The 235,715-nt window shown below is 55.7% G+C and overlaps 4 protein-coding genes and 1 pseudogene across 10 annotated transcripts; 1 reads left to right on the top strand and 4 right to left on the bottom strand.

Annotated features, from left to right (window-relative positions):
* Positions 1-22,243: 22,243 nt before the first annotated feature.
* On the bottom strand, positions 22,244-25,800 carry LOC138061865 (inner centromere protein-like). The gene is made up of 7 exons (XM_068916358.1): positions 25,652-25,800; positions 25,351-25,450; positions 24,022-24,092; positions 23,326-23,404; positions 22,982-23,106; positions 22,558-22,683; positions 22,244-22,350 (listed from the first exon to the last, which is right to left on the bottom strand). The coding sequence occupies exons 1-7, from the start codon at positions 25,798-25,800 to the stop codon at positions 22,305-22,307; spliced, it is 696 nt and encodes a 231-aa protein (XP_068772459.1). The 3' UTR covers positions 22,244-22,304.
* A 79,874-nt stretch (positions 25,801-105,674) lies between these two features.
* LOC138061809 (uncharacterized) lies at positions 105,675-127,494 on the bottom strand. Of its 4 annotated transcripts, none has more exons than XR_011135755.1 (4): positions 115,716-116,077; positions 114,562-114,679; positions 112,999-113,252; positions 105,675-107,441 (listed from the first exon to the last, which is right to left on the bottom strand). XR_011135755.1 is itself a non-coding variant. In XM_068915828.1 (4 exons), the coding sequence occupies exons 1-4, from the start codon at positions 116,420-116,422 to the stop codon at positions 107,390-107,392; spliced, it is 600 nt and encodes a 199-aa protein (XP_068771929.1). In that variant the 5' UTR covers positions 116,423-117,219; the 3' UTR covers positions 105,675-107,389. The 4 variants fall into 4 exon arrangements, 2 of the variants coding, with proteins under 2 accessions (XP_068771929.1, XP_068771928.1); XM_068915828.1 differs by lacking the exon at positions 114,562-114,679 and adding an exon at positions 116,237-117,219 and having other exon boundaries at positions 115,716-115,823; XM_068915827.1 differs by lacking the exons at positions 105,675-107,441; positions 114,562-114,679 and adding an exon at positions 116,237-117,219 and having other exon boundaries at positions 111,578-113,252; positions 115,716-115,823.
* LOC138061857 (uncharacterized) lies at positions 107,479-109,901 on the bottom strand (annotated as a pseudogene).
* Positions 127,495-139,271: 11,777 nt separating the features above from the next.
* Positions 139,272-235,048, bottom strand: LOC138061813 (coiled-coil domain-containing protein 81-like). 4 transcript variants are annotated; one of them, XM_068915834.1, is made up of 14 exons: positions 234,972-235,048; positions 233,561-233,727; positions 233,210-233,268; positions 148,555-148,711; positions 147,596-147,657; positions 146,860-147,007; positions 145,774-146,030; positions 145,239-145,324; positions 144,091-144,161; positions 143,869-143,986; positions 143,556-143,656; positions 142,164-142,281; positions 140,026-140,100; positions 139,273-139,388 (listed from the first exon to the last, which is right to left on the bottom strand). In XM_068915834.1, the coding sequence occupies exons 4-14, from the start codon at positions 148,604-148,606 to the stop codon at positions 139,343-139,345; spliced, it is 1,134 nt and encodes a 377-aa protein (XP_068771935.1). In that variant the 5' UTR covers positions 148,607-148,711; positions 233,210-233,268; positions 233,561-233,727; positions 234,972-235,048; the 3' UTR covers positions 139,273-139,342. The 4 variants fall into 4 exon arrangements, with proteins under 4 accessions (XP_068771936.1, XP_068771935.1, XP_068771934.1 ...); XM_068915833.1 differs by having other exon boundaries at positions 139,279-139,388; positions 233,561-233,795; positions 234,972-235,047; XM_068915835.1 differs by lacking the exon at positions 148,555-148,711 and having other exon boundaries at positions 139,272-139,388; positions 233,561-233,795; positions 234,972-235,047.
* On the top strand, positions 184,555-212,716 carry LOC138061814 (coiled-coil domain-containing protein 81-like). Its single transcript, XM_068915837.1, has 13 exons — positions 184,555-184,630; positions 185,807-186,041; positions 186,334-186,392; positions 205,254-205,315; positions 205,873-206,020; positions 206,850-207,106; positions 207,550-207,635; positions 208,712-208,782; positions 208,887-209,004; positions 209,217-209,317; positions 209,743-209,860; positions 211,888-211,962; positions 212,600-212,716. Exons 4-13 carry the CDS (start codon positions 205,289-205,291, stop codon positions 212,643-212,645), a joined length of 1,047 nt encoding a protein of 348 aa, XP_068771938.1. The 5' UTR covers positions 184,555-184,630; positions 185,807-186,041; positions 186,334-186,392; positions 205,254-205,288; the 3' UTR covers positions 212,646-212,716.
* Positions 235,049-235,715: the final 667 nt, after the last annotated feature.

The raw sequence follows: 235,715 nt of genomic DNA on the forward strand, positions 1-235,715 counted from the left end.
GGAGGGTAAGAAGGCAGGATCAGGTGGGAGAGCCTAACCTCATTATGTTAGAAGATTCAGACGGAAGGGGACCGGGGAAAATAGTGACGTTTCCCCAGCTGATCCCCTGGTTGCAGTTAAGCTGGGGAATGAAACTATAGATTTTCTAATTGTCAGTGGGGCCACTCATGCCGTAGTGAATAGTTGTAAAGGAGCCCTAAGTAAAGTAACTATACCTCATGTTGGGGCAACTGGAAAAAGAACATTAAGGCCATTCTTACAGCCAATGGAATGTACAATTGGGGACACCAAATTAATTCATGAGTTTCTATATGTGCCAGAATGCCCCCTACCTCTGTTGGGACGAGACTGACTAGGCAAATTAAATGCACAGGTAACTTTCTCTGAGAATGCTGTGCAGCTCTCCACATCCCACCTGAAGCTGCCTGGAAGGCCCAGATCTACTTGCTGACAGACAGGACTGAGGAAGAACCTGAGGAAAATATCCCCAACATTGTACTAGATGCGGTAATTCCACTGGTGTGCGCTTCTAAGAAACCAGGAAGAGCAAAAAACGTTAAGTCCGATTAAAATAGAACTGAAAGATGGGGCAAAACCGGTAAGGGTACCTCAGTACCCCATTAGGCTGGAAGCTCGCAAAGGCCTTGAACCCCTGATAAATATCTTCATACAATGTGGATTACTTAGAGAATGTCAATCTGAAAATAATAGACCGGTTTTGCCAGTAGAAAAGCCCCACTCCCAGGAATGCCGATTAGTGCAAGATTTGAGGGCTAACAATCAAATGACTAAAGATAGACATCCCACGGCGTCTAACCCTTACACCCTAATAGCATCTGCACCTGAGAGTAATGCCTATTTCACAGTATTAGACGTAAAAGATGCCGCCTTCTGCATTCCAGTAGATGAGCAAAGTCAAACTCTTTTTCACAGAATCACAGAATCACAGAATCACAGAATCGTTTAGGTTGGAAGGGACCTCTGGAGATCATCTAGTCCAACCTCCCTGCTCAAGCAGGGTCCTCTAAAGCATATTGCCCAGGATCACATCCAGACGGGTTTTGAATATCTCCAGCGAAGGAGACTCCACCACCTCTCTGGGCAACCTGTTCCAATGCTCTGTCACCCTCACAGTGAAGAAGTTTTTTCTCAGGTTCAGATGGAACTTCCTGTGGTTCAGTTTCTGCCCATTGCCTCTTGTCCTGTTGCTGGGCACCACGGAGAAGAGGCTGGCCTCATCCTCTTGACACTCCCCCTTCAGATACTTGTACACGTTGATGAGATCCCCTCTCAATCTTCTCTTCTCCAGGCTGAACAGGCCCAGGTCTTGCAGTCTTTCTTCATAGGAGAGATGCTCCAGCCCTCTAATCATCTTGGTAGCCCTCCGCTGGACTCTCTCCAGGAGTGCCATGTCTCTCTTGTACTGGGGAGCCCAGAACTGGACACAGTACTCCAGATGAGGCCTCACCAGGGCTGAATAGAGGGGCAGGATCACCTCCCTCCACCTGCTGGCAACACTCTGCCTAATGCACCCTAGGATCCCATTGGCCTTCTTGGCCACAAGGGCACACTGCTGGCTCATGTTTAACTTGTTGTCCACCAGCACTCCCAGGTCCTTCTCGGCAGAGCTACTTTCCAACAGGTCAGTCCCCAGCCTGTACTGGTGCATGGGATTATTCCTGCCTAGGTGCAGGACCTTGCACTTGCCTTTGTTGAACTTCATGAGGTTCCTCTCCGCCCACCTCTCCAGCCTGTCCAGGTCCCTCTGAATGGCAGCACAGTCTTCTGGTGTGTTAGCCTCTCCCCCCAGTTTAGTATCATCAGCAAACTTGCTGAGGGTGCACTCTGTCCCTTCCTCCAGGTCATTGATGAATATATTGAACAAGACTGGGCCCAGGACTGACCCCTGGGGGACACCACTAGCCACAGGCCTCCAACTTGACTCTGCGCCATTCACCACAACCCTCTGAGCTTTGCCATGCAGCCAGTTCTCAAGCCACCTCACCGTCCACTCATCTAGCCCACACTTCCTGAGCTTACCTAGGAGGATGTGATGGGAGACAGTGTCAAAAGCCTTGCTGAAGTCCAGAAAGACAACATCCACTGCTCTGCCCTCATCTACCCAGCCAGTCATTCCATCAGAGAAGGCTATCAGATTGGTCAAGCATGATTTCCCTTTGGTGAATCCATGCTGACTACTCCTGATCACCTTCTTGTCCTCCAGATGCTTAGTGATGACCTCCAGGATGAGCTGTTCCATCACCTTTCCCGGGATGGAGGGGAGGCTGACAGGCCTGGAGTTTCCTGGCTCCTCCTTCTTGCCCTTTTGGAAGACTGGCGGGACATTGGCTTTCTTCCAGTCCTCAGGCACCTCTCCTGATCTCCAGGACCTTTCAAAGATGATGGAGAGAGGCCTAGCGATAACATCCGCCAGCTCCCTCAGCACTCGTGGGTGCATCCCATCGGGGCCCATGGATTTGTGGATGTCAAGTTTGGACAAAAGATCTCTAACCCGATCCTCCTCAACCAAGGGAGAGTCTTCCTTTCTCCAGCCTTCCTCTCTTGTCTCCAAGGTCTGGAATTCCTCAGGACTGGCCTTAGCAGTGAAGACGGAAGCAAAGGCAGCATTTTTGCCTCGGAATGGGAGAATCCGACCACTGGAAGGAAAGGACAGTTGTGCTGGACTGTTCTTCCTCAGGCATTTAAAAACAGTCCTCCTTTGTTTGGTGAGGCATTGGCCAAAGAATTACAACAGTGGCAAAATGGTAAAGATGGTGTTAGCCTTTTGCAGTATGTGGATGACATCTTAAGTGGAGCGGATACTGAACAAGCTTGTATGGAAGCAACAATAGGCCTGTTAAACTTTCCAGGACTGGCTGGATAGCGGGTCTCGAAAAGGAAGGTCCAAATTGCAAGAGAGAAAGTCCCGTATCTTGGGTTTGATATATCAAAAGGACAACAGGCACTGGGGGTGGGGGGTGGTGGTGAAAGAAAGGAAGCTATATGCCGAATAGCAGTACCAAGAAACAAAAAGCAGCTAAGAGGGATTCTGGGAATGGCTGGATTCTGCCGGATATGGATTCCCAATTTTGAGCTCACAGCTAAACCCGTATATGCAGCCACCAAGGGCCCGGGAGAGCTGCTGGAATGGACTCCAGAATGTCGAAAAAGCTTTGATGAAATTAAAAGAAAATTGATGGAGGCCGCAGCCTTAGGCCTCCCTGATTTAGCAAAACCTTTCCAGTTGTATGTACATGAGAAACCACAAGTGGCTTCGGGGGTAGTGACTCAGCTGTTTGGAAGCTGGAAAAGGCTAGTAGCTTATTTTTCAAAACAATTGGATGAAGTAAGCAAAGGATGGCCGGCCCGTCTCTGAGCTGTAGCTGCAACTGCTCTATGAATTCAAGAGGCTCGGAAGCTCGCCTTGGGACAACCAATAGCAGTATTAGTCCCACACGCAGTGGTGGCTATTTGAAATCAAAAGGGACACCCCTGGATTTCTCCAAATCGACTAGCCAGGTACCAAGCCACACTGACAGATCAAGATGTTACCCTAAGTGTGGTATCAACTCTTAACCCTGCCACTTTGTGACCAATGGCAGAACAAGAACCTCTACAGCATGATTGTTTAGTAACTATTGAACAGGTATACACCAGCAGGCCGGATCTGAAAGACGAGCCATTGAAAAATGCAGATTTGGACTTTATTTACAGATGGTAGCAGTTTTAGGCAAAATGGGGAAAGGAAAGCCGGATATGCAGTGGTGACCCTCTGGGAAGAAATAGAAGCTAAAGCCTTGCCCCGAAACACATTGGCACAAAAAGCAGAAAGCATTGCTCTTACTCGAGCCCTTGAACTTGGAAAGGGCCAAAGGGTTCCTATTTATACTGACTCTAAATATGCCTTTGGAGTTGTACATGCTCACGGAGCTATCTGGAAGGAACGTGGGCTGTTGAACTCCCAGGGGAACGGTATAAAATATGGACAAGAGATTGTAAAAGGACTACAGACCATACTAGAACCAAAGGAAGCGGCAATAATTCACTGCAGAGCTCATCAAAAAGGACAAGAAGAAATAATTTGAGGCAACAGGTTGGCTGACCAAGCTGCCAAAAGAGCAGCTGTGCATAAATCAGTGATAGGTGCCCTCATACCTAGCAGGACACTGGACTTAAAACCTCCACAGTATTCAGAAAGACTGAAGTGTACCAAAAGTGAAGAAGGACGGTGGGTAACTCCAAACCAACAAGTGTTAATCACATCTAGGATGATGGAGGGTCTTCTTAAAAGGTTCCATGAGGACACACATATGGGATCAGATGCTATGGGGAGCAGTATCAAGAGATACGCCATAGGGCCGAAAATGCAAACAAGTGCAGATATAACGGTAACAAAACGCCAAACTTGCTGTGCAAACAACCCTAAAGTTCAGAAGAAACCACCGATGGGTGAAGTAAGAGAGGGGCTAACCCCTGGCGAATACTGGCAAATAGATTTCTCTGAATTGCCAAAATGTGGACAGCATAAACATTTACTTGTGTTAGTAGATAGGTTTTCTGGATGGCCTGAGGCTTTCCCCTGTCGCAACAATAGGGCTAGGGAAGTAATTAAGATCCTGTTAAAGGAAATAACCCTCAGATCTGGCGTTCCTGAGGGTATCTCCTCAGACAAAGGGCCTCACTTTGTTTCAGAACTAGTTCAGGGAGTGCCTAAGTTCCTCCCAATACAGTGGGACTTGCATACCCCTTGGAGACCACAGTCTAGTGGAAAGGTGGAAAGAAGGAATCAAACCCTTAAAAGAGAAATTTCTAAATTGTGTCAAGAAACTCAGCGTAAATGGGTAGACATTCTACCGCTTGCTTTAATGAGGATTAGAATTACTCCACGGGCAAGGGAAGGGGTAAGTCCATTTGAAATATTGTACGGAAAACCATATCCTATTCATGAAATGGGAAATCGGAGCGATCAAATGCATATCAAGGGTGAGAAAATCCTGAAAGATTATTTGTTATCTTTTTCGCGGGTATCATCCTCTTTACACAGGTATCTCAACCAGCGAGCTCCACTTCCTTTAGACTCTCCAGTACATAATTTCAAGCCTGGAGATCTGGTTTATATCCGGACCTGGAAGGATGAACCGTTAAAAGAAAAGTGGAAAGGACCTTATCTTGTGCTCCTAACTACATACACTGCAGTGAAGGTGGAAGGGATAGGCTCCCGGATCCACTACACGAGAGTGAAAAAAGCTCCTCCAGAAGGGCAGTGGACGTCTACGCAGACGGGAGCACTAAAATTAAAGCTCTCTAAGAATTATACTGGTTAATGAATTGCACTTAGAACTCCAAAATGTGCATACACTGAGTTAAAGTGCTCGTGAGAGCGGTTATTGTCTAGTTGTAGGTTGGCAATATTGCTGCCTGTAGTCATAAGATTTACTTATAGAATACGGATCTTTTCAAACTAAGCTACGATGTCTAGAGGACTATGGATAAGAACACTCTTAATTTTACTATGTTTACCTGTTAGTAATGCAAATCTGATCTTACAATTTATACAGTCTTTTGGAAAAATCCATGATGTAACTCCGATCACTATTTGTTTGCCAACTCCAAAGTCTGCTGAGTCACCAATACCTTGGGGAACACTCGCAAGTAACTTAACATCAATGTGGGAACATATGTGGAAGAATGTACCCAATAGTACCATAACCTGGCGTAACAAAGAAGGGACATCGATTTTAAAATGGACAGGAATTGGGATGGGGGACCTAAATTCTCGCTTGCAGGCCCCCTCCAAAATGACTTTGCAAAGTCATTTGGTCCGAGATTTGCTTGTATTACATGAACATGGAGTATGCGGCTATTCCGACTTAAGAAATGACAGTTGCTGTGTCCATATCCCTAACATCACTGAAAATCTAGGTAAACAATTGGATCAAGTAGAACGAGTGGCAAACACTCGCTGTGATCTGAGGAGCAGTATGGAAAGTGAGTGGTTAAATAGCATCCTTCACGGGATGGGAATCCCTTTAACAAGATGGCTGCCGAATTTGCTCCAAACCCTGGTTATACTTGTAATGTTGATTAGAGTAATTTGCGTAATCTTTAGATGTATCAAGGGTATAATCATCCGAGCTGCAACGTCACAATCCTCACCTGTAAGGATAACCACAACCCACCCTAAAAGTCTTCCTATAAGAAATAGAGAAGAATTCCAACAAGATATACGCCAAGGGGAAAAAACCAAAAGACACTACACGAGACTGATTGGAAATAATGAATTATTACTCTAAGTCTCAAAGGGGGGAACTGTTGGAGGTATGGGAAAAAAGGAGCCTAGGGTATTAGTCAGTCTTTCACATGTCCAGTTAACAATGAACAAGGCCTTGAAGGAAGGAGCAAGACAACACTATAAGGCAAGCAGATCAGGAAGCTCCCAAATAAACCTGAAGAGAACAAAAACAGTTGATAAAACTGGAGAGACCTACTTGAACTGCGGGTGAACTATCCTAATTGGCATAATAAAAAACCCACCCACAAGCAGGGAAGCCCCCTGCTGATCAAAGCCCCTTCCCCATAGAGCATGCGCAGGAGAAAAAGAGGATGCTGTGACTTTAAATGAAGATGAGACCTAACAGAAGCAATAAGAGTAAGGATGACTTCATGTAGTTGTAAACTATGCTGCTAACTGTTGCTTAAACTGTTGTAAAGTGTAAGCTGTGTAGCAATCAGGTGTGCTAGCTTTGTGGAATTACCACCTAGCACCCACCTCTGCGCGGAAATGAATTAAACAAACATCTCGACTCTGTGTGTTTTCGGCTCATTGCACACCGGGTGAAAGAACCCTTCTTTGGGACAACATTTTAGGCACCCCAGACGGGACGGCCGTAAAGCCTTGCCCGGATCGTCTTGCCGTCCCCGGCGGAGGAGAGAAATCAGACAGGACTCCAGCGCGTGCCGACTAGTTGATCGGGGACTCCTTCGGGTCTCCTCCTGCATCGAGGCGGTGAGTGCCTCAACGGTGCAATGCTCACAGAGATATTTGTACAAGGGCGAAAGGGGGGTGAACTCCTGGATTGGTAAGTGTCACCTTTTTACGGTTGGTTTTTCCACGGAATAAGAAGTGTGTCCGCACACAGACGCGTGGTGGCAGAGGGCTGCCAGAGCCGAGCACAGACACAAGGTGGGTTTTGGTTCTTTATTCTCGCGAAGCGGGTGTGCATAGACGCGTGGCAGCAGGGGGCTGTCGGAGCTGCGCTCACACGGGGTGCACCCAGGTATAAAAATTGGTACAGGTACAGGTAGAAGTAAAATTATGGGATCAAACCACTCCACGAGTGCCCCTCCCTGTAGTCCTTTGGAGTGTATTCTGAAGAACTGGGAAAAGTTTGGAGGCGACCCGATGACAAAAGAAAGGAGGAAAAGATACTGTAATCAATGGTGGCCAACTTATAAATTGGGTGATGGTGAGGTCTGGCCAGAGAATGGATCGGTAAACTACAATACTATATTACAATTGATGCTATTTTGCCGTCGGACGGGAAAGTGGGATGAAGTGCCTTCTGCTGATGCTTTTATGACTCTGTACAGAGAGGCTGATGTTAGTCAGGAATGTGAGCTAACAGCTTGAGTCGGTGATGTATGCGGCTACTGGGAAAAAGGAAAGTGGTCGATGTGGGGGTGATAGAAAAATTGTGGGAGAAGAACAGGAGGATGTACAGTTACTGGTCCCAACAGCCCCGCCTCCATACAGAGATATTGAGCAGTGCCCAGGTGATTCTAGCTCCCCATTGAGCAATGAAAATTTTAGTCCTGTTTCCAGTCGGACTAGAGGGCATGCCCAACCAGTTTTCCAAGCTCCCTTGAGACAAGCAGCGGGACCAGAGGGACCGCCAGTCTTTGTGCATGTTCTGTTTACTACCTCTGACCTGTTGAATTGGAAGCAATCGGTTGGCTCATACAGAGAAAGCCCTGACAAGATGCCCCAGTCGTTAGAAGCTATAATGCTAACACATAATCCCAACTGGGGAGATGTACAAGCTTTGTTAAATACATTTTTCACGCTAGAGGAAAAGAGAATGGTTGCTGAAAAAGCCAGAGAAGAAGGGGAGAGAAGGAATGGTAGGCAGGGTGACTCTGAGACTTTTCTGCCTACAACAAGGGACCCGGAGTGGGATCCTAATGTGGGAGGAGAAAGAGCTCAGTGGAAGCAATATCAGCAATTGACACTATATGGGGTTCGATATGGAGTGCCTAAACCAAAGAATGGGTCTAAACTGTGTGAAGTGAGGCAGGGCTCAGAGGAAAATTCATCAGCCTTTTATGGAAGGTTATGTGAAGTAGCTAGAAAATGGACTGGTTTGAATGCAGATGATGAGGCAAGGCGGAGAATGTTCAATATGTTGTTTATTGGACAGTCAGCCCAGGCTATAAGGAGAAAGTAGCAAAAAGTTGATGGAGCAGCAGGGATGTCAGTTTCTCAACTGATAGAAATCGCATATAGAGTGTATAACAATAGGGATGAGAGGGAAAGAAAAGAGAAGCAGAATAGAATAAAGTTGCAAGCATCTCTGTTAGCAGCAGCAATACGTGGGAATAATATTAGAGGGAGAGCCAGCAGGAGAGGCAGAGGTGGAGGGGGACGAGGTGGAACGACAAGGGGAAGAGATTCACCAAGTCGAATCCCATTGGGGCCAAATCACTGTGCGATCTGTAGACAGGGAGGACACTGGAAGAATGAACGCCCAAATCGAAGGAGGGTAAGAAGGCAGGATCAGGTGGGAGAGCCTAACCTCATTATGTTAGAAGATTCAGACGGAAGGGGACCGGGGAAAATAGTGACGTTTCCCCAGCTGATCCCCTGGTTGCAGTTAAGCTGGGGAATGAAACTATAGATTTTCTAATTGTCAGTGGGGCCACTCATGCCGTAGTGAATAGTTGTAAAGGAGCCCTAAGTAAAGTAACTATACCTCTTGTTGGGGCAACTGGAAAAAGAACATTAAGGCCATTCTTACAGCCAATGGAATGTACAATTGGGGACACCAAATTAATTCATGAGTTTCTATATGTGCCAGAATGCCCCCTACCTCTGTTGGGACGAGACTGACTAGGCAAATTAAATGCACAGGTAACTTTCTCTGAGAATGCTGTGCAGCTCTCCACATCCCACCTGAAGCTGCCTGGAAGGCCCAGATCTACTTGCTGACAGACAGGACTGAGGAAGAACCTGAGGAAAATATCCCCAACATCGTACTAGATGCGGTAATTCCACTGGTGTGCGCTTCTAAGAAACCAGGAAGAGCAAAAAACGTTAAGTCCGATTAAAATAGAACTGAAAGATGGGGCAAAACCGGTAAGGGTACCTCAGTACCCCATTAGGCTGGAAGCTCGCAAAGGCCTTGAACCCCTGATAAAGATCTTCATACAATGTGGATTACTTAGAGAATGTCAATCTGAAAATAATAGACCGGTTTTGCCAGTAGAAAAGCCCCACTCCCAGGAATGCCGATTAGTGCAAGATTTGAGGGCTAACAATCAAATGACTAAAGATAGACATCCCACGGCGTCTAACCCTTACACCCTAATAGCATCTGCACCTGAGAGTAATGCCTATTTCACAGTATTAGACGTAAAAGATGCCGCCTTCTGCATTCCAGTAGATGAGCAAAGTCAAACTCTTTTTCACAGAATCACAGAATCACAGAATCACAGAATCGTTTAGGTTGGAAGGGACCTCTGGAGATCATCTAGTCCAACCTCCCTGCTCAAGCAGGGTCCTCTAAAGCATATTGCCCAGGATCACATCCAGACGGGTTTTGAATATCTCCAGCGAAGGAGACTCCACCACCTCTCTGGGCAACCTGTTCCAATGCTCTGTCACCCTCACAGTGAAGAAGTTTTTTCTCAGGTTCAGATGGAACTTCCTGTGGTTCAGTTTCTGCCCATTGCCTCTTGTCCTGTTGCTGGGCACCACGGAGAAGAGGCTGGCCTCATCCTCTTGACACTCCCCCTTCAGATACTTGTACACGTTGATGAGATCCCCTCTCAATCTTCTCTTCTCCAGGCTGAACAGGCCCAGGTCTTGCAGTCTTTCTTCATAGGAGAGATGCTCCAGCCCTCTAATCATCTTGGTAGCCCTCCGCTGGACTCTCTCCAGGAGTGCCATGTCTCTCTTGTACTGGGGAGCCCAGAACTGGACACAGTACTCCAGATGAGGCCTCACCAGGGCTGAATAGAGGGGCAGGATCACCTCCCTCCACCTGCTGGCAACACTCTGCCTAATGCACCCTAGGATCCCATTGGCCTTCTTGGCCACAAGGGCACACTGCTGGCTCATGTTTAACTTGTTGTCCACCAGCACTCCCAGGTCCTTCTCGGCAGAGCTACTTTCCAACAGGTCAGTCCCCAGCCTGTACTGGTGCATGGGATTATTCCTGCCTAGGTGCAGGACCTTGCACTTGCCTTTGTTGAACTTCATGAGGTTCCTCTCCGCCCACCTCTCCAGCCTGTCCAGGTCCCTCTGAATGGCAGCACAGTCTTCTGGTGTGTTAGCCTCTCCCCCCAGTTTAGTATCATCAGCAAACTTGCTGAGGGTGCACTCTGTCCCTTCCTCCAGGTCATTGATGAATATATTGAACAAGACTGGGCCCAGGACTGACCCCTGGGGGACACCACTAGCCACAGGCCTCCAACTTGACTCTGCGCCATTCACCACAACCCTCTGAGCTTTGCCATGCAGCCAGTTCTCAAGCCACCTCACCGTCCACTCATCTAGCCCACACTTCCTGAGCTTACCTAGGAGGATGTGATGGGAGACAGTGTCAAAAGCCTTGCTGAAGTCCAGAAAGACAACATCCACTGCTCTGCCCTCATCTACCCAGCCAGTCATTCCATCAGAGAAGGCTATCAGATTGGTCAAGCATGATTTCCCTTTGGTGAATCCATGCTGACTACTCCTGATCACCTTCTTGTCCTCCAGATGCTTAGTGATGACCTCCAGGATGAGCTGTTCCATCACCTTTCCCGGGATGGAGGGGAGGCTGACAGGCCTGGAGTTTCCTGGCTCCTCCTTCTTGCCCTTTTGGAAGACTGGCGTGACATTGGCTTTCTTCCAGTCCTCAGGCACCTCTCCTGATCTCCAGGACCTTTCAAAGATGATGGAGAGAGGCCTAGCGATAACATCCGCCAGCTCCCTCAGCACTCGTGGGTGCATCCCATCGGGGCCCATGGATTTGTGGATGTCAAGTTTGGACAAAAGATCTCTAACCCGATCCTCCTCAACCAAGGGAGAGTCTTCCTTTCTCCAGCCTTCCTCTCTTGTCTCCAAGGTCTGGAATTCCTCAGGACTGGCCTTAGCAGTGAAGACGGAAGCAAAGGCAGCATTTTTGCCTCGGAATGGGAGAATCCGACCACTGGAAGGAAAGGACAGTTGTGCTGGACTGTTCTTCCTCAGGCATTTAAAAACAGTCCTCCTTTGTTTGGTGAGGCATTGGCCAAAGAATTACAACAGTGGCAAAATGGTAAAGATGGTGTTAGCCTTTTGCAGTATGTGGATGACATCTTAAGTGGAGCGGATACTGAACAAGCTTGTATGGAAGCAACAATAGGCCTGTTAAACTTTCCAGGACTGGCTGGATAGCGGGTCTCGAAAAGGAAGGTCCAAATTGCAAGAGAGAAAGTCCCGTATCTTGGGTTTGATATATCAAAAGGACAACAGGCACTGGGGTGGGGGGTGGTGGTGAAAGAAAGGAAGCTATATGCCGAATAGCAGTACCAAGAAACAAAAAGCAGCTAAGAGGGATTCTGGGAATGGCTGGATTCTGCCGGATATGGATTCCCAATTTTGAGCTCACAGCTAAACCCGTATATGCAGCCACCAAGGGCCCGGGAGAGCTGCTGGAATGGACTCCAGAATGTCGAAAAAGCTTTGATGAAATTAAAAGAAAATTGATGGAGGCCGCAGCCTTAGGCCTCCCTGATTTAGCAAAACCTTTCCAGTTGTATGTACATGAGAAACCACAAGTGGCTTCGGGGGTAGTGACTCAGCTGTTTGGAAGCTGGAAAAGGCTAGTAGCTTATTTTTCAAAACAATTGGATGAAGTAAGCAAAGGATGGCCGGCCCGTCTCTGAGCTGTAGCTGCAACTGCTCTATGAATTCAAGAGGCTCGGAAGCTCGCCTTGGGACAACCAATAGCAGTATTAGTCCCACACGCAGTGGTGGCTATTTGAAATCAAAAGGGACACCCCTGGATTTCTCCAAATCGACTAGCCAGGTACCAAGCCACACTGACAGATCAAGATGTTACCCTAAGTGTGGTATCAACTCTTAACCCTGCCACTTTGTGACCAATGGCAGAACAAGAACCTCTACAGCATGATTGTTTAGTAACTATTGAACAGGTATACACCAGCAGGCCGGATCTGAAAGACGAGCCACTGAAAAATGCAGATTTGGACTTTATTTACAGATGGTAGCAGTTTTAGGCAAAATGGGGAAAGGAAAGCCGGATATGCAGTGGTGACCCTCTGGGAAGAAATAGAAGCTAAAGCCTTGCCCCGAAACACATTGGCACAAAAAGCAGAAAGCGTTGCTCTTACTCGAGCCCTTGAACTTGGAAAGGGCCAAAGGGTTCCTATTTATACTGACTCTAAATATGCCTTTGGAGTTGTACATGCTCACGGAGCTATCTGGAAGGAACGTGGGCTGTTGAACTCCCAGGGGAACGGTATAAAATATGGACAAGAGATTGTAAAAGGACTACAGACCATACTAGAACCAAAGGAAGCGGCAATAATTCACTGCAGAGCTCATCAAAAAGGACAAGAAGAAATAATTTGAGGCAACAGGTTGGCTGACCAAGCTGCCAAAAGAGCAGCTGTGCATAAATCAGTGATAGGTGCCCTCATACCTAGCAGGACACTGGACTTAAAACCTCCACAGTATTCAGAAAGACTGAAGTGTACCAAAAGTGAAGAAGGACGGTGGGTAACTCCAAACCAACAAGTGTTAATCACATCTAGGATGATGGAGGGTCTTCTTAAAAGGTTCCATGAGGACACACATATGGGATCAGATGCTATGGGGAGCAGTATCAAGAGATACGCCATAGGGCCGAAAATGCAAACAAGTGCAGATATAACGGTAACAAAACGCCAAACTTGCTGTGCAAACAACCCTAAAGTTCAGAAGAAACCACCGATGGGTGAAGTAAGAGAGGGGCTAACCCCTGGCGAATACTGGCAAATAGATTTCTCTGAATTGCCAAAATGTGGACAGCATAAACATTTACTTGTGTTAGTAGATAGGTTTTCTGGATGGCCTGAGGCTTTCCCCTGTCGCAACAATAGGGCTAGGGAAGTAATTAAGATCCTGTTAAAGGAAATAACCCTCAGATCTGGCGTTCCTGAGGGTATCTCCTCAGACAAAGGGCCTCACTTTGTTTCAGAACTAGTTCAGGGAGTGCCTAAGTTCCTCCCAATACAGTGGGACTTGCATACCCCTTGGAGACCACAGTCTAGTGGAAAGGTGGAAAGAAGGAATCAAACCCTTAAAAGAGAAATTTCTAAATTGTGTCAAGAAACTCAGCGTAAATGGGTAGACATTCTACCGCTTGCTTTAATGAGGATTAGAATTACTCCACGGGCAAGGGAAGGGGTAAGTCCATTTGAAATATTGTACGGAAAACCATATCCTATTCATGAAATGGGAAATCGGAGCGATCAAATGCATATCAAGGGTGAGAAAATCCTGAAAGATTATTTGTTATCTTTTTCGCGGGTATCATCCTCTTTACACAGGTATCTCAACCAGCGAGCTCCACTTCCTTTAGACTCTCCAGTACATAATTTCAAGCCTGGAGATCTGGTTTATATCCGGACCTGGAAGGATGAACCGTTAAAAGAAAAGTGGAAAGGGCCTTATCTTGTGCTCCTAACTACATACACTGCAGTGAAGGTGGAAGGGATAGGCTCCCGGATCCACTACACGAGAGTGAAAAAAGCTCCTCCAGAAGGGCAGTGGACGTCTACGCAGACGGGAGCACTAAAATTAAAGCTCTCTAAGAATTATACTGGTTAATGAATTGCACTTAGAACTCCAAAATGTGCATACACTGAGTTAAAGTGCTCGTGAGAGCGGTTATTGTCTAGTTGTAGGTTGGCAATATTGCTGCCTGTAGTCATAAGATTTACTTATAGAATACGGATCTTTTCAAACTAAGCTACGATGTCTAGAGGACTATGGATAAGAACACTCTTAATTTTACTATGTTTACCTGTTAGTAATGCAAATCTGATCTTACAATTTATACAGTCTTTTGGAAAAATCCATGATGTAACTCCGATCACTATTTGTTTGCCAACTCCAAAGTCTGCTGAGTCACCAATACCTTGGGGAACACTCGCAAGTAACTTAACATCAATGTGGGAACATATGTGGAAGAATGTACCCAATAGTACCATAACCTGGCGTAACAAAGAAGGGACATCGATTTTAAAATGGACAGGAATTGGGATGGGGGACCTAAATTCTCGCTTGCAGGCCCCCTCCAAAATGACTTTGCAAAGTCATTTGGTCCGAGATTTGCTTGTATTACATGAACATGGAGTATGCGGCTATTCCGACTTAAGAAATGACAGTTGCTGTGTCCATATCCCTAACATCACTGAAAATCTAGGTAAACAATTGGATCAAGTAGAACGAGTGGCAAACACTCGCTGTGATCTGAGGAGCAGTATGGAAAGTGAGTGGTTAAATAGCATCCTTCACGGGATGGGAATCCCTTTAACAAGATGGCTGCCGAATTTGCTCCAAACCCTGGTTATACTTGTAATGTTGATTAGAGTAATTTGCGTAATCTTTAGATGTATCAAGGGTATAATCATCCGAGCTGCAACGTCACAATCCTCACCTGTAAGGATAACCACAACCCACCCTAAAAGTCTTCCTATAAGAAATAGAGAAGAATTCCAACAAGATATACGCCAAGGGGAAAAAACCAAAAGACACTACACGAGACTGATTGGAAATAATGAATTATTACTCTAAGTCTCAAAGGGGGGAACTGTTGGAGGTATGGGAAAAAAGGAGCCTAGGGTATTAGTCAGTCTTTCACATGTCCAGTTAACAATGAACAAGGCCTTGAAGGAAGGAGCAAGACAACACTATAAGGCAAGCAGATCAGGAAGCTCCCAAATAAACCTGAAGAGAACAAAAACAGTTGATAAAACTGGAGAGACCTACTTGAACTGCGGGTGAACTATCCTAATTGGCATAATAAAAAACCCACCCACAAGCAGGGAAGCCCCCTGCTGATCAAAGCCCCTTCCCCATAGAGCATGCGCAGGAGAAAAAGAGGATGCTGTGACTTTAAATGAAGATGAGACCTAACAGAAGCAATAAGAGTAAGGATGACTTCATGTAGTTGTAAACTATGCTGCTAACTGTTGCTTAAACTGTTGTAAAGTGTAAGCTGTGTAGCAATCAGGTGTGCTAGCTTTGTGGAATTACCACCTAGCACTCACCTCTGCGCGGAAATGAATTAAACAAACATCTCAACTCTGTGTGTTTTCGGCTCATTGCACACCGGGTGAAAGAACCCTTCTTTGGGACAACAGTAGTCGTGTCGAGTGTGAGACATCAGAGCAGCTCTTTGCGCTCCTGCCTTAGGTATCAGCACTTAAAACCACCAGTGAATTCCCGCTAGCAGTCAGTAGGCGTATCAATGCGGGAGTTCCCCCTGCCCCATGGTGCTGGACGCATTTTGTTGCCCTTCGCCTTCTCTTTCCCCTCTAATATCGTCACTAATGACCTGGATGATGGGCTTGAAGGCATCCTCAGCAAGTTTGCAGGTGACACAAAACTGAGAGGCGTTGCTGATATACCAGGAGGCTGGGCTGCCATTCGGAGGCCCCTTGGCAGACTGGAGAAGTGCACCAAGAAGAACCTCATGACGTTCAACAAAGGGAAGTGCAAAGCGCTCCGGCTGGGCAGGAATAGTCCCCTCGAGCAGTACAGGCAGGGGGCTGACCTGCTGTCTGGACACAGTCCTGGGCAACCTGCTCTAGGAGACCCTAGTTGAGCCGGGGGGGTTGGACCAGGTGATGTACCTCCAACCTCAGCTAGTCTACGCTAGTCTTGTGCTATCCTCCCTAACCTGCCAGCGATGTGAGTCAAGGTCGATTTCCCTCTACCCTTTGCTGGGCGGAGGGGAGGAGTGGGCTTTACTCTGCCTTGCAGGTAGCTCTGATTAGCACCGAGGGAGCACTGCAGGCAGCCTGGGGGTTTTTCTGGCTGCTCCCATTTCCTCGCCAGAGGGCAGTGCCTGCTGGAGCCGACTGCAGGCGGTTTTGTCCTCGCACCACTTTTGCTGCAGTCATTTCTAATGGAAAGTGGCTCTGCTTGTTGGGATGGTTCCGAGTTCAGCGCAGTGGGCGTGCTGCAGGCCTGCTCTACATCTGTGCCAGGCTGAAGGCAGAGCTGAAGCGAGAGCTCTGTTCCCAGCTGCTTGGCCTGGGCAGCTCGGGGCACGTGCAGGAGTGATGCCGGAGCCCAAAGGGTCTGTACAAACAGAAAGGGAGGCACCACATGGGTGCTGTCACCTCCAGGAATGACTTTTTCTCCATGGTGCCTTTGAATGAGAAGGCGTACAGCAAGCATAGAGCCTGAACTAGGCCCCTAAATGCTTTTTGTGCTAAACCTGTCAGCTTCCTGAGGTTACCCAAGAGAAAGCTGACAGCTGAAGAGAAGATTTGTAAAAGGATTTTTGAGAGCAGGTAGCGCTTCAGCTGTGCTGGAAAGACAAACACATCCATGTCTTTTTTTCCTCCCCCCCTCTCCCCACTGGGGAGCCCGGCAGTGGACACAGCACTCCAGGGGTGGCCTCCCCAGGGCTGAGTCCAGGGGAAGGGTTACCTCCCTCGAGTGGCTGGCAATGCCCCACCCCATCTGCACAGACGCATGTGCGCGCACACACAGAGGGAAAAATGCACATGTGTGCACACACATGCACATTCACATGCTCATATGCACACACATGCACGCAAACACACATACACACACACGCGCAAACATGCATGCACACAGCCATGCATGCAAAGGATCAAGCACACGTGCACACACAAGCACCTACACATGCACACATGCACACACATGGACATTCATGCACACACATGTACACACTCATGGACACTCACATGCACACAGACATACTACACACACAGAAGCACTCCCACAGACTTTTTTTTTTTCTTTAACTGAGGAGCCCAGCAGTGGACACAGCACTCCAGGGGTGGCCTCCCCATGGCTGGTCAAGAGGAAGGATCACCTCCCTTGACTTGCTGGTAATGCTCTTCCTTATGCAGCCCTGACACATACACTTGTGCACACACATGCAAAGATGCACACACATGCAGTAGTGTGCAGACTCACATGCACATCCACGTGCACACACCCATGAGTGAACACACGCACAGATGCTTGGAAGCAGAGGTGCATGCACATGCACACGCAGACATACACACACATGCAAATTCACATGCACATGTACACAGAGATACATATGCACATGTATGCCCATGCCCACACATACGCACTCACACACATGCACATGCAAACCAAGGGCAAACACATGCGCACACACAGGAACACACAGGAGCAAATGCACACATGCACACAAATTCACACATGTACACACATATGTGCAGTCATGTGCGCAAACAGGCATGCACCTGCAGGCACAAACACACGTACATACATGCCAAAACACACATGCACACAAGTGTACATACACATGTGCATGCACGTACACACCCATGCCTACAAGTGTGCGTGCATGTGTTTGTGCGTGTGTGTGTGCATGCATGCATGTGTGTGCGTGTGTGTGCGCGTGTCCGTCCCTGCGGTGCCTCCTGGCAGCCGCCTGCAGGACTGGCTCTGGCTGCGGCAGCAGCCAAGGGTGCCACCTCCTGCCCGCTCTGCAGAGCCGGTAGCGCAGCGCTTGTGGGCTGCAGGTGCACGTTGACCGCTCTGGATGGAGGCGGGTTGGGTAGCCAGGGAAGAGGCCGAGGGGCTGGTGTCCTTCTTCAAGCCTCCAAGGGCTGGGAGAGAGCAGAGATGAACCCCTGACCCTGTGAGCCCCCAGCCTCCCCTCCGCACAGGGCCAGGCTCGCCCAGCTCACCGAGGGCCAGGAGGGAGCTGGCGGGGAGGAGGGGGCAGCAGGACCAGATGGATATTGCTCATCAGGAATGCCCCAAATGTCCCTGGAATACCCTCCTCCACCCATGCACACGCATGCATGCTCATGCACATGCATGCACACACAGACACATGGGGGGCACAGCCCCCTCGCCTGGGGCATAGCAGGAATTGTTGCTCACTGCTGGGTCTTTCCCCTTCCCCACCAGCCCTGGGTGACACCTTGCTGCCCTCACTCACCTTTGCAGATATCCTGCAGGTTGTCCTGGCTCTGGTCCTTCCTGTGCCACGCAACCAGCCCGAGGCACACACAGTCCTTCACAAATCCCCCTCCCCAGCCTGTCCTCAGCAGCACAGCTTCCCCCACCCGGTCCTGCTGGCCGGCCACAACGCCCTCCTCCTTCCCTTCAGGCAGAGCTCAGCCCTTGGGTTCAGCCTCCCCCTCCCCAACCCCGAGGGTCCATGGGAGCAGGCAGGGCTCGGAGAGGGTGAGGTGGTGTCATGCGGTACCCAAGACCTGCCATCTGGCTGTCAGGGCTCCCAGGTATGACTGGAGAAGCCCTGTGTCCCAAGTAGGGGGTGGGTATTGTGGGTGGCTGGAGAGACCTGCCAGGGGAGAAGCATTGCCCTGGGGAGACCCTGAAAAGCCCGAGACCCAGAGCTGAGAAATGGCTTGCCCCAGATTCACTCAGTAGCAAAGCTGCTCAAAAGCTATAGGAAATGGGAAAACTGCCCCAGATTTGCCCTCCTGGCCTAGCTCATGGCCTAATAATCCAGATGGGACCAGAAGCCCTCAAGACAATGTATGTGAAGGGTGTGTTTACTCTTCTCTCCCTTCTTCATCTCTATCTTAAGCACCACAGGCTGAGAAACCTTGCAGAGAATCTGAAAAAACAAAGAGCCTCGTTTGATGCCTGCAGGAGGACAGCCCTGTGCTGTCCTGCCCCACATTTCCCTACAGGGAGCACATTCCACTTCTACAAAATGAGTGACCCACACTCAAATGCAGCGTTGAGGCTCAGCTATGCATCTCAGCCCGTGGCTGCACTTTGGGCTGTTGCGTCCCACGTGACTTTGATGCCATCTTTGAAAAAGGCCAAAGCCTAGAGTGAACGCTCCCCCCTCAACCCCCAGCTTCCTGCAAAAGGTTGCCCAGTGCAAAGGCTTGTCAGTGCAGGGCGGGTAGAAGCAGCTTTGACAGTGGCCCACTGTGGGGGACAAAATGGAACGAGGACTCCTGGGGCTTGGTGCTGGGGCTGCCCTGCACCCAGAGGCTCCTGAGGGCCCGGCTCCACCCCTTCATGGGGTGGCAGCCCAGGGCCAACTGTGCCTGGAAGCAGGTCCCCCTTTGGGAAGTGTCTCTGGAAGGGATGGGGCCCTGCCTCCCCAAGGCTGGCATGTCCTGGAGCTCCCACAGGTGCCTCCAGTGCCTGCCAGAAATGCCTGTGTTGGAAATGAATCCTTTGCCTTTTAAAAAATCCAAGTTGGCTTCTCATTTGGGAGAACCTCTGTTTCTTCCCACTGGATTGTCTTCTGACTCCAGTGGGCAGATGATGTTTTGGCTTGGAGGTGGCATCGCTTGCAGGGGTCAGAGAGGCACTGCATCCTTCCCAGGCCCCTGTTTCCGCTCCGGAGCTCCTCTGGGCTCAGACTAAGGCTGGCAGCCTGAAAATGGGGCAAAGTCCAGCTTGGGAGTGAGGGCAGTGGTCTTTTGGAGGGTTAGCCTATGCCTGCCTCTGTCATCCCCTGGGTTAGGAGCTTGCTGAGAGGTCATGAGGTGGCTGATGTGGGGCCTGACACATCTCTCCTTGCTTTTTAGAGCCTGTTGCTATTTGGGACATGGTGTCCAGTGACATGCTGGAAGAGCTGCTGCTGAGCAAGGTTGGCTGGTGTCGTGGTCCCCCTTGCCCTGCAGGGTTTGAGTTGTGCCGAGAGCCCTGGGTGCCAGGATACTGCTGGTTGTGCTTGGCACCTGACCTGGTTGTTTGTTGTGAGGTCACTTCTGGCAAGTACCTAACAGGCAAGCTGGAGGCACATGGCTGTGGTCCATGGTTGTGGGGTGACTCCTTTGTCTGCACGTTGCAGGCCAACCTCAGGCTCTGGCAGGTGAACATGCTTGTGACGTTACTTCTTTCTCCACAGCTGCTAGGCCAGAAACAAACTTAGGCCGCGAGGAGGCACGTGGCTTGGCTGTTAGATGTGAGGGACCTTCTGTGGGAGTACCTGAAGGCCCATGAGGAAGCACATGGCTGGGGCAGGTGCTTGTGAGGTCACTTCTGGCTCAGCCAGCCCTGACAGCCAGCAGCAGACCCAGGGGTTTGATACAGGCTGTGAGGTGACTTCTTTCTCTTGAGCTGATAGGACAACAGCAGGCTCTTGGTGATGTAGGTTCTTGTGAAGTAACCCCCGTTTCTGCTGCTGATAGGCTAGAACCAGGTTCATGGCTTCACTGCTGATTGTGAGGTCGCTTCTGGCTGAGTACCTGATAGGCCAGCAGCAGGTACAAGGCCAGCAAAGTGAGGGTAACTTGACTTCAATCCGAGCAGCTCATTGCAGGAACAGAAGCAGAACAGCTTGTGGTGAAACTGCTTCTGAGGTGCTTCCTGCTGCTGAAGACGATAGGCTAGAAACAACCGCATGGGAGCACGTCACCGTGACATCCAGCAGTTGCTTCTTTCCCCTCCAGAGGAAGCGTACGTGTGCGCTGCAGAGTGAGGGACCAGGGGCTATTGAAAAAATGCTGCCGTGTCAGGGGTTGCCAAATCCCACAGCCCAGCGGAGGCGAGGCTGATACTGCTCCATGGCCAGCCGGTAGCGACACAGTGCCTGTGTTCCCAGTAGGCACACGTGCATGCACGCACACAGGGCATGGTACATGCATAACGGCCAGCCACACAGGTCAGCATGGGCAAACACAGCACTCATGCACGCACAAACTGCCCCAGCGGCCTCATCCTGCTCCCCTCGCTGGCGGGTCAGTATGAAGCCTGTGAGTGGAAAACATACACGTATATATTATGGATCCCTCCAGAAGCTGGGCTTAGACACTCCATCTGTGCTGTAGCTGGCCCTGGATGCCCTCTTTTCCTGGTTGCCTCACGCACAGCCACACGCACACTCACGGATGGGTGTCTCCGCTTGCTGGTCCACTCTTCTGACCTTGCCCGTAGGCGACCTCCAGGCTCCTGATCTCTCCACTTGCTGTCCCAGACCCTCGAGTGCCTCCAGCAGCCAACTCTCTGACCCTCCTGCTCGCTGCAGGGTGCAGCCTACACTCACGGTCACTCCAAGATTTGTCTCCCAAGCCTCTTTCTCTACTCGCCAGCTAGTCTGGCCTGGTGTCTGCTAGCGAGGGGGCACACTGCCATGCACACCCCCGCAGGGTGCAGGCGCTCTGCTCTCTCCAGTTGCTGGCACGGCAGATACACAGGCCCCAGTGACTCTGGCCTCTTCTCCATGGCTAGCACTCAGCCCTCCCTGCACAGATGTGCACACAGGAGAGAGAACCCCCCACACCCGGGAAAGAGCTAGAAATGGAGGTGAATAATGGCTGGAAATGGAAGTGAGAGAGGACAGGTGGCAGGCGGCAGCAGTGTGGAGGATCAGCCTGTGCCAAGGAGGGTGAGAGGCCCACTCACATGACCAGTGCCTGGCCAGCAAAGCCCACCCCAGCTGCCTCACCAGCTCTGCAAGCATGTCCAGGCTGAGCTAAGCTGCTTGCTACTCCCAGCTACCTATTGCATGGGTCTAGCAGGGATAGGAAATAGATGGATCTTCTTCCAGTTTAGGAGGCAACCTCCCCTCTCTCCCGCCCCCCTCCCATATAAGAGCACTCTGGACACAAGAGTAAAAGCCATCCCAGCAGCAGAGGGGTGTGGAGGTCCCAGGTGACCCTGTTGGCAGCCAGAGGCAACCTATGGTGTCGCAAGGGACTAGCTCTGGTGTTGTGGGTGGGTGTCTAGCTTGGTGTCTACAGATGTTATTCCCTTCTGTCCGTAAAAATCACTCTGGCATTGCACACAGGGTTCAGAGCAACACCTCCCTTTTTATTCCCTGCAGATAAAACCATCTCAGGCAGAGGCTGGTCTCCCCTTCACACAGCAGCAGTTGCTAGTGATTTCTCCTCCGGGGCTGCAAAGGCATCTTCCCGCCCATGCTAGGGAGGCCAAAGGAGAGCTGTTCAGTGTTAGGTGTAGGCACGTCCCCTTGGGTGTCAGGGTGCCTGGTTCACGGCCAAGCTCAAACGTGCCCCATCTCAGCGGTGGTGGTGCCAGTGACAGCCCCGGTGTCCCCAGGGCTGCTAGCCAGGGAAGGCAGGGCAACGCAGGCAGGAAAAGCCCCAGACCTACTCAGACATACATACCAGTGCAGCTGCTCCTCGCTGTGAGCCTTGCAGGGGTTTTGCTCTCCCCTGTTCTTTGGCTCCTGCCACCAGGCTTTAGCCACCTCTAGCTGACGGTGGCTCTGCCTTGCTGGCAGGGACTTGTGGCTGCAACGGCAGGGACAAGGTCACTCTCAGCCCTGCTGAGACCCTTTGTGCCCAGCCCAGCCCAGCTCTGCGCCCCCACAGTCCCACCTGCACCCCCAGTCCTCAACTCAGGCCAAGCCCAAAGCAGTCGCTTGGGGCTCTGGAGAGGAACTCGGAGTCAAGGGCTAATGTGGGGCATTCCCTGGCCAGGAGAAATCAGAGGATGTCCTATGCAGCCCCACAGCTCCGCGTCTTTGACCCGCTCCTGGATCCCCGGTGTTAAGCTGCGCCTGTCCATGCTGGGGCTGTGCACACTTACTGCTGGAGGGAGAGCTGCGCCGGTTTACGCTTTGGCTCCTTTCCCCATGCCTCTTTCCTCTCCTGGAGCTCTCTGTCATACTGCCTTCTCCTGACGGAGGCTGGAGGAGTGGGGCAGTAGGATCTCTGAAAGGCAAGAGAGAGGCTTATCAAGCAGTGGGTAAATGCATGGGTCTGTGTCCTACAACAGCAAGGCCATGGGGGACACTCGGCAGGGACAAGGCAGCCGCAGCACGGACATCAGGAGAATGAACGCAGCACATCCCCGTGGAGATGCCAGTGTTCAACCAGGGGCTGGCTATGCTTCCCAGGTGGCGGAGGTTTTCTTCTGTCCAAAGTTCTTACCAGGGACTCTCTGCTTTCTTCTGTAGTCTTCTTTTTCTCTGTTTTAGAAATATTGGCTTCCAGTGGAGCTCGGTGTCTCCTCTGTTGCACAAGGGAGAAAAGTGTGTGTAGTAGCTTGAGGTGCCACTGAAGGAAGTATCCCTCCCTGCACAGCATGCAAGGCACCCGGGCACTCTGCAGCCTTTCTCAGCATACTCAGTCCTCGCCTGCTCTTCCCGAGCACGGGAACCAGAAAGGCTTCATCCTTCAGCCACTGAAGCCCAGGAAGATGGCATTACCTCTCATGTCGGGGGGTGGGCAGCGTGCCCTGAGGCATCGGTTAAAAATGAGCAGAGCTCGTGTCCCACCTCAAAGGGCAGGCACCCTGGCTGGGGGGTGTCCTGGAGCTCGAGGCAGGCGTCAGGACCATGTGTCCGCAGCACAGCAGATTGCTCTTTGGGTCCCGTAGTTTTCACTGACAAAATCTCCCATCATGGGAATGAGCAGGTGAGCTGCAAAGACAAGTCACCTGCCCCACGCCTGGGAGGCAACAGTACAACAATGCCGAGGAGACCAGACCAGCACACCTCCAGTGGTGCCTGGGAGAGGGAAAGGTGGTTCCTTGGAGCAGCTGAAAACGCTTCCAGTACCTGGGCATTGAGGGCAGCTGTCTTTGCCCGGCAGGCCAGGTGCTCTGCCCACTCGGCCCTTTCTTGCCTCGCCAGCTCTTCCCGCCGCGCTGCCTGGAGGCGTCGTTCCTCCTGCTGCATGCAGAGGTAGCAGACTTCCTGGAGGGCAGAGACAAGCAAAGCAGGCAGCAGGAATTGCAGCCGCTGGCAGTTTTCCTGCCCCTTGCCCTCAGCCTTGCTCACAGCAATAGCCTGGGCCTAATGCCAGCCCTGAAAAGCCCTCCTGCTATGACCAAGGCCCTAGAAAGCACCAGTCTCTTTTCTCTCCCGGGAAAGCCTAACTTTTCCCCTTTCCAGGGGCAGCAGCCCGGAGACAGTGGTGTGAGGAGGGACTCAAGAGTAACTTGTGTCTTCTGCAGCAAGATCCACAAGAAGCCACGGAATGTGCAGGTCAACACCTAGCAAGGGCTCTTGGGGGAAGCTGTATCCACAGGGCGCCACATTTCCACAGTGCCCTAGGACACAGTGGTGACATGGGGCCAGATCACGTACCTGTCCTATTCTGCGATGCCCTTTGCAAACAGGGCTTTCCGCTTTGTGGCTGCCTTGCTGTTCTGTTTTGCTCTTGTCTTGTTTCAAGGCTCTCCCCTCAGTTGCTGGTAGCACCCTAAGATTACAGAGCAGGCAGAGTCTGTAGCAGCACAGCATGAGTGTGCTCTGCCCCCTGTGCTCTCAAGCTGGGCAGAAGGTGGTTCTGCAGCAGAAGGTGGTTCTGCAGCAGATGTGGGTGTGTGAGCTTTGATACATCTCACTGCCACAAGGAGCAGAGCACACCACTGCCTCAGCCCCATTCTCCACACGCCTCACCTCTTGGGGGGCTGCATGCCCAGGCCTTGCTGAGCCACACTGGCGTCCATGTTGAGCCCAGGTAACTTCACGGGCGAAAGCCTTCTTCGAGCAAGGAGGCACTTCTCAGCAGGACTCCCTGCAGGTGTGACATGAGACAGCTCTTCAGAAGAGCCTCTTTGAGGCAGCTCAGGCAAGAAGCACTTGCAGGGCTGCTCTGTCCTGGTAGGGAACTGTCTGGGACAGTAGTCCCGATTCCCTCGGAGTCCCGCTTCCCCGCTGCACTTTCTGTCAGTGCTGGAAGGAAAGAGCCCTTGGCACTACAGGCGAGGGAATGGAGTGCAGTGGGGCAGTGTCCTTCAGCAGATCAGCTGCAACTTGGAGCACCAGGCTGCCCTGAGGTCTCCTTCCATTACAAGCCCCTGAAGGGTAACGGCTGCCACCAAACAGAGCCACAGGAGGGGCCGTTTCCTATCCCAGGCCTCACTTTGTGACTGTGCCTTTAATTCCCTGGCAGTAAGGACATAGAGGTGACCCGCAAGCCTGTCTCAGGACTCATCCATTACTTTACCTCCTTTCCCACTCTCCTTCGACATGCCTCCTTTGGGTTGTCGTTCTTGGAGAGCCTTGAAAGAGCCCAAGTGGCCGAGTGTGCTCGTGAAACCTTTGATCTGTGAACAAGAAGATAACAGAAAGAAGCGGTCAGTAGAGATTCACAAAATGCTGCTGCAAACTTGCCCTCCAGCAAGACAGTGCCGGCCCTTGGGACACACGTGAAGGGCCTTTGAGAGCAATGTGTCCAACGGAAATCTCTCACTGCCACAAGGACAAGAGTGCATCGCTGCCCCAGCCCCATTCTCCACATGCCTCACCTCTCGGAGGGCTGCATGCCCAGGCATTGCTGGGCTAGGCTGGCGTCCATGTTGAGCCCAGGTAGCTTCACGGGTGAAAGCCTCCTTCTCTCTGTAGCCAGGTCTTCTCCCAGCTTGTCCTCTGTAGCCGACTGCAGATTTCCTCTCATGCTGGATAAGAGGGGGCTAAAATCTTCCCTGGGAAGAAGATGAACAAGAACATGGAGCTGACAACAAAGTCGCACAAGGACCTGCTGTACACTTGCTGTCCAGCCAGAAAACACCAGCCTTTGGGAGAGGCGTTAAGAGCCCTTCAGAGCTAATGCAGACAGCGTGTGCAACGGAAACCTCTGCCTCCCACAAGGACGGGACCCTCCCGTTGCCCTCCTCCACTTCCCCAAGAGCCTCACTTGTCAAGAGGCTTCTTTCTGCTGCCCTGCTGCCCTTTTCCTTCCTTGGCCCCTTTGGCCTGGCCCGCAGAACGCCTCTTTCGACGGTGGTCAGGCTGCTGCGGAGCACTCCCTGTAACTGTGCACCAAGAAACCTCGTCAGAACAGCATGCTTGGGAACGCTCCAGCAAGAGGGTGTGCAGACCTGCTCGGTCCTGCCTTGGGAGCTGCACGGTCCTTTACCTTCTCTCTGCTTGGATCCCTCGGGGCCAGGCTCTTTGGCTTTTCCCCCAGGCCCTGGCTTAATCTCAAACCTAGAAACAAGAAGACCCCAGCTGTGAGAAAGGACTCCACGTTGCCTTTGCCGCTTGCGCGGAGCATGCAGGCTCAGAGAGGGATGAGAGTCCCTGCACGGTCTCTACTTTTCCAGAGCAGAAGGTGCAGATGCTTCAACACCGTGGAGGCCCATTTCAGGCAAGCACATGACACAGCCAAGAGCTCCTGCCTCGATGGGCCGAGCAGTTGCCAGGGGCTGGTCCCAGTGCTTTGTTTGCCTTCCTGGGAGCAAGGGTATGCTAACACAAGTCCTCCTGGCTGCCACTTCTGACGCTCTCTCCTCTCGCCTCCACAGAGCCCACGGAGAGCAGAGTACTCTCCTTTGCTCCAGTGTGCCCAGATCCATCCATGTGTGAATTCACATCTTGCCCTCCAGCTCGCTGGCACACCCTCCCAGATTCACGCTGTAGTGCTTGTAAAGAGGCCGCTCTGTACCCTCGGGTCATCAGGGGATGTGCTGCTCAGCAGTGCGCAGGACACTGTGCCAGGACCGAGCTCTGCAGAGCCCTGCTAGACACAGCCTCCCACTGGGCCAAGAAGTCCCTCCTCTTCCTCTCCGCCTTGCTCCCAGAAGGCGCCCTTTAGGACACCTTTCCTTCCCTGGAGTCTCCCAACAGACAGGGCAATGCCCCACACGGGACCTGCATAGGTCAGGTCTTGGACCCACCACTGCACAGAGGCTGTGGCCACGCCCAGGACAACACACAGCCAAAAGCAGACACAGTCTTGACTTCACAGCTTTTTGCCATGTCTTGCCAAAGACAGGGAATGAGGAGGTGAAGCTTGATGAGAAAGGATGCCGACATTCCTCTCTCGGTCCAGTCTATGCTGCGAGTGTAAAACCCCAGCACTCTTCCACGTTGATCGAGGGGAAGCCTCTCCAAGGCCAAAAGAAGAAAGAGCAAGCAAGGAGTTGGCTGGGAGCCCTTCCGTTGGACCAGCTAGTCTTGAACGAGCTCACGAGCGGGCAAGCTCTGGCAATGCAGCACCACCAAGCAGGAGCTGAGAAGCTGCTCGCTTGCTCAGCCACGGGCTACACAAGCAAACATACTCACGTTGGCAGCACACGGATCCCCCCAGGAAGCACAGGAAACGCAGCAGCGTCTTTGCCTGATAACACCCAATATTGTGTGCTTGGGTTCTGCAAAAAGGACAGAGACACGGGAGGTGAGGCCAAGGAAGGGATCGCATTACTCACAAAGGCCACAAAGCTTTCTGAGGGTGAGAGAGGCTGCCTCTGCCTCAGGGAAACTCTGCCCCAGGGATGTCTTTCACAAACAGGAGCCCTGCATTGCAATGGAGAGAAGCTGCGCAGCTGTGCAGGAAACTAGCCTCTTTCCCCAGGCCTTTGGGAACAGGACGCTAGGCTGCAAAGAGCTTGGGCTTCACCGCAGACAGCTCTTCCCAGCTTCTGCTACGCTGCCGAGAGCACCAAAGGCAAAGAGCAAGGAGCTCTACAGGGAGCTTGCATTGCTCTAGGTCACGTCTCTCCCAAGTGCTCCGCAGCAGGTCGAGAGACATCACCTTGAGAGTCCTCTGAGAGGAGCTTGGAAGGACTCTCGGGAGCCCGGGAGACAAATCTCAACTTACAGAGAGGAGACTTTTCAATACAATTCCAGGGCCATCCACGGCAAGGAGAAACTCCTTGGAATATCTCATTGTGAGGCTCTTGTTTCGGCTCATCAGAAGACCGATGCCCTTGAAAACAAGGTCGTAATCCTCTCCGAGTCCCGCGCCCCAGCTGAACAGCACCACAATGTCATTCACGCACTCCTTCACTAGCTTCTCGGGAAGGGACGTCGCTGATGACAGCAGAGCATAGTCCAGGGGGACAATTTCAAGATCGTCTAGGAAACAGCAAAAGAGGAAGCCAGTTGGGTAGGGAGCAGCTGAAATACAGCTGGCGACAAGGGGAGACGTGGCCAGCTCCCATGGCCACGGGGAGGCTGCTGGGCCCACGCTGCATGCGTAGAAGACTGCACAGCAGCCCTCAGGGTTAGTCTGGCCACCGCCAGCCCGTCCCCGCGGAGCTGACCGTCAGATGTGCCAGCTTTGGCTGACCCCGCTCACAACCCCTGCACACTCCAACGCAAGGCCTCTGTGGCACACAGCCATCAACCAAGTCTAACTACAGCCACAGCCATGGCAGCAGGGAGCAGAAGGCCCAGGGAAATCTGGCCAGGGAGGGGCTTTGCACACACTCTTGCTCCCAGATCGGGTGCAAGGTGCCTTACAGCTGACTTACACCCCCTTGGAACTGGCAGGAGGCTGTGAGAGCCAGCAGCAACACTGGCGTTTGCCTGCACAAGCTCTGGTGCAGTCTGCAGGGGCAGCACTGCTTTCCTCTCAGCTGGGGTAGAAACAACCGCTCCAAAACATTTCCGTCAGACTGCAGTCATCCAACATGGCCTAAGAGTGACTGGTATGGAGGCAGCTCCAAAGCAGGACAGGGGCAGACAGTCTACGTGCATGCAGTGCTAGTAAACAAAAGAATACCCCAACGCCCTCTCGAGAGGTCACTACGTGGTGGGCAACAGTTGGGCTGGGACAAGGTGAAGTTGCTCTCAGGCCCTTTGGGAGGAATTTGCGATGCCTCTCCGTCAGTTCTGCATTGCGTTCAGCTCCCACCCCAGACATGTCCCAAGGGGAAGCAACCGCTTTGCTCTGCTGCCTTACCAGGAATGTCTCTGTTGACATAGCTGAGCCCATGAGTCTGTGCAACTCTCGGAGACAGGTGAAAGCGCGGGATAATCACCTCCCTGTTCACCTCACTGCAGTGCTTCCTCAGGACATAGAAAATGCCAAGCACATCGAGGGCCACGCCCTGGCACCCGGCGAGAAAAAAGGAACAAAGTGCTTTCAGGTGGGCAAATGGACTGAGGAGTCAGCAGGGCCAGAAGATGGTGCCTTGTTCCTCAGGAGATGGTGCCTTGTTCCTCTGGAGGAACAAGGGGGCTGGAGGGGCACTTGCAAAGCTTTGGAGAAGACGCCTTTGGGAGAAGGCCAGATTTTGTCCTCTCCCTCCTCTGCACCCTCTCAATGGTATGCAAAGTAAAAGCTGAACAAACGTTCCTGAGGGAAGAGACCTTCTCGGCTACGTAAGGGCCAAGGGGTGGCCTGCAGTGGAGTCAGCCCTGCGGAGCGGCCCAGGCTTTGTGTCTGGTCTTTCCTTTGCAGCAGTGAGGACTGCAAGTGCCCCAGAAAGGGGTGAAGCCTCTCTTCTCCCACACCTGCCCTGGACCCTTTGGACCAGTGGACAAAGGAGCTGCTCTGTCACACCCTTGTGCACTTTGGGAACCTTCTCTCTTCTTCCCAAGGAGGGGACGCACATCGACACTGTGCATGGGGCCCGGGGCTGAGATGAGCAGGATGACAACCCACCTTGTTCAGCACAATCTGCTGTAGCATGTACTCCGACACACTCTCCCAGATTCTCACGACCTCTGAAAAGCAAGGGAAACACACATCAGGCTCTGAGCCAGCCAGCTCACCACGTTCGGCACGTACCCAGCCAGGACAGTGACAGATGCAGGTGTAATCACGCATGCAGCAGAATAAGCACACGCAGGACGGGCTGCAGAGGCCAGGTCTTGGCTGCCTCTGGCCACAGAGCGAGCACAGGAGAGGGCTGGAGCTCAAAGAGAGACAGCGGAAGGGTTTTGGACAAGGCCATGCCACCATCTCACATCTGCAGGGGGAGGGTGTGCCCCAGCTCCAAGCAGTGACTGGACTCCCAGAAGAGAAGCCAGGCAGAAAGCGAAAGGGAAGCGACTGATTTCCAGCGCGGGCGTTTCAGGCGGTCTCCCAAGCCCCAAGAGAGGTGCACAACCCCTCCGCCTTCTTCGGACAGGAGTCCCCTTGCCTCCCACTTTCAGGTGCTGGTCTCCAAGGGCAGCCCCTCTCTCTGGGGAAAGGTGGCCATGGATTTCCCCACGGCCAGAGGACAGTGCTGTGCTCCACAGCAGCCTTGGGCACCAAGAGCATCCCCAGGGGTCTCCCCACAGGGCCCAGCTCCCCCGTATTCGGTGCCTGCTTCCACAGGCTGCTCACGGCCACCTGAGCACCTCCAGCTCCTTGGCCCAGCCACGACTGCGGGTGGCCAGTGGCCCTGCGAGGCAAGCAGTGACCCTCGGTGGCCGGGACTCCTGCCTGGGGAACCAGGAGTCCTGGGGGGCCACCTCGATCCCTGATCCGCACGGGGCACTCAGGCAGGCTCCCGTGGCAGCCACCAGCCCTCCCCACACAACGCTGGTTTGGGAGTTGGTGTCCTACACAATCGCGCTCCTGGAAGAGCCCCTAAGGCCTCACCATCATGGCTGAGGAGCCTGAGCGCTGGCAGCTTCACAAACGGGAACCGCATGGTTGTGCCTGTAGTTCCCGCCTGGAAACTTCTCCTCCACTCTCCTCCTCCTCTGCCTCCTCCTCCACACTCCAGCGCAGTGTGGGGAGGGCTGGGCACAGCCTGGGCAGAGGGGAGGTGTCACTGTGAGGTGGGATGTGCCACAGTGACCTCAGACCGTGTCACAGAGCGTGTCACAGAGGGGCTGTAGGGATCCCACCCCCAGACCTTGCTGGTGTGGGCCCTACAGCAGTGAGGGCAGCGGCACTGGGTGGTTTAGGGTGCTGCCCCCACCCCACCACCCCCTGCCCCAGGGAGCTCTTTGCTAAGCCAGCAAGGATCAGCGCCAGCATCTGCCTTCAAGTCCTCCCTCACAGGCAGTCACATGGGGCATCGGCTTTCCTTGCTTCTCTCACACCTTCCCTGAGCATCTGCTACAGGTCACTACTGAAGACAGGGCACTGGCTCTGGGGCACCGTCACTTGCACAAGGACGCAAGTGCCCCAAAGGGTAGAGGTCACAGGTGGGACCTACAACAGAGAAGCTCTATTTACCACAAGCCCGGGCCTACTTTGGATCCCAAAAGCCCAGGCAGCACAACTTGCCTTCCGGCTGGGCAAATGCCACTTGAAGAGGAGATAACGTAAAAAAAAAAAACAAATTCTGTGTCTATTTGTCTACATGACTAAGAGTTCCAGCTTGTCCTTTGATGGACAGCAGGAGAGAGAACAACTGGGAACAATGTCCTTCCTCTACATGCACACACCTACACACACACACACACACACACACACACACACACACACACACACACAGACACTTCTTTTCTCTCACTGCACACCACCTTCCTCACCCAAGAAGCTGTGCAGGAAAGAAGGAGGCATTCCGGAGAAATGCTCTAACATGCAGAATCTCAGGAGTGAGCTGGCAGCAACTGCAGGATGGTTCACAGCAGCAGCATGCCCACTATTGCAAGTGCTGGCTCAACCTCGGACTCTGAGCTGCCGGCATTCAGGAAGAAGTTTCCTGTGGTGCAATGGGCTGCTCCAAATTGGTTGCCTGCTCATATGGCAGCCAGTGAGTCTCCTGCCAGAAGAGCCGTGTGGAGCCATCTGGGGAGCTCAGAGAGATGGTCACAGTGCCCTTCACATGCAGGATCCTGTGCTCTTGCCTTTCCTAGACGGGGCGACAGGTGAGGGGCCAGCTGAGACCTTAAGAGTTAGGAGTAGCAGGCAGAGCAGCATGGGTGACATTGCAGTAGGCACCTGCTATAAACCACCTGCTCAGGCTGAAGAAGCAGATGAGGTCGTCTTCAGACAGGTGGGGGAAGCCTCACGTTCTCAGGCCTTATTCCTCTTGGGGGGATGCAAGCACCCTCATAGCTTCTGTGATAGTGGGGGGACAGTGGCAGGGGAGCCAGTCCCAAGGATGTGTGCCATGGGCAGGGGCTGAGGAAGAGCAAACTGTGGCCACCAAGGCAAGGGCTAGGCAGGCCAGAGAAGAAGCGGTGTGCACTGTTACATGTCTCCACAGCACCTGCAAAACCACAGAGGCCCAGAGTCACAGAACGGTTGAGGTTGGAAGGGACCTCTGGAGATCATCTAGTCTAACCCCTCTGCTCAAGCAGGGTCACCCACAGCACATTGCCCAGGACCCTGCCCAGATGGCTTCTGAATAGCTCCAAGGACGGAAGACCCCTTTAAATTGGATCCCTCCAAGGAGATGAAGACCCCTTTAAATTGGATCCATTCTTTCCTCAGGAACGTGGTTTCCTCATGCCTTTCTCTTGTTTGACTTTCAGCCACAGCAACTGGTCTGAAAAAGGAGATTATACTCTTCCCGCCCTCATTCCCAACCCAATAGCTGCTGGAGGGACGGCACCGCAGGGCACAAGCAAGCCCAGGCCGTCCCTGGAGACCATCGATGACAACCTCCTGATACAAGTTGAGAAAGGAGCCCCTGGGGAGAGCGGCTCTGCTTGACCTTGCACTTACCAACAGTGAAGGGCTCGTTGGGGATGGGAAGGTCAAGGGCAACCTTGGCTGCAGTGACCATGAGATGGTGGATGGGGTTCAGGATACTGAGAGGAGGGAGCAGGGCAAAAAAGCAGGATCACAACCCTGCACTTGAGGAGAGCAGACTTGGGCCTCTCCAGGGACCTGCCTGGAAGAATCCCGTGGTGTGACTGCAAGGTGGGAAAGGGAGGGTCGGATACTGGCGTAGAGAGACAGTCAAGGTTCACGAGGGGCTAAGCAGCATAACCCCATGCTCACAAGGTGACAGCTGTCTGGTTCCAGGGTTATTTCTTTGCGTGGCAATCGTAGAGCCAACCCTGAACTCCTGGGCATGGCTTGCATGGGGTGGTAGGCTTGGGGGCGCAGCCGGTGCACTCTAAGCACCTGCGGCCCCCTTGGCACATTTGAGCATATCGGGTAGAGCCATGGGGTGGGCGGTCCCTGAGGCAGGCAGCTGCCTGACAAATGTTTTTACTCCAACCCCTGAGGGTACCAGGAGGGGACAGTTGGCACAGTTGCTCTCTGAGCAGTCTGTTCATTCGCCCCTTGCGGGTGGTGGGGTATGTGATAGGTCCAGGCTAGTCCTTGCTCTCCAGCCCAATTTTGAATGCCATTCCCTGTTAAAGGAGTGCCCCGATCCCTTTGGATTTCCACCAGCAGCCACGTAACCCAATCACATCTTCTAACACTTTAATGGTGTGAGGCTGGGTAGCTGCAGAGCAAGAGTGGGTGTACAAGAGACCAGAGCAGGTTTCTCCAGTGGTCAGGACATATCTATGCTGCTGGCTTTCCAAGAAGGGTCCAATATAATCAACTTGCCACAAATCCCCAGGCTTTTGTCCTCTGCGGATATACCCCTTTTGGGTCCGCAACTGCTGTGGAGCTAAGTGGGTGCAATGCTGCCTGGCCCCATTTGTGCCACTGGCAGATCCCCCTCCGTGCACACTGCTGGCCGGGCAGTGGGTGCTGCTGGTCCCCGCCGCCCTCTCCAGGCTGCCTGCTGTGCTCCCCCACCCTCGAGGGCTGTGCATGCTGCTCTGGCTGAAGCTGCAGCTACTGCTCGAGCAGCTTTGTCTACCTCCGCTCGCCGTCCACCTCCCACCACGGTATGCCGGCTTGCAGCAGGTCTCGGAACATAGTGCCGCAACTCGCCCTGTCTCTGTTTCATGTTTACCTGCCTCTTTCCTGACTTCCCATCTCTGCTCACAGAGGACACCGCTGCTAGCAGAGACAGCGGCACTGCCACTTCCCCCACAGTCACCGCCCCCCGTCTCCTCGCCCCCCAAAACAGGGAGCACCATCACTTCAAAAGGTTGTTTCACAGCACCTGACTTTGGACCTAAGGTTTTGCTCGTGGGGATCCAATCCAGTCAACTCGGCGGAATAAATGCCAGACAACATTCCGAACTGTCACAGCTAGTTTATGCCTGCTGCAATAGTAGTCCACTTGGTGAGCCAGCCATCAATGCCTGTGGCAGTCGGCCAAGTTAAACGTGCTGCACCCAGCACCCAGTCCGTTAGGGAGGGGGAAACGCTTCAGTTTTGCTGCTGCGGGGTATGGAGGGTGTTGCACAGCCTAGGATCCTGGGGCAGAGCCCCCAGCCTATCAAGCTCCTCTCTAGTAAAGTAAAAGGCATCTGCCCCATCACCCCACAACCTTAACAGGCACTCAAAGAACCCTTCACAGGGCTGCTACCTGTAGCACCCTGCATATCCTGCACCTCTCATGCTTTACAATTGCAAACAGTTGTGGGCCCTTGCCAGTTGGCTGCATTTGCTCCGGTAAGCTGCTGCTCTGCCACCAGCCGGGCAGCTACCTTCCTCTCAGGCTCTGTGTCTGACTCTGAACTGTGGGCCTTGTCAGGGTCCCACATATTGCCACCCCAGGTTTCTGGATCCCCATCTGCTTTTTGCACCAGTGCCCGCACCACCAGGGGACAGACATCTCGCCGCCCCCTCTGTCACTGCCGGCAATGTGCAATGCAGGCAGCCACAAGCAGCACATTGGTGCTCGAGCTTCTCAGCTCGATCCATGGTTGCAGTAGGCACATGGGTGCTCCAGCTTCTCAGCTTGAGCCGTGGTTGCATTTGCAACCTCTGGGGTCAGCTGGCGAGCATCCTTAGCAGCTTCAGGAGCACTTTCCAACGGCCCAAGTCGCTGGACACAGCAGTATCCTGCCGACTACACCAAAGGTGTCCGCAAGGCAGGAAAGGGAGGGTCGGATACCAGCGCAGACAAACACTCAAGGGTCGCGAGGGGTTAAACAGGATAGATTTAATAAAGGATTTGCACTCCAAACTGCACAGGGAGCCCTGGGGACCACACGGAGGGGTTGCTCATGGGACGTTGCTGGATGTACGGCTCGGACACCCAGGCGGGACTCACCTCGTACCCAAAGGCCCCCTCTTATCGACTACAACTATTTCCTTATCTCAGCTGTGCTAACTTTGAGGAGCTACCGGCCGGGAAGCAGCTAGACATTGTTGACAAAATGGAACACGCACGTCTGGCCTTGACAGGAATTCGGTCAGCGCGCAGAGAGCACGCTCTGGCACTGCTCTCACCTACTCTGTCAGTCCCCTGACTCATCGCCACATCTTCCGCAGGGGTTCTTGCTCCCCATGCTAAATGCAAATCTATTCCTATGCAAATATATTAGCATTCGGCATGGTCTGGTATAGCAGAAGGTAAAACTCCGGAGGGCAACAAATGGCCTTCTCCTCCAGGTCAGCTTTTAGCACAACATAAGTCTCCATCGAGCTGTCTTCAGTCACTGCTTGCCAGCAGCAGCCTGCCAGCAGGACTTCCCCAGGCCCTTCTCCGCAGAGCTACCTTCCAGCAGGTCAGCCCCCAGCCTCTACTGGACCATGGGGTGTTTCCTCCCTAGCTGCAGGACTCTGCACTTGCCTTTCTTGCATTTCATGAGGTTCCTCTCCACCCATCTCTCCAGCATGTCCAGGTCCCTCTGAATGGAAGCACAGCCTTCTGCTGTGTCAGCCACTCCTCCCAGTTTAGTATCATCAGCCAACTTGCTGAGGGTGCACTCTGTCCCTACATCCAAGTCACTGATGTGCAAGTTAAACCATACTGGGCGCAGTATTGACCCCTGGGGGACACCGCTAGCTACAGGCCTCCAACTTGACTCTGCGCCATTGATGACAGCCCTCTGAGCTTTGCCATGCAGCCAGCTCTCAGTCCACCTCACCAGCCACTCATCCGTTCCACACGTCCTGAGCTTACCTAGCAGGATGTTGTGGGAGACAGCGTCAAAAGCCTTGCTGAAGTCCAGCTGGACAACATCCACTGCTCTGCCCTCAGCTAGCCAGCCAGTTGTCCCATCAGAGAAGGCTGTCAGGTTGGTTAAGCATCATTTCCCTTTGGTGAATGCCTGCTGAATACACATGTAAACCCAGGCCCTGTTCTTTTCACAGCCCTCTTTTCTCCCCTTTCCCAGAGAGGACAGCTTGTTAAGGCCCATGACTTCAAGCTGGACAACAAGAAGTCCACTATTCAAGCATCACCTCCTCCAGGCTCAGGACACATGCATCCCTCTGAGTAAGAAGTCGAGCAAAGCGAGCAGGAGACTGCATGGATGAGCTAGGAACTCCTGGCCAATCTCCAGCAGAAGAAGGAAGTCTACAGAATGTGGAAAAGGGGACAGGCCACTTGGGAGGAATATAGAGACATTGTCAGAGTCTGCAGGGATGCAACAAGGAAGGCTAAGGCCCCTTTGGAATTAAATCTGGCAAGGGACAACAAGAAGGCCTTCTTCAAATACATCCAAAGCAAAAGGAAGACTAGGGAAAACGTGGGCCCGCTGCTGAATGGGGTGGGTGCCCTTTTAACGAAGGCTACAGAGAAGGCAGAGTTACTGAATGCTGCCTTTGCTTCAGTCTTCACTGCTAAGGCCAGCCCTCAGGAATTCCAGACCCTGGGGACAAGAGAGGAAGGCTGGAGAAAGGAAGACTCTCCCTTGGTCGAGGAGGATCGGGTTAGAGATCTTTTGTCCAAACTTGACATCCACTTGACATCCATGGGCCCCGCTGGGATGCACCCACGAGTGCTGAGGGAACTGGTGGATGTTATCGCTAGGCCACTCTCCATCATCTTTGAAAGGTCCTGGAGATCAGGAGAGGTGCCTGAGGACTGGAAGAAAGCCAATGTCCCGCCAGTCTTCCAAAAGGGCAAGAAGGAGGAGCCAGGAAACTCCAGGCCTGTCAGCCTCCCCTCCATCCCGGGAAAGGTGATGGAACAGCTCCTCCTGGAGGTCATCACTAAGCATGCGGAGGACAAGAAGGTGATCAGGAGTAGTCAGCATGGATTCACCAAAGGGAAATCATGCTTGACCAACCTAATAGCCTTCTCTGATGGAATGACTGGCTGGGTAGATGAGGGCAGAGCAGTGGATGTTGTCCAGCTGGACTTCAGCAAGGCTTTTGACGCTGTCTCCCACAACATCCTCATAGGTAAGCTCAGGAAGCGTGGGTTGGATGAGTGGACGGTGAGGTGGATCGAGAACTGGCTGCATGGCAAAGCTCAGAGGGTTGTGGTGAATGGCGCAGTCAAGTTGGAGGCCTGTAGCTAGCGGTGTCCCCTAGGGGTCAGTCCTGGGTCCTGTCTTGTTCAATATATTCATCAATGACCTGGAGGAAGGGACAGAGTGCACCCTCAGCAAGTTGGCTGATGATACTAAACTGGGAGGAGTGGCTGACACACCAGAAGACTGTGCTGCCATTCAGAGGGACCTGGACAGGCTGGAGCGGAGAGGAACCTCCTGAAGTTCAACAAAGGCAAGTGCAAGGTCCTGCACCTAGGCAGGAATAATCCCATGCACCAGTACAGGCTGGGGGTTGACCTGCTGGGAAGTAGCTCTGCCGAGAAGGACCTGGGAGTGCTGGTGGACAACAAGTTGACCATGAGCCAGCAATGTGCTGTAATGGCCAAGAAGGCCAATGGTATGCTGGGGTGCATTAGGCAGAGTGTTGCCAGCAGGTGGAGGGAGGTGATCCTGCGCCTCTCCTCAGCCCTGGGGAGGCCTCACCTGGAGTACTGTGTCCAGTTCTGGGCTCCCCAGTACAAGAGAGACATGGTGCTACTGGAGAGAGTCCAGTGGAGGGCTACAAAGATGATGAGGGGACTGGAGCATCTCTCCTATGAAGAAAGACTGAAGGGGGAGTGTCGAGAGGATGAGGCCAGTCTCTTCTCCGTGGTGCCCAGCAACAGGACAAGAGGCAATGGGCAGAAACTGAACCACAGGAAGTTCCATCTAAAGCTGAGAAAATACTTCTTCACTGTGAGGGTGACACAGCACTGGAACAGGTTGCCCAGAGAGGTAGTGGAGTCTCCTTCCCTGGAGATATTCAAAACCCGTCTGGATGTGATCCTGGGCAATATGCTCCAGAGGAACCTGCTTGAGCAGGGAGGTTGGACTAGATGATTTCCCTTCCAACCTAAACCATTCTGTGATTCTGTGAGTCACATGTTCCTCCAAACGACTGAATGCTGCGCTACTGCAGCACAGCACAACAGCAGCTAACACCCATCTCCCTTCCCCATCAGTTTCCCCAGCCAGGCCCAGAGCCCTCCCTCTTCCCAAGAGGGGAGAACAGCACTGCGCAGAAGCGGCACAGAAAGCAGCTGCTCTCTTCCTTGCACGCTGCACCTGCTGCCCTGACTCTGACTAGCCAATGGGGTTCTCATGGCTCCAGGTCTTTCTGCACCTGCCCTGCTGCAACACTGCCTGAAAGCACCACTCGGGCTCCCCTGGGGGCTCTCAGACAGCCCCTGCCCCCTGCCACAGCCCAGGCTTCGGGGCCCAGTCCCCTCCAGAGAGCCTCACAGGCCCCCCAGCAGAGCGGCCCAGCAGCAGCCGCTCCCAGGCAGGAGCCTTTCCCAGCAGAGGCTGCCCTGGCGGACAACTGCTCCCGGCCGGCCCAGCCCCGCCGCCCCCCACCATCACCACGTGGGGGAGCTGGGGAGCTCTTCCAGGAAGCCAATCCCTTGTGGGCCCCAGGGAACAAGACTGGAGTCAAGAAACCTGACTTTTGCATCACCGGCAGTACACTGGCCACAAGGCTGCCCACAAGTTTCTGGTCACGGTTACCTCACCCTGCTCTACAGGAAGACTCCCGAAAAACCCCCAGGAAAGCCATGCCCAACCCCACAGGTGCATGTAACAGTGGTCAATTCCATGCCAACAGTGAGTGCATGTACCACAGAGAGGGGGCCAGGAGTTACCCTCAGGGCACCTCTAGGTCAGGGCCTGCAGCGCATCCCCCTTCTGGGGTTTGAGCTGGCTGAGGTAAAGAGTTGAGCTGCCTGAGTCTGAGGCCAGCTCCTTTGCTGATAAGAGCTGTTGTGAAGAAAGCTACAAGCGAGGGACTGCCCCTCCTTGCCCTTGGGAATGGCTCTGAAGCTGAGGCTGTACTGCTGGCCCCGACCTGCGCTCTGCTGCAGTTGTGCAACACCTCTGTCTGTGCCACGTCTTCTGCCTCTGCGAGCCTGACCTGGAGCAGCACCTGCTCGCTGGGCTTCCTGGTGTGCCCTTGGCCCTGCCTCGTCACTACACGCTTGCTAGCTGAGCCCTGCACTGTGTCTGACCTGACCACCCTCTCGGGGCCCTGATCTGCACCCAGCCGTACCACTCTGCATCCTGGCTCCTGTGCAGAGCAGCCGGCTCTTCATGCTGCCAGACAAGAAGACCACCCCCTGCTCCCAGAGAGGTTGTCTACACTGGCCGGGGGAACCACACAGGCATGGCACGCACAGGCCCTGGTCTTTCACAACTGCTACGTCAGGCCATAGCAATAAATGCGAGGGAAGGACCAAAGAGGGCAAAAGCACACCTGCCACAAGTCTCTGCACTCCAATGCACACAGCCTGGAAACAAGCTGGAGGAACTCAGGCTCTGCCTGTGGTCACGCAGCAGCAGCATCCTTGGCGAACGTGGGCTGGCGTGAGACCGCTCACCCAGCTGCAGTGCTGCACCAGATGGCTACAAACTCGGCAGCAAAGACAGCCAGGGAGGGCCTGCCTTTCCTCCTCCGGAACACTCCTGCTGCTCCTGAAAAGCTGCTCCTGACAACAACTGGTGTTTTAACAGCTCCAAGGGTTTCCTGCAGAACAGGCAGCATCCGACAGGGGAGGTTCCTGAAGAGGCTGAGCAGTCATGAAGGGAAGGAAAGTCTTGTGCTGCCCAGAACCATTCCCAAGAAGCTGGTGGGAAGGGGAAGTCAGAAGAAAGAGTGGTGGGAAAACGCCCTGCAGGAAGGAGAGCCACCTCCCGGGTGGCCTGGGCGTGCAGCCAGCAGGTCGAGGGCAGTGGGGCTGCCCCTCTGCTGGGCACTGAGGAGACTGTGCCAGCAGGGCTTGGTCCCAGCAGGGGCTCCCCAGCGCTCCAGCACATGCAGGGACACCCGGGAGCGACTCTGGCAGAGGGGGCCCAGGCCGCGAAGGGGCTGGAGCACACAGCCCCCGCGGGGAGGCCAAGACCACCTCCCTGGCGCAAGAGCAGCTCTTCCCACAAGTAAGCTCGAGGGCCCACGCAAAGGAGGCCAAGGAGAGCAGCCTGCAGCCCCATGGTCCCCTGCCCACAGGGGCACCCTCCAGCCCCCACCATCCCCCTGCGGGGCACAGCCAGGTAGGGCCCCCACAACTGGGGATCGGGTCAGGTGTGCCGTCACCACGGCTTCCCCGTGTCAACAGTGACCTCAGCGCCACTGTTCCAGAGCTGTCAAGAGGCCGGTGGTGGGACACGACCCGGGATCGCGCTTTCCACTCCTGCCTGCCATGAGCCAGCCGGAACGACTGTGGGCCAGGAGGAAGGCAGCGCTGTGCATCAAGAGGAAGGTGGGTGCCACCGTCTGGGACCGCCGCGCCGCCCTCCTCCAGAGTGCCCCAGCCGCCTCGGAGCCCGTGGAGGAGGAGGAGGAGCCCATGGAGGTGGACCCCGCAGAGGGGCAGCTCGCCCTGTGCCTCGTGGACCTGCCGCAGGGGCCAAAGAGGAGGAGGATGTGCTAGCCTGGCAGGAGGCCCCCCGCTGACCACCAGCTGCGGCACAGCCCCCAGCAACACCAGGCTGCTGCCAGCACCCAGCCAGGGGCAGCTGAGCTCACCAGCCGGGGCACGCCGAGGATCACCAGGCCACCCGTCGCCTCCTGGACCGCCCTGGGCTGCCGGGCACCAACATCTGCCCGGCAGTGACAGGGCCCACCGCGGGGACACATCCCTCCCACGACTCCCCTCCACCTCTACTGCGGGACAGAGACAGCGCCCAGGAACATCTCCCACCACCCTGCCACAGCTCTGTTTAGGCTACAGGTTAGGTTATAGGATAGATTTTTTTAGGAGTAGGAGTATTATAGCATTTAGCATTAGGGTTACTCTAGGAGCATTAAGGTTCTTAGTAGTAAGATTTCTTAGTGTGGGGATGGTTAGCCTATTTTTAGTGTGTAGTTGTTGACAGTTAGTTACAGTTAGCTAGAGGATTCTTAGTTCACAGTGAATATTCTATGTGTAGGGCACAGTTCTTCTCATTATTATCATTAGGTAGAGTTATTACTTCTGTTCCTAGTAGCATTACAGTTATTAGTTATAGGTATTAGTCTTAGTTATTCTTCTGAGTTCTTCTTCTTCCTTCTTGTAGGGTAGTTCACGGTATAGGGTAGCATTAGGCTAGGTAGCTTCGCGTTGGTTACAGTAGTCTTAGTGTGTAGTTAGTCACAGTTCCAGTAGTCTTAGGGCAGTTACAGGAGCCTTAGTTCACAGTTAGTTCGGTCCTCCTCAGGGTAGAGGTAGTGTCTTTGGAGCCACAGCGAGAGAGGAACGCACAAGAAGGGAGGGACTAACCTGGGCCAGACCTTCACCAAGGCCCTGCTCCCAAAAGGTCCTGCAGCACCGAGGCGGCAGCACTGCCACCAAGCACCATCATGCGCACACATGCACGGGGTCCCAGGGCAACTGGGCTCAGTCAGCTGGGCTACGAGGCAAGGCAAGAGTGTGTCTGTGCACAGCTGCTTGTCGGACTGGGCCCCCACAATCAGACTCTTTCCCACTACGGAAAAGCAGCAGGACTCTGGCATCTCTTGCACGACAGGACATGACATGAGGAACTTTCACCAAACACGTGTCTTAATGCCAGTGTCTCCAGGTGCAGGAGAACGCCCCATGCAAAGTGACTGCGGCCACGACCGTGTGGGGCATCTCTGCCTTCCTAAGAAACCTTGGCAGGAGCCTGGACAAAGCACTAACAGCAGCAACTTGACTTCGTGTCTCTCCTCAACGCTTGCATCTCATGAACCGCTCTGGAGATCCGCATCGTGCAGGAATATGGCGACACAACATTGCTGCAGGCAGACAATTTCAGCGGATGCAATCCCCAGGGCCCCCACGTGCTGCTCTTGCAAATTCAGTCTGATGTCAGCAGCCCAGAGACTATAGACTTTTCCCCCTTCTCTGCCAGAGCATCCCCTCACCGGTGGTCGATGTTGCATCTCCTGCAGTTGTACAGCAATTGCGGAGTCTTCTGCAGTGCACACTCAGGTTTTCCTCTTTTATTCAAGACCTGGGGCAACAGTTTGGCAGTGGATGAGTTGGCAGGTGTCACAGCCTGCAGGCAAGAGGGGGCCTCCTGGAGAGCACAGCCCCCATGCCAGCAGCATGCGCTGGTGCCTCCCTCCAGTCGGCAACCCCCTGGCATGTCCCTGGCCTGAGGCACCTCACTGCAGAGCCGTGGGGGAACATAGTGATGCAAAAGGGGATGACACCGCAGAAACTCTCACCACTTCCGGGGAACAGTGGGGAAATTAGGGATCCAAAAGTAGAAAAGGGAGTTGCAGGTGTTGGATAAAAAGACAACAGAGCTGGGGAGGGATTTAAGCTGCTGCTTTTAAGGGGGAACAACGGGGAGAACTATGAAAAGTTCATGCCACCCTGTACAGTGTCGACCCTGCTCTGCACAGCTGGACTGCCCCCTGGACACCAGCCAGTTAGAAGGGGATGCCTGCACCACGATTCCTCCCTGACTGACCGGGCATCGAGGGATCGTAAGGCAGCAACTTAGTTTTGAGCCAAGAGTGAAGAACAATATTTTAGTGCTTGGCCGTAGCAAATTAGGCTGAAAGACTGCCATGTACGAGCAAGCAATGAACACTTAAAATGGGGCAGCCGTGCTGCACCGGGAGTCCTTGCTCTTTTACCATTCTCCTTAAGTTAGTGGACATCTGAAACAATCCAAGGCACGGCCTCACCTTCGCACAACACAACGCTTATGGTGTTGGAAGTGGGATGTTCCAACCTTAAGGGGTTGATACCGCTGGACTCGCAGTGTAGCAGCCGCAGCCCGATTAGACAGGGGCGCGTCTTCCTGGTACCATTTTGGGAGAAGGTGGCCCAGAGGTGCAGCTGCCCCTGCCATTTGGGAGAACACAAGGGCACCCACGACCAACACCGAAGCCTCTCTATTTCTACCTCAACCCTTCAGATATGGTCTGAGACAACCAGAGGAGGAGGAAACTCCATATTAGTGCTGCTTAACCCTTGGCAGCGAGAATTACACTATGCTGCACCGACCACGGCCCTGTGGGGAAAAGCTAGCGCTAATTTGGGAAAGCATAGCCAATCCTACTCGTGAGGCTGTGCAAGCCCTTACCGCTGAACTATCAGCAATACAGCAAATGGCATTGTAAAATCAGGGGCACTCAGCTTCCTCCTAGCTGCCACAGGCACCTTTTGTACCCTCACTGGGGAAGACCGTTGTACCTTTATACCCCAAAATGACAATCCAGTGTTCCATGAGATTCAGAAAACACTTGGCGCTGTCAACACACTACATCACAGCGACCATTAGTCCCTGCGGACGTGGTTTTCTGGAAAGCTTGGGACACGGAGCTTCTCTTATTTCACAATGTATAATGTGTGTTGTCATCATTTTACTGTGTGCGGAGGGAACAGTTGTGTGCTCGTATGCTGATCTTGTTATGCAGTAAACAAGCTGTAAGACTGTGAGACTGCCATGTAGGAGCAAGCACTAAACACTTATAAGGGGGCAGCCGTGCTGCACCGGGAGTCCTTGCTCTTTACAGGTCCCTCAAGTTAGCGAACATCTGACAGCATGCTGGGCACGAGGCCATCCCTGGTGCAACGCCACATGGCCGTGCCCACCTCCCCGGTGCCGATAATGCGAGGGAGGGCAGGAGCCAGCATGGCCGGCCCCCGCGCACCCTGCGCATCCTCCCGTGTGTGCTGCTGCTCCCTGCCTGAAAGCACCACTCGGGCTCCCCTGGGGGCTCTCCGACAGCCCCTGCCCCCTGCCACAGCCCAGGCTTCGGGGCCCAGTCCCCTCCAGAGAGCCTCACAGGCCCCCCAGCAGAGCGGCCCAGCAGCAGCCGCTCCCAGGCAGGAGCCTTTCCCAGCAGAGGCTGCCCTGGCGGACAACTGCTCCCGGCCGGCCCAGCCCCGCCGCCCCCCACGCCCTCCCCACCCTCGGGCCCAGCGCCCAGGGAGCAGTCGCTGCCTCCCCGGCACACGAGCACGCCACAGGCTGCGGCATCGCTCGCGGCTCCCCGCGCGGCCGCCGGGAACGGCGCTTTCGGCCGCCGCGGCTTCTCCCGAGCCCCGAGAGCGGAGACGCCGCCGGCCGGGGCCAGGGCCGAGCCAGCGGCAGCCGTGGCCGCCCAGGCCCCGCCCCCACGGCCTGGACGGGACGCCTCCCCCCCACAGACCCCGCCCCCTTCCGCCGCGCGCTCCCCATTGGCTCCCGCGGCTCGTGGGCTCCCGGGGCGGGACACGCCCCAGGGGGAGGGCGGCACTGCGCCTGCGCCTGCCCCGCGGGAGAGGGGGAGAGGGGGGGTGGGCGGGGGGAGCGGGGCTCTGGGCAGGCGGGGCTCTGGGCAGGCGTGCTGGCGCGGAGGAGGGGCACTGAGGGCCGGGGCGGGGCCGGCTCTGCGCAGGCGCTGTGGCGGCACGGCCAGGCGGGGCCGGAGCGTGCGGCCCGCGGCTGCCCCGGCGCCGGCGCCGGCGCCGGCCAGGCGGCGTGTGCAGCCCGGTCAGGCCGCGCGCGGCGGGAGCCGATGGGGGAGCGCGGTGGGGCTGGGGGGAAGGGCCGTGGGGCGGGAGGCGTCACTTCCGGCGCAGGCGGGCGGGGGAGCAGGTGTGGCAATGGCTGCTGCCCGGCTGGGCCTGGCTGGGCCCGGTTCCCCCCCGCCGTCCCTCGGCCCCCTCCGCCGACGCCGACCCGCGTGGCGGCTGCCGAGCCGTCCCGCCGCCTGCCCCCGCCCCGCTGCCTGGCGGCGCCCCCGGCGCGGGGCGGCGGCGCTGCTGCCGGGGCTGCCGCGCAGCCTCGCCCCGGTGTCGCAGCTCGGGCACTGCGTGGTGCCCGCTGGTGGCCCTGGGCCCTCTGGGTCGCTGGGAGGAGTTTTGGAAGTAAACCCTGGGCTGTGGTGGGGGGCAGGGGCTGTCTGTGAGGCGCCCGGTGAGCCCGAGTGGTGCTTTCAGGCAGTGGTGCAGAAGTGCAGCGCTCAGTTGTTTGGATGGCTGTGCTGTGTGAGGAGTGCCCTGCTTCTTGTGCAGCTTGAAGTTGTGGGCCTGAAGAAGCTGTCCTGTCCGGGAAAGGGGAGAGGAGAGGGCTGTGAAAAGGGCAGGGCCGGAGCTTGGGGACGTAGGTGTAGGAGGAGAGTGTTTTCTTAAGGGCCCAGTGAGTGTGGGATAGCCAGAGAGTGTGTTGCAGGTGTGCCCTGTGAAAAGGGGTCTCTTTGGTGACAATGCAGATACTCCTTGGTGGAGGAGAAGGGATGTCTCGACAGGCAGCTTCAATGTCTGTGTAGTTTTAAGGAGGTGTCAACGCAGGGCAGCCCGAGCAGCCTGTAATACCTGTGTGTCTGGTGAGCTGGTGCGTAGAGCTCTGTGGGCACTGCCTCTTTGCCTGTCCTACCATGGAAGGAGCACCTGAGTAAGCTTGTGCTGATGCCCAGTGTTGCCGTAGCTGTGGGGGACCTGAGCGTCTTGTGTGCGTCCTCAGGAGCGCACAGAGACACGCGTGCGGTGGCCAAGGTTAGCCTGCGTACAAGAGAGGTCACGTGAGGCAGCTTGCTAGCTCCGTTGAGCAAGGAGTGGGGGTTGTCGGTCACGTGGCTTGGAAAGGGCTAAGGAAAGAAGGGTCTAGTGAAGCCTGGCGACTAATGCTGCAGAGTGAGGGAAACGGGTGTTGTTTGTACTTTGTTAGGCCAGCTTCAGCCAAGAAGGAGCTGCTGTGATGGTGAGAGGCGCTGCGGTTTCTTTGCCTTCCTTAAGGAGCCTGGGATGCCGGGAGGCCTGTTGCAGTGAGTCAGCTGCTCAGCACGGAGTTCTGATTGCCTGACTCCAGTGTGGTCACGTGCAGTTCCCCCTGTGTTGTCCAACTCCAGGTCAGCCGTGAGGAGCTCCACCCGCTAAGGAAGGTCGCCTGGGTCGAGGCTAAGGTATAACTTGCTGCAGCGCAGTGGTGTTCTCGTGCAGTGTGTATTGAAAAATACCCCTTGCCCAAGTATGTGAGGTCTCTTTTCCAAGTTGTGTGCTGACCCTTTTATGTGCCCCCAAGTCTCCAAAGCATCTGAGTGTGGGTTCTGTTTTTTCAGCCTTGAAGGGTTTGGTATTTCTGAAGGCAGGAGTCAGTCATGCTTTCTGCAGTGGCTCTGTGAGCACCTTCCTGCTGGCTGTTGCAAGGGCCTTTGTTGCCGCTTACTGAAGCCAGTGTCACCTTTTTGTTTCCAGGTTTGTGCATAAAGATGAGCAATCGGAAGAAGAATTCGCTGAGAAGGCCTGCCTAAAAGGTACTGTGGCAATGTGCTGATCCAGTGTAGAGATGCCAGAAGTGTGTTGCCCTCATAGGAACGTATCTTGCCAAAGCCCCCGGCCTGGCAGAAAGGTGCCCCAGCCGCTCGGCTGCAGTTTGGGGTGAGGACGAGGACCTTCTCCCCATCTGCCCCACGGAGGCTGGGAGGGTCCTCGTGCCCCCCAGGCAGGTGTGGGGCAGCAGCGAGTGTCCCCCTCCCCAATGCCTGCGTCCCTCTCCCAAGTCCCAGGTGGCTCTCTCGCGGCCTGTGCCTCTCTCGTGGCCTGTGCCTCTGTCCAAAACCCCTGGCTCCCTCTCCCTAATGTGCTTGTGCCCTTCCCCAGGCCTGGCAGGTGCTCCACAGAGTCCAGGTTCCTGTTCCCAGCTTTGGGACCCTGTTCCCAACAGCTGGGTCCCTTTCCTCAGCCCCAGGTCGCTGCCCGCAGTTCCTGGGCTGTGCTCGCTGATGGGCCATGTGTCCCTAGCGCTTGGTGGAAGGCTCATAGACTGGCATAAGGAGAAGCTGGAGCAGGTTTGCAGCCATACGTGGGGTATGTGGGCTCAGCCGTGCCTGGTGGGGAGGGGGCCAGGCTTGGGCAGAGCATCCCCATGCCTGCTCCTGGCTCGGAGATCTCTGGCAGACTGTCCTGGAGGGAATTTTGGGGGTATCTGGGGCATCGCTGAGCAGGGACCAGTCGCCTTGTGCCCTGCTCCCCCTTGTCCGTTTCTGGAGAAGCTTCCTGGGGTCTCTGCCGATATGGGGCTCGCTTGCCACTCTCTTTCCTCCCCTTTCAGTCCTCCAGAGCTTGGAGAATGACAGCAGCCTCCGGTGCGCTACCAGGGGATGCAGACAATCTTCATCCTCCAAGCGCCCAGGAAAGTGCCCCCATCAGGCTTCTCCTGCCGAGAGCCTGGCAGCGATGGCACGCAGCTGTGGGCCCTGGGTCACCCTGAGCATCTGCAAATTGGGTGTCTCCAACTCTCCGATCCACCCGCTGTGCAGAGGACATGAAGTGAAGCAGGTGGCTCGGGGGCCACGTCCGGCTGGGCTTGCCCAAGGATGGAGACAGTGCAACCTGCCTGGGAAAGTTGTTCCCATGCCTGCCTACGCCCCTAGTCCTTTTTTTCCTCCCGTTTACCTGGAAGGCTGGGGCAGATAGGGCTGGCAAGGTGAGTGTATTGCGGGGAGCATGGGTGCCCGAGTTGGGCCCCGGAGAGGAGCTGCCTGCAGCTGGGAGCGCAAGTGGTGAGGTAGGGCATGGGAGCGTGTGTGCGCTGTGGGGCCTGGCAGCGAATGCGAAGGCAAAGCTAGTAGCTGTTGCCCTCACAACAGGGGAGCTTTGTGGGGCTGCATCCAAGGCACTGGGATGGCATGGCCAGTCCCCAGCACTCCAGTGAGCAGTAGCGCACACAGAAGGATGGGCAGGGTGTGTGTGAGCCGGCCATGCTGACTCCTGCCCTCCCTTGCATTATCAGCACCGGGGAGGTGAGCACGGCCATGTGGCATTGCACCAGGGATGGCCTCATGCCCAGGATTCTGTCAGATGTTCGCTAACTTGAGGGACGTGTAAAGAGCAAGGACTCCCGGTGCAGCACGGCTGCCCCCTTATAAGTGTTTATTGCTTGCTCCTACATGGCAGTCTTACAGGCTGCTTTGCTTTGGCCAAGCACTAAACTGTTATCCTTCACTCACCTTGGGCTCAAAACTAAGTTGCTGTCTTGGGGCTCCCGATGCCTCGATGCCTTGTCAGTCACGGAGGAATGGCAGTGTGGGCATCCCCTTCTCACCGACTGGTGTCCAGGGGGCAGTCCGGAGCAGGGTCTTTACCATATAGGGTGGCATTAAGCTTTCATAATTCTCCCTGTTGTTCCCCCCGAAAGCAGCAGCTTAAACCCCTCCCCAGCTGTGTTTTATCCAACAACTTCCACTCCCTACAACTCCCTTCTCTACTTTTTGATCCCTAATTTCCCCACTGTTCCCCGGAAGTGGTGAGAGTTTCTGCGGTGTCATCCCATTTTCAATCACTATGTTCCCCCACGGCTCTGCAGTGAGTTGCCTCAGGCCGCGGATACCCCAGGGGGTTGCCGACTGGAGGGAGGCACCAGCGCATGCTGCTGGCATGGGGGCTGTGCTCTGCAGGAGGCCCCGTCTTGCCTGCAGGCTGTGACATTGTCCACCCTTTGACACTGTTGGAAACCTTTGTGATTTGAAATATGTAGAGCTCAGTTTTGCCCAAACCATTTTTCCAGGATTCATATGCAGGATACATTGGGATGGGAGAGGTGTGTGATGCAGCCTCAGCGTGTCTGAGTTGTGACAGTTGTTGTGTACTGCAGGACAAGATTAGCACATGAGCACACACCTGTTCCCTCCACACACAGTAAAATGATGACAACAAACATTATATGTTGTGAAGTAAGCTGCATGTCCCAAGCTTTCCAGAAAACCATGTCCACAGGGATTAATGTGCTTTATATTGTTACAAAGGTCCCCAGGCATTCACCGCTAAGTCCGAATCAGACTCTTATACGATGGTTTATTTCAGCTCGAGCTGGGTGCCTCCAAAGAGGGACCGAGAACAAAGAAATGTGGGGGTGATTATACTCCTTACAGTCTTATTTCCCCGCCTGCCAGTGACAGTCTCTTCCAGGCTTCTTTCCTGAGTGGGTGGTCTCTATCCTTTTGATTGGTTCGTGTCTACATCCCAGGACAGTTGCTGCTGTTCCTGCTTCACAGCGCCTTATCTTATCCGGAGGTTAACCGAGACCTCTGTCCATTGTGTGCTGGGTCTTTGAGGGCTGATTTGAGCTGGTTCTGCAGTTGTTCTGTCAGCAGTATGCCACAGGTTTGGTTAAAGTTCAAGCTTAGGCCTGCAGGCTTCACTGCTCCAAGCACTGATGCTAAGTTGAATCAAGGTTATGCCAATGGAAATGACAGTGGTTTTCTTACAAACCCCCCATTTGTTTTTCTGGCTGTTCCTCTTCGTAATCTATCCATTTTCCAAGGCGAGCAGCCCGCCTCTGAAATTTGATATACAATGCCAAGGTGAGTGCAAAGCACACGATGCCTAGACAGAGCAGAATCACTACAGGATGCAGCAAACGATTATGGAAGGCAGAAGCGGTGGGAGACCACCCAAACAAAGTTTCCCACCATTGTCACGCCGCGTCCTTTTTGACTCTTTCAAGTCTCATTTGAATTTGTTGTTCTGTCATGCTCTACGGTCATCAGTGTGCTTTTCCCTGTTTCTTTGACCTTGTGGAGCATTGTCCGCAGTTGGTCATGGTGTAGTACTTCCTTCACTAGATGGAGATTCGTTCCAGTAGGTACTGGTGATCTCACAATTCATGACCCAATGAATAATTTTCCTGGAGAACTGAGGAGTTGTTACTGGGCTTGGATAATTGCAGCCACGTGCCTTTAGCATTGTGAAGTTACACACGCGCAAATTTAAACTCTTATTGTGATCTAACATTACGCCATGCTTGTTGAATAGTGAGGGCAAAAGCAGTTACCACTTTTTGCTCCTTACTGAATGTAAACTTAGGCATTTGCCACCCAGCTTGATATTTCCGTTCCGATACGGCACTCTTTTCCCATATTAATGTTTGGATTTCTGCTGGAAGCATACCATTCTCCCCTTCCCTTATTCCTGAGGCAGCTATTGTTTGTAGCCAAAGTTGGGCTTGAATGCAGCTAAGGGCAAGTGAGGTGTTTCCTTGAAGTACCCCTAACGTGTCTATTGTTAATCGGTGGTCTTGCTCATTAATCTCCTCCCTCCGAGGTAACAGGTCTGGTATCAGCCATTGTACTTTCCCTGCTGCGGTCAACGATGATGGCAACGGATGTTGCAGCTTAAACAAATCTGTTGTGGGTGCGCCCGATTTATTCATCAGCACTTCTGCATCGATACCATTTAATACACCTAGGCCAGTCCCCATCAGGCCCGTGATGTGTCGTTTTCTTAGGTTTTGTTCCCTGCTGTTTAACCATGTCTCCCATGCAACGTATACGTTTTGCAAGAAAGGCGCGCGTTGGGGCTTGAGCCCTGTGATGTTTACTTGCAAGCTGAGTTCTACTTGTTTGAAGGACCAAGTTGGATTAAGCAGCACGGTTTGTTGACCTCCTTTCTTCATCACGTACGGTCCTATTAGATATGTCCAAAGTTTTAGTTTAGGGGTGGGAGGTTGAGTAGTGGGAGTAATGCTACTAGTGATCGTAGGAGTAGTTAAGTCATGTTTTACCTGACACACAATGCGACCGTCCATAGAAATGTCATTGAGACTCGCATGAGCGTTCACAGGAACCTCTATACCTCTATACAACATTGTTCAGCATGACAGGTCTTACTACAACAACGGCCCATTTCTTCTTCTCTTTCCAAAGTAACCGTTTTATCAGCAAAACAGCAAAAGATGTGCTTCTCTCTGCGACCCCTTGTCGAGGCTACCATAGTTACCCATGCAGTATGTGCGGCATTCTTGGTAGCAGCCTGTTGCCGTACCTAAGGATCTGTGGTGAGAGCCTCCCAGCGAATTGCTCTCCATCCTTCCATCGCTTCCAAACAACATCCTCTAATGAAGAAGACTCTTCCGATAAGCATTCTGGTGGATTGTGTGTTTTAGCATGCGAATGAGGAGCCCAGGATTGCCGCTCAGCAATTTTAACTGCAGAATAGGAAGACACAAGTACAGTGTACGCTCCTTCCCACTTTGGTTCCCATGTATGCTTTCGGATGTACCTTTAACTTAAAACCTCTGTCCATTTTGAGGTTAGGTTAGGTTAGTTTCTGCACACACCTTTGCTCATTTTGTTTTTGCTGTCCTATTCATTGTGACATTGATCACAGCTGGATAATATTTACTTGGAAACTGCATATCTCTCTGGAGCTGCCCAGGAGTCTTTTTATTTGTGCCGCAACACCTTCAATTCCGCCTTGTCCTTTTTCATGGAGCCATGGTGCCACAGGTAGCAGATCTTTCCTAGGCAATACAGGCTTACCTCCGATTGTCCAAATTCCAGTTTTGCCTCGTCCCCCTCCAAGCTGTTCCCACCTCTCCTTTTCTTCCTTGGTACATTCTTTGTCATGTATGTTGGATAGCTGGGACACGTCTGGTCCATCCATCGCAGTGGGGCATAACAAAACATCCCATTGCAAGGCAGCTGCTCGGGCAGCTGAATCAGCAGAATTGTTCCCTTTTTCTACGGTGGGCCTACCTTGGCGATGTGCAGGGCAATGAGGAATAGCACTGTGTTTAGGATCTTGAATAGCATCCAGCAGTTTGCGGACTTGTGGGCCCTTTGCGATGTTCTTTCCGCCGGAGGTTAAGAACCCTCGCTCTTTCCATAGTGCCCCTACTGCATGACAAACTCCAAAAGCATACTTTGAATCAGTATAAATATTAACAGTTTTACCTGTAGAAAGTCTTGCTGCTCTTGCCAAAGCAACCAGTTCGGCCCCTCATGCGCTCGTAGTAGGTTTTAGGGGCCGAGCTGCCAGTATGTCGAAATCAGATCCTACCGCGTAGCCACTTTGCCGCTTGCCCTCATGATAAGAGGAAGATCCATCTACGTCCAAAACTAAATCTGGGTTTGGGAAGGGAGTCTGTTGTAAGTCTTGGCGAGGTTTTTCCACAAGTTGCATTACCCTAGTGCACTCACGGTAATGTTTTTCTCCGTTGCTGGGCAAGGGAAGCAGGGTAGCTGGATTCAATGTATTGCAATGTTGTATAGTCACATTGTCCATCATTAAGAGAAGTAGTTCATATTTATGTGCTCGCTGTGGAGCTGGAACGTGAGACACAAAATTCTTCAATAACATTTCCACTTTGTGTGGGACGTGTGCTGTCAGAGGGTGTCCCAGAAGCATGGTTGGACATGTCTCAACAATGATTGCTGCAGCAGCCACCGCACGGATACGTCCAGGAGTCCCCAAAAGGATGGCATCCACTTGTACTAACTAATATGTGGCTGGTTTGGGTTGGGGACGTAGCATTGGAGTCAGCACTCCCCTGGCAACCCCTTGTTCCTGAATGTACAGCTGGGAAGGTTTTTTTATAATCAGGGAGCCCTAGAGCCAGCGCTTTCCTTAATGCCTCCTTAATTTTTTTCAATGCCAAATCTCTCTGAGGTGTCCACTTTACAGGTTCTCAGGTGCACCCCTCTGAGTGTGCACTGCAGAAAGATTCCAGGATTGCTGTAGAGATGCAGGAAATGGAAAATCAACCACCGGTGAGGGGACACTGCGAGCGGTTCAGGAGATGCAAGCGTTGAGGAGAGATACGAAGTCAAGTTGCTGTTGTTAGTGCTTTGTCCAGGCTCCTGCCAAGGTTTCTTAGGAAGGCAGAGATGCCCCACACGCTCGTGGCCACAGTCACTTTGCATGGGGCGTTCTCCTGCACCTGGAGACACTGGCTTTAAGACACGTGTTTGGTGAAAGTCCCTCATGTCATGTCGTGTCGTGCAAGAGATGCCAGAGTCCTGCTGCTTTTCCGTAGTGGGAAAGAGTCTGATTGTGGGGGCCCAGTCCGACAAGCAGCTGTGCACAGACACACTCTTGCCTTGCCTCGTAGCCCAGCTGACTGAGCCCAGTTGCCCTGGGACCCCGTGCATGTGTGCGCATGATGGTGCTTGGTGGCAGTGCTGCCGCCTCGGTGCTGCAGGACCTTTTGGGAGCAGGGCCTTGGTGAAGGTCTGGCCCAGGTTAGTCCCTCCCTTCTTGTGCGTTCCTCTCTCGCTGTGGCTCCAAAGACACTACCTCTACCCTGAGGAGGACCGAACTAACTGTGAACTAAGGCTCCTGTAACTGCCCTAAGACTACTGGAACTGTGACTAACTACACACTAAGACTACTGTAACCAACGCGAAGCTACCTAGCCTAATGCTACCCTATACCGTGAACTACCGTACAAGGAGGAAGAAGAATAACTAAAGCTATAACTAAGAATAATGCCTATAACTAATAACTGTAATACTACAAAGAACAGAAGTAATAACTATACCTAATGATAATAATGATAATAAACTGTGCCCTACACGTGGAATATTCACTGTGAGCTAAGAATCCTCTACCTAACTGTAACTAACTGTCAACAACTACACACTAAGAATAGGCTAACCAACCCTACACTAAGAACCCTAATGCTCCTAGAGTAACCCTAATGCTAAATGCTATAATACTCCTACTCCTAAAAAAATCTATCCTATAACCTAACCTGTAGCCTAAACAGAGCTGTGGCAGGGTGGTGGGAGCTGTTCCCGGGCGCTGTCTCTGTCCCGCAGTGGAGGTGGAGGGGAGTCGTGGGAGGGATGTGTCCCCGCGGTGGGCCCTGTCTCTGCCGGGCAGATGTTGATGCCCGGCAGTCCAGGGCGGTCCAGGAGGCGACGGGCGGCCCGGTGATCCTCGGCGTGCCCCGGCTGGTGGGCTCAGCTCCCCGTGGCTGGGTGCTGGCAGCAGCCTGGTGTTGCTGGGGGGGCTGTGCCGCAGCTGGTGGTCAGCGGGGGGGCCTCCTGCCGGGCTAGCACCTCCTCCTCCTCTTTGGCCCCTGCGGCAGGTCCACGAGGCACAGGGCGAGCTGCCCCTCTGCGGGGTCCACCTCCATGGGCTCCTCCTCCTCCTCCACGGGCTCCGAGGCGGCTGGGGCACTCTGGAGGAGGGCGGCGCAGCGGTCCCAGACGGTGGCACCCACCTTCCTCTTGATGCGCAGCGCCCCCTTCCTCCTGGCCCACAGTCGCTCCGGCTGGCTCATGGCAGGCAGGAGTGGAGAGCGCGATCCCGGGTCGTGTCCCACCACCGGCCTCTTGACAGCTCTGGAACAGTGGCGCTGAGGTCACTGTTGACACGGGGAGGCCGTGGTGACGGCACACCTGACCCGCTCCCCAGTTGCGGGGGCCCTACCTGGCTGTGCCCCGCAGGGGGATGGTGGGGGCTGGAGGGTGCCCCCGTGGGCAGGGGACCATGGGGCTGCAGGCTGCTCTCCTTGGCCTCCTTTGCGTGGGCCCTCGAGCTTGTGGGAAGAGCTGCTCTTGCGCCAGGGAGGTGGTCTTGGCCTCCCCGCGGGGGCTGTGTGCTCCAGCCCCTTCGCGGCCTGGGCCCCCTCTGCCAGAGTCGCTCCCGGGTGTCCCTGCGTGTGCTGGAGCGCTGGGGAGCCCCTGCTGGGACCAAGCCCTGCTGGCACGGTCTCCTCAGTGCCCAGCAGAGGGGCAGCCCCACTGCCCTCGACCTGCTGGCTGCACGCCCAGGCCACCCGGGAGGTGGCTCTCCTTCCTGCAGGGCGTTTTCCCACCACTCTTTCTTCTGACTTCCCCTTCCCACCAGCTTCTTGGGAATGGTTCTGGGCAGCACAAGACTTTCCTTCCCTTCATGACTGCTCAGCCTCTTCAGGAACCTCCCCTGTCGGACGCTGCCTGTTCTGCAGGAAACCCTTGGAGCTGTTAAAACACCAGTTGTTGTCAGGAGCAGCTTTTCAGGAGCAGCAGGAGTGTTCCGGAGGAGGAAAGACAGGCCCTCCCTGGCTGTCTTTGCTGCCGAGTTTGTAGCCATCTGGTGCAGCACTGCAGCTGGGTGAGCGGTCTCACGCCAGCCCACGTTCGCCAAGGATGCTGCTGCTGCGTGACCACAGGCAGAGCCTGAGTTCCTCCAGCTTGTTTCCAGGCTGTGTGCATTGGAGTGCAGAGACTTGTGGCAGGTGTGCTTTTGCCCTCTTTGGTCCTTCCCTCGCATTTATTGCTATGGCCTGACGTAGCAGTTGTGAAAGACCAGGGCCTGTGCGTGCCATGCCTGTGTGGTTCCCCCGGCCAGTGTAGACAACCTCTCTGGGAGCAGGGGGTGGTCTTCTTGTCTGGCAGCATGAGGAGCCGGCTGCTCTGCACAGGAGCCAGGATGCAGAGTGGTACGGCTGGGTGCAGATCAGGGCCCCGAGAGGGTGGTCAGGTCAGACACAGTGCAGGGCTCAGCTAGCAAGCGTGTAGTGACGAGGCAGGGCCAAGGGCACACCAGGAAGCCCAGCGAGCAGGTGCTGCTCCAGGTCAGGCTCGCAGAGGCAGAAGACGTGGCACAGACAGAGGTGCTGCACAACTGCAGCAGAGCGCAGGTCGGGGCCAGCAGTACAGCCTCAGCTTCAGAGCCATTCCCAAGGGCAAGGAGGGGCAGTCCCTCGCTTGTAGCTTTCTTCACAACAGCTCTTATCAGCAAAGGAGCTGGCCTCAGACTCAGGCAGCTCAACTCTTTACCTCAGCCAGCTCAAACCCCAGAAGGGGGATGCGCTGCAGGCCCTGACCTAGAGGTGCCCTGAGGGTAACTCCTGGCCCCCTCTCTGTGGTACATGCACTCACTGTTGGCATGGAATTGACCACTGTTACATGCACCTGTGGGGTTGGGCATGGCTTTCCTGGGGGTTTTTTGGGAGCCTTCCTGTAGAGCAGGGTGAGGTAACCGTGACCAGAAACTTGTGGGCAGCCTTGTGGCCAGTGTACTGCTGGTGATGCAAAAGTCAGGTTTCTTGACTCCAGTCTTGTTCCCTGGGGCCCACAAGGGATTGGCTTCCTGGAAGAGCTCCCCAGCTCCCCCACGTGGTGATGGTGGGGGGCGGCGGGGCTGGGCCGGCCGGGAGCAGTTGTCCGCCAGGGCAGCCTCTGCTGGGAAAGGCTCCTGCCTGGGAGCAGCTGCTGCTGGGCCCAGCTCTGCTGGGGGGGGCTTGTGTGACTCTCTGGAAGGGGATTGGGCCCCGAAGCCTGGGCTGTGGCAGGGGGCAGGGGCTGTCTGTGAGCCCTCAGGTGAGCCTGAGTGGTGCTTTCAGGCAGTGTTGCAGCAGGGCAGGTGCAGAAAGACCTGGAGCCATGAGAACCCCATTGGCTAGTCAGAGTCAGGGCAGCAGGTGCAGCGTGCAAGGAAGAGAGCAGCTGCTTTCTGTGCCGCTTCTGCGCAGTGCTGTTCTCCCCTCTTGGGAAGAGGGAGGGCTCTGGGCCTGGCTGGGGAAACTGATGGGGAAGGGAGATGGGTGTTAGCTGCTGTTGTGCTGTGCTGCAGTAGCGCAGCATTCAGTCGTTTGGAGGAACATGTGACTCACAGAATCACAGAATGGTTTAGGTTGGAAGGGAAATCATCTAGTCCAACCTCCCTGCTCAAGCAGGTTCCTCTGGAGCATATTGCCCAGGATCACATCCAGACGGGTTTTGAATATTTCCAGGGAAGGAGACTCCACTACCTCTCTGGGCAACCTGTTCCAGTGCTGTGTCACCCTCACAGTGAAGAAGTATTTTCTCAGCTTTAGATGGAACTTCCTGTGGTTCAGTTTCTGCCCATTGCCTCTTGTCCTGTTGCTGGGCACCACGGAGAAGAGACTGGCCTCATCCTCTCGACACTCCCCCTTCAGTCTTTCTTCATAGGAGAGATGCTCCAGTCCCCTCATCATCTTTGTAGCCCTCCACTGGACTCTCTCCAGTAGCACCATGTCTCTCTTGTACTGGGGAGCCCAGAACTGGACACAGTACTCCAGGTGAGGCCTCCCCAGGGCTGAGGAGAGGGGCAGGATCCCCTAGGGGACACCGCTAGCTACAGGCCTCCAACTTGACTGCGCCATTCACCACAACCCTCTGAGCTTTGCCATGCAGCCAGTTCTCGATCCACCTCACCGTCCACTCATCCAACCCACGCTTCCTGAGCTTACCTATGAGGATGTTGTGGGAGACAGCGTCAAAAGCTTTGCTGAAGTCCAGCTGGACAACATCCACTGCTCTGCCCTCATCTACCCAGCCAGTCATTCCATCAGAGAAGGCTATCAGGTTGGTCAAGCATGATTTCCCTTTGGGGAATCCATGCTGACTACTCCTGATCACCTTCTTGTCCTCCGCATGCTTAGTGATGACCTCCAGGAGGAGCTGTTCCATCACCTTTCCCGGGATGGAGGGGAGGCTGACAGGCCTGGAGTTTCCTGGCTCCTCCTTCTTGCCCTTTTGGAAGACTGGCGGGACATTGGCTTTCTTCCAGTCCTCAGGCACCTCTCCTGATCTCCAGGACCTTTCAAAGATGATGGAGAGTGGCCTAGCGATAACATCCACCAGTTCCCTCAGCACTCGTGGGTGCATCCCAGCGGGGCCCATGGATGTCAAGTGGATGTCAAGTTTGGACAAAAGATCTCTAACCCAATCCTCCTCAACCAAGGGAGAGTCTTCCTTTCTCCAGCCTTCCTCTCTTGTCCCCAGGGTCTGGAATTCCTGAGGGCTGGCCTTAGCAGTGAAGACTGAAGCAAAGGCAGCATTCAGTAACTCTGCCTTCTCTGTAGCCTTCGTTAAAAGGGCACCCACCCCATTCAGCAGCGGGCCCACGTTTTCCCTAGTCTTCCTTTTGCTTTGGATGTATTTGAAGAAGGCCTTCTTGTTGTCCCTTGCCAGATTTAATTCCAAAGGGGCCTTAGCCTTCCTTGTTGCATCCCTGCAGACTCTGACAATGTCCCTATATTCCTCCCAAGTGGCCTGTCCCCTTTTCCACATTCTGTAGACTTCCTTCTTCTGCTGGAGATTGGCCAGGAGTTCCTAGCTCATCCATGCAGTCTCCTGCTCGCTTTGCTCGACTTCTTACTCAGAGGGATGCATGTGTCCTGAGCCTGGAGGAGGTGATGCTTGAATAGTGGACTTCTTGTTGTCCAGCTTGAAGTCATGGGCCTTAACAAGCTGTCCTCTCTGGGAAAGGGGAGAAAAGAGGGCTGTGAAAAGAACAGGGCCTGGGTTTACGTGTGTATTCAGCAGGCATTCACCAAAGGGAAATGATGCTTAACCAACCTGACAGCCTTCTCTGATGGGACAACTGGCTGGCTAGCTGAGGGCAGAGCAGTGGATGTTGTCCAGCTGGACTTCAGCAAGGCTTTTGATGCTGTCTCCCACAACATCCTGCTAGGTAAGCTCAGGACGTGCAGAACGGATGAGTGGCTGGTGAGGTGGACTGAGAGCTGGCTGAATGGCAAAGCTCAGAGGGCTGTCATCAATGGTGCAGAGTCAAGTTGGAGGCCTGTAGCTAGTGGTGTCCCCCAGGGGTCAATACTGCACCCAGTATGGTTTAACTTGCACATCAGTGACTTGGATGTAGGGACAGAGTGCACCCTCAGCAAGTTGGCTGATGATACTAAACTGGGAGGAGTGGCTGACACAGCAGAAGGCTGTGCTTCCATTCAGAGGGACCTGGACATGCTGGAGAGATGGGTGGAGAGGAACCTCATGAAATGCAAGAACGGCAAGTGCAGAGTCCTGCAGCTAGGGAGGAAACACCCCATGGTCCAGTAGAGGCTGGGGGCTGACCTGCTGGAAGGTAGCTCTGCGGAGAAGGGCCTGGGGAAGTCCTGCTGGCAGGCTGCTGCTGGCAAGCAGTGACTGAAGACAGCTCGATGGAGACTTATGTTGTGCTAAAAGCTGACCTGGAGGAGAAGGCCATTTGTTGCCCTCCGGAGTTTTACCTTCTGCTATACCAGACCATGCCGAATGCCAATATATTTGCATAGGAATAGATTTGCATTTAGCATGGGGAGCAAGAACCCCTGCGGAAGATGTGGCGATGAGTCAGGGGACTGACAGAGTAGGTGAGAGCAGTGCCAGAGCGTGCTCTCTGCGCGCTGACCGAATTCCTGTCAAGGCCAGACGTGCATGTTCCATTTTGTCAACAATGTCTAGCTGCTTCCCGGCCGGTAGCTCCTCAAAGTTAGCACAGCTGAGATAAGGAAATAGTTGTAGTCGATAAGAGGGGGCCTTTGGGTACGAGGTGAGTCCCGCCTGGGTGTCCGAGCCGTACATCCAGCAACGTCCCATGAGCAACCCCTCCGTGTGGTCCCCAGGGCTCCCTGTGCAGTTTGGAGTGCAAATCCTTTATTAAATCTATCCTGTTTAACCCCTCGCGACCCTTGAGTGTTTGTCTGCGCTGGTATCCGACCCTCCCTTTCCTGCCTTGCGGACACCTTTGGTGTAGTCGGCAGGATACTGCTGTGTCCAGCGACTTGGGCCGTTGGAAAGTGCTCCTGAAGCTGCTAAGGACGCTCGCCAGCTGACCCCGGAGGTTGCAAATGCAACCGCGGCTCAAGCTGAGAAGCTGGAGCACCCATGTGCCTACTGCAACCATGGATCGAGCTGAGAAGCTCGAGCACCAATGTGCTGCTTGTGGCTGCCTGCATTGCACATTGCCGGCAGTGACAGAGGGGGCGGCGAGATGTCTGTCCCCTGGTGGTGCGGGCACTGGTGCAAAAAGCAGATGGGGATCCAGAAACCTGGGGTGGCAATATGTGGGACCCTGACAAGGCCCACAGTTCAGAGTCAGACACAGAGCCTGAGAGGAAGGTAGCTGCCCGGCTGGTGGCAGAGCAGCAGCTTACCGGAGCAAATGCAGCCAACTGGCAAGGGCCCACAACTGTTTGCAATTGTAAAGCATGAGAGGTGCAGGATATGCAGGGTGCTACAGGTAGCAGCCCTGTGAAGGGTTCTTTGAGTGCCTGTTAAGGTTGTGGGGTGATGGGGCAGATGCCTTTTACTTTACTAGAGAGGAGCTTGATAGGCTGGGGGCTCTGCCCCAGGATCCTAGGCTGTGCAACACCCTCCATACCCCGCAGCAGCAAAACTGAAGCGTTTCCCCCTCCCTAATGGACTGGGTGCTGGGTGCAGCACGTTTAACTTGGCCGACTGCCACAGGCATTGATGGCTGGCTCACCAAGTGGACTACTATTGCAGCAGGCATAAACTAGCTGTGACAGTTCGGAATGTTGTCTGGCATTTATTCCGCCGAGTTGACTGGATTGGATCCCCATGAGCAAAACCTTAGGTCCAAAGTCAGGTGCTGTGAAACAACCTTTTGAAGTGATGGTGCTCCCTGTTTTGGGGGGTGAGGGACGGGGGCCGGTGACCGTGGGGGAAGTGGCAGTGCCGCTGTCTCTGCTAGCAGCGGTGTCCTCTGTGAGCAGAGATGGGAAGTCAGGAAAGAGGCAGGTAAACATGAAACAGAGACAGGGCGAGTTGCGGCACTATGTTCCGAGACCTGCTGCAAGCCGGCATACCGTGGTGGGAGGTGGACGGCGAGCGGAGGTGGACAAAGCTGCTCGAGCAGTAGCTGCAGCTTCAGCCAGAGCAGCATGCACAGCCCTCGAGGGTGGGGGAGCACAGCGGGCAGCCTGGAGAGGGCGGCGGGGACCAGCAGCACCCACTGCCCGGCCAGCAGTGTGCACGGAGGGGGATCTGCCAGTGGCACAAATGGGGCCAGGCAGCATTGCACCCGCTTAGCTCCACAGCAGTTGCGGACCCAAAAGGGGTATATCCGCAGAGGACAAAAGCCTGGGGAGGTGTGGCAAGTTGATTATATTGGACCCTTCTTGGAAAGCCAGCAGCATAGATATGTCCTGACCACTGGAGAAACCTGCTCTGGTCTCTTGTACACCCACTCTTGCTCTGCAGCTACCCAGCCTCACACCATTAAAGTGTTAGAAGATGTGATTGGGTTACGTGGCTGCTGGTGGAAATCCAAAGGGATCGGGGCACTCCTTTAACAGGGAATGGCATTCAAAATTGGGCTGGAGAGCAAGGACTAGCCTGGACCTATCACATACCCCACCACCCGCAAGGGGCGAATGAACAGACTGCTCAGAGAGCAACTGTGCCAGCTGTCCCCTCCTGGTACCCTCAGGGCTTGGAGTAAAAACATTTGTCAGGCAGGTGTCTGCCTCAGGGACCGCCCACCCCATGGCTCTACCCGATATGCTCAAATGTGCCAAGGGGGCCACAGGTGCTTAGAGTGCACCGGCTGTGCCCCCAAGCCTACCACCCCATGCGAGCCATGCCCGGGAGTTCAGGGTTGGCTCTGCGATTGCCACGCAAAGAAATAACCCTGGAACCAGACAGCTGTCACCTTGTGAGCATGGAGATGGCAGTCGCCATACATGAAGGGTAGTATGGTTGCTTGGTGCCCTGCAATAGTGTAGCTGTCCAGGGGGGTGGATATCATTGCAGGGGGTCATTGCCTTGAATTGGCTTGAGGTGGTGAAGGTTGCGATCCGTTACACTGGATCCTAAGCCCTGTGATGTACACAGGGAGACCAAATAGCCCAACGGATGTATGAGCGGATAGAGGTCCTCACAATCCCGGAAGGAGATTCCTTGCAGCCCACCCAGCAGCCAGGTGGTTTGGGGTCTACAGGGTGTGCTGTGTGGGTGCCTGATCTGACTAAACCCGGACAGTCGGGAGGGGAAATCATTGCATCAAACCCAACGTCTACAAGCTAATGAGCCTACTCCAAGTACTGCACGACGGAAAGTGCAAAGAATCAGTGTGGGTCGACCCCTGGCAGTGACTGTCGTCATGGCTGTCAAATTTTGCACTATGGGGAAAGCGCATTGTACTCCTGGCCTATATGTTATAATGTACTCTATAGATGTAGTACAACGTAGCTGCTTGTACTCCTCAGCTGTTAATTAAGGTAATGAGTGAAAGGCAGGTACGCACCTTGTCCACAGTTCCCAGGGCTCCCCGCGCAGTTTGGAGGGTAAATTCTTTCTTAAATCTATGCTGCTTAACCCCTCGTGAACCTTGACTGTCTCTCTACGCCAGTATCCGACCCTCCCTTTCCCACCTTGCAGTCACACCATGGGATTCGAGGGTAAATTCTTTCTTAAATCTATGCTGCTTAACCCCTCGTGAACCTTGACTGTCTCTCTACGCCAGTATCTGACCCTCCCTTTCCCACCTTGCAGTCACACCATGGGATTCTTCCAGGCAGGTCCCTGGAGAGGCCCAAGTCTGCTCTCCTCAAGTGCAGGGTTGTGATCCTGCTTTTTTGCCCTGCTCCCTCCTCTCAGTATCCTGAACCCCATCCACCATCTCATGGCCACTGCAGCCAAGGTTGCCCTTGACCTTCCCATCCCCAACGAGCCCTTCACTGTTGGTAAGTGCAAGGTCAAGCAGAGCCGCTCTCCCCAGGGGCTCCTTTCTCAACTTGTATCAGGAGGTTGTCATTGATGCTCTCCAGGGACGGCCTGGGCTTGCTTGTGCCCTGCGGTGCTGTCCCTCCAGCAGCTATTGGGGTGGGAATGAGGGCGGGAAGAGTATAATCTCCTTTTTCAGACCAGTTGCTGTGGCTGAAAGTCAAACAAGAGAAAGGTATGAGGAAACCACGTTCCTGAGGAAAGAATGGATCCAATTTAAAGGGGTCTTCATCTCCAAACAAGAGAAGCCCGGTTTCCCTTGCTGAGGATGGCCATTCCCCCTATGCTGAAGAGTGACCGCTATTAGCAGAGCACCAGCAGACAATGCCACGCCTGGGTATGCAGCATAGCCAGCCTGTGAATGGGACTGTGTAGCTGCAAAAGATAAGATTGTGAGTAGCAGCAAAAGGAAGCTTTTGACACTGGCTCTCCTAACATCTTCGCAAGCAAGCTGATGAAGTACAGGCTAGCTGAGCAGACAGTGAGGTGGCCTGAAAACTGGCTGAGCAGCCAAGCTCAGAAGGTTGTCATCAGTAGCACAGCGTCTTAGCTGGAGGCCAGTGACTAGCGGTGCACCCCAACACTGGCTCCAATGCAGTTTAACTTACTCATCAATGACCTGGATGAGGGGACAGAGTGGCTGATGGTCCCAAAGTGGCAGGAGTGGCCATGCTGCTGCTGTGAACCATCCTGCAGTTGCTGCCAGCTCAGTCCTGAGATTCTGCATGTTAGAGCATTTCTCCGGAATGCCTCCTTCTTTCCTGCGCAGCTTCTTGGGTGAGGAGGGTGGTGTGCAGTGAGAGAAAGGAAGTGTCTGTGTGTGTGTGTGTGTGTGTGTGTGTGTATGTGTAGGTGTGTGCATGTAGAGGAAGGACGTTGTACCCTGTTGTTCTCTCTCCTGCTGTCCATCAAAGGACAAGCTGGAACTCTTAGTCATGTAGACAAATAGACACAGAATTTGTTTTTTTAAGTTATCTCCTCTTCAAGTGGCATTTGCCCGGCCGGAAGGCAACCTGTGCTGCCTGGGCTTTTGGGATCCAAAGTAGGTCTGGGCTTGTGGTAAATAGAGCTTCTCTGTTGTAGGTCCCACCTGTGACCTCTACCCTTTGGGGCACTTGCGTCCTTGTGCAAGTGACGGTGCCCCTGAGCCAGTGCCCTGTCTTCAGTAGTGACCTGTAGCAGATGCTCAGGGAAGGTGTGAGAGAAGCAAGGAAAGCCGAGAATGATGATTTTTTTTTCCCCTCTGACACACTGTCCTTATTTGCAGCACTTTGCGGTTATGGGAGCTGGGCCATGAAGCCGTGTCTGAACCATCGCGGTACCCATTTGTTGGACCCCCTTGAACCCATGTCTATGTTTGCAACCCGCAAGCATTCAGATGCCCCATGTGACGCCTGTGAGGGAGGACTTGAAGGCCGATGCTGGTGCTGATCCTTGCTGGCTTAGCAAAGAGCTCCCTGGGGCAGGGGGTGGTGGTGTGGGGGCAGCACCCTAAACCACCCAGGGCAGCTGCCCTCACTGCTTTAGGGATCCCACACCAGCAAGGTCTGGGGGTGGGATCCCTGCAGCCCCTCTGTGACACGCTCAGTGACACGGTCTGAGGTCACTGTGGCACATCCCGCCTCACAGTGACACCTCCCCTCTGCCCAGGCTGTGCCCAGCCCTCCCCACACTGCGCTGGAGTGTGAAGGAGGAGGAGGCAGCGGAGGAGGAGAGTGGAGAAGTTTCCAGGCGGGAACTACAGGCACAACCATGCAGTTCCCGTTTGTGAAGCTGCCAGCGCTCAGGCTCCTCAGCCATGATGGTGAGGCCTTAGGGGCTCTTCCAGGAGCGCGATCGTGTAGGACACCAACTCCCAAACCAGCGTTGTGTGTGGAGGGCTGGTGGCTGCCATGGGAGCCTGCCTGAGTGCCCCATGCGGATCAGGGATCGAGGTGGCCGTCCAGGACTCCTGGTTCCCCAGGCAGGAATCCCAGCCACCGAGGGTCACTGCTTGCCTCACAGGGCCTCTGGCCACCCACAGTCGTGGCTGGGCCAAGGAGCTGGAGGTGCTCAGGTGGCCGTGAGCAGCCTGTGGAAGCAGGCACCGAATACGGGGGAGCTGGGCCCTGTGGGGAGACCCCTGGGGATGCTCTTGGTGCCCAAGGCTGCTGTGGAGCACAGCACTGTCCTCTGGCCGTGGGGAAATCCATGGCCACCTTTCCCCAGAGAGAGGGGCTGCCCTTGGAGACCAGCACCTGAAAGCGGGAGGCAAGGGGACTCCTGTCTGAAGAAGGCGGAGGGGTTGTGCACCTCTCTTGGGGCTTGGGAGACTGCCTGAAACGCCCGCGCTGGAAATCAGCCGCTTCCCTTTCGACCAGCCCTGCCTGGCTTCTCTTCTGGGAGTCCAGTCGCTGCTTGGAGCTGGGGCACACCCTCCCCCTGCAGATGTGAGATGGTGGCATGGCCTTGTCCAAAACTCTTCCGCTGTCTCTCTTTGAGCTCCAGCCCTCTCCTGTGCTCACTCTGCGGCCAGAGGCAGCCAAGACCTGGCCTCTGCAGCCCGTCCTGCGTGTGCTTATTCTGCTGCATGCGTGATTACACCTGCATCTGTCACTGTCCTGGCTGGGAACGTGCCGAACGTGGTGAGCTGGCTGGCTCAGAGCCTGATGTGTGTTTCCCTTGCTTTTCAGAGGTCGTGAGAATCTGGGAGAGCGTGTCGGAGTACATGCTACAGCAGATTGTGCTGAACAAGGTGGGTTGTCATCCTGCTCCTCCCCTTGTGCCGGGATGCTTTCAGCAGTGCTAGCAGCCCTGGGCCCCATGCACCGTGGCGCTGTGCGTCCCCTCCTTGGGAAGAAGAGAGAAGGTTCCCAAAGTGCACAAGGGTGTGACAGAGCAGCTCCTTTGTCCACTGGTCCAAAGGGTCCAGGGCAGCTGTGGGAGAAGAGAGGCTTCACCCCTTTCTGGGGCATTTGCAGTCCTCACTGCTGCAAAGGAAAGACCAAACACAAAGCCTGGGCCGCTCCGCAGGGCTGACTCCACTGCAGGCCACCCCTTGGCCCTTACGTAGCCGAGAAGGTCTCTTCCCTCAGGAACGTTTGTTCAGCTTTTACTTTGCATACCATTGAGAGGGTGCAAAGGAGGGAGGGGACAAAATCTGGCCTTCTCCCAAAGGCGTCTTCTCCAAAGCTTTCCAAGTGCCCCTCCAGCCCCCTTGTTCCTCCAGAGGAACAAGGCACCATCTTCTGGCCCTGCTGACTCCTCAGTCCATTTGCCCACCTGAAAGCACTTTGTTCCTTTTTTCTCGCCGGGTGCCAGGGCGTGGCCCTCGATGTGCTTGGCATTTTCTATGTCCTGAGGAAGCACTGCAGTGAGGTGAACAGGGAGGTGATTATCCCGCGCTTTCACCTGTCTCCGAGAGTTGCACAGACTCATGGGCTCAGCTATGTCAACAGAGACATTCCTGGTAAGGCGGCAGAGCAAAGCCGTTGCTTCCCCTTGGGACATGTCTGGGGTGGGAGCTGAACGCAATGCAGAACTGACGGAGAGGCATCGCAAATTCCTCCCAAAGGGCCTGAGAGCAACTTCACCTTGTCCCAGCCCAACTGTTGCCCACCACGTAGTGACCTCTCGAGAGGGCATTGGGGTATTCTTTTGTTTACTAGCACTGCATGCACGTAGACTGTCTGCCCCTGTCCTGCTTTGGAGCTGCCTCCATACCAGTCACTCTTAGGCCATGTTGGATGACTGCAGTCTGATGGAAATGTTTTGGAGCGGTTGTTTCTACCCCAGCTGAGAGGAAAGCAGTGCTGCCCCTGCAGACTGCACCAGAGCTTGTGCAGGCAAACGCCAGTGTTGCTGCTGGCTCTCACAGCCTCCTGCCAGTTCCAAGGGGGTGTAAGTCAGCTGTAAGGCGCCTTGCACCCGAGCTGGGAGCAAGAGTGTGTGCAAAGCCCCTCCCTGGCCAGATTTCCCTGGGCCTTCTGCTCCCTGCTGCCATGGCTGTGGCTGTAGTTAGACTTGGTTGATGGCTGTGTGCCACAGAGGCCTTGCGTTGGAGTGTGCAGGGGTTGTGAGCGGGGTCAGCCAAAGCTGGCACATCTGACGGTCAGCTCCGCGGGGACGGGCTGGCGGTGGCCAGACTAACCCTGAGGGCTGCTGTGCAGTCTTCTACGCATGCAGCGTGGGCCCAGCAGCCTCCCTGTGGCCATGGGAGCTGGCCACGTCTCCCCTTGTCCCCAGCTGTATTTCAGGCGGCTTCTGCACTGCTCCCTACCCAACTGGCTTCCTCTTTTGCTGTTTCCTAGACGATCTTGAAATTGTCCCCCTGGACTATGCTCTGCTGTCATCAGCAACGTCCCTTCCTGAGAAGCTAGTGAAGGAGTGCGTGAATGACATTGTGGTGCTGTTCAGCTGGGGCGCGGGACTCGGAGAGGATTACGACCTTGTTTTCAAGGGCATCGGTCTTCTGATGAGCCGAAACAAGAGCCTCACAATGAGATATTCCAAGGAGTTTCTCCTTGCCGTGGATGGCCCTGGAATTGTATTGAAAAGTCTCCTCTCTGTAAGTTGAGATTTGTCTCCCGGGCTCCCGAGAGTCCTTCCAAGCTCCTCTCAGAGGACTCTCAAGGTGAAGTCTCTCGACCTGCTGCGGCCTCTCGACCTTGGGAGAGAGGTGACCTAGAGCAATGCAAGCTCCCTGTAGAGCTCCTTGCTCTTTGCCTTTGGTGCTCTCGGCAGCGTAGCAGAAGCTGGGAAGAGCTGTCTGCGGTGAAGCCCAAGCTCTTTGCAGCCTAGCATCCTGTTCCCAAAGGCCTGGGGAAAGAGGCTAGTTTCCTGCACAGCTGTGCAGCTTCTCTCCATTGCAATGCAGGGCTCCTGTTTGTGAAAGACATCCCTGGGGCAGAGTTTCCCTGAGGCAGAGGCAGCCTCTCTCACCCTCAGAAAGCTTTGTGGCCTTTGTGAGTAATGCGATCCCTTCCTTGGCCTCACCTCCCGTGTCTCTGTCCTTTTTGCAGAACCCAAGCACACAATATTGGGTGTTGTCAGGCAAAGATGCTGCTGCGTTTCCTGTGCGTCCTGGGGGGATCCGTGTGCTGCCAACGTGAGTATGTTTGCTTGTGTAGCCCGTGGCTGAGCAAGCGAGCAGCTTCTCAGCTCCTGCTTGGTGGTGCTGCATTGCCAGAGCTTGCCCGCTCGTGAGCTCGTTCAAGACTAGCTGGTCCAACGGAAGGGCTCCCAGCCAACTCCTTGCTTGCTCTTTCTTCTTTTGGCCTCGGAGAGGCCTCCCCTGGATCAACGCGGAAGAGTGCTGGGGTTTTACACTCGCAGCATAGACTGGACCGAGAGAGGAATGTCGGCATCCTTTCTCATCAAGCTTCACCTCCTCATTCCCTGTCTTTGGCAAGACATGGCCAAAAGCTGTGAAGTCAAGACTGTGTCTGCTTTTGGCTGTGTGTTGTCCTGGGCGTGGCCACAGCCTCTGTGCAGTGGTGGGTCCAAGACCTGACCTATGCAGGTCCCGTGTGGGGCATTGCCCTGTCTGTTGGGAGACTCCAGGGAAGGAAAGGTGTCCTAAAGGCCGCCTTCTGGGAGCAAGGCGGAGAGGAAGAGGAGGGACTTCTTGGCCCAGTGGGAGGCTGTGTCTAGCAGGGCTCTGCAGAGCTCGGTCCTGGCACAGTGTCCTGCGCACTGCTGAGCAGCACATCCCCTGATGACCCGAGGGTACAGAGCTGCCTCTTTACAAGCACTACAGCGTGAATCTGGGAGGGTGTGCCAGCGAGCTGGAGGGCAAGATGTGAATTCACACATGGATGGATCTGGGCACACTGGAGCAAAGGAGAGTACTCTGCTCTCCGTGGGCTCTGTGGAGGCGAGAGGAGAGAGCGTCAGAAGTGGCAGCCAGGAGGACTTGTGTTAGCATACCCTTGCTCCCGGGAAGGCGAGCAAAGCACTGGGACCAGCCCCTGGCAACTGCTCGGCCCATCGAGGCAGGAGCTCTTGGCTATGTCGTGTGCTTGCCTGAAATGGGCCTCCACGGTGTTGAAGCATCTGCATCTTCTGCTCTGGAACAGTAGAGACCGTGCAGGGACTCTCATCCCTCTCTGAGCCTGCATGCTCCGCGCAAGCGGCAAAGGCAACGTGGAGTCCTTTCTCACAGCTGGGGTCTTCTTGTTTCTAGGTTTGAGATTAAGCCAGGGCCTGGGGAAAAAGCCAAAGAGCCTGGCCCCGAGGGATCCAAGCAGAGAGAAGGTAAAGGACCGTGCAGCTCCCAAGGCAGGACCGAGCAGGTCTGCGCACCCTCTTGCTGGAGCGTTCCCAAGCATGCTGTTCTGACGAGGTTTCTTGGTGCACAGTTACAGGGAGTGCTCTGCAGCAGCCTCACCACCGCCGAAAGAGGCGTTCTCCAGGCCAGGCCAAAGGGGCCAAGGAAGGAAAAGGGCAGCAGGGCAGCAGAAAGAAGCCTCTTGACAAGTGAGGCTCTTGGGGAAGTGGAGGAGGGCAACGGGATGGTCCCATCCTTGTGGGAGGCAGAGGTTTCCGTTGCACACGCTGTCTGCATTAGCTCTGAAGGGCTCTTAACGCCTCTCCCAAAGGCTGGTGTTTCCTGGCTGGACAGCAAGTGTACAGCAGGTCCTTGTGCGACTTTGTTGTCAGCTCCATGTTCTTGTTCATCTTCTTCCCAGGGAAGATTTTAGTCCCCTCTTATCCAGCATGAGAGGAAATCTGCAGTCGGCTACAGAGGACAAGCTGGGAGAAGACCTGGCTACAGAGAGAAAGCAAGAAGGTAAAGTAGTGGAGGATTCCTGGCACAGGCTTGCAGGTTCCTCCTGCATCCTTACTGCCAGGGAATTAAAGGCAAAGTCACAAAGTGAAGCCTGGGACAGGAAACCATCCGTCCTGTGGCTCTGTTTGGTGCCAGCCGTTACCCTTCAGGGGCTCGTAATGGCAGCCTGGTGCTCCAAGTTGCAGCTGATCTGCTGAAGGACACTGCCCCACTGCACTCCATTCCCTCGCCTGTAGTGCCAAGGGCTCTTTCCTTCCAGCACTGACAGAAAGTGCAGCGGGGAAACGGGACTCCGAGGGAATCGGGACTACTGCCACAAACAGTTCCCTACCAGGACGGAGCAGCTCTGCAAGTGCTTCTTGCCTGAGCTGCCACAAAGAGGCTCTTGTGAAGAGCTGTCTCATGTCACACCTGCAGGGAGTCGTGCTGAGAAGCGCCTTCTTGCTCAAAGGAGGCTTTCGCCCGTGAAGTTACCTGGGCTCAGAATGGACACCAGCGTGGCTCAGCAAGGCCTGGGCATGCAGCGCCCCGAGAGGTGAGGCGTGTGGAGAATGGGGCTGGGGCAGCGATGCGCTCTTGTCCTTGTGGCAGTGAGAGATTTCCGTTGGACACATTGCTCTCAAAGGCCCTTCACGTGTGTCCCACGGGTGGGCACTGTCTTGCTGGAGGGCAAGTGGGCGGCAAGTTTTTTGAGACTCTCGTGTCATCTTCTTTTTTTTTTGTGATGTTTTCGTTTCCAGATCTGAGCTTGCACGAGCACACTTGGCCACTGAGGGCTCCTTCAAGGCTCTCCAGGAACAACAGCTCATAGGAGGCATGCCGAAGGAGAGTGAGAAAGGAGGTACAGTAATGGATGAGTCCTGAGACAGGCTTGCGGGTCACCTCTATGTCCTTACTGCCAGGGAATTAAAGGCACAGTCACAAAGTGAGGCCTGGGATAGGAAACGGCCCCTCCTGTGGCTCTGTTTGGTGGCAGCCGTTACCCTTCAGGGGCTTGTAATGGAAGGAGACCTCAGGGCAGCCTGGTGCTCCAAGTTGCAGCTGATCTGCTGAAGGACACTGCCCCACTGCACTCCATTCCCTCGCCTGTAGTGCCAAGGGCTCTTTCCTTCCAGCGCTGACAGAAAGTGCAGCGGGGAAACGGGACTCCGAGGGAATCGGGACTACTGCCCCAGACAGTTCCCTACCAGGACGGAGCAGCCCTGCAAGTGCTTCTTGCCTGAGCTGCCTCAAAGAGGCTCTTGTGAAGAGCTGTCTCATGTCACACCTGCAGGGAGTCCTGCTGAGAAGTGCCTCCTAGCTCAAAGGAGGCTTTCGCCCATGAAGTTACCTGGATTGCAAGAAGACACCAGTATTGGTCAGCAAGGCCTGGGCATGCAGCCCCCCGAGAGGTGAGGCGTGTGGAGAATGGGGCTGGGGCAGTGCTGTGCTCTGGTCTTTCTGCCATTTCGATGTTTGCATTGAGTACATTGCCTGCATTAGCTCCGAAACGCTCTTCACGTGTGTCCCAAGGGCAGGCACTGTCTTGCTGGAGGGCAAGTGGGCGGCAAGGCTTTTTGAGACGCTCGTGTCATCTTCTTTTTTGGTGGTGTTCTTGTTTCCAGATGTGAACTTGCACGAGCACACTTGGCCACTGAGGCCCCCTTCAAGGCTCTCCAGCAACAACAGCTCAAAGGAGGCATGTCAAAGGAGAGTGAGAAAGGAGGTACAGTAATGGATGAGTCCTGAGACAGGCTTGCGGGTCACCTCTATGTCCTTATTGCCAGGGAATTAAAGGCAAAGTTACTCTGTGATGCTTGGGATAGGAAAGTGCCCCTCCTGTGGCGCTGCTTGCTGCTTAGGAAAGCCAATGTGCTCTTTCCTTCCAGCACTGTCAGAAAGGATGTGAGTCTTGCGGGGAAACGGGACTCCAAGGGAATCAGAATTACTGCCCCAGACTGTTTCCTACCAGGACGGAGCAGCCCTGCAAGTGCTTCTTGCCTGAGCTGCCACAAAGAGGCTCTTGTGAAGAGCTGTCTCGTGTCACACCTGCAGGGAGTCGTGCTGAGAAGCGCCTCCTTGCTCGAAGGAGGCTTTCGCCCGTGAAGTTACCTGGGCTCAGAATGGACACCAGTGTGGCTCAGCAAGGCCTGGGCATGCAGCCCCCCGAGAGGTGAGGCGTGTGGAGAATGGGGCTGAGGCAGTGGTGTGCTCTGCTCCTTGTGGCAGTGAGATGTGCCAAAGCTCAGGGCATCTCTTGCTCTGGGGATGCTAATGCAACTTGTCAAACACACCCACATCTGCTGCAGAACCACCTGCTGCTGCAGAACCACCTTCTGCCCAGCTTGAGAGCACAGGGGGCAGAGCACACTCATGCTGTGCTGCTACAGACTCTGCCTGCTCTGTATTCTTAGGGTGCTACCAGCAACTCAGGGGAGAGCCTCGAAAAAAGATAAGAGCAAAACAGCTCAGCCAGGCAGCCACAAAGTGGAAAGCCCTGTTTGCAAAGGGTATCGCACCACAGGGCAGGTACGTGATCTGGCCCCATGTCACCACTGTGTCCTAGGGCACTGTGGAAACGTGGCGCCCTGTGGATACAGCTTCCCCCAAGAGCCCTTGCTAGGTGTTGACCTGCACATTCCGTGGCTTCTTGTGGATCTTGCTATAGAAGACACAAGTTACTCTTGAGTCCCTCCTCACACCACTGTCTCCGGGCTACCCCTGGAAAGGGGAAAAGTTAGGCTTTCCCGGGAGAGAAAAGAGACTGGTGCTTTCTAGGGCCTTGGTCATAGCAGGAGGGCTTTTCAGGGCTGGCATTAGGCCCAGGCTATTGCTGTGAGCAAGGCTGAGGGCAAGGGGCAGGAAAACTGCCAGCGGCTGCAATTCCTGCTGCCTGCTTTGCCTGTCTCTGCCCTCCAGAAAGTCTGCCTCCTCTGCATGCAGCAGGAGGAACGACGCCTCCAGGCAGCATGGTGGGAAGAGCTGGAGAGGCAAGAAAGGGCCGAGTGGGCAGAGCAGCAGGCCTGCCTCCCAGGCGTGGGGCAGGTGACTTGTCTTTGCAGCTCAGCTGCTCATTCCCATGATGGGAGACTTTGTCAGTGAAAACTACGGGACCCAAAGAGCAATCTGCTGTGCTGCGGGCACATGGTCCTCACGCCTGCCTCGAGCTCCAGGACACCCCCGCCCAGGGTGCCTGCCCTTTGAGGTGGGACACGAGCTCTGCTCATTTTTAACCGATGCCTCAGGACACGCTACCCACCCCCCGACATGAGAGGTAATGCCATCTTCCTGGGCTTCAGTGGCTGAAGGATGAAGCCTTTCTGGTTCCCGTGCTCGGGAAGAGCAGGCGAGGACTGAGTATGCTGAGAAAGGCTGCAGAGTGCCCGGGTGCCTTGCATGCTGTGCACAGAGGGATATTTCCTTCAGTGGCACCTCAAGCTACTACACACACTTTTCTCCCTTGTGCAACAGAGGAGACACCAAGCTCCACTGGAAGGCATGGGGAAAGGAGCCAAAGCGTAAACCGGCGCAGCTCTCCCTCCAGCAGTAAGTGTGCACAGCCCCAGCGTGGACAGGCGCAGCTTAACGCCGGGGATCCAGGAGCGGGTCAAAGATCCCGGCCCAGAGCCATGGGGCTGCATAGGACATCCTCTGATTTCTCCTGGCCAGGGAATGCCCCAAATTAGCCCTTGACTGCGAGTTCCCCTCCAGAGCCCCAAGCGACTGCTTTGGGCTTGGCCTGAGCTGAGGACTGGGGGTGCAGATGGGACTGTGGGGGTGCAGGGCTGGGCTGGGCTGGGCACAAAGGGTCTCAGCAGGGCTGAGCGCGACCTTGTCCCTGCCGCTGCAGCCACAAGTCCCTGCCAGCAAGGCAGAGCCACCGTCGGCTAGAGGTGGCTAAAGCCTGGTGGCAGAAGCCAAAGAACAGGGGAGAGCAAAACCCCTGCAAGGCTCACAGCGAGGAGCAGCTGCTCTGGTGCTTATGTCTGAGCAGGTCTGGGGCTTTTCCTGCCTGTGCTGCCCTGCCTTCCCCAGCCTGCAGCCCTGGGGACACCGGGGCTGTCACTGGCACCACCACCGCTGAGACGGGGCATGTTTGAGCTTGGCCGTGAACCAGGCACCCTGACACCCAAGGGGACGTCCCTACACCTAACACTGAATACCTCTCCTTTGGCCTCCCTAGCACCAGCGAGAAGAGGCCCTTGCAGTCCCGGAGGGGAAATCACTAGCAACTGCTGCTGTGTGGAGGGGAGACCAGCCTCTGCAGGGAATAAAAAGGCAGGTGCTGCTCTGAAGCCTGTGAGAGATGCCAGAGTGATTTTTAGGGGCAGAAGGGAATAACGTGCACACACACCACACTGCGTGCCTCCCCACCACAGCGTGCATCTACAGGACATGGCATGCATATATGGCCCACATGTGCACGTCATGTGCACATCAACAGCACATGCAGCGCGGCATATGCATGTACACACCACAGAGTGTGTGCACAGACCCCACTGTGGGCACATGCACACTGCAGGTCGCGTAGGGTGTGGGCAGGGAGGCATAGCCCTGTGCCCTGCCCTGCTTGTGCAGCACCTGAACTTGTGCAATGTCAAGGGCCCTCCACCTGCACTGCCGGGGCCAGTCCCTCGGGACACCACAGGTTGCCTCTCACTTGCAACGGGGTCACCTGGGACTTCCACACCCTGCCGCTGCTGGGAGGGCTTTTGCCCTTGTGTCCAGACTGCTCTTATATGGGAGGGGGGCGGGAGGAAGGGTGGGATGTCTCCTAAGCTGGAAGAAGATCCATCTGTTTCCCAGCCCTGCTAGACGACTTCTCTACAAGCTGCCCCAAGAGTGGAGGGGACTGACTGGCCAGCAGCTCTGCAGCAAAGGCCCTGGGGCTCCCGGTGGGCAGCCTGGGGAGGTGCACGCTCTGAGCCCACACCACAACCCTGCTGCCATGGGCCCAAGGGCAGCATGATAGGCTCTGCAGCCCAGTTACCTCTGGGTGACTTTCCTGGGCAGCTTCTCCCTCCTGCAAAGACTCTGCAAGCAGGGTCCACACCCAAAGGACAAAGGAGTCTCTGGAGGACACTCTGGAGGACACTCTGGGGCACTCTGGAGGAGGGCGGCGCGGCGGTCCCAGACGGTGGCACCCACCTTCCTCTTGATGCGCAGCGCCGCCTTCCTCCTGGCCCACAGTCGCTCCGGCTGGCTCATGGCAGGCAGGAGTGGAGAGCGTGATCCCGGGTCGTGTCCCACCACCGGCCTCTTAACAGCTCTGGAACAGTGGCGCTGAGGTCACTGTTGACACGGGGAGGCCGTGGTGACGGCACACCTGACCCGATCCCCAGTTGCGGGGGCCCTACCTGGCTGTGCCCCGCAGGGGGATGGTGGGGGCTGGAGGGTGCCCCCGTGGGCAGGGGACCATGGGGCTGCAGGCTGCTCTCCTTGGCCTCCTTTGCGTGGGCCCTCGAGCTTACTTGTGGGAAGAGCTGCTCTTGCGCCAGGGAGGTGGTCTTGGCCTCCCCGCGGGGGCTGTGTGCTCCAGCCCCTTCGCGGCCTGGGCCCCCTCTGCCAGAGTCGCTCCCGGGTGTCCCTGCGTGTGCTGGAGCGCTGGGGAGCCCCTGCTGGGACCAAGCCCTGCTGGCACGGTCTCCTCAGTGCCCAGCAGAGGGGCAGCCCCACTGCCCTCGACCTGCTGGCTGCACGCCCAGGCCACCCGGGAGGTGGCTCTCCTTCCTGCAGGGCGTTTTCCCACCACTCTTTCTTCTGACTTCCCCTTCCCACCAGCTTCTTGGGAATGGTTCCGGGCAGCACAAGACTTTCCTTCCCTTCATGACTGCTCAGCCTCTTCAGGAACCTCCCCTGTCAGATGCTGCCTGTTCTGCAGGAAACCCTTGGAGCTGTTAAAACACCAGTTGTTGTCAGGAGCAGCTTTTCAGGAGCAGCAGGAGTGTTCCGGAGGAGGAAAGGCAGGCCCTCCCTGGCTGTCTTTGCTGCCGAGTTTGTAGCCATCTGGTGCAGCACTGCAGCTGGGTGAGCGGTCTCACGCCAGCCCACGTTCGCCAAGGATGCTGCTGCTGCGTGACCACAGGCAGAGCCTGAGTTCCTCCAGCTTGTTTCCAGGCTGTGTGCATTGGAGTGCAGAGACTTGTGGCAGGTGTGCTTTTGCCCTCTTTGGTCCTTCCCTCGCATTTATTGCTATGGCCTGACGTAGCAGTTGTGAAAGACCAGGGCCTGTGCGTGCCATGCCTGTGTGGTTCCCCCGGCCACTGTAGACAACCTCCTGCCTGGGAGCAGCTGCTGCTGGGCCCAGCTCTGCTGGGGGGCTTGTGTGACTCTCTGGAAGGGGATTGGGCCCCGAAGCCTGGGCTGTGGCAGGGGGCAGGGGCTGTCTGAGAGCCCTCAGGTGAGCCCGAGTGGTGCTTTCAGGCAGTGTTGCAGCAGGGCGGGTGCAGAAAGGCCTGGAGCCATGAGAACCCCATTGGCTAGTCAGAGTCAGGGCAGCAGGTGCAGCGTGCAAGGAAGAGAGCAGCTGCTTTCTGTGCCGCTTCTGCGCAGTGCTGTTCTCCCCTCTTGGAAAGAGGGAGGGCTCTGGGCCTGGCTGGGGAAACTGATGGGGAAGGGAGATGGGTGTTAGCTGCTGTTGTGCTGTGCTGCAGTAGCACAGCATTCAGTCGTTTGGAGGAACATGTGAATAGTGGACTTCTTGTTGTCCAGCTTGAAGTCATGGGCCTGAACAAGCTGTCCTCTCTGGGAAAGGGGAGAAAAGAGGGCTGTGAAAAGAACAGGGCCTGGGTTTACATGTGTATTCAGCAGGCATTCACCAAAGGGAAATGATGCTTAACCAACCTGACAGCCTTCTCTGATGGGACAACTGGCTGGCTAGCTGAGGGCAGAGCAGTGGATGTTGTCCAGCTGGACTTCAGCAAGGCTTTTGACGCTGTCTCCCACAACATCCTGCTAGTTGGCGCTAGTTGACAGTTGGCGCTGTCAACACACTACATCACAGCGACCATTAGTCCCTGCGGACGTGGTTTTCTGGAAAGCTTGGGACACGGAGCTTCTCTTATTTCACAATGTATAATGTGTGTGGTCATCATTTTACTGTGTGCGGAGGGAACAGTTGTGTGCTCGTATGCTGATCTTGTTATGCAGTAAACAAGCTGTAAGACTGTAAGACTGCCATGTAGGAGCAAGCACTAAACACTTATAAGGGGGCAGCCGTGCTGCACCGGGAGTCCTTGCTCTTTACAGGTCCCTCAAGTTAGCGAACATCTGACAGCATGCTGGGCACGAGGCCATCCCTGGTGCAACGCCACATGGCCGTGCCCACCTCCCCGGTGCCGATAATGCGAGGGAGGGCAGGAGCCAGCATGGCCGGCCCCCGCGCACCCTGCGCATCCTCCCGTGTGTGCTGCTGCTCCCTGCCTGAAAGCACCACTCGGGCTCCCCTGGGGGCTCTCCGACAGCCCCTGCCCCCTGCCACAGCCCAGGCTTCGGGGCCCAGTCCCCTCCAGAGAGCCTCACAGGCCCCCCAGCAGAGCGGCCCAGCAGCAGCCGCTCCCAGGCAGGAGCCTTTCCCAGCAGAGGCTGCCCTGGCGGACAACTGCTCCCGGCCGGCCCAGCCCCGCCGCCCCCCACGCCCTCCCCACCCTCGGGCCCAGCGCCCAGGGAGCAGTCGCTGCCTCCCCGGCACACGAGCACGCCACAGGCTGCGGCATCGCTCGCGGCTCCCCGCGCGGCCGCCGGGAACGGCGCTTTCGGCCGCCGCGGCTTCTCCCGAGCCCCGAGAGCGGAGGCGCCGCCGGCCGGGGCCAGGGCCGAGCCAGCGGCAGCCGTGGCCGCCCAGGCCCCGCCCCCACGGCCTGGACGGGACGCCTCCCCCCACAGACCCCGCCCCCTTCCGCCGCGCGCTCCCCATTGGCTCCCGCGGCTCGTGGGCTCCCGGGGCGGGACACGCCCCAGGGGGAGGGCGGCACTGCGCCTGCGCCTGCCCCGCGGGAGAGGGGGAGAGGGGGGGTGGGCGGGGGGAGCGGGGCTCTGGGCAGGCGGGGCTCTGGGCAGGCGTGCTGGCGCGGAGGAGGGGCACTGAGGGCCGGGGCGGGGCCGGCTCTGCGCAGGCGCTGTGGCGGCACGGCCAGGCGGGGCCGGAGCGTGCGGCCCGCGGCTGCCCCGGCCCCGGCGCCGGCGCCGGCGCCGGCCAGGCGGCGTGTGCAGCCCGGTCAGGCCGCGCGCGGCGGGAGCCGATGGGGGAGCGCGGTGGGGCTGGGGGGAAGGGCCGTGGGGCGGGAGGCGTCACTTCCGGCGCAGGCGGGCGGGGGAGCAGGTGTGGCAATGGCTGCCGCCCGGCTGGGCCTGGCTGGGCCCGGTTCCCCCCCGCCGTCCCTCGGCCCCCTCCGCCGACGCCGACCCGCGTGGCGGCTGCCGAGCCGTCCCGCCGCCTGCCCCCGCCCCGCTGCCTGGCGGCGCCCCCGGCGCGGGGCAGGGGCGCTGCTGCCGGGGCTGCCGCGCAGCCTCGCCCCGGTGTCGCAGCTCGGGCACTGCGTGGTGCCCGCTGGTGGCCCTGGGCCCTCTGGGTCGCTGGGAGGAGTTTTGGAAGTAAACCCTGGGCTGTGGCGGGGGGCAGGGGCTGTCTGTGAGGCGCCCGGTGAGCCCGAGTGGTGCTTTCAGGCAGTGGTGCAGAAGTGCAGCGCTCAGTTGTTTGGATGGCTGTGCTGTGTGAGGAGTGCCCTGCTTCTTGTGCAGCTTGAAGTTGTGGGCCTGAAGAAGCTGTCCTGTCCGGGAAAGGGGAGAGGAGAGGGCTGTGAAAAGGGCAGGGCCGGAGCTTGGGGACATAGGTGTAGAAGGAGAGTGTTTTTTTAAGGGCCCAGTGAGTGTGGGATAGCCAGAGAGTGTGTTGCAGGTGTGCCCTGTGAAAAGGGGTCTCTTTGGTGACAATGCAGATACTCCTTGGTGGAGGAGAAGGGATGTCTCGACAGGCAGCTTCAATGTCTGTGTAGTTTTAAGGAGGTGTCAACGCAGGGCAGCCCGAGCAGCCTGTAATACCTGTGTGTCTGGTGAGCTGGTGCGTAGAGCTCTGTGGGCACTGCCTCTTTGCCTGTCCTACCATGGAAGGAGCACCTGAGTAAGCTTGTGCTGATGCCCAGTGTTGCCGTAGCTGTGGGGGACCTGAGCGTCTTGTGTGCGTCCTCAGGAGCGCACAGAGACACGCGTGCGGTGGCCAAGGTTAGCCTGCGTACAAGAGAGGTCACGTGAGGCAGCTTGCTAGCTCCGTTGAGCAAGGAGTGGGGGTTGTCGGTCACGTGGCTTGGAAAGGGCTAAGGAAAGAAGGGTCTAGTGAAGCCTGGCGACTAATGCTGCAGAGTGAGGGAAACGGGTGTTGTTTGTACTTTGTTAGGCCAGCTTCAGCCAAGAAGGAGCTGCTGTGATGGTGAGAGGCGCTGCGGTTTCTTTGCCTTCCTTAAGGAGCCTGGGATGCCGGGAGGCCTGTTGCAGTGAGTCAGCTGCTCAGCACGGAGTTCTGATTGCCTGACTCCAGTGTGGTCACGTGCAGTTCCCCCTGTGTTGTCCAACTCCAGGTCAGCCGTGAGGAGCTCCACCCGCTAAGGAAGGTCGCCTGGGTCGAGGCTAAGGTATAACTTGCTGCAGCGCAGTGGTGTTCTCGTGCAGTGTGTATTGAAAAATACCCCTTGCCCAAGTATGTGAGGTCTCTTTTCCAAGTTGTGTGCTGACCCTTTTATGTGCCCCCAAGTCTCCAAAGCATCTGAGTGTGGGTTCTGTTTTTTCAGCCTTGAAGGGTTTGGTATTTCTGAAGGCAGGAGTCAGTCATGCTTTCTGCAGTGGCTCTGTGAGGACCTTCCTGCTGGCTGTTGCAAGGGCCTTTGTTGCCGCTTACTGAAGCCAGTGTCACCTTTTTGTTTCCAGGTTTGTGCATAAAGATGAGCAATCGGAAGAAGAATTTGCTGAGAAGGCCTGCCTAAAAGGTACTGTGGCAATGTGCTGATCCAGTGTAGAGATGCCAGAAGTGTGTTGGCCTCATAGGAACGTATCTTTCAGTCCTCCAGAGCTTGGAGAATGACAGCAGCCCCCAGGTGCGCTACGAGGGGGTGCAGACAATCTTCATCCTCCAAGCGCCCAGGAAAGTGCCCCCATTGGGCTTCTCCTGCTGAGGCCTGTGTGCCCGCCTGCCGAGAGCCTGGCAGCGATGGCACGCAGCTGTGGGCCCTGGGTCACCCTGAGCATCTGCAAATTGGGTGTCTCCAACTCTCCGATCCACCCGCTGTGCAGAGGACATGAAGTGAAGCAGGTGGCTCGGGGGCCACGTCCGGCTGGGCTTGCCCAAGGATGGAGACAGTGCAACCTGCCTGGGAAAGTTGTTCCCATGCCTGCCTACCCCCCTAGTCCTTTTTTTCCTCCCGTTTACCTGGAAGGCTGGGGCAGATAGGGCTGGCAAGGTGAGTGTATTGCGGGGAGCATGGGTGCCCGAGTTGGGCCCCGGAGAGGAGCTGCCTGCAGCTGGGAGCGCAAGTGGTGAGGGAGGGCATGGGAGGATGTGTGCGCTGTGGGGCCTGGCAGCGAATGCGAAGGCAAAGCTAGTGGCTGTTGTCCTCACAACAGGGGAGCTTTGTGGGGCTGCATCCAAGGCACTGGGATGGCATGGCCAGTCCCCAGCACCCCAGTGAGCAGTAGCACACACAGAAGGATGGGCAGGGTGTGCGTGAGCCGGCCATGCTGACTCCTGCCCTCCCTCGCATTATCGGCACCGGGGAGGTGGGGAGGTGGGCACGGCCATGTGGCATTGCACCAGGGATGGCCTCATGCCCAGGATTCTCTCAGATGTTCACTAACTTGAGGGACCTGTAAAGAGCAAGGACTCCCGGTGCAGCACGGCTGCCCCCTTATAAGTGTTTATTGCTTGCTCCTACATGGCAGTCTTACAGGCTGCTTTGCTTTGGCCAAGCACTAAACTGTTATCCTTCACTCCCCTTGGGCTCAAAGCTAAGTTGCTGTCTTGTGGCTCCCGATGCCTCGATGCCTTGTCAGTCACGGAGGAATGGCAGTGTGGGCATCCCCTTCTCACCAACTGGTGTCCAGGGGGCAGTCCGGAGCAGGGTCATCACCGCTTTCATAATTCTCCCTGTTGTTCCCCCCGAAAGCAGCAGCTTAAACCCCTCCCCAGCTGTGTTTTATCCAACAACTTCCACTCCCTACAACTCCCTTCTCTACTTCTTTATCTCTAATTTCCCCACTGTTTTCCCAGAAGTGGTGAGAGTTTCTGCAGTGCCATGCCGTTTCGCATCACTACGTTCCCCCACGGCTCTGCAGTGAGGTGCCTCAGGCCGGGGACACGCCAGGGGGTTGCCAACTGGAGGTAGGCACCAGCGCATGCTGCTGGCATGGGGGCTGTGCTCTCCAGGAGGCCCCGTCTTGCCTGCAGGCTGTGACATTGTCCACCCTTTGACACTGTCGGAAACCTTTGTGATTTGAGCTCAGTTTTGCCCAAACCATTTTTCCAGGATTCATATGCAGGATACATTGGGATGGGAGAGGTGTGTGATGCAGCCTCAGCGTGTCTGAGTTGTGACAGTTGTTGTGTACTGCAGGACAAGATTAGCGTGTGAGCACACACCTGTTCCCTCCACACACAGTAAAATGATGACAACAAACATTATATGTTGTGAAGTAAGCTGCATGTCCCAAGCTTTCCAGAAAACCATGTCCACAGGGATTAATGTGCTTTATATTGTTACAAAGGTCCCCAGGCATTCACCGCTAAGTCCAAATCAGACTCTTATACGATGGTTTATTTCAGCTCGAGCTGGGTGCCTCCAAAGAGGGACCGAGAACAAAGAAATGTGGGGGTGATTATACTCCTTACAGTCTTATTTCCCCGCCTGCCAGTGACAGTCTCTTCCAGGCTTCTTTCCTGAGTGGGTGGTCTCTATCCTTTTGATTGGTTCGTGTCTACATCCCAGGACAGTTGCTGCTCTTCCTGCTTCACAGCGCCTTATCTTATCCGGAGGTTAACCGAGACCTCTGTCCATTGTGTGCTGTGTCTTTGAGGGCTGATTTGAGCTGGTTCTGCAGTTGTTCTGTCAGCAGTATGCCACAGGTTTGGTTAAAGTTCAAGCTTAGGCCTGCAGGCTTCACTGCTCCAAGCACTGATGCTAAGTTGAATCAAGGTTATGCCAATGGAAATGACAGTGGTTTTCTTACAAACCCCCCAATTATTTTTCTGGCTGTTCCTCTTCGTAATCTATCCATTTTCCAAGGCGAGCAGCCCGCCTCCGAAATTTGATATACAATGCCAAGGTGAGTGCAAAGCACACGATGCCTAGACAGAGCAGAATCACTACAGGATGCAGCAAACGATTATGGAAGGCAGAAGCGGTGGGAGACCACCCAAACAAAGTTTCCCACCATTGACGTGCCGCGTCTTTTTTGACTCTTTCAAGTCTCATTTGAATTTGTTATGTGTCATGCTCTATGGTCATCAGTGTGCTTTTCCCTGTTTCTTTGACCTTGTGGAGCATTGTCCGCATTGGTCATGGTGTAGTACTTCCTTCACTAGATGGAGATTCATTCCAGTAGGTACTGGTGATCTCACAATTCATGACTCAATGAATAATTTTCCTGGAGTAACTGAGGAGTTGTTACTGGGCTTGGATAATTGCAGCCACGTGCCTTTAGCATTGTGAAGTTACACACGCGCAAATTTAAACTCTTATTGTGATCTAACATTACCCCATGCTTGTTGAATAGTGAGGACAAAAGCAGTTACTACTTTTTGCTCCTTACTGAATGTAAACTTAGGCATTTGCCACCCAGCTTGATATTTCCGTTCCGATACGGCACTCTTTTCCCATATTAATGTTTGGATTTCTGCTGGAAGCATACCATTCTCCCCTTCCCTTATTCCTGAGGCAGCTATTGTTTGTAGCCAAAGTTGGGCTTGAATGCAGCTAAGGGCAAGTGAGGTGTTTCCTTGAAGTACCCCTAACGTGTCTATTGTTAATCGGTGGTCTTGCTCATTAATCTCCTCCCTCCGAGGTAACAGGTCTGGTATCAGCCATTGTACTTTCCCTGCTGCGGTCAACGATGATGGCAACGGATGTTGCAGCTTAAACAAATCTGTTGTGGGTGCGCCCAATTTATTCATCAGCACTTCTGCATCGATACCATTTAATACACCTAGGCCAGTCCCCATCAGGCCCGTGATGTGTCGTTTTCTTAGGTTTTGTTCCCTGCTGTTTAACCATGTCTCCCATGCAACGTATACGTTTTGCAAGAAAGGCGCGCGTTGGGGCTTGAGCCCTGTGATGTTTACTTGCAAGCTGAGTTCTACTTGTTTGAAGGACCAAGTTGGATTAAGCAGCACGGTTTGTTGACCTCCTTTCTTCATCACGTGCGGTCCTATTAGATATGTCCAAAGTTTTAGTTTAGGGGTGGGAGGTTGAGTAGTGGGAGTAATGCTACTAGTGATCGTAGGAGTAGTTAAGTCATGTTTTACCTGACACACAATGCGACCGTCCATAGAAATGTCATTGAGACTCGCACGAGCATTCACAGGAACCTCTATACCTCTATACAATATTGTTCAGCATGACAGGTCTTACTACAACAACGGCCCATTTCTTCTTCTCTTTCCAAAGTAACCGTTTTATCAGCAAAACAGCAAAAGATGTGCTTCTCTCTGCGACCCCTTGTCGAGGCTACCATAGTTACCCATGCAGTACGTGTGGCATTCTTGGTAGCAGCCTGTTGCCGTACCTAAGGATCTGTGGTGAGAGCCTCCCAGCGAATTGCTCTCCATCCTTCCATCGCTTCCAAACAACATCCTCTAATGAAGAAGACTCTTCCGATAAGCATTCTGGTGGATTGTGTGTTTTAGCATGCGAATGAGGAGCCCCGGGTTGCCGCTCAGCAATTTTAACTGCAGAATAGGAAGACACAAGTACAGTGTACGCTCCTTCCCACTTTGGTTCCCATGTATGCTTTCGGATGTACCTTTTTATCAGTACCAAATCTCCTGGTACATAGGTATGGACTTGTAAGTCTAGAGATACAGGCTGTGCCAGAGCAGCTCATTTCTGTAAATGGTTAATTGCGTTCTGAAGGTACATTACATTCCTCGTTACACGGTCATCCCCATCCACCAGTTCTTCTGATACAGGTAAATAAGTCCCTGGGACAGCCAAACGTCTACCAAATAGTATTTCTGCTGGGGTAAGACCAACGCTTTTCCGAGGTGTGTTTCTAATGTCCCATAGCACTAAACTTAAAACCTGTGGCCATTTTGGGTTAGGTTAGTTTCTGCACACACCTTTGCTCATTTTGTTTTTGCTGTCCTATTCATTGTGACATTGATCACAGCTGGATACTATTTACTTTGAAGCTGCATATCTCTCTGGAGCTGCCCAGGAGTCTTTTTATTTGTGCCGCAACACCTTCAATTCCGCCTTGTCCTTTTTCATGGAGCCATGGTGCCACAGGTAGCAGATCTTTCCTAGGCAATACAGGCTTACCTCCGATTGTCCAAATTCCAGTTTTGCCTCGTCCCCCTCCAAGCTGTTCCCACCTCTCCTTTTCTTCCTTGGTACATTCTTTGTCATGTATGTTGGATAGCTGGGACACGTCTGGTCCATCCATCGCAGTGGGGCATAACAAAACATCCCATTGCAAGGCAGCTGCTCGGGCAGCTGAATCAGCAGAATTGTTCCCTTTTTCTACGGTGGGCCTACCTTGGCGATGTGCAGGGCAATGAGGAATAGCACTGTGTTTAGGATCTTGAATAGCATCCAGCAGTTTGCGGACTTGTGGGCCCTTTGCGATGTTCTTTCCGCCGGAGGTTAAGAACCCTCGCTCTTTCCATAGTGCCCCTACTGCATAGCAAACTCCAAAAGCATACTTTAGTATGTTAGTATACTTTAGTACCCTAGTGCATTCACGGTAATGTTTTTCTCCGTCGCTGGGCAAGGGAAGCAGGGTAGCTGGATTCAATGTATTACAATGTTGTATAGTCACATTGTCCATCATTAAGAGAAGTAGTTCATATTTATGTGCTCGCTGTGGAGCTGGAACGTGAGACACAAAATTCTTCAATAACATTTCCACTTTGTGTGGGACGTGTGCTGTCAGAGGGTGTCCCAGAAGCATGGTTGGACATGTCTCAACAATGATTGCTGCAGCAGCCACTGCACGGATACGTCCAGGAGTCCCCAAAAGGATGGCATCCACTTGTACTAACTAATATGTGGCTGGTTTGGGTTGGGGACGTAGCATTGGAGTCAGCACTCCCCTGGCAACCCCTTGTTCCTGAATGTACAGCTGGGAATGTTTTTTTATAATCAGGGAGCCCTAGAGCCAGCGCTTTCCTTAATGCCTCCTTAATTTTTTTCAATGCCAAATCTCTCTGTGGTGTCCACTTGTCGTGTCGTGCAAGAGATGCCAGAGTCCTGCTGCTTTTCCGTAGTGGGAAAGAGTCTGATTGTGGGGGCCCAGTCCGACAAGCAGCTGTGCACAGACACACTCTTGCCTTGCCTCGTAGCCCAGCTGACTGAGCCCAGTTGCCCTGGGACCCCGTGCATGTGTGCGCATGATGGTGCTTGGTGGCAGTGCTGCCGCCTCGGTGCTGCAGGACCTTTTGGGAGCGTGGCCTTTGTGAAGGTCTGGCCCAGGTTAGTCCCTCCCTTCTTGTGCGTTCCTCTCTCGCTGTGGCTCCAAAGACACTACCTCTACCCTGAGGAGGACCGAACTAACTGTGAACTAAGGCTCCTGTAACTGCCCTAAGACTACTGGAACTGTGACTAACTACACACTAAGACTACTGTAACCAACTCGAAGCTACCTAGCCTAATGCTACCCTATACCGTGAACTACCCTACAAGAAGGAAGAAGAACTAAGAATAACAACAAGAAGGAAGAACTCAGAAGAATAGCTAACAATAATACCTATAACTAATAACTGTAATGCTACTAGGAACAGAAGTAATAACTCTACCTAATGATAATAATGAGAAGAACTGTGCCCTACACATAGAATATTCTCTGTGAGCTAAGAATCCTCTACCTAACTGTAACTAACTGCCAACAACTACACACTAAAAATAGACTAACCAACCCTACACTAAGAAATCTTACTACTAAGAACCTTAATGCTCCTAGAGTAACCCTAAGGCTAAATACTATAATAATCCTACTCCTAAAAAATCTATCCTATAACCTAACCTGTAGCCTAAACAGAGCTGTGGCAGGGTGGTGGGAGCTGTTCCCGGGCGCTGTCTCTGTCCTGCAGTGGAGGTGGAGGGGAGTCGTGGGAGGGATGTGTCCCCGCGGTGGGCCCTGTCTCTGCCGGGCAGATGTTGGTGCCCGACAGTCCAGGGCGGTCCAGGAGGCGACGGGCGGCCCGGTGATCCTCGGCCTGCCCCAGCTGGTGGTCAGCGGGGGGCCTCCTGCCGGGCTAGCACCTCCTCCTCCTCTTTGGTCCCTGCGGCAGGTCCACGAGGCACAGGGCGAGCTGCCCCTCTGCGGGGTCCACCTCCATGGGCTCCTCCTCCTCCTCCACGGGCTCCGAGGTGGCTGGGGCACTCTGGAGGAGGGCGGCGCAGCGGTCCCAGACGGTGGCACCCACCTTCCTCTTGATGCGCAGCGCCGCCTTCCTCCTGGCCCACAGTCGCTCTGGCTGGCTCATGGCAGGCAGGAGTGGAGAGCGCAATCCCGGGTCGTGTCCCACCACCGGCCTCTTGACAGCTCTGGGACAGTGGCGCTGAGGTCACTGTTGACACGGGGAGGCCGTGGTGACGGCACACCTGACCCGCTCCCCAGCTGTGGGGGCCCTACCTGGCTGTGCCCCGCAGGGGGATGGTGGGGGCTGGAGGGTGCCCCCGTGGGCAGGGGACCATGGGGCTGCAGGCTGCTCTCCTTGGCCTCCTTTGCGTGGGCCCTCGAGCTTACTTGTGGGAAGAGCTGCTCTTGCGCCAGGGAGGTGGTCTTGGCCTCCCCGCGGGGGCTGTGTGCTCCAGCCCCTTCGCGGCCTGGGCCCCCTCTGCCAGAGTCGCTCCCGGGTGTCCCTGCGTGTGCTGGAGCGCTGGGGAGCCCCTGCTGGGACCAAGCCCTGCTGGCACGGTCTCCTCAGTGCCCAGCAGAGGGGCAGCCCCACTGCCCTCGACCTGCTGGCTGCACGCCCAGGCCACCCGGGAGGTGGCTCTCCTTCCTGCAGGGCGTTTTCCCACCACTCTTTCTTCTGACTTCCCCTTCCCACCAGCTTCTTGGGAATGGTTCCGGGCAGCACAAGACTTTCCTTCCCTTCATGACTGCTCAGCCTCTTCAGGAACCTCCCCTGTCAGATGCTGCCTGTTCTGCAGGAAACCCTTGGAGCTGTTAAAACACCAGTTGTTGTCAGGAGCAGCTTTTCAGGAGCAGCAGGAGTGTTCCGGAGGAGGAAAGGCAGGCCCTCCCTGGCTGTCTTTGCTGCCGAGTTTGTAGCCATCTGGTGCAGCACTGCAGCTGGGTGAGCGGTGTCACGCCAGCCCACGTTCGCCAAGGATGCTGCTGCTGCGTGACCACAGGCAGAGCCTGAGTTCCTCCAGCTTGTTTCCAGGCTGTGTGCATTGGAGTGCAGAGACTTGTGGCAGGTGTGCTTTTGCCCTCTTTGGTCCTTCCCTCGCATTTATTGCTATGGCCTGACGTAGCAGTTGTGAAAGACCAGGGCCTGTGCGTGCCATGCCTGTGTGGTTCCCCCGGCCACTGTAGACAACCTCCTGCCTGGGAGCAGCTGCTGCCTTGGCCCAGCTCTGCTAGGGGGCTTGTGTGACTCTCTGGAAGGGGATTGGGCCCCGAAGCCTGGGCTGTGGCAGGGGGCAGGGGCTGTCTGAGAGCCCTCAGGTGAGCCCGAGTGGTGCTTTCAGGCAGTGTTGCAGCAGGGCGGGTGCAGAAAGGCCTGGAGCCATGAGAACCCCATTGGCTAGTCAGAGTCAGGGCAGCAGGTGCAGCGTGCAAGGAAGAGAGCAGCTGCTTTCTGTGCCGCTTCTGCGCAGTGCTGTTCTCCCCTCTTGGGAAGAGGGAGGGCTCTGGGCCTGGCTGGGGAAACTGATGGGGAAAGGAGATGGGTGCTAGCAGCTGTTGTGCTGTGCTGCAGTAGCGCAGCATTCAGTCGTTTGGAGGAACATGTGAATAGTGGACTTCTTGTTGTCCATCTTGAAGTCATGGGCCTTAACAAGCTGTCCTCTCTGGGAAAGGGGAGAAAAGAGGGCTGTGAAAAGAACAGGGCCTGGGTTTACATGTGTATTCAGCAGGCATTCACCAAAGGGAAATGATGCTTAACCAACCTGACAGCCTTCTCTGATGGGACAACTGGCTGGCTAGCTGAGGGCAGAGCAGTGGATGTTGTCCAGCTGGACTTCAGCAAGGCTTTTGACGCTGTCTCCCACAACATCCTGCTAGGTAAGCTCAGGACATGCGGAACGGATGAGTGGCTGGTGAGGTGGACTGAGAGCTGGCTGCATGGCAAAGCTCAGAGGGTTGTGGTGAATGGCGCAGAGTCAAGTTGGAGGCCTGTAGCTAGTGGTGTCCCCCAGGGGTCAATGCTGCGCCCAGTATTGTTTAACTTGCACATCAGTGACTTGGATGTAGGGACAGAGTGCACCCTCAGCAAGTTGGCTGATGATACTAAACTGGGAGGAGTGGCTGACACAGCAGAAGGCTGTGCTTCCATTCAGAGGGACCTGGACATGCTGGAGAGATGGGTGGAGAGGAACCTCATGAAATGCAAGAAAGGCAAGTGCAGAGTCCTGCAGCTAGGGAGGAAACACCCCATGGTCCAGTAGAGGCTGGGGGCTGACCTGCTGGAAGGTAGCTCTGCGGAGAAGGGCCTGGGGGAGTCCCGGTGGAGAACAAGTTGAGCACTAGCCAGCACTGTGCCCTTGTGGGCAGGAAGGCCAATGCTGTCCTGGTTCGCATTAGGCAGAGTGTTGCCAGCAGGTCGAGGGAGGTAATCCTCCCCCTCTCCTCAGCCCTGGTGAGGCCTCAGCTTCTCCCCAGCAGAAGAGAGACATGGAGCTCCTGAAGCGAGTCCAGCAGTTGATGAAGGGACTGGCGTGTCTCTGCTATGAGGAAAGGCTGAGGGAGCTGGGCCTCTGCAGCCTGGAGAAGAGAAGACTGAGCAGGGATCAGGGAGCAGTGGGCATAAGTATCGGAAGGGAAGGTGTCAAGAGGATGGGGCCAGACTCTTCTCCGCGGTGTGCAGCGATAGGATGAGACCTGAAATGCACAAACGGAAATGCAGGGGGTTCTGTCTGAACAGGAGGAAAATCTTCTTGACTGGGAGGGTGACTGAGCACTGGCACAGGTTGCCCAGAGAGGTTCTGGAGTCTCCTTCCCTGGAGAGATTCAGAAGCCGCCTGGACGCAGTCCTGGGCAATGTGCTCTAGGTGCCCCTGCTTGAGCAGGGGGTTTGGACTAGATGATCTCCAGGGGGCCCTTCCAGCCTCAACCAGTCTGTGGTTCTGTGCTTCTGTGATAGGTAGAGTTGTAGCGCTTTCTTGGTAGCTTCCTTTTGTCCTGCATTTGCTAAGGAGGAAGGTAAGTGGGTGGCCAGGAATGGGCACTGTCCCTGCTAGAGGAAGGAAAAGGAGGTGAGCAGAGCCCTGCATGGAGAGCGTTTTCAAGTGCTCTACAGGTTAGAGCCCGTTTTTTTCAGTGTGTTTCCAATATTCCTCGACACCAGTGTCCTTACTGCTTTCTGCCAGGCCCTTGTCTAAACCTAGATGGTAAAGCCAGAGCGTAATCCTCTCACTGAGGTGTGCACTGCTGTTGGAGGTGGAGGTGTCTAAGCCTAGGTTCATATTTCCTTGCTTCTGCCTTCTGTCCCTCTGTGTTTCTTGGCTGTGGCTGCTGTAGAAAGTCCAAGGTTTCCCCGCTTGTTTCTGAATGAGGAAGAGGAAATGGCTCTTGCTGTGTGACTGAGCTACTTCTCACTCGCCAAGGGTTTGACAAAGAAGGACAGAACAAGAGTCTCATGGATGGTGAGTGCTTTCCTAAAGCTGGAGAAAGGTGCGCGTCTGTAGAAGAGCGAGTCTTGTTACCATAGCCAGGTAGTGAAACTGTAGTTATCCCTGAGTGTGCTGTTGAGAAGACGGAACTGTACTTGCTCTCTGCTGGCAGGCTGCTGCTGGCAAGTTGTGACTGAAGACAGCTCGATGGAGACTTATGTTGTGCTAAAAGCTGACCTGGAGGAGATGGCCATTTGTTGCCCTCCGGAGTTTTACCTTCTGCTACACCAGACCATGCCGAATGCCAATATATTTGTATAGGAATAGAACTATAGGAAATAGTTGTAGTCGATAAGAGGGGGCCTTTGGGTACAAGGTGAGTCCCGCCCGGGTGTCTGAACCGTACATCCAGCAACGTCCCATGAGCAACCCCTCCGTGTGGTCCCCAGGGCTCCCTGTGCAGTTTGGAGTGCAAATCCTTTATTAAATCTATCCTGTTTAACCCCTTGCGACCCTTGAGTGTTTGTCTGCGCTGGTATCCAACCCTCCCTTTCCTGCCTTGCGGACACCTTTGGTGTAGTCGGCAGGATACTGCTGTGTCCAGCGACTTGGGCCGTTGGAAAGTGCTCCTGAAGCTGCTAAGGACGCTCGCCAGCTGACCCCAGAGGTTGCAAATGCAACCGCGGCTCAAGCTGAGAAGCTGGAGCACCCATGTGCCTACTGCAACCATGGATCGAGCTGAGAAGCTCGAGCACCAATGTGCTGCTTGTGGCTGCCTGCATTGCACATCGCTGGTGGTGACAGAGGGGGCGGCGAGATGTCTGTCCCCTAGTGGTGCGGGCACTGGTGCAAAAAGCAGATGGGGATCCAGAAACCTGGGGTGGCAATATGTGGGACCCTGACAAGGCCCACAGTTCAGAGTCAGACACAGAGCCTGAGAGGAAGGTAGCTGCCCGGCTGGTGGCAGAGCAGCAGCTTACCGGAGCAAATGCAGCCAACTGGCAAGGGCCCACAACTGTTTGCAATTGTAAAGCATGAGAGGTGCAGGATATGCAGGGTGCTACAGGTAGCAGCCCTGTGAAGGGTTCTTTGAGTGCCTGTTAAGGTTGTGGGGTGATGGGGCAGATGCCTTTTACTTTACTAGAGAGGAGCTTGATAGGCTGGGGGCTCTGCCCCAGGATCCTAGGCTGTGCAACACCCTCCATACCCCGCAGCAGCAAAACTGAAGCGTTTCCCCCTCCCTAACGGACTGGGTGCTGGGTGCAGCACGTTTAACTTGGCCGACTGCCACAGGCATTGATGGCTGGCTCACCAAGTGGACTACTATTGCAGCAGGCATAAACTAGCTGTGACAGTTCGGAATGTTGTCTGGCATTTATTCCGCCGAGTTGACTGGATTGGATCCCCATGAGCAAAACCTTAGGTCCAAAGTCAGGTGCTGTGAAACAACCTTTTGAAGCGATGGTGCTCCCTGTTTTGGGGGGTGAGGGACGGGGGCCGGTGACCGTGGGGGAAGTGGCAGTGCCGCTGTCTCTGCTAGCAGCGGTGTCCTCTGTGAGCAGAGATGGGAAGTCAGGAAAGAGGCAGGTAAACATGAAACAGAGACAGGGCGAGTTGCGGCACTATGTTCCGAGACCTGCTGCAAGCCGGCATACCGTGGTGGGAGGTGGACGGCGAGCAGAGGTGGACAAAGCTGCTCGAGCAGTAGCTGCAGCTTCAGCCAGAGCAGCATGCACAGCCCTCGAGGGTGGGGGAGCACAGCAGGCAGCCTGGAGAGGGCGGCGGGGACCAGCGGCACCCACTGCCCGGCCAGCAGTGTGCACGGAGGGGGATCTGCCAGTGGCACAAATGGGGCCAGGCAGCATTGCACCCGCTTAGCTCCACAGCAGTTGCAGACCCAAAAGGGGTATATCCGCAGAGGACAAAAGCCTGGGGAGGTGTGGCAAGTTGATTATATTGGACCCTTCTTGGAAAGCCAGCAGCATAGATATGTCCTGACCACTGGAGAAACCTGCTCTGGTCTCTTGTACACCCACTCTTGCTCTGCAGCTACCCAGCCTCACACCATTAAAGTGTTAGAAGATGTGATTGGGTTACGTGGCTGCTGGTGGAAATCCAAAGGGATCGGGGCACTCCTTTAACAGGGAACGGCATTCAAAATTGGGCTGGAGAGCAAGGACTAGCCTGGACCTATCACATATCCCATAGTGTCAAGAGGATGAGGCCAGTCTCTTCTCCATGGTGCCCAGCAACAGGACAAGAGGCAATGGGCAGAAACTGAACCACAGGCAGTTCCATCTGAACCTGAGAAAAAATTTCTTGACTGTGAGGGTGACAGAGCATTGGAACAGGTTGCCCAGAGAGGTAGTGGAGTCTCCTTCCCTGGAGATATTCAAAACCCGTCTGGATGTGATCCTGGGCAATATGCTTTAGAGGACCCTGCTTGAGCAGGGAGGTTGGACTAGATGATCTCCAGAGGTCCCTTCCAACCTAAACGATTCTGTGATTCTGTGTGATACCCCACCACCCGCAAGGGGCAAATGAACAGACTGCTCAGAGAGCAACTGTGCCAACTGTCCCCTCCTGGTACCCTCAGGGGTTGGAGTAAAAACATTTGTCAGGCAGCTGCCTGCCTCAGGGACCGCCCACCCCATGGCTCTACCCGATATGCTCAAATGTGCCAAGGGGGCCACAGGTGCTTAGAGTGCACCGGCTGCACCCCCCAAGCCTACCACCCCATGCAAGCCATGCCCGGGAGTTCAGGGTTGGCTCTGTGATTGCCACGCAAAGAAATAACCCTGGAACCAGACAGCTGTCACCTTGTGAGCATGGGGATGGCGGTCGCCATACATAAAGGGTAGTATGGTTGCTTGGTGCCCTGCAATAGTGTAGCTGTCCAGGGGGGTGGATATCATTGCAGGGGGTCATTGTCTTGAATTGGCTTGAGGTGGTGAAGGTTGCGATCCATTACACTGGTTCCTAAGCCCTGTGAAGTACACAGGGAGACCAAATAGCCCAACGGATGTATGAGCGGATAGGGGTCCTCACAATCCCAGAAGGAGATTCCTTGCAGCCCACCCAGCAGCCAGGTGGTTTGGGGTCTACAGGGTGTGCTGTGTGGGTGCTTGATCTGACTAAACCCGGACAGTCGGGAGGGGAAATCATTGCATCAAACCCAACGTCTACAAGCTAATGAGCCTACTCCAAGTACTGCACGACGGAAAGTGCAAAGAATCAGCGTGGGTCGACCCCTGGCTGTGACTGTCATCATGGCTGTCAAATTTTGCACTATGGGGAAAGCGCATTGTACTCCTGGCCTATATGTTATAATGTACTCTATAGATGTAGTACAACGTAGCTGCTTGTACTCCTCAGCTGTTAATTAAGGTAATGAGTGAAAGGCAGGTACGCACCTTGTCCACAGTTCCCAGGGCTCCCCGCGCAGTTTGGAGGGTAAATTCTTTCTTAAATCTATGCTGCTTAACCCCTCGTGAACCTTGACTGTCTCTCTACGCCAGTATCCGACCCTCCCTTTCCCACCTTGCAGTCACACCATGGGATTCGAGGGTAAATTCTTTCTTAAATCTATGCTGCTTAACTCCTCGTGAACCTTGACTGTCTCTCTATGCCAGTATCCGACCCTCCCTTTCCCACCTTGCAGTCACACCACGGGATTCTTCCAGGCAGGTCCCTGGAGAGGCCCAAGTCTGCTCTCCTCAAGTGCAGGGTTGTGATCCTGCTTTTTTGCCCTGCTCCCTCCTCTCAGTATCCTGAACCCCATCCACCATCTCATGGCCACTGCAGCCAAGGTTGCCCTTGACCTTCCCATCCCCAACGAGCCCTTCACTGTTGGTAAGTGCAAGGTCAAGCAGAGCCGCTCTCCCCAGGGGCTCCTTTCTCAACTTGTATCAGGAGGTTGTCATCGATGGTCTCCAGGGACGGCCTGGGCTTGCTTGTGCCCTGCGGTGCTGTCCCTCCAGCAGCTATTGGGTTGGGAATGAGGGCGGGAAGAGTATAATCTCCTTTTTCAGACCAGTTGCTGTGGCTGAAAGTCAAACAAGAGAAAGGCATGAGGAAACCACGTTCCTGAGGAAAGAATGGATCCAATTTAAAGGGGTCTTCATCTCCAAACAAGAGAAGCCCGGTTTCCCTTGCTGAGGATGGCCATTCCCCCTATGCTGAAGAGTGACCGCTATTAGCAGAGCACCAGCAGACAATGCCACGCCTGGGTATGCAGCATAGCCAGCCTGTGAATGGGACTGTGTAGCTGCAAAAGATAAGACTGTGAGTAGCAGCAAAAGGAAGCTTTTGACACTGGCTCTCCTAACATCTTCGCAAGCAAGCTGATGAAGTACAGGCTAGCTGAGCAGACAGTGAGGTGGCCTGAAAACTGGCTGAGCAGCCAAGCTCAGAAGGTTGTCATCAGTAGCACAGCGTCTTAGCTGGAGGCCAGTGACTAGCGGTGCACCCCAACACTGGCTCCAATGCTGTTTAACTTACTCATCAATGACCTGGATGAGGGGACAGAGTGGCTGATGGTCCCAAAGTGGCAGGAGTGGCCATGCTGCTGCTGTGAACCATCCTGCAGTTGCTGCCAGCTCAGTCCTGAGATTCTGCATGTTAGAGCATTTCTCCGGAATGCCTCCTTCTTTCCTGCGCAGCTTCTTGGGTAAGGAGGGTGGTGTGCAGTGAGAGAAAGGAAGTGTGTGTGTGTGTGTGTGTGTGTGTGTGTGTGTGTGTGTGTGTAGGTGTGTGCATGTAGAGGAAGGACGTTGTACCATGTTGTTCTCTCTCCGGCTGTCCATCAAAGGACAAGCTGGAACTCTTAGTCATGTAGACAAATAGACACAGAATTTGTTTTTTTAAGTTATCTCCTCTTCAAGTGGCATTTGCCCGGCCGGAAGGCAAGTTGTGCTGCCTGGGCTTTTGGGATCCAAAGTAGGTCCGGGCTTGTGGTAAATAGAGCTTCTCTGTTGTAGGTCCCACCTGTGACCTCTACCCTTTGGGGCACTTGCGTCCTTGTGCAAGTGACGGTGCCCCAGAGCCAGTGCCCTGTCTTCAGTAGTGACCTGTAGCAGATGCTCAGGGAAGGTGTGAGAGAAGCAAGGAAAGCCGAGAATGATGATTTTTTTTTCCCCTCTGACACACTGTCCTTATTTGCAGCACTTTGCGGTTATGGGAGCTGGGCCATGAAGCTGTGTCTGAACCATCGCGGTACCCATTTGTTGGACCCCCTTGAACCCATGTCTATGTTTGCAACCTGCAAGCATTCAGATGCCCCATGTGATGCCTGTGAGGGAGGACTTGAAGGCCGATGCTGGTGCTGATCCTTGCTGGCTTAGCAAAGAGCTCCCTGGGGCAGGGGGTGGTGGGGTGGGGGCAGCACCCTAAACCACCCAGTGCAGCTGCCCTCACTGCTGTAGGGATCCCACACCAGCAAGGTCTGGGGGTGGGATCCCTGCAGCCCCTCTGTGACACGCTCAGTGACACGGTCTGAGGTCACTGTGGCATATCCCACCTCACAGTGACACCTCCCCTCTGCCCAGGGTGTGCCCAGCCCTCCCCACACTGCGCTGGAGTGCGGAGGAGGAGGAGGCAGCGGAGGAGGAGAGTGGAGGAGAAGTTTCCAGGCGGGAACTACAGGCACAACCATGCAGTTCCCGTTTGTGAAGCTGCCAGCGCTCAGGCTACTCAGCCATGATGGTGAGGCCTTAGGGGCTCTTCCAGGAGCGCGATCGTGTAGGACACCAACTCCCAAACCAGCGTTGTGTGGGGAGGGCTGGTGGCTGCCATGGGTGCTTGCCTGAGTGCCCCATGCGGATCAGGGATCGAGGTGGCCGTCCAGGACTCCTGGTTCCCCAGGCAGGAATCCCAGCCACCGAGGGTCACTGCTTGCCTCGCAGGGCCACTGGCCACCCACAGTCGTGGCTGGGCCAAGGAGCTGGAGGTGCTCAGGTGGCCGTGAGCAGCCTGTGGAAACAGGCACCGAATATGGGGGAGCTGGGCCCTGTGGGGAGACCCCTGAGGATGCTCTTGGTGCCCAAGGCTGCTGTGGAGCACAGCACTGTCCTCTGGCCGTGGGGAAATCCATGGCCACCTTTCCCCAGAGAGAGGGGCTGCCCTTGGAGACCAGCACCTGAAAGTGGGAGGCAAGGGGACTCCTGTCTGAAGAAGGCAGAGGGCTTGTGCACTGCTCTTGGGGCTTGGGAGACCGCCTGAAACGCCCGCGCTGGAAATCAGCCGCTTCCCTTTCGACCAGCCCTGCCTGGCTTCTCTTCTGGGAGTCCAGCCACTGCTTGGAGCTGGGGCACACCCTCCCCCTGCAGATGTGAGATGGTGGCATGGCCTTGTCCAAAACCCTTCCGCTGTCTCTCTTTGAGCTCCAGCCCTCTCCTGTGCTCACTCTGCGGCCAGAGGCAGCCAAAACCTGGCCTCTGCAGCCCGTCCTGCGTGTGCTTATTCTGCTGCATGCGTGATTACACCTGCATCTGTCACTGTCCTGGCTGGGAACGTGCCGAACGTGGTGAGCTGGCTGGCTCAGAGCCTGATGTGTGTTTCCCTTGCTTTTCAGAGGTCGTGAGAATCTGGGAGAGCGTGTCGGAGTACATGCTACAGCAGATTGTGCTGAACAAGGTGGGTTGTCATCCTGCTCATCTCAGCCCTGGGCCCCATGCACAGTGGCGCTGTGTGTCCCCTCCTTGGGAAGAAGAGAGAAGGTCCCCAAAGTGCACAAGGGTGTGACAGAGCAGCTCCTTTGTCCACTGGTCCAAAGGGTCCAGGGCAGCTGTGGGAGAAGAGAGGCTTCACCCCTTTCTGGGGCATTTGCAGTCCTCACTGCTGCAAAGGAAAGACCAGACACAAAGCCTGGGTCGCTCCGCAGGGCTGACTCCACTGCAGGCCACCCCTTGGCCCTTACGTAGCCGAGAAGGTCTCTTCCCTCAGGAACGTTTGTTCAGCTTTTACTTTGCATACCATTGAGAGGGTGCAGAGGAGGGAGAGGACAAAATCTGGCCTTCTCCCAAAGGCGTCTTCTCCAAAGCTTTGCAAGTGCCCCTCCAGCCCCCTTGTTCCTCCAGAGGAACAAGGCACCATCTCCTGAGGAACAAGGCACCATCTTCTGGCCCTGCTGACTCCTCAGTCCATTTGCCCACCTGAAAGCACTTTGTTCCTTTTTTCTCGCCGGGTGCCAGGGCGTGGCCCTCGATGTGCTTGGCATTTTCTATGTCCTGAGGAAGCACTGCAGTGAGGTGAACAGGGAGGTGATTATCCCGCGCTTTCACCTGTCTCCGAGAGTTGCACAGACTCATGGGCTCAGCTATGTCAACAGAGACATTCCTGGTAAGGTGGCAGAGCAAAGCCGTTGCTTCCCCTTGGGACATGTCTGGGGTGGGAGCTGAACGCAATGCAGAACTGACGGAGAGGCATCGCAAATTCCTCCCAAAGGGCCTGAGAGCAACTTCACCTTGTCCCAGCCCAACTGTTGCCCACCACGTAGTGACCTCTCGAGAGGGCGTTGGGGTATTCTTTTGTTTACTAGCACTGCATGCACGTAGACTGTCTGCCCCTGTCCTGCTTTGGAGCTGCCTCCATACCAGTCACTCTTAGGCCATGTTGGATGACTGCAGTGTGACGGAAATGTTTTGGAGCAGTTGTTTCTACCCCAGCTGAGAGGAAAGCAGTGCTGCCCCTGCAGACTGCACCAGAGCTTGTGCAGGCAAACGCCAGTGTTGCTGCTGGCTCTCACAGCCTCCTGCCAGTTCCAAGGGGGTGTAAGTCAGCTGTAAGGCGCCTTGCACCCGAGCTGGGAGCAAGAGTGTGTGCAAAGCCCCTCCCTGGCCAGATTTCCCTGGGCCTTCTGCTCCCTGCTGCCATGGCTGTGGCTGTAGTTAGACTTGGTTGATGGCTGTGTGCCACAGAGGCCTTGCGTTGGAGTGTGCAGGGGTTGTGAGCGGGGTCAGCCAAAGCTGGCACATCTGACGGTCAGCTCCGCGGGGACGGGCTGGCGGTGGCCAGACTAACCCTGAGGGCTGCTGTGCAGTCTTCTACGCGTGCAGCGTGGGCCCAGCAGCCTCCCTGTGGCCATGGGAGCTGGCCACGTCTCCCCTTGTCCCCAGCTGTATTTCAGCTGCTCCCTACCCAACTGGCTTCCTCTTTTGCTGTTTCCTAGACGATCTTGAAATTGTCCCCCTGGACTATGCTCTGCTGTCATCAGCGACGGCCCTTCCCGAGAAGCTAGTGAAGGAGTGCGTGAATGACATTGTGGTGCTGTTCAGCTGGGGCGCGGGACTCGGAGAGGATTACGACCTTGTTTTCAAGGGCATCGGTCTTCTGATGAGCCGAAACAAGAGCCTCACAATGAGATATTCCAAGGAGTTTCTCCTTGCCGTGGATGGCCCTGGAATTGTATTGAAAAGTCTCCTCTCTGTAAGTTGAGATTTGTCTCCCGGGCTCCCGAGAGTCCTTCCAAGCTCCTCTCAGAGGACTCTCAAGGTGAAGTCTCTCGACCTGCTGCGGCCTCTCGACCTTGGGAGAGAGGTGACCTAGAGCAATGCAAGCTCCCTGTAGAGCTCCTTGCTCTTTGCCTTTGGTGCTCTCGGCAGCGTAGCAGAAGCTGGGAAGAGCTGTCTGCGGTGAAGCCCAAGCTCTTTGCAGCCTAGCGTCCTGTTCCCAAAGGCCTGGGGAAAGAGGCTAGTTTCCTGCACAGCTGTGCAGCTTCTCTCCATTGCAATGCAGGGCTCCTGTTTGTGAAAGACATCCCTGGGGCAGAGTTTCCCTGAGGCAGAGGCAGCCTCTCTCACCCTCAGAAAGCTTTGTGGCCTTTGTGAGTAATGCGATCCCTTCCTTGGCCTCACCTCCCGTGTCTCTGTCCTTTTTGCAGAACCCAAGCACACAATATTGGGTGTTATCAGGCAAAGACGCTGCTGCGTTTCCTGTGCGTCCTGGGGGGATCCGTGTGCTGCCAACGTGAGTATGTTTGCTTGTGTAGCCCATGGCTGAGCAAGCGAGCAGCTTCTCAGCTCCTGCTTGGTGGTGCTGCATTGCCAGAGCTTGCCCGCTCGTGAGCTCGTTCAAGACTAGCTGGTCCAACGGAAGGGCTCCCAGCCAACTCCTTGCTTGCTCTTTCTTCTTTTGGCCTCGGAGAGGCCTCCCCTGGATCAACGCGGAAGAGTGCTGGGGTTTTACACTCGCAGCATAGACTGGACCGAGAGAGGAATGTCGGCATCCTTTCTCATCAAGCTTCACCTCCTCATTCCCTGTCTTTGGCAAGACATGGCCAAAAGCTGTGAAGTCAAGACTGTGTCTGCTTTTGGCTGTGTGTTGTCCTGGGCGTGGCCACAGCCTCTGTGCAGTGGTGGGTCCAAGACCTGACCTATGCAGGTCCCGTGTGGGGCATTGCCCTGTCTGTTGGGAGACTCCAGGGAAGGAAAGGTGTCCTAAAGGCCACCTTCTGGGAGCAAGGCGGAGAGGAAGAGGAGGGACTTCTTGGCCCAGTGGGAGGCTGTGTCTAGCAGGGCTCTGCAGAGCTCGGTCCTGGCACAGTGTCCTGCGCACTGCTGAGCAGCACATCCCCTGACGACCCGAGGGTACAGAGCGGCCTCTTTACAAGCACTACAGCGTGAATCTGGGAGGGTGTGCCAGCGAGCTGGAGGGCAAGATGTGAATTCACACATGGATGGATCTGGGCACACTGGAGCAAAGGAGAGTACTCTGCTCTCCGTGGGCTCTGTGGAGGCGAGAGAAGAGAGCGTCAGAAGTGGCAGCCAGGAGGACTTGTGTTAGCATACCCTTGCTCCCGGGAAGGCGAGCAAAGCACTGGGACCAGCCCCTGGCAACTGCTCGGCCCATCGAGGCAGGAGCTCTTGGCTGTGTCATGTGCTTGCCTGAAATGGGCCTCCACGGTGTTGAAGCATCTGCACCTTCTGCTCTGGAAAAGTAGAGACCGTGCAGGACTCTCATCCCTCTCTGAGCATGCATGCTCCGTGCAAGTGGCAAAGGCAACGTGGAGTCCTTTCTCGCAGCTGGGGTCTTCTTGTTTCTAGGTTTGAGATTAAGCCAGGGCCTGGGGGAAAAGCCAAAGAGCCTGGCCCCGAGGGATCCAAGCAGAGAGAAGGTAAAGGACCGTGCAGCTCCCAAGGCAGGACCGAGCAGGTCTGCACACCCTCTTGCCGGAGCGCTCCCAAGCATGCTGTTCTGACGAGGTTTCTTGGTGCACAGTTACAGGGAGTGCTCCGCAGCAGCCTGACCACCGTCGAAAGAGGCGTTCTGCGGGCCAGGCCAAAGGGGCCAAGGAAGGAAAAGGGCAGCAGGGCAGCAGAAAGAAGCCTCTTGACAAGTGAGGCTCTTGGGGAAGTGGAGGAGGGCAACGGGAGGGTCCCGTCCTTGTGGGAGGCAGAGGTTTCCGTTGCACACGCTGTCTGCATTAGCTCTGAAGGGCTCTTAACGCCTCTCCCAAAGGCTGGTGTTTTCTGGCTGGACAGCAAGTGTACAGCAGGTCCTTGTGCGACTTTGTTGTCAGCTCCATGTTCTTGTTCATCTTCTTCCCAGGGAAGATTTTAGCCCCCTCTTATCCAGCATGAGAGGATATCTGCAGTCGGCTACAGAGGACAAGCTGGGAGAAGACCTGGCTACAGAGAGAAGGAGGCTTTCACCCGTGAAGCTACCTGGGCTCAACATGGACGCCAGCCTAGCCCAGCAATGCCTGGGCATGCAGCCCCCCGAGAGGTGAGGCATGTGGAGAATGGGGCTGGGGCAGCGATGCACTCTTGTCCTTGTGGCAGTGAGAGATTTCCGTTGGACACATTGCTCTCAAAGGCCCTTCACGTGTGTCCCAAGGGCCGGCACTGTCTTGCTGGAGGGCAAGTTTGCAGCAGCATTTTGTGAATCTCTACTGACCGCTTCTTTCTGTTATCTTCTTATTCACAGATCAAAGGTTTCACGAGCACACTCGGCCACTGAGGGCTCCTTCAAGGCTCTCCAAGAACGACAACCCAAAGAAGGCATGTCGAAGGAGAGTGGGAAAGGAGGTAAAGTAATGGATGAGTCCTGAGACAGGCTTGCGGGTCACCTCTATGTCCTTACTGCCAGGGAATTAAAGGCACAGTCACAAAGTGAGGCCTGGGATAGGAAACGGCCCCTCCTGTGGCTCTGTTTGGTGGCAGCCGTTACCCTTCAGGGGCTTGTAATGGAAGGAGACCTCAGGGCAGCCTGGTGCTCCAAGTTGCAGCTGATCTGCTGAAGGACACTGCCCCACTGCACTCCATTCCCTCGCCTGTAGTGCCAAGGGCTCTTTCCTTCCAGCGCTGACAGAAAGTGCAGCGGGGAAACGGGACTCCGAGGGAATCGGGACTACTGCCCCAGACAGTTCCCTACCAGGACGGAGCAGCCCTGCAAGTGCTTCTTGCCTGAGCTGCCTCAAAGAGGCTCTTGTGAAGAGCTGTCTCATGTCACACCTGCAGGGAGTCCTGCTGAGAAGTGCCTCCTAGCTCAAAGGAGGCTTTCGCCCATGAAGTTACCTGGATTGCAAGAAGACACCAGTATTGGTCAGCAAGGCCTGGGCATGCAGCCCCCCGAGAGGTGAGGCGTGTGGAGAATGGGGCTGGGGCAGTGCTGTGCTCTGGTCTTTCTGCCATTTCGATGTTTGCATTGAGTACATTGCCTGCATTAGCTCCGAAACGCTCTTCACGTGTGTCCCAAGGGCAGGCACTGTCTTGCTGGAGGGCAAGTGGGCGGCAAGGCTTTTTGAGACGCTCGTGTCATCTTCTTTTTTGGTGGTGTTCTTGTTTCCAGATGTGAACTTGCACGAGCACACTTGGCCACTGAGGCCCCCTTCAAGGCTCTCCAGCAACAACAGCTCAAAGGAGGCATGTCAAAGGAGAGTGAGAAAGGAGGTACAGTAATGGATGAGTCCTGAGACAGGCTTGCGGGTCACCTCTATGTCCTTATTGCCAGGGAATTAAAGGCAAAGTTACTCTGTGATGCTTGGGATAGGAAAGTGCCCCTCCTGTGGCGCTGCTTGCTGCTTAGGAAAGCCAATGTGCTCTTTCCTTCCAGCACTGTCAGAAAGGATGTGAGTCTTGCGGGGAAACGGGACTCCAAGGGAATCAGAATTACTGCCCCAGACTGTTTCCTACCAGGACGGAGCAGCCCTGCAAGTGCTTCTTGCCTGAGCTGCCACAAAGAGGCTCTTGTGAAGAGCTGTCTCGTGTCACACCTGCAGGGAGTCGTGCTGAGAAGCGCCTCCTTGCTCGAAGGAGGCTTTCGCCCGTGAAGTTACCTGGGCTCAGAATGGACACCAGTGTGGCTCAGCAAGGCCTGGGCATGCAGCCCCCCGAGAGGTGAGGCGTGTGGAGAATGGGGCTGGGGCAGTGGTGTGCTCTGCTCCTTGTGGCAGTGAGATGTGCCAAAGCTCAGGGCATCTCTTGCTCTGGGGATGCTAATGCAACTTGTCAAACACACCCACATCTGCTGCAGAACCACCTGCTGCTGCAGAACCACCTTCTGCCCAGCTTGAGAGCACAGGGGGCAGAGCACACTCATGCTGTGCTGCTACAGACTCTGCCTGCTCTGTATTCTTAGGGTGCTACCAGCAACTCAGGGGAGAGCCTCGAAAAAAGATAAGAGCAAAACAGCTCAGCCAGGCAGCCACAAAGTGGAAAGCCCTGTTTGCAAAGGGTATCGCACCACAGGGCAGGTACGTGATCTGGCCCCATGTCACCACTGTGTCCTAGGGCACTGTGGAAACGTGGCGCCCTGTGGATACAGCTTCCCCCAAGAGCCCTTGCTAGGTGTTGACCTGCACATTCCGTGGCTTCTTGTGGATCTTGCTATAGAAGACACAAGTTACTCTTGAGTCCCTCCTCACACCACTGTCTCCGGGCTACCCCTGGAAAGGGGAAAAGTTAGGCTTTCCCGGGAGAGAAAAGAGACTGGTGCTTTCTAGGGCCTTGGTCATAGCAGGAGGGCTTTTCAGGGCTGGCATTAGGCCCAGGCTATTGCTGTGAGCAAGGCTGAGGGCAAGGGGCAGGAAAACTGCCAGCGGCTGCAATTCCTGCTGCCTGCTTTGCCTGTCTCTGCCCTCCAGAAAGTCTGCCTCCTCTGCATGCAGCAGGAGGAACGACGCCTCCAGGCAGCATGGTGGGAAGAGCTGGAGAGGCAAGAAAGGGCCGAGTGGGCAGAGCAGCAGGCCTGCCTCCCAGGCGTGGGGCAGGTGACTTGTCTTTGCAGCTCAGCTGCTCATTCCCATGATGGGAGACTTTGTCAGTGAAAACTACGGGACCCAAAGAGCAATCTGCTGTGCTGCGGGCACATGGTCCTCACGCCTGCCTCGAGCTCCAGGACACCCCCGCCCAGGGTGCCTGCCCTTTGAGGTGGGACACGAGCTCTGCTCATTTTTAACCGATGCCTCAGGACACGCTACCCACCCCCCGACATGAGAGGTAATGCCATCTTCCTGGGCTTCAGTGGCTGAAGGATGAAGCCTTTCTGGTTCCCGTGCTCGGGAAGAGCAGGCGAGGACTGAGTATGCTGAGAAAGGCTGCAGAGTGCCCGGGTGCCTTGCATGCTGTGCACAGAGGGATATTTCCTTCAGTGGCACCTCAAGCTACTACACACACTTTTCTCCCTTGTGCAACAGAGGAGACACCAAGCTCCACTGGAAGGCATGGGGAAAGGAGCCAAAGCGTAAACCGGCGCAGCTCTCCCTCCAGCAGTAAGTGTGCACAGCCCCAGCGTGGACAGGCGCAGCTTAACGCCGGGGATCCAGGAGCGGGTCAAAGATCCCGGCCCAGAGCCATGGGGCTGCATAGGACATCCTCTGATTTCTCCTGGCCAGGGAATGCCCCAAATTAGCCCTTGACTGCGAGTTCCCCTCCAGAGCCCCAAGCGACTGCTTTGGGCTTGGCCTGAGCTGAGGACTGGGGGTGCAGATGGGACTGTGGGGGTGCAGGGCTGGGCTGGGCTGGGCACAAAGGGTCTCAGCAGGGCTGAGCGCGACCTTGTCCCTGCTGCTGCAGCCACAAGTCCCTGCCAGCAAGGCAGAGCCACCGTCGGCTAGAGGTGGCTAAAGCCTGGTGGCAGAAGCCAAAGAACAGGGGAGAGCAAAACCCCTGCAAGGCTCACAGCGAGGAGCAGCTGCTCTGGTGCTTATGTCTGAGCAGGTCTGGGGCTTTTCCTGCCTGTGCTGCCCTGCCTTCCCCAGCCTGCAGCCCTGGGGACACCGGGGCTATCACTGGCACCACCACCGCTGAGACGGGGCATGTTTGAGCTTGGCCGTGAACCAGGCACCCTGACACCCAAGGGGACGTGCCTACACCTAACACTGAATACCTCTCCTTTGGCCTCCCTAGCACCAGCGAGAAGAGGCCCTTGCAGTCCCGGAGGGGAAATCAGTAGCAACTGCTGCTGTGTGAAGGGGAGACCAGCCTCTGCAGGGAATAAAAAGGCAGGTGCTGCTCTGAAGCCTGTGAGAGATGCCAGAGTGATTTTTAGGGACAGAAGGGAATAACGTGCACACACACCACACTGCGTGCCTCCCCACCAAAGCGTGCATCGACAGGGCATGGCATGTATATATGGCCCACATGTGCACGTCATGTGCACATCAACAGCACATGCAGCGCGGCATAGGCATGTACACAGCCTGCGGTGTGTGCACAGACCCCACTGTGGGCACATGCACCCTGCAGGTCGCGTAGGGTGTGGGCAGGGAGGCATAGCCCTGTGCCCTGCCCTGCTTGTGCAGCACCTGAACTTGTGCAATGTCAAGGGCCCTCCGCCTGCACTGCTGGGGCCAGTCCCTCGGGGCACCACAGGTTGCCTCTCACTTGCAACGGGGTCACCTGGGACTTCCACACCCTGCGGCTGCTGGGAGGGCTTTTGCCCTTGTGTCCAGACTGCTCTTATATGGGAGGGGGGCAGGAGGAAGGGTGGGATGTCTCCTAAGCTGGAAGAAGATCCATCTATTTCCCAGCCCTGCTAGACGACTTCTCTACAAGCTGCCCCAAGAGTGGAGGGGACTGACTGGCCAGCAGCTCTGCAGCAAAGGCCCTGGGGCTCCCGGTGGGCAGCCCGGGGAGGTGCGCACTCTGAGCCCACACCACAACCCTGCTGCCATGGGCCCAAGGGCAGCATGATGGGCTCTGCAGCCCAGTTACCTCTGGGTGACTTTCCTGGGCAACTTCTCCCTCCTGCAAAGACTCTGCAAGCAGGGTCCACACCCAAAGGACAAAGGAGTCCTCTTGGGCAAGCCATGCAATAGGTAGCTGTGAGTAGCACGCAGCTTAGCTCGGCCTCCATATGCTTGCGGAGAGGGTGAGGCAGCTGGGCGTGGGCGAGGGGTGCTTTACTGGTCAGCTGCCTGGGCAAGGCTTGGCCTCTCACCCTCCTTGGCACAGGCTGATCCTCCACACTGCTGACACCTGCTGCCTGGCCTCTCTCAACTCCATTTCCAGCCATTATTCACCTCCGTTTCTAGCTCTTTGGGCTCCGGCATCACTCCTGCACGTGCCCCGAGCTGCCCAGGCCAAGCAGCTGGGAACAGAGCTCTCGCTTCAGCTCTGCCTTCAGCCTGGCACAGCTGTAGAGCAGGCCTGCAGCACGCCCACTGCGCTGAACTCAGAACCATCCCAACAAGCAGAGCCACTTTCCATTAGAAATGACTGCAGCAAAAGCGGTGCGAGGACAAAACCGCCTGCAGTCGGCTCCAGCAGGCACTGCCCTCTGGCGAGGAAATGGGAGCAGCCGGAAAAACCGCCAGGCTGCCTGCAGTGCTCCCTCGGTGCTAATCAGAGCTACCTGCAAGGCAGAGTAAAGCCCACTCCTCCCCTCCGCCCAGCAAAGGGTAGAGGGAAATCCACCTTGACTCACATCGCTGGCAGGTTAGGGAGGATAGCACAAGACTAGCGTAGACTAGCTGAGGTTGGAGGTACATCACCTGGTCCAACCCCCCCGGCTCAACTAGGGTCTCCTAGAGCAGGTTGCCCAGGACTGTGTCCAGACAGCAGGTCAGCCCCCTGCCTGTACTGGTCAAGGGGACTATTCCTGCCCAGCCGGAGCACTTTGCACTTCCCTTTGTTGAACGTCATGAGGTTCTTCTTGGTGCACTTCTCCAGTCTGCCAAGGGGCCTCCGAATGGCAGCCCAGCCTCCTGGTATATCAGCAACGCCTCTCAGTTTTGTGTCACCTGCAAACTTGCTGAGGATGCCTTCAAGCCCATCATCCAGGTCATTAGTGAAGATATTAGAGGGGAAAGAGAAGGCAAAGGGCAACAAAATGCGTCCAGCACCATGGGGCAGGGGGAACTCCCGCGCTGCTATGCCTACTGACTGCTAGCAGGAATTCACTGGTGGTTTTAAGTGCTGATACCTAAGGCAGGAGCGCAGAGAGCTGCTCTGATGTCTCACACTCGACACGACTACTGTTGTCCCAAAGAAGGGTTCTTTCACCCGGTGTGCAATGAGCCGAAAACACACAGAGTCGCGATATTTGTTTAATTCATTTCCGCGCAGAGGTGGGTGCTAGGTGGTAATTCCACAAAGCTAGCACACCTGATTGCTACACAGCTTACACTTTACAACAGTTTAAGCAACAGTTAGCAGCATAGTTTACAACTACATGAAGTCATCCTTACTCTTATTGCTTCTGTTAGGTCTCATCTTCATTTGAAGTCACAGCATCCTCTTTTTCTCCTGCGCATGCTCTATGGGGAAGGGGCTTTGATCAGCAGGGGGCTTCCCTGCTTGTGGGTGGGTTTTTTATTATGCCAATTAGGATAGTTCACCCGCAGTTCAAGTAGGTCTCTCCTGTTTTATCAACTGTTTTTGTTCTCTGCAGGTTTATTTGGGAGCTTCCTGATCTGCTTGCCTTATAGTGTTGTCTTGCTCCTTCCTTCAAGGCCTTGTTCATTGTTAACTGGACAGGTGAAAGACTGACTAATACCCTAGGCTCCTTTTTTCCCATACCTCCAACAGTTCCCCCCTTTGAGACTTAGAGTAATAATTCATTATTTCCAATCAGTCTCGTGTAGTGTCTTTTGGTTTTTTCCCCTTGGCGTATATCTTGTTGGAATTCTTCTCTATTTCTTATAGGAAGACTTTTAGGGTGGGTTGTGGTTATCCTTACAGGTGAGGATTGTGACGTTGCAGCTCGGATGATTATACCCTTGATACATCTAAAGATTACGCAAATTACTCTAATCAACATTACAAGTATAACCAGGGTTTGGAGCAAATTCGGCAGCCATCTTGTTAAAGGGATTCCCATCCTGTGAAGGATGCTCACTTTCCATACTGCTCCTCAGATCACAGCGAGTGTTTGCCACTCGTTCTACTTGATCCAATTGTTTACCTAGATTTTCAGTGATGTTAGGGATATGGACACAGCAACTGTCATTTCTTAAGTCGGAATAGCCGCATACTCCATGTTCATGTAATACAAGCAAATCTCGGACCAAATGACTTTGCAAAGTCATTTTGGAGGGGGCCTGCAAGCGAGAATTTAGGTCCCCCATCCCAATTCCTGTCCATTTTAAAATCGATGTCCCTTCTTTGTTACGCCAGGTTATGGTACTATTGGGTACATTCTTCCACATATGTTCCCACATTGATGTTAAGTTACTTGCGAGTGTTCCCCAAGGTATTGGTGACTCAGCAGACTTTGGAGTTGGCAAACAAATAGTGATCGGAGTTACATCATGGATTTTTCCAAAAGACTGTATAAATTGTAAGATCAGATTTGCATTACTAACAGGTAAACATAGTAAAATTAAGAGTGTTCTTCTCCATAGTCCTCTAGACATCGTAGCTTAGTTTGAAAAGATCCGTATTCTATAAGTAAATCTTATGCTTGCTGACTACAGGCAGCAATATTGCCAACCTACAACTAGACAATAACCGCTCTCACGAGCACTTTAACTCAGTGTATGCACATTTTGGAGTTCTAAGTGCAATTCATTAACCAGTATAATTCTTAGAGAGCTTTAATTTTAGTGCTCCCGTCTGCATAGACGTCCACTGCCCTTCTGGAGGAGCTTTTTTCACTCTCGTGTAGTGGATCCGGGAGCCTATCCCTTCCACCTTCACTGCAGTGTATGTAGTTAGGAGCACAAGATAAGGCCCTTTCCACTTTTCTTTTAACGGTTCATCCTTCCAGGTCTGGATATAAACCAGATCTCCAGGCTTGAAATTATGTACTGGAGAGTCTAAAGGAAGTGGAGCTCGCTGGTTGAGATACCTGTGTAAAGAGGATAATACCTGCGAAAAAGATAACAAATAATCTTTCAGGATTTTCTCACCCTTGATATGCATTTGATCGCTCCGATTTCCCATTTCATGAATAGGATATGGTTTTCTGTACAATATTTCAAATGGACTTACCCCTTCCCTTGCCCGTGGAGTAATTCTAATCCTCATTAAAGCAAGCGGTAGAATGTCTACCCATTTACGCTGAGTTTCTTGACACAATTTAGAAATTTCTCTTTTAAGGGTTTGATTCCTTCTTTCCACCTTTCCACTAGACTGTGGTCTCCAAGGGGTATGCAAGTCCCACTGTATTGGGAGGAACTTAGGCACTCCCTGAACTAGTTCTGAAACAAAGTGAGGCCCTTTGTCTGAGGAGATACCCTCAGGAACGCCAGATCTGAGGGTTATTTCCTTTAACAGGATCTTAATTACTTCCCTAGCCCTATTGTTGCGACAGGGGAAAGCCTCAGGCCATCCAGAAAACCTATCTACTAACACAAGTAAATGTTTATGCTGTCCACATTTTGGCAATTCAGAGAAATCTATTTGCCAGTATTCGCCAGGGGTTAGCCCCTCTCTTACTTCACCCATCGGTGGTTTCTTCTGAACTTTAGGGTTGTTTGCACAGCAAGTTTGGCGTTTTGTTACCGTTATATCTGCACTTGTTTGCATTTTCGGCCCTATGGCGTATCTCTTGATACTGCTCCCCATAGCATCTGATCCCATATGTGTGTCCTCATGGAACCTTTTAAGAAGACCCTCCATCATCCTAGATGTGATTAACACTTGTTGGTTTGGAGTTACCCACCGTCCTTCTTCACTTTTGGTACACTTCAATCTTTCTGCTAGTTGATTTTCTTTTTCTGAATACTGTGGAGGTTTTAAGTCCAGTGTCCTGCTAGGTATGAGGGCACCTATCACTGATTTACGCACAGCTGCTCTTTTGGCAGCTTGGTCAGCCAACCTGTTGCCTCAAATTATTTCTTCTTGTCCTTTTTGATGAGCTCTGCAGTGAATTATTGCCGCTTCCTTTGGTTCTAGTATGGTCTGTAGTCCTTTTACAATCTCTTGTCCATATTTTATACCGTTCCCCTGGGAGTTCAACAGCCCACGTTCCTTCCAGATAGCTCCGTGAGCATGTACAACTCCAAAGGCATATTTAGAGTCAGTATAAATAGGAACCCTTTGGCCCTTTCCAAGTTCAAGGGCTCGAGTAAGAGCAACGCTTTCTGCTTTTTGTGCTGATGTGTTTCGGGGCAAGGCTTTAGCTTCTATTTCTTCCCAGAGGGTCACCACTGCATATCCGGCTTTCCTTTCCCCATTTTGCCTAAAACTGCTACCATCTGTAAATAAAGTCCAAATCTGCATTTTTCAATGGCTCGTCTTTCAGATCCGGCCTGCTGGCGTATACCTCAATACGTTCAATAGTTACTAAACAATCATGCTGTAGAGGTTCTTGTTCTGCCATTGGTCACAAAGTGGCAGGGTTAAGAGTTGATACCACACTTAGGGTAACATCTTCTTGATCTGTCAGTGTGGCTTGGTACCTGGCTAGTCGATTTGGAGAAATCCAGGGGTGTCCCTTTTGATTTCAAATAGCCACCACTGCGTGTGGGACTAATACTGCTATTGGTTGTCCCAAGGCGAGCTTCCGAGCCTCTTGAATTCATAGAGCAGTTGCAGCTACAGCTCAGAGACGGGCCGGCCATCCTTTGCTTACTTCATCCAATTGTTTTGAAAAATAAGCTACTGGCCTTTTCCAGCTTCCAAACAGCTGAGTCACTACCCCCGAAGCCACTTGTGGTTTCTCATGTACATACAGCTGGAAAGGTTTTGCTAAATCAGGGAGGCCTAAGGCTGCGGCCTCCATCAATTTTCTTTTAATTTCATCAAAGCTTTTTCGACATTCTGGAGTCCATTCCAGCAGCTCTCCCGGGCCCTTGGTGGCTGCATATACGGGTTTAGCTGTGAGCCCAAAATTGGGAATCCATATCCGGCAGAATCCAGCCATTCCCAGAATCCCTCTTAGCTGCTTTTTGTTTCTTGGTACTGCTATTCGGCATATAGCTTCCTTTCTTTCACCACCACCCCCCACCCCAGTGCCTGTTGTCCTTTTGATATATCAAACCCAAGATACCGGACTTTCTCTCTTGCAATTTGGACCTTCCTTTTCGAGACCCGCTATCCAGCCAGTCCTGGAAAGTTTAACAGGCCTATTGTTGCTTCCATACAAGCTTGTTCAGTGTCCGCTCCACTTAAGATGTCATCCACATACTGCAAAAGGCTAACACCATCTTTACCATTTTGCCACTGTTGTAATTCTTTGGCCAATGCCTCACCAAACAAAGGAGGACTGTTTTTAAATGCCTGAGGAAGAACAGTCCAGCACAACTGTCCTTTCCTTCCAGTGGCCGGATTCTCCCATTCCGAGGCAAAAAGAGTTTGACTTTGCTCATCTACTGGAATGCAGAAGGCGGCATCTTTTACGTCTAATACTGTGAAATAGGCATTATTCTCAGGTGCAGATGCTATTAGGGTGTAAGGGTTAGACGCCGTGGGATGTCTATCTTTAGTCATTTGATTGTTAGCCCTCAAATCTTGCACTAATCGGCATTCCTGGGAGTGGGGCTTTTCTACTGGCAAAACCGGTCTATTATTTTCAGATTGACATTCTCTAAGTAATCCACATTGTATGAAGATATTTATCAGGGGTTCAAGGCCTTTGCGAGCTTCCAGCCTAATGGGGTACTGAGGTACCCTTACCGGTTTTGCCCCATCTTTCAGTTCTATTTTAATCGGACTTAACGTTTTTTGCTCTTCCTGGTTTCTTAGAAGCGCACACCAGTGGAATTACCGCATCTAGTACAATGTTGGGGATATTTTCCTCAGGTTCTTCCTCAGTCCTGTCTGTCAGCAAGTAGATCTGGGCCTTCCAGGCAGCTTCAGGTGGGATGTGGAGAGCTGCACAGCATTCTCAGAGAAAGTTACCTGTGCATTTAATTTGCCTAGTCAGTCTCGTCCCAACAGAGGTAGGGGGCATTCTGGCACATATAGAAACTCATGAATTAATTTGGTGTCCCCAATTGTACATTCCATTGGCTGTAAGAATGGCCTTAATGTTCTTTTTCCAGTTGCCCCAACAAGAGGTATAGTTACTTTACTTAGGGCTCCTTTACAACTATTCACTACGGCATGAGTGGCCCCACTGACAATTAGAAAATCTATAGTTTCATTCCCCAGCTTAACTGCAACCAGGGGATCAGCTGGGGAAACGTCACTATTTTCCCCGGTCCCCTTCCGTCTGAATCTTCTAACATAATGAGGTTAGGCTCTCCCACCTGATCCTGCCTTCTTACCCTCCTTCGATTTGGGCGTTCATTCTTCCAGTGTCCTCCCTGTCTACAGATCGCACAGTGATTTGGCCCCAATGGGATTCGACTTTCTGAATCTCTTCCCCTTGTCGTTCCACCTCGTCCCCCTCCACCTCTGCCTCTCCTGCTGGCTCTCCCTCTAATATTATTCCCACGTATTGCTGCTGCTAACAGAGATGCTTGCAACTTTATTCTATTCTGCTTCTCTTTTCTTTCCCTCTCATCCCTATTGTTATACACTCTATATGCGATTTCTATCAGTTGAGAAACTGACATCCCTGCTGCTCCATCAACTTTTTGCTACTTTCTCCTTATAGCCTGGGCTGACTGTCCAATAAACAACATATTGAACATTCTCCGCTTTGCCTCATCATCTGCATTCAAACCAGTCCATTTTCTAGCTACTTCACATAACCTTCCATAAAAGGCTGATGAATTTTCCTCTGAGCCCTGCCTCACTTCACACAGTTTAGACCCATTCTTTGGTTTAGGCACTCCATATCGAACCCCATATAGTGTCAATTGCTGATATTGCTTCCACTGAGCTCTTTCTCCTCCCACATTAGGATCCCACTCCGGGTCCCTTGTTGTAGGCAGAAAAGTCTCAGAGTCGCCCTGCCTACCGTTCCTTCTCTCTCCTTCTTCTCTGGCTTTTTCAGCAACCATTCTCTTTTCCTCTAGCGTGAAAAATGTATTTAACAAAGCTTGTACATCTCCCCAGTTGGGATTATGTGTTAGCATTATAGCTTCTAACGACTGGGGCATCTTGTCAGGGCTTTCTCTGTATGAGCCAACCGATTGCTTCCAATTCAACAGGTCAGAGGTAGTAAACGGAACATGCACAAAGACTGGCGGTCCCTCTGGTCCCGCTGCTTGTCTCAAGGGAGCTTGGAAAACTGGTTGGGCATGCCCTCTAGTCCGACTGGGAACAGGACTAAAATTTTCATTGCTCAATGGGGAGCTAGAATCACCTGGGCACTGCTCAATATCTCTGTATGGAGGCGGGGCTGTTGGGACCAGTAACTGTACATCCTCCTGTTCTTCTTCTCCCACAATTTTTCTATCACCCCCACATCGACCACTTTCCTTTTTCCCAGTAGCCGCATACATCACCGACTCAAGCTGTTAGCTCACATTCCTGACTAACATCAGCCTCTCTGTACAGAGTCATAAAAGCATCAGCAGAAGGCACTTCATCCCACTTTCCCGTCCGACGGCAAAATAGCATCGATTGTAATATAGTATTGTAGTTTACCGATCCATTCTCTGGCCAGACCTCACCATCACCCAATTTATAAGTTGGCCACCATTGATTACAGTATCTTTTCCTCCTTTCTTTTGTCATCGGGTCGCCTCCAAACTTTTCCCAGTTCTTCAGAATACACTCCAAAGGACTACAGGGAGGGGCACTCGTGGAGTGGTTTGATCCCATAATTTTACTTCTACCTGTACCTGTACCAATTTTTATACCTTGGTGCACTCCAAATATACAACAGATCCTCGGTCAGTGACTAATAGCGGGCTGAAACTTTGCCAGCTTTGCTAAGTTGCCTCTCTGATTGACTGTGCACATAATCCTTAGGCACAAACCGTTGACCAAGTCGGGGACTAAGGCTGGATCCAGCCGCACCTAGACTCCTCTGAGAAGCAGTCTGGACAGCCAGGGGCTTCATTCTGAACCTCGTGACTCAACGGGAGGGTCTCCTTGACACTTTTATCTGAGCCAGTCCTCCACGCAGTAAATAACCGGGGGAACCTTGCCATCGACCCTTGTTAAATCACTGTCTTGCTGATGACTGAACTTTGTTAAATCACTGCCTTACCTCTTTAAAGCATGTTGCTGCTTCTCTCTTAGGAGTGAAGTGCCTCACTCCTCACTCATCTCTTTGGAAGCATGCCAGCCAGAGGAGAAGCACTTACACGTGGGAATTCAATGTGAGCAGGCTCAAGGGAGAGGGAAAGACTAAACTTCACCACGCCTCAGCCAAGCAGAGATGCTGGGAAGGAAAGGCTGCAGGGCCTACTGCTTCCACAGGGGTCAGTCCCGCCCTGCCTCAGAGAGATATAGCGCAGCTGCCACTGCCCTCCTGTTCAGCAGAGCTAAGAGCACCTGCCAGCTCACGCAGGGCTCATGCCTTTGAAGCTCTCTGGGGCCTTTCCCCACATGTACCCACTGCAGTACGTCCCATCTGGCCCACCTTCTGCTACGGCATGCTGAACCTTGGCCCAGGAAGCAACTCCAAGGCACACACGACCCACTTTCACTGCTCATCTCCAGCCAAGTCTTCTCCAGGAGGTTGCCAGAGTCTTCACAGACTTGGAGGCCCTGCTTGAGGCACAGCAGGCTCTCCTCTTCATTACCCAGCGCTGGGAGAACGTAGGCTTTCAGGTGGTAGACTCTGGGGTAGAAGACGGGGCTTCTAGAGCACCGAGAGAAAACTTCTTCTGCAAGCTGCCGAGAAAACAAGGGAGATGCGCGTCAGGAGAAGTCATGGAGCCTGGCGATGGCTTGGCCCTCAGAAGGGCACCAATTCCCCCCCCACCAAGAGAAAAACCAGCCACAAAGAGACAAGGAGTGCACAGCTAGCAAGGCTGAGATACCACACAATTCTCTCCTGAGCCCTGAGACCTCATATGGAGCAGGCATTTCAGCAAGGCTCCCTAGGCATGGCTGTGCTAGTCTCTTCTCCTCTCTTGCAGATCACTCCAATGAGTGGGCAATTTTCACATGCCCACAAAGACCGCCTTCCCCGACTGCCTTCTCTTCCACCTCTTGCTGACACCCCCTGGGACAGCACTCTTTTGCCACGTTCCCCTCTAACCCACTACACTCTGGCACCACCCTGACTCCATCCCGTCGGGCCTCCTTCTGCCTCCACAGGTCAACCCACTGCTGTTTGTTAGCAACACAGCTTTCTCTAGAGTGCCCTCGCAGCATGCGCCTCCCCTTCCTCCTCCTCCCTCACCCTGAGAGCCCTGGCGCAGCTCTCACGGGCCCTCGCTGATGCATGCTCAATCTCCTTTTTCAGCACCAGGCTATGGCACTCCAGGAGCCGGCTGCATGCTTGGGGGGCCAAAAGGGAGGCAGCAGTTCCCTTCAGCAGCCCCTTGGCCTTTCCAAAGGGCTTCTGGAAGTTGTCCCACTGCCCAGGCCTTGCAGACCTTCATCGTCCACGGGGAAAAAAAAAAAAAGCCACACACACACACACACACACACACACATATTTTGTAGAGAGGAGGAAGTAATCAAAAGGTCTCCGAGGCTATAGCCTCCAGCCCCAACCTGGCTTTCAGAGGAAATGTATCCTCCAGGAAAAGGAAGTTATCAGGGACGTGTTGCGGCGGGTGGGGTGTCAATTGCAGTGGGTCATAGCTCCTCTTGCTTAGCCTCACTCAGAGCATCGCCCTCATGCTGTCGTTCCCTCCCCGAGCCCTTGCACTTACTCAGCATTCGGCCTGCATCGAGACAGACCCTCGCCACTCCTCGCCTAAAGTTCAAGGGGAAAAGGAAAGCTGTGGCCAAGGGCCACCAGAGTCATCCTTCCCTGGCCGGGCTCCACCACAGCACATCCAGGAGCTCCTTGCCACCTTGCTCACAGTGTGCACCCTCCCGCCTCCCCTGCCCCTTTCACCACAGCGCCCCACAGGCGGCTGCCTTGGTGGACATGGGACAGGAGCATGTGACAAGCCCACAGCTCACAACTTCCCTGCCACAGTCACTGCCTCGGCTCCTCCCCACTCACAGCAAGGCTCTAACTTACCAAAGAGCCAGGGACAAATACAGTCCAAGCAGCATGCTGCTCTGCGACTTGACAACGCAATTGGCTTCCTTCCGCTCAGCAAAGCTCCGGCACTCTTCAAAGGACTTATACTGCCACCCTGGAATACAAACGTCTCTCAGAGGAGCACTGCCTCCCTCCCCGGCCTTGACTTGCATCAAGCGTTCGTAGCAGCAGAAAGCTCAAGCACAGCTGGGGAAGGTCTTGGCAGATAAACCACTCAGAGAGCCAGCAAACCTCACAGCAAGGAGGCAAGGGCTGGCCTTCTACCCTAGCGCCTTGGGGCTACTCAGGCTCCACAGAAATGCCCTTGAAGGCAAGGGCAGACTACATCAGGAAGGGAAAAAAGAGGACTCTCAACTCCCCGGACAGCATTTTCCATTGCAAAACCAGCAGCTTTCTAGCCCTGGACAGAGGCATGCTGCCAGTGATCAGCAACAGCAGTGACTCCGTAGCCAGGCTCTCAGGTGCCTCCTGCATCTCCTGCACATCCCAGCACTGCTAGACCAGCAACCCAGCTTGCACTTGCTTATGACCTCTGAGCTTCCTCTTCCTCACATCTCTCCTCCACTTACCCCTCCAGGCCCACCTCCTGCTGCTCTTGCCCACACTCTCCCTTCCCCTCTCCAGCCTCTCCTCCCTGCTAACCTCTCTCTGCTCGCCTAGCCTTCTTGCCGGCATCTCATCACAAACGGGTCACTCAAAGCACTGCTCCCAAGCTCAAGCACCTGCCCTGCCCTCCAGCAAAACAAAGGCTCTCAGCAGCACCACCAAGAGCAGCTGCAGCCCTCACGATACAAGCCTGCTTTTTTACCCACAGGCATGCTTCCCTCGAAAAATTGTGCACGTGCCACTCTCAGGCTCTGTCGTTCCCGTTCTACCCAAACCTCGCTGCTTCGTGCCTCGGTCTTGCTAAGACCTATGCATCAGCTGAAGGCTGGGCTTAAGCCTCAGCAGGCTGGGGCCTAGATGCCCGCAACCAGGTATGAATTGCCTCTTCCTTCCCTCCGCATCCCGTTCTGCTTCTTACCCTGCCTCCTGAGGAAGGGAGGAGTCTTTGTTCTTCTCGCAACCCCCCCGGAAGGCATCCAATCCCACCCACCAGGACAGCCCGCAAAGCCTCCCGCTCACCTTACCTCCCCTTTGAGGCTCAGGAAGGTGGCTTCTTCAAAGTACCCAAGCACATTGCCTTTCTTAGCCCCTGAGTTCCTCAGCACCTCTGCTTTGTTCAGGTTCAGGAAGGCCTTTGAACAAGCACACAAAGAGCAGCTGAGTGTCGCTGCCAAGCCTGCCCCCAGCCCCATCGTTCCCTGTTGCCTCCTGCATCTCTCTGAGGAGGCCCTGCACCTGCCCCGGCGATCTCCAGCCTAACACAGTCACGCTGCCTCTCCCACCACGGGCACAAGGGCTCCTTCGCACCACCTCCCTGCAGGTGCGCCTGGTGCAAAGGGCCTGCTTCACTGCCCTGTGTCTCTTGCCACAGGAGAGGCAAACAGGAGGCAAACTCTGCTTCTCAACCCCGAGCCATTCATCCCCGAGTCCCCACAAAGGCACACCCCCAGGCATGCCCTATTGCAGTGGGCCAATGGGCCTGCCCAGGACAAGGCAATTCAGAGGACTCCACGGGCAGGGGCCTCCGGTCAGCAGGGCAACTCACCAGGTACTTGCTGGAGACGTGCAAGTAGGCAGCCGCACGCTCCAGCAGATAGGAAAAGGCTCTGGCATCATTGCCCGTTGCCAGGTGGTGGTGAGCCAGGGCCACAAGCACCAGTTCCACAGCGGCCTTGCAGCTGCACAAACACACACTGTGCATCCCTTCAGTCTTGCTGGGCACCTTACGCATCCATTCGCTCTTAGCCAGAAAACACTCTGCCGCTCTAGTCACAGACAAGATCCTGGAGAAAAAAAAAGGACATCAAAGAACGCACCAGCATCACCAGCGTTGGTCATTCAGACAACACTAGTGGCACGTCCGAGCACAGCACGAGGCCACATGCACGCAGGCATCACGCGGGGGCACTGTCTTTCACTGCCTTCCCAGGCATGGTGAGCGAGCTCGGCCAGTTATTCCTTCTGCCCCACACAACAGTGACCTGCACCCAGCGTTTCCCCGTGGTGTTCCAGGCTACAATTGACACCATTGACTCCTGAGTGGGCTGGGGCCACCCATCCGCACGCTCTCTTCTCCCTGGGCTCCTTCCTCCCTTATCTCTTGCCTTCTCTCCTCGCTCCAGACCTTTGGCTCTCCCCTAACAGCAAGCAAAGCCAGGACAGCTCACTCACACCGTGCTTTTTGACAAGCTTTGTTTCCTGCCATTGCAGTGATGTCGCCCAGTAGACTGGGCAGCGTGACGAGCTCCGGGGCCCCAGAGCACAGGGACAGCACGCTCAGGCACGGCACAACTGGGACGAGGAGCAACAGCTCCCCTTTCCAGCACCGGCAAGCTATTTGCTGGGCTACACCTGTAAGAAGGAAGCATGAGCACAGAGCCTGTTGGGGCCTTTGCTCACCCTGCTCGCGAGCAACACTGCTCTTTTAGGCAGGCAGAGACACAAGCTGGCATTGCTGCCACCTTCCACAAGGCCACCCTCCTCCCAGGGGCTGCTTTGCCCCTGCACACCTCACACCACTGCTCTCTAACAGATAGCAAGCCGGGCCTGCTCCACCCTAAAGTGACCATCATCACTGTGAGCCCGCTGGCTTCCTCAGCCATGCTCATCTCCACAGACATCTCAATCCAGCTCCCACCCAACACGCCCGCTCTTTCCTAAGCTGCAGCCCACTGGTGCAAACTCCACTTCTCTCCTCTGCACACCCTCAGCCCACTGCCTTCACAATTCATCATCAATACCTTCTCTCCTCACTCCAAACTCTCCTCCAAGAAGCTCTTCTCTTTCCTGCAACTCTTTCTCTTTCTCTTTCCTTCTCCTCTGAACAGAAAGCATTCGGTTAAACACCTCCTTGCCGCACACCGGGGCAGAGCTGCTTCCTGCCATTCTGCAGCAGGAAGAGGACACGAGAGCCACAGGGGCTGACGGCAGCTCCCTTCCCGGCCCCTTCCCCTGAGATCTGCCTTCACTGTACAGCTGCTGTCGTGTCCAATCCCCTTCCAGACAGTAACACACGGTCTCCCCCCACCAGCAGAGCTGGGCCCAGCAGCAGCAGCTCCCAGGCAGGAGCCTTTCCCAGCAGAGGCTCCCCTGCAGGACAGCTCCTCCAGGGCTGGCCCAGCCCCGCCGTCCCCTACATGCTCACCACACATGGAAACTGCAGAGCTCTTCCAGGAAGCCAATCCCTTGTGGGCCCCAGGGAACAGGCCTGGAGTCAAGAAACCTGACTTTTGCACCACCGGCAGTACCCTGGCCACAAGGCTGCCCACAAGTTTCTGGTCACGGTTACCTCACCCTGCTCTACTGGAAGGCTCCCGAAAAACCCCAGGAAAGCCATGCCCAACCCCAAAGTGCATGTAACAGTGGTCAATTCCATGCCAACAGTGAGTGCATGTGCTTTGCACACGAGTGAGTACTGCAGTGAGTGCATTACTGCTGGCCCCGGCCTGCGCTCTGCTGCAGTTGTGCAACACCTCTGTCTGTGCCACGTCTTCTGCCTCTGCGAGCCTGACCTGGAGCAGCACCTGCTCGCTGGGCTTCCTGGTGTGCCCTTGGCCCTGCCTCGTCACTACACGCTTGCTGGCTGAGCCCTGCACTCTGTCTGACCTGACCACCCTCTCGGGCCCTGATCTGCACCCAGCCGTACCACTCTGCATCCTGGCTCCTGTGCAGAGCAGCCGGCTCCTCATGCTGCCAGACAAGAAGACCACCCCCTGCTCCCAGAGAGGTTGTCTACACTGGCCGGGGGAACCACACAGGCATGGCACGCACAGGCCCTGGTCTTTCACAACTGCTACGTCAGGCCATAGCAATAAATGCGAGGGAAGGACCAAAGAGGGCAAAAGCACACCTGCCACAAGTCTCTGCACTCCAATGCACACAGCCTGGAAACAAGCTGGAGGAACTCAGGCTCTGCCTGTGGTCACGCAGCAGCAGCATCCTTGGCGAACGTGGGCTGGCATGAGACCGCTCACCCAGCTGCAGTGCTGCAACAGATGGCTACAAACTCAGCAGCAAAGACAGCCAGGGAGGGCCTGCCTTTCCTCCTCCGGAAAACTCCTGCTGCTCCTGAAAAGCTGCTCCTGACAACAACTGGTGTTTTAACAGCTCCAAGGGTTTCCTGCAGAACAGGCAGCATCCGACAGGGGAGGTTCCTGAAGAGGCTGAGCAGTCATGAAGGGAAGGAAAGTCTTGTGCTGCCCGGAACCATTCCCAAGAAGCTGGTGGGAAGGGGAAGTCAGAAGAAAGAGTGGTGGGAAAACGCCCTGCAGGAAGGAGAGCCACCTCCCGGGTGGCCTGGGCGTGCAGCCAGCAGGTCGAGGGCAGTGGGGCTGCCCCTCTGCTGGGCACTGAGGAGACCGTGCCAGCAGGGCTTGGTCCCAGCAGGGGCTCCCCAGCGCTCCAGCACATGCAGGGACACCCGGGAGCGACTCTGGCAGAGGGGGCCCAGGCCGCGAAGGGGCTGGAGCACACAGCCCCCGCGGGGAGGCCAAGACCACCTCCCTGGCGCAAGAGCAGCTCTTCCCACAAGTAAGCTCGAGGGCCCATGCAAAGGAGGCCAAGGAGAGCAGCCTGCAGCCCCATGGTCCCCTGCCCACAGGGGCACCCTCCAGCCCCCACCATCCCCCTGCGGGGCACAGCCAGGTAGGGCCCCCGCAACTGGGGAGCGGGTCAGGCGTGCCGTCACCACGGCCTCCCCGTGTCAACAGTGACCTCAGCGCCACTGTTCCAGAGCTGTTAAGAGGCCGGTGGTGGGACACGACCCGGGATCGCGCTCTCCACTCCTGCCTGCCATGAGCCAGCCGGAGCGACTGTGGGCCAGGAGGAAGGCGGCGCTGCGCATCAAGAGGAAGGTGGGTGCCACCGTCTGGGACCGCCGCGCCGCCCTCCTCCAGAGTGCCCCAGCCGCCTCGGAGCCCGTGGAGGAGGAGGAGGAGCCCATGGAGGTGGACCCCGCAGAGGGGCAGCTTGCCCTGTGCCTCGTGGACCTGCCCCAGGGGCCAAAGAGGAGGAGGAGGTGCTAGCCCGGCAGGAGGCACCCCGCTGAGCACCAGCTGCGGCAGGCCGAGGATCACCGGGCCGCCCGTCACCTCCTGGACCACCCTGGACTGCCGGGCATCAACAACTGCCCGGCAGAGACAGGGCCCACCGCGGGGACACATCCCTCCCACGACTCCCCTCCACCTCCACTGCGGGACGGAGACAGCGCCCGGGAACAGCTCCCACCACCGTGCCACACCTCTGTTTAGGCTACAGGTTAGGTTATAGGATAGATTTTTTAGGAGTTGGATTATTATAGTATTTAGCATTAGGGTTACTCTAGGAGCATTAAAGTTCTTAGTAGTAAGATTTCTTAGTGTAGGGTTGGTTAGCCTATTTTTAGTGTGTAGTTGTTGACAGTTAGTTACAGTTAGCTAGAGGATTCTTAGTTCACAGTGAATATTCTATGTGTAGGGCACAGTTCTTCTCATTATTATCATTAGGTAGAGTTATTACTTCTGTTCCTAGTAGCATTACAGTTATTAGTTATAGGTATTAGTCTTAGTTATTCTTCTGAGTTCTTCTTCCTTCTTGTAGGGTAGTTCACGGTATAGGGTAGCATTAGGCTAGGTAGCTTCGCGTTGGTTACAGTAGTCTTAGTGTGTAGTTAGTCACAGTTCCAGTAGTCTTAGGGCAGTTACAGGAGTCTTAGTTCACAGTTAGTTCGGTCGTCCTCAGGGTAGAGGTAGTGTCTTTGGAGCCACAGCGAGAGAGGAACGCACAAGAAGGGAGGGACTAACCTGGGCCAGACCTTCACAAAGGCCACGCTCCCAAAAGGTCCTGCACCACCGAGGCGGCAGCACTGCCACCAAGCACCATCATGCGCACACATGCATGGGGTCCCAGGGCAACTGGGCTCAGTCAGCTGGGCTACGAGGCAAGGCAAGAGTGTGTCTGTGCACAGCTGCTTGTCGGACTGGGCCCCCACAATCAGACTCTTTCCCACTATGGAAAAGCAGCAGGACTCTGGCATCTCTTGCACGACACGACATGACATGAGGGACTTTCACCAAACACGTGTCTTAATGCCAGTGTCTCCAGGTGCAGGAGAACGCCCCATGCAAAGTGACTGCGGCCACGAGCGTGTGGGGCATCTCTGCCTTCCTAAGAAACCTTGGCAGGAGCCTGGACAAAGCACTAACAACAGCAACTTGACTTCATGTCTCTCCTCAATGCTTGCATCTCCTGAACCGCTCGCAGTGTCCCCTCACCGGTGGTTGATTTTCCATTTCCTGCATCTCTACAGCAATCCTGGAATCTTTCTGCAGTGCACACTCAGAGGGGTGCACCTGAGAACCTGTAAAGTGGACACCACAGAGAGATTTGGCATTGAAAAAAATTAAGGAGGCATTAAGGAAAGCGCTGGCTCTAGGGCTCCCTGATTATAAAAAACCTTCCCAGCTGTACATTCAGGAACAAGGGGTTGCCAGGGGAGTGCTGACTCCAATGCTACGTCCCCAACCCAAACCAGCCACATATTAGTTAGTACAAGTGGATGCCATCCTTTTGGGGACTCCTGGACGTATCCGTGCGGTGGCTGCTGCAGCAATCATTGTTGAGACATGTCCAACCATGCTTCTGGGACACCCTCTGACAGCACACGTCCCACACAAAGTGGAAATGTTATTGAAGAATTTTGTGTCTCACGTTCCAGCTCCACAGCGAGCACATAAATATGAACTACTTCTCTTAATGATGGACAATGTGACTATACAACATTGTAATACATTGAATCCAGCTACCCTGCTTCCCTTGCCCAGCGACGGAGAAAAACATTACCGTGAATGCACTAGGGTACTAAAGTATGCTAACATACTAAAGTATGCTTTTGGAGTTTGCTATGCAGTAGGGGCACTATGGAAAGAGCGAGGGTTCTTAACCTCCGGCGGAAAGAACATCGCAAAGGGCCCACAAGTCCGCAAACTGCTGGATGCTATTCAAGATCCTAAACACAGTGCTATTCCTCATTGCCCTGCACATCGCCAAGGTAGGCCCACCGTAGAAAAAGGGAACAATTCTGCTGATTCAGCTGCCCGAGCAGCTGCCTTGCAATGGGATGTTTTGTTATGCCCCACTGCGATGGATGGACCAGACGTGTCCCAGCTATCCAACATACATGACAAAGAATGTACCAAGGAAGAAAAGGAGAGGTGGGAACAGCTTGGAGGGGGACGAGGCGAAACTGGAATTTGGACAATCGGAGGTAAGCCTGTATTGCCTAGGAAAGATCTGCTACCTGTGGCACCATGGCTCCATGAAAAAGGACAAGGCGGAATTGAAGGTGTTGCGGCACAAATAAAAAGACTCCTGGGCAGCTCCAGAGAGATATGCAGTTTCCAAGTAAATAGTATCCAGCTGTGATCAATGTCACAATGAATAGGACAGCAAAAACAAAATGAGCAAAGGTGTGTGCAGAAACTAACCTAACCTAACCTCAAAATGGCCAGAGGTTTTAAGTTAAAGGTACATCCGAAAGCATACATGGGAACCAAAGTGGGAAGGAGCGTACACTGTACTTGTGTCTTCCTATTCTGCAGTTAAAATTGCTGAGCGGCAATCCTGGGCTCCTCATTCGCATGCTAAAACACACAATCCACCAGAATGCTTATCGGAAGAGTCTTCTTCATTAGAGGATGTTGTTTGGAAGCGATGGAAGGACGGAGAGCAATTCGCTGGGAGGCTCTCACCACAGATCCTTAGGTACGGCAACAGGCTGCTACCAAGAATGCCGCACATACTACATGGGTAACTATGGTAGCCTCGACAAGGGGTCGCAGAGAGAAGCACATCTTTTGCTGTTTTGCTGATAAAAAGGTTACATTGGAAAGAGAAGAAGAAATGGGCCGTTGTTGTAGTATGACCTGTCATGCTGAACAATGTTGTACAGAGGTTCCTGTGAATGCTCGTGCGAGTCTCAATGACATTTCTATGGACGGTCGCATTGTGTGTCAGGTAAAACATGACTTAACTACTCCTATGATCACTAGTAGCATTACTCCCACTACTCAACCTCCCACCCCTAAACTAAAACTTTGGACATATCTAATAGGACCGTACGTGATGAAGAAAGGAGGTCAACAAACCGTGCTGCTTAATCCAACTTGGTCCTTCAAACAAGTAGAACTCAGCTTGCAAGTAAACATCACAGGGCTCAAGCCCCAACGCGCGCCTTTCTTGCAAAACGTATACGTTGCATGGGAGACATGGTTAAACAGCAGGGAACAAAACCTAAGAAAACGACACATCACGGGCCTGATGGGGACTGGCCTAGGTGTATTAAATGGTATCGATGCAGAAGTGCTGATGAATAAATTGGGCGCACCCACAACAGATTTGTTTAAGCTGCAACATCCGTTGCCATCATCGTTGACCGCAGCAGGGAAAGTACAATGGCTGATACCAGACCTGTTACCTCGGAGGGAGGAGATTAATGAGCAAGACCACCGATTAACAATAGACACGTTAGGGGTACTTCAAGGAAACACCTCACTTGCCCTTAGCTGCATTCAAGCCCAACTTTGGCTACAAACAATAGCTGCCTCAGGAATAAGGGAAGGGGAGAATGGTATGCTTCCAGCAGAAATCCAAACATTAATATGGGAAAAGAGTGCCGTATCGGACCGGAAATATCAAGCTGGGTGGCAAATGCCTAAGTTTACATTCAGTAAGGAGCAAAAAGTGGTAACTGCTTTTGTCCTCACTATTCAACAAGCATGGCGTAATGTTAGATCACAATAAGAGTTTAAATTTGCGCGTGTGTAACTTCACAATGCTAAAGGCACGTGGCTACAATTATCCAAGCCCAGTAACAACTCCTCAGTTACTCCAGGAAAATTATTCATTGGGTCATGAATTGTGAGATCACCAGTACCTACTGGAACGAATCTCCATCTAGTGAAGGAAGTACTACACCATGACCAACTGCGGACAATGCTCCACAAGGTCAAAGAAACAGGGAAAAGCACACTGATGACCGTAGAGCATGACAGAACAACAAATTCAAATGAGACTTGAAAGAGTCAAAAAAGACACAGCGCGTCAATGGTGGGAAACTTTGTTTGGGTGGTCTCCCACCGCTTCTGCCTTCCATAATCGTTTGCTGCATCCTGTAGTGATTCTGCTCTGTCTAGGCATCGTGTGCTTTGCACTCACCTTGGCATTGTATATCAAATTTCGGAGGCGGGCTGCTCGCCTTGGAAAATGGATAGATTACGAAGAGGAACAGCCAGAAAAACAAATGGGGGGTTTGTAAGAAAACCACTGTCATTTCCATTGGCATAACCTTGATTCAACTTAGCATCAGTGCTTGGAGCAGTGAAGCCTGCAGGCCTAAGCTTGAACTTTAACCAAACCTGTGGTTGTTCTCGGTCCCTCTTCGGAGGCACCCAGCTCGAGCTGAAATAAACCATCGTATAAGAGTCTGATTCGGATTAGTGATTAGTGGTGAATGCCTGGGGACCTTTGTAACAACATGGTCCGAGACAACCAGAGGAGGAGGAAACTCCATATTAGTGCTGCTTAACCCTTTGCAGCGAGAATTACACTATGCCTATGCAGCACCGACCACGGCCCTGTGGGGAAAAGCTAGCGCTAATTTGGGAAAGCCTAGCCAATCCTACTCGTGAGGCTGTGCAAGCCCTTACCGCTGAACTATCAGCAATACAGCAAATGGCATTGTAAAATCAGGGGGCACTCAGCTTCCTCCTAGCTGCCACAGGCACCTTTTGTACCCTCACTGGGGAAGACCGTTGTACCTTTATACCCCAAAATGACAATCAGGTTTCCATGAGATTCAGAAAACACTTGGCGCTGTCAATACACTACATCACAGCGACCATTAGTCCCTGCGAACATGGTTTTCTGAAAAACTTGGGACATGTAGCTTCTCTTACTTCACAACATATAATGTGTGTTGTCATCATTTCACTCTGTGTGGAGCGAACAGGTGTGTACTCATACGCTAATCTTGTCCTGCAGTACACAACAACTGTCACAACTCAGACACGCTGAGGCTGCATCACACACCTCTCCCATCCCAACGTATCCTGCATATGAATCCTGGAAAAATGGTTTGGGCAAAACTGAGCTCTACATATTTCAAATCACAAAGGTTTCCAACAGTGTCAAAGGGTGGACAATCTCACAGCCTGCAGGCAAGACGGGGCCTCCTGCAGAGCACAGCCCCCATGCCAGCAGCATGCGCTGGTGCCTCCCGCCAGTCGGCAACCCCCTGGCATGTCCCTGGCCTGAGGCACCTCACTGCAGAGCCGTGGGGGAACATAGTGATGCAAAATGGGATGACACCGCAGAAACTCTCACCACTTCCGGGGAACAGTGGGGAAATTAGGGATCAAAAAGTAGAGAAGGGAGTTGTAGGGAGTGGAAGTTGTTGGATAAAACACAGCTGGGGAGGGGTTTAAGCTGCTGCTTTCGGGGGGAACAACAGGGAGAATTATGAAAGCTTAATGCCACCCTATATGGTAAAGACCCTGCTCCGGACTGCCCCCTGGACACCAGTCGGTGAGAAGGGGATGCCCACACTGCCATTCCTCTGTGACTGACAAGGCATTGAGACATCGGGAGCCCCAAGACAGCAACTTAGTTTTGAGCCCAAGGTGAGTGAAGGATAACAGTTTAGTGCTTGGCCAAAGCAAAGCAGCCTGTAAGATTGCCATGTAGGAGCAAGCAATAAACACTTATAAGGGGGCAGCCGTGCTGCACCGGGAGTCCTTGCTCTTTACAGGCCCCCTCAAGTTAGCAAACATCTGACAGAATCCTGGGCATGACGCCATCCCTGGTGCAATGCCACATGGCCGTGCCCACCTCCCCGGTGCCGATAATGCGAGGGAGGGCAGGAGTCAGCATGGCCGGCTCACGCACACCCTGCCCATCCTTCTGTGTGTGCTACTGCTCACTGGGGTGCTGGGGACTGGCCATGCCATCCCTATGCCCTGAATGCGGCCCCACAGAGCTCCCACACAGCACCGAGCGCACTGAGGGGGCACATGCTGTCCTCAGGCTACTGGGGAGCACCAAAAGGCACCCCGAGTGGCCTGAGCACATAGAAAAGCACATGGGGGCAGCGGGGATGCACCAGGAAGGACACAGAGAGCCTTGGGGCCCACCAAAAGGAAGACAGGAAGTCAGGCAAACAGTGGGCCTTGGAATGCCTGCAATGTCACTGTGAGGGCAACAGCCACTAGCTTTGCCTTCGCATTCGCTGCCAGGCCCCACAGCGCACACACGCTCCCATGCCCTCCCTCACCACTTGCGCTCCCAGCTGCAGGCAGCTCCTCTCCGGGGCCCAACTCGGGCACCCATGCTCCCCGCAATACACTCACCTTGCCAGCCCTATCTGCCCCAGCCTTCCAGGTAAACGGGAGGAAAAAAAGGACTAGGGGCGTAGGCAGGCATGGGAACAACTTTCCCAGGCAGGTTGCACTGTCTCCATCCTTGGGCAAGCCCAGCCGGACGTGGCCCCCGAGCCACCTGCTTCACTTCATGTCCTCTGCACAGCGGGTGGATCGGAGAGTTGGAGACACCCAATTTGCAGATGCTCAGGGTGACCCAGGGCCCACAGCTGCGTGCCATCGCTGCCAGGCTCTCGGCAGGCGGGCACACAGGCCTCAGCGGGAGAAGCCCGATGGGGGCACTTTCCTGGGCGCTTGGAGGATGAAGATTGTCTGCACCCCCTCGTAGCGCACCTGGGGGCTGCTGTCATTCTCCAAGCTCTGGAGGACTGAAAGATACGTTCCTATGAGGCCAACACACTTCTGGCATCTCTACACTGGATCAGCACATTGCCACAGTACCTTTTAGGCAGGCCTTCTCAGCAAATTCTTCTTCCGATTGCTCATCTTTATGCACAAACCTGGAAACAAAAAGGTGACACTGGCTTCAGTAAGTGGCAACAAAGGCCCTTGCAACAGCCAGCAGGAAGGTGCTCACAGAGCCACTGCAGAAAGCATGACTGACTCCTGCCTTCAGAAATACCAAACCCTTCAAGGCTGAAAAAACAGAACCCACACTCAGATGCTTTGCAGACTTGGGGGCACATAAAAGGGTCAGCACACAACTTGGAAAAGAGACCTCACATACTTGGGCAAGGGGTATTTTTCAATACACACTGCACGAGAACACCACTGCGCTGCAGCAAGTTATACCTTAGCCTCGACCCAGGCGACCTTCCTTAGCGGGTGGAGCTCCTCACGGCTGACCTGGAGTTGGACAACACAGGGGGAACTGCACGTGACCACACTGGAGTCAGGCAATCAGAACTCCGTGCTGAGCAGCTGACTCACTGCAACAGGCCTCCCGGCATCCCAGGCTCCTTAAGGAAGGCAAAGAAACCGCAGCGCCTCTCACCATCACAGCAGCTCCTTCTTGGCTGAAGCTGGCCTAACAAAGTACAAACAACACCCGTTTCCCTCACTCTGCAGCATTAGTCGCCAGGCTTCACTAGACCCTTCTTTCCTTAGCCCTTTCCAAGCCACGTGACCGACAACCCCCACTCCTTGCTCAACGGAGCTAGCAAGCTGCCTCACGTGACCTCTCTTGTACGCAGGCTAACCTTGGCCACCGCACGCGTGTCTCTGTGCGCTCCTGAGGACGCACACAAGACGCTCAGGTCCCCCACAGCTACGGCAACACTGGGCATCAGCACAAGCTTACTCAGGTGCTCCTTCCATGGTAGGACAGGCAAAGAGGCAGTGCCCACAGAGCTCTACGCACCAGCTCACCAGACACACAGGTATTACAGGCTGCTCGGGCTGCCCTGCATTGACACCTCCTTAAAACTACACAGACATTGAAGCTGCCTGTCGAGACATCCCTTCTCCTCCACCAAGGAGTATCTGCATTGTCACCAAAGAGACCCCTTTTCACAGGGCACACCTGCAACACACTCTCTGGCTATCCCACACTCACTGGGCCCTTAAGAAAACACTCTCCTTCTACACCTACGTCCCCAAGCTCCGGCCCTGCCCTTTTCACAGCCCTCTCCTCTCCCCTTTCCCGGACAGGACAGCTTCTTCAGGCCCACAACTTCAAGCTGCACAAGAAGCAGGGCACTCCTCACACAGCACAGCCATCCAAACAACTGAGCGCTGCACTTCTGCACCACTGCCTGAAAGCACCACTCGGGCTCACCGGGCGCCTCACAGACAGCCCCTGCCCCCCGCCACAGCCCAGGGTTTACTTCCAAAACTCCTCCCAGCGACCCAGAGGGCCCAGGGCCACCAGCGGGCACCACGCAGTGCCCGAGCCGCGACACCGGGGCGAGGCTGCGCGGCAGCCCCGGCAGCAGCGCCGCCGCCCCGCGCCGGGGGCGCCGCCAGGCAGCGGGGCGGGGGCAGGCGGCGGGACGGCTCGGCAGCCGCCACGCGGGTCGGCGTCGGCGGAGGGGGCCGAGGGACGGCGGGGGGGAACCGGGCCCAGCCAGGCCCAGCCGGGCGGCAGCCATTGCCACACCTGCTCCCCCGCCCGCCTGCGCCGGAAGTGACGCCTCCCGCCCCACGGCCCTTCCCCCCAGCCCCACCGCGCTCCCCCATCGGCTCCCGCCGCGCGCGGCCTGACCGCGCTGCACACGCCGCCTGGCCGGCGCCGGCGCCGGGGCCGGGGCAGCCGCGGGCCGCACGCTCCGGCCCCGCCTGGCCGTGCCGCCACAGCGCCTGCGCAGAGCCGGCCCCGCCCCGGCCCTCAGTGCCCCTCCTCCGCGCCAGCACGCCTGCCCAGAGCCCCGCCTGCCCAGAGCCCCGCTCCCCCCGCCCACCCCCCCTCTCCCCCTCTCCCCCTCTCCCGCGGGGCAGGCGCAGGCGCAGTGCCGCCCTCCCCCTGGGGCGTGTCCCGCCCCGGGAGCCCACGAGCCGCGGGAGCCAATGGGGAGCGCGCGGCGGAAGGGGGCGGGGTCTGTGGGGGGGAGGCGTCCCGTCCAGGCCGTGGGGGCGGGGCCTGGGCGGCCACGGCTGCCGCTGGCTCGGCCCTGGCCCCGGCCGGCGGCGCCTCCGCTCTCGGGGCTCGGGAGAAGCCGCGGCGGCCGAAAGCGCCGTTCCCGGCGGCCGCGCGGGGAGCCGCGAGCGATGCCGCAGCCTGTGGCGTGCTCGTGTGCCGGGGAGGCAGCGACTGCTCCCTGGGCGCTGGGCCCGAGGGTGGGGAGGGCGTGGGGGGCGGCGGGGCTGGGCCGGCCGGGAGCAGTTGTCCGCCAGGGCAGCCTCTGCTGGGAAAGGCTCCTGCCTGGGAGCGGCTGCTGCTGGGCCGCTCTGCTGGGGGGCCTGTGAGGCTCTCTGGAGGGGACTGGGCCCCGAAGCCTGGGCTGTGGCAGGGGGCAGGGGCTGTCGGAGAGCCCCCAGGGGAGCCCGAGTGGTGCTTTCAGGCAGGGAGCAGCAGCACACACGGGAGGATGCGCAGGGTGCGCGGGGGCCGGCCATGCTGGCTCCTGCCCTCCCTCGCATTATCGGCACCGGGGAGGTGGGCACGGCCATGTGGCGTTGCACCAGGGATGGCCTCGTGCCCAGCATGCTGTCAGATGTTCGCTAACTTGAGGGACCTGTAAAGAGCAAGGACTCCCGGTGCAGCACGGCTGCCCCCTTATAAGTGTTTAGTGCTTGCTCCTACATGGCAGTCTTACAGTCTTACAGCTTGTTTACTGCATAACAAGATCAGCATACGAGCACACAACTGTTCCCTCCGCACACAGTAAAATGATGACAACACACATTATACATTGTGAAATAAGAGAAGCTCCGTGTCCCAAGCTTTCCAGAAAACCACGTCCGCAGGGACTAATGGTCGCTGTGATGTAGTGTGTTGACAGCGCCAAGTGTTTTCTGAATCTCATGGAACACTGGATTGTCATTTTGGGGTATAAAGGTACAACGGTCTTCCCCAGTGAGGGTACAAAAGGTGCCTGTGGCAGCTAGGAGGAAGCTGAGTGCCCCTGATTTTACAATGCCATTTGCTGTATTGCTGATAGTTCAGCGGTAAGGGCTTGCACAGCCTCACGAGTAGGATTGGCTATGCTTTCCCAAATTAGCGCTAGCTTTTCCCCACAGGGCCATGGTCGGTGCAGCATGGTGCAGCTGCACCTAGGGGCCACCTTCTCCCAAAATGGTACCAGGAAGACGCGCCCCTGTCTAATCGGGCTGCGGCTGCTACACTGCGAGTCCAGCGGTATCAACCCCTTAAGGTTGGAACATCCCACTTCCAACACCATAAGCGTTGTGTTGTGCGAAGGTGAGGCCGTGCCTGGGATTGTTTCAGATGTCCACTAACTTAAGGAGAATGGTAAAAGAGCAAGGACTCCCGGTGCAGCACGGCTGCCCCATTTTAAGCGTTCATTGCTTGCTCGTACATGGCAGTCTTTCAGCCTAATTTGCTACGGCCAAGCACTAAAATATTGTTCTTCACTCTTGGCTCAAAACTAAGTTGCTGCCTTACGATCCCTCGATGCCCGGTCAGTCAGGGAGGAATCGTGGTGCAGGCATCCCCTTCTAACTGGCTGGTGTCCAGGGGGCAGTCCAGCTGTGCAGAGCAGGGTCGACACTGTACAGGGTGGCATGAACTTTTCATAGTTCTCCCTGTTGTTCCCCCCTAAAAGCAGCAGCTTAAATCCCTCCCCAGCTCTGTTGTCTTTTTATCCAACACCTGCAACTCCCTTTTCTACTTTTTGATCCCTAATTTCCCACTGTTCCCCGGAAGTGGTGAGAGTTTCTGCGGTGTCATCCCCTTTTGCATCACTATGTTCCCCCACGGCTCTGCAGTGAGGTGCCTCAGGCCGGGGACACCCCAGGGGGTTGCTGACTGGAGGTAGGCACCAGCGCATGCTGCTGGCATGGGGGCTGTGCTCTCCAGGAGGCCCCCTCTTGCCTGCAGGCTGTGACACCTGCCAACTCATCCACTGCCAAACTGTTGCCCCAGGTCTTGAATAAAAGAGGAAAACCTGAGTGTGCACTGCAGAAGACTCCGCAATTGCTGTACAACTGCAGGAGATGCAACATCGACCACCGGTGAGGGGATGCTCTGGCAGAGAAGGGGGAAAAGTCTATGGTCTCTGGGCTGCTGACATCAGACTGAATTTGCAAGAGCAGCACGTGGGGGCCCTGGGGATTGCATCTGCTGAAATTGTCTGCCTGCAGCAATGTTGTGTCGCCATATTCCTGCACGATGCGGATCTCCAGAGCGGTTCATGAGATGCAAGCGTTGAGGAGAGACATGAAGTCAAGTTGCTGTTGTTAGTGCTTTGTCCTGGCTCCTGCCAAGGTTTCTTAGGAAGGCAGAGATGCCCCACACGGTCGTGGCCGCAGTCACTTTGCATGGGGCGTTCTCCTGCACCTGGAGACACTTGCTTTAAGACACGTGTTTGGTGAAAGTTCCTCATGTCATGTCGTGTCGTGCAAGAGATGCCATAGTCCTGCTGCTTTTCCGTAGTGGGAAAGAGTCTGATTGTGGGGGCCCAGTCCGACAAGCAGCTGTGCACAGACACACTCTTGCCTTGCCTCGTAGCCGAGCTGACTGAGCCCAGTTGCCCTGGGACCCCGTGCATGTGTGCGCATGATGGTGCTTGGTGGCAGTGCTGCCGCCTTGGTGCTGCAGGACCTTTTGGGAGCAGGGCCTTTGTGAAGGTCTGGCCCAGGTTAGTCCCTCCCTTCTTGTGCGTTCCTCTCTCGCTGTGGCTCCAAAGACACTACCTCTACCCTGAGGAGGACCGAACTAACTGTGAACTAAGACTCCTGTAACTGCCCTAAGACTACTGGAACTGTGACTAACTACACACTAAGACTACTGTAACCAACGCGAAGCTACCTAGCCTAATGCTACCCTATACTACAAAGAACAGAAGTAATAACTATACCTAATGATAATAATGATAATAAACTGTGCCCTACACATAGAATATTCACTGTGAGCTAAGAATCCTCTACCTAACTGTAACTAACTGTCAACAACTACACACTAAAAATAGGCTAACCAACCCTACACTAAGAACCCTAATGCTCCTAGAGTAACACTAATGCTAAATGCTATAATACTCCTACTCCTAAAAAAATCTATCCTATAACCTAACCTGTAGCCTAAACAGAGCTGTGGCAGGGTGGTGGGAGCTGTTCCCGGGCGCTGTCTCCGTCCCGCAGTGGAGGTGGAGGGGAGTCGTGGGAGGGATGTGTCCCCGCGGTGGGCCCTGTCTCTGCCGGGCAGATGTTGGTGCCCGGCAGCCCAGGGTGGTCCAGGAGATGACGGGCGGCCCAGTGATCCTCGGCGTGCCCCGGCTGGTGGGCTCAGCTCCCCGTGGCTGGGTGCTGGCAGCAGCCTGGTGTTGCTGGGGGCTGTGCCGCAGCTGGTGGTCAGCGGGGGGGCCTCCTGCCGGGCTAGCACCTCCTCCTCCTCTTTGGTCCCTGCGGCAGGTCCACGAGGTACAGGGCAAGCTGCCCCTCTGCGGGGTCCACCTCCATGGGCTCCTCCTCCTCCTCCACGGGCTCCGAGGTGGCTGGGGCACTCTGGAGGAGGGCGGCGCGGCGGTCCCAGACGGTGGCACCCACCTTCCTCTTGATGCGCAGCGCCGCCTTCCTCCTGGCCCACAGTCGCTCCGGCTGGCTCATGGCAGGCAGGAGTGGAGAGCGCGATCCCGGGTCGTGTCCCACCACCGGCCTCTTAACAGCTCTGGAACAGTGGCGCTGAGGTCACTGTTGACACGGGGAGGCCGTGGTGATGGCACACCTGACCCGCTCCCCAGTTGCGGGGGCCCTACCTGGCTGTGCCCCGCAGGGGGATGGTGGGGGCTGGAGGGTGCCCCCGTGGGCAGGGGACCATGGGGCTGCAGGCTGCTCTCCTTGGCCTCCTTTGCGTGGGCCCTCGAGCTTACTTGTGGGAAGAGCTGCTCTTGCGCCAGGGAGGTGGTCTTGGCCTCCCCGCGGGGGCTGTGTGCTCCAGCCCCTTCGCGGCCTGGGCCCCCTCTGCCAGAGTTGCTCCCGGGTGTCCCTGCGTGTGCTGGAGCGCTGGGGAGCCCCTGCTGGGACCAAGCCCTGCTGGCACGGTCTCCTCAGTGCCCAGCAGAGGGGCAGCCCCACTGCCCTCGACCTGCTGGCTGCACGCCCAGGCCACCCGGGAGGTGGCTCTCCTTCCTGCAGGGCGTTTTCCCACCACTCTTTCTTCTGACTTCCCCTTCCCACCAGCTTCTTGGGAATGGTTCCGGGCAGCACAAGACTTTCCTTCCCTTCATGACTGCTCAGCCTCTTCGGGAACCTCCCCTGTCAGATGCTGCCTGTTCTGCAGGAAACCCTTGGAGCTGTTAAAACACCAGTTGTTGTCAGGAGCAGCTTTTCAGGAGCAGCAGGAGTGTTCCGGAGGAGGAAAGGCAGGCCCTCCCTGGCTGTCTTTGCTGCTGAGTTTGTAGCCATCTGGTGCAGCACTGCAGCTGGGTGAGCGGTCTCACGCCAGCCCACGTTCGCCAAGGATGCTGCTGCTGCGTGACCACAGGCAGAGCCTGAGTTCCTCCAGCTTGTTTCCAGGCTGTGTGCATTGGAGTGCAGAGACTTGTGGCAGGTGTGCTTTTGCCTCTGGCAGCATGAGGAGCCGGCTGCTCTGCACAGGAGCCAGGATGCAGAGTGGTACGGCTGGGTACAGATCAGGGCCCTGAGAGGGTGGTCAGGTCAGACAGAGTGCAGGGTTCAGCCAGCAAGCGTGTAGTGACGAGGCAGGGCCAAGGGCACACCAGGAAGCCCAGCGGGCAGGTGCTGCTCCAGGTCAGGCTCGCAGAGGCAGAAGACGTGGCACAGATAGAGGTGCTGCACAACTGCAGCAGAGCGCAGGCCGGGGCCAGCAGTAATGCACTCACTGCAGTACTCACTTGTGTGCAAAGCACATGCACTCACTGTTGGCATGGAATTGACCACTGTTACATGCACTTTGGGGTTGGGCATGGCTTTCCTGGGGTTTTTCGGGAGCCTTCCAGGGTGTGGTAACCGTGACCAGAAACTTGTGGGCAGCCTTGTGGCCAGGGTACTGCTGGTGGTGCAAAAGTCAGGTTTCTTGACTCCAGTCCTGTTCCCTGGGGCCCACAAGGGATTGGCTTCTTGGAAGAGCTCTGCAGTTTCCATGTGTGGTGAGCGTGTAGGGGACGGCGGGGCTGGGCCAGCCCTGGAGGAGCTGTCCTGCAGGGGAGCCTCTGCTGGGAAAGGCTCCTGCCTGGGAGCTGCTGCTGCTGGGCCCAGCTCTGCTGGTGGGGGGAGAGCGACCTGTGTGACTGTCTGGAAGGGGATTGGACACGACAGCAGCTGTACAGTGAAGGCAGATCTCAGGGGAAGGGGCCGGGAAGGGAGCTGCCGTCAGCCCCTGTGGCTCTCGTGTCCTCTTCCTGCTGCAGAATGGCAGGAAGCAGCTCTGCCCCGGTGTGCGGCAAGGAGGTGTTTAACCAAATACTTTCTGTCCAGAGGAGAAGGAAAGAGAAAGAGAAAGAGCTTTCAGTGAGGAGAGAAGGTATTGATGATGAATTGTGAAGGCAGTGGGCTGAGGGTGTGCAGAGGAGAGAAGTGGAGTTTGCACCTGTGGGCTGCAGCTTAGGAAAGAGCGGGCATGTTGGGTGGGAGCTGGGTTGAGATGTCTGTGGAGATGAGCATGGCTGAGGAAGCCAGCGGGCTCACAGTGACGATGGTCACTTTAGGGTGGAGCAGGCCCGGCTTGCTATCTGTTAGAGAGCAGTGGTGTGAGGTGTGCAGGGGTAAAGCAGCCCCTGGGAGGAGGGTGGCCTTGTGGAAGGTGGCAGCAATGCCAGCTTGTGTCTCTGCCTGCCTACAAGAGCAGTGTTGCTTGCGAGCAGGGTGAGCAAAGGCCCCAACAGGCTCTGTGCTCATGCTTCCTTCTTCCACCCTTCCTCCCGCCCCCTCCCATATAAGAGCAGTCTGGACACAAGGGCAAAAGCCCTCCCAGCAGCGGCAGGGTGTGGAAGTCCCAGGTGACCCCGTTGCAAGTGAGAGGCAACCTGTGGTGCCCCGAGGGACTGGCCCCGGCAGTGCAGGCGGAGGGCCCTTGACATCGCACAAGTTCAGGTGCTGCACAAGCAGGGCAGGGCACAGGGCTATGCCTCCCTGCCCACACCCTACGCGACCTGCAGGGTGCATGTGCCCACAGTGGGGTCTGTGCACACACTCTGTGGTGTGTACATGCATATGCCACGTGGCATGTGCTGTTGATGTGCACATGACGTGCACATGTGGGCCATATATACATGCCATGCCCTGTCGATGCACGCTGTGGTGGGGAGGCACGCAGTGTGGTGTGCGTGCACGTTATTCCCTTCTGTCCCTAAAAATCACTCTGGCATCTCTCACAGGCTTCAGAGCAGCACCTGCCTTTTTATTCCCTGCAGAGGCTGGTCTCCCCTTCACACAGCAGCAGTTGCTACTGATTTCCCCTCCGGGGCTGCAAGGGCCTCTTCTTGCTGGTGCTAGGGAGGCCAAAGGAGAGGTGTTCAGTGTTAGGTGTAGGGACGTCCCCTTGGGTGTCAGGGTGCCTGGTTCACGGCCAAGCTCAAACATGCCCCGTCTCAGCGGTGGTGGTGCCAGTGACAGCCCCGGTGTCCCCAGGGCTGCTGGCCGGGGAAGGCAGGGCAACGCAGGCAGGAAAAGCCCCAGACCTGCTCAGACATAAGCACCAAAGCAGCTGCTCCTTGCCGTGAGCCTTGCAGGGGTTTTGCTCTGCCCAGTTCTTTGGCTCCTGCCACCAGGCTTTAGCCACCTCTAGCCGACGGTGGCTCTGCCTTGCTGGCAGGGACTTGTGGCTGCAGCGGCAGGGACAAGGTCGCTCTCAGCCCTGCTGAGACCCTTTGTGCCCAGCCCAGCCCAGCCCTGCACCCCCACAGTCCCATCTGCACCCACAGTCCTCAACTGAGGCCAAGCCCAAAGCAGTCGCTTGGGGCTCTGGAGGGGAACTCGCAGTCAAGGGCTAATGTGGGGCATTCCCTGGCCAGGAGAAATTAGAGGATGTCCTATGCAGCCCCATGGCTCTGGGCCGGGATCTTTGACCTGCTCCTGGATCCCCGGCGTTAAGCTGCGCCTGTCCACGCTGGGGCTCTGCACACTTACTGCTGCAGGGAGAGCTGCGCCGGTTTACGCTTTGGCTCCTTTCCCCATGCCTTCCAGTGGAGCTCGGTGTCTCCTCTGTTGCACAAGGGAGAAAAGTGTGTGTAGTAGCTTGAGGTGCCACTGAAGGAAGTATCCCTCCCTGCACAGCATGCAAGGCACCCGGGCACTCTGCAGCCTTTCTCAGCATACTCAGTCCTCGCCTGCTCTTCCCGAGCACGGGAACCAGAAAGGCTTCATCCTTCAGCCACTGAAGACCAGGAAGATGGCATTACCTCTCATGTCGGGGGGTGGGCAGCGTGCCCTGAGGCATCGGTTAAAAATGAGCAGAGCTCGTGTCCCACCTCAAAGGGCAGGCACCCTGGCCGGGGGTGTCCTGGAGCTCGAGGCAGGCGTCAGGACCATGTGCCCGCAGCACAGCAGATTGCTCTTTGGGTCCCGTAGTTTTCACTGACAAAGTTTCCCATCATGGGAATGAGCAGGTGATCTGCAAAGACAAGTCACCTGCCCCTGCTCAGGGGGACGTCCCGGTGCCAGCCAAGTCAAGACAAGCAGGACAGCAGAGACTTTGCATAGAGCTCCCTGGGTTTCTTTCTGTGGGTGGACTGACTTGCCCTGATCCTGTGCCTGCTCAGTGGGACTGCGGATAGCACCACAGAACTGGAGAAAAAGACTTACTGGCTGTAATAGTCCAGAAGGACACCTGTGGCAAGCTTCATTAGCCACCCAGAAGTGTTCTCTAGCACTTTCCTTGTACCTCAGCTCAACTCATGGCCTCTCGGAAAGGGGGAGGAGAGCTTTGCAGCTTCACAGCAGGCCAAGAAAGAGGTGCTGAGAAGCAAAGGCGAGAAGAGAAAGGCACCTCAAAGCAAGGTTGCCTTCAGAGAAAAAATCTTGCTTACAGCTTCTGTGGTCCCCTCGGAGAGCTTCAAGGGCAGGGACCGTGCTGCTGTGGCGGAGGTAGTGTTGGAGGTATGCGAAAAAAGGAGCCTAGGGTATTAGTCAGTCTTTCACATGTCCAGTTAACAATGAACAAGGCCTTGAAGGAAGGAGCAAGACAACACTATAAGGCAAGCAGATCAGGAAGCTCCCAAATAAACCTGCAGAGAACAAAAACAGTTGATAAAACAGGAGAGACCTACTTGAACTGCGGGTGAACTATCCTAATTGGCATAATAAAAAACCCACCCACAAGCAGGGAAGCCCCCTGCTGATCAAAGCCCCTTCCCCATAGAGCATGCGCAGGAGAAAAAGAGGATGCTGTGACTTCAAATGAAGATGAGACCTAACAGAAGCAATAAGAGTAAGGATGACTTCATGTAGTTGTAAACTATGCTGCTAACTGTTGCTTAAACTGTTGTAAAGTGTAAGCTGTGTAGCAATCAGGTGTGCTAGCTTTGTGGAATTACCACCTAGCACCCACCTCTGCGCGGAAATGAATTAAACAAACATCTCGACTCTGTGTGTTTTCGGCTCATTGCACACCGGGTGAAAGAACCCTTCTTTGGGACAACAGTAGTCGTGTCGAGTGTGAGACATCAGAGCAGCTCTTTGCGCTCCTGCCTTAGGTATCAGCACTTAAAACCACCAGTGAATTCCTGCTAGCAGTCAGTAGGCATAGCAGCGCGGGAGTTCCCCCTGCCCCATGGTGCTGGACGCATTTTGTTGCCCTTTGCCTTCTCTTTCCCCTCTAATATCTTCACTAATGACCTGGATGATGGGCTTGAAGGCATCCTCAGCAAGTTTGCAGGTGACACAAAACTGAGAGGCGTTGCTGATATACCAGGAGGCTGGGCTGCCATTCGGAGGCCCCTTGGCAGACTGGAGAAATGCACCAAGAAGAACCTCATGACGTTCAACAAAGGGAAGTGCAAAGTGCTCTGGCTGGGCAGGAATAGTCCCCTCGAGCAGTACAGGCAGGGGGCTGACCTGCTGTCTGGACACAGTCCTGGGCAACCTGCTCTAGGAGACCCTAGTTGAGCCGGGGGGGTTGGACCAGGTGATGTACCTCCAACCTCAGCTAGTCTACGCTAGTCTTGTGCTATCCTCCCTAACCTGCCAGCGATGTGAGTCAAGGTGGATTTCCCTCTACCCTTTGCTGGGCGGAGGGGAGGAGTGGGCTTTACTCTGCCTTGCAGGTAGCTCTGATTAGCACCGAGGGAGCACTGCAGGCAGCCTGGGGGTTTTTTCTGGCTGCTCCCATTTCCTCGCCAGAGGGCAGTGCCTGCTGGAGCCGACTGCAGGCGGTTTTGTCCTCGCACCGCTTTTGCTGCAGTCATTTCTAATGGAAAGTGGCTCTGCTTGTTGGGATGGTTCTGAGTTCAGCGCAGTGGGCGTGCTGCAGGCCTGCTCTACATCTGTGCCAGGCTGAAGGCAGAGCTGAAGCGAGAGCTCTGTTCCCAGCTGCTTGGCCTGGGCAGCTCGGGGCACGTGCAGGAGTGATGCCGGAGCCCAAAGAGCTAGAAACGGAGGTGAATAATGGCTGGAAATGGAGTTGAGAGAGGCCAGGCAGCAGGTGTCAGCAGTGTGGAGGATCAGCCTGTGCCAAGGAGGGTGAGAGGCCAAGCCTTGCCCAGGCAGCTGACCAGTAAAGCACCCCTCGCCCACGCCCAGCTGCCTCACCCTCTCCGCAAGCATATGGAGGCCGAGCTAAGCTGCGTGCTACTCACAGCTACCTATTGCATGGCTTGCCCAAGAGGCGACTCCTTTGTCCTTTGGGTGTGGACCCTGCTTGCAGAGTCTTTGCAGGAGGGAGAAGTTGCCCAGGAAAGTCACCCAGAGGTAACTGGGCTGCAGAGCCCATCATGCTGCCCTTGGGCCCAAGGCAGCAGGGTTGTGGTGTGGGCTCAGAGTGCGCACCTCCCCGGGCTGCCCACCGGGAGCCCCAGGGCCTTTGCTGCAGAGCTGCTGGCCAGTCAGTCCCCTCCACTCTTGGGGCAGCTTGTAGAGAAGTCGTCTAGCAGGGCTGGGAAACAGATGGATCTTCTTCCAGCTTAGGAGACATCCCACCCTTCCTCCCGCCCCCCTCCCATATAAGAGCAGTCTGGACACAAGGGCAAAAGCCCTCCCAGCAGCGGCAGGGTGTGGAAGTCCCAGGTGACCCCGTTGCAAGTGAGAGGCAACCTGTGGTGTCCCGAGGGACCGGCCCTGGCAGTGCAGGCGGAGGGCCCTTGACATCGCACAAGTTCAGGTGCTGCACAAGCAGGGCAGGGCACAGGGCTATGCCTCCCTGCCCACACCCTACGCGACCTGCAGTGTGCATGTGCCCACAGTGGGGTCTGTGCACACACTCTGTGGTGTGTACATGCATATGCCGCGCTGCATGTGCTGTTGATGTGCACATGACGTGCACATGTGGGCCATATATACATGCCATGCCCTGTAGATGCACGCTGTGATGGGGAGGCACGCAGTGTGGTGTGAGTGCACGTTATTCCCTTCTGCCCCTAAAAATCACTCTGGCATCTCTCACAGGCTTCAGAGCAGCACCTGCCTTTTTATTCCCTGCAGAGGCTGGTCTCCCCTTCACACAGCAGCAGTTGCTAGTGATTTCCCCTCCGGGACTGCAAGGGCCTCTTCTCGCTGGTGCTAGGGAGGCCAAAGGAGAGGTATTCAGTGTTAGGTGTAGGCACGTCCCCTTGGGTGTCAGGGTGCCTGGTTCACGGCCAAGCTCAAACATGCCCCGTCTCAGCGGTGGTGGTGCCAGTGACAGCCCCGGTGTCCCCAGGGCTGCAGGCCGGGGAAGGCAGGGCAGCTCAGGCAGGAAAAGCCCCAGACCTGCTCAGACATAAGCACCAGAGCAGCTGCTCCTCGCTGTGAGCCTTGCAGGGGTTTTGCTCTCCCCTGTTCTTTGGCTTCTGCCACCAGGCTTTAGCCACCTCTAGCCGACGGTGGCTCTGCCTTGCTTACAGGGACTTGTGGCTGCAACGGCAGGGACAAGGTCGCGCTCAGCCCTGCTGAGACCCTTTGTGCCCAGCCCAGCCCAGCCCTGCACCCCCACAGTCCCATCTGCACCCCCAGTCCTCAACTCAGGCCAAGCCCAAAGCAGTCGCTTGGGGCTCTGGAGGGGAACTCGCAGTCAAGGGCTAATGCGGGGCATTCCCTGGCCAGGAGAAATCAGAGGATGTCCTATGCAGCCCCATGGCTCTGGGCCGGGATCTTTGACCCGCTCCTGGATCCCCGGCGTTAAGCTGCGCCTGTCCACGCTGGGGCTCTGCACACTTACTGCTGGAGGGAGAGCTGCGCCGGTTTACGCTTTGGCTCCTTTCCCCATGCCTTCCAGTGGAGCTCGGTGTCTCCTCTGTTGCACAAGGGAGAAAAGTGTGTGTAGTAGCTTGAGGTGCCACTGAAGGAAGTATCCCTCCCTGCACAGCATGCAAGGCACCCGGGCACTCTGCAGCCTTTCTCAGCATACTCAGTCCTCGCCTGCTCTTCCCGAGCACGGGAACCAGAAAGGCTTCATCCTTCAGCCACTGAAGCCCAGGAAGATGGCATTACCTTTCATGTCGGGGGGTGGGCAGCATGCCCTGAGGCATCGGTTAAAAATGAGCAGAGCTCGTGTCCCACCTCAAAGGGCAGGCACCCTGGGCGGGGGGTGTCCTGGAGCTCGAGGCAGGCGTCAGGACCATGTGCCCGCAGCACAGCAGATTGCTCTTTGGGTCCCGTAGTTTTCACTGACAAAGTCTCCCATCATGGGAATGAGCAGCTGAACTGCAAAGACAAGTCACCTGCCCCACGCCTGGGAGGCAGGCCTGCTGCTCTGCCCACTCGGCCCTTTCTTGCCTCTCCAGCTCTTCCCACCATGCTGCCTGGAGGCGTCATTCCTCCTGCTGCATGCAGAGGAGGCAGACTTTCTGGAGGGCAGAGACAGGCCCAGCAGACAGCAGGAATTGCAGCCGCTGGCAGTTTTCCTGCCCCTTGCCCTCAGCCTTGCTCACAGCAATAGCCTGGGCCTAATGCCAGCCCTGAAAAGCCCTCCTGCTATGACCAAGGCCCTAGAAAGCACCAGTCTCTTTTCTCTCCCGGGAAAGCCTAACTTTTCCCCTTTCCAGGGGCAGCAGCCCGGAGACAGTGGTGTGAGGAGGGACTCAAGAGTAACTTGTGTCTTCTATAGCAAGATCCACAAGAAGCCACGGAATGTGCAGGTCAACACCTAGCAAGGGCTCTTGGGGGAAGCTGTATCCACAGGGCGCCACGTTTCCACAGTGCCCTAGGACACAGTGGTGACATGGGGCCAGATCACGTACCTGCCCTGTGGTGCGATACCCTTTGCAAACAGGGCTTTCCGCTTTGTGGCTGCCTGGCTGAGCTGTTTTGCTCTTATCTTTTTTTGAGGCTCTCCCCTCAGTTGCTGGTAGCACCCTAAGAATACAGAGCAGGCAGAGTCTGTAGCAGCACAGCATGAGTGTGCTCTGCCCCCTGTGCTCTCAAGCTGGGCAGAAGGTGGTTCTGCAGCAGCAGGTGGTTCTGCAGCAGATGTGGGTGTGTTTGACAAGTTGCATTAGCATCCCCAGAGCAAGAGATGCCCTGAGCTTTGGCACATCTCACTGCCACAAGGAGCAGAGCACACCACTGCCTCAGCCCCATTCTCCACACGCCTCACCTCTCGGGGGGCTGCATGCCCAGGCCTTGCTGAGCCACGCTGGCGTCCATTCTGAGCCCAGGTAACTTCACGGGCGAAAGCCTCCTTCGAGCAAGGAGGCGCTTCTCAGCAGGACTCCCTGCAGGTGTGACATGAGACAGCTCTTCACAAGAGCCTCTTTGAGGCAGCTCAGGCAAGAAGCACTTGCAGGGCTGCTCCGTCCTGGTAGGAAACAGTCTGTGGCAGTAATTCTGATTCCCTTGGAGTCCCGTTTCCCCGCAAGACTCACATCCTTTCTGACAGTGCTGGAAGGAAAGAGCACATTGGCTTTCCCAAGCAGCAAGCAGCGCCACAGGAAGGGCACTTTCCTATCCCAAGCATCACAGAGTAACTTTGCCTTTAATTCCCTGGCAATAAGGACATAGAGGTGACCCGCAAGCCTGTCTCAGGACTCATCCATTACTGTACCTCCTTTCTCACTCTCCTTTGACATGCCTCCTTTGAGCTGTTGTTGCTGGAGAGCCTTGAAGGGGGCCTCAGTGGCCAAGTGTGCTCGTGCAAGCTCAGATCTGGAAACGAAAACATCACAAAAAAAGAAGATGACACGAGCATCTCAAAAAGCCTTGCCGCCCACTTGCCCTCCAGCAAGACAGTGCCTGCCCTTGGGACATACGTGAAGAGCGTTTCGGAGCTAATGCAGGCAATGTACTCAATGCAAACATCGAAATGGCAGAAAGACCAGAGCACAGCACTGCCCCAGCCCCATTCTCCACACGCCTCACCTCTCGGGGGGCTGCATGCCCAGGCCTTGCTGACCAATACTGGTGTCTTCTTGCAATCCAGGTAACTTCATGGGCAAAAGCCTTCTTCGAGCAAGGAGGCGCTTCTCAGTAGGACTCCCTGCAGGTGTGACATGAGACAGCTCTTCACAAGAGCCTCTTTGAGGCAGCTCAGGCAAGAAGCACTTGCAGGGCTGCTCCGTCCTGGTAGGGAACTGTCTGGGGCAGTAGTCCCGATTCCCTCGGAGTCCTGTTTCCCCGCTGCACTTTCTGTCAGTGCTGGAAGGAAAGAGCCCTTGGCACTACAGGCAAGGGAATGGAGTGCAGTGGGGCAGTGTCCTTCAGCAGATCAGCTGCAACTTGGAGCACCAGGCTGCCCTGAGGTCTCCTTCCATTACAAGCCCCTGAAGGGTAACGGCTGCCACCAAACAGAGCCACAGGAGGGGCCGTTTCCTATCCCAGGCCTCACTTTGTGACTGTGCCTTTAACTCCCTGGCAGTAAGGACATAGAGGTGACCCGCAAGCCTGTCTCAAGACTCATCCATTACTGTACCTCCTTTCTCACTCTCCTTCGGCATGCCTCCTATGAGCTGTTGTTGATGGAGAGCCTTGAAGGAGCCCTCAGTGGCCGAGTGTGCTAGTGCAAGCTCAGATCTGGAAACGAAAACATCACAAAAAAAAAAGAAGATGACACGAGAGTCTCAAAAAACCTTGCCGCCTACTCTCCCTCCAGCAAGACAGTGCCCACCCGTGGGACACACGTGAAGGGCCTTTGAGAGCAATGTGTCCAACGGAAATCTCTCACTGCCACAAGGACAAGAGCGCATCGCTGCCCCAGCCCCATTCTCCACACGCCTCACCTCTCGGGGCGCTGCATGCCCAGGCCTTGCTGAGCCGCACTGGCGTCCATTCTGAGCCCAGGTAACTTCACGGGCGAAAGCCTCCTTCGAGCAAGGAGGCGCTTCTCAGCAGGACTCCCTGCAGGTGTGACATGAGACAGCTCTTCACAAGAGCCTCTTTGAGGCAGCTCAGGCAAGAAGCGCTTGCAGGGCTGCTCCGTCCTGGTAGGGAACTGTCTGGGGCAGTAGTCCCGATTCCCTCGGAGTCCCGTTTCCCCGCTGCACTTTCTGTCAGTGCTGGAAGGAAAGAGCCCTTGGCACTACAGGCGAGGGAATGGAGTGCAGTGGGGCAGTGTCCTTCAGCAGATCAGCTGCAGCTTGGAGCACCAGGCTGCCATTACGAGCCCCTGAAGGGTAACGGCTGCCACCAAACAGAGCCACAGGAGGGGCCGTTTCCTGTCCCAGGCTTCACTTTGTGACTTTGCCTTTAATTCCCTGGCAGTAAGGATGCAGGAGGAACCTGCAAGCCTGTGCCAGGAATCCTCCACTACTTTACCTTCTTGCTTTCTCTCTGTAGCCAGGTCTTCTCCCAGCTTGTCCTCTGTAGCCGACTGCAGATTTCCTCTCATGCTGGATAAGAGGGGGCTAAAATCTTCCCTGGGAAGAAGATGAACAAGAACATGGAGCTGACAACAAAGTCGCACAAGGACCTGCTGTACACTTGCTGTCCAGCCAGAAAACACCAGCCTTTGGGAGAGGCACTAAGAGCCCTTCAGAGCTAATGCAGACAGCGTGTGCAATGGAAACCTCTGCCTCCCACAAGGACGGGACCCTCCCGTTGCCCTCCTCCACTTCCCCAAGAGCCTCACTTGTCAAGAGGCTTCTTTCTGCTGCCCTGCTGCCCTTTTCCTTCCTTGGCCCCTTTGGCCTGGCCCGCAGAATGCCTCTTTCGACGGTGGTGAGGCTGCTGCGGAGCACTCCCTGTAACTGTGCACCAAGAAACCTCGTCAGAACAGCATGCTTGGGAGCGCTCCGGCAAGAGGGTGTGCAGACCTGCTCGGTCCTGCCTTGGGAGCTGCACGGTCCTTTACCTTCTCTCTGATTGGATCCCTCGGGGCCAGGCTCTTTGGCTTTTTCCCCAGGCCCTGGCTTAATCTCAAACCTAGAAACAAGAAGACCCCAGCTGCAAGAAAGGACTCCACGTTGCCTTTGCCACTTGCGTGGAGCATGCAGGCTCAGAGAGGGATGAGAGTCCCTGCACGGTCTCTACATTTCCAGAGCAGAAGATGCAGACGCTTCAACACCGTGGAGGCCCATTTCAGGCAAGCACATGACACAGCCAAGAGCTCCTGCCTCGATGGGCCGAGCAGTTGCCAGGGGCTGGTCCCAGTGCTTTGCTCGCCTTCCCGGGAGCAAGGGTATGCTAACACAAGTCCTCCTGGCTGCCACTTCTGACGCTCTCTCCTCTCGCCTCCACAGAGCCCACGGAGAGCAGAGTACTCTCCTTTGCTCCAGTGTGCCCAGATCCATCCATGTGTGAATTCACATCTTGCCCTCCAGCTCGCTGGCACACCCTCCCAGATTCACGCTGTAGTGCTTGTAAAGAGGCAGCTCTGTACCCTCGGGTCGTCAGGGGATGTGCTGCTCAGCAGTGCGCAGGACACTGTGCCAGGACCGAGCTCTGCAGAGCCCTGCTAGACACAGCCTCCCACTGGGCCAAGAAGTCCCTCCTCTTCCTCTCCGCCTTGCTCCCAGAAGGTGGCCTTTAGGACACCTTTCCTTCCCTGGAGTCTCCCAACAGACAGGGCAATGCCCCACACGGGACCTGCATAGGTCAGGTCTTGGACCCACCACTGCACAGAGGCTGTGGCCACGCCCAGGACAACACACAGCCAAAAGCAGACACAGTCTTGACTTCACAGCTTTTGGCCATGTCTTGCCAAAGACAGGGAATGAGGAGGTGAAGCTTGATGAGAAAGGATGCCGACATTCCTCTCTCGGTCCAGTCTATGCTGCGAGTGTAAAACCGCAGCACTCTTCCACGTTAATTCAGGGGAAGCCTCTCCAAGGCCAAAAGAAGAAAGAGCAAGCAAGGTGTTGGCTGGGAGCCCTTCCGTTGGACCAGCTAGTCTTGAACGAGCTCACGAGCAGGCAAGCTCTGGCAATGCAGCACCACCAAGCGGGAGCTGAGAAGCTGCTCGCTTGCTCAGCCACGGGCTACACAAGCAAACATACTCACGTTGGCAGCACACGGATCCCCCCAGGACGCACAGGAAACGCAGCAGCGTCTTTGCCTGACAACACCCAATATTGTGTGCTTGGGTTCTGCAAAAAGGACAGAGACACGGGAGGTGAGGCCAAGGAAGGGATCGCATTACTCACAAAGGCCACAAAGCTTTCTGAGGGTGAGAGAGGCTGCCTCTGCCTCAGGGAAACTCTGCCCCAGGGATGTCTTTCACAAACAGGAGCCCTGCATTACAACGGAGAGAAGCTGCGCAGCTGTGCAGGAAACTAGCCTCTTTCCCCAGGCCTTTGGGAACAGGATGCTAGGCTGCAAAGAGCTTGGGCTTCACCGCAGACAGCTCTTCCCAGCTTCTGCTACGCTGCCGAGAGCACCAAAGGCAAAGAGCAAGGAGCTCTACAGGGAGCTTGCATTGCTCTAGGTCACCTCTCTCCCAAGTGCTCCGCAGCAGGTCGAGAGACATCACCTTGAGAGTCCTCTGAGAGGAGCTTGGAAGGACTCTCGGGAGCCCGGGAGACAAATCTCAACTTACAGAGAGGAGACATTTCAATACAATTCCAGGGCCATCCACGGCAAGGAGAAACTCCTTGGAATATCTCATTGTGAGGCTCTTGTTTCGGCTCATCAGAAGACCGATGCCCTTGAAAACAAGGTCGTAATCCTCTCCGAGTCCCGCGCCCCAGCTGAACAGCACCACAATGTCATTCACGCACTCCTTCACTAGCTTCTCGGGAAGGGCCGTCGCTGATGACAGCAGAGCATAGTCCAGGGGGACAATTTCAAGATCATCTAGGAAACAGCAAAAGAGGAAGCCAGTTGGGTAGGGAGCAGCTGAAATACAGCTGGGGACAAGGGGAGACGCGGCCAGCTCCCATGGCCACGGGGAGGCTGCTGGGCCCACGCTGCATGCGTAGAAGACTGCACAGCAGCCCTCAGGGTTAGTCTGGCCACCGCCAGCCCGTCCCCGCGGAGCTGACCGTCAGATGTGCCAGCTTTGGCTGACCCCGCTCACAACCCCTGCACACTCCAACGCAAGGCCTCTGTGGCACACAGCCATCAACCAAGTCTAACTACAGCCACAGCCATGGCAGCAGGGAGCAGAAGGCCCAGGGAAATCTGGCCAGGGAAGGGCTTTGCACACACTCTTGCTCCCAGCTCGGGTGCAAGGCGCCTTACAGCTGACTTACACCCCCTTGGAACTGGCAGGAGGCTGTGAGAGCCAGCAGCAACACTGGCGTTTGCCTGCACAAGCTCTGGTGCAGTCTGCAGGGGCAGCACTGCTTTCCTCTCAGCTGGGGTAGAAACAACCGCTCCAAAACATTTCCATCAGACTGCAGTCATCCAACATGGCCTAAGAGTGACTGGTATGGAGGCAGCTCCAAAGCAGGACAGGGGCAGACAGTCTACGTGCATGCAGTGCTAGTAAACAAAAGAATACCCCAACGCCCTCTCGAGAGGTCACTACGTGGTGGGCAACAGTTGGGCTGGGACAAGGTGAAGTTGCTCTCAGGCCCTTTGGGAGGAATTTGCGATGCCTCTCCGTCAGTTCTGCATTGCGTTCAGCTCCCACCCCAGACATGTCCCAAGGGGAAGCAACGGCTTTGCTCTGCCACCTTACCAGGAATGTCTCTGTTGACATAGCTGAGCCCATGAGTCTGTGCAACTCTCGGAGACAGGTGAAAGCGCGGGATAATCACCTCCCTGTTCACCTCACTGCAGTGCTTCCTCAGGACATAGAAAATGCCAAGCACATCGAGGGCCACGCCCTGGCACCCGGCGAGAAAAAAGGAACAAAGTGCTTTCAGGTGGGCAAATGGACTGAGGAGTCAGCAGGGCCAGAAGATGGTGCCTTGTTCCTCAGGAGATGGTGCCTTGTTCCTCTGGAGGAACAAGGGGGCTGGAGGGGCACTTGCAAAGCTTTGGAGAAGACGCCTTTGGGAGAAGGCCAGATTTTGTCCTCTCCCTCCTCTGCACCCTCTCAATGGTATGCAAAGTAAAAGCTGAACAAACGTTCCTGAGGGAAGAGACCTTCTCGGCTACGTAAGGGCCAAGGGGTGGCCTGCAGTGGAGTCAGCCCTGCGGAGCGACCCAGGCTTTGTGCTTGGTCTTTCCTTTGCAGCAGTGAGGACTGCAAGTGCCCCAGAAAGGGGTGAAGCCTCTCTTCTCCTACAGCTGCCCTGGACTCTTTGGACCAGTGGACAAAGGAGCTGCTCTGTCACTCCCTTGTGCACTTTGGGGACCTTCTCTCTTCTTCACAAGGAGGGGACGCACAGCGCCACTGTGCATGGGGCCCGGGGCTGCCAACGCTGCTGAAAGCATCCCGGCCAGAGGGGAGGAGCAGGATGACAACCCACCTTGTTCAGCACAATCTGCTGTAGCATGTACTCCGACACGCTCTCCCAGATTCTCACGACCTCTGAAAAGCAAGGGAAACACACATCAGGCTCTGAGCCAGCCAGCTCACCACGTTCGGCACGTTCCCAGCCAGGACAGTGACAGATGCAGGTGTAATCACGCATGCAGCAGAATAAGCACACGCAGGACGGGCTGCAGAGGCCAGGTCTTGGCTGCCTCTGGCCACAGAGTGAGCACAGGAGAGGGCTGGAGCTCAAAGAGAGACAGCGGAAGGGTTTTGGACAAGGCCATGCCACCATCTCACATCTGCAGGGGGAGGGTGTGCCCCAGCTCCAAGCAGTGGCTGGACTCCCAGAAGAGAAGCCAGGCAGAAAGTGAAAGGGAAGCGGCTGATTTCCAGCGCGGGCGTTTCAGGCAGTCTCCCAAGCCCCAGGAGAGGTGCACAAGCCCTCCGCCTTCTTCAGACAGGAGTCCCCTTGCCTCCCGCTTTCAGGTGCTGGTCTCCAAGGGCAGCCCCTCTCTCTGGGGAAAGGTGGCCATGGATTTCCCCACGGCCAGAGGACAGTGCTGTGCTCCACAGCAGCCTTGGGCACCAAGAGCATCCCCAGGGGTCTCCCCACAGGGCCCAGCTCCCCCGTATTCGGTGCCTGCTTCCACAGGCTGCTCACGGCCACCTGAGCACCTCCAGCTCCTTGGCCCAGCCACGACTGCGGGTGGCCAGTGGCCCTGCGAGGCAAGCAGTGACCCTCAGTGGCCGGGACTCCTGCCTGGGGAACCAGGAGGGCAGGGGCAGAGCCAGGCCCTGCACCCAGGAGTCCTGGGGGCCACCTCGATCCCTGATCCGCATGGGGCACTCAGGCAGGCTCCCATGGCAGCCACCAGCCCTCCCCACACAACGCTGGTTTGGGAGTTGGTGTCCTACACGATCGCGCTCCTGGAAGAGCCCCTAAGGCCTCACCATCATGGCTGAGTAGCCTGAGCGCTGGCAGCTTCACAAACGGGAACTGCATGGTTGTGCCTGTAGTTCCCGCCTGGAAACTTCTCCTCCACTCTCCTCCTCCGCTGCCTCCTCCTCCTCCGCACTCCAGCGCAGTGTGGGGAGGGCTGGGCACACCCTGGGCAGAGGGGAGGTGTCACTGTGAGGTGGGATATGCCACAGTGACCTCAGACCGTGTCACAGAGCGTGTCACAGAGGGGCTGCAGGGATCCCACCCCCAGACCTTGCTGGTGTGGGCCCTACAGCAGTGAGGGCAGCTGCCCTGGGTGGTTTAGGGTGCTGCCCCCACCCCACCACCCCCTGCCCCAGGGAGCTCTTTGCTAAGCCAGCAAGGATCAGCACCAGCATTGGCCTTCAAGTCCTCCCTCACAGGCGTCACATGGGGCATCTGAATGCTTGCGGGTTGCAAACATAGACATGGGTTCAAGGGGGTCCAACAAATGGGTACCGCGATGGTTCAGACACGGCTTCATGGCCCAGCTCCCGTAACCGCAAAGTGCTGCAAATAAGAACAGTGTGTCAGAGGGGGAAAAAAATCATCATTCTCGGCTTTCCTTGCTTCTCTCACACCTTCCCTGAGCATCAGCTACAGGTCACTACTGAAGACAGGGCACTGGCTCTGGGGCACAAGGACGCAAGTGCCCCAAAGGGTAGAGATCAGAGGTGGGACCTACAACAGAGAAACTCTTATTTACCACAAGCCCAGGCCTACTTTGGATCCCAAAAGCCCAGGCAGCACAGGTTGCCTTCCGGCCAGGCAAATGCCACTTGAAGAGGAGATAACTTAAAAAAACAAATTCTGTGTCTATTTGTCTACATGACTAAGAGTTCCAGCTTGTCCTTTGATGGACAGCAGGAGAGAGAACAACCGGGAACAACGTCCTTCCTCTACACGCACACACATACACGCACACACACACACACAGACACTTCTTTTCTCTCACTGCACACCACCCTCCTCACCCAAGAAGCTGCGCAGGAAAGAAGGAGGCATTCCGGAGAAATGCTCTAACATGCAGAATCTCAGGAGTGAGCTGGCAGCAACTGCAGGATGGTTCACAGCAGCAGCATGGCCACTCCTGCCACTTTGGGACCATCAGCCACTCTGTCCCCTCATCCAGGTCATTGATGAGTAAGTTAAACTGCATTGGAGCCAGTGTTGGGGTGCACCGCTAGTCACTGGCCTCCAGCTAAGACGCTGTGCTACTGATGACAACCTTCTGAGCTTGGCTACTCAGCCAGTTTTCTGTCCACCTCACTGTCTGCTCAGCTAGCCTGTACTTCATCAGCTTGCTTGTGAGGATGTTAGGAGAGCCAGTGTCAAAAGCTTCCTTTTGCTGCTACTCACAATCTTATCTTTTGCAGCTACACAGTCCCATTCACAGGCTGGCTATGCTGCATACCCAGGCGTGGCATTGTCTGCTGGTGCTCTGCTAATAGCGGTCACTCTTCAGCATAGGGGGAATGGCCATCCTCAGCAAGGGAAACCGGGCTTCTCTTGTTTGGAGATGAAGACCCCTTTAAATTGGATCCATTCTTTCCTCAGGAACGTGGTTTCCTCATACCTTTCTCTTGTTTGACTTTCAGCCACAGCAACTGGTCTGAAAAAGGAGATTATACTCTTCCCGCACTCATTCCCAACCCAATAGCTGCTGGAGGGACAGCACCGCAGGGCACAAGCAAGCCCAGGCCGTCCCTGGAGAGCATCAATGACAACCTCCTGATACAAGTTGAGAAAGGAGCCCCTGGGGAGAGCGGCTCTGCTTGACCTTGCACTTACCAACAGTGAAGGGCTCGTTGGGGATGGGAAGGTCAAGGGTAACCTTGGCTGCAGTGACCATGAGATGGTGGATGGGGTTCAGGATACTGAGAGGAGGGAGCAGGGCAAAAAAGCAGGATCACAACCCTGCACTTGAGGAGAGCAGACTTGGGCCTCTCCAGGGACCTGCCTGGAAGAATCCCGTGGTGTGACTGCAAGGTGGGAAAGGGAGGGTCAGATACTGGCGTAGAGAGACAGTCAAGATTCACGAGGGGTTAAGCAGCACAGATTTAAGAAAGAATTTACCCTCTAAACTGCGCAGGGAGCCCTGGGAACTGTGGACAAGGTGCATACCTGCCTTTCACTCATTACCTTAATTAACAGCTGAGGAGTACAAGCAGCTACGTTGTACTACATCTATAGAGTACATTATAACATATAGGCACACAAAACTAGTCAGCCCAGAAGACCAGGAGTACAATGCGCTTTCCCCATAGTGCAAAATTTGACAGCCGTGACGACAGTCACTGCCAGGGGTTGTCCCACGCTGATTCTTTGCACTTTCCGTCGTGCAGTACTTGGAGTAGGCTCATTGGCTTGTAGACGTTGGGTTTGATGCAATGATTTCCCCTCCCGACTGTCCGGGTTTAGTCAGATCAGGCACCCACACAGCACACCCTGTAGACCCCAAACCACCTGGCTGCTGGGTGGGCTGCAAGGAATCTCAGTGACCGCCATCCCCATGCTCACAAGGTGACAGCTGTCTGGTTCTAGGGTTATTTCTTTGCGTGGCAATCGCAGAGCCAACCCTGAACTCCCGGGCATGGCTCGCATGGGGTGGTAGGCTTGGGGGCGCAGCCGGTGCACTCTAAGCACCTGTGGCCCCCTTGGCACATTTGAGCATATCGGGTAGAGCCATGGGGTGGGCAGTCCCTGAGGCAGACACCTGCCTGACAAATGTTTTTACTCCAACCCCTGAGGGTACCAGGAGGGGACAGCTGGCACAGTTGCTCTCTGAGCAGTCTGTTCATTCGCCCCTTGCGGGTGGTGGGGTATGTGATAGGTCCAGGCTAGTCCTTGCTCTCCAGCCCAATTTTGAATGCCGTTCCCTGTTAAAGGAGTGCCCCGATCCCTTTGGATTTCCACCAGCAGCCACGTAACCCAATCACATCTTCTAACACTTTAATGGTGTGAGGCTGGGTAGCTGCAGAGCAAGAGTGGGTGTACAAGAGACCAGAGCAGGTTTCTCCAGTGGTCAGGACATATCTATGCTGCTGGCTTTCCAAGAAGGGTCCAATATAATCAACTGGCCACACCTCCCCAGGCTTTTGTCCTCTGTGGATATACCCCTTTTGGGTCCGCAACTGCTGTGGAGCTAAGCGGGTGCAATGCTGCCTGGCCCCATTTGTGCCACTGGCAGATCCCCCTCCGTGCACACTGCTGGCCGGGCAGTGGGTGCTGCTGGTCCCCACCGCCCTCTCCAGGCTGCCTGCTGTGCTCCCCCACCCTCGAGGGCTGTGCATGCTGCTCTGGCTGAAGCTGCAGCTACCACTCGAGCAGCTTTGTCCACCTCTGCTCGCTGTCCACCTCCCACCATGGTATGCCGGCTTGCAGCAGGTCTCGGAACATAGTGCCGCAACTCGCCCTGTCTCTGTTTCATGTTTACCTGCCTCTTTCCTGACTTCCCATCTCTGCTCACAGAGGACACCGCTGCTAGCAGAGACAGCGGCACTGCCACTTCCCCCACGGTCACCGGCCCCCATCCCTCACCCCCCAAAACAGGGAGCACCATCGCTTCAAAAGGTTGTTTCACAGCACCTGACTTTGGACCTAAGGTTTTGCTCATGGGGATCCAATCCAGTCAACTCGGCGGAATAAATGCCAGACAACATTCCGAACTGTCACAGCTAGTTTATGCCTGCTGCAATAGTAGTCCATTGCTGAGCCAGCCATCAATGCCTGTGGCAGTCGGCCAAGTTAAACGTGCTGCACCCAGCACCAGGTCCATTAGGGAGGGGGAAACGCTTCAGTTTTGCTGCTGCGGGGTATGGAGGGTGTTGCACAGCCTAGGATCCTGGGGCAGAGCCCCCAGCCTATCAAGCTCCTCTCTAGTAAAGTAAAAGGCATCTGCCCCATCACCCCACAACCTTAACAGGCACTCAAAGAACCCTTCACAGGGCTGCTACCTGTAGCACCCTGCATATCCTGCACCTCTCATGCTTTACAATTGCAAACAGTTGTGGGCCCTTGCCAGTTGGCTGCATTTGCTCCGGTAAGCTGCTGCTCTGCCACCAGCCGGGCAGCTACCTTCCTCTCAGGCTCTGTGTCTGACTCTGAACTGTGGGCCTTGTCAGGGTCCCACATATTGCCACCCCAGGTTTCTGGATTCCCATCTGCTTTTTGCACCAGTGCCCGCACCACCAGGGGACAGACATCTCGCCGCCCCCTCTGTCACCACCAGCGATGTGCAATGCAGGCAGCCACAAGCAGCACATTGGTGCTGGAGCTTCTCAGCTCGATCCATGGTTGCAGTAGGCACATGGGTGCTCCAGCTTCTCAGCTTGAGCCGCGGTTGCATTTGCAACCTCTGGGGTCAGCTGGCGAGCGTCCTTAGCAGCTTCAGGAGCACTTTCCAACGGCCCAAGTCGCTGGACACAGCAGTATCCTGCCGACTACACCAAAGGTGTCCGCAAGGCAGGAAAGGGAGGGTCGGATACCAGCGCAGACAAATACTCAAGGGTCGCGAGGGGTTAAACAGGATAGATTTAATAAAGGATTTGCACTCCAAACTGCACAGGGAGCCCTGGGGACCACACGGAGGGGTTGCTCATGGGACGTTGCTGGATGTACGGCTCGGACACCCAGGCGGGACTCACCTCGTACCCAAAGGCCCCCTCTTATCGACTACAACTATTTCCTTATCTCAGCTGTGCTAACTTTGAGGAGTTACCGGCCGGGAAGCAGCTAGACATTGTTGACAAAATGGAACACGCAGGTCTGGCCTTGACAGGAATTCGGTCAGCGCGCAGAGAGCACGCTCTGGCACTGCTCTCACCTACTCTGTCAGTCCCCTGACTCATCGCCACATCTTCCGCAGGGGTTCTTGCTCCCCATGCTAAATGCAAATCTATTCCTATGCAAATAGATTGGCATTCGGCATGGTCTGGTATAGCAGAAGGTAAAACTCCGGAGGGCAACAAATGGCCTTCTCCTCCAGGTCAGCTTTTAGCACAACATAAGTCTCCATCGAGCTGTCTTCAGTCACTGCTTGCCAGCAGCAGCCTGCCAGCAGGACTTCCCCAGGCCCTTCTCCGCAGAGCTACCTTCCAGCAGGTCAGCCCCCAGCCTCTACTGGACCATGGGGTGTTTCCTCCCTAGCTGCAGGACTCTGCACTTGCCGTTCTTGCATTTCATGAGGCTCCTCTCCACCCATCTCTCCAGCATGTCCAGGTCCCTCTGAACGGCAGCACAGCCTTCTGCTGTGTCAGCCACTCCTCCCAGTTTAGTATCATCAGCCAACTTGCTGAGGGTGCAAGTCCCTACATCCAAGTCACTGATGTGCAAGTTAAACCATACTGGGCGCAGTATTGACCCCTGGGGGACACCGCTAGCTACAGGCCTCCAACTTGACTCTGCGCCATTGATGACAGCCCTCTGAGCTTTGCCATGCAGCCAGCTCTCAGTCCACCTCACCAGCCACTCATCCGTTCCGCACGTCCTGAGCTTACCTAGCAGGATGTGAATGCCTGGGGACCTTTGTAACAATTTGGTCCGAGACAACCAGAGGAGGAGGAAACTCCATATTAGTGCTGCTTAACCCTTGGCAGCGAGAATTACACTATGCTGCACCGACCACGGCCCTGTGGGGAAAAGCTAGCGCTAGAGTAACCCTAATGCTAAATGCTATAATAATCCTACTCCTAAAAAAATCTATCCTATAACCTAACCTGTAGCCTAAACAGAGCTGTGGCAGGGTGGTGGGAGCTGTTCCCGGGCGCTGTCTCCGTCCCGCAGTGGAGGTGGAGGGGAGTTGTGGGAGGGATGTGTCCCCGCGGTGGGCCCTGTCTCTGCCGGGCAGATGTTGGTGCCCGGCAGCCCAGGGTGGTCCAGCAGATGACGGGCGGCCCGGTGATCCTCGGCGTGCCCCGGCTGGTGGGCTCAGCTGCCCGTGGCTGGGTGCTGGCAGCAGCCTGGTGTTGCTGGGGGCTGTGCCGCAGCTGGTGGTCAGTGGGGGGCCTCCTGCCGGGCTAGCACCTCCTCCTCCTCTTTGGTCCCTGCGGCAGGTCCACGAGGCACAGGGCAAGCTGCCCCTCTGCGGGGTCCACCTCCATGGGCTCCTCCTCCTCCTCCACGGGCTCCGAGGCGGCTGGGGCACTCTGGAGGAGGGCGGCGCGGCGGTCCCAGACGGTGGCACCCACCTTCCTCTTGATGCGCAGCGCCGCCTTCCTCCTGGCCCACAGTCGCTCCGGCTGGCTCATGGCAGGCAGGAGTGGAGAGCGCGATCCCGGGTCGTGTCCCACCACCGGCCTCTTAACAGCTCTGGAACAGTGGCGCTGAGGTCACTGTTGACACGGGGAGGCCGTGGTGACGGCACACCTGACCCGCTCCCCAGTTGCGGGGGCCCTACCTGGCTGTGCCCCGCAGGGGGATGGTGGGGGCTGGAGGGTGCCCCCGTGGGCAGGGGACCATGGGGCTGCAGGCTGCTCTCCTTGGCCTCCTTTGCGTGGGCCCTCAAGCTTACTTGTGGGAAGAGCTGCTCTTGCGCCAGGGAGGTGCTCTTGGCCTCCCCGCGGGGGCTGTGTGCTCCAGCCCCTTCACGGCCTGGGCCCCCTCTGCCAGAGTCGCTCCCGGGTGTCCCTGCGTGTGCTGGAGCGCTGGGGAGCCCCTGCTGGGACCAAGCCCTGCTGGCACGGTCTCCTCAGTGCCCAGCAGAGGGGCAGCCCCACTGCCCTCGACCTGCTGGCTGCACGCCCAGGCCACCCGGGAGGTGGCTCTCCTTCCTGCAGGGCCTTTTCCCACCACTCTTTCTTCTGACTTCCCCTTCCCACCAGCTTCTTGGGAATGGTTCCGGGCAGCACAAGACTTTCCTTCCCTTCATGACTGCTCAGCCTCTTCGGGAACCTCCCCTGTTGGATGCTGCCTGTTCTGCAGGAAACCCTTGGAGCTGTTAAAACACCAGTTGTTGTCAGGAGCAGCTTTTCAGGAGCAGCAGGAGTGTTCCGGAGGAGGAAAGGCAGGCCCTCCCTGGCTGTCTTTGCTGCTGAGTTTGTAGCTATCTGTTGCAGCACTGCAGCTGGGTGAGCGGTCTCACGCCAGCCCACGTTCGCCAAGGATGCTGCTGCTGCGTGACCACAGGCAGAGCCTGAGTTCCTCCAGCTTGTTTCCAGGCTGTGTGCATTGGAGTGCAGAGACTTGTGGCAGGTGTGCTTTTGCCCTCTTTGGTCCTTCCCTCGCATTTATTGCTATGGCCTGACGTAGCAGTTGTGAAAGACCAGGGCCTGTGCGTGCCATGCCTGTGTGGTTCCCCCGGCCACTGTAGACAACCTCTCTGGGAGCAGGGGGTGGTCTTCTTGTCTGGCAGCATGAGGAGCCGGCTGCTCTGCACAGGAGCCAGGATGCAGAGTGGTACGGCTGGGTGCAGATCAGGGCCCGAGAGGGTGGTCAGGTCAGACAGAGTGCAGGGCTCAGCCAGCAAGCGTGTAGTGACGAGTCAGGGCCAAGGGCACACCAGGAAGCCCAGCGAGCAGGTGCTGCTCCAGGTCAGGCTCGCAGAGGCAGAAGACGTGGCACAGACAGAGGTGCTGCACAACTGCAGCAGAGCGCAGGTCGGGGCCAGCAGTACAGCCTCAGCTTCAGAGCCATTCCCAAGGGCAAGGAGGGGCAGTCCCTCGCTTGTAGCTTTCTTCACAACAGCTCTTATCAGCAAAGGAGCTGGCCTCAGACTCAGGCAGCTCAACTCTTTACCTCAGCCAGCTCAAACCCCAGAAGGGGGATGCGCTGCAGGCCCTGACCTAGAGGTGCCCTGAGGGTAACTCCTGGCCCCCTCTCTGTGGTACATGCACTCACTGTTGGCATGGAATTGACCACTGTTACATGCACCTGTGGGGTTGGGCATGGCTTTCCTGGGGGTTTTTTGGGAGCCTTCCTGTAGAGCAGGGTGAGGTAACCGTGACCAGAAACTTGTGGGCAGCCTTGTGGCCAGTGTACTGCCGGTGATACAAAAGTCAGGTTTCTTGACTCCAGTCTTGTTCCCTGGGGCCCACAAGGGATTGGCTTCCTGGAAGAGCTCCCCAGCTCCCCCACGTGGTGATGGTGGGGGGCGGCGGGGCTGGGCCGGCCGGGAGCAGTTGTCCGCCAGGGCAGCCTCTGCTGGGAAAGGCTCCGGCCTGGGAGCAGCTGCTGCTGGGCCCAGCTCTGCTGGGGGGGGGCTTGTGTGACTCTCTGGAAGGGGATTTGGCACCGAAGCCTGGGCTGTGGCAGGGGGCAGGGGCTGTCTGTGAGCCCTCAGGTGAGCCCGAGTGGTGCTTTCAGGCAGTGTTGCAGCAGGGCAGGTGCAGAAAGGCCTGGAGCCATGAGAACCCCATTGGCTAGTCAGAGTCAGGGCAGCAGGTGCAGCGTGCAAGGAAGAGAGCAGCTGCTTTCTGTGCCGCTTCTGCGCAGTGCTGTTCTCCCCTCTTGGGAAGAGGGAGGGCTCTGGGCCTGGCTGGGGAAACTGATGGGGAAGGGAGATGGGTGTTAGCTGCTGTTGTGCTGTGCTGCAGTAGCGCAGCATTCAGTCGTTTGGAGGAACATGTGACTCACAGAATCACAGAATGGTTTAGGTTGGAAGGGAAATCATCTAGTCCAACCTCCCTGCTCAAGCAGGTTCCTCTGGAGCATATTGCCCAGGATCACATCCAGACGGGTTTTGAATATCTCCAGGGAAGGAGACTCCACTACCTCTCTGGGCAACCTGTTCCAGTGCTGTGTCACCCTCACAGTGAAGAAGTATTTTCTCAGCTTTAGATGGAACTTCCTGTGGTTCAGTTTCTGCCCATTGCCTCTTGTCCTGTTGCTGGGCACCACGGAGAAGAGGCTGGCCTCATCCTCTCGACACTCCCCCTTCAGTCTTTCTTCATAGGAGAGATGCTCCAGTCCCTTCATCATCTTTGTAGCCCTCCACTGGACTCTCTCCAGTAGCACCATGTCTCTCTTGTACTGGGGAGCCCAGAACTGGACACAGTACTCCAGGTGAGGCCTCCCCAGGGCTGAGGAGAGGGGCAGGATCCCCTAGGGGACACCGCTAGCTACAGGCCTCCAACTTGACTCTGCGCCATTCACCACAACCCTCTGAGCTTTGCCATGCAGCCAGTTCTCGATCCACCTCACCGTCCACTCATCCAACCCACGCTTCCTGAGCTTACCTATGAGGATGTTGTGGGAGACAGCGTCAAAAGCCTTGCTGAAGTCCAGCTGGACAACATCCACTGCTCTGCCCTCATCTACCCAGCCAGTCATTCCATCAGAGAAGGCTATCAGGTTGGTCAAGCATGATTTCCCTTTGGTGAATCCATGCTGACTACTCCTGATCACCTTCTTGTCCTCCGCATGCTTAGTGATGACCTCCAGGAGGAGCTGTTCCATCACCTTTCCTGGGATGGAGGGGAGGCTGACAGGCCTGGAGTTTCCTGGCTCCTCCTTCTTGCCCTTTTGGAAGACTGGCGGGACATTGGCTTTCTTCCAGTCCTCAGGCACCTCTCCTGATCTCCAGGACCTTTCAAAGATGATGGAGAGTGGCCTAGCGATAACATCCACCAGCTCCCTCAGCACTCATGGGTGCATCCCAGCGGGGCCCATGGATGTCAAGTGGATGTCAAGTTTGGACAAAAGATCTCTAACCCGATCCTCCTCGACCAAGGGAGAGTCTTCCTTTCTCCAGCCTTCCTCTCTTGTCCCCAGGGTCTGGAATTCCTGAGGGCTGGCCTTAGCAGTGAAGACTGAAGCAAAGGCAGCATTCAGTAACTCTGCCTTCTCTGTAGCCTTCGTTAAAAGGGCACCCACCCCATTCAGCAGCGGGCCCACGTTTTCCCTAGTCTTCCTTTTGCTTTGGATGTATTTGAAGAAGGCCTTCTTGTTGTCCCTTGCCAGATTTAATTCCAAAGGGGCCTTAGCCTTCCTTGTTGCATCCCTGCAGACTCTGACAATGTCCCTATATTCCTCCCAAGTGGCCTGTCCCCTTTTCCACATTCTGTAGACTTCCTTCTTCTGCTGGAGTTTGGCCAGGAGTTCCTAGCTCATCCATGCAGTCTCCTGCTGGCTTTGCTCGACTTCTTACTCAGAGGGATGCATGTGTCCTGAGCCTGGAGGAGGTGATGCTTGAATAGTGGACTTCTTGTTGTCCAGCTTGAAGTCATGGGCCTTAACAAGCTGTCCTCTCTGGGAAAGGGGAGAAAAGAGGGCTGTGAAAAGAACAGGGCCTGGGTTTACGTGTGTATTCAGCAGGCATTCACCAAAGGGAAATAATGCTTAACCAACCTGACAGCCTTCTCTGATGGGACAACTGGCTGGCTAGCTGAGGGCAGAGCAGTGGATGTTGTCCAGCTGGACTTCAGCAAGGCTTTTGACGCTGTCTCCCACAACATCCTGCTAGGTAAGCTCAGGACATGCGGAACGGATGAGTGGCTGGTGAGGTGGACTGAGAGCTGGCTGCATGGCAAAGCTCAGAGGGTTGTGGTGAATGGCGCAGAGTCAAGTTGGAGGCCTGTAGCTAGTGGTGTCCCCCAGGGGTCAATGCTACGCCCAGTATTGTTTAACTTGCACATCAGTGACTTGGATGTAGGGACAGAGTGCACCCTCAGCAAGTTGGCTGATGATACTAAACTGGGAGGAGTGGCTGACACAGCAGAAGGCTGTGCTTCCATTCAGAGGGACCTGGACATGCTGGAGAGATGGGTGGAGAGGAGCCTCATGAAATGCAAGAACGGCAAGTGTAGAGTCCTGCAGCTAGGGAGGAAACACCCCATGGTCCAGTAGAGGCTGGGGGCTGACCTGCTGGAAGGTAGCTCTGCGGAGAAGGGCCTGGGGAAGTCCTGCTGGCAGGCTGCTGCTGGCAAGCAGTGACTGAAGACAGCTCGATGGAGACTTATGTTGTGCTAAAAGCTGACCTGGAGGAGAAGGCCATTTGTTGCCCTCCGGAGTTTTACCTTCTGCTATACCAGACCATGCCGAATGCCAATCTATTTGCATAGGAATAGATTTGCATTTAGCATGGGGAGCAAGAACCCCTGCGGAAGATGTGGCGATGAGTCAGGGGACTGACAGAGTAGGTGAGAGCAGTGCCAGAGCGTGCTCTCTGCGCGCTGACCGAATTCCTGTCAAGGCCAGACGTGCGTGTTCCATTTTGTCAACAATGTCTAGCTGCTTCCCGGCCGGTAGCTCCTCAAAGTTAGCACAGCTGAGATAAGGAAATAGTTGTAGTCGATAAGAGGGGGCCTTTGGGTACGAGGTGAGTCCCGCCTGGGTGTCCGAGCCGTACATCCAGCAACGTCCCATGAGCAACCCCTCCGTGTGGTCCCCAGGGCTCCCTGTGCAGTTTGGAGTGCAAATCCTTTATTAAATCTATCCTGTTTAACCCCTCGCGACCCTTGAGTGTTTGTCTGCGCTGGTATCCGACCCTCCCTTTCCTGCCTTGCGGACACCTTTGGTGTAGTCGGCAGGATACTGCTGTGTCCAGCGACTTGGGCCGTTGGAAAGTGCTCCTGAAGCCGCTAAGGACGCTCGCCAGCTGACCCCAGAGGTTGCAAATGCAACCGCGGCTCAAGCTGAGAAGCTGGAGCACCCATGTGCCTACTGCAACCATGGATCGAGCTGAGAAGCTCGAGCACTAATGTGCTGCTTGTGGCTGCCTGCATTGCACATCGCTGGTGGTGACAGAGGGGGCGGCGAGATGTCTGTCCCCTGGTGGTGCGGGCACTGGTGCAAAAAGCAGATGGGGATCCAGAAACCTGGGGTGGCAATATGTGGGACCCTGACAAGGCCCACAGTTCAGAGTCAGACACAGAGCCTGAGAGGAAGGTAGCTGCCCGGCTGGTGGCAGAGCAGCAGCTTACCGGAGCAAATGCAGCCAACTGGCAAGGGCCCACAACTGTTTGCAATTGTAAAGCATGAGAGGTGCAGGATATGCAGGGTGCTACAGGTAGCAGCCCTGTGAAGGGTTCTTTGAGTGCCTGTTAAGGTTGTGGGGTGATGGGGCAGATGCCTTTTACTTTACTAGAGAGGAGCTTGATAGGCTGGGGGCTCTGCCCCAGGATCCTAGGCTGTGCAACACCCTCCATACCCCGCAGCAGCAAAACTGAAGCGTTTCCCCCTCCCTAATGGACTGGGTGCTGGGTGCAGCACGTTTAACTTGGCCGACTGCCACAGGCATTGATGGCTGGCTCACCAAGTGGACTACTATTGCAGCAGGCATAAACTAGCTGTGACAGTTCGGAATGTTGTCTGGCATTTATTCCGTCGAGTTGACTGGATTGGATCCCCACGAGCAAAACCTTAGGTCCAAAGTCAGGTGCTGTGAAACAACCTTTTGAAGCGATGGTGCTCCCTGTTTTGGGGGGTGAGGGACGGGGGCCGGTGACAGTGGGGGAAGTGGCAGTGCCGCTGTCTCTGCTAGCAGCGGTGTCCTCTGTGAGCAGAGATGGGAAGTCAGGAAAGAGGCAGGTAAACATGAAACAGAGACAGGGAGAGTTGCGGCACTATGTTCCGAGACCTGCTGCAAGCCGGCATACCGTGGTGGGAGGTGGACGGCGAGCGGAGGTGGACAAAGCTGCTCGAGCAGTAGCTGCAGCTTCAGCCAGAGCAGCATGCACAGCCCTCGAGGGTGGGGGAGCACAGCGGGCAGCCTGGAGAGGGCGGCGGGGACCAGCAGCACCCACTGCCCGGCCAGCAGTGTGCACGGAGGGGGATCTGCCAGTGGCACAAATGGGGCCAGGCAGCATTGCACCCGCTTAGCTCCACAGCAGTTGCGGACCCAAAAGGGGTATATCCACAGAGGACAAAAGCCTGGGGAGGTGTGGCAAGTTGATTATATTGGACCCTTCTTGGAAAGCCAGCAGCATAGATATGTCCTGACCACTGGAGAAACCTGCTCTGGTCTCTTGTACACCCACTCTTGCTCTGCAGCTACCCAGCCTCACACCATTAAAGTGTTAGAAGATGTGATTGGGTTACGTGGCTGCTGGTGGAAATCCAAAGGGATCGGGGCACTCCTTTAACAGGGAATGGCATTCAAAATTGGGCTGGAGAGCAAGGACTAGCCTGGACCTATCACATACCCCACCACCCGCAAGGGGCGAATGAACAGACTGCTCAGAGAGCAACTGTGCCAGCTGTCCCCTCCTGGTACCCTCAGGGGTTGGAGTAAAAACATTTGTCAGGCAGCTGCCTGCCTCAGGGACCGCCCACCCCATGGCTCTACCCGATATGCTCAAATGTGCCAAGGGGGCCACAGGTGCTTAGAGTGCACCGGCTGCGCCCCCAAGCCTACCACCCCATGCGAGCCATGCCCGGGAGTTCAGGGTTGGCTCTGCGATTGCCACGCAAAGAAATAACCCTGGAACCAGACAGCTGTCACCTTGTGAGCATGGGGATGGCGGTCACCATACATGAAGGGTAGTATGGTTGCTTGGTGCCCTGCAATAGTGTAGCTGTCCAGGGGGGTGGATATCATTGCAGGGGGTCATTGCCTTGAATTGGCTTGAGGTGGTGAAGGTTGCGATCCGTTACACTGGATCCTAAGCCCTGTGATGTACACAGGGAGACCAAATAGCCCAACGGATGTATAAGCGGATAGAGGTCCTCACAATCCCGGAAGGAGTTTCCTTGCAGCCCACCCAGCAGCCAGGTGGTTTGGGGTCTACAGGGTGTGCTGTGTGGGTGCCTGATCTGACTAAACCCGGACAGTCGGGAGGGGAAATCATTGCATCAAACCCAACGTCTACAAGCTAATGAGCCTACTCCAAGTACTGCACGACGGAAAGTGCAAAGAATCAGCGTGGGTCGACCCCTGGCAGTGACTGTCGTCATGGCTGTCAAATTTTGCACTATGGGGAAAGCGCATTGTACTCCTGGCCTATATGTTATAATGTACTCTATAGATGTAGTACAACGTAGCTGCTTGTACTCCTCAGCTGTTAATTAAGGTAATGAGTGAAAGGCAGGTACGCACCTTGTCCACAGTTCCCAGGGCTCCCCACGCAGTTTGGAGGGTAAATTCTTTCTTAAATCTATGCTGCTTAACCCCTCGTGAACCTTGACAGTCTCTCTACGCCAGTATCCGACCCTCCCTTTCCCACCTTGCAGTCACACCATGGGATTCGAGGGTAAATTCTTTCTTAAATCTATGCTGCTTAACCCCTCGTGAACCTTGACTGTCTCTCTACGCCAGTATCCGACCCTCCCTTTCCCACCTTGCAGTCACACCACGGGATTCTTCCAGGCAGGTCCCTGGAGAGGCCCAAGTCTGCTCTCCTCAAGTGCAGGGTTGTGATCCTGCTTTTTTGCCCTGCTCCCTCCTCTCAGTATCCTGAACCCCATCCACCATCTCATGGCCACTGCAGCCAAGGTTGCCCTTGACCTTCCCATCCCCAACGAGCCCTTCACTGTTGGTAAGTGCAAGGTCAAGCAGAGCCGCTCTCCCCAGGGGCTCCTTTCTCAACTTGTATCAGGAGGTTGTCATCGATGGTCTCCAGGGACGGCCTGGGCTTGCTTGTGCCCTGCGGTGCTGTCCCTCCAGCAGCTATTGGGGTGGGAATGAGGGCGGGAAGAGTATAATCTCCTTTTTCAGACCAGTTGCTGTGGCTGAAAGTCAAACAAGAGAAAGGTATGAGGAAACCACGTTCCTGAGGAAAGAATGGATCCAATTTAAAGGGGTCTTCATCTCCAAACAAGAGAAGCCCGGTTTCCCTTGCTGAGGATGGCCATTCCCCCTATGCTGAAGAGTGACCGCTATTAGCAGAGCACCAGCAGACAATGCCACGCCTGGGTATGCAGCATAGCCAGCCTGTGAATGGGACTGTGTAGCTGCAAAAGATAAGACTGTGAGTAGCAGCAAAAGGAAGCTTTTGACACTGGCTCTCCTAACATCTTCGCAAGCAAGCTGATGAAGTACAGGCTAGCTGAGCAGACAGTGAGGTGGACTGAAAACTGGCTGAGCAGCCAAGCTCAGAAGGTTGTCATCAGTAGCACAGCGTCTTAGCTGGAGGCCAGTGACTAGCGGTGCACCCCAATACTGGCTCCAATGCTGTTTAACTTACTCATCAATGACCTGGATGAGGGGACAGAGTGGCTGATGGTCCCAAAGTGGCAGGAGTGGCCATGCTGCTGCTGTGAACCATCCTGCAGTTGCTGCCAGCTCAGTCCTGAGATTCTGCATGTTAGAGCATTTATCCAGAATGCCTCCTTCTTTCCTGCGCAGCTTCTTGGGTGAGGAAGGTGGTGTGCAGTGAGAGAAAAGAAGTGTCTGTGTGTGTGTGTGTGTGTGTGTGTGTGTTTGTATAGACAAATAGACACAGAATTTGTTTTTTTAAGTTATCTCCTCTTCAAGTGGCATTTGCCCGGCCGGAAGGCAACCTGTGCTGCCTGGGCTTTTGGGATCCAAAGTAGGTCTGGGCTTGTGGTAAATAGAGCTTCTCTGTTGTAGGTCCCACCTGTGACCTCTACCCTTTGGGGCACTTGCGTCCTTGTGCAAGTGACGGTGCCCCTGAGCCAGTGCCCTGTCTTCAGTAGTGACCTGTAGCTGATGCTCAGGGAAGGTGTGAGAGAAGCAAGGATGATGATTTTTTTTCCCCCTCTGACACACTGTCCTTATTTGCAGCACTTTGCGGTTATGGGAGCTGGGCCATGAAGCTGTGTCTGAACCATCGCGGTACCCATTTGTTGGACCCCCTTGAACCCATGTCTATGTTTGCAACCCGCAAGCATTCAGATGTCCCATGTGACGCCTGTGAGGGAGGACTTGAAGGCCGATGCTGGTGCTGATCCTTGCTGGCTTAGCAAAGAGCTCCCTGGGGCAGGGGGTGGTGGGGTGGGGGCAGCACCCTAAACCACCCAGGGCAGCTGCCCTCACTGCTTTAGGGATCCCACACCAGCAAGGTCTGGGGGTGGGATCCCTGCAGCCCCTCTGTGACACGCTCTGTGACACGGTCTGAGGTCACTGTGGCACATCCCACCTCACAGTGACACCTCCCCTCTGCCCAGGGTGTGCCCAGCCCTCCCCACACTGCGCTGGAGTGTGAAGGAGGAGGAGGCAGAGGAGGAGGAGAGTGGAGGAGAAGTTTCCAGGCGGGAACTACAGGCACAACCATGCAGTTCCCGTTTGTGAAGCTGCCAGCGCTCAGGCTACTCAGCCATGATGGTGAGGCCTTAGGGGCTCTTCCAGGAGCGCGATCGTGTAGGACACCAACTCCCAAACCAGCGTTGTGTGGGGAGGGCTGGTGGCTGCCATGGGTGCTTGCCTGAGTGCCCCATGCGGATCAGGGATCGAGGTGGCCCCCCAGGACTCCTGGTTCCCCAGGCAGGAATCCCAGCCACCGAGGGTCACTGCTTGCCTCACAGGGCCACTGGCCACCCACAGTCGTGGCTGGGCCAAGGAGCTGGAGGTGCTCAGGTGGCCGTGAGCAGCCTGTGGAAGCAGGCACCGAATACGGGGGAGCTGGGCCCTGTGGGGAGACCCCTGGGGATGCTCTTGGTGCCCAAGGCTGCTGTGGAGCACAGCACTGTCCTCTGGCCATGGGGAAATCCATGGCCACCTTTCCCCAGAGAGAGGGGCTGCCCTTGGAGACCAGCACCTGAAAGCAGGAGGCAAGGGGACTCCTGTCTGAAGAAGGCGGAGGGGTTGTGCACCTCTCTTGGGGCTTGGGAGACCGCCTGAAACGCCCGCGCTGGAAATCAGCCGCTTCCCTTTCGACCAGCCCTGCCTGGCTTCTCTTCTGGGAGTCCAGTCACTGCTTGGAGCTGGGGCACACCCTCCCCCTGCAGATGTGAGATGGTGGCATGGCCTTGTCCAAAACCCTTCCGCTGTCTCTCTTTGAGCTCCAGCCCTCTCCTGTGCTCGCTCTGCGGCCAGAGGCAGCCAAGACCTGGCCTCTGCAGCCCGTCCTGCGTGTGCTTATTCTGCTGCATGCGTGATTACACCTGCATCTGTCACTGTCCTGGCTGGGAACGTGCCGAACGTGGTGAGCTGGCTGGCTCAGAGCCTGATGTGTCTTTCCCTTGCTTTTCAGAGGTCGTGAGAATCTGGGAGAGCGTGTCGGAGTACATGCTACAGCAGATTGTGCTGAACAAGGTGGGTTGTCATCCTGCTCCTCCCCTCTGGCCGGGATGCTTTCAGCAGTGCTAGCAGCCCCGGGCCCCATGCACAGTGGCGCTGTGCGTCCCCTCCTTGGGAAGAAGAGAGAAAGTTCCCAAAGTGCACAAGGGTGTGACAGAGCAGCTCCTTTGTCCACTGGTCCAAAGAGTCCAGGGCAGCTGTGGGATAAGAGAGGCTTCACCCCTTTCTGGGGCATTTGCAGTCCTCACTGCTGCAAAGGAAAGACCAGACACAAAGCCTGGGCCGCTCCGCGGGGCTGACTCCACTGCAGGCCACCCCTTGGCCCTTACGTAGCCGAGAAGGTCTCTTCCCTCAGGAACGTTTGTTCAGCTTTTACTTTGCATACTATTGAGAGGGTGCAGAGGAGGGAGAGGACAAAATCTGGCCTTCTCCCAAAGGCGTCTTCTCCAAAGCTTTGCAAGTGCCCCTCCAGCCCCCTTGTTCCTCCAGAGGAACAAGGCACCATCTTCTGGCCCTGCTGACTCCTCAGTCCATTTGCCCACCTGAAAGCACTTTGTTCCTTTTTTCTCGCCGGGTGCCAGGGTGTGGCCCTCGATGTGCTTGGCATTTTCTATGTCCTGAGGAAGCACTGCAGTGAGGTGAACAGGGAGGTGATTATCCCGCGCTTTCACCTGTCTCCGAGAGTTGCACAGACTCATGGGCTCAGCTATGTCAACAGAGACATTCCTGGTAAGGCGGCAGAGCAAAGCCGTTGCTTCCCCTTGGGACATGTCTGGGGTGGGAGCTGAACGCAATGCAGAACTGACGGAGAGGCATCGCAAATTCCTCCCAAAGGGCCTGAGAGCAACTTCACCTTGTCCCAGCCCAACTGTTGCCCACCACGTAGTGACCTCTCGAGAGGGCGTTGGGGTATTCTTTTGTTTACTAGCACTGCATGCACGTAGACTGTCTGCCCCTGTCCTGCTTTGGAGCTGCCTCCATACCAGTCACTCTTAGGCCATGTTGGATGACTGCAGTCTGACGGAAATGTTTTGGAGCGGTTGTTTCTACCCCAGCTGAGAGGAAAGCAGTGCTGCCCCTGCAGACTGCACCAGAGCTTGTGCAGGCAAACGCCAGTGTTGCTGCTGGCTCTCACAGCCTCCTGCCAGTTCCAAGGGGGTGTAAGTCAGCTGTAAGGCGCCTTGCACCCGAGCTGGGAGCAAGAGTGTGTGCAAAGCCCCTCCCTGGCCAGATTTCCCTGGGCCTTCTGCTCCCTGCTGCCATGGCTGTGGCTGTAGTTAGACTTGGTTGATGGCTGTGTGCCACAGAGGCCTTGCGTTGGAGTGTGCAGGGGTTGTGAGCGGGGTCAGCCAAAGCTGGCACATCTGACGGTCAGCTCCGCGGGGACGGGCTGGCGGTGGCCAGACTAACCCTGAGGGCTGCTGTGCAGTCTTCTACGCATGCAGCGTGGGCCCAGCAGCCTCCCCGTGGCCATGGGAGCTGGCCACGTCTCCCCTTGTCGCCAGCTGTATTTCAGCTGCTCCCTACCCAACTGGCTTCCTCTTTTGCTGTTTCCTAGATGATCTTGAAATTGTCCCCCTGGACTATGCTCTGCTGTCATCAGCGACGGCCCTTCCCGAGAAGCTAGTGAAGGAGTGCGTGAATGACATTGTGGTGCTGTTCAGCTGGGGCGCGGGACTCGGAGAGGATTACGACCTTGTTTTCAAGGGCATCGGTCTTCTGATGAGCCGAAACAAGAGCCTCACAATGAGATATTCCAAGGAGTTTCTCCTTGCCGTGGATGGCCCTGGAATTGTATTGAAATGTCTCCTCTCTGTAAGTTGAGATTTGTCTCCCGGGCTCCCGAGAGTCCTTCCAAGCTCCTCTCAGAGGACTCTCAAGGTGATGTCTCTCGACCTGCTGCGGAGCACTTGGGAGAGACGTGACCTAGAGCAATGCAAGCTCCCTGTAGAGCTCCTTGCTCTTTGCCTTTGGTGCTCTCGGCAGCGTAGCAGAAGCTGGGAAGAGCTGTCTGCGGTGAAGCCCAAGCTCTTTGCAGCCTAGCATCCTGTTCCCAAAGGCCTGGGGAAAGAGGCTAGTTTCCTGCACAGCTGCGCAGCTTCTCTCCGTTGCAATGCAGGGCTCCTGTTTGTGAAAGACATCCCTGGGGCAGAGTTTCCCTGAGGCAGAGGCAGCCTCTCTCACCCTCAGAAAGCTTTGTGGCCTTTGTGAGTAATGCGATCCCTTCCTTGGCCTCACCTCCCGTGTCTCTGTCCTTTTTGCAGAACCCAAGCACACAATATTGGGTGTTATCAGGCAAAGACGCTGCTGCGTTTCCTGTGCGTCCTGGGGGGATCCGTGTGCTGCCAACGTGAGTATGTTTGCTTGTGTAGCCCATGGCTGAGCAAGCGAGCAGCTTCTCAGCTCCCGCTTGGTGGTGCTGCATTGCCAGAGCTTGCCCGCTCGTGAGCTCGTTCAAGACTAGCTGGTCCAACGGAAGGGCTCCCAGCCAACACCTTGCTTGCTCTTTCTTCTTTTGGCCTCGGAGAGGCTTCCCCTGGATCAACGCAGAAGAGTGCTGTGGTTTTTCACTCGCAGCATAGACTGGACCGAGAGAGGAATGTCGGCATCCTTTCTCATCAAGCTTCACCTCCTCATTCCCTGTCTTTGGCAAGACATGGCCAAAAGCTGTGAAGTCAAGACTGTGTCTGCTTTTGGCTGTGTGTTGTCCTGGGCGTGGCCACAGCCTCTGTGCAGTGGTGGGTCCAAGACCTGACCTATGCAGGTCCCGTGTGGGGCATTGCCCTGTCTGTTGGGAGACTCCAGGGAAGGAAAGGTGTCCTAAAGGCCACCTTCTGGGAGCAAGGCGGAGAGGAAGAGGAGGGACTTCTTGGCCCAGTGGGAGGCTGTGTCTAGCAGGGCTCTGCAGAGCTCGGTCCTGGCACAGTGTCCTGCGCACTGCTGAGCAGCACATCCCCTGACGACCCGAGGGTACAGAGCGGCCTCTTTACAAGCACTACAGCGTGAATCTGGGAGGGTGTGCCAGCGAGCTGGAGGGCAAGATGTGAATTCACACATGGATGGATCTGGGCACACTGGAGCAAAGGAGAGTACTCTGCTCTCCGTGGGCTCTGTGGAGGCGAGAGGAGAGAGTGTCAGAAGTGGCAGCCAGGAGGACTTGTGTTAGCATACCCTTGCTCCCGGGAAGGCGAGCAAAGCATTGGGACCAGCCCCTGGCAACTGCTCGGCCCGTCGAGGCAGGAGCTCTTGCCTGTGTCATGTGCTTGCCTGAAATGGGCCTCCACGGTGTTGAAGCGTCTGCATCTTCTGCTCTGGAAATGTAGAGACCGTGCAGGACTCTCATCCCTCTCTGAGCCTGCATGCTCCGCGCAAGTGGCAAAGGCAACGTGGAGTCCTTTCTCGCAGCTGGGGTCTTCTTGTTTCTAGGTTTGAGATTAAGCCAGGGCCTGGGGGAAAAGCCAAAGAGCCTGGCCCCGAGGGATCCAATCAGAGAGAAGGTAAAGGACCGTGCAGCTCCCAAGGCAGGACCGAGCAGGTCTGCACACCCTCTTGCCGGAGCGTTCCCAAGCATGCTGTTCTGACGAGGTTTCTTGGTGCACAGTTACAGGGAGTGCTCCGCAGCAGCCTGACCACCGTCGAAAGAGGCATTCTCCAGGCCAGGCCAAAGGGGCCAAGGAAGGAAAAGGGCAGCAGGGCAGCAGAAAGAAGCCTCTTGACAAGTGAGGCTCTTGGGGAAGTGGAGGAGGGCAACGGGAGGGTCCCGTCCTTGTGGGAGGCAGAGGTTTCCATTGCACACGCTGTCTGCATTAGCTCTGAAGGGCTCTTAACACCTCTCCCAAAGGCTGGTGTTTCCTGGCTGGACAGCAAGTGTACAGCAGGTCCTTGTGCGACTTTGTTGTCAGCTCCATGTTCTTGTTCATCTTCTTCCCAGGGAAGATTTTAGCCCCCTCTTATCCAGCATGAGAGGAAATCTGCAGTCGGCTACAGAGGACAAGCTGGGAGAAGACCTGGCTACAGAGAGAAAGCAAGAAGGTAAAGTAGTGGAGGATTCCTGGCACAGGCTTGCAGGTTCCTCCTGCATCCTTACTGCCAGGGAATTAAAGGCAAAGTCACAAAGTGAAGCCTGGGACAGGAAACCATCCCTCCTGTGGCTCTGTTTGGTGCCAGCCGTTACCCTTCAGGGGCTCGTAATGGCAGCCTGGTGCTCCAAGCTGCAGCTGATCTGCTGAAGGACACTGCCCCACTGCACTCCATTCCCTCGCCTGTAGTGCCAAGGGCTCTTTCCTTCCAGCACTGACAGAAAGTGCAGCGGGGAAACGGGACTCCGAGGGAATCGGGACTACTGCCCCAGACCGTTCCCTACCAGGACGGAGCAGCCCTGCAAGTGCTTCTTGCCTGAGCTGCCTCAAAGAGGCTCTTGTGAAGAGCTGTCTCATGTCACACCTGCAGGGAGTCCTGCTGAGAAGCGCCTCCTTGCTCGAAGGAGGCTTTCGCCCGTGAAGTTACCTGGGCTCAGAATGGACGCCAGCGTGGCTCAGCAAGGCCTGGGCATGCAGCCCCCCGAGAGGTGAGGCGTGTGGAGAATGTGGCTGGGGCAGCGCTGTGCTCTGCTCCTTGTGGCAGTGAGATGTGCCAAAGCTCACACACCCACATCTGCTGCAGAACCACCTGCTGCTGCAGAACCACCTTCTGCCCAGCTTGAGAGCACAGGGGGCAGAGCACACTCATGCTGTGCTGCTACAGACTCTGCCTGCTCTGTATTCTTAGGGTGCTACCAGCAACTGAGGGGAGAGCCTCAAAAAAAGATAAGAGCAAAACAGCTCAGCCAGGCAGCCACAAAGCGGAAAGCCCTGTTTGCAAAGGGTATCGCACCACAGGGCAGGTACGTGATCTGGCCCCATGTCACCACTGTGTCCTAGGGCACTGTGGAAACGTGGCGCCCTGTGGATACAGCTTCCCCCAAGAGCCCTTGCTAGGTGTTGACCTGCACATTCCGTGGCTTCTTGTGGATCTTGCTGTAGAAGACCCAAGTTTTTCTTTCTAGGGCCTTGGTCATAGCAGGAAGGCTTTTCAGAGCTGGCATTAGGCCCAGGCTATTGCTGTGAGCAAGGCTGAGGGCAAGGGGCAGGAAAACTGCCAGCGGCTGTGATTCCTGCTGCCTGCTGGGCCTGTCTCTGCCCTCCAGAAAGTCTGCCTCCTCTGCATGCAGCAGGAGGAATGATGCCTCCAGGCAGCATGGTGGGAAGAGCTGGAGAGGCAAGAAAGGGCCGAGTGGGCAGAGCAGCAGGCCTGCCTCCCAGGTGTGGGGCAGGTGGTGACTTGTCTTTGCAGATCACCTGCTCATTCCCATGATGGGAGACTTTGTCAGTGAAAACTATGGGACCCAAAGAGCAATCTGCTGTGCTGCGGGCACATGGTCCTGACGCCTGCCTCGAGCTCCAGGACACCCCCCGCCCAGGGTGCCTGCCCTTTGAGGTGGGACACGAGCTCTGGTCATTTTTAACCGATGCCTCAGGGCACGCTGCCCACCCCCCGACATGAGAGGTAATGCCATCTTCCTGGGCTTCAGTGGCTGAAGGATGAAGCCTTTCTGGTTCCCGTGCTCGGGAAGAGCAGGCGAGGACTGAGTATGCTGAGAAAGGCTGCAGAGTGCCCGGGTGCCTTGCATGCTGTGCAGGGAGGGATACTTCCTTCAGTGGCACCTCAAGCTACTACACACACTTTTCTCCCTTGTGCAACAGAGGAGACACCGAGCTCCACTGGAAGGCATGGGGAAAGGAGCCAAAGCGTAAACCGGCGCAGCTCTCCCTCCAGCAGTAAGTGTGCAGAGCCCCAGCGTGGACAGGCGCAGCTTAACGCCGGGGATCCAGGAGCGGGTCAAAGATCCCGGCCCAGAGCCATGGGGCTGCATAGGACATCCTCTGATTTCTCCTGGCCAGGGAATGCCCCACATTAGCCCTTGACTGCGAGTTCCCCTCCAGAGCCCCAAGCGACTGCTTTGGGCTTGGCCTGAGTTGAGGACTGGGGGTGCAGATGGGACTGTGGGGGTGCAGGGCTGGGCTGGGCTGGGCACAAAGGGTCTCAGCAGGGCTGAGAGCGACCTTGTCCCTGCCGCTGCAGCCACAAGTCCCTGCCAGCAAGGCAGAGCCACCGTCGGCTAGAGGTGGCTAAAGCCTGGTGGCAGGAGCCAAAGAACTGGGCAGAGCAAAACCCCTGCAAGGCTCACGGCAAGGAGCAGCTGCTTTGGTGCTTATGTCTGAGCAGGTCTGGGGCTTTTCCTGCCTGCGTTGCCCTGCCTTCCCCGGCCAGCAGCCCTGGGGACACCGGGGCTGTCACTGGCACCACCACCGCTGAGACGGGGCATGTTTGAGCTTGGCCGTGAACCAGGCACCCTGACACCCAAGGGGACGTCCCTACACCTAACACTGAACACCTCTCCTTTGGCCTCCCTAGCACCAGCAAGAAGAGGCCCTTGCAGCCCCGGAGGGGAAATCAGTAGCAACTGCTGCTGTGTGAAGGGGAGACCAGCCTCTGCAGGGAATAAAAAGGCAGGTGCTGCTCTGAAGCCTGTGAGAGATGCCAGAGTGATTTTTAGGGACAGAAGGGAATAACGTGCACACACACCACACTGCGTGCCTCCCCACCACAGCGTGCATCGACAGGGCATGGCATGTATATATGGCCCACATGTGCACGTCATGTGCACATCAACAGCACATGCCACGTGGCATATGCATGTACACACCACAGAGTGTGTGCACAGACCCCACTGTGGGCACATGCACCCTGCAGGTCGCGTAGGGTGTGGGCAGGGAGGCATAGCCCTGTGCCCTGCCCTGCTTGTGCAGCACCTGAACTTGTGCGATGTCAAGGGCCCTCCGCCTGCACTGCCGGGGCCAGTCCCTCGGGGCACCACAGGTTGCCTCTCACTTGCAACGGGGTCACCTGGGACTTCCACACCCTGCCGCTGCTGGGAGGGCTTTTGCCCTTGTGTCCAGACTGCTCTTATATGGGAGGGGGCGGGAGGAAGGGTGGAAGAAGGAAGCATGAGCACAGAGCCTGTTGGGGCCTTTGCTCACCCTGCTCGCAAGCAACACTGCTCTTGTAGGCAGGCAGAGACACAAGCTGGCATTGCTGCCACCTTCCACAAGGCCACCCTCCTCCCAGGGGCTGCTTTACCCCTGCACACCTCACACCACTGCTCTCTAACAGATAGCAAGCCGGGCCTGCTCCACCCTAAAGTGACCATCGTCACTGTGAGCCCGCTGGCTTCCTCAGCCATGCTCATCTCCACAGACATCTCAACCCAGCTCCCACCCAACACGCCCGCTCTTTCCTAAGCTGCAGCCCACAGGTGCAAACTCCACTTCTCTCCTCTGCACACCCTCAGCCCACTGCCTTCACAATTCATCATCAATACCTTCTCTCCTCACTGAAAGCTCTTTCTCTTTCTCTTTCCTTCTCCTCTGGACAGAAAGTATTTGGTTAAACACCTCCTTGCCGCACACCGGGGCAGAGCTGCTTCCTGCCATTCTGCAGCAGGAAGAGGACACGAGAGCCACAGGGGCTGACGGCAGCTCCCTTCCCGGCCCCTTCCCCTGAGATCTGCCTTCACTGTACAGCTGCTGTCGTGTCCAATCCCCTTCCAGACAGTCACACAGGTCGCTCTCCCCCCACCAGCAGAGCTGGGCCCAGCAGCAGCAGCTCCCAGGCAGGAGCCTTTCCCAGCAGAGGCTCCCCTGCAGGACAGCTCCTCCAGGGCTGGCCCAGCCCCGCCGTCCCCTACATGCTCACCACACATGGAAACTGCAGAGCTCTTCCAAGAAGCCAATCCCTTGTGGGCCCCAGGGAACAGGACTGGAGTCAAGAAACCTGACTTTTGCACCACCAGCAGTACCCTGGCCACAAGGCTGCCCACAAGTTTCTGGTCACGGTTACCACACCCTGGAAGGCTCCCGAAAAACCCCAGGAAAGCCATGCCCAACCCCAAAGTGCATGTAACAGTGGTCAATTCCATGCCAACAGTGAGTGCATGTGCTTTGCACACAAGTGAGTACTGCAGTGAGTGCATTACTGCTGGCCCCGGACTGCGCTCTGCTGCAGTTGTGCAGCACCTCTATCTGTGCCACGTCTTCTGCCTCTGCGAGCCTGACCTGGAGCAGCACCTGCCCGCTGGGCTTCCTGGCCTGCCTTCACACCTGCCTCGTCACTACACGCTTGCTGGCTGAACCCTGCACTCTGTCTGACCTGACCACCCTCTCAGGGCCCTGATCTGTACCCAGCCGTACCACTCTGCATCCTGGCTCCTGTGCAGAGCAGCCGGCTCCTCATGCTGCCAGAGGCAAAAGCACACCTGCCACAAGTCTCTGCACTCCAATGCACACAGCCTGGAAACAAGCTGGAGGAACTCAGGCTCTGCCTGTGGTCACGCAGCAGCAGCATCCTTGGCGAACGTGGGCTGGCGTGAGACCGCTCACCCAGCTGCAGTGCTGCAACAGATGGCTACAAACTCAGCAGCAAAGACAGCCAGGGAGGGCCTGCCTTTCCTCCTCCGGAACACTCCTGCTGCTCCTGAAAAGCTGCTCCTGACAACAACTGGTGTTTTAACAGCTCCAAGGGTTTCCTGCAGAACAGGCAGCATCCGACAGGGGAGGTTCCCGAAGAGGCTGAGCAGTCATGAAGGGAAGGAAAGTCTTGTGCTGCCCGGAACCATTCCCAAGAAGCTGGTGGGAAGGGGAAGTCAGAAGAAAGAGTGGTGGGAAAACGCCCTGCAGGAAGGAGAGCCACCTCCCGGGTGGCCTGGGCGTGCAGCCAGCAGGTCGAGGGCAGTGGGGCTGCCCCTCTGCTGGGCACTGAGGAGACCGTGCCAGCAGGGCTTGGTCCCAGCAGGGGCTCCCCAGCGCTCCAGCACACGCAGGGACACCCGGGAGCGACTCTGGCAGAGGGGGCCCAGGCCGCGAAGGGGCTGGAGCACACAGCCCCCGCGGGGAGGCCAAGAGCACCTCCCTGGCGCAAGAGCAGCTCTTCCCACAAGTAACCTCGAGGGCCCACGCAAAGGAGGCCAAGGAGAGCAGCCTGCAGCCCCATGGTCCCCTGCCCACGGGGGCACCCTCCAGCCCCCACCATCCCCCTGCGGGGCACAGCCAGGTAGGGCCCCCGCAACTGGGGAGCGGGTCAGGTGTGCCATCACCACGGCCTCCCCGTGTCAACAGTGACCTCAGCGCCACTGTTCCAGAGCTGTTAAGAGGCCGGTGGTGGGACACGACCCGGGATCGCGCTCTCCACTCCTGCCTGCCATGAGCCAGCCGGAGCGACTGTGGGCCAGGAGGAAGGCGGCGCTGCGCATCAAGAGGAAGGTGGGTGCCACCGTCTGGGACCGCCGCGCCGCCCTCCTCCAGAGTGCCCCAGCCACCTCTGAGCCCGTGGAGGAGGAGGAGGAGCCCATGGAGGTGGACCCCGCAGAGGGGCAGCTTGCCCTGTACCTCGTGGACCTGCCGCAGGGACCAAAGAGGAGGAGGAGGTGCTAGCCCGGCAGGAGGCCCCCCCGCTGACCACCAGCTGCGGCACAGCCCCCAGCAACACCAGGCTGCTGCCAGCACCCAGCCACGGGGAGCTGAGCCCACCAGCCGGGGCACGCCGAGGATCACTGGGCCGCCCGTCATCTCCTGGACCACCCTGGGCTGCCGGGCACCAACATCTGCCCGGCAGAGACAGGGCCCACCGCGGGGACACATCCCTCCCACGACTCCCCTCCACCTCCACTGCGGGACGGAGACAGCGCCCGGGAACAGCTCCCACCACCCTGCCACAGCTCTGTTTAGGCTACAGGTTAGGTTATAGGATAGATTTTTTTAGGAGTAGGAGTATTATAGCATTTAGCATTAGTGTTACTCTAGGAGCATTAGGGTTCTTAGTGTAGGGTTGGTTAGCCTATTTTTAGTGTGTAGTTGTTGACAGTTAGTTACAGTTAGGTAGAGGATTCTTAGCTCACAGTGAATATTCTATGTGTAGGGCACAGTTTATTATCATTATTATCATTAGGTATAGTTATTACTTCTGTTCTTTGTAGTATAGGGTAGCATTAGGCTAGGTAGCTTCGCGTTGGTTACAGTAGTCTTAGTGTGTAGTTAGTCACAGTTCCAGTAGTCTTAGGGCAGTTACAGGAGTCTTAGTTCACAGTTAGTTCGGTCCTCCTCAGGGTAGAGGTAGTGTCTTTGGAGCCACAGCGAGAGAGGAACGCACAAGAAGGGAGGGACTAACCTGGGCCAGACCTTCACCGAGGCCGCGCTCCCAAAAGGTCCTGCAGCACCAAGGCGGCAGCACTGCCACCAAGCACCATCATGCGCACACATGCACGGGGTCCCAGGGCAACTGGGCTCAGTCAGCTCGGCTACGAGGCAAGGCAAGAGTGTGTCTGTGCACAGCTGCTTGTCGGACTGGGCCCCCACAATCAGACTCTTTCCCACTACGGAAAAGCAGCAGGACTATGGCATCTCTTGCACGACACGACATGACATGAGGAACTTTCACCAAACACGTGTCTTAAAGCAAGTGTCTCCAGGTGCAGGAGAACGCCCCATGCAAAGTGACTGCGGCCACGAGCGTGTGGGGCATCTCTGCCTTCCTAAGAAACCTTGGCAGGAGCCAGGACAAAGCACTAACAACAGCAACTTGACTTCATGTCTCTCCTCAACGCTTGCATCTCATGAACCGCTCTGGAGATCCGCATCGTGCAGGAATATGGCGACACAACATTGCTGCAGGCAGACAATTTCAGCAGATGCAATCCCCAGGGCCCCCACGTGCTGCTCTTGCAAATTCAGTCTGATGTCAGCAGCCCAGAGACCATAGACTTTTCCCCCTTCTCTGCCAGAGCATCCCCTCACCGGTGGTCGATGTTGCATCTCCTGCAGTTGTACAGCAATTGCGGAGTCTTCTGCAGTGCACACTCAGGTTTTCCTCTTTTATTCAAGACCTGGGGCAACAGTTTGGCAGTGGATGAGTTGGCAGGTGTCACAGCCTGCAGGCAAGAGGGGGCCTCCTGGAGAGCACAGCCCCCATGCCAGCAGCATGCGCTGGTGCCTACCTCCAGTCAGCAACCCCCTGGGGTGTCCCCGGCCTGAGGCACCTCACTGCAGAGCCGTGGGGGAACATAGTGATGCAAAAGGGGATGACACCGCAGAAACTCTCACCACTTCCGGGGAACAGTGGGAAATTAGGGATCAAAAAGTAGAAAAGGGAGTTGCAGGTGTTGGATAAAAAGACAACAGAGCTGGGGAGGGATTTAAGCTGCTGCTTTTAGGGGGGAACAACAGGGAGAACTATGAAAAGTTCATGCCACCCTGTACAGTGTCGACCCTGCTCTGCACAGCTGGACTGCCCCCTGGACACCAGCCAGTTAGAAGGGGATGCCTGCACCACGATTCCTCCCTGACTGACCGGGCATCGAGGGATCGTAAGGCAGCAACTTAGTTTTGAGCCAAGAGTGAAGAACAATATTTTAGTGCTTGGCCGTAGCAAATTAGGCTGAAAGACTGCCATGTACGAGCAAGCAATGAACGCTTAAAATGGGGCAGCCGTGCTGCACCGGGAGTCCTTGCTCTTTTACCATTCTCCTTAAGTTAGTGGACATCTGAAACAATCCCAGGCACGGCCTCACCTTCGCACAACACAACGCTTATGGTGTTGGAAGTGGGATGTTCCAACCTTAAGGGGTTGATACCGCTGGACTCGCAGTGTAGCAGCCGCAGCCCAATTAGACAGGGGCGCGTCTTCCTGGTACCATTTTGGGAGAAGGTGGCCCAGAGGTGCAGCTGCCCCTGCCATTTGGGAGAACACAAGGGCACCCACGACCAACACCGAAGCCTCTCTATTTCTACCTCAACCCTTCAGATATGGTCTGAGACAACCAGAGGAGGAGGAAACTCCACATTAGTGCTGCTTAACCCTTGGCAGCGAGAATTACACTATGCTGCACCGACCACGGCCCTGTGGGGAAAAGCTAGCGCTAATTTGGGAAAGCATAGCCAATCCTACTCGTGAGGCTGTGCAAGCCCTTACCGCTGAACTATCAGCAATACAGCAAATGGCATTGTAAAATCAGGGGCACTCAGCTTCCTCCTAGCTGCCACAGGCACCTTTTGTACCCTCACTGGGGAAGACCGTTGTACCTTTATACCCCAAAATGACAATCAAGTGCTCCATGAGATTCAGAAAACACTTGGCGCTGTCAACACACTACATCACAGCGACCATTAGTCCCTGCGGACGTGGTTTTCTGGAAAGCTTGGGACACGGAGCTTCTCTTATTTCACAATGTATAATGTGTGTGGTCATCATTTTACTGTGTGCGGAGGGAACAGTTGTGTGCTCGTATGCTGATCTTGTTATGCAGTAAACAAGCTGTAAGACTGTAAGACTGCCATGTAGGAGCAAGCACTAAACACTTATAAGGGGGCAGCCGTGCTGCACCGGGAGTCCTTGCTCTTTACAGGTCCCTCAAGTTAGCGAACATCTGACAGCATGCTGGGCACGAGGCCATCCCTGGTGCAACGCCACATGGCCGTGCCCACCTCCCCGGTGCCGATAATGCGAGGGAGGGCAGGAGCCAGCATGGCCGGCCCCCACGCACCCTGCGCATCCTCCCGTGTGTGCTGCTGCTCCCTGCCTGAAAGCACCACTCGGGCTCCCCTGGGGGCTCACAGACAGCCCCTGCCCCCTGCCACAGCCCAGGCTTCGGGGCCCAGTCCCCTTCCAGAGAGTCACACAAGCCCCCCCCAGCAGAGCTGGGCCCAGCAGCAGCTGCGCCCAGGCCGGAGCCTTTCCCAGCAGAGGCTGCCCTGGCGGACAACTGCTCCCGGCCGGCCCAGCCCCGCCGCCCCCCACCATCACCACGTGGGGGAGCTGGGGAGCTCTTCCAGGAAGCCAATCCCTTGTGGGCCCCAGGGAACAAGACTGGAGTCAAGAAACCTGACTTTTGCATCACCAGCAGTACACTGGCCACAAGGCTGCCCACAAGTTTCTGGTCACGGTTACCTCACCCTGCTCTACAGGAAGGCTCCCAAAAAACCCCCAGGAAAGCCATGCCCAACCCCACAGGTGCATGTAACAGTGGTCAATTCCATGCCAACAGTGAGTGCATGTACCACAGAGAGGGGGCCAGGAGTTACCCTCAGGGCACCTCTAGGTCAGGGCCTGCAGCGCATCCCCCTTCTGGGGTTTGAGCTGGCTGAGGTAAAGAGTTGAGCTGCCTGAGTCTGAGGCCAGCTCCTTTGCTGATAAGAGCTGTTGTGAAGAAAGCTACAAGCGAGGGACTGCCCCTCCTTGCCCTTGGGAATGGCTCTGAAGCTGAGGCTGTACTGCTGGCCCCGACCTGCGCTCTGCTGCAGTTGTGCAACACCTCTGTCTGTGCCACGTCTTCTGCCTCTGCGAGCCTGACCTGGAGCAGCACCTGCTCGCTGGGCTTCCAGGTGTGCCCTTGGCCCTGACTCGTCACTACACGCTTGCTGGCTGAGCCCTGCACTCTGTCTGACCTGACCACCCTCTCGGGCCCTGATCTGCACCCAGCCGTACCACTCTGCATCCTGGCTCCTGTGCAGAGCAGCCGGCTCCTCATGCTGCCAGACAAGAAGACCACCCCCTGCTCCCAGAGAGGTTGTCTACACTGGCCGGGGGAACCACACAGGCATGGCACGCACAGGCCCTGGTCTTTCACAACTGCTACGTCAGGCCATAGCAATAAATGCGAGGGAAGGACCAAAGAGGGCAAAAGCACACCTGCCACAAGTCTCTGCACTCCAATGCACACAGCCTGGAAACAAGCTGGAGGAACTCAGGCTCTGCCTGTGGTCACGCAGCAGCAGCATCCTTGGCGAACGTGGGCTGGCGTGAGACCGCTCACCCAGCTGCAGTGCTGCAACAGATGGCTACAAACTCGGCAGCAAAGACAGCCAGGGAGGGCCTGCCTTTCCTCCTCTGGAACACTCCTGCTGCTCCTGAAAAGCTGCTCCTGACAACAACTGGTGTTTTAACAGCTCCAAGGGTTTCCTGCAGAACAGGCAGCATCCGACAGGGGAGGTTCCCGAAGAGGCTGAGCAGTCATGAAGGGAAGGAAAGTCTTGTGCTGCCCAGAACCATTCCCAAGAAGCTGGTGGGAAGGGGAAGTCAGAAGAAAGAGTGGTGGGAAAAGGCCCTGCAGGAAGGAGAGCCACCTCCCGGGTGGCCTGGGCGTGCAGCCAGCAGGTCGAGGGCAGTGGGGCTGCCCCTCTGCTGGGCACTGAGGAGACCGTGCCAGCAGGGCTTGGTCCCAGCAGGGGCTCCCCAGCGCTCCAGCACACGCAGGGACACCCGGGAGCGACTCTGGCAGAGGGGGCCCAGGCCGCAAAGGGGCTGGAGCACACAGCCCCCGCGGGGAGGCCAAGACCACCTCCCTGGCGCAAGAGCAGCTCTTCCCACAAGTAAGCTCGAGGGCCCACGCAAAGGAGGCCAAGGAGAGCAGCCTGCAGCCCCATGGTCCCCTGCCCACGGGGGCACCCTCCAGCCCCCCACCATCCCCCTGCGGGGCACAGCCAGGTAGGGCCCCCACAACTGGGGATCGGGTCAGGTGTGCCGTCACCACGGCCTCCCCGTGTCAACAGTGACCTCAGCACCACTGTTCCAGAGCTGTCAAGAGGCCGGTGGTGGGACACGACCCGGGATCGCGCTCTCCACTCCTGCCTGCCATGAGCCAGCCAGAGCGACTGTGGGCCAGGAGGAAGGCGGCACTGCGCATCAAGAGGAAGGTGGGTGCCACCGTCTGGGACCGCCGCGCCGCCCTCCTCCAGAGTGCCCCAGCCGCCTCGGAGCCCGTGGAGGAGGAGGAGGAGCCCATGGAGGTGGACCCCGCAGAGGGGCAGCTCGCCCTGTGCCTCGTGGACCTGCCCCAGGGGCCAAAGAGGAGGAGGAGGTGCTAGCCCGGCAGGAGGCCCCCCGCTGACCACCAGCTGCGGCACAGCCCCCAGCATCACCAGGCTGCTGCCAGCACCCAGCCACGGGGAGCTGAGACCACCAGCCGGGGCACGCTGAGGATCACCGGGCCACCCGTCGCCTCCTGGACCGCCCTGGACTGCTGCGCACCAACATCTGCCCAGCAGAGACAGGGCCCACCGCGGGGACACATCCCTCCCACGACTCCCCTCCACCTCTACTGCGGGACAGAGACAGCGCCCAGGAACATCTCCCACCACCCTGCCACAGCTCTGTTTAGGCTACAGGTTAGGTTATAGGATAGATTTTTTTAGGAGTAGGAGTATTATAGCATTTAGCATTAGGGTTACTCTAGGAGCATTAAGGTTCTTAGTAGTAAGATTTCTTAGTGTAGGGTTGGTTAGCCTATTTTTAGTGTGTAGTTGTTGGCAGTTAGTTACAGTTAGGTAGAGGATTCTTAGTTCACAGAGAATATTCTATGTGTAGGGCACAGTTCTTCTCATTACTATCATTAGGTAGAGTTATTACTTCTGTTCTTTGTAGTATTACAGTTATTAGTTATAGGCATTATTCTTAGTTATAGTTTTAGTTATTCTTCTTCCTCCTTGTATGGTAGTTCACGGTATAGGGTAGCATTAGGCTAGGTAGCTTCGCGTTGGTTACAGTAGTCTTAGTGTGTAGTTAGTCACAGTTCCAGTAGTCTTAGGGCAGTTACAGGAGCCTTAGTTCACAGTTAGTTCGGTCCTCCTCAGGGTAGAGGTAGTGTCTTTGGAGCCACAGCGAGAGAGGAACGCACAAGAAGGGAGGGACTAACCTGGGCCAGACCTTCACCAAGGCCGCGCTCCCAAAAGGTCCTGCAGCACCGAGGCGGCAGCACTGCCACCAAGCACCATCATGCGCACACATGCACGGGGTCCCAGGGCAACTGGGCTCAGTCAGCTGGGCTACGAGGCAAGGCAAGAGTGTGTCTGTGCACAGCTGCTTGTCGGACTGGGCCCCCACAATCAGACTCTTTCCCACTACGGAAAAGCAGCAGGGCTCTGGCATCTCTTGCACGACACGACATGACATGAGGGACTTTCACCAAACACGTGTCTTAAAGCCAGTGTCTCCAGGTGCAGGAGAACGCCCCATGCAAAGTGACTGCGGCCACGAGCGTGTGGGGCATCTCTGCCTTCCTAAGAAACCTTGGCAGGAGCCAGGACAAAGCACTAACAGCAGCAACTTGACTTCGTGTCTCTCCTCAACGCTTGCATCTCATGAACCGCTCTGGAGATCCGCATCGTGCAGGAATATGGCGACACAACATTGCTGCAGGCAGACAATTTCAGCAGATGCAATCCCCAGGGCCCCCACGTGCTGCTCTTGCAAATTCAGTCTGATGTCAGCAGCCCAGAGACTATAGACTTTTCCCCCTTCTCTGCCAGAGCATCCCCTCACCGGTGGTCGATGTTGCATTTCCTGCAGTTGTACAGCAATTGCGGAGTCTTCTGCAGTGCACACTCAGGTTTTCCTCTTTTATTCAAGACCTGGGGCAACAGTTTGGCAGTGGATGAGTTGGCAGGTGTCACAGCCTGCAGGCAAGAGGGGGCCTCCTGGAGAGCACAGCCCCCATGCCAGCAGCATGCGCTGGTGCCTCCCGCCAGTCGGCAACCCCCTGGCATGTCCCTGGCCTGAGGCACCTCACTGCAGAGCCGTGGGGGAACATAGTGATGCAAAATGGGATGACACCGCAGAAACTCTCACCACTTCTGGGGAACAGTGGGGAAATTAGGGATCCAAAAGTAGAAAAGGGAGTTGCAGGTGTTGGATAAAAAGACAACAGAGCTGGGGAGGGATTTAAGCTGCTGCTTTTAGGGGGGAACAATGGGGAGAACTATGAAAAGTTCATGCCACCCTGTACAGTGTCGACCCTGCTCTGCACAGCTGGACTGCCCCCTGGACACCAGCCAGTTAGAAGGGGATGCCTGCACCACGATTCCTCCCTGACTGACCGGGCATCGAGGGATCGTAAGGCAGCAACTTAGTTTTGAGCCAAGAGTGAAGAACAATATTTTAGTGCTTGGCCGTAGCAAATTAGGCTGAAAGACTGCCATGTACGAGCAAGCAATGAACACTTAAAATGGGGCAGCCGTGCTGCACCGGGAGTCCTTGCTCTTTTACCATTCTCCTTAAGTTAGTGGACATCTGAAACAATCCCAGGCACGGCCTCACCTTCGCACAACACAACGCTTATGGTGTTGGAAGTGGGATGTTCCAACCTTAAGGGGTTGATACCGCTGGACTCGCAGTGTAGCAGCCGCAGCCCGATTAGACAGGGGCGCGTCTTCCTGGTACCATTTTGGGAGAAGGTGGCCCCTAGGTGCAGCTGCCCCTGCCATTTGGGAGAAAACAAGGGCACCCACGACCAACACCGAAGCCTCTCTATTTCTACCTCAACCCTTCAGATATGGTCTGAGACAACCAGAGGAGGAGGAAACTCCATATTAGTGCTGCTTAACCCTTGGCAGCGAGAATTACACTATGCTGCACCGACCACGGCCCTGTGGGGAAAAGCTAGTGCTAATTTGGGAAAGCATAGCCAATCCTACTCGTGAGGCTGTGCAAGCCCTTACCGCTGAACTATCAGCAATACAGCAAATGGCATTGTAAAATCAGGGGCACTCAGCTTCCTCCTAGCTGCCACAGGCACCTTTTGTACCCTCACTGGGGAAGACCGTTGTACCTTTATACCCCAAAATGACAATCCAGTGCTCCATGAGATTCAGAAAACACTTGGCGCTGTCAACACACTACATCACAGCGACCATTAGTCCCTGCGGACGTGGTTTTCTGGAAAGCTTGGGACACGGAGCTTCTCTTATTTCACAATGTATAATGTGTGTTGTCATCATTTTACTGTGTGCGGAGGGAACAGTTGTGTGCTCGTATGCTGATCTTGTTATGCAGTAAACAAGCTGTAAGACTGTAAGACTGCCATGTAGGAGCAAGCACTAAACACTTATAAGGGGGCAGCCGTGCTGCACCGGGAGTCCTTGCTCTTTACAGGTCCCTCAAGTTAGCGAACATCTGACAGCATGCTGGGCACGAGGCCATCCCTGGTGCAACGCCACATGGCCGTGCCCACCTCCCCGGTGCCGATAATGCGAGGGAGGGCAGGAGCCAGCATGGCCGGCCCCCGCGCACCCTGCGCATCCTCCCGTGTGTGCTGCTGCTCCCTGCCTGAAAGCACCACTCGGGCTCCCCTGGGGGCTCTCCGACAGCCCCTGCCCCCTGCCACAGCCCAGGCTTCGGGGCCCAGTCCCCTCCAGAGAGCCTCACAGGCCCCCCAGCAGAGCGGCCCAGCAGCAGCCGCTCCCAGGCAGGAGCCTTTCCCAGCAGAGGCTGCCCTGGCGGACAACTGCTCCCGGCCGGCCCAGCCCCGCCGCCCCCCACGCCCTCCCCACCCTCGGGCCCAGCGCCCAGGGAGCAGTCGCTGCCTCCCCGGCACACGAGCACGCCACAGGCTGCGGCATCGCTCGCGGCTCCCCGCGCGGCCGCCGGGAACGGCGCTTTCGGCCGCCGCGGCTTCTCCCGAGCCCCGAGAGCGGAGGCGCCGCCGGCCGGGGCCAGGGCCGAGCCAGCGGCAGCCGTGGCCGCCCAGGCCCCGCCCCCACGGCCTGGACGGGACGCCTCCCCCCCACAGACCCCGCCCCCTTCCGCCGCGCGCTCCCCATTGGCTCCCGCGGCTCGTGGGCTCCCGGGGCGGGACACGCCCCAGGGGGAGGGCGGCACTGCGCCTGCGCCTGCCCCGCGGGAGAGGGGGAGAGGGGGGGTGGGCGGGGGGAGCGGGGCTCTGGGCAGGCGGGGCTCTGGGCAGGCGTGCTGGCGCGGAGGAGGGGCACTGAGGGCCGGGGCGGGGCCGGCTCTGCGCAGGCGCTGTGGCGGCACGGCCAGGCGGGGCCGGAGCGTGCGGCCCGCGGCTGCCCCGGCGCCGGCGCCGGCGCCGGCCAGGCGGCGTGTGCAGCCCGGTCAGGCCGCGCGCGGCGGGAGCCGATGGGGGAGCGCGGTGGGGCTGGGGGGAAGGGCCGTGGGGCGGGAGGCGTCACTTCCGGCGCAGGCGGGCGGGGGAGCAGGTGTGGCAATGGCTGCCGCCCGGCTGGGCCTGGCTGGGCCCGGTTCCCCCCCGCCGTCCCTCGGCCCCCTCCGCCGACGCCGAATTGCGTGGCGGCTGCCGAGCCGTCCCGCCGCCTGCCCCCGCCCCGCTGCCTGGCGGCGCCCCCGGCGCGGGGCGGGGGCGCTGCTGCCGGGGCTGCCGCGCAGCCTCGCCCCGGTGTCGCGGCTCGGGCACTGCGTGGTGCCCGCTGGTGGCCCTGGGCCCTCTGGGTCGCTGGGAGGAGTTTTGGAAGTAAACCCTGGGCTGTGGCGGGGGGCAGGGGCTGTCTGTGAGGCGCCCGGTGAGCCCGAGTGGTGCTTTCAGGCAGTGGTGCAGAAGTGCAGCGCTCAGTTGTTTGGATGGCTGTGCTGTGTGAGGAGTGCCCTGCTTCTTGTGCAGCTTGAAGTTGTGGGCCTGAAGAAGCTGTCCTGTCGGGGAAAGGGGAGAGGAGAGGGCTGTGAAAAGGGCAGGGCCGGAGCTTGGGGACGTAGGTGTAGAAGGAGAGTGTTTTCTTAAGGGCCCAGTGAGTGTGGGATAGCCAGAGAGTGTGTTGCAGGTGTGCCCTGTGAAAAGGGGTCTCTTTGGTGACAATGCAGATACTCCTTGGTGGAGGAGAAGGGATGTCTCGACAGGCAGCTTCAATGTCTGTGTAGTTTTAAGGAGGTGTCAACGCAGGGCAGCCCGAGCAGCCTGTAATACCTGTGTGTCTGGTGAGCTGGTGCGTAGAGCTCTGTGGGCACTGCCTCTTTGCCTGTCCTACCATGGAAGGAGCACCTGGGTAAGCTTGTGCTGATGCCCAGTGTTGCCGTAGCTGTGGGGGACCTGAGCGTCTTGTGTGCGTCCTCACGAGCGCACAGAGACACGCGTGCGGTGGCCAAGGTTAGCCTGCGTACAAGAGAGGTCACGTGAGGCAGCTTGCTAGCTCCGTTGAGCAAGGAGTGGGGGTTGTCGGTCACGTGGCTTGGAAAGGGCTAAGGAAAGAAGGGTCTAGTGAAGCCTGGCGACTAATGCTGCAGAGTGAGGGAAACGGGTGTTGTTTGTACTTTGTTAGGCCAGCTTCAGCCAAGAAGGAGCTGCTGTGATGGTGAGAGGCGCTGCGGTTTCTTTGCCTTCCTTAAGGAGCCTGGGATGCCGGGAGGCCTGTTGCAGTGAGTCAGCTGCTCAGCACGGAGTTCTGATTGCCTGACTCCAGTGTGGTCACGTGCAGTTCCCCCTGTGTTGTCCAACTCCAGGTCAGCCGTGAGGAGCTCCACCCGCTAAGGAAGGTCGCCTGGGTCGAGGCTAAGGTATAACTTGCTGCAGCGCAGTGGTGTTCTCGTGCAGTGTGTATTGAAAAATACCCCTTGCCCAAGTATGTGAGGTCTCTTTTCCAAGTTGTGTGCTGACCCTTTTATGTGCCCCCAAGTCTCCAAAGCATCTGAGTGTGGGTTCTGTTTTTTCAGCCTTGAAGGGTTTGGTATTTCTGAAGGCAGGAGTCAGTCATGCTTTCTGCAGTGGCTCTGTGAGCACCTTCCTGCTGGCTGTTGCAAGGGCCTTTGTTGCCGCTTACTGAAGCCAGTGTCACCTTTTTGTTTCCAGGTTTGTGCATAAAGATGAGCAATCGGAAGAAGAATTCGCTGAGAAGGCCTGCCTAAAAGGTACTGTGGCAATGTGCTGATCCAGTGTAGAGATGCCAGAAGTGTGTTGCCCTCATAGGAACGTATCTTGCCAAAGCCCCCGGCCTGGCAGAAAGATGCCCCAGCCGCTCGGCTGCAGTGTGGGGTGAGGACGAGGACCTTCTCCCCATCTGCCCCACGGAGGCTGGGAGGCTCCTCGTGCCCCCCAGGCAGGTGTGGGGCAGCAGCGAGTGTCCCCCTCCCCAATGCCTGCGTCCCTCTCCCAAGTCCCAGGTGGCTCTCTCGCGGCCTGTGCCTCTCTCGCGGCCTGTGCCTCTGTCCAAAACCCCTGGCTCCCTCTCCCTAATGCGCTTGTGCCCTTCCCCAGGCCTGGCAGGTGCTCCACAGAGTCCAGGTTCCTGTTCCCAGCTTTGGGACCCTGTACCCAACAGCTGGGTCCCTTTCCCCAGCCCCAGGTCACTGCTCGCTGATGGGCCATGTGTCCCTAGCGCTTGGTGGAAGGCTCATAGACTGGCATAAGGAGAAGCTGGAGCAGGTTTGCAGCCATACGTGGGGTATGTGGGCTCAGCCGGGCCTGGTGGGGAGGGGGCCAGGCTTGGGCAGAGCATCCCCATGCCTGCTCCTGGCTCGGAGAGCTCTGGCAGACTGTCCTGGAGGGAATTTTGGGGGTATCTGGGGCATCGCTGAGCAGGGACCAGTCGCCTTGTGCCCTGCTCCCCCTTGTCCATTTCTGGAGAAGCTTCCTGGGGTCTCTGCCGATATGGGGCTCGCTTGCCACTCTCTTTCCTCCCCTTTCAGTCCTCCAGAGCTTGGAGAATGACAGCAGCCTCCGGTGCGCTACCAGGGGATGCAGACAATCTTCATCCTCCAAGCGCCCAGGAAAGTGCCCCCATTGGGCTTCTCCTGCTGAGGCCTGTGTGCCCGCCTGCCGAGAGCCTGGCAGCAATGGCACGCAGCTGTGGGCCCTGGGTCACCCTGAGCATCTGCAAATTGGGTGTCTCCAACTCTCCGATCCACCCGCTGTGCAGAGGAGATGAAGTGAAGCAGGTGGCTCGGGGGCCACGTCCGGCTGGGCTTGCCCAAGGATGGAGACAGTGCAACCTGCCTGGGAAAGTTGTTCCCATGCCTGCCTACGCCCCTAGTCCTTTTTTTCCTCCCGTTTACCTGGAAGGCTGGGGCAGATAGGGCTGGCAAGGTGAGTGTATTGCGGGGAGCATGGGTGCCCGAGTTGGGCCCCGGAGAGGAGCTGCCTGCAGTGCCTGTGTGCTCTGTGGGGCCTGGCAGCGAATGCGAAGGCAAAGCTAGTGGCTGTTGCCCTCACAGTGACATTGCAGGCATTCCAAGGCCCACTGTTTGCCTGACTTCCTGTCTTCCTTTTGGTGGGCTCCAAGGCTCTCTGTGTCCTTCCTGGTGCATCCCAGCTGCCCCCATGTGCTTTTCTATGTGCTCAGGCTACTCGGGGTGCCTTTTGGTGCTCCCCAGTAGCCTGAGGACAGCATGTGCCCCCTCAGTGCGCTCGGTGCTGTGTGGGAGCTCTGTGGGGCCGCATTCAGGGCATAGGGATGGCATGGCCAGTCCCCAGCACCCCAGTGAGCAGTAGCACACACAGAAGGATGGGCAGGGTGTGCGTGAGCCGGCCATGCTGACTCCTGCCCTCCCTCGCATTATCGGCACCCGGGAGGTGGGGAGGTGGGCACGGCCATGTGGCATTGCACCAGGGATGGCCTCGTGCCCAGGATTCTGTCAGATGTTTGCTAACTTAAGGGGGCCTGTAAAGAGCAAGGACTCCCGGTGCAGCACGGCTGCCCCCTTATAAGTGTTTATTGCTTGCTCCTACCTGGCAATCTTACAGGCTGCTTTGCTTTGGCCAAGCACTAAACTGTTATCCTTCACTCACCTTGGGCTCAAAACTAAGTTGCTGTCTTGGGGCTCCCGATGCCTCGATGCCTTGTCAGTCACGGAGGAATGGCAGTGTGGGCATCCCCTTCTCACCGACTGGTGTCCAGGGGGCAGTCCGGAGCAGGGTCATCACCATATGGGGTGGCATTAACCTTTCATAAGTCTCCCTGTTGTTCCCCCCGAAAGCAGCAGCTTAAACCCCTCCCCAGCTGTGTTTTATCCAACAACTTCCACTCCCTACAACTCCCTTCTCTACTTCTTTATCTCTAATTTCCCCACTGTTTTCCCAGAAGTGGTGAGCGTTTCTGCAGTGCCATGCCGTTTCGCATCACTATGTTCCCCCACGGCTCTGCAGTGAGGTGCCTCAGGCCGGGGACACGCCAGGGGGTTGCCAACTGGAGGTAGGCACCAGCGCATGCTGCTGGCATGGGGGCTGTGCTCTCCAGGAGGCCCCGTCTTGCCTGCAGGCTGTGACATTGTCCACCCTTTGACACTGTTGGAAACCTTTGTGATTTGAAATATGTAGAGCTCAGTTTTGCCCAAACCATTTTTCCAGGATTCATGTGCAGGATACATTGGGATGGGAGAGGTGTGTGATGCAGCCTCAGCGTGTCTGAGTTGTGACAGTTGTTGTGTACTGCAGGACAAGATTAGCATATGAGCACACACCTGTTCCCTCCACACAGAGTGAAATGATGACAACAAACATTATATGTTGTGAAGTAAGCTGCATGTCCCAAGCTTTCCAGAAAACCATGTCCACAGGGACTAATGTGCTTTATATTGTTACAAAGGTCCCCAGGCATTCACCGCTAAGTCTGAATCAGACTCTTATACGATGGTTTATTTCAGCTCGAGCTGGGTGCCTCCAAAGAGGGACCGAGAACAAAGAAATGTGGGGGTGATTATACTCCTTACAGTCTTATTTCCCCGCCTGCCAGTGACAGTCTCTTCCAGGCTTCTTTCCTGAGTGGGTGGTCTCTATCCTTTTGATTGGTTCGTGTCTACATCCCAGGACAGTTGCTGCTGTTCCTGCTTCACAGCGCCTTATCTTATCCGGAGGTTAACCGAGACCTCTGTCCATTGTGTGCTGTGTCTTTGAGGGCTGATTTGAGCTGGTTCTGCAGTTGTTCTGTCAGCAGTATGCCACAGGTTTGGTTAAAGTTCAAGCTTAGGCCTGCAGGCTTCACTGCTCCAAGCACTGATGCTAAGTTGAATCAAGGTTATGCCAATGGAAATGACAGTGGTTTTCTTACAAACCCCCCATTTGTTTTTCTGGCTGTTCGTCTTCGTAATCTATCCATTTTCCAAGGCGAGCAGCCCGCCTCCGAAATTTGATATACAATGCCAAGGTGAGTGCAAAGCACACGATGCCTAGACAGAGCAGAATCACTACAGGATGCAGCAAACGATTATGGAAGGCAGAAGCGGTGGGAGACCACCCAAACAAAGTTTCCCACCATTGACGCGCCGCGTCTTTTTTGACTCTTTCAAGTCTCATTTGAATTTGTTGTTCTGTCATGCTCTACGGTCATCAGTGTGCTTTTCCCTGTTTCTTTGACCTTGTGGAGCATTGTCCGCATTGGTCATGGTGTAGTACTTCCTTCACTAGATGGAGATTCGTTCCAGTAGGTACTGGTGATCTCACAATTCATGACCCAATGAATAATTTTCCTGGAGTAACTGAGGAGTTGTTACTGGGCTTGGATAATTGCAGCCACGTGCCTTTAGCATTGTGAAGTTACACACGCGCAAATTTAAACTCTTATTGTGATCTAACATTACCCCATGCTTGTTGAATAGTGAGGGCAAAAGCAGTTATCACTTTTTGCTCCTTACTGAATGTAAACTTAGGCATTTGCCCCCAAGCTTGATATTTCCGTTCCGATACGGCACTCTTTTCCCATATTAATGTTTGGATTTCTGCTGGAAGCATACCATTCTCCCCTTCCCTTATTCCTGAGGCAGCTATTGTTTGTAGCCAAAGTTGGGCTTGAATGCAGCTAAGGGCAAGTGATGTGTTTCCTTGAAGTACCCCTAACGTGTCTATTGTTAATCGGTGGTCTTGCTCATTAATCTCCTCCCTCCGAGGTAACAGGTCTGGTATCAGCCATTGTACTTTCCCTGCTGCGGTCAACGATGATGGCAACGGCTGTTGCAGCTTAAACAAATCTGTTGTGGGTGCGCCCAATTTATTCATCAGCACTTCTGCGTCGATACCATTTAATACACCTAGGCCAGTCCCCATCAGGCCCGTGATGTGTCGTTTTCTTAGGTTTTGTTCCCTGCTGTTTAACCATGTCTCCCATGCAACGTATACGTTTTGCAAGAAAGGCGCGCGTTGGGGCTTGAGCCCTGTGATGTTTACTTGCAAGCTGAGTTCTACTTGTTTGAAGGACCAAGTTGGATTAAGCAGCACGGTTTGTTGACCTCCTTTCTTCATCACGTACGGTCCTATTAGATATGTCCAAAGTTTTAGTTTAGGGGTGGGAGGTTGAGTAGTGGGAGTAATGCTACTAGTGATCGTAGGAGTAGTTAAGTCATGTTTTACCTGACACACAATGCGACCGTCCATAGAAATGTCCTCGAGACTCGCACGAGCGTTCACAGGAACCTCTATACCTCTATACAACATTGTTCAGCATGACAGGTCATACTACAACAACGGCCCATTTCTTCTTCTCTTTCCAAAGTAACCGTTTTATCAGCAAAACAGCAAAAGATGTGCTTCTCTCTGTGACCCCTTGTCGAGGCTACCATAGTTACCCATGCAGTAGGTGTGGCATTCTTGGTAGCAGCCTGTTGCCGTACCTAAGGATCTGTGGTGAGAGCCTCCCAGCGAATTGCTCTCCATCCTTCCATCGCTTCCAAACAACATCCTCTAATGAAGAAGACTCTTCCGATAAGCATTCTGGTGGATTGTGTGTTTTAGCATGCGAATGAAGAGCCCAGGATTGCCGCTCAGCAATTTTAACTGCAGAATAGGAAGACACAAGTACAGTGTACGCTCCTTCCCACTTTGGTTCCCATGTATGCTTTCGGATGTACCTTTTTATCAGTACCAAATCTCCTGGTACATAGGTATGGACTTGTAAGTCTAGAGATACAGGCTGTGCCAGAGCAGCTCATTTCTGTAAATGGTTAATCGCGTTCTGAAGGTACATTACATTCCTCGTTACACGGTCATCCCCATCCACCAGTTCTTCTGATACAGGTAAATAAGTCCCTGGGACAGCCAAACGTCTACCAAATAGTATTTCTGCTGGGGTAAGACCAACGCTTTTCCGAGGTGTGTTTCTAATGTCCCATAGCACTAAACTTAAAACCTGTGGCCATTTTGGGTTAGGTTAGTTTCTGCACACACCTTTGCTCATTTTGTTTTTGCTGTCCTATTCATTGTGACATTGATCACAGCTGGATACTATTTACTTGGAAACTGCATATCTCTCTGGAGCTGCCCAGGAGTCTTTTTATTTGTGCCGCAACACCTTCAATTCCGCCTTGTCCTTTTTCATGGAGCCATGGTGCCACAGGTAGCAGATCTTTCCTAGGCAATAGAGGCTTACCTCCGATTGTCCAAATTCCAGTTTTGCCTCGTCCCCCTCCAAGCTGTTCCCACCTCTCCTTTTCTTCCTTGGTACATTCTTTGTCATGTATGTGGGATAGCTGGGACACGTCTGGTCCATCCATCGCAGTGGGGCATAACAAAACATCCCATTGCAAGGCAGCTGCTCGGGCAGCTGAATCAGCAGAATTGTTCCCTTTTTCTACGGTGGGCCTACCTTGGCGATGTGCAGGGCAATGAGGAATAGCACTGTGTTTAGGATCTTGAATAGCATCCAGCAGTTTGCGGACTTGTGGGCCCTTTGCGATGTTCTTTCCGCCGGAGGTTAAGAACCCTCGCTCTTTCCATAGTGCCCCTACTGCATGACAAACTCCAAAAGCATACTTTAGTATGTTAGCATACTTTAGTACCCTAGTGCATTCACGGTAATGTTTTTCTCCGTCGCTGGGCAAGGGAAGCAGGGTAGCTGGATTCAATGTATTACAATGTTGTATAGTCACATTGTCCATCATTAAGAGAAGTAGTTCATATTTATGTGCTCGCTGTGGAGCTGGAACGTGAGACACAAAATTCTTCAATAACATTTTCGCTTTGTGTGGGACGTGTGCTGTCAGAGGGTGTCCCAGAAGCATGGTTGGACATGTCTCAACAATGATTGCTGCAGCAGCCACCGCACGGATACGTCCAGGAGTCCCCAAAAGGATGGCATCCACTTGTACTAACTAATATGTGGCTGGTTTGGGTTGGGGACGTAGCATTTGAATCAACACTCCCCTGGCAACCCCTTGTTCCTGAATGTACAGCTGGGAAGGTTTTTTATAATCAGGGAGCCCTAGAGCCAGCGCTTTCCTTAATGCCTCCTTAATTTTTTTCAATGCCAAATCTCTCTGAGGTGTCCACTTTACAGGTTCTCAGGTGCACCCCTCTGAGTGTGCACTGCAGAAAGATTCCAGGATTGCTGTAGAGATGCAGGAAATGGAAAATCGACCACTGGTGAGGGGACACTGCGAGCGGTTCAGGAGATGCAAGCGTTGAGGGGAGACACGAAGTCAAGTTGCTGTTGTTAGTGCTTTGTCCAGGCTCCTGCCAAGGTTTCTTAGGAAGGCAGAGATGCCCCACACGCTCGTGGCCGCAGTCACTTTGCATGGGGCGTTCTCCTGCACCTAAATGCTGGCATTAAGACACGTGTTTGGTGAAAGTTCCTCATGTCATGTCGTGTCGTGCAAGAGATGCCAGAGTCCTGCTGCTTTTCCGTAGTGGGAAAGAGTCTGATTGTGGGGGCCCAGTCCGACAAGCAGCTGTGCACAGACACACTCTTGCCTTGCCTCGTAGCCCAGCTGACTGAGCCCAGTTGCCCTGGGACCCCGTGCATGTGTGCGCATGATGGTGCTTGGTGGCAATGCTGCCGCCTCGGTGCTGCAGGACCTTTTGGGAGCGTGGCCTTTGTGAAGGTCTGGCCCAGGTTAGTCCCTCCCTTCTTGTGCGTTCCTCTCTCGCTGTGGCTCCAAAGACACTACCTCTACCCTGAGGAGGACCGAACTAACTGTGAACTAAGGCTCCTGTAACTGCCCTAAGACTACTGGAACTGTGACTAACTACACACTAAGACTACTGTAACCAACGCGAAGCTACCTAGCCTAATGCTACCCTATACCGTGAACTACCCTACAGGAAGGAAGAAGAACTAAGAATAACAACAAGAAGGAAGAACTCAGAAGAATAACTAAGAATGATACCTATAACTAATAACTGTAATGCTACTAGGAACAGAAGTAATAACTCTACCTAATGATAATAATGAGAAGAACTGTGCCCTACACATAGAATATTCTCTGTGAACTAAGAATCCTCTACCTAACTGTAACTAACTGTCAACAACTACACACTAAAAATAGGCTAACCAACCCTACACTAAGAAATCTTACTAGAGTAACACGAATGCTAAATGCTATAATACTCCTACTCCTAAAAAAATCTATCCTATAACCTAACCTGTAGCCTAAACAGAGCTGTGGCAGGGTGGTGGGAGCTGTTCCCGGGCGCTGTCTCCGTCCCGCAGTGGAGGTGGAGGGGAGTCGTGGGAGGGATGTGTCCCCACGGTGGGCCCTGTCTCTGCCGGGCAGATGTTGATGCCCGGCAGTCCAGGGTGGTCCAGGAGGCGACGGGCGGCCCGGTGATCCTCGGCCTGCCCCGGCTGGTGGGCTCAGCTCCCCGTGGCTGGGTGCTGGCAGCAGCCTGGTGTTGCTGGGGGGGCTGTGCCGCAGCTGGTGGTCAGCGGGGGGCCTCCTGCCGGGCTAGCACCTCCTCCTCCTCTTTGGTCCCTGCGGCAGGTCCACGAGGCACAGGGCGAGCTGCCCCTCTGCAGGGTCCACCTCCATGGGCTCCTCCTCCTCCTCCACGGGCTCCGAGGCGGCTGGGGCACTCTGGAGGAGGGCGGCGCGGCGGTCCCAGACGGTGGCACCCACCTTCCTCTTGATGTGCAGCGCCGCCTTCCTCCTGGCCCACAGTCGCTCCGGCTGGCTCATGGCAGGCAGGAGTGGAGAGCACGATCCCGGGTCGTGTCCCACCACCAGCCTCTTGACAGCTCTGGAACAGTGGCGCTGAGGTCACTGTTGACACGGGGAGGCCGTGGTGACGGCACACCTGACCCGCTCCCCAGTTGCGGGGGCCCTACCTGGCTGTGCCCCACAGGGGGATGGTGGGGGCTGGAGGGTGCCCCCGTGGGCAGGGGACCATGGGGCTGCAGGCTGCTCTCCTTGGCCTCCTTTGCGTGGGCCCTCGAGCTTACTTGTGGGAAGAGCTGCTCTTGCGCCAGGGAGGTGGTCTTGGCCTCCCCGCGGGGGCTGTGTGCTCCAGCCCCTTCGCGGCCTGGGCCCCCTCTGCCAGAGTCGCTCCCAGCTGTCCCTGCCTGTGCTGGAGCGCTGGGGAGCCCCTGCTGGGACCAAGCCCTGCTGGCACAGTCTCCTCAGTGCCCAGCAGAGGGGCAGCCCCACTGCCCTCGACCTGCTGGCTGCACGCCCAGGCCACCCGGGAGGTGGCTCTCCTTCCTGCAGGGCGTTTTCCCACCACTCTTTCTTCTGACTTCCCCTTCCCACCAGCTTCTTGGGAATGGTTCCGGGCAGCACAAGACTTTCCTTCCCTTCATGACTGCTCAGCCTCTTCGGGAACCTCCCCTGTCGGATGCTGCCTGTTCTGCAGGAAACCCTTGGAGCTGTTAAAACACCAGTTGTTGTCAGGAGCAGCTTTTCAGGAGCAGCAGGAGTGTTCCGGAGGAGGAAAGGCAGGCCCTCCCTGGCTGTCTTTGCTGCCGAGTTTGTAGCCATCTGGTGCAGCACTGCAGCTGGGTGAGCGGTCTCACGCCAGCCCACGTTCGCCAAGGATGCTGCTGCTGCGTGACCACAGGCAGAGCCTGAGTTCCTCCAGCTTGTTTCCAGGCTGTGTGCATTGGAGTGCAGAGACTTGTGGCAGGTGTGCTTTTGCCCTCTTTGGTCCTTCCCTCGCATTTATTGCTATGGCCTGACGTAGCAGTTGTGAAAGACCAGGGCCTGTGCGTGCCATGCCTGTGTGGTTCCCCCGGCCAGTGTAGACAACCTCTCTGGGAGCAGGGGGTGGTCTTCTTGTCTGGCAGCATGAGGAGCCGGCTGCTCTGCACAGGAGCCAGGATGCAGAGTGGTACGGCTGGGTGCAGATCAGGGCCCCGAGAGGGTGGTCAGGTCAGACACAGTGCAGGGCTCAGCCAGCAAGCGTGTAGTGACGAGGCAGGGCCAAGGGCACACCAGGAAGCCCAGCGAGCAGGTGCTGCTCCAGGTCAGGCTCGCAGAGGCAGAAGACGTGGCACAGACAGAGGTGTTGCACAACTGCAGCAGAGCGCAGGTCGGGGCCAGCAGTACAGCCTCAGCTTCAGAGCCATTCCCAAGGGCAAGGAGGGGTAGTCCCTCGCTTGTAGCTTTCTTCACAACAGCTCTTATCAGCAAAGGAGCTGGCCTCAGACTCAGGCAGCTCAACTCTTTACCTCAGCCAGCTCAAACCCCAGAAGGGGGATGCGCTGCAGGCCCTGACCTAGAGGTGACCTGAGGGTAACTCCTGGCCCCCTCTCTGTGGTACATGCACTCACTGTTGGCATGGAATTGACCACTGTTACATGCACCTGTGGGGTTGGGCATGGCTTTCCTGGGGGTTTTTTGGGAGCCTTCCTGTAGAGCAGGGTGAGGTAACCGTGACCAGAAACTTGTGGGCAGCCTTGTGGCCAGTGTACTGCTGGTGATGCAAAAGTCAGGTTTCTTGACTCCAGTCTTGTTCCCTGGGGCCCACAAGGGATTGGCTTCCTGGAAGAGCTCCCCAGCTCCCCCACGTGGTGATGGTGGGGGGCGGCGGGGCTGGGCCGGCCGGGAGCAGTTGTCCGCCAGGGCAGCCTCTGCTGGGAAAGGCTCCGGCCTGGGAGCAGCTGCTGCTGGGCCCAGCTCTGCTGGGGGGGGCTTGTGTGACTCTCTGGAAGGGGATTGGGCACCGAATCCTGGGCTGTGGCAGGGGGCAGGGGCTGTCTGTGAGCCCTCAGGTGAGCCTGAGTGGTGCTTTCAGGCAGTGTTGCAGCAGGGCAGGTGCAGAAAGGCCTGGAGCCATGAGAACCCCATTGGCTAGTCAGAGTCAGGGCAGCAGGTGCAGCGTGCAAGGAAGAGAGCAGCTGCTTTCTGTGCCGCTTCTGCGCAGTGCTGTTCTCCCCTCTTGGGAAGAGGGAGGGCTCTGGGCCTGGCTGGGGAAACTGATGGGGAAGGGAGATGGGTGTTAGCTGCTGTTGTGCTGTGCTGCAGTAGCGCAGCATTCAGTCGTTTGGAGGAACATGTGACTCACAGAATCACAGAATGGTTTAGGTTGGAAGGGAAATCATCTAGTCCAACCTCCCTGCTCAAGCAGGTTCCTCTGGAGCATATTGCCCAGGATCACATCCAGACGGGTTTTGAATATTTCCAGGGAAGGAGACTCCACTACCTCTCTGGGCAACCTGTTCCAGTGCTGTGTCACCCTCACAGTGAAGAAGTATTTTCTCAGCTTTAGATGGAACTTCCTGTGGTTCAGTTTCTGCCCATTGCCTCTTGTCCTGTTGCTGGGCACCACGGAGAAGAGACTGGCCTCATCCTCTCGACACTCCCCCTTCAGTCTTTCTTCATAGGAGAGATGCTCCAGTCCCCTCATCATCTTTGTAGCCCTCCACTGGACTCTCTCCAGTAGCACCATGTCTCTCTTGTACTGGGGAGCCCAGAACTGGACACAGTACTCCAGGTGAGGCCTCCCCAGGGCTGAGGAGAGGGGCAGGATCCCCTAGGGGACACCGCTAGCTACAGGCCTCCAACTTGACTGCGCCATTCACCACAACCCTCTGAGCTTTGCCATGCAGCCAGTTCTCGATCCACCTCACCGTCCACTCATCCAACCCACGCTTCCTGAGCTTACCTATGAGGATGTTGTGGGAGACAGCGTCAAAAGCTTTGCTGAAGTCCAGCTGGACAACATCCACTGCTCTGCCCTCATCTACCCAGCCAGTCATTCCATCAGAGAAGGCTATCAGGTTGGTCAAGCATGATTTCCCTTTGGGGAATCCATGCTGACTACTCCTGATCACCTTCTTGTCCTCCGCATGCTTAGTGATGACCTCCAGGAGGAGCTGTTCCATCACCTTTCCTGGGATGGAGGGGAGGCTGACAGGCCTGGAGTTTCCTGGCTCCTCCTTCTTGCCCTTTTGGAAGACTGGCGGGACATTGGCTTTCTTCCAGTCCTCAGGCACCTCTCCTGATCTCCAGGACCTTTCAAAGATGATGGAGAGTGGCCTAGCGATAACATCCACCAGCTCCCTCAGCACTCATGGGTGCATCCCAGCGGGGCCCATGGATGTCAAGTGGATGTCAAGTTTGGACAAAAGATCTCTAACCCGATCCTCCTCGACCAAGGGAGAGTCTTCCTTTCTCCAGCCTTCCTCTCTTGTCCCCAGGGTCTGGAATTCCTGAGGGCTGGCCTTAGCAGTGAAGACTGAAGCAAAGGCAGCATTCAGTAACTCTGCCTTCTCTGTAGCCTTCGTTAAAAGGGCACCCACCCCATTCAGCAGCGGGCCCACGTTTTCCCTAGTCTTCCTTTTGCTTTGGATGTATTTGAAGAAGGCCTTCTTGTTGTCCCTTGCCAGATTTAATTCCAAAGGGGCCTTAGCCTTCCTTGTTGCATCCCTGCAGACTCTGACAATGTCCCTATATTCCTCCCAAGTGGCCTGTCCCCTTTTCCACATTCTGTAGACTTCCTTCTTCTGCTGGAGTTTGGCCAGGAGTTCCTAGCTCATCCATGCAGTCTCCTGCTCGCTTTGCTCGACTTCTTACTCAGAGGGATGCATGTGTCCTGAGCCTGGAGGAGGTGATGCTTGAATAGTGGACTTCTTGTTGTCCAGCTTGAAGTCATGGGCCTTAACAAGCTGTCCTCTCTGGGAAAGGGGAGAAAAGAGGGCTGTGAAAAGAACAGGGCCTGGGTTTACGTGTGTATTCAGCAGGCATTCACCAAAGGGAAATGATGCTTAACCAACCTGACAGCCTTCTCTGATGGGACAACTGGCTGGCTAGCTGAGGGCAGAGCAGTGGATGTTGTCCAGCTGGACTTCAGCAAGGCTTTTGATGCTGTCTCCCACAACATCCTCCTAGCTAAGCTCAGGACGTGCAGAACGGATGAGTGGCTGGTGAGGTGGACTGAGAGCTGGCTGAATGGCAAAGCTCAGAGGGCTGTCATCAATGGTGCAGAGTCAAGTTGGAGGCCTGTAGCTAGTGGTGTCCCCCAGGGGTCAATACTGCACCCAGTATGGTTTAACTTGCACATCAGTGACTTGGATGTAGGGACAGAGTGCACCCTCAGCAAGTTGGCTGATGATACTAAACTGGGAGGAGTGGCTGACACAGCAGAAGGCTGTGCTTCCATTCAGAGGGACCTGGACATGCTGGAGAGATGGGTGGAGAGGAACCTCATGAAATGCAAGAAAGGCAAGTGCAGAGTCCTGCAGCTAGGGAGGAAACACCCCATGGTCCAGTAGAGGCTGGGGGCTGACCTGCTGGAAGGTAGCTCTGCGGAGAAGGGCCTGGGGAAGTCCTGCTGGCAGGCTGCTGCTGGCAAGCAGTGACTGAAGACAGCTCGATGGAGACTTATGTTGTGCTAAAAGCTGACCTGGAGGAGAAGGCCATTTGTTGCCCTCCGGAGTTTTACCTTCTGCTATACCAGACCATGCCGAATGCCAATATATTTGCATAGGAATAGATTTGCATTTAGCATGGGGAGCAAGAACCCCTGCGGAAGATGTGGCGATGAGTCAGGGGACTGACAGAGTAGGTGAGAGCAGTGCCAGAGCGTGCTCTCTGCGCGCTGACCGAATTCCTGTCAAGGCCAGACGTGCGTGTTCCATTTTGTCAACACTGTCTAGCTGCTTCCCGGCCGGTAGCTCCTCAAAGTTAGCACAGCTGAGATAAGGAAATAGTTGTAGTCGATAAGAGGGGGCCTTTGGGTACGAGGTGAGTCCCGCCTGGGTGTCCGAGCCGTACATCCAGCAACGTCCCATGAGCAACCCCTCCGTGTGGTCCACAGGGCTCCCTGTGCAGTTTGGAGTGCAAATCCTTTATTAAATCTATCCTGTTTAACCCCTCGCGACCCTTGAGTGTTTGTCTGCGCTGGTATCCGACCCTCCCTTTCCTGCCTTGCGGACACCTTTGGTGTAGTCGGCAGGATACTGCTGTGTCCAGCGACTTGGGCCGTTTGAAAGTGCTCCTGAAGCTGCTAAGGACGCTCGCCAGCTGACCCCGGAGGTTGCAAATGCAACCGCGGCTCAAGCTGAGAAGCTGGAGCACCCATGTGCCTACTGCAACCATGGATCGAGCTGAGAAGCTCGAGCACCAATGTGCTGCTTGTGGCTGCCTGCATTGCACATTGCCGGCAGTGACAGAGGGGGCGGCGAGATGTCTGTCCCCTGCTGGTGCGGGCACTGGTGCAAAAAGCAGATGGGGATCCAGAAACCTGGGGTGGCAATATGTGGGACCCTGACAAGGCCCACAGTTCAGAGTCAGACACAGAGCCTGAGAGGAAGGTAGCTGCCCGGCTGGTGGCAGAGCAGCAGCTTACCGGAGCAAATGCAGCCAACTGGCAAGGGCCCACAACTGTTTGCAATTGTAAAGCATGAGAGGTGCAGGATATGCAGGGTGCTACAGGTAGCAGCCCTGTGAAGGGTTCTTTGAGTGCCTGTTAAGGTTGTGGGGTGATGGGGCAGATGCCTTTTACTTTACTAGAGAGGAGCTTGATAGGCTGGGGGCTCTGCCCCAGGATCCTAGGCTGTGCAACACCCTCCATACCCCGCAGCAGCAAAACTGAAGCGTTTCCCCCTCCCTAACGGACTGGGTGCTGGGTGCAGCATGTTTAACTTGGCCGACTGCCACAGGCATTGATGGCTGGCTCAGCAATGGACTACTATTGCAGCAGGCATAAACTAGCTGTGACAGTTCGGAATGTTGTCTGGCATTTATTCCGCCGAGTTGACTGGATTGGATCCCCATGAGCAAAACCTTAGGTCCAAAGTCAGGTGCTGTGAAACAACCTTTTGAAGCGATGGTGCTCCCTGTTTTGGGGGGTGAGGGACGGGGGCCGGTGACCGTGGGGGAAGTGGCAGTGCCGCTGTCTCTGCTAGCAGCGGTGTCCTCTGTGAGCAGAGATGGGAAGTCAGGAAAGAGGCAGGTAAACATGAAACAGAGACAGGGCGAGTTGCGGCACTATGTTCCGAGACCTGCTGCAAGCCGGCATACCGTGGTGGGAGGTGGACGGCGAGCGGAGGTGGACAAAGCTGCTCGAGCAGTAGCTGCAGCTTCAGCCAGAGCAGCATGCACAGCCCTCGAGGGTGGGGGAGCACAGCGGGCAGCCTGGAGAGGGCGGCGGGGACCAGCAGCACCCACTGCCCGGCCAGCAGTGTGCACGGAGGGGGATCTGCCAGTGGCACAAATGGGGCCAGGCAGCATTGCACCCGCTTAGCTCCACAGCAGTTGCGGACCCAAAAGGGGTATATCCGCAGAGGACAAAAGCCTGGGGAGGTGTGGCAAGTTGATTATATTGGACCCTTCTTGGAAAGCCAGCAGCATAGATATGTCCTGACCACTGGAGAAACCTGCTCTGGTCTCTTGTACACCCACTCTTGCTCTGCAGCTACCCAGCCTCACACCATTAAAGTGTTAGAAGATGTGATTGGGTTACGTGGCTGCTGGTGGAAATCCAAAGGGATCGGGGCACTCCTTTAACAGGGAACGGCATTCAAAATTGGGCTGGAGAGCAAGGACTAGCCTGGACCTATCACATACCCCACCACCCGCAAGGGGCGAATGAACAGACTGCTCAGAGAGCAACTGTGCCAGCTGTCCCCTCCTGGTACCCTCAGGGCTTGGAGTAAAAACATTTGTCAGGCAGCTGCCTGCCTCAGGGACCGCCCACCCCATGGCTCTACCCGATATGCTCAAATGTGCCAAGGGGGCCACAGGTGCTTAGAGTGCACCGGCTGCGCCCCCAAGCCTACCACCCCATGCGGGCCATGCCTGGGAGTTCAGGGTTGGCTCTGCGATTGCCACGCAAAGAAATAACCCTGGAACCAGACAGCTGTCACCTTGTGAGCATGGGGATGGCGGTCGCCATACATGAAGGGTAGTATGGTTGCTTGGTGCCCTGCAATAGTGTAGCTGTCCAGGGGGGTGGATATCATTGCAGGGGGTCATTGCCTTGAATTGGCTTGAGGTGGTGAAGGTTGCGATCCGTTACACTGGATCCTAAGCCCTGTGATGTACACAGGGAGACCAAATAGCCCAACGGATGTATGAGCGGATAGAGGTCCTCACAATCCCGGAAGGAGATTCCTTGCAGCCCACCCAGCAGCCAGGTGGTTTGGGGTCTACAGGGTGTGCTGTGTGGGTGCCTGATCTGACTAAACCCGGACAGTCGGGAGGGGAAATCATTGCATCAAACCCAACGTCTACAAGCTAATGAGCCTACTCCAAGTACTGCATGACGGAAAGTGCAAAGAATCAGCGTGGGTCGACCCCTGGCAGTGACTGTCGTCATGGCTGTCAAATTTTGCACTATGGGGAAAGCGCATTGTACTCCTGGCCTATATGTTATAATGTACTCTATAGATGTAGTACAACGTAGCTGCTTGTACTCCTCAGCTGTTAATTAAGGTAATGAGTGAAAGGCAGGTACGCACCTTGTCCACAGTTCCCAGGGCTCCCCACGCAGTTTGGAGGGTAAATTCTTTCTTAAATCTATGCTGCTTAACCCCTCGTGAACCTTGACTGTCTCTCTACGCCAGTATCCGACCCTCCCTTTCCCACCTTGCAGTCACACCATGGGATTCGAGGGTAAATTCTTTCTTAAATCTATGCTGCTTAACCCCTCGTGAACCTTGACTGTCTCTCTACGCCAGTATCCGACCCTCCCTTTCCCACCTTGCAGTCACACCATGGGATTCTTCCAGGCAGGTCCCTGGAGAGGCCCAAGTCTGCTCTCCTCAAGTGCAGGGTTGTGATCCTGCTTTTTTGCCCTGCTCCCTCCTCTCAGTATCCTGAACCCCATCCACCATCTCATGGTCACTGCAGCCAAGGTTGCCCTTGACCTTCCCATCCCCAACGAGCCCTTCACTGTTGGTAAGTGCAAGGTCAAGCAGAGCCGCTCTCCCCAGGGGCTCCTTTCTCAACTTGTATCAGGAGGTTGTCATTGATGCTCTCCAGGGACGGCCTGGGCTTGCTTGTGCCCTGCGGTGCCGTCCCTCCAGCAGCTATTGGGTTGGGAATGAGGGCGGGAAGAGTATAATCTCCTTTTTCAGACCAGTTGCTGTGGCTGAAAGTCAAACAAGAGAAAGGCATGAGGAAACCACGTTCCTGAGGAAAGGATGGATCCAATTTAAAGGGGTCTTCATCTCCAAACAAGAGAAGCCCGGTTTCCCTTGCTGAGGATGGCCATTCCCCCTATGCTGAAGAGTGACCGCTATTAGCAGAGCACCAGCAGACAATGCCACGCCTGGGTATGCAGCATAGCCAGCCTGTGAATGGGACTGTGTAGCTGCAAAAGATAAGATTGTGAGTAGCAGCAAAAGGAAGCTTTTGACACTGGCTCTCCTAACATCCTCAGAAGCAAACTGATGAAGTACAGGCTAGCTGAGCAGACAGTGAGGTGGACTGAAAACTGGCTGAGCAGCCAAGCTCAGAAGGTTGTCATCAGTAGCACAGCGTCTTAGCTGGAGGCCAGTGACTAGCGGTGCACCCCAACACTGGCTCCAATGCAGTTTAACTTACTCATCAATGACCTGGATGAGGGGACAGAGTGGCTGATGGTCCCAAAGTGGCAGGAGTGGCCATGCTGCTGCTGTGAACCATCCTGCAGTTGCTGCCAGCTCAGTCCTGAGATTCTGCATGTTAGAGCATTTCTCCGGAATGCCTCCTTCTTTCCTGCGCAGCTTCTTGGGTGAGGAGGGTGGTGTGCAGTGAGAGAAAAGAAGTGTCTGTGTGTGTGTGTGTGTGTGTGTGTAGGTGTGTGCATGTAGAGGAAGGACATTGTTCCCGGTTGTTCTCTCTCCTGCTGTCCATCAAAGGACAAGCTGGAACTCTTAGTCATGTAGACAAATAGACACAGAATTTGTTTTTTTAAGTTATCTCCTCTTAAAGTGGCATTTGCCAGGCCGGAAGGCAAGTTGTGCTGCCTGGGCTTTTGGGATCCAAAGTAGGGCCAGGTTTGTGGTAAACAGAGTTTCTCTGTTGTAGGTCCCACCTGTGACCTCTACCCTTTGGGGCACTTGCGTCCTTGTGCAAGTGACGGTGCCCCTGAGCCAGTGCCCTGTCTTCAGTAGTGACCTGTAGCAGATGCTCAGGGAAGGTGTGAGAGAAGCAAGGAAAGCCGAGAATGATGTTTTTTTTCCCCCTCTGACACACTGTCCTTATTTGCAGCACTTTACGGTTATAGGAGCTGGGCCATGAAGCTGTGTCTGAACCATCGCGGTACCCATTTGTTGGACCCCCTTGAACCCATGTCTATGTTTGCAACCCGCAAGCATTCAGATGCCCCATGTGACGCCTGTGAGGGAGGACTTGAAGGCCGCTGCTGGCGCTGATCCTTGCTGGCTTAGCAAAGAGCTCCCTTGGGCAGGGGGTGGTGGTGTGGGGGCAGCACCCTAAACCACCCAGGGCAGCTGCCCTCACTGCTGTAGGGATCCCACACCAGCAAGGTCTGGGGGTGGGATCCCTGCAGTCCCTCTGTGACACGCTCTGTGACACGGTCTGAGGTCACTGTGGCACATCCCGCCTCACAGTGACACCTCCCCTCTGCCCAGGGTGTGCCCAGCCCTCCCCACACTGCGCTGGAGTGTGAAGGAGGAGGAGGCAGCGGAGGAGGAGAGTGGAGGAGAAGTTTCCAGGCGGGAACTACAGGCACAACCATGCGGTTCCCGTTTGTGAAGCTGCCAGCGCTCAGGCTCCTCAGCCATGATGGTGAGGCCTTAGGGGCTCTTCCAGGAGCGCGATCGTGTAGAACACCAACTCCCAAACCAGCGTTGTGTGGGGAGGGCTGGTGGCTGCTATGGGTGCTTGCCTGAGTGCCCCGTGCGGATCAGGGATCGAGGTGGCCCCCAGGACTCCTGGGTGCAGGGCCTGGCTCTGCCCCTGCCCTCCTGGGGCCCCAGGCAGAAGTCCCAGCCACCGAGGGTCACTGCTTGCCTCGCAGGGCCACTGGCCACCCGCAGTCGTGGCTGGGCCAAGGAGCTGGAGGTGCTCAGGTGGCCGTGAGCAGCCTGTGGAAGCAGGCACCGAATACGGGGGAGCTGGGCCCTGTGGGGAGACCCCTGGGGATGCTCTTGGTGCCCAAGGCTGCTGTGGAGCACAGCACTGTCCTCTGGCCATGGGGAAATCCATGGCCACCTTTCCCCAGAGAGAGGGGCTGCCCTTGGAGACCAGCACCTGAAAGCGGGAGGCAAGGGGACTCCTGTCCGAAGAAGGCGGAGGGGTTGTGCACTGCTCTTGGGGCTTGGGAGACCGCCTGAAACGCCCGCGCTGGAAATCAGCCGCTTCCCTTTCACTTTCTGCCTGGCTTCTCTTCTGGGAGTCCAGTCACTGCTTGGAGCTGGGGCACACCCTCCCCCTGCAGATGTGAGATGGTGGCATGGCCTTGTCCAAAACCCTTCCGCTGTCTCTCTTTGAGCTCCAGCCCTCTCCTGTGCTCGCTCTGCGGCCAGAGGCAGCCAAAACCTGGCCTCTGCAGCCCGTCCTGCGTGTGCTTATTCTGCTGCATGCGTGATTACACCTGCATCTGTCACTGTCCTGGCTGGGAACGTGCCGAACGTGGTGAGCTGGCTGGCTCAGAGCCTGATGTGTGTTTCCCTTGCTTTTCAGAGGTCGTGAGAATCTGGGAGAGCGTGTCGGAGTACATGCTACAGCAGATTGTGCTGAACAAGGTGGGTTGTCATCCTGCTCATCTCAGCCCTGGGCCCCATGCACAGTGGCGCTGTGCGTCCCCTCCTTGGGAAGAAGAGAGAAGGTCCCCAAAGTGCACAAGGGTGTGACAGAGCAGCTCCTTTGTCCACTGGTCCAAAGGGTCCAGGGCAGCTGTGGGAGAAGAGAGGCTTCACCCCTTTCTGGGGCATTTGCAGTCCTCACTGCTGCAAAGGAAAGACCAGACACAAAGCCTGGGTCGCTCCGCAGGGCTGACTCCACTGCAGGCCACCCCTTGGCCCTTACGTAGCCGAGAAGGTCTCTTCCCTCAGGAACGTTTGTTCAGCTTTTACTTTGCATACCATTGAGAGGGTGCAGAGGAGGGAGAGGACAAAATCTGGCCTTCTCCCAAAGGCATCTTCTCCAAAGCTTTGCAAGTGCCCCTCCAGCCCCCTTGTTCCTCCAGAGGAACAAGGCACCATCTCCTGAGGAACAAGGCACCATCTTCTGGCCCTGCTGACTCCTCAGTCCATTTGCCCACCTGAAAGCACTTTGTTCCTTTTTTCTCGCTGGGTGCCAGGGCGTGGCCCTCGATGTGCTTGGCATTTTCTATGTCCTGAGGAAGCACTGCAGTGAGGTGAACAGGGAGGTGATTATCCCGCGCTTTCACCTGTCTCCGAGAGTTGCACAGACTCATGGGCTCAGCTATGTCAACAGAGACATTCCTGGTAAGGCAGCAGAGCAAAGCCGTTGCTTCCCCTTGGGACATGTCTGGGGTGGGAGCTGAACGCAATGCAGAACTGACGGAGAGGCATCGCAAATTCCTCCCAAAGGGCCTGAGAGCAACTTCACCTTGTCCCAGCCCAACTGTTGCCCACCACGTAGTGACCTCTCGAGAGGGCGTTGGGGTATTCTTTTGTTTACTAGCACTGCATGCACGTAGACTGTCTGCCCCTGTCCTGCTTTGGAGCTGCCTCCATACCAGTCACTCTTAGGCCATGTTGGATGACTGCAGTCTGACGGAAATGTTTTGGAGCGGTTGTTTCTACCCCAGCTGAGAGGAAAGCAGTGCTGCCCCTGCAGACTGCACCAGAGCTTGTGCAGGCAAACGCCAGTGTTGCTGCTGGCTCTCACAGCCTCCTGCCAGTTCCAAGGGGGTGTAAGTCAGCTGTAAGGCGCCTTGCACCCGAGCTGGGAGCAAGAGTGTGTGCAAAGCCCCTCCCTGGCCAGATTTCCCTGGGCCTTCTGCTCCCTGCTGCCATGGCTGTGGCTGTAGCTTGACTTGGTTGATGGCTGTGTGCCACAGAGGCCTTGCGTTGGAGTGTGCAGGGGTTGTGAGCGGGGTCAGCCAAAGCTGGCACATCTGACGGTCAGCTCCGTGGGGACAGGCTGGTGGTGGCCAGACTAACCCTGAGGGCTGCTGTGCAGTCTTCTACGCATGTAGCGTGGGCCCAGCAGCCTCCCCGTGGCCATGGGAGCTGGCCACGTCTCCCCTTGTCCCCAGCTGTATTTCAGCTGCTCCCTACCCAACTGGCTTCCTCTTTTGCTGTTTCCTAGATGATCTTGAAATTGTCCCCCTGGACTATGCTCTGCTGTCATCAGCGACGGCCCTTCCCGAGAAGCTAGTGAAGGAGTGCGTGAATGACATTGTGGTGCTGTTCAGCTGGGGCGCGGGACTCGGAGAGGATTACGACCTTGTTTTCAAGGGCATCGGTCTTCTGATGAGCCGAAACAAGAGCCTCACAATGAGATATTCCAAGGAGTTTCTCCTTGCCGTGGATGGCCCTGGAATTGTATTGAAATGTCTCCTCTCTGTAAGTTGAGATTTGTCTCCCGGGCTCCCGAGAGTCCTTCCAAGCTCCTCTCAGAGGACTCTCAAGGTGATGTCTCTCGACCTGCTGCGGAGCACTTGGGAGAGAGGTGACCTAGAGCAATGCAAGCTCCCTGTAGAGCTCCTTGCTCTTTGCCTTTGGTGCTCTCGGCAGCGTAGCAGAAGCTGGGAAGAGCTGTCTGCGGTGAAGCCCAAGCTCTTTGCAGCCTAGCATCCTGTTCCCAAAGGCCTGGGGAAAGAGGCTAGTTTCCTGCACAGCTGTGCAGCTTCTCTCCGTTGCAATGCAGGGCTCCTGTTTGTGAAAGACATCCCTGGGGCAGAGTTTCCTTGAGGCAGCCTCTCTCACCCTCAGAAAGCTTTGTGGCCTTTGTGAGTAATGCGATCCCTTCCTTGGCCTCACCTCCCGTGTCTCTGTCCTTTTTGCAGAACCCAAGCACACAATATTGGGTGTTATCAGGCAAAGACGCTGCTGCGTTTCCTGTGCGTCCTGGGGGGATCCGTGTGCTGCCAACGTGAGTATGTTTGCTTGTGTAGCCCGTGGCTGAGCAAGCGAGCAGCTTCTCAGCTCCTGCTTGGTGGTGCTGCATTGCCAGAGCTTGCCCGCTCGTGAGCTCGTTCAAGACTAGCTGGTCCAACGGAAGGGCTCCCAGCCAACTCCTTGCTTGCTCTTTCTTCTTTTGGCCTCGGAGAGGCTTCCCCTGAATTAACGTGGAAGAGTGCTGGGGTTTTACACTCGCAGCATAGACTGGACCGAGAGAGGAATGTCGGCATCCTTTCTCATCAAGCTTCACCTCCTCATTCCCTGTCTTTGGCAAGACATGGCAAAAAGCTGTGAAGTCAAGACTGTGTCTGCTTTTGGCTGTGTGTTGTCCTGGGCGTGGCCACAGCCTCTCTGCAGTGGTGGGTCCAAGACCTGACCTATGCAGGTCCCGTGTGGGGCATTGCCCTGTCTGTTGGGAGACTCCAGGGAAGGAAAGGTGTCCTAAAGGCCACCTTCTGGGAGCAAGGCGGAGAGGAAGAGGAGGGACTTCTTGGCCCAGTGGGAGGCTGTGTCTAGCAGGGCTCTGCAGAGCTCGGTCCTGGCACAGTGTCCTGCGCACTGCTGAGCAGCACATCCCCTGACGACCCAAGGGTACAGAGCGGCCTCTTTACAAGCACTACAGCGTGAATCTGGGAGGGTGTGCCAGCGAGCTGGAGGGCAAGATGTGAATTCACACATGGATGGATCTGGGCACACTGGAGCAAAGGAGAGTACTCTGCTCTCCGTGGGCTCTGTGGAGGCGAGAGGAGAGAGCGTCAGAAGTGGCAGCCAGGAGGACTTGTGTTAGCATACCCTTGCTCCTGGGAAGGCGAGCAAAGCATTGGGACCAGCCCCTGGCAACTGCTCGGCCTGTCGAGGCAGGAGCTCTTGGCTGTGTCATGTGCTTGCCTGAAATGGGCCTCCACGGTGTTGAAGCGTCTGCACCTTCTGCTCTGGAAATGTAGAGACCGTGCAGGACTCTCATCCCTCTCTGAGCCTGCATGCTCCGCGCAAGCGGCAAAGGCCACGTGGAGTCCTTTCTCACAGCTGGGGTCTTCTTGTTTCTAGGTTTGAGATTAAGCCAGGGCCTGGGGGAAAAGCCAAAGAGCCTGGCCCCGAGGGATCCAAGCAGAGAGAAGGTAAAGGACCGTGCAGCTCCCAAGGCAGGACCGAGCAGGTCTGCACACCCTCTTGCCGGAGCGTTCCCAAGCATGCTGTTCTGACGAGGTTTCTTGGTGCACAGTTACAGGGAGTGCTCCGCAGCAGCCTGACCACCGTCGAAAGAGGCGTTCTCCAGGCCAGGCCAAAGGGGCCAAGGAAGGAAAAGGGCAGCAGGGCAGCAGAAAGAAGCCTCTTGACAAGTGAGGCTCTTGGGGAAGTGGAGGAGGGCAACGGGAGGGTCCCGTCCTTGTGGGAGGCAGAGGTTTCCGTTGCACACGCTGTCTGCATTAGCTCTGAAGGGCTCTTAACGCCTCTCCCAAAGGCTGGTGTTTCCTGGCTGGACAGCAAGTGTACAGCAGGTCCTTGTGCGACTTTGTTGTCAGCTCCATGTTCTTGTTCATCTTCTTCCCAGGGAAGATTTTAGCCCCCTCTTATCCAGCATGAGAGGAAATCTGCAGTCGGCTACAGAGGACAAGCTGGGAGAAGACCTGGCTAGAGAGAGAAAGCAAGAAGGTAAAGTAGTGGAGGATTCCTGGCACAGGCTTGCAGGTTCCTCCTGCATCCTTACTGCCAGGGAATTAAAGGCAAAGTCACAAAGTGAAGCCTGGGACAGGAAACCATCCCTCCTGTGGCTCTGTTTGGTGCCAGCCGTTACCCTTCAGGGGCTCGTAATGGCAGCCTGGTGCTCCAAGCTGCAGCTGATCTGCTGAAGGACACTGCCCCACTGCACTCCATTCCCTCGCCTGTAGTGCCAAGGGCTCTTTCCTTCCAGCACTCTCAGAAAGGATGTGAGTCTTCCTAGGAAACAGGACTCCAAGGGAATCAGAATTACTGCCACAGACTGTTTCCTACCAGGACAGAGCAGCCCTGCAAGTGCTTCTTGCCTGAGCTGCCACAAAGAGGCTCTTGTGAAGAGCTGTCTCATGTCACACCTGCAGGGAGTCCTGCTGAGAAGCGCCTCCTTGCTCGAAGAAGGCTTTCGCCCATGAAGTTACCTGGATTGCAAGAAGACACCAGTATTGGTCAGCAAGGCCTGGGCATGCAGCCCCCCGAGAGGTGAGGCGTGTGGAGAATGGGGCTGGGGCAGTGCTGTGCTCTGGTCTTTCTGCCATTTCGATGTTTGCATTGAGTACATTGCCTGCATTAGCTCCGAAACGCTCTTCACGTGTGTCCCACGGGTGGGCACTGTCTTGCTGGAGGGCAAGTGGGCGGCAAGGCTTTTTGAGATGCTCGTGTCATCTTCTTTTTTGGTGGTGTTCTTGTTTCCAGATGTGAACTTGCACGAGCACACTTGGCCACTGAGGCCCCCTTCAAGGCTCTCCAGCAACAACAGCTCAAAGGAGGCATGCCGAAGGAGAGTGAGAAAGGAGGTATAGTAATGGATGAGTCCTGAGACAGGCTTGTAGGTTTCCCCTGGGTTCTTATTGCCAGGGAATTAAAGGCAAAGTTACTCTGTGATGCTTGGGATAGGAAAGTGCCCCTCCTGTGGCGCTGCTTGCTGCCTGTCCTTGGGAAAGCCAAGGGCTCTTTCCTTCCAGCACTCTCAGAAAGGATGTGAGTCTTGCGGGGAAACAGGACTCCAAGGGAATCAGAATTACTGCCACAGACTGTTTCCTACCAGGACGGAGCAGCTCTGCAAGTGCTTCTTGCCTGAGCTGCCTCAAAGAGGCTCTTCTGAAGAGTTGTCTCATGTCACACCTGCAGGGAGTCCTGCTGAGAAGCACCTCCTAGCTCAAAGGAGGCTTTTGCCCGTGAAGTTACCTGGGCTCAGAACGGACACCAGCGTGGCTCAGCAAGGCCTGGGCATGCAGCCCCCCGAGAGGTGAGGCGTGTGGGGAATGGGGCTGGGGCAGCGCTGTGCTCTGCTCCTTGTGGCAGTGAGATGTATCAAAGCTCACACACCCACATCTGCTGCAGAACCACCTGCTGCTGCAGAACCACCTTCTGCCCAGCTTGAGAGCACAGGGGGCAGAGCACACTCATGCTGTGCTGCTACAGACTCTGCCTGCTCTGTAATCTTAGGGTGCTACCAGCAACTGAGGGGAGAGCCTCAAAAAAAGATAAGAGCAAAACAGCTCAGCAAGGCAGCCACAAAGCGGAAAGCCCTGTTTGCAAAGGGTATCGCACCACAGGGCAGGTACGTGATCTGGCTCCATGTCACCACTGTGTCCTAGGGCACTGTGGAAATGTGGCGCCCTGTGGATACAGCTTCCCCCAAGAGCCCTTGCTAGGTGTTGACCTGCACATTCCGTGGCTTCTTGTGGATCTTGCTGCAGAAGACACAAGTTACTCTTGAGTCCCTCCTCACACCACTGTCTCCGGGCTGCTGCCCCTGGAAAGGGGAAAAGTTAGGCTTTCCCGGGAGAGAAAAGAGACTGGTGCTTTCTAGGGCCTTGGTCATAGCAGGAGGGCTTTTCAGGGCTGGCATTAGGCCCAGGCTATTGCTGTGAGCAAGGCTGAGGGCAAGGGGCAGGAAAACTGCCAGCGGCTGCAATTCCTGCTGCCTGCTTTGCCTGTCTCTGCCCTCCAGAAAGTCTGCCTCCTCTGCATGCAGCAGGAGGAACGACGCCTCCAGGCAGCATGGTGGGAAGAGCTGGAGAGGCAAGAAAGGGCCGAGTGGGCAGAGCACCAGGCCTGCCTCCCAGGCGTGGGGCAGGTGACTTGTCTTTGCAGCTCACCTGCTCATTCCCATGATGGGAGACTTTGTCAGTGAAAACTATGGGACCCAAAGAGCAATCTGCTGTGCTGCGGGCACATGGTCCTGACGCCTGCCTCGAGCTCCAGGACACCCCCCGGCCAGGGTGCCTGCCCTTTGAGGTGGGACACGAGCTCTGCTCATTTTTAACCGATGCCTCAGGGCACGCTGCCCACCCCCCGACATGAGAGGTAATGCCATCTTCCTGGGCTTCAGTGGCTGAAGGATGAAGCCTTTCTGGTTCCCGTGCTCGGGAAGAGCAGGCGAGGACTGAGTATGCTGAGAAAGGCTGCAGAGTGCCCGGGTGCCTTGCATGCTGTGCAGGGAGGGATACTTCCTTCAGTGGCACCTCAAGCTACTACACACACTTTTCTCCCTTGTGCAACAGAGGAGACACCGAGCTCCACTGGAAGGCATGGGGAAAGGAGCCAAAGCGTAAACCGGCACAGCTCTCCCTGCAGCAGTAAGTGTGCAGAGCCCCAGCGTGGACAGGCGCAGCTTAACGCCGGGGATCCAGGAGCGGGTCAAAGATCCCGGCCCAGAGCCATGGGGCTGCATAGGACATCCTCTGATTTCTCCTGGCCAGGGAATGCCCCACATTAGCCCTTGACTGCGAGTTCCCCTCCAGAGCCCCAAGCGACTGCTTTGGGCTTGGCCAGAGCTGAGGACTGGGGGTGCAGATGGGACTGTGGGGGTGCAGGGCTGGGCTGGGCTGGGCACAAAGGGTCTCAGCAGGGCTGAGAGTGACCTTGTCCCTGCCGCTGCAGTCACAAGTCCCTGCCAGCAAGGCAGAGCCACCGTCGGCTAGAGGTGGCTAAAGCCTGGTGGCAGGAGCCAAAGAACAGGGGAGAGCAAAACCCCTGCAAGGCTCACAGCGAGGAGCAGCTGCTCTGGTGCTTTTGTCTGAGCAGGTCTGGGGCTTTTCCTGCCTGCGTTGCCCTGCCTTCCCCGACCAGCAGCCCTGGGGACACCGGGGCTGTCACTGGCACCACCACCGCTGAGACAGGGCACGTTTGAGCTTGGCCGTGAACCAGGCACCCTGACACCCAAGGGGACGTGCCTACACCTAACACTGAATACCTCTCCTTTGGCCTCCCTAGCACCAGCGAGAAGAGGCCCTTGCAGCCCCGGAGGGGAAATCAGTAGCAACTGCTGCTGTGTGAAGGGGAGACCAGCCTCTGCAGGGAATAAAAAGGCAGGTGCTGCTCTGAAGCCTGTGAGAGATGCCAGAGTGATTTTTAGGGACAGAAGGGAATAACGTGCACGCACACCACACTGCGTGCCTCCCTACCACAGCGTGCATCTACAGGACATGGCATGCATATATGGCCCACATGTGCACGTCATGTGCACATCAACAGCACATGCCGCGTGGCATATGCATGTACACACCACAGGGTGTACACACACTGCAGGGTTTGCACAGACCCCACTGTGGGCACATGCACCCTGCAGGTCGCGTAGGGTGTGGGCAGGGAGGCATAGCCCTGTGCCCTGCCCTGCTTGTGCAGCACCTGAACTTGTGCAATGTCAGGGGCCCTCCGCCTGCACTGCCGGGGCCGGTCCCTCGGGACACCACAGGTTGCCTCTCACTTGCAACGGGGTCACCTGGGACTTCCACACCCTGCCGCTGCTGGGAGGGCTTTTGCCCTTGTGTCCAGACTGCTCTTATATGGGAGGGGGGCAGGAGGAAGGGTGGGATGTCTCCTAAGCTGGAAGAAGAACCATCTATTTCCCAGCCCTGCTAGACGACTTCTCTACGAGCTGCCCCAAGAGTGGAGGGGACTGACTGGCCAGCAGCTCTGCAGCAAAGGCCCTGGGGCTCCCGGTGGGCAGCCCGGGGAGGTGTGCACTCTGAGCCCACACCACAACCCTGCTGCCATGGGCCCAAGGGCAGCATGATGGGCTCTGCAGCCCAGTTACCTCTGGGTATCTTTCCTGGGCAGCTTCTCCCTCCTGCAAAGACTCTGCAAGCAGGGTCCACACCCAAAGGACAAAGGAGTCGCCTCTTGGGCAAGCCATGCAATAGGTAGCTGTGAGTAGCACGCAGCTTAGCTCGGCCTCCATATGCTTGCAGAGAGGGTGAGGCAGCTGGGCGTGGGTGAGGGGTGCTTTACTGGTCAGCTGCCTGGGCAAGGCTTGGCCTCTCACCCTCCTTGGCACAGGCTGATCCTCCACACTGCTGACACCTGCTGCCTGGCCTCTCTCAACTCCATTTCCAGCCATTATTCACCTCCGTTTCTAGCTCTTTGCGCTCCGGCATCACTCCTGCACGTGCCCCGAGCTGCCCAGGCCAAGCAGCTGGGAACAGAGCTCTCGCTTCAGCTCTGCCTTCAGCCTGGCACAGCTGTAGAGCAGGCCTGCAGCACGCCCACTGCACTGAACTCGGAACCATCCCAACAAGCAGAGCCACTTTCCATTAGAAATGACTGCAGCAAAAGCGGTGGGAGGACAAAACCGCCTGCAGTCGGCTCCAGCAGGCACTGCCCTCTGGCGAGGAAATGGGAGCAGCCGGAAAAAAACCCCAGGCTGCCTGCAGTGCTCCCTCGGTGCTAATCACAGCTACCTGCAAGGCAGAGTAAAGCCCACTCCTCCCCTCCGCCCAGCAAAGGGTAGAGGGAAATCCACCTTGACTCACATCGCTGGCAGGTTAGGGAGGATAGCACAAGACTAGCGTAGACTAGCTGAGGTTGGAGGTACATCACCTGGTCCAACCCCCCCGGCTCAACTAGGGTCTCCTAGAGCAGGTTGCCCAGGACTGTGTCCAGACAGCAGGTCAGCCCCCTGCCTGTACTGGTCGAGGGGACTATTCCTGCCCAGCCAGAGCACTTTGCACTTCCCTTTGTTGAACGTCATGAGGTTCTTCTTGGTGCATTTCTCCAGTCTGCCAAGGGGCCTCCGAATGGCAGCCCAGCCTCCTGGTATGTCAGCAACGCCTCTCAGTTTTGTGTCACCTGCAAACTTGCTGAGGATGCCTTCAAGCCCATCATCCAGGTCATTAGTGAAGATATTAGAGGGGAAAGAGAAGGCGAAGGGCAACAAAATGCGTCCAGTACCATGGGGCAGGGGGAACTCCCGCGCTGCTATGCCTACTGACTGCTAGCGGGAATTCACTGGTGGTTTTAAGTGCTGATACCTAAGGCAGGAGCGCAGAGAGCTGCTCTGATGTCTCACACTCGACACTACTACCTCCGCCACAGCAGCACAGTCCCTGCCCTTGAAGCTCTCCGAGGGGACCACAGAAGACACCTCGAGCTCCTTCTTCTATGGCAGACTACCTGGAGGCTCTCAGTGTCACCCCACGCTTGGAAAAAAAAGAGGAACTCAGGTTCGAGCTCTCATCTTCGGACATGTCTTTTCTGAGACCTCCTGCAGGAAGAGGCTCCCCCCCACCCATTCCCACCTCTGGAGTGACTTTGCTGATGGACGAGGCCCTGAGTTACACTCGCCTCCTGCACTCAGAGCCAGCAAGGGCAGCTTGGCCACACAGGAGTTTCTCAGGCCACTAGGGAGCAGCTTACTACTTTGAGAAAGGTCCCAGATGTCTGTCTACAGAAAGCTGTGAAAAGGAGGCATTTTTATAGAAATACCTATTGAGCCCAGCTGTCACAGCGGGCTCCTCCCCCTCCTTCATGCACTCTTCCTCCCCAACCCCCCAGCCTGACCTCTCCATACACAGCACATGGGCAGTGGCTGCGCATGCACCAACTAAAATCCGCCTAGTATGCAAATATGCAACAGATCCTCGGTCAGTGACTAATAGCGGGCTGAAACTTTGCCAGCTTTGCTAAGTTGCCTCTCTGATTGACTGTGCACATAATCCTTAGGCACAAACCGTTGACCAAGTCGGGGACTAAGGCTGGATCCAGCCGCACCTAGACTCCTCTGAGAAGCAGTCTGGACAGCCAGGGGCTTCATTCTGAACCTCGTGACTCAACGGGAGGGTCTCCTTGACACTTTTATCTGAGCCAGTCCTCCACGCAGTAAATAACCGAGGGAACCTTGCCATCGACCCTTGTTAAATCACTGTCTTGCTGATGACTGAACTTTGTTAAATCACTGCCTTACCTCTTTAAAGCATGTTGCTGCTTCTCTCTTAGGAGTGAAGTGCCTCACTCCTCACTCATCTCTTTGGAAGCATACCAGCCAGAGGAGAAGCACTTACACGTGGGAATTCAATGTGAGCAGGCTCAAGGGAGAGGGAAAGACTAAACTTCACCACGCCTCAGCCAAGCAGAGATGCTGGGAAGGAAAGGCTGCAGGGCCTACTGCTTCCACAGGGGTCAGTCCCGCCCTGCCTCAGAGAGATATAGCGCAGCTGCCACTGCCCTCCTGTTCAGCAGAGCTAAGAGCACCTGCCAGCTCACGCAGGGCTCATGCCTTTGAAGCTCTCTGGGGCCTTTCCCCACATGTACCCACTGCAGTACGTCCCATCTGGCCCACCTTCTGCTACGGCATGCTGAACCTCGGCCCAGGAAGCAACTCCAAGGCACACACGACCCACTTTCACTGCTCATCTCCAGCCAAGTCTTCTCCAGGAGGTTGCCAGAGTCTTCACAGACTTGGAGGCCCTGCTTGAGGCACAGCAGGCTCTCCTCTTCATTACCCAGCGCTGGGAGAACGTAGGCTTTCAGGTGGTAGACTCTGGGGTAGAAGACGGGGCTTCTAGAGCACCGAGAGAAAACTTCTTCTGCAAGCTGCCGAGAAAACAAGGGAGATGCGCGTCAGGAGAAGTCATGGAGCCTGGCGATGGCTTGGCCCTCAGAAGGGCACCAATTCCCCCCCCTCCAAGAGAAAAACCAGCCACAAAGAGACAAGGAGTGCACAGCTAGCAAGGCTGAGATACCACACAATTCTCTCCTGAGCCCTGAGACCTCATATGGAGCAGGCATTTCAGCAAGGCTCCCTAGGCATGGCTGTGCTAGTCTCTTCTCCTCTCTTGCAGATCACTCCAATGAGTGGGCAATTTTCACATGCCCACAAAGACCGCCTTCCCCGACTGCCTTCTCTTCCACCTCTTGCTGACACCCCCTGGGACAGCACTCTTTTGCCACGTTCCCCTCTAACCCACTACACTCTGGCGCCACCCTGACTCCATCCCGTCGGGCCTCCTTCTGCCTCCACAGGTCAACCCACTGCTGTTTGTTAGCAACACAGCTTTCTCTAGAGTGCCCTCGCAGCATGCGCCTCCCCTTCCTCCTCCTCCCTCACCCTGAGGGCCCTGGCGCAGCTCTCACGGGCCCTCGCTGATGCGTGCTCAATCTCCTTTTTCAGCACCAGGCTATGGCACTCCAGGAGCCGGCTGCATGCTTGGGGGGCCAAAAGGGAGGCAGCAGTTCCCTTCAGCAGCCCCTTGGCCTTTCCAAAGGGCTTCTGGAAGTTGTCCCACTGCCCAGGCCTTGCAGACCTTCATCGTCCACGGGAAAAAAAAAAAAAAGCCACACACACACACACACACACACACACACACACACACACACGCACACATATTTTGTAGAGAGGAGGAAGTAATCAAAAGGTCTCCGAGGCTATAGCCTCCAGCCCCAACCTGGCTTTCAGAGGAAATGTATCCTCCAGGAAAAGGAAGTTATCAGGGACGTGTTGCGGCGGGTGGGGTGTCAATTGCAGTGGGTCATAGCTCCTCTTGCTTAGCCTCACTCAGAGCATCGCCCTCATGCTGTCGTTCCCTCCCCGAGCCCTTGCACTTACTCAGCATTCGGCCTGCATCGAGACAGACCCTCGCCACTCCTCGCCTAAAGTTCAAAGGGAAAAGGAAAGCTGTGGCCAAGGGCCACCAGAGTCATCCTTCCCTGGCCGGGCTCCACCACAGCACATCCAGGAGCTCCTTGCCACCTTGCTCACAGTGCGCACCCTCCCGCCTCCCCTGCCCCTTTCACCACAGCGCCCCACAGGCGGCTGCCTTGGTGGACATGGGACAGGAGCATGTGACAAGCCCACAGCTCACAACTTCCCTGCCACAGTCACGGCCTCGGCTCCTCCCCACTCACAGCAAGGCTCTAACTTACCAAAGAGCCAGGGACAAATACAGTCCAAGCAGCATGCTGCTCTGCGACTTGACAACCCAATTGGCTTCCTTCTGCTCAGCAAAGCTCCGGCACTCTTCAAAGGACTTATACTGCCACCCTGGAATACAAACATCTCTCAGAGGAGCACTGCCTCCCTCCCCGGCCTTGACTTGCCTCAAGCGTTCGTAGCAGCAGAAAGCTCAAGCACAGCTGGGGAAGGTCTTGGCAGATAAACCACTCAGAGAGCCAGCAAACCTCACAGCAAGGAGGCAAGGGCTGGCCTTCTACCCTAGCGCCTCAGGGCTACTCAGGCTCCACAGAAATGCCCTTGAAGGCAAGGGCAGACTACATCAGGAAGGGAAAAAAGAGGACTCTCAACTCCCCGGACAGCATTTTCCATTGCAAAACCAGCAGCTTTCTAGCCCTGGACAGAGGCATGCTGCCAGTGATCAGCAACAGCAGTGACTCCGTAGCACAGGCTCTCAGGTGCCTCCTGCATCTCCTGCACATCCCAGCACTGCTAGACCAGCAACCCAGCTTGCACTTGCTTATGACCTCTGAGCTTCCTCTTCCTCACATCTCTCCTCCACTTACCCCTCCAGGCCCACCTCCTGCTGCTCTTGCCCACACTCTCCCTTCCCCTCTCCAGCCTCTCCTCCCTGCTAACCTCTCTCTGCTCGCCTAGCCTTCTTGCCGGCATCTCATCACAAACGGGTCACTCAAAGCACTGCTCCCAAGCTCAAGCACCTGCACTGCCCTCCAGCAAAACAAAGGCTCTCAGCAGCACCACCAAGAGCAGCTGCAGCCCTCACGATACAAGCCTGCTTTTTTACCCACAGGCATGCTTCCCTCGAAAAATTGTGCACGTGCCACTCTCAGGCTCTGTCGTTCCCGTTCTATCCAAACCTCGCTGCTTCGTGCCTCGATCTTGCTAAGACCTATGCATCAGCTGAAGGCTGGGCTTAAGTCTCAGCAGGCTGGGGCCTAGATGCCCGCGACCAGGTATGAATTGCCTCTTCCTTCCCTCCGCATCCCGTTCTGCTTCTTACCCTGCCTCCTGAGGAAGGGAGGAGTCTTTGTTCTTCTCGCAACCCCCCCGGAAGGCATCCAATCCCACCCACCAGGACAGCCCGCAAAGCCTCCCGCTCACCTTACCTCCCCTTTGAGGCTCAGGAAGGTGGCTTCTTCAAAGTACCCAAGCACATTGCCTTTCTTAGCCCCTGAGTTCCTCAGCACCTCTGCTTTGTTCAGGTTCAGGAAGGCCTTTCAACAAGCACACAAAGAGCAGCTGAGTGTCGCTGCCAAGCCTGCCCCCAGCCCCATCGTTCCCTGTTGCCTCCTGCATCTCTCTGAGGAGGCCCTGCACCTGCCCCGGCGATCTCCAGCCTAACACAGTCACGCTGCCTCTCCCACCACGGGCACAAGGGCTCCTTCACAGAATCACAGAATCACAGAATCGTTTAGGTTGGAAGGGACCTCTGGAGATCATCTCGTCCAACCTCCCTGCTCAAGCAGGGTCACCTAGAGCATATTGCCCAGGATCACATCCAGACGGGTTTTGAATATCTCCAGCGAAGGAGACTCCACCACCCCTCTGGGCAACCTGTTCCAATGCTCTGTCACCCTCACAGTGAAGAAGTATTTTCTCAGGTTCAGATGGAACTTCCTGTGGTTCAGTTTCTGCCCATTGCCTCTTGTCCTGTTGCTGGGCACCACGGAGAAGAGGCTGGCCTCATCCTCTTGACACTCCCCCTTCAGATACTTGTACACGTTGATGAGATCCCCTCTCAATCTTCTCTTCTCCAGGCTGAACAGGCCCAGGTCTTGCAGTCTTTCTTCATAGGAGAGATGCTCCAGCCCTCTAATCATCTTGGTAGCCCTCCGCTGGACTCTCTCCAGGAGTGCCATGTCTCTCTTGTACTGGGGAGCCCAGAACTGGACACAGTACTCCAGGTGAGGCCTCACCAGGGCTGAATAGAGGGGCAGGATCACCTCCCTCGACCTGCTGGCAACACTCTGCCTAATGCACCCCAGCATACCATTGGCCTTCTTGGCCATTACAGCACATTGCTGGCTCATGGTCAACTTGTTGTCCACCAGCACTCCCAGGTCCTTCTCGGCAGAGCTACTTTCCAACAGGTCAGTCCCCAGCCTGTACTGGTGCATGGGATTATTCCTGCCTAGGTGCAGGACCTTGCACTTGCCTTTGTTGAACTTCAGGAGGTTCCTCTCCGCCCACCTCTCCAGCCTGTCCAGGTCCCTCTGAATGGCAGCACAGTCTTCTGGTGTGTCAGCCACTCCCCCCAGTTTAGTATCATCAGCAAACTTGCTGAGGGTGCACTCTGTCCCTTCCTCCAGGTCATTGATGAATATATTGAACAAGACTGGGCCCAGGACTGACCCCTGGGGGACACCACTAGCCACAGGCCTCCAACTTGACTCTGCGCCATTCACCACAACCCTCTGAGCTCGGCCATCCAGCCAGTTCTCAAGCCACCTCACCGTCCACTCATCTAGCCCACACTTCCTGAGCTTACCTAGGAGGATGTGATGGGAGACAGTGTCAAAAGCCTTGCTGAAGTCCAGAAAGACAACATCCACTGCTCTGCCCTCATCTACCCAGCCAGTCATTCTGTCATAGAAGGCTATCAGATTGGTCAAGCATGATTTCCCTTTGGTGAATCCATGCTGACTACTCCTGATCACCTTCTTGTCCTCCGCATGCTTAGTGATGACCTCCAGGATGAGCTGTTCCATCACCTTTCCCGGGATGGAGGTGAGGCTGACAGGCCTGTAGTTTCCTGGCTCCTCCTTCTTGCCCTTTTTGAAGACTGGCGTGACATTGGTTTTCTTCCAGTCCTCAGGCACCTCTCCTGATCTCCAGGACCTTTCAAAGATGATGGAGAGAGGCCTAGAGATAACATCCGCCAGCTCTCTCAGCACTCGTGGGTGCATCCCATCGGGGCCCATGGATTTGTGGATGTCAAGTTTAGACAAAAGATCTCTAACCCGATCCTCCTCAACCAAGGGAGAGTCTTCCTTTCTCCAGCCTTCCTCTCTTGTCTCCAAGGTCTGGAATTCCTCAGGACTGGCCTTAGCAGTGAAGACAGAAGCAAAGAAGGCATTCAATAACTCTGCCTTCTCTGTATCCTTTGTCACCAGGGCACCCGCCCCATTCAGCAGCGGGCCCACGTTTTCCCTAGTCTTCCTTTTGCTATTGATGTATTTGAAGAAGGCCTTCTTGTTGTCCTTGACATCCCTTGCCAGATTTAATTCCAAATGGGCCTTAGCCTTCCTTGTCGCATCCCTGCACGCTCTGACAACGTCCCTGTATTCCTCCCAAGTGGCCTGTCCCCTTTTCCATATTCTGTAGACTTCCTTCTTCTGCTGGAGTTTGGCCAGGAGTTCCTTGCTCATCCATGCAGGTCTCCTGCCCGCTTTGCTGAACTTCTTCCTCAGAGGGATGCACTGATCCTGAGCCTGGAGGAAGTGACGCTTGAATATTAACCAGCTCTCTTGGACCCCTCTTCCTTCTAGGGCCCTACCCCAGGAGATTCCCCTAAGTAGGTCCCCGAAGAGGCCAAAGTCAGCTCTCCTGAAGTCCAGCGTTGCAATCCTACTCATTGCCCTGCTCCCTCCTCGCAGGATCCTGAACTCCACCATCTCATGGTCACTGCAGCCAAGGCTGCCCCCAACCTTCACATCTCCAACTAGACCTTCTTTGTTCATTAGTACAAGGTCTAGCATTGCACCTCTCCTCGTTGGCGTCTCCACCACCTGGGTCAAGAAATTATCATCAATGCTCTGCAGGAACCTCTTTGACTGTTTGTGCCTAGCTGTGCTGTCTTCCCAACAGATGTCAGGGTGGTTGAAGTCTCCCATGAGAACCAGGGCCTGTGATCGTGAGGCTTCTTCCAGCTGTCTGTAGAAGGCCTCATTGATGACTTCCTCCTGATCAGGTGGCCTGTAGTAAACCCCCACAACAGTGTCACCCATGTTACCCTGCCCTTTAATCCTTACCCATAGGCTCTCAACTTGCTCTTCATCCACCCCGAGGCAGAGCTCCATACATTCTAGTTGCTCCCTCACATAAAGAGCAACTCCACCACCTCGCCTTCCTGGCCTGTCTTTCCTAAAAAGCACATAGCCATCCATGACAGCATCCCAGTCATGTGAACTATCCCACCATGTCTCTGTCACTGCAATGAGATCATGGCCCTGCGACCGCACACAGATCTCTAACTCTTCCTGCTTATTCCCCATGCTGCGTGCATTGGTATACAGGCATTTGAGAGAGCCAGTCAAGCACACAGGCTTCCCAGAAGAGGTGCAAGAGGATCCTCCATAGCCATGTTGCATGCTGTCTCCCCTGGTTGTATGCACCCGCTGGAGGCATCCTGACTTGAACGGTGTTTTACTGACTCCCCTGCCACTATACCACTCCCCTTCCCCCATCTTGCCTAGTTTAAAGCCCTCCTTACCAGGCTGGCCAATCTGTTGGCAAAGACGCGCGTGCCCCGCTTGGTAAGCTGGATCCCGTCTCTCCCCATCAGCTGTTGATCTTCAAACAGGGTCCCATGGTCATAGAAACCAAAGCCCTGTTGCCAACACCAGCGGCGCAGCCAGCTGTTAACTTGGAAAATTCGTCTACTCCTCCTCCTGTCCTTTCCCCTCACAGGCAAGATTGAGGAGAAAACGACCTGGGCTCCCAGACCCTTCACCACCATTCCCAGAGCTCTGAAGTCCCGTTTGATGGTTTCCAGTTTGCCTTTCGTGTCATTAGCACCCACATGGAAGATCAGCAGAGGGTAGTAGTCTGATGCATGGACAAGCCTTGGCAGTCTTTCCACGACATCTCTTATTCGAGCCTCTGGCAGGCAGCAAACCTCTCTGGACAAGAGATCAGGTCGGCAGATAGGTGCCTCTGTCCCCTGCAGCAGGGAGTCACCCACAACAATCACTCGCCGTTTCTTCGCACCACCTCCCTGCAGGTGCGCCTGGTGCAAAGGGCCTGCTTCACTGCCCTGTGTCTCTTGCCACAGGAGAGGCAAACAGGAGGCAAACTCTGCTTCTCAACCCCAGTCATTCATCCCCGAGTCCCCACAAAGGCACACCCCCAGGCATGCCCTATTGCAGTGGGCCAATGGGCCTGCCCAGGACAAGGCAATTCAGAGGACTCCACGGGCAGGGGCCTCCGGTCAGCAGGGCAACTCACCAGGTACTTGCTGGAGACGTGCAAGTAGGCAGCCGCACGCTCCAGCAGATGGGAAAAGGCTCTGGCATCATTGCCCGTTGCCAGGTGGTGGTGAGCCAGGGCCACAAGCACCAGTTCCACAGTGGCCTTGCAGTTGCACAAACACACACTGTGCATCCCTTCGGTCTTGCTGGGCACCTTATGCATCCATTCGCTCTTAGCCAGAAAACACTCTGCCGCTCTAGTCACAGACAAGATCCTGGAGAAAAAGGACATCAAAGAACGCACCAGCATCACCAGCGCTGGTCATTCAGACAACACTAGTGGCACGTCCGAGCACAGCACGAGGCCACATGCACGCAGGCATCACGCAGGGGCACTGTCTTTCACTGCCTTCCCAGGCATGGTGAGCGAGCTCGGCCAGTTATTCCTTCTGCCCCACACAACAGTGACCTGCACCCAGCGTTTCCCCGTGGTGTTCCAAGCTACAATTGACACTATTGACTCCTGAGTGGGCTGGGGCCACCCATCCGCACGCTCTCTTCTCCCTGGGCTCCTTCCTCCCTTATCTCTTGCCTTCTCTCCTCGCTCCAGACCTTTGGCTCTCCCCTAACAGCAAGCAAAGCCAGGACAGCTCACTCACACCGTTGCTTTTTGACAAGCTTTGTTTCCTGCCATTGCAGTGATGTCGCCCAGTAGACTGGGCAGCGTGACGAGCCCCAGGGCCCCAGAGCACAGGGACAGCACGCTCAGGCACGGCACAACTGGGACGAGGAGCAACAGCTCCCCTTTCCAGCACCGGCAAGCTATTTGCTGGGCTACACCTGTAAGAAGGAAGCATGAGCACAGAGCCTGTTGGGGCCTTTGCTCACCCTGCTCGCGAGCAACACTGCTCTTTTAGGCAGACAGAGACACAAGCTGGCATTGCTGCCACCTTCCACAAGGCCACCCTCCTCCCAGGGGCTGCTTTGCCCCTGCACACCTCACACCACTGCTCTCTAACAGATAGCAAGCCGGGCCTGCTCCACCCTAAAGTGACCATCATCACTGTGAGCCCGCTGGCTTCCTCAGCCATGCTCATCTCCACAGACATCTCAACCCAGCTCCCACCCAACACGCCCGCTCTTTCCTAAGCTGCAGCCCACAGGTGCAAACTCCACTTCTCTCCTCTGCACACCCTCAGCCCACTGCCTTCACAATTCATCATCAATACCTTCTCTCCTCACTACAAACTCTCCTCCAAGAAGCTCTTCTCTTTCCTGCAACTCTTTCTCTTTCTTTCTCCTCTGGACAGAAAGCATTCGGTTAAACACCTCCTTGCCGCACACCGGGGCAGAGCTGCTTCCTGCCATTCTGCAGCAGGAAGAGGACACGAGAGCCACAGGGCAGCTCCCTTCCCGGCCCCTTCCCCTGAGATCTGCCTTCACTGTACAGCTGCTGTCGTGTCCAATCCCCTTCCAGACAGTCACACAGGTCGCTCTCCCCCCACCAGCAGAGCTGGGCCCAGCAGCAGCAGCTCCCAGGCAGGAGCCTTTCCCAGCAGAGGCTCCCCTGCAGGACAGCTCCTCCAGGGCTGGCCCAGCCCCGCCGTCCCCTACATGCTCACCACACATGGAAACTGCAGAGCTCTTCCAGGAAGCCAATCCCTTGTGGGCCCCAGGGAACAGGCCTGGAGTCAAGAAACCTGACTTTTGCACCACCAGCAGTACCCTGGCCACAAGGCTGCCCACAAGTTTCTGGTCACGGTTACCTCACCCTGGAAGGCTCCCAAAAAACCCCAGGAAAGCCATGCCCAACCCCACAAGTGCATGTAACAGTGGTCAATTCCATGCCAACAGTGAGTGCATGTACTCTGCACACAAGTGAGTACTGCAGTGAGTGCATTACTGCTGGCCCCGGCCTGCGCTCTGCTGCAGTTGTGCAACACCTCTGTCTGTGCCACGTCTTCTGCCTCTGTGAGCCTGACCTGGAGCAGCACCTGCTCGCTGGGCTTCCTGGCCTGCCTTCACACCTGCCTCGTCACTACACGCTTGCTGGCTGAGCCCTGCACTCTGTCTGACCTGACCACCCTCTCGGGGCCCTGATCTGCACCCAGCCGTACCACTCTGCATCCTGGCTCCTGTGCAGAGCAGCCGGCTCCTCATGCTGCCAGACAAGAAGACCACCCCCTGCTCCCAGAGAGGTTGTCTACACTGGCCGGGGGAACCACACAGGCATGGCACGCACAGGCCCTGGTCTTTCACAACTGCTACGTCAGGCCATAGCAATAAATGCGAGGGAAGGACCAAAGAGGGCAAAAGCACACCTGCCACAAGTCTCTGCACTCCAATGCACACAGCCTGGAAACAAGCTGGAGGAACTCAGGCTCTGCCTGTGGTCACGCAGCAGCAGCATCCTTGGCGAACGTGAGCTGCAGTGAGACCGCTCACCCAGCTGCAGTGCTGCACCAGATGGCTACAAACTCAGCAGCAAAGACAGCCAGGGAGGGCCTGCCTTTCCTCCTCCGGAACACTCCTGCTGCTCCTGAAAAGCTGCTCCTGACAACAACTGGTGTTTTAACAGCTCCAAGGGTTTCCTGCAGAACAGGCAGCATCCCACAGGGGAGGTTCCTGAAGAGGCTGAGCAGTCATGAAGGGAAGGAAAGTCTTGTGCTGCCCGGAACCATTCCCAAGAAGCTGGTGGGAAGGGGAAGTCAGAAGAAAGAGTGGTGGGAAAACGCCCTGCAGGAAGGAGAGCCACCTCCCGGGTGGCCTGGGCGTGCAGCCAGCAGGTCGAGGGCAGTGGGGCTGCCCCTCTGCTGGGCACTGAGGAGACCGTGCCAGCAGGGCTTGGTCCCAGCAGGGGCTCCCCAGCGCTCCAGCACACGCAGGGACACCCGGGAGCAACTCTGGCAGAGGGGGCCCAGGCCGCGAAGGGTCTGGAGCACACAGTCCCCGCGGGGAGGCCAAGACCACCTCCCTGGCGCAAGAGCAGCTCTTCCCACAAGTAAGCTCGAGGGCCCACGCAAAGGAGGCCAAGGAGAGCAGCCTGCAGCCCCATGGTCCCCTGCCCACGGGGGCACCCTCCAGCCCCCACCATCCCCCTGCGGGGCACAGCCAGGTAGGGCCCCCGCAACTGGGGAGCGGGTCAGGTGTGCCGTCACCACGGCCTCCCCGTGTCAACAGTGACCTCAGCGCCACTGTCCCAGAGCTGTCAAGAGGCCGGTGGTGGGACACGACCCGGGATCGCGCTCTCCACTCCTGCCTGCCATGAGCCAGCCGGAGCGACTGTGGGCCAGGAGGAAGGCGGCGCTGCGCATCAAGAGGAAGGTGGGTGCCACCGTCTGGGACCGCCGCGCCGCCCTCCTCCAGAGTGCCCCAGCCGCCTTGGAGCCCGTGGAGGAGGAGGAGGAGGAGCCCATGGAGGTGGACCCCACAGAGGGGCAGCTCGCCCTGTGCCTCGTGGACCTGCCGCAGGGACCAAAGAGGAGGAGGAGGTGCTAGCCTGGCAGGAGGCCCCCCGCTGACCACCAGCTGCGGCACTGCCCCCCCAGCAACACCAGGCTGCTGCCAGCACCCAGCCAGGGGCAGCTGAGCCCACCAGCCGGGGCACGCCGAGGATCACCGGGCCGCCATCGCCTCCTGGCCTGCCCTGGGCTGCCGGGCATCAACATCTGCCCGGCAGAGACAGGGCCCACCGCGGGGACACATCTCACGACTCCCCTCCACCTCTACTGCGGGACAGAGACAGTGCCCAGGAACAGCTCCCACCACCCTGCCACAGCTCTGTTTAGGCTACAGGTTAGGTTATAGGATAGATTTTTTTAGGAGTAGGAGTATTCTAGCATTTAGCATTCGTGTTACTCTAGGAGCATTAAGGTTCTTAGCAGTAGTATTTCTTAGTGTAGGGTTGGTTAGTCTATTTTTAGTGTGTAGTTATGGACAGTTAGTTTCAGTTAGGTAGAGGATTCTTAGTTCACAGTGAATATTCTATGTGTAGGGTACAGTTCTTCTCATTACTATCACTAGGTAGAGTTATTACTTCTGTTCCTAGTAGCATTACAGTTATTAGTTATAGGTATTATTGTTAGTTATTCTTCTGAGTTCTTCCTTCTTGTTGTTATTCTTAGTTCTTCTTCCTTCTTGTAGGGTAGTTCACGGTATAGGGTAGCATTAGGCTAGGTAGCTTCGCGTTTGTTACAAACAGTCTTAGGGCAGTTACAGGAGCCTTAGTTCACAGTTAGTTCGGTCCTCCTCAGTGGAGAGGTAGTGTCTTTGGAGCCACAGCGAGAGAGGAACGCACAAGAAGGGAGGGACTAACCTGGGCCAGACCTTCACAAAGGCCCTGCTCCCAAAAGGTCCTGCAGCACCGAGGCGGCAGCACTGCCACCAAGCACCATCATGCGCACACATGCACGGGGTCCCAGGGCAACTGGGCTCAGTCAGCTGGGCTACGAGGCAAGGCAAGAGTGTGTCTGTGCACAGCTGCTTGTCGGACTGGGCCCCCACAATCAGACTCTTTCCCACTACGGAAAAGCAGCAGGACTCTGGCATCTCTTGCACGACACGACATGACATGAGGGAGTTTCACCAAACACGTGTCTTAATGCCAGCATTTAGGTGCAGGAGAACGCCCCATGCAAAGTGACTGCAGCCACGAGCGTGTGGGGCATCTCTGCCTTCCTAAGAAACCTTAGCAGGAGCCAGGACAAAGCACTAACAACAGCAACTTGACTTCGTGTCTCTCCTCAACGCTTGCATCTCCTGAACCGCTCGCAGTGTCCCCTCACCGGTGGTCGATTTTGCATTTCCTGCATCTCTACAGCAATCCTGGAATCTTTCTGCAGTGCACACTCAGAGGGGTGCACCTGAGAACCTGTAAAGTGGACACCACAGAGAGATTTGGCATTGAAAAAAATTAAGGAGGCATTAAGGAAAGCGCTGGCTCTAGGGCTCCCTGATTATAAAAAACCTTCCCAGCTGTACATTCAGGAACAAGGGGTTGCCAGGGGAGTGCTGACTCCAATGCTACGTCCCCAACCCAAACCAGCCACATATTAGTTAGTACAAGTGGATGCCATCCTTTTGGGGACTCCTGGACGTATCCGTGTGGTGGCTGCTGCAGCAATCATTGTTGAGACATGTCCAACCATGCTTCTGGGACACCCTCTGACAGCACACGTCCCACACAAAGTGGAAATGTTATTGAAGAATTTTGTGTCTCATGTTCCAGCTCCACAGCGAGCACATAAATATGAATTTCTTCTCTTAATGATGGACAATGTGACTATACAACATTGTAATACATTGAGTCCAGCTACCCTGCTTCCCTTGCCCAGCAACGGAGAAAAACATTACCGTGAGTGCACTAGGGTAATGCAACTTGTGGAAAAACCTCGCCAAGACTTACAACAGACTCCCTTCCCAAACCCAGATTTAGTTTTGTACGTAGATGGATCTTCCTCTTATCATGAGGGCAAGTGGCAAAGTGGCTACGCGGTAAGATCTGATTTCGACATACTGGCAGCTCGGCCCCTAAAACCTACTACGAGCGCGCGAGAGGCCGAACTGGTTGCTTTGGCAAGAGCAGCAAGGCTTTCTACAGGTAAAACTGTTAATATTTATACTGATTCAAAGTATGCTTTTGGAGTTTGTCATGCAGTAGGGGCACTATGGAAAGAGCGAGGGTTCTTAACCTCCGGCGGAAAGAACATCGCAAAGGGCCCACAAGTCCGCAAACTGCTGGATGCTATTCAAGATCCTAAACACAGTGCTATTCCTCATTGCCCTGCACATCGCCAAGGTAGGCCCACCGTAGAAAAAGGGAACAATTCTGCTGATTCAGCTGCCCGAGCAGCTGCCTTGCAATGGGGTGTTTTGTTATGCCCCACTGCGATGGATGGACCAGACGTGTCCCAGCTATCCCACATACATGACAAAGAATGTACCAAGGAAGAAAAGGAGAGGTGGGAACAGCTTGGAGGGGGACGAGGCAAAACTGGAATTTGGACAATCGGAGGTAAGCCTGTATTGCCTAGGAAATATCTGCTACCTGTGGCACCATGGCTCCATGAAAAAGGACAAGGCGGAATTGAAGGTGTTGCGGCACAAATAAAAAGACTCCTGGGCAGCTCCAGAGAGATATGCAGCTTCAAAGTAAATAGTATCCAGCTGTGATCAATGTCACAATGAATAGGACAGCAAAAACAAAATGAGCAAAGGTGTGTGCAGAAACTAACCTAACCTAACCTCAAAATGGACAGAGGTTTTAAGTTAAAGGTACATCCGAAAGCATACATGGGAACCAAAGTGGGAAGGAGCGTACACTGTACTTGTGTCTTCCTATTTTGCAGTTAAAATTGCTGAGCGGCAATCCTGGGCTCCTCATTCGCATGCTAAAACACACAATCCACCAGAATGCTTATCGGAAGAGTCTTCTTCATTAGAGGATGTTGTTTGGAAGCGATGGAAGGACGGAGAGCAATTCGCTGGGAGGCTCTCACCACAGATCCTTAGGTACAGCAACAGGCTGCTACCAAGAATGCCGCACATACTGCATGGGTAACTATGGTAGCCTCGACAAGGGGTCGCAGAGAGAAGCACATCTTTTGCTGTTTTGCTGATAAAATGGTTACTTTGGAAAGAGAAGAAGAAATGGGCCGTTGTTGTAGTATGACCTGTCATGCTGAACAATGTTGTATAGAGGTTCCTGTGAACGCTCGTGCGAGTCTCGAGGACATTTCTATGGACGGTCGCATTGTGTGTCAGGTAAAACATGACTTAACTACTCCTACGATCACTAGTAGCATTACTCCCACTACTCAACCTCCCACCCCTAAACTAAAACTTTGGACATATCTAATAGGACCGTACGTGATGAAGAAAGGAGGTCAACAAACCGTGCTGCTTAATCCAACTTGGTCCTTCAAACAAGTAGAACTCAGCTTGCAAGTAAACATCACAGGGCTCAAGCCCCAACGCGCGCCTTTCTTGCAAAACGTATACGTTGCATGGGAGACATGGTTAAACAGCAGGGAACAAAACCTAAGAAAACGACACATCACGGGCCTGATGGGGACTGGCCTAGGTGTATTAAATGGTATCGATGCAGAAGTGCTGATGAATAAATCGGGCGCACCCACAACAGATTTGTTTAAGCTGCAACATCCGTTGCCATCATCGTTGACCGCAGCAGGGAAAGTACAATGGCTGATACCAGACCTGTTACCTCGGAGGGAGGAGATTAATGAGCAAGACCACCGATTAACAATAGACACGTTAGGGGTACTTCAAGGAAACACCTCACTTGCCCTTAGCTGCATTCAAGCCCAATTTTGGCTACAAACAATAGCTGCCTCAGGAATAAGGGAAGGGGAGAATGGTATGCTTCCAGCAGAAATCCAAACATTAATATGGGAAAAGAGTGCCGTATCGGAACGGAAATATCAAGCTGGGTGGCAAATGCCTAAGTTTACATTCAGTAAGGAGCAAAAAGTGGTAACTGCTTTTGCCCTCACTATTCAACAAGCATGGGGTAATGTTAGATCACAATAAGAGTTTAAATTTGCGCGTGTGTAACTTCACAATGCTAAAGGCACGTGGCTGCAATTATCCAAGCCCAGTAACAACTCCTCAGTTACTCCAGGAAAATTATTCATTGAGTCATGAATTGTGAGATCACCAGTACCTACTGGAACGAATCTCCATCTAGTGAAGGAAGTACTACACCATGACCAACTGCGGACATTGCTCCACAAGGTCAAAGAAACAGGGAAAAGCACACTGATGACCGTAGAGCATGACACACAACAAATTCAAATGAGACTTGAAAGAGTCAAAAAGGACGCGGCGCGTCAATGGTGGGAAACTTTGTTTGGGTGGTCTCCCACCGCTTCTGCCTTCCATAATCGTTTGCTGCATCCTGTAGTGATTCTGCTCTGTCTAGGCATCGTGTGCTTTGCACTCACCTTGGCATTGTATATCAAATTTCGGAGGCGGGCTGCTCGTCTTGGAAAATGGATAGATTACGAAGAGGAACAGCCAGAAAAACAAATGGGGGGTTTGTAAGAAAACCACTGTCATTTCCATTGGCATAACCTTGATTCAACTTAGCATCAGTGCTTGGAGCAGTGAAGCCTGCAGGCCTAAGCTTGAACTTTAACCAAACCTGTGGCATACTGCTGACAGAACAACTGCAGAACCAGCTCAAATCAGCCCTCAAAGACACAGCACACAATGGACAGAGGTCTCGGTTAACCTCCGGATAAGATAAGGCACTGTGAAGCAGGAACTGCAGCAACTGTCCTGGGATGTAGACACGAACCAATCAAAAGGATAGAGACCACCCACTCAGGAAAGAAGCCTGGAAGAGACTGTCACTGGCAGGCGGGGAAATAAGACTGTAAGGAGTATAATCACCCCCACATTTCTTTGTTCTCGGTCCCTCTTTGGAGGCACCCAGATCGAACTGAAATAAACCATTGAGTCTGATTCAGACTTAGCGGTGAATGCCTGGGGACGTTTGTAACAATATAAAGCACATTAGTCCCTGTGGACATGGTTTTCTGGAAAGCTTGGGACATGCAGCTTACTTCACAACATATAATGTTTGTTGTCATCATTTCACTCTGTGTGGAGGGAACAGGTGTGTGCTCATGTGCTAATCTTGTCCTGCAGTACACAACAACTGTCACAACTCAGACACGCTGAGGCTGCATCACACACCTCTCCCATCCCAATGTATCCTGCACATGAATCCTGGAAAAATGGTTTGGGCAAAACTGAGCTCTACATATTTCAAATCACAAAGGTTTCCGACAGTGTCAAAGGGTGGACAATCTCACAGCCTGCAGGCAAGACGGGGCCTCCTGGAGAGCACAGCCCCCATGCCAGCAGCATGCGCTGGTGCCTCCCTCCAGTTGGCAACCCCCTGGCGTGTCCCCGGCCTGAGGCACCTCACTGCAGAGCCGTGGGGGAACATAGTGATGCAAAACCGCATGGCACTGCAGAAACTCTCACCACTTCTGGGAAAACAGTGGGGAAATTAGAGATAAAGAAGTAGAGAAGGGAGTTGTAGGGAGTGGAAGTTGTTGGATAAAACACAGCTGGGGCGGGGTTTAAGCTGCTGCTTTCGGGGGGAACAACAGGGAGAATTATGAAAGGTTAATGCCACCCTATATGGTAAAGACCCTGCTCCAGACTGCCCCCTGGACACCAGTCGGTGAGAAGGGGATGCCCACACTGCCATTCCTCCGTGACTGACAAGGCATCGAGGCATCGGGAGCCACAAGACAGCAACTTAGCTTTGAGCCCAAGGGGAGTGAAGGATAACAGTTTAGTGCTTGGCCAAAGCAAAGCAGCCTGTAATATTGCCATGTAGGAGCAAGCAATAAACACTTATAAGGGGGCAGCCGTGCTGCACCGGGAGTCCTTGCTCTTTACAGGCCCCCTCAAGTTAGTGAACATCTGACAGAATCCTGGGCATGAGGCCATCCCTGGTGCAACGCCACATGGCCGTGCCCACCTCCCCGGTGCCGATAATGCGAGGGAGGGCAGGAGTCAGCATGGCCGGCACACACACACCCTGCCCATCCTTCTGTGTGTGCTACTGCTCACTGGGGTGCTGGGGACTGGCCATGCCATCCCTATGCCCTGAATGTGGCCCCACAGAGCTCCCACACAGCACCGAGCGCACTGAGGGGGCACATGCTGTCCTCAGGCTACTGGGGAGCACCAAAAGGCACCCCGAGTGGCCTGAGCACATAGAAAAGCACATGGGGGCAGCTGGGATGCACCAGGAAGGACACAGAGAGCCTTGGAGCCCACCAAAAGGAAGACAGGAAGTCAGGCAAACAGTGGGCCTTGGAATGCCTGCAATGTCACTGTGAGGGCAACAGCCACTAGCTTTGCCTTCGCATTCGCTGCCAGGCCCCACAGAGCACACATGCTCCCATGCCCTCCCTCACCACTTGCGCTCCCAGCTGCAGGCAGCTCCTCTCCGGGGCCCAACTCGGGCACCCATGCTCCCCGCAATACACTCACCTTGCCAGCCCTATCTGCCCCAGCCTTCCAGGTAAATGGGAGGAAAAAAAGGACTAGGGGGGTAGGCAGGCATGGGAACAACTTTCCCAGGCAGGTTGCACTGTCTCCATCCTTGGGCAAGCCCAGCGGGACGTGGCCCCCGAGCCACCTGCTTCACTTCATGTCCTCTGCACAGCGGGTGGATCGGAGAGTTGGAGACACCCAATTTGCAGATGCTCAGGGTGACCCAGGGCCCACAGCTGCGTGCCATCGCTGCCAGGCTCTCGGCAGGCGGGCACACAGGCCTCAGCAGGAGAAGCCCGATGGGGGCACTTTCCTGGGCGCTTGGAGGATGAAGATTGTCTGCACCCCCTGGTAGCGCACCTGGGGGCTGCTGTCATTCTCCAAGCTCTGGAGGACTGAAAGATACGTTCCTATGAGGGCAACACACTTCTGGCATCTCTACACTGGATCAGCACATTGCCACAGTACCTTTTAGGCAGGCCTTCTCAGCGAATTCTTCTTCCGATTGCTCATCTTTATGCACAAACCTGGAAACAAAAAGGTGACACTGGCTTCAGTAAGCGGCAACAAAGGCCCTTGCAACAGCCAGCAGGAAGGTGCTCACAGAGCCACTGCAGAAAGCATGACTGACTCCTGCCTTCAGAAATACCAAACCCTTCAAGGCTGAAAAAACAGAACCCACACTCAGATGCTTTGGAGACTTGGGGGCACATAAAAGGGTCAGCACACAACTTGGAAAAGAGACCTCACATACTTGGGCAAGGGGTATTTTTCAATACACACTGCACGAGAACACCACTGCGCTGCAGCAAGTTATACCTTAGCCTCGACCCAGGCGACCTTCCTTAGCGGGTGGAGCTCCTCACGGCTGACCTGGAGTTGGACAACACAGGGGGAACTGCACGTGACCACACTGGAGTCAGGCAATCAGAACTCCGTGCTGAGCAGCTGACTCACTGCAACAGGCCTCCCGGCATCCCAGGCTCCTTAAGGAAGGCAAAGAAACCGCAGCGCCTCTCACCATCACAGCAGCTCCTTCTTGGCTGAAGCTGGCCTAACAAAGTACAAACAACACCCGTTTCCCTCACTCTGCAGCATTAGTCGCCAGGCTTCACTAGACCCTTCTTTCCTTAGCCCTTTCCAAGCCACGTGACCGACAACCCCCACTCCTTGCTCAACGGAGCTAGCAAGCTGCCTCACGTGACCTCTCTTGTACGCAGGCTAACCTTGGCCACCGCACGCGTGTCTCTGTGCGCTCCTGAGGACGCACACAAGATGCTCAGGTCCCCCACAGCTACGGCAACACTGGGCATCAGCACAAGCTTACTCAGGTGCTCCTTCCATGGTAGGACAGGCAAAGAGGCAGTGCCCACAGAGCTCTACGCACCAGCTCACCAGACACACAGGTATTACAGGCTGCTCGGGCTGCCCTGCGTTGACACCTCCTTAAAACTACACAGACATTGAAGCTGCCTGTCGAGACATCCCTTCTCCTCCACCAAGGAGTATCTGCATTGTCACCAAAGAGACCCCTTTTCACAGGGCACACCTGCAACACACTCTCTGGCTATCCCACACTCACTGGGCCCTTAAGAAAACACTCTCCTTCTACACCTACGTCCCCAAGCTCCGGCCCTGCCCTTTTCACAGCCCTCTCCTCTCCCCTTTCCCCGACAGGACAGCTTCTTCAGGCCCACAACTTCAAGCTGCACAAGAAGCAGGGCACTCCTCACACAGCACAGCCATCCAAACAACTGAGCGCTGCACTTCTGCACCACTGCCTGAAAGCACCACTCGGGCTCACCGGGCGCCTCACAGACAGCCCCTGCCCCCCGCCACAGCCCAGGGTTTACTTCCAAAACTCCTCCCAGCGACCCAGAGGGCCCAGGGCCACCAGCGGGCACCACGCAGTGCCCGAGCCGCGACACCGGGGCGAGGCTGCGCGGCAGCCCCGGCAGCAGCGCCCCCGCCCCGCGCCGGGGGCGCCGCCAGGCAGCGGGGCGGGGGCAGGCGGCGGGAGGGCTCGGCAGCCGCCACGCGGGTCGGCGTCGGCGGAGGGGGCCGAGGGACGGCGGGGGGGAACCGGGCCCAGCCAGGCCCAGCCGGGCGGCAGCCATTGCCACACCTGCTCCCCCGCCCGCCTGCGCCGGAAGTGACGCCTCCCGCCCCACGGCCCTTCCCCCCAGCCCCACCGCGCTCCCCCATCGGCTCCCGCCGCGCGCGGCCTGACCGGGCTGCACACGCCGCCTGGCCGGCGCCGGCGCCGGCGCCGGGGCAGCCGCGGGCCGCACGCTCCGGCCCCGCCTGGCCGTGCCGCCACAGCGCCTGCGCAGAGCCGGCCCCGCCCCGGCCCTCAGTGCCCCTCCTCCGCGCCAGCACGCCTGCCCAGAGCCCCGCCTGCCCAGAGCCCCGCTCCCCCCGCCCACCCCCCCTCTCCCCCTCTCCCGCGGGGCAGGCGCAGGCGCAGTGCCGCCCTCCCCCTGGGGCGTGTCCCGCCCCGGGAGCCCACGAGCCGCGGGAGCCAATGGGGAGCGCGCGGCGGAAGGGGGCGGGGTCTGTGGGGGGGAGGCGTCCCGTCCAGGCCGTGGGGGCGGGGCCTGGGCGGCCACGGCTGCCGCTGGCTCGGCCCTGGCCCCGGCCGGCGGCGCCTCCGCTCTCGGGGCTCGGGAGAAGCCGCGGCGGCCGAAAGCGCCGTTCCCGGCGGCCGCGCGGGGAGCCGCGAGCGATGCCGCAGCCTGTGGCGTGCTCGTGTGCCGGGGAGGCAGCGACTGCTCCCTGGGCGCTGGGCCCGAGGGTGGGGAGGGCGTGGGGGGCGGCGGGGCTGGGCCGGCCGGGAGCAGTTGTCCGCCAGGGCAGCCTCTGCTGGGAAAGGCTCCTGCCTGGGAGCGGCTGCTGCTGGGCCGCTCTGCTGGGGGGCCTGTGAGGCTCTCTGGAGGGGACTGGGCCCCGAAGCCTGGGCTGTGGCAGGGGGCAG

The sequence above is a fragment of the Struthio camelus genome, chromosome 21 (assembly GCF_040807025.1).
Source record: "Struthio camelus isolate bStrCam1 chromosome 21, bStrCam1.hap1, whole genome shotgun sequence".
NCBI lineage: Eukaryota > Metazoa > Chordata > Aves > Struthioniformes > Struthionidae > Struthio > Struthio camelus.

What these genes read in the sequence shown, in the direction of transcription:
- LOC138061865 (XM_068916358.1), bottom strand. Translation starts at nt 25,800, where the DNA reads ATGAGAGGAAATCTGCAGTCGGCTACAGAGGACAAGCTGGGAGAAGAC. An exon ending in GAAGGAGAGTGGGAAAGGAG is followed by an intron (nt 24,093 to 25,350) that starts GTAAAGTAATGG and finishes TCTGCCCTCCAG; the next exon opens with GAAGTCTGCTACCTCTGCAT. An exon ending in AAGAAAGCAGAGAGTCCCTG is followed by an intron (nt 23,107 to 23,325) that starts GTAAGAACTTTG and finishes CTTGCCTTTCAG; the next exon opens with AGATCCTACTGCCCCACTCC.
- LOC138061809 (XM_068915827.1), bottom strand. Translation starts at nt 116,422, where the DNA reads ATGCGTAAGGTGCCCAGCAAGACTGAAGGGATGCACAGTGTGTGTTTG. An exon ending in ACGTCTCCAGCAAGTACCTG is followed by an intron (nt 115,824 to 116,236) that starts GTGAGTTGCCCT and finishes GCTTGTTCAAAG; the next exon opens with GCCTTCCTGAACCTGAACAA. An exon ending in TCCTGAGCCTCAAAGGGGAG is followed by an intron (nt 113,253 to 115,715) that starts GTAAGGTGAGCG and finishes TTTTCTCGGCAG; the next exon opens with CTTGCAGAAGAAGTTTTCTC.
- LOC138061813 (XM_068915834.1), bottom strand. Translation starts at nt 148,606, where the DNA reads ATGCAGTTCCCGTTTGTGAAGCTGCCAGCGCTCAGGCTACTCAGCCAT. An exon ending in AGAAAGAAGCCTCTTGACAA is followed by an intron (nt 143,657 to 143,868) that starts GTGAGGCTCTTG and finishes TCTTCTTCCCAG; the next exon opens with GGAAGATTTTAGCCCCCTCT. An exon ending in GGCATGCAGCCCCCCGAGAG is followed by an intron (nt 140,101 to 142,163) that starts GTGAGGCGTGTG and finishes CTTGTGCAACAG; the next exon opens with AGGAGACACCGAGCTCCACT.
- LOC138061814 (XM_068915837.1), top strand. Translation starts at nt 205,289, where the DNA reads ATGCTACAGCAGATTGTGCTGAACAAG. An exon ending in GGGATCCGTGTGCTGCCAAC is followed by an intron (nt 207,636 to 208,711) that starts GTGAGTATGTTT and finishes TCTTGTTTCTAG; the next exon opens with GTTTGAGATTAAGCCAGGGC. An exon ending in GGCATGCAGCCCCCCGAGAG is followed by an intron (nt 209,861 to 211,887) that starts GTGAGGCGTGTG and finishes CTTGTGCAACAG; the next exon opens with AGGAGACACCGAGCTCCACT.